The 244615-nt window shown below is 49.0% G+C and overlaps 9 protein-coding genes across 27 annotated transcripts; 6 read left to right on the top strand and 3 right to left on the bottom strand.

Moving 5' to 3' along the window:
* Positions 1-23783: 23783 nt before the first annotated feature.
* Positions 23784-27922, top strand: GSC2 (goosecoid homeobox 2). Its single transcript, XM_058532137.1, has 3 exons — positions 23784-24124; positions 24222-24475; positions 25050-27922. The coding sequence occupies exons 1-3, from the start codon at positions 23869-23871 to the stop codon at positions 25152-25154; spliced, it is 615 nt and encodes a 204-aa protein (XP_058388120.1). The 5' UTR covers positions 23784-23868; the 3' UTR covers positions 25155-27922.
* Positions 27923-28529: 607 nt separating this feature from the next.
* On the top strand, positions 28530-38521 carry ESS2 (ess-2 splicing factor homolog). Its single transcript, XM_058532136.1, has 10 exons — positions 28530-28698; positions 29699-29867; positions 29954-30055; positions 32009-32178; positions 32292-32409; positions 32712-32845; positions 34011-34113; positions 35307-35416; positions 37382-37497; positions 37978-38521. Exons 1-10 carry the CDS (start codon positions 28558-28560, stop codon positions 38255-38257), a joined length of 1443 nt encoding a protein of 480 aa, XP_058388119.1. The 5' UTR covers positions 28530-28557; the 3' UTR covers positions 38258-38521.
* Positions 38522-40393: 1872 nt separating this feature from the next.
* Positions 40394-41570, bottom strand: TSSK2 (testis specific serine kinase 2). The gene has a single exon (XM_058532305.1). It carries the CDS (start codon positions 41491-41493, stop codon positions 40405-40407), a length of 1089 nt encoding a protein of 362 aa, XP_058388288.1. The 5' UTR covers positions 41494-41570; the 3' UTR covers positions 40394-40404.
* Positions 41571-45912: 4342 nt separating this feature from the next.
* On the bottom strand, positions 45913-49518 carry TSSK1B (testis specific serine kinase 1B). The gene has a single exon (XM_058532135.1). It carries the CDS (start codon positions 47430-47432, stop codon positions 46338-46340), a length of 1095 nt encoding a protein of 364 aa, XP_058388118.1. The 5' UTR covers positions 47433-49518; the 3' UTR covers positions 45913-46337.
* A 460-nt stretch (positions 49519-49978) lies between these two features.
* DGCR2 (DiGeorge syndrome critical region gene 2) lies at positions 49979-145401 on the top strand. Of its 5 annotated transcripts, XM_058532130.1 has the most exons (10): positions 49981-50253; positions 86260-86382; positions 116036-116161; positions 118725-118935; positions 120681-120757; positions 126974-127150; positions 133848-134051; positions 139379-139531; positions 140624-140860; positions 142444-145401. In XM_058532130.1, the coding sequence occupies exons 1-10, from the start codon at positions 50175-50177 to the stop codon at positions 142698-142700; spliced, it is 1644 nt and encodes a 547-aa protein (XP_058388113.1). In that variant the 5' UTR covers positions 49981-50174; the 3' UTR covers positions 142701-145401. The 5 variants fall into 5 exon arrangements, with proteins under 5 accessions (XP_058388116.1, XP_058388113.1, XP_058388114.1 ...); XM_058532133.1 differs by lacking the exon at positions 133848-134051 and having other exon boundaries at positions 49979-50253; XM_058532131.1 differs by lacking the exon at positions 86260-86382.
* A 1023-nt stretch (positions 145402-146424) lies between these two features.
* LOC131398676 (carbonic anhydrase 15-like) lies at positions 146425-149837 on the top strand. Its single transcript, XM_058532303.1, has 8 exons — positions 146425-146913; positions 147144-147179; positions 147767-147937; positions 148468-148628; positions 148730-148822; positions 149185-149251; positions 149365-149531; positions 149611-149837. The coding sequence occupies exons 1-8, from the start codon at positions 146826-146828 to the stop codon at positions 149833-149835; spliced, it is 1008 nt and encodes a 335-aa protein (XP_058388286.1). The 5' UTR covers positions 146425-146825; the 3' UTR covers positions 149836-149837.
* A 1352-nt stretch (positions 149838-151189) lies between these two features.
* Positions 151190-155043, bottom strand: LOC131398628 (protein FAM246A-like). Its single transcript, XM_058532260.1, has 2 exons — positions 154923-155043; positions 151190-151905 (listed from the first exon to the last, which is right to left on the bottom strand). Exons 1-2 carry the CDS (start codon positions 155041-155043, stop codon positions 151190-151192), a joined length of 837 nt encoding a protein of 278 aa, XP_058388243.1.
* A 17985-nt stretch (positions 155044-173028) lies between these two features.
* Positions 173029-213718, top strand: LOC131398511 (zinc finger protein 184-like). Of its 15 annotated transcripts, none has more exons than XR_009216906.1 (7): positions 173029-173087; positions 190271-190474; positions 191079-191177; positions 192821-192907; positions 200795-200958; positions 201812-201963; positions 203270-203386. XR_009216906.1 is itself a non-coding variant. In XM_058532129.1 (5 exons), the coding sequence occupies exons 1-5, from the start codon at positions 173054-173056 to the stop codon at positions 213412-213414; spliced, it is 435 nt and encodes a 144-aa protein (XP_058388112.1). In that variant the 5' UTR covers positions 173029-173053; the 3' UTR covers positions 213415-213718. The 15 variants fall into 15 exon arrangements, 10 of the variants coding, with proteins under 10 accessions (XP_058388112.1, XP_058388108.1, XP_058388102.1 ...); XR_009216905.1 differs by having other exon boundaries at positions 203193-203386; XR_009216904.1 differs by having other exon boundaries at positions 203178-203386.
* Positions 213719-217291: 3573 nt separating this feature from the next.
* ZNF74 (zinc finger protein 74) lies at positions 217292-234022 on the top strand. The gene is made up of 5 exons (XM_058532118.1): positions 217292-217708; positions 218109-218194; positions 227721-227841; positions 228304-228399; positions 229422-234022. Exons 1-5 carry the CDS (start codon positions 217675-217677, stop codon positions 231080-231082), a joined length of 1998 nt encoding a protein of 665 aa, XP_058388101.1. The 5' UTR covers positions 217292-217674; the 3' UTR covers positions 231083-234022.
* The last annotated feature ends 10593 nt before the right edge of the window (positions 234023-244615 follow it).

Below are 244615 nucleotides of genomic sequence, written 5' to 3'. Positions count from 1 at the left end.
CCGCCCCGCCTACCATAGCTGCCTCCGGGCCTCAGCCTGGCCTCACCGCATTCCAGGGGCTGTGTGCCCCCTGCTTCTCCCGCCACTGGCCTTAACTGGTCCTCGGGCCCTCCCTCTGCCTGGGACAGGGTGGCACCTACCACTCAGGACCACCCTCCCGTGGCAGAATAAACTGGATCCTGTCACAGCCTCCTGTCCCTGTGCGCACCCATCTATGGATGGGCAATGATGGCCATGCCTCTGCAAGGGGCAGGCCCACCCTTCACCTGAAAACACTGGCCGGGGGACAGGGAAGCTGGGCAGCAGGCAGGCTGGTGGGTGAGCCAGCTGTGGCCACAGTCTCAGCCCCCTGAGACACCTGGTACCAGGCCAAGGAACATCTGGGCTCCCTGCAGGCCTTGCCTGTTGCCTGTGGGCAAGATCCTGTATGGTCAGCTGGCAGGCAGCACTGAGTAGGGTGGACAGCTGGTGGTTGGGCCTGGGAGACAGTGCTCCCAGGCTCTTTTCTGTCCGTCAGCCTGAGGCCCAGCCCATTTCCTCACACCCTCATGGTTTCTCTGTGAAATGGTCTGCTTGTGAGGAAATGCTTTGGGGCATCCAGTTTCTGGTCCCCCGAGGCTCTGGGCATGGGGCCCTTCCTCACTCCCCCCAGGCTGGGAGGCAGCTGCCCTGGGGCAGGAGGGGTGGAGCTGCCTGACCAGGACCCTAGAGGTGTCTCACCCCACAGCCCTGAACCTCAGAGGAAGGTGTCTCTCGCTGGAGTACCTTCCCCTCAGGACCCAGGCACAGGTGAGCCAATCAGGGCATGGAGGCCACAGAACTGGAGGGTCCTTGTGCCTTGAGGCCCCTCCTACCCTCCAGATCAGGAACTGGGGACTGCACCCATGAGCCAAGTGGAGGAGACCCAAGCGCAGCACGGGATGAGCCAGTCCCCTGGCTGTGCAGGGGCGGAAGGCGCCTTCCTGTCCAAGTGACTCCATGGGTAAAAGTCATGCAAGGGTTTGGCTTGGAATGGGAAATAACTTGCCAACAGAAGCCTCCCAGTAGGCAGGTCCTGTTCCTGGAGCTGCTCCTTTTGGGGGAGAGTGCCCCACCCCAGCAATCTCACATAGCCCCCAGATCCCTGGAGTTGGGGTACAGGAGGTCTGGGGCAGATCTGAGGGCCTAGTGTGGGCTTGGAGGTGCCAGGGGAATGCAGGGTTTTGAAGGACTGGGCCATGAGTTCTCAGGGCTTGCAGGAGACACCAATCTTTGCCGCAACAGAAGAGAAAGGGCCCAGCAGCTAAGCGCACACGCACACACACACGCCCAGCAGCTAAGTGCACACACGGCAGGAATCCACCAGGGTTAGAGCCCCAGCCCCATGTGGGTTGAAAGCAGGTGGTAGGCGGCGCTGGCTCACTGCACAGGCCACTGAGGCTGGAGGCACACGTGCCTCCCCCGGGGCCTGCCATCCAGAACCCCAGCTCCCCATTTGTTCACTGTGTGACTTGGGCAAGTCACCTCACCTCAATTTCCTAATCTGTGAAATGGGGTGACACAAGGCCCCACCCCAATGGGTGATAAGGGTGAAATGATGTAATCAGGTGCTTAGAACAATGCTTAACAGAGTAAGCCCTCACAAATGTAGCTTTTTGGGGGGGGTTGCAGGAGGTTGTTTGCATTGGCCCAGGGTTCCAGGTAGTTCCTAAAGCAGGCAAAGCATAGCAGCTGGGCCCTGAGGGAACCTGATGCCCCCAAATATTGATCTCCAGGAATGGCATCCACTCACTGCACACCAGCACCCCCAAGTCCTGTCCCTGACCCTCTTCACAAAGAGGAAGAGGCCAAGGCTGCACTGGGCTGAGAGCAGGGCATGGGGACCTACACCCAGGAGCAATCTAGCCCCCATCCCTCTCTTCCCAGGAGGGGAAGGCACTCTGCCGAAGCTCCAGTCTCCTCTCCTGTGCCCCACAGGACAACATGGACAGTAAGTAGCCCAGCCAGAACAGTTGACTGAGCTGGGTGTGAGTCCCCTGGGGCCGTGAGCATGGAGGAGCCCCCCACCCTGGTGGAACCGCATTTGTTCACACATCACCTGAAGAAGTAGGCAGCCTCAGTTCTTGGAGCTGAGACCTGAGAGAAGAGGGGCAGGAGGGGAGGGGTGTCCTGTGTGCAGGAAAGAGCTTGTATCCCTGGGCTGACGGAAGGCCAGCAAGGCTGGAGGGAAGTAAGCAGGTGGAGAGCAGCTGTAGAGGCAGGCAGGGGCCTGGAGGGAGCCTGCATTTAACCAAGACTTTGAAGGCTGCAGAGAGGAAGCCGGTGGCAGGCGGCCTCTGCCCTTGCGGTGATGGGGGTAAAGAGGCAGAGAGATGTAGGCAGATCTTTGAGTAATCAGGAGGCCAAACGGACTTCCAGCCTGGTCTCCCCTTATCCCGCACCAACCTGGATACACAGGCCAGTGTCGGGGGGTGGGGGGAACCCCAGGAGGTGCTGGGTCTGCATATTAGAGATGTGAGCTGAGTGTGGAAACTCCAGGTCACCATATCCCGCCCAAAGCCAGCCTCCACTCAGTCTCAGGCAGCCTTCACCATCTGGCACAGCCTCGAGCCTGGGATCATCACAGAATGTGCCCATGAGGGGCAATGGCCTGCGAGACAAAGCAAGGGAGCAGAGGGTGAGATGGTGGCTGCTCCTGGGGCAGGGCTTGGCCAATCTCCAGCCCTGTCCTCACAGCTGTGGGGCTGTGGATGGGTGATCTACTCTGGAGGCAGAGGCCCTCAGGCAGCTGCCCTCCAAGGGCCCCCCACTTCCTTGAACCCTCCCCTCACCCGGGGGATACAACCCTACCACACTGGGATCCCATGGGTTTTTCCATGTCCTTGTGTAGGTGATGAATGGCAATCAGAGCATAGCACACAAAAAACCCAGTCACTTCTGACAAATCTCCTATTAGCCAACAAAGAGAATTCTGTCTTTGGGGTTGTGCCCTCAGCCCTCACAGCCAACACAATTTCAGTTGAGGATGCCAGAGCATTTCCCTCACTGACTTCCTACATGTTTGCAGTTTCCCTGGACAGGGGTCTTTGGTAAGGGGCACAGAATCAACGGGTCTGAAAAACTCCTGCGTCCTCAAGATCAGGGAACAGGGACTGGGCACACCAGGGAAAGGACAGAGATGTAGGCACAGTGGAGAACTGGCCACAAAGGACCGTGGGAGGACCACAGAGAACACTCAGGATCGTGGATAAACGTGGCCTAGGCCAACAATATGTGTGAGCCATGGAAAACATGGCGGCCCCTACTGTGGCCTTGTAGCTCCCCTCCTCCCACGCCTCCCTGAGAGCAGCCTCTCCTCTGCCCAGATCAGCCCAGGCCCTGACCCCTGACCCTCCCCAACTGTTGTCATTTTTGTCTCCTCTGCCTGGTAGTCCACACCTATCTCCTACTTAACCCTCCATTGGCCAGGCCTGCATGGGAGGCCCCATTTGGCCACAGGGGTCTCATCTCCTGAGGTGACCTCAAGAGATAAACCATCCTAGCCCCTCTGCTTCTAAGCACTGCTCCGATGCCTACCGTGGCCGCCCAACCCCTGGCTGAACAGCACAGCCTCATGAGGCTACTGGGGCCTTGGGCAGTTTTCACAGGATGGCTGGCTTGGGGCCCCTGAAGCTCTCTGGCTAGCCTGCTTGCCCGCCCCTAGCGGCCCTACACAGGCAGACCGCACCCCTGGAGCCTGCTCCTCCACCCGATGCCCAGGACCGGGCGAGGCACCCCTCCTCTCAGCGCCCCATCCCCAGGGCTGTGACGGGGAAGGTAAATAAACTGCCCGCGATCGGGACTCGAGGCTTATCTCTCGGGTCGGGCCAGGTCACGGGAGAGGGGGTGGGCCTGCCAGGGCCGAGGGGAAGGTCGCCCCTGGCGGTCACCCGTTTGCTCCCCCGGACGGGTTGCTAAAGCCGCAGACCATCGGGGCCTCTCTCAGCATCCGGCCTTGGAGGTCCGGAGACGGTCGCGGAGGCACCCAGGAGGCTTCCCGGGCCCATTTCTGAAGGAGGAACCGGGTTTTCCTGGCCCTGGGCACGGGTAGGCACGGCGGGCGCGGGGCCGGGACGCGCTCACGGAGGACACTAGGACGGTGGCCGGGACGCAGGCGCCCGGAAATCGGGGCGGCGCGCGCTGATGGCGTCACGGGCGCGCGCTGGGCCGGCGCAGGGCGGCGGCGCTTGCCCGCGGCCTCGGCCCTCAGTGGGAATGGCCCGGGTCTTGGACCGTTAGCGAGCCCCTGGCCATCACTGTCACCAGGCTCTGGTCTTCGGATTTTCCCGCCAGTGCCCCGACCTCGCCCGCAGCCCCCGACACTCGGCACCCGGCCGGCTCAGTCACCCTCGACCACCCTTCCCGAGTCACTGACGGCGCCTGCCCCGACGACCGACTTCCCACGCGGGGCGCTGCCAAGGGCGCCTCCTGACGCGCCAGCCTGAGGGGACACCCCCCGCCTGCCCCCCACCTGGAGATCCTCAGTTTGCCAGGGCTGGACTTCTCCCGCGGCAGCCTGCTCTTTGCATTAGCCCCAGACGCTGCGCACCGCTGTTTCTTCTCCCTCACCCTCGACCTTTACTCGGTGATTCGCACTGTCCTTCGGGCCCCGCCTGATCTATGTGCAGGTAGGGGGGCCTGTTCCCCTTTCCCTGCACAGCCCCCTCACCTGGTTACCTTCCTGTGTCCTCAGACCCAAGCTCCCAGAGGGCTGAGCCTGGGCCTGTGGCTCACCCTTGTGTCCCCTCCACAGGGCCTGTGCTGGAGAGACGCTGGTCACTGCTAAGTGAAGGAAGGACTTTCGACTGTGTCTTTTCCTTCCCCTGCATCTTTTTGCTTCAGTGTCCACAGTCTCAGCCATGGGAAAGGAGAGAGGGTCAGGGGATGGGACCAAGAGAGCTCCACCAGCCTCTCCACTGCTACCCTCCTCCCTGTCCTGCCTGCCTGGCCAGCTCCAGTCCAGCCACCTATTGCCACCCATAGGCTCTTGTAAGTCACAGTGGCCTTGCCACAGCCCCATAGAGGAGGAAGCCAGGGAAACCCTATGGTGCAGGGACACCCCTCTGAGTCCCCCACTCTGGGAGCCTGTCATTAGCAACCCAGGAAAAGGAGTGGGGGCAGGGGGCATGTCCCTACAGAAGGCAGCAGTAAGCACAGGCTGCACAACTGGACAGTGGTGCTTCCTGGCTGGACATTTCCTCCTCTCAGCCAGCCCCATTTCTCAGATGGGACAACCCAGGCAGAGACAAAGGACCCATCTGGGACCTCTGGAGGCCCAGGCCTCCACAGCCCCACCCTGCCCCATCTAGTGAGAGGGGGCTAGAGATAAGCTGTGGGAGAGGCAGCAGGTGCCATCACATCAGCTCTCACATCAGTGAGTCGATCAACAAAGATGCCCCTTAGGGGTCCATACCCTGGGAAGGGACCCCAAGGGAATGATGGAGGATCTGCAAGCGATGGCTCCTTGCTCGTCTCTGTCAGCATCTCCCAGTCTGTGACCTGTTTCCTGGCCACACATGACGGGGAGAGGTGTATGCCTTGCTGAGGAACACAAGCTCAGTGGGAAGGCTGTCACCCAGGGCCACAAGGGGTGATCAGGGCCAGATGTGGAGTAGGGAGGGGGACAGGATGAGGAAGGGCTGGCCAGGAGAAGGGAAGGGTGTCCCCGAGAATGGGCAGGGGCTCTGCTCCCTGACCTCCCTGGAAGCCTGGCAGGGGCCGAGAGCTGTGCTCCACTGGCACCTGGCGGACCAGGTCCACACGTCAGCTCGTTAGCCTGACCCACCGAGGTGTTCATCCCTCCCTCTGGTACTCAGGACCAAGCTGCGCCCAGTACAGCTGGGGACACTGAGACCAGCCCCCAGGCCTGGGCTGCAGAGGTCCCATGGTCCTCTGCCTGGCGGTGTCCTACACTGCATGCTCTCTGCTGACAATTGAGCAGCCAAAGCAGATTAACCCTGGTGCTTATCCCCCCTAATGGTTTCCGAATCCCCGGCGCCCAGCAGCTAAGCCGGCCTTTCTCCGCGGCAGCAGCCAGCCCTCCCCAGCGGCTCCAGCCTCCCGGCTGCGCCGATGCTATCTCAGCCCGGCGGCCGCGGGTCCTGCGCTAATCCCCGGCGCTTGCTTTCTTCCCCATCCCGCTCGAGATCAGGCCGATTGGCGTTTGATTACGGCCGCTATCAAGGGCCTCTTTGTGCGATCGGCCCTAAATCTCCTAATTCCGTGATAAAGGAGGCATTAACGCGGGTTTGCTGCAGAGAAAGGCACCAGGACGAAAGAAAGCAATCAGGGGAATCCTGATGGCCTCGTCTGCCCGGCTGGGGAGGGAGGCGGGAAAGGGGGCTGGGGAAGAGGAAGGGTCGAGGGGCTGCCCTGCTGAGCGGAACGCCGGGTCCCCATCTCCTGCCCGAGTCCTCCTTCCCTAGCCCTGAGCTGCGCCCAGGACCCGCTACCCACCTCCACCCTGCCTGCAGTTTCTGCTGCATACTGAGGAACCACACCTCTCTCCTCTAGCCTCACCCCTGCACTTGCTGGGACCTAAGCCCCACACCTCCCTGGACCTTGTTGGGCCTGCCTTTTCCTCCCAGCCTCTGGCTGTCTTAAGCCAGTGGTCTCTCAGGACTCATCTCTACATCTGCTCCTCCATGGCCTCTGATGCTCCCCCAACTTCTCCGGATCCCCCCATGCCCTGCCCCCCATCTGCCCCTCCTTTTGGCCACTGACCAGCTTTGACCAGTCCGGGATGCAGCTGGGTCTGCTCTTCAGCCTGGGAAACAGAAGTGAGGGCAGCCAGGAGCAACTGGGATTGTCCAGCCAGTATGTGCAGAGGGAGAGGGCCTGAGACCTCTGGTGGAGGCCAGGTGGGGTGAGCTGACAAGACCCCTCTGCGGAGGCCACACTGAGCCCCACGGTGGGGCTGAGAGGGGCTGGGCTGTGAGCTGGGGCCAGGAGAGAGGAGGCAGAGACCCAGTGGGGCAGATGGACGGAGGTGTCAGAGTCCAGGGGCTGGAGGACCACGGGGACGAGGCAGCTGATCCTCTTATCCTGCGAGTTTGCAGCAGCGGGAGCACCATGATTGGATTTGCGTTGGCAGAGATCCCCGCAGCCTCTGTGCGGAGGCTCATTTTGGAGGTGAAAGTGGCTGGGAGTGGGTTGGAGGGCTCAGGTGGCAGGCATATTTGGCTAGCACTGAGAGAGGGGCAGTGCAGAGGGGCCAGACAGGGGCGGTAGAACTGATGAGATTTGGAGGTGGGGACCTAGGGGAATGTTTGAGGCTTGGGGAGCTCTGGGGGCACGTGAGCGTTTACCAATCGTGGGTGGGTGGGCCACTTACCTGGGTGGACAGGTGTGCATTTACCAAGATGAACAGTAGTCTGGGTGTGCGTTTACCCAGGTAGCTAGGTGGAAAGGCAGGCCATATGCCGAGACGGACAAGAGGGCATCGTGGAGGCCGCTGGGATTCTCTCCAGACCCCTCCAGTGGTCAGTGCACCCACCTGCTGCTCTGAGTGTTGGTAGCTAACAGCACACAGCTGCCTCCACCTTGGAGCATTAAGCTGGGTGATGGAGCCACCTATACAGCAGCCCTCCAAAGCTGGGGGCAGAGCTCCGACAAGGACTGACTGGCATGGAGTACAAAAGGCCCGTCCCTGCTTTGCCTCAAGGGGGTTCGAATCTGTGAAGCGGCCTGTGTCTGCCCCAGTGCTTCCACGTGGGATTACATGGACACTGGCCTCTAACCACAGAGCACCTTCTTGATCAGCCCTCTCCACTCCAGGGTGACCAACCATCTCAGTTTCCCAGGAGGAAGGACTTTCAGTGTGCAAATGAAGATGGTTAGTCACCCTGTGCTCCTGCTGTAGCCGCAAAAAGAGATGTTGAAAGGGCCGGCCTGGTGGCGTAGTGGTTAAGTTTGCGCACTCAGCTTCAGCAGCGCCGGGTTCACGGGTTCGGATCCCAGCTTCAGACCTACGCAACACTCACCAAGCCATGCTGTGGCAGTGTCCCATGTACAAAATAGAGGAAGATTGGCACGGATGTTAGCTCAGGGACCATCTTACTCAAGCAAAAAGAGAAAGATTGGCAACAGATGTTAGCTGAGGACCAATCTTCCTCACCAAAAAAAAAAAAAAGAGAGAGAGAGGTGTTGAAGACTTCAATTTTTTTCTTTCTTTTTTTTTTATTTTGTGAGGAAGATCAGCCCTGAGCTAACATCCATGCTGATCCTCCTCTTTTTGCTGAGGAAGACCGGCTCTGAGCTAACATCTATTGCCAATCCTCCTCCTTTTTTTTTTTTCCCCAAAGCCCCAGTAGATAGTTGTATTTCATAGTTGCACATCCTTCTAGTTGCTGTATGTGGGACGTAGCCTCAGCATGGCCGGAGAAGCGGTGCATCAGTGCACGCCTGGGATCCAAACCCGGGCCGCCAGTAGCGGAGCACACGCACTTAACCGCTAAGCCGCGGGGCTGGCCCTTCAGTTTTTTTCTTATAAAACCCTGAAAAGACCATCAGTCAGTAACAGGTTTTGATCATTACAAGTCTAGGGTGTATTTGAGCTAGATTTGTAACCTACCACATAAAACTCTCTATATCCTATTATTCATCCCAATGAGCCAGGCAGAAAAGAATTTACTTTATTCTTTGGAATAAAAAGAAATCATTGAAAAATCATCATAAATTAAAAATATATTTAATTTCAAGGAAAAAAAGAAACAAAAATAAGAAATACAATTTTAATAAAGAAATATTGTGAAAACTCAAGTACATTTTTCAAAACATAAAATGTTGAAAACATAAACCTAATTCAGAAAAATGTTCTGTACTAAATGTAGTAAGCCTCCAGATTTTACACTTTAAAAAGGATCTTGAATTACAACAGCAGTAGCCCCAAGGAAATTAATATACCACTCTCTTTCATCTTTCTGGAGTCAAGAAATTTTTTCCCAACTTGCACAATCCAACTTTTAACTGGGGTACAGTCAGAAGGGCCTGCCAACTTCTGTGAAAATTTATCTGAGCATGTGATGCTGTCATAAAGTTTCCATTTTGTTCAAGACAGAGTGACTGCCATGGGATTATGAACTGTGCCCTCACCAGTACCAGAGATCTCACTTTGTAGATTACTGGGCCCAGAGCTATGGCTCAAAGAGCATGATGGGGGTGAGGAAAACTGACTCAAGGATATTCTGGTTGACATGGGACACTTCAGCATGGGAAAAGCCATCACCTCTATCACTTGTGAAAGCAAAGCACAGGAAAAAACACACTAAAGTTCGAGTTTACTTTAGAAATATTTAACCATTGACGCTGCTACATAATCTTTGTTTTTTAATGCTACATGGAAAGTTGGCCAATCACAGAGAAATAGTCCATGCTTCTCGATATTGGTGTGTAGACATTTCAGCTATGTATATACTGGCCAATGCTCTACATATATGTATGTGCATTATATATCAAGAGTTAAACAAATAGTTGAAAAATAAAACAAAAAAAGAGATGTTGAAGTCCTAAGCCCTTGTACCCAAATGTGAACTTATTTGGAAATAGGGTCTTTGCAGATGTAATTAAGATAAGGTCATACTGGTGTACGGTGGGCGCTTAATCCAATATGACTGATGCCCTTATAAGAAGAGGAGAAGAGACACAGAGGCAGACACATCAGAGAGGAGAACGCCACATGAGGACACAGACATACAGAGAGAATGCGGTGTGATGACAGAGGGAGAGATTGGAGCGATGCATCTACGGGCCAAGGGACACCAAGTATTGCCAGAAACACCAGAAAAGCAGGGAACAGATTCTCCCCTAGAGCATGGCCCTGCTCACACCTTGATCTTGGACTTCTGGCCTCCAGAACTGTGACAGAATAAATTTCTGTTGTTTTAAGCCACATAGTTTGTGCTACTTGGTTAAGGCAGCCCTAGCAGACTAATACAGATTTCTTTGCTCTTCTCCTAGGAGCACACCCTCAAAAATAAGTCATTGAACAAGAATCCCCATGTCAGGCTTTGCTTCTAGGGAACTTGACCTAAAACAGTTGGTACCAGGAGTGGGTGGTCCTAGGGAACTAACTCTAAGGATGACTCTCTGAAATTGGATCCAGCTGGTGGCAGTGAGGGACTATCACTGGTGGCAGGTGGAGAACTGATAGTCTCTGGGATGGGTAGGAGTGTGACAGTGAAAACTGTCAGCTGGGAGACCTGGGAGAGGAGACAAGTGGAAGGGGAGGCTGCAGCTGGTCAAGGGTCATGGGCACCTGAGTGGGAGGGGGAAATAGAAACTCTGAGAGCTGTGGGACTGAGTGGCTATTGCAAAGCACTGCTGATTCCTTGAGGAGAGAACATGATGCTGAGAAATGTTAATCAGCAGCATAAAGCAAAGTGTGAGTGTCATAGGCCACCAGGCACATATCAAGAGATCTGCAGCCAGATGGCAGACAGAAATGAAGACTAGGGCCCACACTTAGTGGAACACAGCAGAACTGCAGGCAAGGCAAGGATCTCAACTTAGACCAGTCTCTTGCATGCAAGTCAGGGCCCTGATGGTGAAGGCATGGGACCTGACACATGATGTGTGGAGATCTGGGGGTGCACTGGAGGACTTTGAACCCCAGACTCCCCTGAACCCTCTGGGCCTGCAGAAGCTATCTGGGAGGCTATTACAAAGAAAGCTGCTGTTAACATTCAAGTACAAGTCTTTGCATTTTCACTTCCTTTGGGTAAATCCCTAGGAGTGGAATGGCTGGATCATATAGGTTGTTTAACTTAGGAAACTGCCCTACTGTCTTCCAAAGTGGTTATTCCTTTTTACCTTCTCACCATGAGTGTTATGTCATCTGTAAATAATGTTACTTTTTCCTTTTGGATCTTTATACCTGTTATGTATTTTTCTTCCTTTATTGCACTGGGCTAGGACTTCCAAGACAACATTGATTAGAAGTGGTGACTGTGCAGAGGGAGAAAGTCAAATACCATATGATCTCACTCATAAATAGAAGATAAAAACAACAGCAAACAAACACATAGAGACCGAGACTGGATTGGTGGTTACCAGAGGGGAAGTGGGGAGAGAGGAGGTGAAAGGGGTAATTAGGCACCTGTGTGTGGTGATGGATTGTAATTAGTCTTTGGGTGGTGAACATGATGTGATCTACACAGAAATCGAAATATAATGATATACACCTGCAATTTATATAATGTTATAAAACAATGTTATCTCAATCAAAAAAAAAAAAGTGGTGACTCTGGACATCCTTGCCTTATTCCTGATCTTAGGGAGAAAACGTCCAGTATTTTACCATAAAATGATAGTAACAGTAGGTTAACTGTAGGTTGTTAATAAAGTTCTTCATAATATTTCTTTATCATCCTTTTACTGTCTGCAGAATCAGTGGTGGTATCCCCTCTTTTATTCCTGACATTGGTAATTTGTGTTTATTTTTTCTGATTGAGTCTAGTTTGTCAATTTTGTTAATCTTTTCAAAGAACCATGTATTGGCTTTGTTAATTTTCTGTATTGTTTGCCTGTTTTATATATTATTGGCTACTGCTCTTATCTTCATTATATCTTTCTTTCTATTTTATTTTTTTAATCTTCTTTTACTTGCATCTTAACATGGAACCTTATGTCGTTGATTTTATATCTTCTTTTCTAACTTAAATATTTAAAGCTATAAATTCCTACCTAATATTACTTAAGTTGCACATTGCAAATTTTGATATATTGTACTTTTATCATTAAATTTGAAATATTTTCTTATTTCTCTTTTGACTTCTTTTTTGACACATGAATTATTTAGAAGTATGTTGTTTAGTGTCCAAATATCTGGAAATTTTCTAGATATTGTGGTTTTTATCTACTTCTAACTTATTCCCATGGTTGAGCAGAGACTGAACTCTGTAAGATTTCAATCTTTTGAAATTTATTGAGATTCACTTTATGGCCCAGCATATAATCTCTCTTGATGAGTGTACCATATGTACTTGGAAAGAATGTGTTGTTCTCCATTTGTTGGATGGAAGGTTCTCTCAGTGTCAATTACGTCAAGGTGGTTAGAGGTATAGTTCAAGCCTGTAATGTCTTTATTGATTTATTCCAGTTATTCTATTAATTAACATAAGAAGGATGCTAAAACTCCAACTATGATTGTCATTTTTTCTATTTATTCCATTAATTCCATTACTTCTGGTTTCATATATTGTGAAACTCAGTTATTAGGCACATACACATTTAGGATTGTATATCTTCCTGATTAGTAGCCCTGTTATCATTATGAAATACCCCTTTTTATGTCTCATAACAGTCTTTGTCTTGAAGTGTAGTTTTTCTGTTAGGAATATTGTCGCTCCAGCTTTCTTAAGCTTGCCATTGGTAAGGCATGTCTTTCTCATCATTTTACTCTCAGCCCCTCAGTGTCTTATGTAAAGTACGTCTCTTGTAGGCAGCATGTAGTAAGGACTTAGCTGTTTTTTAATTCAGTCTGAGTCTGACAATGTCTGCCTTTTACTTGGAATGTCTGTTCCACTTGAATTTAATGTAATGATTGATGTAGCTGAATTTGGGTCTCCTGTTTTACTCTTTGTTTTCTGTTGGTCCATCTGTTTTATTCGTCTATTCCTCCTTTCCTGCCTTCTCTTGACTCACTTTGACATATTTTAGAAGTGCATTTTAATTTTCCTATTGGCTTTTTAGCTATACCACTTTGCCCTTTTTTTTTTTTAAGGGTCTTGCTCTTTTTTTTTTTTTTGTGAGGAAGATCAGCCCTGAGCTAACATCCGTGCTGGCCCTCCTCTTTTTGCTGAGGAAGACCGGCTCTGAGCTAACATCTATTGCCAATCCTCCTCCTTTTTTCTCCCCAAAGCCCCAGTAGATAGTTGTATGTCATGGTTGCACATCCTTCTAGTTGCTGTATGTGGGACGTGGCCTCAGCATGGCCGGAGAAGCGGTGCGTCGGTGCACGCCCGGGATCTGAACCCGGGCTGCCAGTAGCGGAGCGCGCGCACTCAACCGCTAAGCCACAGGGCCGGCCCCGACTTTGCCCTTTTTGCTGGTGGCTGTAGGAATTACAGTATGTCACCTTAACCTTTTGCAGTCTACTTAACAGTTAATAGGGTACCACGTCATGTGACATGTAAGAACACTGAGACTCTATGGTTCTATTTACTGCCACACTGTCTTTTTGCAATCGTGGTTATATGTTATAAATACCAAGATGAAATGTTGTAATATTTGTTGTATTCAGTTACCTGTATTTTTTAAAGCTGAGAGGGAAAAAGCTATCTTTTATATTCACCAGAGAGTTAACATTTCTGATGCTCTCCTTTCTTCATGGAGATCTGTTTCCACCTCACATCATTTCCCTTCAGTCAGCAAACTTCCTCCAATATTTCTTGAATTGCAGATCTGCTAGTAACAAATTACCTGAGTTTTTGTTTGTTTAAAAATGTCTTTATTTCCCTCATTCTCGAAGGATTTTTTGCTGGATGTAAAATTCTGGGTGTATGGGTTTTCCCCCCCAGCACATTAAAGATGCTATTCCACTGTCTACTGTTTTCAGTCGTTTCTATGAAAAGTCAGCTAACATTTTTATCCTTCCCCTGTATGTAATGTGCCATTTTTCTCTGACTACTTATAATATTTATTCTTTATCTTTTGTTTTCAGATGTTTGACTATGATATGCCTAGTGGTGGTTTTCTTTGTTTTTACCCTGTTTTGGGGTATGCTAACCTTAGTGAATCTACAAATGTATGTATTTCATTAAATTTGAAAAAGTTTATACCATTATTTCTTCAAATATTTTTTCCTCTCTGTGGTAGGCAGAATAATGGCCCCCTCAAAGATGTCTACACCCTAATCCCCATAACCTGTGAGTATCTTACTTACATGGCAAAAAAGGCTTTGTAAATGTGATGAAGTTTAGGACCTTGAGATAGAGAGGTTATCCTGGAGTACTCCAGTGGGTCCAATGAAGCCACAATGGCCCTTAAAAGCAGAAGAGATGGCAGAGGGGTCAGAGTGAGGCAGCTGTGAGGAGGACTTCACCATCATTGCTGTCTTTGAAGATGGAGGAATGGGCTATGAGCCAAGGCAGCCTCTAAAAGCTGAAAAAGGCAAGGGGGCAGATTTTCCTTCAGAAAAGGACATAGCTCTGCTGACACCTTGGTTTTAGCCCAGTGAGACCTCTGTGGGACTTTTAACCTAGAGAAATGTAATATAATAAATTTGTGTTATTTTAAGCCACCAGGTTTGTAGCAATTTGTTATAGCAGTGACAGAAAACTAATACATGCCCCCATTCTCCTTCTGCTCCTTCTGGGATTCCAGTGACACATATGATAGGTCTTATGATCTATCTCAGGGTCCCTCAGGTCCATGAGACTCTGTTCATTTATTCAATCAATCATTTTTCTCTCTATTGTCCAGATTGCATAATTTCTATTGATCTATCTTGAGTTCACTGACCTCTCTATCACCTCCCTTCTGCTGTTAAGCCCATCCAGTAAATTTTTTATTTCTGATATTCTATTTTTCAGTTCTAGAATTTCCATTTGTTTTTTTTTTAAGTTTCTTTTCCTGTGCTGAGATTTCCTATCTTCTCACTTATTATGAGGATCTTTTCCTTTAAATCCTTGAACATAGTTATAATAGTTGCTTTAAAATCTTTGCTGCATCTAGGAAAGCCCTACATCTATCATCATATTTAATGTTTAAAGACTGAGTTGTTTCCCTTTAAGATTGGGAACAAGGTAAAAATGTTTGATTTCACCATTTTTATTCAACATTGTACTGGAGGTCTAGACATTTCAATAAGGCAATAAAAATAAAGATCATAAAGAAAGAAGTAAAACTAGACAGATGATATTTTTGGATGATATCACTGTTTACATAGAAAACCTCAATGTATCTACAAAAACAAATTATAGAGGTCTATAAATTAATACATAAAATCAGCAAAGTTGAATTGTGTTTCCTACCCCGACCCCCCCCCCCAAAAAAAAAGATATGTTGAAGTCCTAATTCCCAGTACCTCAAAATGTGACTTTATTTGGAAATAGGATGATTGCAGATGTGATTTGTTAAATTAAGATGAAGTCTTTCTGGAGTAGGGTGAGCCCCTAATGCAATGTAACTGGTGTCCTTATAAGAATATGGCCATGTGAAGACAGACACACAGGGAGAATGCCATGTGACAACAAAAACAGAGATTGGAGTTCTGCAGCTGCAAGCCAAGGACTGCCAAATACTGTTGGCAAAGCCCCAGAAGCTAGGAAGAGGTAAGAAAAGATTCCCCTTCAGTCTTCAGAGACAGCATGGCCCTGTCGATACCATGATTTCAGACTTCTAGCACCCAGAACTGAGAGATAATAAATTTCTATTGTTTTACACCACCCAGTTTGTGGTAGTTGGTTACAGCAGCCCTAGCAAACTAATACAGTCACGATGTGAAGTTAATATACAAACATTCATTGTATTTCTTAGTAGCAGCAAACAATTAGAAAATTAAATTTTTTAAAAGACCATTTATAATAGCAACAAAAAACATAAAATAGTTAGGAATAAATCTAACAAAAGGCATCTAAGACCTCTAAATTGAAAGTAAAAATATTGCTGAGCAAAATTAAAGAAGATATGAATAAATGGAGAGTGAGAGACCAAGTTCATGGATTTGGAAACTCAGTATTTTTAAGATGTAATTTCTCCCAAAATTGATCTATAGGTTCAATCCAATCCTAAACCCAATCTCAGTAGGCTTTTCTTGAAGAAATTAACAAGATGAGTCTAATATTTTATAGGAATACAAAGGACCTGGAATATTCAAAGCAATCTTGAAAACTAATAACAAAATTGGAGACCTTATGCTTTTTTACTTCAAAAACTTTCTAGAAACAACAACAACAAAAAAACAAACATAAAAAAATGGGCAGAGGATATGAACAGACATTTTTCCAAGGAAGATATACAGATGGCCAATAGGCACATGAAAAGATGTTCAACATCACTAATCATAAACTACACTAAGATATCACCTTACCTGTTAGAATGGCTATAATCACAAAGACAAAAAATACAAATGTTGGAGAGGTTGTGGAGAAAAGAGAACCTTCATTCACTGCTGATGGGAATGCAAACTGGTGCAGCCTCTATGGAAAATAGTATGGAGATTCCTCAAAAAATTAAAATAGAAATACCTTATGATCCAGCTATCCCACTACTGGGTATTTAGCCAAAGAAGCTGAAATCAACAATCTGAAGAGGCTTATGCACCCCTATGTTCAGTGAAGCATTATTCATTATAGCCAAGAAGTGGAAGCAACCCAAGTGCCCATTGACTGATGATTGGATAAGGAAGATGTGGTATATATATACAGTGGAATACGACTCAGCGACAAAAAAAGACAAAATCGTCCCATTTCCAACAACATGGATGGACCTGGAGGGTATTATGTTAAGCGAAATAAGCCAGAGAGAGAAAGACAAACACCACATTATTTCACTCGTATGTGGAAGATAAAGCAACACATGGACAGAGAGAACAGTTTGGTGGTTACCAGAGACAAGGGGGTTGGTAGGTGGGCACAAGGGGTGAAGGGATACATTTATATGGTGACTGAAAAACAATAATGTACAACTAAAATTTCACAATGTTATAAACTATTATGACATCAATAAAAAAAACTTTCTATGAAGCTACAGTAATCAACAATGTACTACTGGCGTAAGAATTGATAAGTAGATCAATGGAGCAGAATAGAGAGTCTAGAAATAGACCCAAACTTACATGGCCATTTACTCCTAAACAAGGTGCCAATGAAACGTAACAGAGAAGGGAAAACCATTTCCATAAATTGTGCTGTAACAACTTGATATCTAAATGGAAAGGGCCGGCCCAGTGGCTTGGCGGTTGAGTGCGCACGCTCCGCTGCTGGTGGCCCGGGTTTGGATCCTGGGCGTGCACCGACGCACCGCTTCTCCGGCCATGCTGAGGCCGCGTCCCACATACAGCAACTAGAAGGATGTGCAACTATGACATACAACTATCTACTGGGGTTTTGGGGGAAAATAAATAAATAAAATTAAAAAAATAATAAATGGAAAAAATTTAACTTCAACTCCTACCTCAGACTATACACAAAAATTAATTTGAGAGCTACCATAGATATAAACGTAAAATCTAAAACTAAAACATTTTTAGAATAGAATAGGAAAATGTCTTCACAACAAAGAAATACTAGCCAATAATAAGAAAGAAAATTCTCTGATACACACCACCATGTGGATGAATCTTAAAAATGTTATGCTGAACAAAAGAAGCCTTTTATACAAAAGAGTATATTGTACTGTAGGAGTCCATTTCTATGAACTTTCAGAGACGGCAAAATTACTCTATGTTGAAAAACTGAGAAGTGGTTTCCTCTTGAGGGTGGGGTGGGGTGGTGATTATCCGAGAAGGAGCATGAGGAGGCTTTCTGCAGTGAGGGAAATATTCTGTATCTTGATAGCGGTGTGGATTGCAGAGGCGTATACATCTGTCAAAACTCACGAAATGATACACTTAAGGTTTGTATAAATCTTTTCATGTCAATTGTACCTTAAAAACTACAAATAAATATTGAACTTTAGCTAATGACAGACATGCTGAAGACTTTGGACGAGAGGCGCACCAGTGTCTGCAGCTACTGGGCATGCACACAAAATAAGACGGACTGAAGGGTGCACACCCATGTGATGAAATGAAATGCTGATAACCAGAGAACCTAGGGAGGGAGCATATGGATGATCACTGTACAATCCTTTCAAATTTTCTGAATGCTTGAAAAGTTTCATAATGAAATATTGAGAAAAAATAATATAAGTAAACTCAACAGCAACAAAAAACCAAACAACCCAACTTAAAAATGAACAAAGGACTTGAATAGACATTTCTTCAAAGAAGATATACAAATGGCCAACAAGCACCTGAAAAGATGCTCAACTTTGCTAATAATCAGGGAAATGCAAATCAAAACCACAAGATACCACTTCACATCCATTAGGATGACTATAAATATAAACAACAGAAAATAACAAATGTTGGTGAGGATGTAGAGAAACTGAAGCCCTTGTGCTTTGCTGGTTGGAATGTAAGATGGTGCTGCCATTATGGAAAACAGTTTGGTGGTTTCTCAATAAGTAAAAGATAGAATTACCATATAATCCAGCCATTCCACTTCTAGGTCTACTCCAAAAGAATTAAAAGCAGGGACTCAAGCAGATACTTGTACATCCACAATGTTCACAGCAGCATTATTCACAATGGTCAGAAGGTGGAAACAACCCAAAAGTCCACTGATGGACGAAAGGATTAAACAATGTGGTCCATGCATACAATGGAATTTGGACATAACCTCTGGTAGTCAGGGGCTGAGGGTGGGAGGAAATGGGGAGTTATCGTCTAACAGGTATAGAGTTTCTGTTTGAGATCATGGAAAAGTTCTGGAAGTTACAGTGATTAAAGTTATACAACATTGTGAATGTACTTAATGCCACTGAATTGTACACTTAAAAATGGTTAAAGGGGAAATTCTCTGCTATGTATATTTTACCACATTAAAAACATAAAAATAGGGGCTGGGCCAGTAGCATAGCGGGTAAGTGCGCGCGCTCCGCTGCTGGCAGCCAGGGGTTCGGATCCCGGGCGTGCACCAATGCACCGCTTGTCAAGCCATGCTGTGGCAGCTTCCCATATAAAGTGGAGGATGATGGGCACGGATGTTCGCCCAGGGCCAGTCTTCCTCAGCAAAAAGAGGAGGATTGGCATGGATGTTAGCTCAGGGCTGATCTTCCTCACAAAATAAATAAATAAATAAATAAAATAAAGTGGTGATACCATTTTTTAAAAAAACATAAAATAATAGAAGAGCAAAAGGCCAAGACCACTGGACCCAATGGGCTGTCACAATCTCTTGCTCAATTTCCAGCCAGTTCTCAGGCCCAGACCTCATCTCCAAAAGTTTCCTTCCCATGACAAAGGATCCAGCAACACCGGAAAACATTTACAGTGGGGATTCTCCTAATCCTGCAAAGGGACCTATGTCCATTTACTCAGGTAACTGTATGTTGGAGAAAGGGAAAACCTGGATCATTTTAGAGCTGTTGGATTCAGGCTCCATGTTAACACTGACACCTGGGACTCAAAGTGTGATCGTGGTCTCCCTGTTAGAGCTGGGTGTAGAGAGGCCGGGCATTGGGGGGGACTGGCCCAGCTCCACGCACGGTGGGCCTGTGGCGTTCCTGACCTATCCACTGGTTATTTCTCCAGCTGTGGAATGTATAATTGGAATAGACATGTTTAGCATTTGGCAGAACATCCACAATGGTTTCTGACCTTTAGAGTAAGGCCTATTTTGTGAGAGTTCCTGAACTGCCCCACCCCCCACAAACATTAAAAAAACAACGTTGCCTCCCAGGAAGAACCGCAGAGGTGACTGTCATAGTTAAAGACTGAAAGGATGCAGGGTGGTGGTCTCTAGCAAATCTCGATTTGATTCATTAGTCTGGCTCCTTCAAAATCTAGATGGGTCATACAGCACCTCTTCATGATAAAACACTCAAGAAACTTGAAATAGAAGGGAACTTCCTCAACCTGATAAAGGACATCTATGAAAAACCCACAGCTAAAGTCGTACTCCATGGTGAAGACTGAATCCCTTCCCTCTAAGATCAGGAACAATATGAGAATGACCACTCCCATCACTTCTGTTCGACATTGTATTGGAGGTTCTAGCCAGGGCAAGTAGGCAAGGAAAAGGAGCAGAAGGCATGCAGATTATAAAGAAGTAAAGACCTCTGTTCACAAATGACATAATGGCACATATAGAAAATCCTATAGAATTCACAAAAAACTATTAGAATTAATAAACAAATTCAGCAGATTGCCAGATACAAGATCAGTGTACAAAAATCAATTGTATTTCTCTACACTTGCAGTGAACAATCTGAAAATGAAATTAAGAAAACCATTCCATTTACAATAGCATCAAAAAGAACAAAGTACCTCAGGATAAATTTAACTAAAGAAGTGAAAAATTTATACTCTGAGGGCCGGCCTCGTGGCTTAGCGGTTAAGTGCGAGCGCTCCACTGCTGGCGGACCGGGTTCGGATCCTGGGCATGCACCGACGCACCGCTTCTCCGGCCATGCTGAGGCCGCGTCCCACATACAGCAACTAGAAGGATGTGCAGCTATGACATATAACTATCTACTGGGGCTTTGGGGAGAAAAAATAAATAAGTAAAATCTTTAAAAAAAAAAACTTATACCCTGAAAACTACAAAACACTACTGAAGGAAATTAAAGAAGATCTAAATAAATGGAAGACATCCCATGTTCATGGATTGGCAGAATGAATTTAAGATGGCAATACTCCTCAAATTGATCTACTACAGACTCAACACAATTCCTATCAAAAGTCTAGCTAGCCTCTTTGCAGAAACTTGTAAGCTGTTCGTAAAATTCATATGAACCCTATTCAAGGGAACCAGAATAGCCAAACCAATGTTGAAAAAGAACAGAGTTGGAGGGCTCACACCTCTCTATCTCAAAACTGACAGGAAAGCTACAGTAATCAAGACAGTGTGGTACTGGTATAAGGATAGATCAATGGAGCAGAATTCAGAATCCAGGAATAAGTCCTCACGTTTATGGTCAATTGATTTCCCTCAGGGGTGGAAAAACAATTCAGTGGTGGAAAGAATAATCTTTTCAACAAATGGTGCTGAGACAACTAGATATCCACATGCAAAAGAATGAAGTTGGATCCCTAGCTCACACCATATACAAAATGATCAATCAAAGGGCTAAAACTATAAAACTTATAGTTTATAAAACATCAGGGTAAATCTTCATGACCTTGGATTTGGCAGTTGTTTCTTAGATACAACCTCAAAAGGACAAGCAACCAAAGAAAAAAATAGATACGTAGGACTTATTCAAAATTTAAAAATTTTATGCTTCAAAAGACACCATCAAGAAAGTGAAAAACAACCCATAGAATGGGAAAAAATATTTGCAAATTATATATCTGGTAAAGACTTGTATTCTGAATGTGTAAAGAACTCTCACAAACCAAAATAAAAAGAGAAATAAACCAAATTTCTAGGACTCCAGTGGTCCTATGATGGGTGTCCCTTGCTGGAACACCCCCTCAGAGTAAAGGACAAGTAGTTGCGCCCTGCACCTCCCCCCCGGGAGAGAGCGCGGGGCAGGGACGCTTCTTCAGGTTTTGGAGGCAGCATGTCCTGCACTTGGGAACACTGCCATGAGCCGTTTTTTGTGTGATACAGAGCCTGCCAGTTTTGAGTCGAGCCCAGAGCAGGAAAGAGGTCTGCAGCAGGTCCAGGCTTTGGCACAAGCAGCCCTGTACCTGGCCCTGTGACCTGGGAGAGACTGTGGCCAATGCTACAGCAGAGAAAGATTTCACCTGGGGCCTCTGGTAGATTCCAGCAGGAGAGCTGTCCTCTCCTCATGGCTGTTGGTACCTCCATGCAATGTGGGAGCTGGATTTAAAGAGCAAGCATCCCAAGATGAGAGAGAGAGAGAAGCTGTATCACCCAGCTGTGTGACCCGGCCTCAAAAATCACATAGTGTTACTTCTGCCTCATTCTATGGATTAGAAGCAAGTCACTAAGCCAGCGCATGTTTAAGGAGAAGGCAATTAGATTTCACCTCTTGAAGGGAAGAGTGTCAAAAAATTTGCTGACATATTTGAAAAGCACCACAGTGGGCCACTTACGAAGGTGGGCTGGTGAAGAGATGGGGTATGTGCAGAGGTGGACGGGTGGAGAGATGGTGCATTTACTGAGATGGAGAGGTGTGTAGGTGACCCATTTATCAAGGTGTGGAATACCAGGCAATGGACGGATTTTGAGATCTTGAGTCCTTTCCGGGCATGGTGACTGGGAAATGTTTATTGGTGATGGAAGTGGAGACACGGAGCATGTACTCGGAAGATGCTAGCCTGGAGCAGAGCGAGAGGCCAGGCCGGAGGTATCAACTGGGGAGTCATTGTCACAGAGATGGTATCTGAAGCTTCAAGGCTGGAGAGGGTCACCAAGGGTGAGAATGAGGAGGGATGAAGGAATGGCCAGGGCCGTGAGGAGGAGGGTACAGCCTTCCTGACCGCTGACCCTGTTCCCCCCATTCTAGCGGAATCAGCCTTTGATGGGTAGTCGACCCCCATGCGCTCTCTGATCTAATGGTGAGCATGCAGTTCTGTGAGGGAGGCTGGCTGGGAGAGGTTTCCACGGTCATCCAAAGGGACATGTGGGAACAGATGGGAGGTCTGGGAACATGGCAGCCATCTTGCAACTAAGAGGCGGGGCCACTCATAGAGGTGGTGGCTCCTTCACTGAGCAAATAAACAAGTCCTGGGCACCCTATATTGGGACTTTTGTAACCAGAGTTGAGTCAGCAGGTTCTGTCACTTGAAGGCCAAAACGTCCTCACTAATACTGGAGTGGAGTCAGCAAAGGAGCCTGAGGACGGGCTGGTGAGGCAGGAAGAGGGAGGGAATGTGAGTGTGTTGCCCTGCATCTGCACCTACCATTCATGGACCCGGGGCTGACTGGATTCTAACATCTCACACGTCCTAACCAGGTGAGCCCTGAGAGCACCTCCAGTTAGGTCACTGTTGTTCCACAGGTTTATAGATTGGGAAACCCAGGCACAGGGAAGTGAAGGAACCTATGGAAGGTCCCACAGCCAGGAAGTGACAGTGGGGGTATAGGCCACGCAGTGTACTGATCTGTCCTTGGAGCCAACAATATCTTTTCAGAGGTCCAGAGAAGAGGGCCGCAAGCAGAAGTCCCCGACGGCAGTCCCGTGCTGCCTAATTGAAGATGAAACCGTCTTCACTGAATTTGTCAAAGAGCAGGTCACGAGCAATGTCGGGCGGAATGAGGCAGGGGATGGTGTGGACAGGGTGGGACCGGCCTGGGTTGAAAAGTGAGGAGGTGGAGAGCTCCACAGCTGTGGAGCCTGGCTGTGAGGAGGGTGGGGCAGGGGTGTTGAATGTTTTGGGGGGATTCTGGGACATATAGGAAAGCGGGAGGAGGGGCGGCTCCAGAGCGCTGAGGTGGAGCCTCGGATGGGGTCTGCAAGGTTCCCCTGACCCAGGAGAGGGCGGAGAATTGGGGGCACCGGGCAGCGGGGTTGCGAGTTCCGTGATGAGCGGAGATAGCTTTGTGACTGCGCCCCCATTTCCTCCAGGAGGCTGAGACCCCGGCTCCGAAGTGGGTGGGAGCTTGGGGGCCAAACAGTGGTGGGATCGCAATGTCGCCGATGGCGTTGGGCTCCATTTGAGGTCGAAGCCCAGGAGTTTTGGGGCCAGGAGACTGCGAAATTTGGGTGGGTTTCTCCAGACTTGTTCATCTGCCTCAGCAGGCCCCAAAGGGGACAAGAAGCCAGCCCTGGCCGCGGTGGCTACTGGAGGAGGGCACCCAGGGGGCTGCCAGGGTCGGGGCGTCCTCGGAGCGGCTCCCCAGCGACAGGGCGAGGATCGCCGGCCAGGCGGGCAGTGGGCTGCGGCCCTCCGCGGCTTCCCAGTGGCGTCCCCTGGCCGCGCGTCCTGCTAGCCCTGCCGTACAGAAGGATGGACGCGGGGCACAGGGCTCCCTGCGCGCCCCCTCCCCGCGGCCGGCCGGCCCCCACGCGCCGATGCGGAGCAGGATCTCCCGCCGCCGCAGCGGGGATTAGCGCGCTCGTGGCGAGCGCGGCGGGATTAGCCCGCGTGGACTCGGCGCCCGGCCCGGGGATTACGGCGCTCGCCCCCCGACATATATATTCTCGCGGCGTCGGCGGCGGGGCCAGGTCGGCATGGCGGCGGCGGGGGGCGCGGCGAGCCGAAGGGGCCCCGGGCGGCCCTGCCCCTTCTCCATCGAGCACATTCTCTCCAGCCTGCCCGAGCGCCGCCTCCCGGCCCGGGGCGCCCGCCCGCCGCAGCCCTCCGGCCGCCAGAGCCCCGCGGAGCCAGGCGAGCCCGGGGCGCCCGAGGCCGCGCCCTGCGCCTGCTGCTGCTGCTGCGGCCCTCGCGCGGCGCCCCGAGGGCCCTCGGAGCCAGCCGCCGGGCTGGGTGAGTGAGCGCGGGGCGTGGGCGTGGGGGTCCCCCGGGCGCGGCGCGGTCGGTGCGGAGCGCGTTCCCCGCCCCTCACCGCGCCCTCGCCCCGCAGGCGCGCGGCGGCCGTGGCCGCTGAGGCTGGGGCCCGCGGCGCCCTTGCCCTTGGCCGCGCCGATCAGAAGCACGGGGGCGCTGCCCGGCGCGGGCGGCCCGGGCCCGCAGCGGCGCACGCGGCGCCACCGCACCATCTTCAGCGAGGAGCAGCTGCAGGCACTGGAGGCGCTCTTCATGCAGAACCAGTACCCCGACGTGGGCACGCGCGAGCGCCTGGCCGGCCGCATCCGCCTGCGCGAGGAGCGCGTGGAGGTGAGCGCCCGCCGGCTGGACGGCGAGTGGGTTCGGGCGCCCTCGCTGCGTTCCTCCTCTTGAAAAGACGGCCCTGGCGCGGGGGTCCCGGCGCGGCGGAGAGAGGGCGCGCAGGGCAAGTTCTGGGCCGAGGGGCAGGCAGGGACAGGCACGTGAGGGAAAGTGTCGCTGGAACTGGAGGGGAGGTAAGGCTAGTTTTCTTTTCCTTTGTTTTAGACTTTTTCCCGCCTTGATGGTAAATGAGGCGCGCGTTCATGTTCCAGACTTTGGGAAGCTCGGAAGAGCACAACGCTGCAGAAGGGGCGCCCTGGGAGCCACCTGGCGGAGGTTGGGGGGTGGGGACGGATGCAAACGGTGGCTGGTCCGTTTGGGAAAGGGGTTCCTGTTCCGCGGCCCAAGCCACCGTCTCTATTTGCTGCGGATAAGAGACGGTGGCGCTCGGCCGCTGCCTGGTGCCAGCTCCACAGCCCTCATCCGCCCACGCCCCGTCGGGAAGCCCTCTGACCCGTCCACCTATGGGAGCCTGGTGGGACGCGGGTCATGGGGCTGGGCCTGAGCAGTACCTCCTCCTCAGGTCTGGTTCAAGAACCGCCGGGCCAAGTGGCGACACCAGAAGCGCGTGTCAGCGTCTGCAAGGTTCCCGCCGGGAGCCAAGAAGCCCCCCAAGGAGAGGTGCTGATGGCTCTGGAAGCTACTCCTCAGCGTGGCCGCGTCCTTTGGCGCTGGGTCAGAGAGTGGACAGACCAACTTGAAAAGGAGCTGAGAGAGGACACCAGCCTCTTCCCGTCTGCACAGCTTCCTGTATCTTGGAGCTACTGCTCAACGCAGGAGCCCCTCTGCAGGAGAACAGATGTGTGTGTGGCCGTGAGCCACCTGCTCCATTAAAGGAGGGAGCTTCAAGCATCTTCAGGCACTCTCCTCCCAAATGGCAAGCGGGCAGGAGGACCCAGGAGATTCCTTGGGGCTTAGAGGTGGGGCAGGGCACAGAGCAGGTCAGCTTTCTCAACCCCCCCACCACATCCCAGGAGGCACTAACCCCTCCCCAGGGCAGGAACCACCCCTTATCAACACTGGGGACCCAGAATCCCCCTCCTCCTCCTGGGGCATGCTGGCTTCTGTCCTTTACTCAGCATGGATGTAGCCCACTTGGCCTGGCCTACAACCCTCCCGAGGCAGGGTGGGTGGTGTCTGCATCCTCCGATTGCTGCCACCTTGCAGGTCCTGAACTGAGCCCAGGTGTCCAGACCTGTAGAATAAGAAGGTTGGCTGAGGTCATCTCCAGAAGCCCCCTCCGGCTCCTTAACCCTGTGAGCCTTGTGCCAATGTGGAGAAATAAACAAGCAGTACAAACATCAGGAAAGCAGTGCAGAGTTGGAAGCGCGCCATGGCTGCACTGCCACATCTGCCAGGACCCGCCCCTCCTCTCCTTTTCAGGGAGTGTGGGGCTGCCTTGTCTTGGGGAGGACAGCCCAGTGAGTCCTCAGTCCCTGTGCCAGGGTCCCCCTAGCAAAGCAGACTGCCTCACGGGGCGTAGCCGGCACCCCGGGGCCTGCACTAGCCTCCCTGTGCTGCTGGCCTGCTTCAGGGCTGGGCCCTGGCGTCCCCCTCCAGGGGATTTCCGTGCTGTGGCGTCTGCCTATCTCACAGTAGTCAATCTCCGCCATCCTGTGGGTCAAGAGGAGGTTTGACTGGGGAGACACCCCCACACACTGCCTTGGCTTGGAAAATGTCTGCTCTCCCCTCCATCATCCTGGCCCCAGGGTGAAGGACAGTGTGAAAACAAGGCTTCAATTCCCCAAGTAGGTGTACAGTGGGCCCAAGGCACCTAACACTCACCTCATCTGGCTTGGGCACCTCGTTCTGCCTCCTCCCGGGTCCTGGAGGGAATGGGGGGTATCTGGCAGGAGACACGGTCCGTCCAGAAAAGGTGCAGAGGCCAGGGCTGCAATGCCCAGGACTCTCCAAGGCTGGCCAGCTCAGATAGCACTGAGCAGGCCTGGTGTCCCAGCCAGGGCTGCCCTAACACTGCTCGGTGCCCCTAGGACAGCAGCCCTCCCCTCATCCCCAGGATGCACGCTTCTGGCTGTCACAAGGGTCTTCTCCCTGCATCCTGGCCTTATCCTTGGAGACTGCAGAGTCGGCTTGCAGAGCTCCCCTGCAGACTGGGATGCCCTCATCTCGCTGGGTTCCAGGACCTCACCTTCCTTGGCTGAGTGGCTATTTGTTATTGTGTGGAAGAGCCATGAGCAGAGCTCCACCTTTGAGGGACCCGTGGCTATGCTGCGCTCCTGATTCTCTCCTTCCTTTCTAGCTGCTCCTTGGCAGGCTCAACCCAACAGGTGGCCATTAACATAGGTGTCTTTGAGGCTGAGTCCCTCTCATCTCAAATCTCTCCCTGGTTTCTCTCTTCCTCAGGTTCCGATTCCCATGTCTCTGCCACATTTACATCTCCAGCCCAGGCCTCTCCCCTGAGCTAGATATTAACGTCCAGCTGTCCCTTTGACTCCTCCACCTGGAAGCCCACAGCAAGCTCTTCTCCTGTGCATACTAGGTGCATCAGCCAGAGGGCTGGCAATCACCCAGAGCCCTCCTCTCCCTCACGCACCATGCCCAAGCCAACAGCAAGTTGATTTTACCTCCAAAAGCAATCCCAGAATCTACTTTCTCCCCAGCTTCAACTGCACAACCTGATGAGAACTGCCATCATCTCTCACCTTGACTGCTGCACCCACTCTGGTTCCTCTTTAATTCATTCTCCATGAAAGCCAGGACCTGAACCTGCCTCTCCCCTGCCTATGGCACTCCAAGGGTTTCCCATTGCTCCTAGAATAAAGACAAAACTCACCATGACCCCTGAGGCCCCGTGCAGCCTGGGCCTGCCCCTCTGGCATCATCTTACACCTTACTGCTCCTTGCACTCTGTGTGTATCCAAAGGCCTCCTTCCCGCTGCTAGGCCATTGCACATGCTCTTCACTCTCCACCTGATCAATGCCTGCTCGTCTTTTGGGTCTGCAACCACTTTCTGCCTGGGTAAACTTACCCCTGCTGCCGTGTCAGTAAGATTCCCCAGGTGCAAACTCTTTTCTTGCACTGGTCAGCTGCAGTTTTAGTTGTTTATAGGGTGACCTAACTAGTGTCTGTCTGAGCCATCTGACTGTCAGTTCCACAAGGGCAGGAACCATCACCATGGAAGCCCCAGTGAATGAAAGAACAACTGCCTGTTAACTAAATCATTCTGGGGCAGCACTTTCTTCTTTGATGTAATTCACAACCTCCTTTTGGGAAGAAATGATCACTCCTGAAAAATGCTTAGGCAATTTTCTGGTCGACTTCAGTGAGAATTAGCCCTCTTCTGTGAAGCCCACTCTGGCATTCAGGGACTTAATAATTTTTAACCAGATATTTCTTTATTGAACCATTATATTTTTCTTTTCTTTTTTTGTTAGCTAACTATCAAGAAAGAATTGTTAGGGTTCTTTTCTTGCATAAAGTTCTAATAAAACCTTCGAAACTCGTATATAACCAAATTTCCTAAAGAGTATGTTTTTGTTAATAATATAGAAGCATATGCAGTGATTATTTGCCAGAAATTGGAATCCCAAGGCCTTTCAATTCCTCACTGCTGGAATTTTTCAGATTAGCTTGAATGACACGCTCCTTAGCCCCCACCACAGCGCCCCCTGGTGCTCACAGTCCAGATACTCACAGTCCTCTCGGGTCGGGTACTCCAGTCCCCTCCTGGAGGTGGTGCAGCCCGAGTCTCTGCCCTTGGGGTGTGGACAGTCCCCAGAGCCAAATAAGGATAGTGAGGAGGAGGTGCCCGTGATTGGGAAGGCACAGCAGTGTTGTCAGGAGAGAGAGGGGGCGGCTCCGTTTGTATGTGGCAAGACCGGAGCGAGGCGGGAGGGAGACTACAACTCCCATAAAGATCAGGGCTCGTAGTGACGTTGTACGGAGCGCAGGCCGGCCTTCGAAACGCGCTCTCCCATTGGCCGACTGTTGGAAGTGCCTGCGCAGCTGGCGCGGTCCCGCCCCCCGCCCCGCCCCTGTGACGCGCCTGCGCCGCCTGAGCCATCCTGGGATGGCGATGCAAACGCCCGGTCCTTCAGCTATGGCACTGTTGCTCCCGGTTGCGTCTGGGTCCCGGAGGAAGCGCGCGGCCGGGGAGGCCAGGGCTGTGACGAGTAAGCAACGGGTCCTGGACGAGGAAGAGTACATCGAGGTAAGACCTCGGTGCCGACGCCGGCGACTTCTGGTCCCTCCCCCGCTTCGCAGTCTTCTCGGGTCGGGGTACTCCAGTCCCCTCCTGGAGGTGGAGCCGCCCGAGTCCCTGCCCTTGGGGTGTAGATAGTCCCCAGAGCCAAATAAGCATAGTGCGGAGGAGGTGCCCTTGATGGGGGAGGCACAGGAGTGTTGTCAGGGGAAAGAGGGGGCGGCTCTGTTTGTATGTGGTGGGGGTGAGGGAAACAAGGCTTTCTGTTGGAGCGTGAGTTGGACAGACTGGGAACATGGTGGCAAAGATTTTCTAGAGAGCGGTAATAGCAAGTGCAAAGCCTGGGGTTCCTGGAAACAGGCTGCGATTGCGGCGGCATCATTGAGTAGGTGGGCCTCCGACGACCTTTCCAGTAGGTGTTAGTCCTACCGCACACATGCTGAAGGCGAGGAGCTGGCAGGGGGATTGGAGAAAATCAGTTTGGTTTGGGACTGGTTAAGTTTGGGAAGCCTCTGGGATATACAAGCAGGGGCAATGGTGGACAGCTGGGTCACAGATGTGCAGCTCAGGAGCAAGGTCTGGCTGAAGGTGCAGACTTGGGAATCTCAGTCGGTTGGGGGGATGGGGGATTGTGACTGGCTGAAGTCGCCCAGGAAAGAGGTTCAGGTTGGAAATAGGAGGTCATGGGTGGAATAAAGGTGGCAACACCTACATTGGTCCAGCTAGTTTGGAGGTGGAGCCAGCAAAGGAAAATGAGAATGACCACTTAGTGAGGGGAGAGAGAGGGTTTCATGGAAATCAGAGGAGCGTTTAGTAATGTTAGACGTTTCAGCAAGGCCACATGAGATGTTCATCTTCTTTAGAAAGTGCCCCTAAGCTCTGGGGATCATCTGGCCAGGCAGAGGTCACGGTGGTGGTCAGCAAGGGCCTTAGCATGTACCTCAGTGGAGTGAGAGGCGGCGGGCACCCAGATGGCAGCTCTAACTTTTGTTCTGATTTTTCGTGATAGGGCCTCCAGATGGTCATCCAGAGGGACTTCTTCCCTGATGTGGAGAAGCTGCAGGCACAGAAGGAGTACCTGGAGGCTGAGGAGAGTGGAGACCTGGAACGGATGCGCCAGATCGCCATCAAGTTTGGCTCTGACCTGGGCAAGATGTCCCGAGAGCCCCCACCACCCTGTAAGAGGACTCTTACAGGGTGGCAGAGAGGGGAATTCCCACTGTACTCAGGCTTATTCTAATCCCCACCCCCTCTCTTCCGCCAGATGTGACTCCAGCCACATTTGAAACTCCTGAGGTGCACCCAGGCACTGGAGTGGTGGGCAACAAGCCCCGGGGCCGGGGCCGAGGCCTGGAGGATGGTGATGGTGAGTGAGCACTGTCTTTCAAACAAATGGTTGGGATTGCCTGGGCGTCTCATCCTGTGAGGCCCTGAGGGAGTAGTCCAGGGGCAGGTCACATGTTGTCCCTGAGGGGTCTCCTTGCCTAAAGAGCAGCCCTTGGGGTCAAAGAGCACTGGTCTAGGAAGCAGAAGACCTGGGTCCAGCTCCCAAACGTGGGGCAGTCCTCCGAGCCTCTGGCCCTCCTCTGTGTAAGGGGAATCTCACCATCTTTCTCACCAGCCTGCTCACTGTGTGCGACCCCCTGCCCAGTGGGCTCCATGGGCCTGGTAGGGCTCCTTTCCTCACTGTCTCCTTAGGATGCCTCAGGACCTCTGCACTTGCTTCTTCCAAGTGGGTCCCTTCCCCTGGATAACTGCATGGCTCACTCCTTCAGGCCTCCGCTCAGGTGCGGCCCATTCAGAGAACCCTTTCCTGACCTCCCACTGTAAAGTCACGTCACCGTGGTGCTTTCTGCCTTCCCACCTGGCTTTGTTTTCTCACGACAGGACGTGGCACTTAAAAAGGCATTTCGTTTTTTTATTGTCTCTCTCCTCCATGAGAGCAGGTTCTTTGTCGTGCGTCCATCTGTGTGTTCTGCATCTAGAAGAGTGCATGGTGTGTTATGGGCTTTCCACAAATATGTGTGTGTAGAACAAATTAAAGAGTTGTGTGCTTCAACACGTTTGTTAGGGTGTGTGTGCGACATCCCAACTTGACGAGGGAGTCTCTCTAGGAAAGAGCATTCCGAGCCCTGTTGAGCACGAGTGTTCCGCGTGCTCCAGGACCTCCTCGAGGACAGTCATTGTTGTCATCAGTAGTGGCTCGTCAGTGCCTGTACAGACAGACGAGATGCATTCTGTACTAAGTCCTAGTCTGCGGTGTGCTGTACTAAACACAGATGTGGTGTGTGCTCACATAGACATGATGTTTTCTGCTTCAAAACCCAGCTCTTTCTGCTGTTAACACAGTCCGTCAGTTGGGTCCTTGGAGCCTGATTCTCCATTGCAATATGTCACAGAAATCACAGGCAATTTGCAGATTCTTTTTCTTTAAATATCTCTTACTTGTCAGTAAGCACAGCATCCTTTCAGTAACCTAAGTGGTAGGTACTGTCATCGTTCACGGTCATAGGTGAGGAAACCGAGGCTCAGGAAGGCAGTAACTTCTGCAGGTCTCAGAGCTGGTCAGTGGCGGCATGGGGCTTGAGTCCTCATCTTTCTGCCCCCGGGTCTTGAACTTTTAGCCGATGTGCTTTGTGCACAGTCTAGCGGGTGGTAGGTGGCCAAGACTGTCACTAAAGTGGAAGAAAAGGCTCTCCTCCTAACGGCCCCACTGAAGTCTACACCACTGCTCGCAGCCCGACAGCACCACCTCGGTGGGGGTGGGGGGTGCAGGGGACGGCCAGGATTGTGGCCCAGTGCCTGTGAGGCCCCATCTGGAGCACCAGGTCATAGGGGGTCCCTGCCATCAGGGCCCACTAGTAGGTCGGAAGGCATAGGTGACGGCCCCCGCCTGTAGCACAGGTTCCAGGAAGGGAGCAGGCAGGGTAAGGAGATCCCAAGGTGGAGGGGAGCCCGGGGCTTCGGAGGCAGGGCCTACACGACTGGCACGGTTTGAGCTGGGAAGACCCTCTGTGATCACTTGCTCTTTCTCTAACACCGGGATGGCCCCCCTTCCAGTCTGACAGATTGCATGCTTGGCATCCAGCAGATGGGGAGAGCCCCTGAGGGCTCCCTGGGCAGTTTGGGTGGGATGATTCCAGAAGCTCCCAGGCCGGGGGTTGTCTGGCAGTATGGGTTCTCATGGACAGATGCGGGTCCAGGGGGGAAGATTCCAACCCTGCTTGTAGGGTGCTGCGGTTCCCAGCACCGACTGACTGCAAAGTGGTGTTTATGCTGTTTGTGGTTCTGTATCACCCTCCCCTGCATCCCTGAGCAGGAGAGGCTGGAGAGGAGGAGGAGAAGGAGCCCCTGCCCAGCCTGGATGTTTTCCTGAGCCGGTACACAAGCGAGGACAACGCCTCCTTCCAGGAGATCATGGAGGTGGCCAAGGAGAAGAGCCGGGCACGCCATGCCTGGCTCTACCAGGCCGAGGAGGAGTTTGAGAAGGTGTCCCTGGGTGCCTGGGCATAGGTGCCCTATGTTGGGATGAGGAGAGTCCCAGGGCCAGGGCACAGTGCCTGGGGGCCTCTCTGACCCTCAGTTTCACCCCTGTGATGCAGAGGCAGAAAGATAATCTTGCGCTCCCGTCGGCGGAGCACCAAGCCATCGAGAGCAGCCGGGCTGGCGTGGAGACTTGGAAGTACAAGGCTAGGAACTCCCTCATGTACTACCCAGAGGGTGAGCGGGCAGCGGGTGGCTGTGCGTTTGTACCTGGCCTTCAAGTTGTGTGTGTCTCTGCCCCCTTGCCTTCCGGGCCTTGGAGGGGTCCTGTCTGTCTCAGGGCATATGGGTCCGTGTGTGAAGTCAGTGAGGGAGTGAGGCCCTCCCCAGCTTCGTTCAGGTTCTGCAATATGGAGGCTGGACTAGGCTCTGTGCTTCTGGTCATTGGGGAGTGACTTGGCCTCTCCCTCAGGCCCTGAGCTGAGGTGGTGCCTGCCCACCCCTCTTACACCTGCTGCCGTCTCTGCTCCATCTGCCAGGCGTCCCTGATGAAGAGCAGCTGTTTAAGAAGCCCCGGCAGGTGGTGCATAAGAATACTCGCTTCCTCAGGGACCCCTTCAGCCAGGCCCTGAGCAGGTCCCAGCTGCAGCAGGCCGCTGCCCTCAATGCTCAGGTGAGTGGTGGGGCCAGCAGGGGGCCAGCTGTGGGTAGGCACAGCCTCCCTGATCATGGCTGCCCCTTCTTTTTCCTTTTTTTTTTTTTGTGAGGAAGATCAGCCCTGAACTAACATCCATGCCAATTCTCTTTTTGCTGAGGAAAACTGGCCCTGAGCTAACATCCATGCCCATCTTCCTCCACTTTATGTGGGACGCCGCCACAGCACGGCCTGACAAGCGGTGCGTCGGTGTGCACCCGGGATCCAAACCTGGTCCGCCAGCAGTGGAGCGCACGCACTTAACCGCTACACCACGAGGCTGGCCCCAAGCTGCTCCTTCTTAGATTAGGGCCATTCTTGGGCTTGGTGGAGCTCAGCAGTGTGGGAATGTTTGGGGCACCTCTGTGGCAAGGTCTTGAATCTTTTCTCAACCCATGTGGGCATTCATTGGTGCTGTCTTGGTCAGACACATTCTGTGGGTCCAGATCTGTGCCAACTCCTTTGGTGGGCAAGGGTGAGAGAAGAGAGGCTTCTGAGAGTCAGTCTGGCCAGACCCACACCCACGCACCAGGCAGGGTTGGGAGTGGACAGTGGTGGGGGGTGCAGGCTGCAGCGGGGAGGCTGGGTGGCCAGCAAGTGCCAGAAGGGAACCTGGCCCAGAGGGCAGGCTGGGGGTGGGGAGGGGGTGCTAGGCGTGACAGAGAGCAGAGATTTCTGAGCCTGGGAGCAAGATAATGGGTACTATGCACCCATGACTCCAACGATGATGGAATCAAAGGGTAGGAGGCAGGAGGTGGGGAGACTGTTTTGGAGGCTCTTACAAGTGCCTTGTGGGAAGGAGATCAGAGCACAGGCACCATAGTTAGTGTGGCCCCTACAGTGGCCTGAATCAGTAGTCCATGAAAGTAGCCCATGTCGGGTCTGGCCCAAGGCCAAGGGCCCTGGCGCTGCCCTGCATGGAAGGCGGGGGAGCTTCCCTTGTTTGAGTGTCACTCTGCCAGGTCCTCCAGGTCTCTGCAGGGGCCAGGGGTCTCCTCTCTTTCCCCAGGGGCCTGCCAGCCCCAGGGCCCCCCTCTGCCCTAGTTGGAGAGTGTTCCCAGCATGTTCCTGTGCACCTGCCCATCAGCCAGCTGGGGGCGGCAGGCTTGGGCGCCCCTGACACCAGCCTCTCTGCTTGTTCCAGCACAAACAGGGCAAGGTGGGCCCCGACGGCAAGGAGCTGATCCCCCAGGAGTCCCCCCGAGTGGGCGGATTTGGATTTGTTGCCACCCCTTCTCCTGCCCCTGGTGAGACATGTGCCCGCTGGCAAGCTTGCCCGCCAACAGGACTGCCTGGGGGAGGTTGGCCCCAGGTCAGCCCCACGCCTGGTGTGACTCAGGGCCCAGTGTCCCATCTGTGCAAGGACAGGGCTGGACCCTCAGGCAGACCTGACCTGAGACATGTGGGGCCTGGCCCATTTAGCTGGGCAGTCTCCATGCCTCATCCCAGGCTCGGCCGGACAGACTGGGTGTGCTGGGAACCAGGGGTGTTGGGGCTCTGCTGGACAGACTGGCCGTGGTGAGCATGCGGAGTGGTGCAGGGGCGGGCGGGCCTGGGGCCTGATGTGCAGTGAGGGCAGTGTAATCCAGTGGGCTGCCAGGCGGGTGTCTTCTTATGTTAGAACTGTGCGTGGAAGCCAAGCCACAGTCTGCAGGAAATTGCGTGCACCTGGGGCCTCGTAGGGGGGCCTGGCCCATGTGTGGTGGGCAAGACAGGCCTGAGGGGCACTCTAGGGCTGTGTGCCCCTCCCTTAGGCCACTTGCCTCTTGCCACTGGCCTGGGCTCGGGGTCCCCATTAGTCCTGGGGTAATGTGTTCTGGGTCTCACGTCAGCAGGTGTGTGGTGCTTATAAACCTAGATCCAGAGAGCACTGTAGGGTGGGGGGCTCAGGAGGTGTGTGAGCCTTGGGGACAGTCTTACAGTACACATGGTGTCCCTATGCCCTCATGCCCTGTGCCCCATGCACTGGTCTCTGCACTCTGCGGTGCTGGTTGCTGAGATGCAGGCCAGAGCATGTGGAGGTGCCACAGGTTTGCCCAGGGTCCTTGGAGGTTTGGGAACTCTGGAAGCCCCAGAGCATCTCCTCCCTTGGGGTGCGGTGCCAGCAGTGACCTCCAGGAGGCTCCCCTGGCCCTGTGCTAAGATGGCCCAGCTGACCTAGTCCGGCTCCTCTGGGGAGCCTCCCTCCCCCAGGATAAGCCCAATGGCTGTGGGGGCCTGGGCCTGCTCTGGGCCCACAGCGGCCTTGGCGTTTCCCTCTCAGAGGGCAGAGGTGCCAGGGTTCTAGAGTCCCGGGGAAGGAGAGGGGCCCAGCTGCCGGCCTTGGTGTTTGCTAGCTGGAACGTGCATAGGAGAAGTGGCTGTGGTGGGAGGGAGGGCCCAGGTGGTGCCCCCACCTGGGTCCCCTGGCCTGAGGTGGCTGTGGGCTCTCCATCCGCAGGTGTGAACGAGTCCCCACTGATGACCTGGGGGGAGGTCGAGAACACACCCTTGAGAGTGGAAGGATCAGAAACCCCCTACGTAGACAGGACGCCGGGGCCAGCCTTCAAGGTGGGTCGTGGTGAGGAGAGCACGGGTAGGACCCCTGGTGGACACTTGGCCTTCTGAGCACCCATAGCTCAATGCACAGAGATGTGTTCCAGCTGCCACCAGTCAAATCCCTGACAACTGGTGGGCCGAGCCACATGCTAGGCTGCACTCCTGCACGGGCACTGTGTTCTGAGAATGGGACAAGGGCAGTGAGGGCAGGTGTGGGTGGACGAGTGGGTCTGTCAAGGGTGGGACCAAGGCAGGGAGCGGCTGTGGCCCCTCTGAGCCTGTAGGCCTGGAGGATGGGGCTGCTCAGAGATGAGGGCAGTCTCAGAGGTGGACCAGGAGCTCAACTGCACTACAGGCCTGAGGGCCAGGAAGGGTTCCAGAACCCCAGCGTTCCATGGGACGTGGTTTCTGTCTTCAGAAGGGCTAAGTGTTTGCAGAGAGAGGCCTCTTGCAGAGATCTGGGTGGCCCAGGATGGCGTGGGTAAGTGGGCAGGCAGGTGGGGCCCTGGAGAGGTGTTGGGAAGGCAAAGTGCTCAGGTCGGCACCAGTTTGTGGGGGAAACTGAGTGACTGGCATAATTTGGAAGGAAGAGAAATCCCCGAAAGTGGGGAGCGTGCAGTCCTGTTGTCGAGGTGCTGGGCCTCTGCCTATGCTGACTGTGGAGTGCGGGGAGATGGAGGGAGGCAGAGGTTGGTGTTGCCGCAGAGACAGAGGGTGTGGGATTACGTCCTCTGCTTTGAAACCCAAAAGAATCAGGCATGAAGTCTGGAATTAATGTAGAAGGTCTGCATGGGGGCTAGGTCAGAGGTTGTCTTGAACCAGTCCCTCAAACACTGGCAGCGATCAGTTTGAAATGCAACGGAAAAAGAGACATCCCTCACGGTAGCATCAGAAATGTAGAACTAGGAACAACTTAGCTTTTGTAAAGAAACTGCAGACTTAGAGAAGGAGAACACTGCCGCTGGGCGCGCCTGAAGGTGCAGGCCCCAGCGAAGCGCAGCTCACCCTGCCCTGAGTAGTTCAGAGGGGTAACGCATGTCCGGACAGAACATACATGGAGGTTTTTGGTACTTTGGTTCTAAAACTTGTCTGGGACATGAGGATAACCAGGAAAAACTTGAGACAGGAATAACGGAGCGGCACCTGAGCTGTCGTAACAGAGCACCCCAGAAGGCTGTAGGTGTGTCAGCGTGTGCCACGGCCCGGGAACCTACAGTCAATAGGAAAGGAGAGATTCTAAAAGAAACCTTAGTCTAAGACAGAATTTAGGGTGTGTTAGAGACAACAGTTCCGGCTGTGTTGAGTAGTAGAGAATTTGGAAATACAGTAAACCAGGTCCTTAATACGTGTAGCAAAGTGAATTCCAGAAAGTTGGAAAGGTTAAATATGGTCACTGTTTAAACTGATCTCAAGGTTGGAAGGACTTGTAAACACAAAAGCAAGGGGAGACGTTACAGAGGAGGTGACGGCTAGGTTACACCACCTGAAAGCAGCAGGAAACGCACACACAGATAAAAATAAGAGCAAAGAGCTGAAATTCAGATGGCATACCTTAATATAATCCACACAGATAAAGCTTCTGTAAGTTAGAAAAGCAAAACAAAACACCAAGATAAGCGCTTCAATAGAAAAAATGTTGGGAAGTTCTCAAAAGAACTACAGAAGGTCAGTGAAGGCTGTTCACTGTTGTCATCAGAGGGAAGCAGATTAAAATGAGACCCTCTTTGTTTGTAGAAGATTGTCAGAGATTCGTCACTTGGCCCTGCTGGCTTTGAGAGTGTGAGGACAGGCGAGGAGAGCTGGGCCTTTGGTGGGTGGGCAGCTCAGGTGGGCTGGTTGGGGGCTTTCGGGGGGCTTTTAGGGGAGGCGGCAGTGGGTTGTTGGGATCGTAGGGGCCACAGGAAGAGACAGGCACCCCCAGCAGTGAGGGACTGCCTGGCTCCATGGCAGGCCACCCACGTGCCTGCTGCCTTGTAGATCTTGGAGCCAGGCCGCAGGGAGCGGCTGGGGCTGAAGATGGCCAACGAGGCTGCCGCCAAGAACCGGGCCAAGAAGCAGGAGGCCTTGCGGAGAGTGACGGAGAACCTGGCTAGGTGAGGGGTACCTGACCTGCAGGGGGGTCTCTCCCTGCTCCTGCTCGGCCCCACCCCCCCGCAGTGTGGATGCATGGTCTGCAGGGCAGGCCCGCAGGTTCTGTGGTGGGTCCTGTGGCAGCTCCTCTGATCCAGAGCATGACCCTGTGTGAACCAGGATGCAGGGCTCTTCTCTGTCTTTTCTTCAACCTCCTTGGCACATCCCTCAGAGGCCCCTCTAGGCCCGTTGTCCCACTCTGAGCTCCTGTCAGCCCTGTGGAAGTGGGTGTTATCATTCCCCTGGAGAGAGTTGGGTCCACCCCAGTGCCACAGCCAAGGGCAGCACCACCACCACTTAGCCTCAAGTTTGGCCTCACTACTGTGTGCCAGGCCACCCGATTTCCTTAGCCTAGAATGACCACAGGTCTGTCCCTCTTCCAGCCACCAGCGGTGCTCGGTCCAGCCTAATCCTGCCTCTCTTGCCCACCCCTTCCACCCCAGCCTCACCCCCAAAGGCCTGAGCCCAGCCATGTCCCCAGCTCTGCAGCGCCTCGTGAGCAGGACGGCCAGCAAGTACACAGACCGGGCCCTGCGGGCCAGTTACACACCATCCCCAGCACGCTCAACCCACCTCAAGACCCCCACCGGCGGGCCCCAAACCCCCACGAGCACACCAGCTCCTGGCTCTGCCACACGCACCCCCCTCAGCCAGGACCCGGCCTCCATCACGGACAACCTGCTGCAGCTCCCTGCCCGGCGCAAAGCCTCAGACTTCTTCTAGGTTCAAGCCCGGCCTGGGCCCATGGAAGCTTTGTGGAGCCTGCAGGGTAGCTGTCCACCCCGCGGTGGACTCCGGCCTTCTGGGGACCCAGGCCCGGGCCAAAACAGCGACTATCCCAGGAGCCACAGAAGAAGGGTGCCGTGCCACGGCCAGGCTGGCACAGGACTTGCCCCCACCTTGGGGTGCATCCCAGGGCCTTGCCCAGGTTTTCTGTGGAGCCTCTGCCTGTGTCTATTTGACTGTCATTAAAGAACGCCTAGCGCAGCCTGGTAGGGCCACCTTTCTGTCCTGCTGCCTGCGCTGACCTGTAGCGTGGTCTCAGGGCTGCAGGCCACCGGGGCCTGCTGAGTGGAGTGACCTTTGGAGGGCCAGTGTGTCTGGCCTTTCCCGTCACCTCCTGCATTGCTTTCTGTGGCACCCCTGGAGCTCGGAACCTGCCTTCTGAGCTGAGTCCACGGCCTGGTGCCCCCTGCCTGCCCAAGCTCTTTCTGCTCCTCTGAGGGAAGGACGGAACCTTGGTAGTTGTTCCCCCTGGGCTCAGCTGGGGCTCTGGGCCCAGGTCTGCAGCCTCCCCAGCCAGGCTTGGCCTGCGTGGTATGCTGGTGACAGGGCTGTATGGGTCCTACATGTGAGGTCACACCCCCACATGAGGCACCTTCTTGGTGGCCTTAGCATCACCTTCTCCAGCTGCTTCCAGCTCAGGTGGGGCAGGGCTATCTCTACCTGCCCTTCTCTCCCCGCTCCAGGCCCTGCCCGCCATATGCTGCTGAGTCACCAGCCTCACCTCGCTGTCACTCCCACCAGCAGGAGCCCCAGATGACAGTAACTGGGCTGAGAGTGGCCTCTGCACCATGGCTCAGCACTTGCCCATGGGCCTGAGGGTATTGGTGCCTGACCCTCAAGAGGCTGAGAGCCAGTTGCTTGACATGGAGGTGAGGTCCCTGCACCGTGGGCTTATGGGCCCAAGACCATGGGCTGGCTCCCATACGTGTCTCTTCAGGCCTCAGGTGGGGTCAGGTTGTGTCCAGGGTGCTCAGGGAGACACAGCTGGAATCTGCTTAGACCAGAGTCCTTCCTGCTCTGAGCACGCCCAGCCCTGTGCTAGGCGGCCTTCTTGGGTCTTCCTGTGTTGGTCTTCTCGCCCCCTCCGTGAGTACCGATGTTCTCTGGAGGCTGGTGTGGGGCCTGCCGCCTTCCTGGGCTTCCACTAACCTGTGCTCCTCAACAGTGGGGCTGAGCCCCGGCTGTGCCCTGGGACCCACCAAGGCGGCTGGAGGTGGGCTCCGCAGGTGAGCATGGGCCCAGGGCTGGGCCTGCCCGGGGATCAGGAAGGTGCAGCTTTTGGTGCTTTTCCCCCATTGGGAAGGGTGGGCTTGAGCCCAAGGGAGCCCCCAGGAAGTGGGGAGGCAGAGGACTGAGTGGACGTGAGTGAGATGCAGGCAGGGCCACGTAGGCCCAGGTGCTGACAACCTCGAGCACTTGGCTGGTATGGAGAGTGGGCCCTGGGGAGTGAAAGGCAACAAAACTGAGGGCTGCTGTGTGGGCGAATGGGAAGGGGTGAGGAGGGGGAGCTGAAAGGTCTCAGCTGGGGCTGCCCTGGGGGCTGGAGGGGACACTTGAGGGGCTGAGGTCACCGAGCTCAACCCCGAGAACGGAGGGAGGGGAGGACACTGAGATAAAGGGGCTGTCTGAGCGAATAGGGGTGGGAAGACGTGCACCTGGCACCTGGGGGTGCTGGGCACGGGGCACGTCCAAGGGAGGCCTGTGGGGGGCCCAGCGGTGGGCAGCAGCCACAGTCGTCTCCTTGCCCACAAGGTCTCACCCTGTCTCCCTGAGCCTGAGTACCGGTCCCTGGACTCCTACGCTGGAGACCCCCACGCCGCAGGGAGGGTGGTTGGCTGAGTCCCAGAGAAAAAGACTCCTCACGGGGCACTCTTGATGCGTATATACACTTTGTGGTTTATTTGGTGGTCAGCAATTAACGTCTCTGCTACTAAGTGGAGGAAAGCTAATAGAACGTAATCAAAATAGTGGTTTAATTGACGGATTTTACTTGTTCTTGCACCTGTGGCTTCTTCAGCTCCTAGCTGCCTACCTCATTTATGTGGGCACTCACCATGCACCGTGCCCCCGGGCCCTCAGCACCGCTAGGTGCTTGCTTTCCCCACCTCGGCTCCGGAGACATGATGGTCTTTTGCCCTGGAGGTCTCGGCCAGCCTGTCCTCCATCCTGTCCTCGTTCTCCGGCAGCACCAGCAGCCGATGCTGGGTTTTGACCCCCAGCTTGTGGTCAGGCCGGTGCTCGGGCCGGTGCTCAGGCCTCGAGCCTGGCCGGGTGTCCAGTTTGCAGTCGGCTCGGTACTTGCCCTCCCCCTCCCTCTTGAAGGAGGCAGAAGACATGGCTTTGGGCTTGGGGGGCTGCAGCCATGAGTGGCTGAGGATCTCATCGATGTGCAGCCGCCGGTTGACGTCTGGCTGTAGCATACGGTAGATGAGGTCCTTGCACTCGCTCGTCAGGTGCTTGGAGCGCGGGAAGTCCACGCGGTGTTCCTTCTGGATGCGCAGCATCTTCTTGATGTCGGAGTCGTCGTAGGGCATGGAGCCGCACACCATGATGTAGAGGATCACGCCCAGGCTCCAGATGTCATATACCTTGGGCTGGTAGGGGATGCCCTGCAGCACCTCGGGGGCTGCGTACGCCGCTGACCCACAGAAGGTCTTGCTGAGGGTGACGCGGCCGCTACCGTCCCGCAGGCAGCGCTTGGAGAAGCCGAAGTCAGACAGCTTGATGTTGAAGTCCTTGTCAAGGAGAAGGTTCTCGCACTTGAGGTCTCGGTGGACGATGTCTAGGTCGTGGCAGTACTTGACGGCCAAGGAGAGCTGGCGGAACATCTTGCGCGCCACATCCTCGTGCAGGGCTCCCCGACACTTGATGAACTCTAGGAGGTCGCCCTGGACGCCGAGCTCCATGACAATGTAGATGCGCCCATCTGATGTCTCGAAGATCTCGTAGGTCTTGATGATGGAGCGGTGGTTGACGGTTGCCAGGATGTCCATCTCCCGAGGAAGGAATCTCTCCACGAAGTCAGGGGGTGTTTTCTTGCGGTCGAGGATCTTGACTGCCACGTTGAACTTGAGGCGCTCAGAGTAGGCAGATTTGACTTTTGCGTAGGAGCCCTTGCCAAGGTTGATGCCCATGATGTAACCCTTCTTTCTTAGGACTGCGGCATCATCCATGGTGCCAGGAGCGGCTGGCGCCACTGCCTTCTACATCCCTTCTCGACGTGGGCCAGCAGGCATTGTCATTTACTCTGGGGAGGGCTGTCTGGCTGGGCTGGGCCTGGACCTGGAGGGGTGGAACGCTCAGCATTGTCTTCACGTGACTTCAGCATGTGAAGTCATAAAGCCGGGCTGCTGGGAGTGGGGACTGGGCCAGGGGGAGCGGGGCCCGGGCACCTGGGAAGCCAAGCTGGCCTGGCAGGAGCACCCACTCCCCGCCCACTGGAAGGAAGCCAGCACCCAGGACTGTGGTAACCCTCTCTGCTCCTCCTCCTCGCTGTGGCTCCCCTGTCCCGTGTCAGGCCTAGGGAGATGCTGCCCAGGTCCAGCCAGAGTGCCAACCCCATGCCCATTTCTGGCCATGGGGACTGACCCTGCATTGGCCCTTGTCCCACTAGGGCCAACTTCCTACAGCTTCTTTAGGGTCTTACGAAAACTCCGTCGAGGGCTTGTGTCCTCAGAACTGGCGATGCCTGGGAGGGACTGCTCTGGTCTGGCCAGGCTGGCACTGGTTCCAAGCCTGGTGAACAAGAGCAGCTCCTGTTTGGGGTAGAGAGCTGGGTGAATGATGCTGCTGCTGCTGCTGTGGAGCAGGGCGTGTGTGGGGCGAGACGGCAGGCAGGGCTCAGGTGCTGCGAGTGCCCAGCCGCGTGGCCCAGGGCGGTGGACCGGCAGATGTGTGTGGACGGTTTTGGGGACTGGGGCTGGCCTGGGAGGATGGGCCAGGCTTTAGTCAGGTAGAGGAGGTGGTGAGGCACCCAGGCGGGGAAGAGCTTGGGAGAGGAGAGGGCTTGTCCTGGGAATGGCTGAGTCCCGCAGTCAGGAGGGAGGTGGAAGAGAAGCTAAGTGGGGGCTTTTCCCTGAGTGATGGGCAGCCATGGCAGGGCCCAGGGCAGGAGGAGCCATGCCCCAAGTCTTGTTTGAAGATGGTCCCTGGCAGAGCCCAGAGAGAATGGGCTTTGGGGTGAGTGGAGGCCAGTGCCTTTGACCAGGCAAGAGGAGACTGGACCAGGGTCGGCCTGCAGGGATCAGGTGGCAGGGAGAGAGAGAAGGGTCTGAAGTGCTGGTCAGCGAGTGGGTGGGGCCTCAGGCGGAGCCAGGGGCTGGGGGCGGAGGGGGCCAGCAGCACCCAGAGCATCGACTGTTAAGAGCAGGCACCTGGGTGAGGAGAGGTCCTTAATTATGTCACTTTGGACCTTTGGGAGGAGTGGGTGTGTTGCAGCTGTTGCAACCGTGGGATAGTACATTGTTTGTCTCTCAGTGTTTTGTGCCCAGAAACAAAGTGAAAACCCTTTTTCAGGGCACATATATGGGTTTTTGTTTTGGAAAACATGGTCTCCTGTATGTCTCCTTAGGTACTTTGGAAACTCTGCTGTTCATTCGTCCTCCATCACAGGCACGTGTCACGAGTTGCCAGGACAGGCCTGCTGTGTGCTTGGTGTTCAGGGGAGAGTGAGGAAGGCCTGACTATTTCTAGTGGGGGATTGGGGAGGTGATGGAGCCAGCACACAAAGAATCAAACGGGCTCCACCAGGTTGATGAGGGGCAGAACGCGCCAGGCAGATGACATCTTGGCCAGAGCACGACACTGTGGACGCACCTGGAACGCGAGGGGAGGTCCCTGTGGAAGAATGCAAGGGCAGGGCAGCCAGAGTCCACATGCCAGGTGAAAGTGACTGAGGAGGGCGGCCCACAGCGGTGACGGCCCCCTAGCAGCCACGCCCCCCTGAGGCTTGCTCCCAGCTCTGTAGAGATTCCATTGTTAGTAGCGCTAGCTTGATGCCTTCCTTTCTTCTAGGGGATCTTGGGTAGAAATGACCAGAACTTCACTCCTTTGCGTCCCAGAAGGGGCTGGCTATGAGGATTTGCAGGCCAGGACCCAGGTGCATGACCACCTGCCCCCCCGCCTTTCTCCTGTGCCCCAGATGTTCCATCTGGGGCGTCCCCTGCATGTCTGCCTTCTTGGATGACTCCACCCACCCACTTTTCCCTTTTTTGTGGATTCTGCTTCCTCACACCCCACCTTTGCCCAGGGCAGTGTGCTCTCTTTGGTTCTTGGGGGACGTGGTGTGAGGCAGCTCTCGGCACTGTGCGAGGGGAGCTGCCGGGGTGTGGAGCAGGTGGCTTCCTCCAGGCTGTGCACACTGGGGCAGGGAGTCCTGGTGTCTTAGGGGTGGGGAGTGTTAGATTGGACCAGGGGCCTCCAGGGTGCTGCAACCTGCAGCTCTGTGGGTCGGAGACTGCAGACCCTGGGAAGGCTGCTTCCCTCTGAGCTTCGGTTTCCTCGTAAAGTGGCACCCATTTATCCATTCACTCCACAGGCATTTGAGGGTCGCTTCCAGGTGCTGGGGTACACTGATGAACAAGACAGGGCCCAGGCCTGCCTGGAGCCCAGAGGCCAGGGAGAGTCAATGTCACATCAACAGTGTGAATGCCCAGCGGTGGCTGTGCCGTGACACAGGAACACAGAGCTATGAGGACAGAACCGGGGGCTGGACTTGGGGAGGTTGGGAAGGCTGAGGTCTGAGGAGTCAGCCACTCGGAGGAGGACGAGGACTGCCAGTGCATGTGATGTCCTGAAAGGACACAGCTTGGCAAGAGTGTGTGAGGGCAGGAGGGAGCATGGCAGGCTGAGGAGGCCACGTTGAGGGTCTTGATCCTAGAGCCTTAGGGGATCACCAAAGGGGTCTGAGCCAGGGCCAAGCCCAGTGGATTGAGCAGCTCACAGGAGTGGCCCGGCAAGTGAGGCCACCAGGGGAGGAGTAGGCTTCAGTCATCTGGGCCGCAGCTTCCCACTGTGTGACTTAAGGCAGTCGCCCACTCTCTCTGAGCTATCTCCCCATCTGTAAAGCACACAGTAGGTGCTCCTTCCTGTGGTCCCTCCTGCCCAGGCTCGCCTCCTGGCTGGGCTGCAGTGAGTCACTCCTGGGGCCTCTCATCATGCATGACCCGCTGCCCTGATGACCACAGCAGGCCACAGAGATGACTGAGGAGAGGAGGTTCGTGAGCCTCTCCTTAGAATGTCCTCACAGCAGGCCCCGTGTGCTCTGGAATTCCACTCCACCACCACACAGGCCGTGTGACTCTGAGCTCCTGAGGCCTACGGGAGAAACTGGGTGGCTCTTCCAGTATTACTCAGGGCCTGTTCTGTGCCCGGACCCTGAGCACCCACAGGCCCGCCCTGGTGGGGCACAGAGTGGCGGGCTGCTGAGCACTATTAGGGGCCCCCAGAAGGATTTGCAGAGGCCATGGCCCCTTGGCTGAGCCTGGAGAGATGGGCAAGGTCTGCAGGGATGTGTCCACAAACACGATTATGGCACATATGTGTGGGGGTGAGGGAAGCGGCTGGGAGGCCAGACATGGGAGACCAGGCACTGGGATCCTTCCCAGGAGCAGCAGAAGCTGGACTGGGTGCAAGAAGGGGCCTCTGGCTGCTGTGGGAGGTGATGGGAGGGCAGGGACAGAGGCCTTGGTGGTGGCTGAACCGTGACATACCGGAACATGGTGATAGGAGGACATAGAATGTGTGAAGGTGGCTGTGGGGAGAGGGAGGAGCCAGGCAGAGCAGTGGACTGGATGACGGGCGGGGTACTCACTGGACCTTACTTCTCCCAGGGACTGGGGTTGGGATCTTCCCAAGACACCACATGGGCGGGGGGAGAGGTGAGTCTGAAGGCTCTTGTCCTCTTTGTGTGTTAAACCCACAGGTCCACATGAGGTTGTCTGGAGAGAATGCAGAGCAGGAAGAGAAAGGGGCTGCCCCGGGCAAGATGAGGACTGCCTGAGAAAAGACACGGGCAGCCAGTGATGCCAAATGCAGGCCTGCGCCCTCTGCGGGACACCAATGGCCACAGGGGCCAGGCATGCCTTGCGAGGATGCCTGTCCTCCTACTCACTGCTGTCAGCTTATCCACTCTGGCAGGGAGCGTCACCCCTGGGGACAGACTGGGATTAGAGGGAAACGGGATGTGGTCAAGGCCACACTGACTGTGGGACACGCAGGCTGGAGTGTGGCTGGTCCATCAGCAGAGTCCCCCGCTTCTCCTGGGCTGGGGGAAGGATGACTCAGGGCACCTTTGAGAACCAGGTGCTGGCAGGACACCAGGAAACCCCTGATGGACAGAACGAGTTTCCCACCAGGTTGGAGAGCTCAAGAGGGGCCAAGAGGCTGGTCCCCCTGCCCTCTGCAGGCCCCTGCCCCCTGGCAGCCTTGTGGGGCTGGCTGCACTGGGGTGTTGAGGGCTCCGACCCTCGGCCCCAACTGCAGACAGAGTCAGCTCTCCCAGCGGGAGGCGCCCCCGCCTCCCGCCCTTCCTCTGCAGGTAGCCACCTTGCCCTTCTTGGTCCTGTCCTCTCTGTGCCCCCTCCCCACCCCAGCACCACACTCATGGCCTCCCTCTTGAAGCAGCATCTTCCTCACTCAGCGCTCTGCTCTGGTCCAGGGCCTGAGGTCACTGGCAGGACGGGGCACACTGGGATGTATTTTCCCAAGCAGGAAGTGAAGCATAGTGCGATCCGAAGAGTGGGGAGCCGGGGGGAGTGCAGGATCCTCTCCTTGGAGGACCGCAGTCAGCTGGGGCAAAGACATTCACCATGGGGTCGGCACTAATATAGTGATTTATTGCTTCTTTAGTCATGTGGGTTACCAAGTTCAAAGGGAGGGAAAAGAAACTGACGAAAATAGCAGCTCATCCGGTACTGTCTTCCTTCTCTGGCTTGTCCCTCGGCTTCTTCGGAGCTCATGCTTCAAGCCATGAGCTCTGCTTCATTCCCTGTCGGCCCCCTGGGCCACAAGAGGCTCACTAGGTGTGCGTCTCTGAAGGCTGTGGAGGGGCCCCTTCCTCTGTCTCCCTGCTCGGCTGCTCGCTGGTGAGGCCCTTGGTCTCCGACTGCCTCGACTCCTGCACTTGCAATGTCTCCTCCTCGGGTTTTGTCTCGGACAGTGCCTCTTCCTGGGGGTCCAGCTGGGTGGCGGACTTCTTGTCAGAGCCAGGCTCAGGGGTCCACAAGGGCTCAGTGCCACGGGAACTCTCCCCCTCCTTGTTGATGGCTGCAGAAGACAGGCCCCGGGCCTTGGGCTGCACCCAGCAGTGGCTGAGGATCTCATCGATGTGCAGCCGCCGGTTGACGTCTGGCTGTAGCATACGGTAGATGAGGTCCTTGCACTCGCTCGTCAGGTGCTTGGAGCGCGGGAAGTTGACGCGGTGTTCCTTCTGGATGCGCAGCATCTTCTTGATGTTGGAGTCGTCGTAGGGCATGGAGCCACACACCATGATGTAGAGGATCACGCCCAGGCTCCAGATGTCATATACCTTGGGCTGGTAGGGGATGCCCTGCAGCACCTCGGGGGCTGCGTATGCCGCTGACCCGCAGAAGGTCTTGCTCAGTGTCAGTCGGCCACTGTCATCCCGCAGGCAGCGCTTGGAGAAGCCAAAGTCGGACAGCTTGATGTTGAAGTCCTTGTCAAGGAGAAGGTTCTCGCACTTGAGGTCTCGGTGGACGACATCCAGGTCGTGGCAGTACTTGATGGCCGAGGAGAGCTGGTGGAACTTCTTGCGAGCATCGTCTTCATGCAGGGCTCCCCGGGTTTTAATGAACTCGAGGAGGTCGCCCTGGACCCCGAGCTCCATGACAATGTAGACCTTGCCGTCTGATGTCTCGAAGATTTCGTAGGTCTTGACAATGGAGCGGTGGTTTAGCATGGCCAGAATCTCAATTTCCCGGGGAAGGAATTTCTCCAAGAAGTCTGTGGGGGCTTTATTGCGGTCGATGATCTTGACCGCCACGTTGAACTTCAGGCGCTCAGAGTAAGCGGATTTGACTTTTGCGTATGAGCCCTCTCCCAAATTTATTCCCATGATGTAGCCTCGTCGCTTGAGGACGGCAGCATCATCCATGGTGCCGGGAGTGCCCAGTGCCTCTGAGCCTGCCCTCTACATCCCTGCGGGACATGGGCCAGCAGCGTCCTCATTTACACTGTGGACAGAGAGTCCTCTGGGCTGGCCGGGGCTGCTGTCCCTGCCTCCTAGAGGCCAAGACTCTGGGGTGGAATGTTCAGCATTGTCTCCCAGGTGACTTCAGTGGGTGAAGTCATAAAGGAGGAGTGCCCTGGGGGAATGAGGCTCTGGCCTGAGCCACTTGGACTCAGAACTCTGGAAGGCCAGCTAGTAAGCAGACTGAAGGCCAGTGGAGAGTGGCCTTACGCTTGGCTGGGACCTGAGGTAGCAGGGGGCTGTGGGAAACATATCAGTCTGCCCATGCCTCCACACCTGGAGCCAGTACTGCTTGTGGAGTGGTGGGGCTGATTATTGCAACCCAGGGCATGCCAGGAAATGCAGGGTGGATGGTCATATCCGTGTGGGGCCCAGCGGAAAACAGAAGACACACTCAAGTTAGGGCAGTCTGAGGGGGTTAATAAAGGGCTGATTTACAAAAGTGGGGACAGAATATAGGGAACCCCAAGGGTAGTAATAGAGCCCAGGAAGAAGGGAGGGATGGTCACTGGAATCTGGGAAGAGAGAGGCAGTGACCCCACAGGGAGGGAGCTGGGGAAAAATGCCCCTGACCTCTTTTCCCTCCCATCAGCCCTGGAAGCCCTTGACAGGTGTCCACATAGGCAGCCTGCTGGCCACAGGCAGGGCTGAGAAGGGTGGAGGTGGATCGGGAGGGGCAAAGACTCCTGGCCCAGTGGTCACTGCAGTTTAGGAAGCCAGGGCTCTGCACTCTCCCTGCATGGTCTGGCCGGACTTTTCACCTTCCTGTATTTTTCTTTCCTCATCCTAACCTTTGCCAGCGTGCTTCTCCAACAGTGGCTCTGCTGGGGGACAACTGGCAGGGATTTCTGCTCTTGGCCGTGCATTCTCTTCCTGGGATCTTCCCAGCCTGTAGCCCTGGCTGGGCTCCCAGGGCAGATCTGGGGCTGGGGGGCAGAAGGCTAGGCTTTGATCCTGCTCTGAGTGCCAGCAGCTGCTCCTGGGAATGCTCCCTGAGGATGGTGCAAGTGGCTAGGGCAGCACTGGACAGGGACCACTGTTTCTGCCAGCAGTGGGGCCCCTCTGCTGTGACAGCCCCTTTGTCTAGCACCTGCTCCAGGCCATGCCCTGAAGGGGCAGAAGCAGGCAGGTCTGGCCTAGCTTTGGGTTTGAGCTTGGTCATATCCACCCAGAGGGAGTGGATGCCTCTCTCTCAGATGACCCCGAGGGATACAGACTGGAATCCTGGGACACTCGGGTACCATGCCTTGAAGGGGCTTGGGAGGACTGCTCATGGGGAGTGAGTCAGTGGGGCTGGAGGTGGGCCAGGCTGGGATGGGTCCCCACCAGCCTTGGCCCTTCCCCCTTTGCTCTGCTCCCATCTTCACCCTCTTCCGCAGCGCTGACACGGTGCCAGGCTTGTCTTTGTGGCTGCGGCTCCTTCCTTTGGACGGCTTGCTCCTCTCCTGCTAAGGACACCCCATCTGCTATGTCCTTCAACACAGTCACCTTGTTTCTGATGACAAGTGTGGGGCCAGCACTTGAAGCATTGTCCTCTAGGCAGGCTTTCCTCCATGCAGACCTGGCCTGCTGTGGCAGCAGCTGTGCCCAGCCTTCCTTGCCCCTCCCTGCCATGTATAGGCAGGGCCCTTCCTCCAGAGGCCAGCCTTCCTCCACACTCACTCTGGGACCGGAGCTTCACTGTCAGTTTTCCTGGTATGACACTCCTTTAGGCTATTTCCTCACCTGTGTGTAACACTCTCAGTTGTGTGCGCTGAAGCCACACCTGCCTGTTCCCTACAAGGTTGATCCTCCTTCCCCACCCCCGGAAAATCCTCAAAGATAGTCCTGGTTCCTCCAGTCTTCCTCATCCTTTCTCCGCAGCGGTTCGGCTTTAAAAAGACTACTTTAGGGCGTACCCTTGGGCCGCTGACCGGAGATGGGCTTGCAGGTGTGCAGGGTGTGAAAACCCTTCGTGTCCCAGGGTCCTGCTTCACCCCCGTCCCCGCCTCCGTGTCCCTCCCGCTCCCTTCACGCTCTGCCCCTGGGCCGGCCTCGGCCCCTTGGACCGCACGCCGCAGCCACGCCGCGCCGGTGTCTGTGTCCGTCCTCTTGGTCCCGTGCCCCTCCCCCACCGCCCTGCCCCGCGCCCTCGGATCGCGGGCCCTCTGGAGGCCCTGCGACCCAGGCTCCGCCCCCGAGCCCCACCTCTCTGCTTAGCCAGTGGCGCACTTCACCCCTTGTAGTCCCGGCCCCCCGCCAGGCCCTCCCCTCAGTCCCCGCCCTCCGCCGCCCAGATCTTAGGCCCCGCCCCCTTCGGGCACTGCGCCCGGGCTCCGCCCCCGCCCGGCCGATGGTCCGCACGCATTGGGAGCGTGCAGGCCCCGCCCCCGCCTCGGCGGTGATTGGCTGGCGCCCTGTCGCGGGAAGGAGGCGGGGCGGCGCGGGGCCAAGCAGGACGGCCGCCATCTTGCGCGGAGCCGGAGTAGGAGCCCGAGGCTGCGGCCCAGAGTGCGCCCAGCCCCGCCGCGGCCCAGCCGGAGCCCTCTCCCGCCGCCTCTCCGCGCCCGGGCCCGGCCCCGCTCCGGCCCCCGACCCTCAGCCCGGCCCGGTCCGGCCTCCCCGCGGGGTCACGCGGCTGCCCCGGGGACGATGAACGGAGGATAAATGGTGCCCAAGGCAGACAGCGGTGCCTTCCTGCTGCTCTTCCTACTCGTGCTCACCGTCACCGAGCCGCTGCGGCCAGGTGCGCGGCGCGGCGGGCGCGGCGGGGCGGGGCGGCCGGGCGGCCGGGGGCGGGGCGGGCGCGGGGCCGCGATGGCCGGGACCTCCCTCCACCTGGCTGCCGCGTCCCCGGAGGGCGCCGCCCCCCCGCCGTTACCGAGCCGTGAGTTTACCTGGGCTCAGGGCGCCGCGTGTGTCACGGAACTTTGTTCTCGAGGGATGTTGCCTTTGGATCCACATCCGTGGAGCTCTGCATGCTTTGAGACTGACGGGAGCGAGAGTGTGTGTGGGGCTCGATCTCACTTCGGGGGCCGGGGAGTTCTCTGGCCGAGGCCCTGCGCCCCTGGGGCGCGCCCTCCTTGCTGGCCCAGGGCTAGGCTCAGGCTGAGTGCTGGGGGTCGAGAGAAGCTCGCGGAGGCACCTGGTTTGCCAGGCTTCCGCCCAGCAGTGGTTGATGCCAGCGTCTCAGCCTTGGAAGCTCCTCGGCTGGAAAGGGTAGCCGTGTCGCTTATTGTCACTCAGTGAGGTGTTGCACTTGAGAAGTACTCAGCTTGGAGACGGCCCTGAGGAGGTACTAGGAGTCCGCCGAGCATCGCGCGCGGAGACGACGCGCTGCATCGCGGCTATGTTGCCGCCGTGGGAGCCTGGACAGTGCCAGCCACTTAGGAGGGCGCCTTGTGTGTGATGATTAAATGCTTTTGGAACTCTCTTTGGACCTTGTGTTTTTATAAGCAAGTCTGTGGTGGGGAATCAGAATCATGGTAGCTAGAAGGTCCCAGATAATTTTTCTCTTTAACTGTTTCTGGTGTATGCCTCTTCCCTTGAACTGCAGCCAGAAAATCAAATCCCCAAATGCAGGGCCGGTTTATCCATCAGGCGCAGGAGGCCTGGTGCTAGGGGCCCACAATGCTTTTAGTCGCCTGGGAAAATGTTTGCTTTCTTTTAAAATTAGCAGGAAAAAGACCCTGAACTTTTAGGTCAAAGCAAATGTTGTAATATGCACACATAAATACATTCATCTTTATACCAACTCAGTTGAAAAGTATGATTCTTAATTTTCTTGTGTGCAGGAAGGGGCCCATGAAGGTAGAAGTGCCCAAGGCTGTCTGTGAGCAGTATTAGGCCTTGGTGTGTGAAGGCAAGCTGGGGAGCCCAGCAGTTTGCAGCCCTCCGCGGTGGCCTAGCCAGGCTCCCGCCTCAGACGCACTGTGCATCTCTGCTCCCCAGTGTCTCCGTGGTGGCCGAGGCCCAGGCTCATGCTCAGCCTGGAGTCTCTCCCATGCTGCATCTCTGGCCTTCCTGAGTGGGGCTGCTTGTTCACTGCTTTTGATGTTTTCTGGGCAGCGGAGTGACTAGTTGTGGGTGGCCTTGGTAGGAATAAAGAAGCCAGGAAAAGGGTCACCTGTTGAGGGGGGTATTGTGTGGGCTCTTGGGAACCAGAGCCAATGGGTTTATGGGTTCTTGTGATTAAGTTCTTTAGGAGACATGTGTGCACCTGTGGAGAGGTGAGACATCATCCTGTTCTGGCTCCTGGGTCCCAGTTTTACACATCAGGTCCTGGACTCTGAGGGAAGAGGCCATACATCATGCCTGTCTTCCTTCGAGTGCCTCTGGTTCCAGATCCAACATCTCCTTCCTGGACAATGGAGGGTGACCAATGTCCCCAATTCCTTTTCTTTTGCTATCTGTCCACGTATCCTGACAACTAGCTGGCAGCAGTTCAGCAAGTTCTTTGAGTGTTCGCTGCTTGCCCATCACTAAAGATGCTCAAATGAAGAAAATCAGTTCCTCCTTCTAGGAGTGCCGTTTAGGTGTAGAAGCAGAGTCTAGGTGTAGGTCAGTCCACTGAGTGTGGGAGCCCAGAGGCAGGTGGCAGAGGTGGTCAACCATTTGTACCTGTGAAGCAGGAGAGGGCTTCACAGGAGACCTCACACTTAGGTCTGAGTTGGGATGGGGAGGCGGCTCTGGTAGAGGGAGCAGGGTTAACTTTTCATTCCATGACTCTGCAGATCAGAACTTTGCAGCAGCCCCCGGTGGTGTCTTGACTTGCCCTGCAAAACCTGGGGGACTCAAACTGGCTCCCCAACTTTGGTTGGGCGGCAAAGGCGGGGCTCACTCTGGGTCAGATCTTCTCCTTGTGTGCTTGTGTGTGCTCTGTGTCCTTCCAGGCAGGGGTCTGCTGGCTGGCGCTTGTGAGGGAGTGCTTCACTGGTCCTAGCTTGCCTTCTTTCTGTTGGAGTCCTAGCTTAGACCCATACTTGGGAGTGAGGAGGGTACCAGCCGGAACCTGCTTCCTGGGAAGGAGGCAGTTGGGGAGAGTGTCCTCTGATTTCTGCCAGGTGGAGCCTTTGACCACTCAGGCCAAGCCACTTTTGGCTCCTCTCTGATGCAGGCCAGGGTGTTAGGCTTTTCGCGGGGGGAGGGCAACAGGAGAGTGCTGAACTTGACGTTTTGCCGAAGTGTCTTTTAAATGCATGTTTGCATTTTATATTTGCATAAGTGCATTTCTTGGTTGATTGAGGATGTGTTACATGCTAGGTGCTGTTCTAGCACTAACATGTATTGATTAATTTAACTCTCAGGTGGTTCCTTTGAGGTATTGTTGTTAGGCCCATTTTACAGATGGGGAAACTGAACTACAGAGAGCTCATCAAGCCAAGTGGCTGAGATGAAATTTCAGTCCTAGAAGTCTGGTCTGTCCCCTCATCATGCACCCTTTTTTGTTGTTGTTGCCGTATAGAATTTAATTGTGTAACTATAACACGATTTATATATCCATTACACTGTTGATGAGCATTTGGGAAGTTTAAAGTATTTGGCAATCACATTATGCACCCTTTGTTGGGGCTCTGTCCACTCCAGCTGTGTATGTCCTGCCCTGGCCATCCTTAACCCTAACTGTGGAGCCCCAGGCCGCCTCTCCTCCTGATCCACCCATGGTTCTCCAGGTAGGGGCGCAGAACTTTTTTCCATCTGAATACTCCAGTCTGAGGGGTAGAACCAGCCCTCCTTCTACCTCCATTCTGTGGACCAGCGATGGTGTGTATGTCCCCTGGGGGTGTGGTGAGAAAGAAAGGTTGGGGACCTCTGCCGAGGGGCGACAAACATACAGGGGCATTTAGGGGCCACTGACTGTGATGTCGTCCCATTGACCCTTTCTCTGTACAGGGAATGCACCATCAATTACCGATTCTAAAACTGTATTTTTCTAATGTCAGTTATAAAAGAGAATCATGCCATGGTTTTGGCCACAGCTCCATCCAGGGTTCTTTCCCTTTCACTGTCAGGGACCCGGAAGGGGCTGCTTGCTGTGCTGAACTGATAAAGCCTCAGTGAGCTGACAAGTGGCCACAGTCTTGCCTCTGGAGCAGCACATGGGTTAGCGAATAGGAAGAGTGTGGATGTTTTATAAGCAGAAGTGGCCACAGCTCACAGATGTAGCTGGAAAGTTGAGCCTGCACCTGGGCTTGCCAGCCACCTCCTGAGTTTGGAGCTCTTCCCTCCACAGCCCCCACCCTACAGCCCTGGAGGACTTACCCTGCTGGCATGCCCGGCCCGGGGTTAGTGATTTCATTCTCTTTAGTTGGAAGTAGTGTAACACACTTACCAACCTTGCTAGCTAACAAATTGTCTTTTTTTTTTTTTATAAAGAAACTTTTTTTTTGGGAAATAATTTCAAACTTGCAGGAAAGTTGCAAGAATAAAATCAGTGCACAGAACACCTGCATATCCGCTACCAGACTTACCTGTTGTTAGCATTTTCCCTTGTCTGCCTTATCCTCCCTGTGTCCCTGTGCTCAAGCATAGATGTGTACACACACGCGTGTCATTTTTTTCTGAGCTGTTTGAGAGTAAGTGGCATACCCCATGGCCCTTTCCCCTGAATACTTTGGCCACTGCAGAAAGTAGGAGGAGGCTCCTGGTGCCCCCGGGAGATGAATGGTGATGCTCCCCACCCCATTGCTTGCAGTCACCCCGTAACAAGCCCTCACTACCACCTGTTGTGTGCCAGGCACTGTGTCACCATGCAGTGGTCTTGAGGGCACAGGAAGCACTGTGGTTAAAGCTCTGGTTGGCCCAGGAGGCAGCGAGTCAGGGTTAGTATGTCAGTTGGTGGTTCTAGTCTGAGGAGTGAAGGCTGTGCTGCTGTTGCACACTTGGGCAAATGTGCTGGTACCTTTTCGCCGCTGTTAGGCTGTTCCTCTGGCCCAGATGGCTCTCGCCTGCAGCCTTCCAGGTCCTGCTTCCCAGGCCCAGCTTACTGACACTTTCCTCACCCTTTCCGTCCCTGGCAGTTCTGCAGCACTTAATGCGCACATCGTGGGAGATGACCTAGTTGTCGGCCTTCCCTGCGCGGATGATATCTGACCTCTGTTCCTCTCCCTCTCCTTGGCAGAGGGAGACACCTCATACTTTCTTGACTCTAAGCGGAATGCATCAGTGACAATATTTAGGACCTAGTAGATAAGCAAGGGCTCGATTAATGTCTTTTCCTTGGTGTGCTGCTAGATTGTTCCCTCATCACATGTGCTTTTGTACTTGGGATGCAGAGGAGTTGGTGACTGACCCCTTCTCCTTCCTGTCTGAAGAGCAGGTCACTAATCCGAAGAGCCCAATTTTGGGGCAACAGTTTGCCACCAGAGTGATGGCTGGGCCCACAATATGGTTCTTATGTGATAGCTGTATTTTTGTTTCTGGCGTGACTTACCAGTTGGCTTGGGATGTTGAGTGAAAGCCACTCACATCCTGTCTTGCCGTTCCAAGCTGGGCTCTGTGTCCCGTCAGTGTGGACGTGGTTGGCCTTGACAGGGCAAGTCCAGGGGAGGGGAATGCCCTGTGGGCCATGGTTGGAGTGCAGTAGGCCGGGGACCCAGAGTGTCCTAGGGTTTCTGGGCATCGACCTGGGAGGGAGGGAAAGCCGAGGTCTGGCGGGCTGTCTGTAGAATGAGCAGCTGTGGTTAGATCAAGTCATGTCCGGTGTGGTGGTTTAAAAGTGCAGACCCTGGAGCCGCACTGCCTGGGGTCAAGTCCTGCTCTGCTGCCTACGCTGTGACTTCTCTGTGCCTCAGTTTCCTCATCTGTCACGTGGACATAATAGCAGAGCTTACTTCACGGAGATGTTGTGAGAATTAAAGTGGGGAGGTATAAAGTCCTAAGAAGTGTCTGATATAAAGCAAATGCTTCATAAAGCCAACTGTCGGTATGGTCCACGAATGGAGTTTGGGGAATGTAGGGACCCCCCCGAGACTGTGTGTATGCACACGTGTGTGTGTGTGTACGTGTGTAGGGGCATATTTCTCTGGAGAGGGCCCCCACTGGGGAGGCAGCAGAGCGCAGTGGCTTTGAGCAGTGTCTGATATATGATGAATGCTACACGAGTCTAGCCATTCCAGTGTCTGAGAGGAGGTATGTGTGGCTTGCCGAGAGCCCCCAAAACAGCCGCAGCACTTTGGACAGGGCTAGGATTGTTCGTACTGACGTGTTTTGTTCTTTGTCACGTTCATGCTGTGTCCCCTGGGCCTGCTCTGGCACAGAGTGGGCACTCAAAAATCAGTTATTGAACAAATGCACAAATGGCTGTTTATATTTTGCCATAAAGAGCAACAGCTCTCTTATCTGGTGGGCCTCGCAGCTGCCCCTCGTGGGGGTGGCGAGGACAAGGGCCTTGTGGCCGCCTGCATGAACGCCTTTGGAGGAGCGGTGGTGGGGTGCCGCAGAGCCAGCTGGGCCTGGGCCTCACACTGGGGTGCACTTGCTCCTGCGGATGTGAGCTGGGCTGAGAGGCGAGAGCAGATGAGGGCTCCTTGCAAACGTGGCTCCTCACTGAAGTTCACTAGCCGCCCAGCCTGGGGTTGGGAGGGGCTGGGGGCTCCTGGACTTGCCTGGCATTGAGGCTTGAGAACCTGACTGCCCCCTGCATGAGGACATGGCCTGCCCTTCCCCAGCTATCACACAGTACAAGCCTTGCTTGAGAGCTGGGGGGTGCAGGGCCTGCACACATTCCTCTCTGCCTGGTGTGGCTGTCGCTGTACTCATCCTGGGCTGGTCGTGGTCCTTAATCAGTGTCCCTGCCACCTTCCAATCTCTCTCTGTAGGCTGGCTTCCGGATCCCTGGCAGCCAGCCATCAGTTTGATCAGCTTGTCTCCTGTCTGCCTTTAGCTGTTGATGGCTCCGTGTTGGACAGGACGGAGCTGAAAGCAAAGCCCCGGTGGATATGCTGGACCAAGAGGGCCTCCAGGTCCACCCTGCACTCCCGCTCTGTTTCAGAAGCCGTGTTACCTGGGGGGCCTTCTTTAGGAGTGCATTGCTGTGGAGAGGATTGCTTGGGGCTGCCTGGGGCACTGGTCAAGGGGCAGGAGCCACCGCAGAGGGCGTCCTGGAGGGTGAGCTGGGAGATGTGAGCTTCCAGGACCCCCTGTGCAGTTAGACTGAGATCAAGTATCCTGATGCACAGGCCTTTTGAGTGCCACTGACTACCTCCTAGGGTTCCTGGGGCAGTTCCTTTACCTCCAAAGCTTTGTGGTCTTATAAGACAGAACGACTGGAAGTACCTGAAAGGGATGAGGCTCATTTGGGGCCAAGACAGGCTTTTGCTTTAGCCCTCTGTGGTTTGTTGGCCACTCCTGGGAGGGGGAGATGGTCTTCAGATTCCCTCTCCACTCCATCAGTGTGAAGGATGCAGACGGAGCCACAGTGAAAGCCCAGGACAGTCTGGTAAAAGAATGTTGATTTTTTTTTTTTTGCTTTTAAAAACATTCATACATAGATTATTTTGCATAAATGGAATTATGCTTTTTATACAGTTTTTTCAGTTTTTCCTTTGACAATGTTTGGAGATCTTTGTAGGTCAGTACGTAAAGCCACCTCATTCTTCTGTTTTTTGTATAAGACTTTATGAGAACTGTCCTCAGTCTTGTTTTGTCTCTGGGGTATGGTTCCGGGAGAAACCTCTTATCAAAACTTTTCATCAACCAGAAGCTGCAAATTAGTGAGATTTACAGTGAGAGATGGCAAGGCTGTAGGTTGGGGCACCTAACTCGTAAAATACACAAGTAATACTTTGAGCTGGCCGTTCCCAGACCCTTGTGGATTTGTCTCAGTCTAAAACTATATCTGCAGCAGCTCCAGGTCGGACTCCTAATTTTTACATGTATTTATGCTGTAACTCAAATTTGTATGCTTATTTGTCTAAATGGCGTAATTTCACCAAGGATAATTTAGAATTAGAGCGGTTGTAGGATTCCAAAAAGGAAATCCAACTCCAGTCTCGGGAAGGCGCGGACCCACAGACACAGGAGACCGAGCTTGATGCAAATGCACGAGGTTTTATTAAGCGGAGCTCCGGGTCGACACGTATCTCTCGCAGGAGACAGAGGGGTCGACCCCGAACCTTAAGGGGCAAGCTCTTTTATAGGATTCGGAAGCATAAAGAGGGAAAAGGTTGGCGCGGTCTTACATGATTGGCTAATTTAAAACATTTAAACAGTTACATTTTATGGCGCGAATTGCTATGGCGCGAAGCAATTATCAGGTTACACACACGCGTCCCCATCTGGACCCCCTCCACCCCGACCCTCCCAAACTTATCCCTCTGGAGCACTCTCTTGTTCTCAATTTTCCCCGAACAGTTTAGGGCGAGTCTTCTATGAATAGAGTCAGTCAGGATCGATAAACGTTCCCCCTTATACCAGGAATCCTTAGGGTGTGGAGGTGCCTGTCTCTAAGGTATTAACTTTTAAATTTTTAATATAATTTACTTCCTTCATTCCCCACTTCTTCTTTTGTCCCTAGTTCTAATCTTAGAACTTAGTTTTCGGTGTCTACTATCAGTGGCTCATTGCGTGGGAGAGCTTGGTAATGGCGTTGGAGCATCATAGCATGCACTGCATTGACTCTTTTTCTTATGAAAGCAGTAATTCTATTGAAAACACACGGTCCGAAAACCAAAAGTAGACAAAGAATCAGCAAGGGTCCTGCTAGGGAGGATAGTAAGGTCGTCATCCAGGGGGACTTAGTGAACCAGGATTCAAACCAGCTTTGTTGCGCCTCCCTGCTTTGCTGCCTCATGTCTAATCTTTTCTTTAATCTTTGCATTGAATCTCGGACTACCCCTGTGTGATCTGCATAGAAACAGCAGTCTTCTTTAAGGGCCGCACAAAGTCCTCCCTCTCTTAAAAACAGCAGATCTAATCCTCTTCTATTCTGGAGCACTACTTCAGACAGGGAGGTGAGGGACTCTTCTAATTTAGAGATGGACTGTTCTAAAGTCCTGAGGTCTTCATCTATAGCATTGCTCAAGGCAGTTAATCCCCTTTCTCCTGTGACTAAGGCCGTAGTGCCAGTCCCTACGCCCGCGGCAACTCCCAGTCCCAGGAGTACAGCCAGGGTGAGGGATACTGGTTCTCTTTTCCATAATCTGGATCTCTGGTCAAATTCATCCTCGAAACTATTGGCAGTATGATAATAAATTCTAGGCACCAACTGCACAAGCACGCAAAAATCTTGTGACGAATTGAATACGCTAGTTGAGATGCAGGGGGTTAGGCCCGTGGTGCAGGCCCACCACCTATTGGGTCCTGGTACCAAAAAATGACCAGGAGTAGTCGGAAGGCTGACTTCAATATTGCATTCTGAGCCCCGACTCATCTGGTGGCTATAATTTGCTCTAACCCTGATTAAATCCCAAGAAGAGGAGGGTTCCCAATAAGTAGTCCCACTGGTTTCACATCCCCAGTTTTTACAGTAGAAGTCTTCTTTGCCCTCGCACCAGGAGTCAATTGAACGAGGTCTGTGGTGACCGGGGCACACGTAAAAGGGGTATGCCTTTAGTTTACCCTTGCGATGGGGGGAGTGGCATCCTCCGGCTTGTTTTGCCCCCCTTCGTCGACCCATGAAATCCCAGTCGGGGGTTCCTATAGCCAGTTTACAAAGGTCAGGGTGTAAGTCTGGCCACCATGTCCAAGGGGAAGCAGTTTTTTGGATTGACCAGGTTCTATCTCCTACCTGGGAGACGACTTGCCACGTGAGCAGTTGAGGAGCGTGGGGATTAGGATTGGACGACCTGCTCGCCGTTCCCATGACGCAAGCGCAGCTTAAGAGGGTTATCAGTCTTTTCCACCTTCCAGAGATCTGCTGCATTCTGGGGTGCCTTCTTTACGTGTGTGGCGTGAACCCAAGAGGTTATACCGTCCACCTTGACTGCTGTGGGCGTAGTGAGGAGCACCACATAGGGCCCCTTCCAACGTGGCTCTAATGACCCCGTCCGATGTCGTCTCACAAGGACGGAGTCCCCAACCTGGAATTGGTGCAGGATGAGCAGATCACCAGGCTGGTAGGCCTCTTTTAGCTGGTTCCAGATGTCGCGCCTGACGGCCTCGAGTGCTTTCAAGCGGGCTGACAAAGGTATAGAAGGTATAATGTCAGGGTCATGTATCCAAAGGGGGAGGGGTTCCATAGAGGATTTCAAAGGGTGTAAGTTTTAAGGGTCCCTGTGGGGTGTTCCGGACGCGGAACAGGGCAAAGGGCAGGAGGGCTGTCCAGTCACTATCGCCGGTCTCTATGGACAATTTAGTTAGGGTCTCTTTAATTGTTCTATTCATCCTTTCTACCTGGCCTGAGCTCTGGGGTCTATAAGCACAATGTAATTTCCAATTGATCCCCAGTTGACTGGCCAGTCCCTGACTTACCTGGGCAACGAATGCAGGACCGTTGTCAGATCCAATTACCTTTGGGATCCCGAATCTCGGGAGGATTTCTTCCAATATCTTCTTGGCTACTACAGAGGCAGTCTCTTTTCGGGTGGGGAAAGCCTCTACCCATCCCGAGAAGGTATCTACAAATACTAGAAGATATTTATTTCCATACCGGGCCGGTTTGATTTCAGTAAAGTCTATCTCCCAAAAGGTTCCGGGCCTATCTCCCCGGAGTCTATGTCCAGTGCGGTATTTGGTAACTGCAGCATTTGTGAGAGCGCAAGCTCTACAATCCTTATAAATTTCCTCAGCAGCTTTTCTCAAATCTGGTACCTGGTACGGGGAGGCCTCAATAATTTTAATTAGTTTCTGAGGGCTCAAGTGGGTTAGCCGGTGTAGATGTGATAGATATTCTCGCCCTTCTGCAACGGAAAGGACTTTCTCTTCTTTAGTTAGTTCCCCACCGGAGACAGTTTTGTTGACCTTAGCTCCCTGGAGAGTCAGGACCATAGGTCCTAGTGCCGCCCGCTTGGCTTCCAAATCTGCTAAGCGGTTCCCTTGAGCTATGGGGTCGGTGCCTTTCTGATGACCTGGGCAATGGATGATTGCCACCTTTTTAGGCAAATGTATAGCCTCTAGGAGGCCCAGAATCTCTTTTTTATTTTTGATATCTTTTCCGGCCGAGGTAAGCAGCCCTCTTTGTTTATAAATAGCCCCATGAACATGGGCAGTAGCAAAGGCATACCTGCTGTCCGTGTATATATTCACAGTCTTATTTTCAGCTAACCTTAACGCCTGTGTCAGGGCGATAAGCTCAGCCTCTTGTGCAGAAGTCCCTTCCGGCAAGCTGCTTGCCCACAGAGTCTTTTTCCCGTCTACCACAGCAGCCCCAGCCATCCTCTTACCTTCTGCCATAAAGCTGCTGCCGTCGGTGTACCAATTAGGGGCCCCAGCCCATGGCTCATCCGGCAGATCGGGTCGGGTCCCCGTTTCTGATGCCAAGATGTCGCCGCATTGGTGAACAGGTATTTCATCATCTGCTTCGGGCAGTAGTGTGGCCGGGTTTAAGATGGCCGGTGGGGCGAAGGTAATTCTCTCAGTTAGGAGCAGACTTTGGTAGTGAGTCATCCGTGCATTAGTCATCCACCGATCTGGAGGCTGTCTGATAATGCTTTCTAAGGCATGGGGGGCTACTACGGTTATCTGTTGGCCCAGAGTTAACTTATCTGCATCTTTTACCAGCTGGGCAGTGGCGGCGATTGCCCTTAAGCAGGAGGGCCATCCACTGGCTACCGGATCCAGTTTTTTTGATAGATATGCGACTGGGCGCTTCCAGGGCCCAAGGGCTTGAGTTAGGACTCCCCGGGCGATTCCCTTTCTTTCATCTACATACAAGGTGAAGGGCTTGGTCAAATCTGGTAGGGCCAACGCGGGTGCCTCTAATAATGCCCGTTTTAGAGTCTCAAAAGCCTTCTGGTGCTCTAGAGTCCAGACAAAGTTCCCACTTTCCTTAGTCAATGGGTACAGTGGAGCAGCCAGGGTAGCAAACCCAGGGATCCACAATCGGCAGAAGCCGGCTGTCCCCAGGAATTCCCTTACCTGGCGAGCGGAGGTTGGGGCCGGAATCTGGGTCACAGTCTTTTTCCGTGCGTCGGTTAACCACCTTTGGCCGTCCTTTAATGTGTAGCCTAAGTAGACTACTTTTTCCTGGCACAACTGTGCCTTTTTTTTCGACGCCCGGTATCCCAACTCACCCAACTCGGCCAGGAGGCGCTTGGTCCCTTCTTCACAGTCTCCCGGGGTTTCCGCCGCCAACAGTAGATCATCTACATACTGTAAAAGAGTCACTTGAGGGTTTTTAACCCTATAATCAGTCAAGTCCCTGTGGAGGGCTTCATCAAACAGGGTAGGGGAGTTTTTAAAACCTTGAGGTAGTCTCGTCCAAGTCAGTTGTCCAACGATCCCCATATCAGGGTCGCGCCACTCGAAAGCAAAAAGTAATTGGCTTTTTGGGTGAAGCCGTAGACAGAAGAATGCATCTTTCAGGTCCAAGACAGTGTACCATTTTCGTGATGGGGGGAGGGAGCTGAGTAGGTTATATGGGTTTGGCACGGTAGGGTGTAAATCCTGCACTCTCTTATTTACTTCTCTCAAATCCTGGACCGGCCTATAATCATTAGTTCCAGGCTTTTTTACAGGCAGGAGGGGGGTGTTCCAAGGAGACTGGCAAGGAACCAGGATTCCTCGTTGGAGCAGCCTCTGGATATGGGGGCGGATTCCTTCTCTGGCCTCTTTGCTTATTGGGTATTGACGCACCCTTATCGGGAGGGCTCCGGCCTTAAGATCTATCACGACTGGGGGAATTCTCGTAGCCGTCCCTAGTCCCCCGGTTTCAGCCCATGCCGTTGGAAATTCGATCAGCCACTTATCGGTATTGAGCCGAGCTCTAGGCTTAGGCTGCTGATGGAGCCGATATTCTTCCTCTAGCTCCAGGGCCAATATCATGGTGGTAGGTGCGGACCAGGATACTGTAGGCCGAGGTTGAGCAAAATCTATTTGAGCTTTCAGTTTGGTTAAAAGGTCTCGACCTAGCAACGGGGTCGGGCATTCAGGAATCACTAGGAAGGAATGGGACACCCTTCCTTTCCCCAAGTCCACTGTCCGGGAAGTAGTCCATGAGTATTGTTTCTGCCCAGTGGCTCCAACAACCAGAGTCTTTTTAGTTTTTAATTTCCCCAAAGGTTGCTTCAGTACTGAATATTCAGCCCCAGTATCAATCAGAAAACTCATAGGGGTCCCCTCAACAGTTAGGGTTACCCTAGGCTCGGGGAGGGGGCCCGAGCCCCGTCCCCGCTATTCTTCGTCCTCTCCTAAAGACAACACCTTGGGTGTGGCCCTTTTCTTGGGGCATTCCCTTGCCCAGTGTCCTCTCTCCTTACAATAGGCACATTGGTCCTTGTCCAAGGGTTGCCGTCTGCGTGAGCCTGGTCGTGGGACGTTGCCCAGGTTCCCTGACTGTCTGTGATCTGGCCCTGTCGCTTTTATCACTGCGGCCAGTATTTTAGTTAGTTTTTTTTCTCGTCTCCTGTCTCTCCTGTCTTCCCTCTCCTCAGCCTCCCTTCTCTCTCTCTCTCTCGCTTTTCCTCTTCACTCTCCCTTTTATGATACACCTTTTCAGCCTCCTTTATTACGTCCCGCAGGTCGTAGTCTTGCAGCCCCTCTAGCCTTTGTAATCTCCTCTTTATATCTGGGGCTGACTGTCCAATAAAGGCCATAATGACAGAGGCCTTCTGCCCTTCCGAGGACGGATCAAAGGGCGTGTACCTGCGGTAAGCCTCCATCAATCGTTCTAGAAAAACGGAGGGGGGTTCAGTGGGTCCTTGCTGAATCTCTCTTACCTTAGCCAAATTGGTGGGCCGCCTTGCGGCTCCCCGGAGACCCGCCACTAGAGCCCGGCGGTAAGCGGACAGCGACCCCCTACCTTCAGCCGTGTTATAGTCCCAGTTGGGTCGGTTGTGCGGAAACCCTTCTTCCGCCTCAGCTATCGTTGCCGGCTGCCCGTTGGTGCCTCGGATATTCTTTCTTGCTTCCTGTGTGATTCTTTCTCTCTCCTCCGTGGTGAAGAGTGCCTGTAAGAGCTGTTGACAGTCATCCCAAGTGAGCTGATGGGAAAACATTAGGGACTCTATCAGGGCGGTTAATCCGGCGGGGTTTTCTGAAAAGGGGGGATGGTTATTTTTCCAGTTATACAGGTCTGAGGAAGAGAAAGGCCAGTACTGGAGGGGTGACAGCTGGTTGGGCCCCGCAGGAGCTCCATACTCTCTTAGCGGGAGCGCCACCGTGGTATCAGGCCCGTCCGGAGTGGCTCCGCGGCGGCTTCGGGTTCCAGCGGAGGGACCCGAGCCAGTCGCCCTCCGTCCTGATTGCGATCCTGGAGCGGGGGAGGGGTAAGAGGGAGGCGAGAAAGGGGGCCATTCGGGAGGAGGCTCAATCTCAGGGTAGACCCCGGGGGGGGGGGGCCGAAGGGGTCTCCGACTCCGCTGTTCGAGTTGATTTCGATTTTTGCCGTGTCTCCGCATCCTGCAGCGCCGGGACTCGGGGGCTTAGTTTTTCTGCTTTTACCCATGGCTTAACCCACGGGAGTGGGTTCTGCACCAGATCCTGCCACACTGTAATATATGGTCGTTGGTCAGGATGGGACCCCGGTCTCTCCTGGAAAACAATAGCCCTCACCGCGAGGATAACAGTTAGATTAAACGTCCCCTCAGGGGGCCAACCCACATTGAGGGAGGGCCACTCAGAGGTGCAAAAAGTCTGCCAACGCCCTTTTTTTATTTCTACCGACAATTCGTGTGCTCTCGCTCTCACTTCAGTCCAGTGGTCTAAGGTCAAAGAGAGGGGGGTCGTCATAGTCTGTCCCATCCCGTCAAATGAGGTCCACGTAACGAACAAAAACAGAACAATGAACATCAAAAACACAGCAAGACAAAAACAACTTTGCCTGGTTGGTGTCTGTACAAGCCAACCGAAGGCGGTTTCAGACGGGAGGGGTTTTCGTGTCCTCCCTGGGAAAAAGAGTGCCGTTTCTTTTTCTACCTGAAAGGGGGTAGTCAGGCTTTCCTGACTCCCCTTGTCCCTTGGGGCGTCCCCCAGGGTTGCAGCCTGCAGTTCCCAGCACGTCTGCCACTGCAGCCGCTGGGCCCTCTCGGCCCGAAGCGGCGGCTGCCCAGATACCGAGACCAAAGCAATGCTTCGCGGCGCCGCACACACTCGCACACCCAGTCACTCAGGCTTACCTCCAAGGGGTCTTCGGAGTCTGGGGTGACCGCGCAGATCCCGGACGAGCCCCCAAAATGTAGGATTCCAAAAAGGAAATCCAACTCCAGTCTTGGGAAGGCGCGGACCCACAGACACAGGAGACCGAGCTTGATGCAAATGCACGAGGTTTTATTAAGCGGAGCTCCGGGTCGACACGTATCTCTCGCAGGAGACAGAGGGGTCGACCCCGAACCTTAAGGGGCAAGCTCTTTTATAGGATTCGGAAGCATAAAGAGGGAAAAGGTTGGCGCGGTCTTACATGATTGGCTAATTTAAAACATTTAAACAGTTACATTTTATGGCGCGAATTGCTATGGCGCGAAGCAATTATCAGGTTACACACACGCGTCCCCATCTGGACCCCCTCCACCCCGACCCTCCCAAACTTATCCCTCTGGAGCACTCTCTTGTTCTCAATTTTCCCGGAACAGTTTAGGGCGAGTCTTCTATGAATAGAGTCAGTCAGGATCGATAAACGTTCCCCCTTATACCAGGAATCCTTAGGGTGTGGAGGTGCCTGTCTCTAAGGTATTAACTTTTAAATTTTTAATATAATTTACTTCCTTCACGGTCATTTTGGGACACTTTGACATGAACAAAATTACACAGTTGAGAGGTGCCTTAAGGGCAAAAATGAAACCAAATCCCAGAGATCCAGTGGTCTGCATTTTTTTACCGATAAAAGGAAGCCTTAATTCCAAAAAGAATTAAGATTTCAAAATATCTTCCTTCAGAGGGAGGCAAAGGGATACCTCATTCTTTTTTTAAAAAACTTTTTACCTTGGAAACATTTCATGCCTACAAAAAAGTTTCAAGAATAGTCCTATGCTCACCTGTATACACTTCACCTGAATGTCACCAGTTGTTAACATTGACTCACCACACATTGGCTCACTCACTGTCTCTTGCTCTGTGTATACAGATATAAAATATATCTTATACATGCACACTATTTTCAGCAGAACTACTTGAAACTATGTTGCAGGCAACATGACCCTTCATTTCTAAATCCCTCAATTTATATTTCCTAAGAATGAGGCCATTGTCGTGTAAGCACAGTATAGTTATCAAGTTTAGCAAGTGTAACATTAATGGAGTGCTATTATCCATATCCCAATTTTGCCAGTTGTCCTATTTACAACATATTTTTTTCCCAATCCAGGATCCAACCTGGGATCATATGTTGCATTGTCACATGCAGTTATTCTTTTTAAATCCGGAACAGCTTTGTCTTTCATGGCATGGACTTTTTAAAGAGTATAGGCCAATCATTTTATAGACTATTCCTCAGTTTGGGTTTATCAGATTGTTTCCTTGTAATCAGATTCAGTTGATGCATTTTTGGAAGAGTCATCCCAAGGTCCTTGAGCCCTCCTCAGTGCATCTGGAGGCACCGTCCATTGGTTTGTTCCAGGAATGGCGATGTTAACCTTGGCCACGTGGTAAGGTGGCCTTGGTTGCATTTCTGCTAGAAAGGTGCCTTTTCCCCTTTGTGATTGGCAAGTACTTTGTGATTGTTGGGAGGGAGATAGCCTCTCCCAGTGGTTTTAAGCGTCCATTGTTTCTTGCTTGAATCATTTACCACTGTGATGGTTGCTAAATGGTGATTTTCTCTTATTCTTTCTCTTAGTGGTAGTCTACTATAAAAAAGAGCTTTCTCTTCCCTTTTATTTTTTAGTATCAGTATGGACTCATGGATTCTTTTTATTCAATGTATTGTAATCTGTCATTGTCTTTATTCATTTTAATGCTTATATTGTAATTGATTTTGGCAGTGGAAACCCCTTCAGGCTGGCGTCTGCATCCTACTGATGTGACCCTATCCGTTTTGAACATTCCTTATTACCAGAGTCATCTTGTATCTTTCCTGCCCAGGCATTTTCCCATGGAGCACTGGTTCCTTTAAGTGGGAGATGGTATTTAGAAACTAAGATTTTGGTGCTGGGTGTGTTCATTGCTACTAGGATGGTGCTGCCGCTGGACCTTTCAGTCTACCTGAGGTGTGTGCATGTCCGTGTGTCCGTCTCTGTCTGTGTGTGTCTTTTTTTGTGTAAGTTTATACTGTTCCTTTTAGTTCCAACCTAGCATCACAGGATCTTGCTTGCTTACCCTGTTTCATATTTGTATTTCCCTTTTTGTACGGTGACAACTCTGGCTTCCAACAATACCATAGATTTACTCATTTGCTCAATCCTACAGTGCCATGGAACAGTTTCAAAAGGACTGAAGATATATACCCAAAGTACTCTATAAATAATTTTATTTATTTATTTTTCCCCCAAAGCCCCAGTAGATAGTTGTATGTCATAGCTGCACATCCTTCTAGTTGCTGTATGTGGGACGCGGCCTCAGCATGGCCGGAGAAGCGGTGCGTTGGTGCGCGCCCGGGATCCGAACCCGGGTCACCAGTAGCGGAGCGCGCGCACTTAACCGCTAAGCCATGGGCCGGCCCATACCCAAAGTACTCTAGAGCTACTTGGATTAATTCTCTTCTCTCTTCTGTGTGTGTTATACAGTTAGGTTCAAAACTGCGTTGACTTGAAACCACTTTTATTAAATTAAACTGAGGGAGATGTTTACTGTAATCTCATTATTATAACAAGCTTCTGTTTCATTACGCTAGTTGGTAAGGAAACATTTTATTTTTGAATGGGTTGTATTATTTTCCTGGGTAAATTAAAAAGTCATTTTGAGGAGTAGATATTTATAGTTTTAACATGTCAACTCTCATTAGTATATACAGTCATGCACTGCATAGCGACATTTCAGTCGACGATGAACTGCGTATGTGACGGTGGTCCCATAAGATTAGTACCAGATAGCCTAGGTGTGTAGTAGGCTGTACCATGTAGGTTTATGTAAGTACACTCTATGACGTTCGCACAATGACAGAATCGCCTGATGATGCATTTCTCAGAATGTATCCCTGTCATTAAGCAACTGTATTTAAAAATAAATTATTTTTCATTTCTGAGTCTTTTTTTTTTTTTTTTTTTTGTGAGGAAGATCAGCCCTGAGCTAACATCCGATGCCAGTCCTCCTCTTTTTGCTTGAGGAAGATTGGCCCTGGGCTAACATCCATGCCCATCTTCTTCTACTTTATATGGGACACCGCCACAGCATGGCTTGACAAGCGGTTCATAGGTGTGGGCCTGGGATCCGAACCTGCGAACCCTCAGGCCGCCGCATGGAGCCCGCGCACTTAACCACTACACTACCTGGCCAGCCCCTCTAGGAGTCTTGAGACCTGGTGGTCTTAGTTTTGTTATTGATTGCAATTTTGGCAAATCATTTTTTCTGACTTCAGTTTCTTCCTCAAGAAAATAAATGGAGGGGTGGGCCGGGTGGCTTAGCAATTAAGTGTGTGCACTTGGATTCGGCAGCCCAGGGCTCGCAGGTTCAGATTCTGGGCGCGCACTGACGCACTGCTTGTCAGGCCCTGCTGTGGCAGCGTCCCATATAAAGTAGAGGAAGATGGGCATGGATGTTAGCCCAGGGCCAGTCTTCCTCACCAAAAAAAAAAGAAAAGAAATGAAGGGCTTAGATGTCCAGGGGTTATTTGGGCTCAAATTTGTTTAATAAGCTCCCAATCCCACCATCCATCACCATTTGCATTTCCTGTCCTCCCAGTGCTCTGATAGTCTCGAGGGGTGTCGTGGTGTGGGGCAGCTGTCTGGAGGAGGGGCTGAGCTTGGCCCGGGAGCTTGGGCATAGGTGTGCGTATCCTTTATCCGACAGCCCTGTTTGGTGAGGAGGCAGTGAGGCAGGTAGTGGGTCCGTTTTAAAGTTTGGGATGCCGATGCCCAGAGAGGATAATTAGCTTGCCTGATGTCATCACTTGGCTTTTAAGTAGAAGAAGCAGAAGCCAGAAAGTCAGGACTGCTGTCTTGAGCCATGTGCTCTGTCTCCTGCACCACGATTCCAAAATAAGATGAAAGAGCTGAGTGGAGATGCACCATCTGGTGCCCACCTGCCGAAAGGAGGCACCTTCTCATTGGGTGGAGGCTCTCAGTGCTCAATGGCTTCTGGCTCCGCCACCATCTTGTGTGGACACTGACGCTGTCACAGCTCTTGAGACCTGCCTGACCTCTTTAGACCAGTTTAGGGAGTTTAGTGGCCTCCCCAGTGACCTCACCAGCCTGTGATTACAATCAAACGGATATGTATGCACATTTCAAGAAGCTTGGGAGGCTTGTTAATAATGTTACCTGTTGCCTCCTGGATTTTGAGCCATGTGGATGTATTACCTCTTAGGACACGTTAAAAGTAAATGATCAGAAAAAGGTATTTTAAAAGGAAAAATTTCACATAACTAAATGTAAAACTGATAATACTTGCAAAAAATGGAAGGTAACACTAAAAATGATTAGGACACAATAAAGCAGTGTTTTAAAATTCTATCTAGATGCTGTTGTGTGTTTCTCCTTTATGATTGCAGTGTGAGGTGTGATGCCCTTTTTATAGAAAGTGGGTACTCGTATCAACCTTACTATCCAGATGAAGAAACAGCTTGGAAGAATGAGTGACTTGCCTAAAGTCACACCGCTTGTGAGTGGTGGAGTGGTATCGGAAACCTGGGCAGCCCTGAGCTCCCGCTTTGATACGGCACAGCGTCAGTAGGGCCTTCATTAACCTCTTTTGCCCTCTGCTCCTTCTTGTGTTCCTCCTCCTGCCTTTTCAACTTGAACCTCCTCGCCCACTTGTCTTTCTTGTCCTCCTCCCATAACCTTGGCCACCTGTGTCATAATACTAACGCCCCCTTCCCCACTGTGCATGCTCGGCCTGTCAGGAGCTGAATGCATCCCCTGCTGGCCTGGTCCTGTCGTCTCAGCCTTAATTCTTAGCTGCTGCTGCTGTCATTGTTGTCATTATCATCCTCACTATCATCACCACCCTCCATTTCTGAGCATCATGCTCTTTCCTAAGCACTTGGCGTGCAATACTTGGTTAACCCTAACTATAACCCCACTGTTTAGATTGAGGTTTTGGTGTGTTGAATCTTACTCTTGATTTTGGTTCTGAAATAAGTGCATGAAATGAAACGTTCAGGCTGTAAATGTTATCTTTGCACATTCTTTTCTTTCCTTTTTTTTTTTTTTTTTTGGTGAGGAAGATCAGCCCTGAGCTAACATCTGATGCCGATCCTCCTCTTTTTTTTTGCCGAGGAAGTCTGGCCCTGAGCTAACATCCGTGCCCATCTTCCTCTACTTTATATGGGACGCCACCACAGCACGGTGTGACACGCGGTGCATTGGTGAGCGCCTGGGATCCCAACCCGCTAACCCGGGCCCCAGAAACGAGCACACGCACTTAACCACTTTGCGCCACTGGGCAGGCCCTCTTTGTGCATTCTTTAAAGAGGCCCATTAATGATAAGCTGTGTGCTTTTGTGAGTATAATCCTGTGGGAGTTCACCAGGCACCAGAGCTCGCCCTGCTGAGCTAGCCTGAGGGAGGAGCTGGGGCAGATTTCCCTGCCGATGGCTGGGCCTTAGCAGCAGTCTCCTTTTAGGATGCCTCAGATTGACAGTCCTGCTTTCTTGCAGGAGTTACTTTATTTGGTTTTAATGTTACCCATATGACTTTAAAACCCCTCGATATCTTCTTTGTGCTCGTGAGGGTTAGGTGCAGGTCACTGTCACCTCATTTTACACATGGGGAAACTGGCCTGGAGAGGAACATGGAGAGACCTCATCTTGTTTCTCTAAATGGGGGTAGTAATAGCACTGACCTAAGAGGATTGTTGACGGGATCGAGGAAACAAGGCTTAGTGCTTTTTGGTTTTGTTTTTGTTTTAAATTGTAAAAAACACATAATATAAAATATACCATCTTAACTATTTTTTTTGTTGTTGTTGTTTTTGGTGAGGAAGACCAGCCCTGAGCTAACATCCGATGCCAGTCCTCCTCTTTTTTGCTGAGGAAGGTTGGCCCTGGGCTAACACCCGTGCCCATCTTCCTCTACTTTATATGGGATGCCGCCACAGCATGGCTTGACAAGCGTCGCGTCGGTGCGAGCCCGGGATCAGAACCGGCGAACCCTGGGCTGCCGCAGCGGAGTGCGCGCACTTAACCACTTGCGCCACCGGGCTGGCCCCCATCTTAACCATTTTCAAATGTACAGTACAGTAGTGTTAACTATGTGCACCTTGTGCAACAGATCTCGAGGACTTTTTGTCTTGCAAAACTGAAACTCAGTACCCACTGAACAACTTCGCTTTTCCCCCTCCTCCCAGCCCCTGGCAACTACCATTCTATTTTCTGTTCCTAAGAGTTTGACTACTTTAGGGTACCTCATTTAAGTGGAATCATGCAGTATTTGTCTTTTTGTGATTGGCTTATTTCATTTAGCCATGTCCTTAAGGTTCATCCATGTTGTAGCATGTGACGGAATTTTCTTCTTTTTTAGGCTGAATAATATTCCATTGTATGAATATACCACATTTGCTTTATCCGTTCGCCTGTGGTATTCACTTAGGTTGCTTCCACCTAATTGGCTATTGTGAGTAATGCTGTGATGAACATGGGTGTGGAAATATCTCTTTGAGATCCTGTTTTCAATTCTTTTGGACAGATACCCAGAATTAGGATTGTTGGGTCATATGGTAATTCCATTTTAATTTTTTGAGGAACTGCCATACTGTTTTCCGTGGTAACTGCACCATTTTACAGTCCCACCAATAGTGCACTTAGGGTTCCAGTTTCTCTGTATTCTCACCAGTGCTTGTTGTTCTCTGTTTTTTTGATAGTGGCCGTCCTAAAGGGTATGGGCTAATATCTCATTGTGATTTTGATTTGCGTTTCCCTGATGATTAGTGATGTTGAGCTTCTTTTCATATTCTTCTTGGCCATTTGTATATCATCTTCGGAGAAATGTCTAATTTAAGTCCTTCACCCATTTTTTAAGCAGATTATTTGTTTTTTTATTGTTAAGTTGTAGGAGTTCTTTATATATTCTGGGTATTGTTGCCTTTCATTTTGTTGTTTCTTTAAGTTTGATATAGTCCCCTTTGTCTATTCTTGCTTTTGTTGCCTGTGCTTTTGGTGTCATATCCAAGAAATCATTGCTAAATCCAGTGTCATGAAGCTTTTCTCCTATGTTTTCTTCTAGGAGTTTTATTGTTTCAGATTAGGTCTATAATCATTTTGAGTTAAGTTTTGTCTGTGGTGTAAGGCGCATTCTTTTGCAAGTGCATGTCCAGTTTTCGCAGTACTGTTTGTTGAAGAAACTACCCTTTCCCCATTGTATAGCCTTGGCACCCTTGCCAAAGATCATTTGACAGTATACGTGAGAGTTTATTTCAGGGCTCTCTATTCTGTTCCATGGCCTGTATGTCAGTACCACACTGTTTTGATTACTGTAGCTTTGTAATATGTTTTGAAATCAGGAAGTGTGAGGCCTCCAGCTTTGTTTTTCTTTCTCAAGATTGTTTTGGCTATTCGGGGTCCTTTGAGTTTCCATATTAATTTTAGATGTATTTTTCTATTTTAGCAAAAAACATCATTGGCATTTTGATAAACATTGCATTGAATTGTAGATTGCTTGGATAGTATTGGTGTCTTCTTAAGTCTTCCAGTCCGTGAACGTGGGGTGTCTTTTCATGTATTTGTGTCTTTAATTTCAGAATTATTTTGTAGTTTTCAGTGTACGAGTCTTTCACCTCCTTGGTTAAGTTTATTCCTAAGTATTTTATTCTTTTTGATGCTGTTGTAAATGGAATTGTTTTCTTAATTTCCTTTTTGGGTTGTTTATGGTTAGTGTGTAGAAACACAACTGATTTTTGTGTCCTGCAACTTTGTTGAATTTGTTTATTTGCTCTAACAGGTTTTTTTTGTGTGGAATCTTTAGACCTGTTGTATAAGATCATGTCACTGGTGAACAGAGATAGTTTTACTTCTTTCTTTCTAATTTGGTTGCCTTTTATTTCTTCATTTCTAGCTGAGACTTCTAGTACTAGGTTAAATAGAACAAAATTTAACTTTATAAGAAGCTGCCAGATGTTTTTTCAGAATGATTGTGCTATTTTACATTCCCATCAATATTGTATACGAGTTCCAGTTGCTCCACAGTCTTGGCAACATTTGATGTTGTCAGATTCTTTAAGTTGAGCCATCATGTTGTTTAGTGGCACTTCACGTGATTTTTATTACATTTCCCTGTGATGTGATGTGAGCCGTTTTTCATGTCCTTGTTAGCCATTCATATATATTCTTCTGAGAAATATCTGTTCAAATCTTTTGCCCATTTTTATGAAGTTGTTTGCCTTTTTATTATTTATATTTATTATTGAGTTGTAGGAGTTCTTTGTATAGTCCAGATAAAAGTTTACGATGGATATGTTGCCAATATTTCCCTCCATTGATGACTTACCCATTCGTTTGCTTAACTGTAGTTTTAAAAGTATCTTTTCTTTTTTAATTTGGTACAGTAAAATGCACTCTTTTTTGGTGTATCATTCTTTGAGCTTTGACAAATGTACGGAGTCATGTAACCAACACCACACTCAAGATGTGGAACACAGTTCTGTCACCCCCGCAGTCCCTCCTGCTGCCACTTTGTAGTCAGCACCCCTACCTCAAGGTTCCCACCTGGCAACTGGTGGTCTTTTGGTAAAGTCTACTTTAGAACATTTTTTCTCTTATAGATAGTGCTTTTGGTGACGTACATAAACATTCTTTGCCTAATCTGGGTTCACGAAAATTTTCTTAAGTGTTTTCTGCTAGAAGTTTTATAGTGTTAGGTTTTACATTTAAGTCTTTGATTTGTTTGAGTTAATTTTTATATCCGATATGAGTTATGTATTGACGTTCATTTTTGGTATGTGAGCATCCAGTTCCACAACTGCTTGTTGAGAGATTATCCTTTCTCCATTGAATTGTCTTTGCACCTTTGTCAAAAATCAATTGGCTCTGTATTCTGTTCCATTGATCTATGTATTTTAACTGAGCTTTTGATCAAAGAAGTTGTTAATTTTGAAGAAGTCCCGTTTATTCAGTTTTTTTCTTTTATGCTTACACTTTCTGCATTTCTCTAAGAAGTCTTCCCCTACCCCAGGGGTGTAAACGTCTTCTGCCTCCTTGCTAGACTTTGAGCTCTGTCGGGGCAGAGACCTTGTGTATCTCGTTCTGCTCTTCTTGCCTTTGTCCAGCGCAGCCTGGCCCCCAGGAAGCACGAGGCTGTGTTCATTGGAAGGAGCTAATGGGCTTGTCTTGAGGATTTAAATATAATAATGTATTCGAGGCACTTGATACAGTGCCTGGCACATGCAAAACGAGCATTTAAGAATCTGATTTTGGGGGCCGGCCCGGTGGCGCAAGTGGTTAAGTGTGTGCGCTCCGCTGTGGCGGCCTGGGGTTCGCTGGTTCGGATCCTGGGCGCGCACCAACGCACCGCTTGTCAAGCCATGCTGTGGCGGCGTCCCATATAAAGTGGAGGAAGATGGGCATGAATGTTAGCCCAGGGCCAGTCTTCCTCAACAAAAAGAGGAGGATTGGCAGATGTTAGCTCAGGGCCGATCTTCCTCACCAAAAAAAAAAAAAAATCTGATTTTGCTACAGCTGTTGTTTCTCTTGAGATGAACTGGCTATACTATACAGTGGCTGCCATCAAAATGTGGTGGGAGTGTTGGATGAAACTGCTGGTAGATGTTACGTCAGATGCAAGGTAGCGATTACTCCAGTTCTCCCCCACCCTCTTGCCCTGGTCTTATTCCCCAGTGTAACCCTCCCCCATCTCAACCCCCATAAAATATGGACTGCTTGCAGGTTGCCGTTCTTTTCTTGAAGCGTCATTCATTTAATAGAAATGCTTAGTGAACCTGTCTCTCCTCTCCTCTTTCATCTTCTCCGGTCCCATCCTCTTCCTTAGGGTTCCCTCGCCTCTTCTAGGATAACTTCCTTTAAGCAGGGCCTTCTTCCCCAAACATTTGCCTAAAGGGGAAGCCAGAGGGCAGAGCAGGACAGATGAGCTAGTGCCCTGGTTGGGCAACATCTGAGGATAGATAGAATGTAGCGCGGGTAATAGTTACGTCATCTCCTGGATGTAAAAGATGCTTGTTATTTATGAGAAGTAAATACTGGAGTTCAGCCTTGTCACTTTATTCTGGTGTGTTGTTCTCCAGCGTCAGCCTTGTGACTCCTTGGCTGACAGGATAAAGTGGCTGACACTGCCCCTGTGCTTGGCACCGTTAGCCCCGTCCGCTGTCACAGCAGAGCTGGTCACCTGCCTGTCCCTGTCGGCCAGGTGGGTGACGAAGCAGGGAGCCTTCTCGCACTGATGCAGAGGTCAGATGAGTCTCCCATTCCACGTGGAGGGCTGACTGAGGGTGGAGCAGTAGGTCAGCGAGTCTCCTCCCGCCCCAGGGGCTATTTGGAAATGAGTTTGGTGGTCACAGTGATGGGGAAGCTACTGGCATTTAGGGAGGCATATCAAAGAATTTGCGGACATATTTCAGAACCACAGCAGGATGTTTTCTTGTTTTCAATATTTTGGTACATCCCTGGCTCTGCAGGTCCCCATCTGGCAGTCAGGTACTCCTGGTCCCTGGAGCTTTGTTTGGCCTGCCCCCATGGAGGTGCTGCGTTTCCTAAGTCCTCTGTCTTCTGTTTTAACGAAGAGAAGATGGGTCAGAATAGGCAAGTTTGGACCCAGCCCTCTGAGGGAGGATGGGTTAGCCATGCCCCAAATCAGAGGGCATCCTGGTGAGGGAGGCTGCGATTTCCCGTCCATCCCAATTCCTGCTTAGCCGAGCTGGCTTCAGAGATGGGGATCTGGGTGAAAGAGCCCAGAGCCTGGCTTCTGGGTTCCATTCTGATGCTGCCAGCTTGACATAGGACATGGAGCAGGCGGGTGGCCCTTCTGTGAAGTGAGCTGGCTGGACTCATTGGATGTTTCAATAAACATAAGTGTCTGGCCTTCCTTTAAATTTTACTAATAGAACTTCAGTCCTTTAGTTTTCTGTGAGCTGCACACGTCTCACTCCCTCTTGAACTCTGTGCCCAATGTGTGAGAATCATGGAGTCGGCTGGTCTCTGAGCTCCTCGCAGCTTGAAGTTCAGATGCTGGCGTCCCTCCTGCTGCCTCTCCGGCGCCTGCCGGAGCCAAGGGACACCCAGGACTCCTGTTAACAGCACCTTAATGGGGCTTCAGTGCTGAGACCCAGCAGCAGGCTGTGCTGTGTAAAGTCTCTGGTCCTAGCTCCCTGTCCCATCCTCCCTTTCCCCATGTGAGTCCCTCTGAGAGCATTTGGCTTTTGACCTCAGGAATGGTTCCAAGGGACAGCATATGTGAAACTGTTCAGCACTCAAGCACCGTTTTATAAGATTTCTCCTTTGGGCCTCATGGCCGCCCTGCAAGTTAGGAGGGCAGGGCAAGGGTGATCACCCCGTATTTCACAGATGAAGGAATGAAGTCCACCGAGGCTGAGTAGGTCTCACGGCTGATGAGGGGCTTCACTGTAGATCAGGAGCTGATGCCTGTAGTTCATCTTGGGACGAGTCTCTGGGGCTTCTTTCAAAGCTGATCTCCCCATCCATCATGCTGGCAAGCCACAGGGGCAGGGAGGTTACAGGCAGGCCTGCTGGAGCTGTGAAGTGGCAGCACTGGGAAGGGGCCACAGGGGCTGCAGGGGGAGCTGCTGGGACTGCTGAGCCTGGGGTCCTAAGAACCTGAGTGGAGGGGGACGTTGGGGGAAGGCTGGAGGTGGCCCTTTGCCTCATGAAAGGGCAAGTGCTACTTAGAACACTGTAAGAGAAGGCCGGGTGTTTTTAATATAATCACAGTTTATTCCAGAATGATCTCCTATGGACCGTTGTGAATGCCTGGTAATGCTTTCCCTCACTCACCTCCTAGTTCTGCCCTCCCAGGTCCATTCTCTGTCCTGCTGCCAATTGGTGTTCTGATGAAGCTCTCCCTCACTGCCAGCGGCATCCCCTCCCAGAGCCAGAGCGTGTCCCGTGAAGCCGTCTGGTCCCGCAGTACCTTTTGGTCTTATCTCCCTCTGGGCCCCAGCCAAGCAGAGAGCTCCTTTCCAGAGCGTGCACCCCACCCTGTCCTGCTCGGTGGCCCTTGTCCAGGCTGGGCCCTTGGCACTAGGCTTTTCCCATGGTGTCTGGTGGTTCAGGTGCTGCCCATCCTGAGGCCTAGTTCAAGCCCCTTGTTCTCCCTTCCTACCTCAGGACACAGGTGACCCTTCTTCAGAAGGCCTGCTTAGTAGGGCTGCCCTCTGTTTTGTATTTTACTTACCTATGTTGTCTACATTGGTCTCTATCACCTCTTGAAAGTGTCCAGACAGCTGGCCCAAGTTCCATGGTGCTAGACAGGACCCAGTGCCCCATGGGAGCTGTTCTCCTAGAGCTGTCGTGGTCACTTGTACAGCAGGGCCCAGGCAGCCCTCTTTTCCGATCTCTCCCATCTGCTGCTGGTTCCGAGTGTGGTGCTGGATACATACCCTATGTTAGGCTGCCATGTGCAGGGCGGAGTGAGAACCCCTGGGAACGCCCCTCTGGGAAGCAGCTGTTGGCTCTTTCCAGGGAGGAATGTCTGAACCATCTGATGGAGGCTGCACTGCCCACCTGGGAGCAGGCCTGCTGGGGAAGCTGGGACCTCCTGGTCCCCTGGTGGGCGCTCCAGCAGGGCGTGGGGGCTGCTTCTGAGGCTCTCAGTCCACTCTGGTGGATACTGTCCATGTGGGCTGTGGGCCAGTGGGAGGAGATGGACTAGAATTCTCTGCTGTATTTCTTGGCTGGAAATTTTTGATTTCCTGAGCAATGTGGCTGTGGACACGTGTGCTTCTGCTGTATGCTATCTTCCATCCATTTCTTTGTAGGCTGTTGTTCAGAAGTCAATTCTAAACAATTTAGGCAGCATACTAAATTTCACACGGTAATTTGAGACAGCTCGGTTTACATAATTTAAAATGAGGCCAAGGCTTGCTGACAAAGAAGAAATCACATCTAGAGAAAGAATCTGTATTGCAGAGACTTCTGCATTTCTACAGGGGCACAAGTCCTCCAATTCCTAAACACTGCATGCTTTAAAGTAGTAGGTCTCCCAAGTGTGGCTGGGGGGGGGGGTCTCTGGTGCTCCGCGAGGTCAACACTATTGTCATAAGAACACCAAGGTGTCCTTTGCCTCTCTCTCATTGTCTCACAAGTGCACAGTGGCATCTCCCAAGACTACTTGACATGTGATTGATGGCTAATGGGGTGAGTGCTTGAGATTCTCTCTCTCTCTCTTTTTAAAGGATTTTTAAAAATTGTGGTAAAATACAAATAACGTAAAATTTACCACTTTAATCATTTTTAAGTGTCCACTTCAGTGGCATTAAATACATTGACAGTGTTGTGCAACCATCACCACTATCCATTTCCAGAACTTTTTCATCTTCCCAAACTGAAACTCTGAAACCATTAAACACTAACTTCCCATTCCCCCTCTTCCCAGCCCCTGGTGACCTCTGTTCTGTTTTCTGTCTCTGTGAATTTGATGACTCTAGGTACCTCATATAAGTGGAATCCTACAGCATTTGTTTTCTTGTGATTGGCTTATTTCACTTAGCGTAATGTCCCCAAGGTTCGTCCACATTGTAGCATGTGGCAGAATTTCTTTTCTTTTTACGCCCCGGTAATATTCCATTGTATGCGTATACCTCATTTTGTTTATCCATTCACCTGTTGATGGACGGTTGGGTTGTTTCTGCCTCTTGGCTGTGGTGAGTAATGTTGCTGTGAACGTCAGTGTACTGGTGTGTGTTTGAGTCCCTGCTTTCAATTCTTTTGGACGTATACCTAGACGTGGAATTGCTAGGTCATGTGGTAACTCGGTATTTAACCTTTTGAGCGTGTGCCTGAAAAGTCTGTGTGTAAAAATTTCTCAGTTTTCATTTCTAACACAGTAAATGTTGACAAATATAACCCACATAAACAAAAGATCTTTGAGGTCCTCAGAAATTTTAAAAGTATAAAGGGGTCTTGGGATGAAAAAATTTGAGAACTGCTAGTGTGATAGAGTTTCTTATTTTGGTTTGTGGCCTTACACTTACATGATGAGGGTGTGGATTATTTCAGAAAGCACCAACAGTCCGTTGGCTAGGAAGAGTCTGCGTGTCCCTCCCATTTTACAGCTAGGAGACAGTCGTCACAAGAGAAGGCCTGGGGCAGGGCCTGGGCAAAAGCTAGTAGTGGGAAGAGAGGCGACTGTTTTTGAGCAATTTTGTTTGTGGCAGAAATTGTGCTGGATGCTTTACAAAGGGACGTGAGAGGATCTGGAGGAAGAGAGGAGAGAGCATGTTAATTTATAGCTAGAGTAGTGCCCATTAGACTCATCCGAATCTTGGGCCAATGTACTAAGCAGCTGATTGTGTGTCAGTCCCCGTTACACGAGGCAAGCTCTGCCGAGTCCTGGGTCTCCCTGCTTTGTTGAACACTCTGGCCCAGTCACCTGGAGAGTTGCCTGGCACAAAGTGGTGCTCAGTAAATATTTTGCGAACGGGTAATTCACATGTGTTAACCAGTGACTCACATGTTGGGTTGCTTTCAGAACAACCCGTGCACTACAGGTGAATCAGGAAGGGAGAGAGCCTTTCAGGGCATATCAGAGACTGTTGACACTTTATCATCGACTTCGAGAATAGAGGAAGATCTTTGAGTAGGTCAGTTCCTCAGACGTTCAGTGAGTGCCTCCCTGTGCTGGGTGTTGGGTGTGGGGTGGAGGGTAAAGGTTTATCCCTACACTTAGACTTTGGAACAGGGTTTGGCAAACTACAGCCTGCAGCTGGCCGCTTCTTTTGTTTTGTTTCTTTTCTTTACATGTTGCTGCATGTATTAATGGTTCATTTCTTTTTATTGCTGAGTAGTATTCCATGGTATGGGTATACTGCAGTTTGTTTATATGTTTATTTGTTTTGGACATTGGTTTTTTTCCAGCTTTTGGCTATTACAAATAAAATGACTATGAACAAGTTTTTGTATAGATGTGTACTTTCATTTCTCTTAGGTAGATACCTAGGAATGGAATCACTGGGTCATATGGTAGGTATATAATCAGCTTTTTAGAAACCATCAAATTGTTTTCCAGAGTAGTTGTACCATTTTACATTCCCACTAGCAAGGTAGGAGAGTTCTAATTACTTGATATACTTGCCAACACTTGGTATGGTCATTCTTTTTAATTTTAGTTATTCTAGTAAGTATGTAATGTTATTTCATTATGGTTTTATTTTGCATTTCCTTAACGACTAATGATGATGAACATCTTTTTATGTGCTTATTTGCTATCTGTATATTTTCTTTGGTTAACTGTCCATTAAAATCTTTTGCCCATTTTTAAAATTGGGTTGTTTTATTATTATTGAAATTTGAGAGTTCTTTATTTATTCTGGATCCAGGTCCTTTATCATAAATGTGATTTGCAAATGTTTTCTCCTAGTAAGTATGTGACTTCTCTTTTCATTCTCTTAACAGTGTCTTTTGAAGAAGAGAAGTTCTCAATTTTGATGAAGTCCAATTTATCAACTTTTTCTTTTATGGATCATGCTTCTGGTATATGTACCTACGAAATCTTTGCCTAATTCAAGATCACAAAGATTTTCTCCTATGTTTTCTTCTAGAAGTTTTATAGTTTTAGGTTTTACATTTAGGTCTATGATCTATTTTCAGTTAATTTTTGGTACAAGGAATGGATCAGAGTTCTTCTTTTTTAAAAAATGGATATCTTGTTGTCCCAGTACCATTTGTTGAAAAGGCTGTTGTTTCTCCAGGGAGCTGCCTTTCCGTCTTTGTTGTAAATCAGCTGCCCACATATGTGTGGGCCTATTTCTGGATTGTCTGTTCTGGTTCCATTGATCTTGATGCTTATACCGCACTGTCTCGATTACCATACCTTTATATAGTGAGGCTTGAAGTCAGGCAGTGTAAGTCCTCAACTTAGTTCTTCCTTTTCAGAGTTGTCTGGGTAGTCTACCTCCTTTGCATTTCCGTATGAATTTTAGAGTCAGTTTGTCAATTTCTACAAAAATGCCTGCCGGAATATTGATTGGGATTGCATTGAATCTATAGGTCAATTTGGGTAGAATTGGTCTCTTAACAATATTGAGTCTACTGATCCATGAACACTTCATATCTCCCCATAGGTGTAGGTCTTTAAAGACTTTCTCTTAGCAGTACTCTGTAATTTGCAGTGTATAGGACTTGGACATCTGCCATTTGATTTATTCCTGAGTATTTCCTATGCTTTTGATGCTATTGTTATGGTAATTTTTTTAATATTTGAATTTCTGGAAGAATTGGTATTATTTCTTGCTTAAATATTTGGTAGAATTTTCCAGTGAAGCCATCTGGGCCTGGAGTTTTCTTTGTGTGAAGGTTTTAAATAAAATTTCATTTCTTTTATAGCTATAGGGCTCTTCTGGTTATTGATTTCTTTCTGAGTGAGTTTTGGTAGTTTGTGCCTTTCTAGGAATTTGCCCATTTCATCTAAGTTGTTAAACTTATTGATATTAAGTGATTCACTATTCCCTTATTCTTACCACCCCCTTATTATCCTTTTTAATATCTCTGGAATCTATAATGATGACACCCCTCTTCTGATAGTGATAGTTTGTGTTCTTTATTTTTGTCCTGATTAGTCTGGCTACGGTTTATTAATGTCTTTGATCTTCTCAAAAAAAAAAAAAACCCAGCCTTTTTTTAAAAGTTATTTTCTCCATTTGTCTGTTTCATCAGTTTCCAGTCTGTTCTTTATTATTTTCTGCTGCTTACTTTGGGTTTTGTTTGGTCTTCTTTTCTCATTTCTTAAGGTGGAAGCTGAGGTCGTTGGTTTGAGACCTTACTTCTTTGCTGGTATTGAAGTTAAATGCAATAAATTTGCCTCTAAGAACTGCTTTAGTTGCATTCCACAAATTTTCATTAATTTAAAATGCTTTCAAATTTCCCTTTTCATTTCTTCTTTGACCTATAGGTAATTAAGTGTATCGGTTGTTTCCATATAGTTGGGGGATTTTCCAGATATCTTTCTGCTGTTGTTTTAATTTAATTCAGTTGTGGTCAAACAACATACTCTGTATGATCTGAATCGTTATAAATCTATTGAGGTTTGTTTTATGGCCCATGGTATTATCTATTATGGTAAATACTCTGTATGCATATGAAAAGAATCTGTATTCTGCTGGTTTTGGGTAGAGAGTTCCGTAAATGTCAGTTAGGTCCAGATAGTTGATTGTATTGTTCAGGTTGTCTGTATCCTTGCTGATTTTCTGTCTGCTTGTTCTGTCAGTAATTGAGAGGGGATTGAAATCTCTCCTGTAATTGTGAATTTGTCTATTAGCAGTTATAGCAGTTTTTCCCTCATATTTTGAAGCTCTGCTGTAGATGCATAAACATTTAGGATTGTTATGTCCTTTATCATTATTAAATGACATTCTACGTTCCTGGTGATAGTATTTGTTCTGAAGTCTGCTTTGTGTGATATTAGTATAGCCACTCAAGCTTTCTTTTGATCAGTGTGAGCGTGGTATATCTTCTTTCATTCTTTTATTTTCACCTGTTTGTGTCCTAATATAAAGTGAGGTTTTTTAAGGCAGTATATAGTTGGGTCTTGCTTTTTTACCTATGTGACAAATTCTGCCTTTTAATTGGGTGTTTAGGTCACCCCATATGTTCATTGATTAGGCAGATTTAATTACAATCTACCATTTTGTCATTTGTTTTCTTTTTGTACCATCTGTTGTTTGTTTCCTTTTCCCTTTCTTTCTGCCTTCTTTTGGATTGAGTATATTTTATTCCGTTTTGTCGTCTTTGTTGGCTTTTTTGCTGTAGCGCTTGTCTTTGTTTAGTGGTATTCATGCTTAACCTATCACAGTTTACCTTCATGTGACAGACGCCTTTACGTATAAGAACCTTAAAATGGTGTACTTCTGCGTCTCTCTTCCCAGCTTGTCTGCTATTGTTGTCAAAATTTTACTTCTGCATATGTTATAAACCCCACAATGTGGTATACATGTTTTTGCTTTAAATAATTCTAGATTGACAGCTTTTATTTCTCCTTTTAGGACTTAACAGTGTTGCTCCACTGTCTCCCAGCTTGTATCATTTCTAATGAGAAATCTGCTGTCATCTTTGTTTTTTCTGTGCACAATATGTCTTTTTTCTCTGGCTGCTTTTAAGATTTTCTCTTGATCATTGGTTTTTAGCAGTTTAATTATGATGTGCCTTGGAGTAGTTTTCTTTATATTTCTTATGTTTGGGGTTCATTGAGCTACTTGGATCTGTGGGTTTATATATAGTTTTCATCAAATTGAGAAGTTTTTCTGCCATTGTTTCTTCAAATGTTTTGTCAGTTTGCCTCTCGAAGTCCATGTATGTTAGGGTACTTGAATTTTTCCCACAGCTCACAGTTCATTTTTTCTGCTTTTGCTTCTTTCTGTGTTTTAGTTTAGAGACTTTCTATTGTTGTCTTCAAGTCACTAATCTTTTCTTCTATAAAACTGGATCTGTTAATCCTGTGCAGTGTATTTTTCATGTCAAGCGTTGTAGTTTTCATCTCTAGGTGGTAGGTATGTTTCTTTTTTATATCTTCTATTTCTCTACTTAACATGTTGAATTTTTCCTCTAGCTTCTTGAACATTTGCAGTACAGTTCGAACGACTTTTAATGCCTTTGTCTGTTTTATCATTTGTGCCATTTCTGGGTCAATTTTGATTGACTTATTTTTTTATCCTTATTTTGGTTGTAATTTCCTGCTTCTCTGCATGTCTGGTAATTTTTTTATTGAACGCCGGACTGTGATTTTTGAGTTTTTGGGTGCTGCATGGTTTTGCATTCCCCTAAATATTCCTGAGCTTTGTTCTAACAATTTGATCCTTCTGGCTCTTGCTTTTAATCTCTGTCAGGCAGGACTGGAGCAGCGTTTAACTTTGGTTAATTTTTCCCCACTAATGAAGCAAGACTCTTCTGAGTACTTGATGCAGCACCCCATGAATGATGAGTTTTTCCAGTCTGACCCCTGAGAACAGGTGCTGCTTGTGACCCTGCTGGACTTTGTTGTTGTTCCCTCCCAACCTTTAGGGCAGTTCTTTCCCTGGCCCGAGGTGGTTTCCTCACACCACATGCTGGTCAACACTCTGCCCGGAGCCCAAAGGGGTCCCTCTGTAGGTCTCCGGGGTCTTGTCTTTGTGCAGCTCTCTCTCCTCCCGGACTCTTCAGAGCTCCGTCCTGTGAGCTCTATCTGCCTTGGTTTCCCCCACTTTCAGCTGCATGCACTTGACTCCAAGAGTCTTCCGCCCTGCTGGCGTCCCTCTCCCTGCTCTGCAGCCTGGAAATGTCCTTCAGGCAGTAAGGCTCACTTTGCATGTTTCTTGACTCTCTGGGGTCTCTGTTCTTCCTTGCCTCATGTCCAGTGTCTGGAGAACTGGTGTTTTTCTATATTTCGTTTTTTTTTTCCAGTTGTTTCGGGTGGGCAGTTAAATCCATCCCTATAACTCCATCTTGGCTGTAAGCCTTTATAAAATAGACAGCACTGTGAATATTTCATCAATGTTATCAATTTTGTAAAGGCTTTTCTGTGGTTAGATTGAATTGATTTACTGCAGTGTGGCAGGTGGTGGAGGGGCAGGAACAGTGAATTAACAATCCCTCCCTCCACTTCTCCCCTTCCTCCCTTTCCCACCTGGGACTGGAGGACTTGCAGACGGATGTCTGACCCTGCTCAGAGCATTCTGAAGAAGCCCTCTCCTGCATGCACTGACGCTGATGGCACACTGCCCACACGTGGGCTCATGATGCCCCAGGTGTCTGTCCCAGGTGGTGGTTGGGGAGGGCTCAGGCGTAGCGTCTACTTCCTACCTGATTTGGTGGGTTCATCTTCCTTGATAAATTAGAATGATGCTTGCTCTGATTACTCAGGGCAGTGATGGAACAGGACTCAGGTGCAGGCAAGTTCCTTTTCTTCCTGGATGTCAGTGGAATGATTCTGGGAGATCCGGGAGGTGGCTGAGGGAGCACGTGCAGCAGCACGTTGTCGTCTGAGTAAGCTCTTTTGTCTCTTCTTCCTGCGTCAGTGGGTAGGTGTGCAGGACTCCCTCCATCACACTTCAGCATTTTCCTTTGTTTCCAAGGTTTGCCCGTTTATCAGTGGCCACCTCAGTTCTGGAGTCTGCAGTCCTTTCCTAAAGGGCCAGAGACTAAATATTTTCAGCCCTGTAGGTCATATGGTATCTTTTGCAACTATTCAACTCTGCTGTTGTGGTTCTAAAGCAGCCATAAACCATACGTAATTTTGGCTGTGTTTCAATAAAACTTTATTTAAAACTTTGCTGGGATGGTCAGGATTTGGCCCATGGGCTGTAATTTGCCACCTCCTGCCTCAGTTCAAGCCCTTACTTTGCTGAGTTATTTAATATTTTTGCCTGGTCCCGCTGTTATAATTACTTTCAGAAACCATTGCCGGTTATACACACAGACTTTCTTAAAACACAGATCTTATCATGTTACTTACTGGCTAAATAACCTCTGGCTCCCTACAACATACCAAATAAAGATCAGAATTATCTTACCCTCAAAGCCTCCACAATCTGACCCTTGTTATATTTCTGAACTTATCTCCAGTGATTCCCCATCTGTCAGCTCATACAATCTACTTGGCATGCTCTCCAGCCCGTGATATTTCCTTAAGCCCTGCTTTTTTCTGGAAAGCTCTTCCCTTCCTATTATATTATATGTATCTTCTGAAAGCATCGACCCACCGTGGGAACCGTGTTCACATCCCACCTTCTTTAAGAAGCATTCCAGGGCCGGCCCTGTGGCTTAGCGGTTAAGTGCACGCACTCCGCTGCTGGCAGCCCAGGTTTGGAACCCTGGGTGCGCACCGATGCACCGCTTCTCCAGCCATGCTGAGGCCGAGTCCCACATACAGCAACTAGAAGGATGTGCAGCTATGACATACAACTATCTACTGGGGATTTGGGGGGGAAAATAAATAAATAAAGTTTAAAAAAAATTAAAAAAAAAAAAAAAGTGTTCCAGAACCCTTCAGGTGGAGACAGTCTCTCCTTCCTTCCTGTTGTGTTTGGCGTGCTGTTTGAGTGCTCCTGTGGGGGTAACCTGCATTTGCTCTGTCAGAAACCTGAATGTGTGTGGATCCATGTGTATGTCCTCCCTATTGACCCAGAATCCCTCACGAGGTGAGAGATGTGCCCTCTTGTTTCTGTCTCCTCTGCAGTCCAGCGCAGAGCCCGACTCAGAGCAGAAACGCAGCGTGTGTGTTTGAGGTGGCGCGTAAAGATCAGTGTCTTGGAGGGTGCACTGCTCTGGGGGCTTATGGCGTTGTGGGCATAGCTCTTGGCTCTTCCTTGGGACGCGGGTGCAGGTCCCCAAGAAGGCAGGCGATGGGCAGACTGCCTGGTGTCTGGCCCACGCTCACAGGGACCGGGTGGTGGCAGGGCCAGGCAGTGGCAGGCCTGGCTGCTCCAGGTCCCTGCTGCTACTGCCACTTCCTCAATGGCCTCTTGCCCTTTGGTTCCACAGAGCTGCGGTGCAACCCTGGGCAGTTTGCCTGTCGCAGTGGCGCCATCCAGTGCATCCCCCTCCCCTGGCAGTGTGACGGCTGGGTGACTTGTGAGGATGAGAGCGACGAAGCCGACTGTCCAGGTGAGTGTGTTGGGCAGGTGGACGCACGTGGCCCCCGCCTCTCCATCGTAGCTGCGTGATTGTGCTTCCTGTGAGGGAGGAGATGGTGTCAACTGGTAACCTGGGTTGCATCCACGCGCTGGAAGGTTATTCTGAGCTGACCCCCTCTCCTCTCTCTCTCTTTCTCTCTCTCTCTTTTTCAAAACTAGATGCCCAACACAGGCAGATCCCAGAACCTGCAAGATGGCAGGGTCAGTGCTGTGAGGAGGCAAGGGAGGTGCCCAGGACGCCACATTTTGGGAGGCACTGCATGCCCCAAGAGCAGCGCCCCTGAAGCGTGGTGCCCTGGCACCTCTTACCTCACCCTTGCCTGGCTCTAGAGGTAGGTGCCTGTTGAGACTTGGCTGGAATCCTGGCGAGGGTCATTTAGACTGGCCTTGGCTGTGCTGACCGGTCCTGCTCACTCAGTCACTAGTAATCTTTCACTCAGAGGTTTTCAGCTGGCGATGTGTAGGTTCCTCAAGACGTACACAGATGTCGGAGAAAGTCTTAAGTTGTTGATTCTCCACCTGGTTTCTCCCCCAGCACCCTCAAGGAGTGTTAACACACCCCGTGAGTAATGGTGTTAATTACATCCTTGGTTCTCCACGGGTTAGGGTGGAAGGTGTAACATCTTGCGTGTGTGCGTGTGTGTATATGTGTGAGACAAACACACATATACACACACTAATTTGTTTAAGACCCGGCTGGTTCTGATAAAGTCCCTAAGAGGAAGGTGTATCTTATTCCAGCTTGATAATCGCAGACCTAAGCTCTCGGTCTGGCATTCAAATTTCTTCATAATCTGGCTTAGTTCTACTTTGCCAATCTGATTTGTCGCTATTTCCCCTTCAGTGGCTCAGCTGGCCTGTTTCCTGTGCCCACCCTGTTAACAATTTCCTGGCCACATGCTTTGTTGATGCCTTTCTCTTTTCCTGGAATCCCCTTGTTTTCTCTCTGCGTGGACAGATCCTGCCTGTCCTTCAAGGCTTGGCACAGCTCACAGTCTTCTGACAAGAGGGCATCTCCGGGCCCCCTGGCTATAGGTTGGCTTCTGCCAGCACCTGCTCTTTCCCTCTCTGATGGTATCTAGAACCGCTGGTAATTCTCACCATTACCTGTGCCCATGCTTGATCTCTCCTTCTAGACTGTGAGCTCCCTGAGGGCGGGAGACCTGTCCTCCTCCTCAGTCGGGCCTGGCCTAGGGTCCTTTTCAACATCCAATAAATGAAAGCAGTGTTGTAATTCCTGTAGGCCAGGTGCTGAAGAAAAACCAATTAATTCCAACCAGGGGGATCAGGTAGTGCATCAAATAGAAGGTGACATTTGAGCTTGGGACAGTTCTTTGAGGGGGGTACCAAGTTAAGAAGCAGAGGTGGTCTGGTCAGACTGTGTTTGCCTGCAAAGATGGCCATGTAGAAGGAAACCCTCCTCATCATCTGTTGAGCCTGTTCTTCCTTCATCAGATGGTACATGTCTCTGGTTGAGGTGTTTGCCTTTCCAAATGAGAGCTTGAAAGGTGGCAGCTGGGTCAGGAGCCTCTAGGACAGCCCTGTGTCTCGGAGCCCACCTGGTCGTTCCTCGGATCACCGTCCAGAGAGTGTGAACTTCCCAGTGCTTGGGATGCAGATGCTCCGTGTTCAGTCAGCCTGGAGAGGACCAGTGATTGTGACTGGGTGGGTGCGTCCCTGGTCTGCCTGATGGGGTGAGACTTCATATCCAGCCTCCTAGAGGATTTTCTGAACAAAGGACCAAATGGTATTTGGCTTGCTTTGAAATGGGAGCATGGCTTATTTGCTATTCTCAAAGTGCATTTTGGCTTAGCTTTTAAGGTTGTGTGTAATACTGCCCTGTTATAGATACTGAAAACAATGATAGACACTCCTGTGGTTCATCTCTCCGTGCACTGTGGACTTGTTGAAGGCAGGGACTAGGTCTGATTTCTCTTTTGGGTCATGTGGTCCAGCACAGAGGGCCACAAGTCCACTCAGCGCAAGTGTTGACTTGAAGTTACACAGGTTCCTGTATTTTCTCCCCAGACAGGAAAATAAAGTCTATTCTACAGGAGCCCAGACTTCTGAGTGGATGGCATGCCAGGCCCCGACCATTGAGGGCATGATGACGACGACAGTGTGTGCAAACTCACCGAGGCCTGGTGAGGCCTGAGTGTGTCCCAGGAGGAGTGAGAAGGCCAAGGCTCTGTCGGACCTCTTGGCTCGCTCCTGGCTTCCCCTTGACTCCTGGTACTGTCTCTCTCCTGTGGCTTAGTGGCGTGCCATGATCCAGATGGGATAAGCAGATTGATTCCTGATTGTTCTTAAAGTTGGGATTCTGAGAAATTTACATTATCAAAATATACAAAGAATAATATAATACTTGTTTCTCATTTCCCTGAATTAATAACTGCTGAAATTTTGTCGTATTTCTAGTTTATTTTAAAAGAAATTAATTTAAAAAAAAACATAATGATCTAGGTCAAGTCCTCATTAACATTGCTCCCTACCAAAAAAAAAAGAAGAAAAATCTTTGTGATTGGGGAGGGGAGTATGGACAGGCGTTAGCCGATAACCACCTCTGCTGCGGGGAGAATTGAAGTAAACTTGTAGGAAGCCCTAGCCATGCTCAGTCAGGTTGCTTTTGAACATGGACTTCAGGACTTTCCATACTTATTTGTCTGGAAATAATCTTCCACACAAGATTATTTCATTGCCCTGTTAAAATTACAGCAAAAGAATGTAAAAGATATAAAACCACAGGGACAAAGGCAATGGGAAAAGATGCAGCAGTAGATCAGTCATTTCAGCATGTTTTTTGGAAGATAGAAAACGAGTGGTGTGCTGGATGTAGTCTGGGCATCAGTACGTTCCCTGCCCTTCAGGAGTGGGGAGACGGGAGCTGTAATCTCAGACCCCCTGCCGGCAGGCTTCTGGGTATCATTCACCCCATGAGATCCTCCCATGAAATTTGGAAGGTGGAAAGGAGCTAGAATCCTTCTTCCTCTAGCAGTGGTGGGGGTGAATGGGCTTGGACCGAGGTGAGTTTGCAGTGGCTTCCACATCCCCCACTGGCCAGCCCTTGCAGGGCTGCAGAGCAGCTGTGATCCTGGCAGTGGTTTCCTGCAGTTTCCTCCCGTGCAGATGGCAGGAGTGGCTTCCTGACTCTCTGGACTGCAGCTGCAGAGGTGAAATCGATGGGTAGAAGTGGCCCACTTTACTTCTGTGCACACTCGAGCCTTTTCAGTTGTTTTTGAAAGCACCTAATTCCCTGTATTTAACCGCTTTTTGTTTGAAATTCCTAGCATAGTTTCTGTTTTCCTGACTGAATGATCTTTGATATAAATGGGAATTAACAAAAGATGTGTTAAATTTTTAATAGAGAAAAATTTACAACTTTATTAAGAGACATTAAAGAAGACTTGAATAAATAGAGATGAGATGTTCTTGGCTAGGGAGACTCAATATAGTAAGTAAAGCTGCCTGTTCTTATTATGTTGGTCTGTGGATTCAGTGCATCTCCAATGAGTTTTTTAGGAAATGTGACAAGTCTGTTGTAAAGTGGTTGGAAGAATGAAGTCTTAATATTGTTAGGGCACTTTGAAGAAGAGTAAGGACTGAGCAGCTGCCTCACTACCAGTGTCCAGGCTTACTTTATAATTGGCTCAGGGAAACACAAATTGGCCACTGTGACAGAAGAGCTGCCAGAAACAGACCTGAGAAACTTGCTATGTGGCAGAGGTGGAATTACACATTACTGGGCGAAGGACAGACTCTTCAATACATGGTGCTGTGACAGTCGCAAAAGAGTGAAATTGCATTCCTAACGCACAACATACAGAAAAATCAGTTTCAGGTTAAAGAAAAACTTCTAGAAGACAATATAAGAGAATACCTTTATGTCCTTGATAGGGAAGGGTTTTTTTTTTTTAAGTCATAAAAAATGTTAACTCTGAAATAAAAATGACCAGTTTTACCAGATTAAAGTTAAGATGTTCCCTTTATCAAAAGGCACCAATAAAGAATGTGAACAGACAAGCCCCAGAGTGGGGAGATATTTGCAACACTTATAGCCTGTAAAGGATTATAATCCAGCACATATAAAGAACTCCTACAAATGGACAAAAGACAAGCAGACATGTCATAGAAAAATTAACAAGAATGGTGGTTAAACATATAAAAAGATAGTCAGCCTCATTAGTATTCTAAGACTACAGAGAGCTACCACTTGACAGATACTTAGATTGGCAAAAGTGAAGAGGTCTGACAAAACCAAGTGTTGAGGAGGATGTGGATGGCTTGGAAATCTCTGCTGCTAGAGAGAAGGATAAGTTGATACACCCATTTTGGAAAACAGGCATTAACTGGCAAAGCTGAACATTCGCGTATTCTGTGATCCAGGATTTCCATTTGGGGAAACTAGAGAAATTTGTGCAGCACTGTTCTTACTAATATACATTTTGGAAACAACCCAGATGTCTCTGTTCACATGATGGAGTATTGTGGACCAACAATAGCAAATGCATGTTAAGTGCTTGCAGCAACATGGATGAATCTTCAAAACAGAATGTAGGTGACAAAGGCAAGTTGCCAAAAAGTACATACGGCACAATAAAGATGAGCCAGACTGACCATCATCTCATTTATAGTTATGTCTGTTTGTGGGCAACTAAAAGAAGAAAGGCAAAACAATGATACGCAAACTTCGGGCTCCTAGTTCTTCCCTGATGGGGAGACAGAGGAGTGAGACTGGGAGAAGCAAATGTGTAGGTTCAACCCTACAGCTGATGTTTGGGTTTGTAAGTAGGGTGGGGGCGGGGCTCACAACTATTTTTGAGCATAGTCTTTATTTCTTACATAGGTGTTACGTATATTCATTGAAATATTTCAGATATTAGACAGCTTTTCTTTTTAAAGAAAAGCCAGTAGAAGGAGAGTGAGAACTGACTTAGCAGAGCAGAGAAACTGCAACCCTGAGCCTGCTTGAGGGAGAGAACACCAGGAAATGTGCCAGTTTGCCAAGCAGCACCCCGAAAGGCATGGAGGCTCTACATACCGAGGCTGGGGGGCATCTGGCGTGGGAATGGAATGGGGATTGGTGGGGTGCTCTTTCAGCACCCCTCTCCTTTCTTCACTCTGTGTGTAGCTAGATGACTCTCCCACCAGCAGACATGAGGTTTATTTTCTAGACCTACACTGTCCAGTATGGCAGCCGTGAGTCACATGGCTGTTGAGCACTTGAAATGTGTCTGTTTCAAACTAAGATGTACTACAACTGTGAAGTGCACACTGAATATCAAAGACTTAGTACCAAAAAAAAATGTAAAACACCTCACTGATAGTTTTTTATTTTGATTGTTGAAATGACAGTATTTTGAATATATTGGGTTACATTATTAAAATTAATATCAGGGCTGGCCCGGTGGTGCAGCAGTTAAGTGCGCACACTCTGCTTTGGCGGCCTGGGGTTCGCAGGTTCGGATCCTGGGCGCACACCAATGCACTACTTGTCAAGCCATGCTGTGCTGGTGTCCCATATAAAGTAGAGGAAGATGGGCATGGATGTTAGCCCAGGGCCAATCTTCCTCAGCAAAAAACAGGAGGATTAGCATCGGATGTTAGCTCAGGGCTGATGTTCCTCACCAAAAAAAATAAAAAACTATATTATATATATATAATATCATCTCTTGTTGAAATGCAGCTTGTGTTATATTTCTATTAGACAGCTGTTGACTTAAAATTGGCAAAATAGGAGACACCAGGCCCAGCAGAGGGGAGCCATGGAAGTTGAAAACAGAGGAATTGAGAAAAATTCTCTATGGGGAGAGGTGAGACCCTCAGGCATACCTCCTGCCGTGCTCCGGAAATGCCAGCGGCTGGGTCTGTTTCCCCAGGCAGGGGATTAGAGGAGTATTCCTGGAGAAACAGGTGCTTTGCGGAAGAGGTGAAAAAGATAACAAAATGGAGGGTTCCTGACTAAAAGGCTAGATTGCCCACCGTGGTCCCCCACCTTGAGGCTCACCTGAACCCTACCAGCACGTGGCCCACTAGTGCTCACAGAGTGTCTGGTAGCTGGACGACCTTCCTCTTAAACATAAAAGACAGCCAGTGCTATCTGGGAGAAAACATCTGCGGGTGCTCACTGTGCTCTGGGCAAAGCATCCTAGACCCAAAGGGCCAGAACAAAGGGACCTGAGGCGGCCGACTCTGCCCTGTGTAAAATGATCGTTAAATGTGGGGGCTCAGAAGCAAGCTGCTGGGCTGGTACCCTGCCTCCAGCACTTACTAGCTGTGGTCCTGTGGGCAGGATGCTTTTTGAACTTAATTGTTTTCATCTGTAAGGTGGGGGAATAGTAGAGCCTCCCTCTCAAAGGATTATTGTGAGGCTTAAATATCATGATGCATAAAGTGCTTGGAACAGAACATGGCACACAATAATCTCTTGATATATATTGGCAGTTATTATTTTATTAATTCGGAGAGTAAAAGAAAACTTTAAAAATATATTCTGACGTCAGCAAAATGGCAGTCTGGGAAACTCCAAACTCTCATTCCCCCACAGATACATTAAAAAAGCAACTCGAGACTGGCTAAAATAACTTTATAGGAGCTCTGGAAAATAGTCAAATGTCTACAGCAACCACAGGAACACCCAGTCAAGAAAAAGCCACATCCAAATGGTAGGAAGTTTTGTGGCATTTTTACTTGCCTTTGCCCCACCTCCTCCCCGCCTGGCTCACAGGGTCTGAATGAAGCAACAGCCTGTTATGAGAGGTTTGGGGATTTGATCGGAGACGTAAAAGACACTTTTTATTCCAAACAAATGGACTGAAGGTATATTTTATTATATAGAGGATAGTAAAGGCGACAGTCTGCAAACAGATCTAGATAGGTCAAATATCAAGAGGGAAAAAAAACATCAGCCCGACTGGAAAGGGAAAACACCCACATCGGCTGAAGAGAAATGACACAAATCAACCAAAAAGAGAAACACCAGGTTAACCGAAAAGAGAACATATTAAATCAATTACTTTATATCAAATTAATTACTTTATATTAAATTAATTACTTTATATTAAATTAGTTACTCATAACATCTATGTCCCACTGCCGGGAGAGCTCTGTCAATCGACGCGGCTGGGCAAGGATCACACGTCCTGGGCAAGGTGTCCCTTCCACAGGTGGAACTCTCTCCGGGTCTCAGTTTCCAGCAGTTTTTATACCATCAGTAATTTTTAGAGTAAGCAATTATAGAGTTTGCAGAGTAAGCATTTAGTGTTTTTATGTACAAATGGTTATCAGTGGCGTACGTGCATTGAGCCCCCTGGCTAATGTCCCAGCCCAGTAGTTGTGTACGTGTATTGTTTTCTTTGGTTATCGTCTTAGCCCGGCACAGATGGCCAGTCCATCCCTTGCTATGACGCTCCAAGAGCCTTGAAATGTTGCAACTTGTAACTCTTTCCGTGGGGGAAAGGCCAGTTCCCAGGAAAAGGCCAGTTCCCACCACACAGAAAGCAGCTTTGTATTTCTTTTTGTGTTGGTGGCTGTAGGTCAATGGAGCGGCCAAACATGGCTGTACTCATGTCAAGACATATTTGGCTGTGGCCGTCTCCATTAACCATAAGACACTATATGTACAGACAATGAACTTTGTACACAAGTACATAAGGCACATCTAAGAATCCAAAATTTAATGACTATAATAATTATAAAATTATTTTACAATAAAGGACCTAAACCCCAAGGTAACCAATCAAATAACCCCTTAGAATATGAAATGTTATTAACTTGATTTTGCAAATCATGTACAGCATTAAAGATAACATTAGATAAGGTAACACTTAGGCATAACAAATTAGCTTGCAGAAGTCCAGATCAGCCCCCATCACAGAGGGTAGCAGAAGGCAGGGTAATAGAGAAATTATCTTATATTGTGAAGTTGCTTGTTGTTTTTGAGACCAAATTTCTCGGTCATTCATAGTCCAGGTTATAGGTCCCACTGGTGTAGAGCAGTTGGTCTAACTGTAGAGGGTCAAAGGTTGTCCTACAGAGGCATTAGTTGGTGTGTAGGTCTGCAGCAGACATGGAGGTGTAGCACAGCATAGCGAACACAGCAGGAATATCTATTCACACAAAGAAACAGAGTTTTTAGGAACATGATATAACTGTTTATTTTCTGGATACATAACTATGAGTGTTGCAGTGGGCCCTTGGGCCATTACTTCTGTGGCACGGGGAGCCATATTGGGTGGATGTGTCACCCACATCTTTGTTTTAGGTTTTTATCCATCTGTAGACCTAAATCCTTGTGTTCCTCTTTTAGTTAATTCATTTGGAGGTTGTCCTTGTGACACATTTGGAGTCAAGAGGGGAAGCACCAATAATTGTCCCACTCGTTTCCCAGCCTCTACAGTTAGTACTGTGTCACTACCATTATATAATATAAATTTTATTTTTTTCTGGTAATCTGGATCAATGACTCCTCCCAGTACATCAATATCTTTTGTTGTCAGTCCAGAGCGTCCTTTTAACAAACCAAAGGTATTTTTGGGAAATTGTACCTTTATCCCGGTAGGGACTATAGACTGCTTCTTAGGGGGCAGTTGAATAGAATGAACAGTAGATAAATCCAATCCAGCCGCTTCGGCCGTGGCACGAAAAGGCGGTTTAGCAGACTGAGTCAGGGGCCAATAGGTTAAGGTTATAAGCTCATGGGTGGCGGCTGTCACTTTTGTAATCTTTGTTGGTAACAACCTTGACAGAGGAGTCTCATTAGGGCCTAGTGGCCTGTTATTTAACATATTTAGAGTAGTACTTAGATGGTTGTGCCACCCCTTTAATGAGCCATGACCAAGTTTTCTCAATTGTTGCTTAAGCAATCCATTTATTTGTTTTATGAGGCCTGCAGCTTGGGGGTAATAAGGTATATGATAAATCCATTTTATATAATTTTTTTTGGTATAGGTTTGAATCAACTTACCTGTAAAGTGGGAACCGTTGTCACTCTGAATTTGTCTTGGTGTTTTATAATATAATTTAATTGTATTTAATAATTTTATGGCACTCTGTTGGGTGGCCACTTTAGCTGGTATAGCCAATAAATAACCAGAATATGTATCAACAGCAGTGTAGGCATAAGTATATCCATAAGAATTTGGCAATGGTCTAATAAAATCTATTTGCCAGGTATGAGTGGGAAATAATCTCTTTTGGATATGATCTTGGTAGGGGTGTGGAACTCCCCATTTATTTAACTGTTGGCATAACTGACATTGTTTTACTGCAGTGGCAATATCATCATGGGTGATAAGGATTCCCCTTTGTTGTGCCCACCTGTATGAAGTTTGTTTTCCCAAGTGTCCATTTTTTTTGTGGACCTATTGTGCTAAGCCTGGGTTGTGCGTTGTATGACTTTGCACCAGCTGATCAGCATAAGAGTTATACTTCTGTTTTGTAGAAATTAAAGAACTGTGAGCATCAACATGAAATATAGTAACAATTGTATTTTGGCATCATAATCATATGTCTTTTTGTAATTTTTTTTTTAAGTTAAAAAAACTTTAATTTTGGCAGAAGTTTATCAAAAATATCAAAAGATTTTAAAACATTTGGTCAAATAGGAAACAATGTCTAGTTATTTATTTAATCAAGTTGACAACAGAAACAGTTAAAGGCAAACAGAGAGTTAAAACAGTCAAAAAACAAAAACAAAAACCTTAAGGGAGAGACTTTAGTCCTTTTGAACATAGGAAATTATTTTAACAAAACATAGGTGTTTTGTCTTTTACATAGACTTACTCAAAAGAACACCTTTTAATCTCTATATAAAGAGCAGACTAAAAGTTTAAGAAAATTACCTTTAAAGAGAGAAAGCCAAATTTTAATTTTTTATCAGCTTACTTTAGCCAACTTGATCATGTGCAAAACTCCTCAGGGCTTTACTTTTACAAACCTTTTGTCACTTATTTTTTATATTTAGAATTTGTCCTACGTCTTTTTTTTTTTTAGTACTTTAGGACAAATTTATTTTTTTTAACAAAATAAATATAAATATTTCTATTTTTTATATCTTTTTTATGGATAACATACCTTTTGTTTTTTTTTGTATATAGACTTTTTAGAAATGTGTACTTTTTTATAGAAAATTTTTTAACATGTACATAACATGTTTATCATTAAATGTAAGCATCTTTTAGGTTTTTTTTTTGAGATAAGAGACCATAGGCAGACAAATTTATGCTTAGTAACCAATTTTTAATGTTTTATCTTATGTGGAAACGACCCAGAGACTCAATAAATTTTTATTAACTTAATTTAGCAAAACTCTAAAGCTTTAAGTTACCAAAAAGATTTTGGAAGCTGTTTTTGAAATAACTTTGTCTTTTAGAAGTCTCTGTGTATTAATTAAAGATTGCATTTTATCGTGAGAGGTTTTGAATCCTCTTTTTTAAGGGTGACCCTTAAGGTGAACTTATCTGAAACAGATTCTCCAGAATAGCCATTTTAATTTTAAATTATTTTAAAAGTTTATTTATTTTCACTTGTTTAATTTTAGATCAGGAATTTCGGGGGAGTTGAAGTGGGGAAGCTCAGCAAGAGAGGGGAGGGGAGCAGCAGATTTAGCTTAGGCTGTTGGCATGTTTAATTATTTAATTATTTTTTCTTAAAGAGGTAGTACAGTATTTTTAATTTTGTTTAAAAATCTCAAAAGATTAAAATAGGCTTCCCACTAGTAGTTTAACTTTTTAGCTGGCTTTTTTTAATTGTATAAGCAAATATATTAGTTTTGGTAAATTGAAATTGCCCCATTTTGGTCACTTTTTCTCTCTGGAGTCTATGGAATATTGTGGCCATGTGGTGTTACAATAAAAAACTTATCTTCTTGGATATGGGCTCCTAGTTGAATATAGCCCATTTAGCCAAGAGGTGGCCCAGAGGGCTCTCTTTGGGGACAGATGGAACTTCCCCCCTTCAAAATTACAAACATATAGAACAGACAGTTAAATGGGATCCCAAACAGAACAGATAGATGTATCTAACAGATTCCGGGTAAAAGTCCTACAATTATTCCCACTCCAGTAGGGATAGCCCTGCCTCTTAAAGAGACAGGACTCCAGATGGAGGGGAAGGGAGTTTTTGGTGTAAGCAAAAACAAACAAATAGGCAAACAAACAAATAATTTTAGAGGCTGTTTCCCTGTCATAAGAAAAATGTGCCCAGGGTCAGTGGTGCCAGGTCAGATGGAAAGCACTGGGAGCAGTCCCCAGGGCAAATCATCTAGGCAGCTGCTGGACTGTTTCCCAGGACATCCCACCCGGCCCAGACCCACTGAGCCATGGACAAAGAGCCTCCCGGCTGGCTCGCCAAATTATTATTGGATACATATTTAGGCTCACTATTTGTCACTTAAGAGGGGCCAAATAAAACTAGAATGCCAGGCTCATGGCAAGGAAAGAGTTTATTTTGGGTGACATCAGCCGGGACTGTAAATTTGAAACTTCTTTTTTCAAGAGTACATTCTCCCTTGTATTTTATTCCTATCTTTCATAGCCCGACGATAAGCAGTCAATAAACATTAACCTCGCCGTGCCAGAAAAGAAACATTATCTTTTTTTTCCTGCTGTCTGCAAAGTTTTGGTCACATCCAATGATTTATATCTTGTAGATGAACATCCCAAGTTTCATATAATCCTGACCTGTGAGCCCACTCCCCAGCCAGAGTGCAAGAGGGAGGGTCCTCCCATCCTGGAATTTCTTCTACCTTGGCTTCAGTTACCTTTTGTTTGAATAGGAAAGGCATCTCCTTAATCGAATCCTGCTCACAGCGCCAATTATGTTATGAGAGGTTTGGGGATTCAATCGGAGACGTAAAAGACACTTTCCACTCCAAACAAATGGACTGAAGGTGTATTTTATTATATAGAGGATAGTAAAGGCGACAGTCTGCAAACAGATCTAGATAGGTCAAATATCAAGAGGGAAAAAAAACATCAGCCCGACTGGAAAGGGAAAACACCCACATCGGCTGAAGAGAAATGACACAAATCAACCAAAAAGAGAAACACCAGGTTAACCGAAAAGAGAACACATCAAATCAATTACTTCATATCAAATCAATTACTTCATATCAAATCAATTACTTCACATCAAATCAGTTACTCATAACATCCACGCCCCACTGCCGGGAGAGCTCTGTCAATCGACGCGGCTGGGCAAGGATCACACGTCCTGGGCAAGGTGTCCCTTCCACAGGTGGAACTCTCTCCGGGTCTCAGTTTCCAGCAGTTTTTATACCATCAGTAATTTTCAGAGTAAGCAATTACAGAGTTTGCAGAGCAAGCATTTAGTGTTTCCATGCACAAATGGTTATCAGTGGCGTACGTGCATTGAGCCCCCTGGCTAATGTCCCAGCCCAGTAGTTGTGTACGTGCATTGTTCTCTTTGGTTATCGTCCTAGCCCGGCACAGATGGCCAGTCTATCCCTTGCTACGACGCTCCAAGAGCCTTGAAATGTTACAACTTGCAACTCTCTCCGTGGGGGAAAGGCCAGTTCCCGGGGAAAGGCCAGTTCCCACCACACAGAAAGCAGCTTTGTATTTCTTTTTGTGCTGGTGGCTGTAGGTCAATGGAGCGGCCAAACATGGCTGTACTCATGTCAAGACACAGCCCAATTCCAAACTCCCTACCTCTAACAGGAGGGAGCAGGGCTGACCTTATTTGCACCATTCTGGGGGCTGCCTGAGGGACTAATATCTGTATAGTCTGACTTGGAGTTCAGACAGGGAAAAAAAATGGCCTAGCTTGGATCTCAGGCTGTGAAAAGCTGTGGAAAGTGGCAAACAATGCTCCTGAAAGCTGCAAGGAGACTACAGAGCTATAGATGCCTGGGGCAAGGGACTGTGGGTAGAGGAATACAATAGAATATCTAAGACCTGAGAAGCTGAGTGATACCCTCTGGGGAATTAAGACATTTAAAAGCAGCCATGTATACTTAGGAATCAAAAAAAGTTCACACAGACCCAGGCAAGATGCATGTGCAGAAAAGACTTGAGAAGACTTGAAGCCTTCACCCAGAGGCTGGTCCCAAGGCTCAGAGCAAACCCTGATAATTAGTGAAGGTCTCTTTCCCAAGGCAGCGCCAGTCTGCACAGACTGGGAGATGTGGCTGTTTCTTCAGATGCCTAATTTTCCTTTTTTTTTTTTTTTTTTTTGGTGAGGAAGATCAGCCCTGAGCTAACATCCATGCTAATCCTCCTCTTTTTGCTGAGGAAGACCGGCTCTGAGCTAACATCTATTGCCAATCCTCCTCTTTTTTTTTTGCCCCAAAGCCCCAGTAGATAGTTGTACGTCATAGTTGCACATCCTTCTAGTTGCTGTATGTGGGACACGGCCTCAGCATGGCCAGAGAAGGGTGTGTCGGTGCGCGCCCGGGATCCGAACCCGGGCCGCCAGTAGTGGAGCACGCGCACCTAACCGCTAAGCTGCAGGGCCGGCCCAGATGCCTGATTTTCAACAACAGCAACAAAAGCACAAGGCATATAAAGAAACAGGAAAACATGGACCATTTAAAGGAATAAAACTAAGTGACAAAAACTATCTGTGAAGAAACACAGGCATCAAACATACTAGATAAAGGCTTTAAAACTACTATCTTAAATGTGCTCAAAGAGCTACAGAAAAACACAACTAAAGGAAATCAGGGAAATAATATATGAACAAAATGAGAATACCAACAAAGAGAAAGAAATTATAAAAGGGAACCATTATAAACCAATCTTATAAACTGCAATAAACAAAAAATTTAAAAAAAAAATAAAAGGGAACCAAACAGAAATACTATAACTGAATTGAAGAATTCAGTAGAGGGGTTGAACAGTAGGCTCCAACAGGCAAAAAAACAACTAAGTGAACTTGAAAACAGGACATTTGAAATTATTGAATCCTTTGGAACAAAATGAACAAAGATGACTAGAGTCTTGGAGACTTATAGGATCACCTGACAACAGCAGAATACACATTTTTTCTCATGTGGAAGTGCGTGTGGAACATTCTCCAGGATAGACCATATGTTAGGACAAAAAGCAAGTCTTAATAAATTTAAAAGCTTGAAATCACTTTACAAAGTATATTTTCTCATCACAATGGAATGAAACTAGAAATTAACAGTAGAAGGAAAACTGGAAAATTCACAAATACATAGAAATTCAACAACACATTCTTAAACAGTGTCAAGAAGAAATCACAAAGGAAATTAGAAAATATCTTGAAACAAATGAAAATAACACAACATACCAAAACTAATGGGATGCAGTGAAAACAGTACTAAGAGGGAAATGTATAGCTGTAAATGCTTACGTTAAAAAGAGAAAGAGGGGCTGGCCCTGTGGCTTAGCGGTTAAGTGTGCGCGCTCTGCTGCTGGCGGCCCAGGTTCGGATCCCAGGCATGCACTGACGCACCACTTCTCCAGCCATGCTGAGGCCGTGTCCCACATACAGCAACTAGAAGGACGTGCAACTATGATGTACAACTATCTACTGGGGGGCTTTGGGGGGAAGAAAAAAAGGAGGATTGGCAATGGATGTTAGCTCAGAGCTGGTCTTCCTCAGCAAAAAGAGGAGGATTAGCATGGGTGTCAGCTCAGGGCTGATCTTCCTCACAAAAAAAAAGAGAGAGAAAGAGAAAATATCGTAAATCAACAACCTAACTTTACACCTTAAGAAACTAGAAAAAGAACAAACTAAACCCAAAGCTAGCAGAAGGAATAATAAAGATTAGAACAGAAGTAAATTAAATAGAGAATAGAAAAGCAGTAAAAAAAAAAAATCAATAAAACTAAGGATCAACAAAATTGACAAACCTTTAGCTACATTGACTAAAGAGAGAACTACTCAAATAACTAAAATAAGAAACGAAAGTTGGGATGTTACTACCAGTTTTACATAAATAAAAAGGATTATAAGAGAGTACTCTGAAGAATTGTATGCTAACAAATTGGATAACCTAGATGAAATGGACAAATTCCTAGAAACACACAACCTGCCAAAAGAAAATTACAGGCTAATATCCCATGAACATTGATACAAGAATCATGAACAGGGCCGGCCCCGTGGCTTAGCGGTTAAGTGCATGCGCTCTGCAACTGGCGGCCCGGGTTTAGATCCCGGATGTGCACCGACGCACCGCTTCTCCAGCCATGCTGAGGCCGTGTCCCACATACAGCAACTAGAAGGACGTGCAGCTATGACATCCAACTATCTACTGGGGCTTTGGGGCCGGGGGGAAAGGAGGAGGATTGGCAGTAGATGTTAGCTCAGGGCTGGTCTTCCTCAGCAAAAAAAAAGAGGAGGATTAGCACGGATGTTAGCTCAGGGCTGATCTTCCTCACAAAAAAAGAAAAAAGAATCATGAACAAAGTACTAGCAAACAGAATTTAATAGCACATTAAAAGGATTATAATTCCATGACCAAATGGATTTATTCTTGGAATGCAAGAATGGTTCAACAAACTAAAATCAATCAGTGTAATACCCCACATTAACAGAATGTAGGGGGAAAAAACCACATGATCATCTTGATGCAGAAAGAACACCTGGCAAAATTAAACATTCTTTCAGGATAAAAGTACTCAACAAGCTAGGAATAGAAGGAAACTACCTAAACATGATAAAGGCCATCAGTGAAAAACCCACAGCTGAGATCATACTTACTGATGAAAGACTAAGAGTTTTCCCTCTAAGGTCAGGAACAAGAGTAGAATTTCACCACTTCTGGTTCAGCATAGTGTTGGAAGTTCTAGCCAGAGCAATTAGACAGGAAAATAAAGGCACCAGAATTGGAAAGGAAGAAGTAAAATCTCTATTCACAGGAGACATGGTTTTATATGTAGAAAACCCTAAAGATTCCACAAGAGAACTGTTAGAACTAATAAAAGAACTCAGCAAAGTTGCAGGACACAAAATCAACACACAAAAATCAATTGTGTTTCTATACACTAACAATGAACAAACCAAAAAGGAAATTAAGGAAACAATTCTAGGGGCCGGCCCCGTGGCTTAGCAGTCAAGTGCATGCGCTCCGCTACTGGTGGCCTGGGTTCGGATCCTGGGCGCACACCAACGCACCGCTTGTCTGGCTGTGCTGAGGCGGCATCCCACATACAGCAACTAGAAGGATGTGCAGCTATGACGTACAACTATATACTGGGGCTTTGGGGAGAAAAAGGAAAAAAAAAAAAAAAGAGGAGGATTGGCATGGATGTTAGCTCCGGGCTGATCTTCCTTACAAAAAAAAAAAAAAAGGAAACAATTCTATTTACAGTAGTAGTAAAAAGAATAAAATACTTAGGAATAAACTTAACCAAGGAAGTGAAAGACTAGTACACTGAAAACTACAAAACATTGCTGAAAGAAATTAAAGAAGGTACAAATAAATAGAAAGAAATCCATGTTCATGGACTGGAAGGTTTAGGAAGCTGTCAGTACTATCCCAGCAATGTATAGATTTGGTGCAATCCCTGTGAAAATGCCCACAACATTTTTTGCCAAAATAGAAAACTCCATCCTGAAATTCATATGAAATCTCAAAGGACCCCAAATAGCCAAACCATTCTTGAAAAAGAACAGAGTTGAAATCTCACACTTCCTGATTTCAAAACTTAGTACAAAGCTACAGTAATCAAAACAGTGTGGTACTGGTGTGAAGACAGACATATTGGCCAATAGATTAGATTAGAGATTAGAGAGCCCAGAAATAAACCTTCACATACATGGTCAAATTATTTTCTAAAAGGGTATCAAGACAGTTCATTCGGGGGGGAGGGCAGTCTGTTCAACAAATAGTGTTAGGAAAACTGGATATCCACATGCAGAAGAATAAAGTTGAACTTTTACTTAACAATATACAAAAGTTGATTCAAAATGGATCAAAGACCTAAATGTAAGAGCTAAAACTATAAAACTTTTTTTTTTTTTAAAGATTTATTTATTTATTTTCCCCCCAAAGCCCCAGTAGATAGTTGTATGTCATAGCTGCACATCCTTCTAGTTGCTGTATGTGGGACGTGGCCTCAGCATGGCGGGAGAAGCGGTGCATCGGTGCGCGCCTGGAATCCGGACCTGGGCCGCCAGCAGCGGAGTGCGCGCACTTAACCGCTAAGCCACGGGGTCGGCCCCCATGATCTTTAATGTAGGTAAGAAAATACTAGAAATAGCATAGAATTTAAGAAGATTAAATTGTAAAATCTTATAAAATCTAAATAAAAAGAATAATTTTTAAAAATAAAAATTAATAAATTATAACACTGTAAAATAACCAAATAAATCCAAACACTGGTTCTATGAAAAAACCATTTGAAAAAAAATGGGCAAAGGACTTAAATTTCTCCAAAGAAGGTATACAAATGGCGAACAAGCACATGAAAAGATGCTCAACATTGCTAATTGTTAGTGAAATGCAAATCAAAACCCCAGTGAGATACTCTCATTAGGATGGCTACTCTAAAAACAAAACAAAACAAAATAAGTATCGGCAAGGATGTGGAGAAATTGGCACCCTTGTGCACAGTTGGTGGAAATAGAAAATGGTGCAGCCACTGTGGAAAACAGTATGGTAGTTGCTCAAAAAATTAAGAATAGAATTAGTATATGATCCAGCAACTCAACTTGTGGATATATACTCAAAAGCATTGAAAGTGGTGTCTCTGAACTGTGCGCTTAAAAATAGTTAAAATTTTATGTTATATTTTACCACAATGAAAAAATATATGTATATATACACACAGTGTGTTTTCTCACCATGAACAGAATGCTATGAAAAGGAACAATTGAGCTCTTATAAAGAAAGAGCTCTTATAAATTAAAAAAGGAGTCCAGAGGGGCCTGCCTGGTGGCGTAGTGGTTAAGTTTGCATGCTCTGCTTTGGCAGCCCAGGGTTCGCAGTTTCGGATCCCAGGTGTGGACCTGCGTACTGCTTATCAAGCCATGCTGTGGCGGCATCCCAATATAAACTAGAGGAAGATGGGCATGGATGTTAGCCCACGGCCAATCTTCCTCAGCAAAAAGAGGAGGATTGGCATCAGATGTTAGCTCAGGGCTAATCTTCCTCACACACACACACACACACACACACACACACAAAAAGAGTCCAGAAAATCCAATATCTGATCAATAAGGGTTTTTTAAAGAAAACAGAAAATAACCGGGAGGGGAGGGAATTAGCAAAGAAGTCATACAGCTTTGTATTAGAAGGGCACAATAATTTTTAAAAGACCTAGACAAGATACCTCCTTGTGTAATTACAGCACGTTAACACCACAGCCTCCAAAGAGGAAGAACACAGGTCCCAGAAAGGATCAGGAATCAGATGACATTAGATGTCTCAGCAGCAGCACTGATGTGAGAGGGCGGGGGGAGGGGGCACCTGGATCTGAAGAAGAACTAATTTTAATTACCTAAATCAAAATTTTAGTTTTAGATTTATTCCAGTTATTTACACACACAATTTGAATATTTACATAGTTCTGTAAGACTTTTTATTAAAAAAAATAGCAACCCTAAGGGGCACCCCTCCAGCTTCCCACTTCTCAGAAGCAAGTACTTGAGATTACTTGAGCTATTTCGTTTGGTGTTTATCTGTGTGTCTCTAAATTCCCTGGTTTTAGGCATTCTCTACTGATTTTCCCTAGACAAGGTGGCTGACTTCCTCCTTCCTCTCTTCACTCCCAGCGTTCTCTCTCACGGTCAGTCCAATCCTAGCTGGGCCATGGAGGATGATTCCATTTCCTTTTTGCGGCCAAAACAGTTTGTTTTTACCCCAGAGTTGAACATTGTTATTATCATCTTCTTTTTGTTTGTTTTGATAACAACTTTATTGAGATACAATTCACATACCGTACAATTCACCCATTTAAAATGGTTTTCAATGGATTTTAGTATATTCACAGAGTTGTGCGACCATCACCACAATCAATTGTGGAACGTTTTTGTCACCCCAAAGTGAAACCCGTGCATTAGCAGGCACTCTCTGTTTCCTCTCAAGCCTCAGCCTCGGCAAGCATTGATCTCCTTTCTGTCTAGGATCTCCTTTCTATGGATTTGCCTCCTCTGCGCATTTCATAGAAATGGAATCCTATGATATGCAGTCTTTGTGTCTGGCTTCTTGCACTTGCCGTAATGTGTTTGAGATTCATCCATGTAGCGTGTATCGGTAGTTTTTTCCTTTTCCTCACCAAATATTCCATTGCATGGATAATACCACATTTTGTTTATCCATTCATTATTTGATGAGCGTTTGAGTTGCTTCCACTTTGTGGATAAAGCTGCTATGAACATTAGTGTACAAGTTTTTGAGCAGACATACGGTTTCATTTCTCTTGGGCAAATACATAGGAATCAGATTTCTGGGGCATATTGTAAGTTTATGTTTACCTTTTTAAGAAATTGCCAAATTTTTTTCCAAAGTGGCTGTAGATCTAAAAAAAAAAAAGTCCTTAGCAGGACCTCCCTGCCTGATTTCCCCTCAGTTTTAGATGGATCATGTATTCTGCCCCAGTCACTTTGGAATCATCGCTCCTGGAGCCCCTGACTGCTCCCGTCCGTCTGGCTCAGTGCTGGCAGGGCCTGCTGCTCACCTTCCCGGCTGTCCTCTCGGGGCTCCCTTCGCCATTGGTGGGGATGAATCAGTAGATTTCTCCTTCGTCTCTCTCGTGTTAGAGCCTCTGACTCCTGGTGTCCTCATTTGGTTTACTGCGTCGTTTAAGCGGAGTGCTGCTGCCTTCAGTAACTTCTGCAGAAAAGGAACACGGAAGACGAAAGTTTTGATTCCTCTTTTGCATATCTGAAAATGCCTCTTTTTTACCCTTAACATGATAGATTAGGCTGAATTTAGAATTATAAGCCATTATTTTTGCCTATAATTTTAAAGATCTTACTCCATTTTTACAAGGTTTCACTGCTGTTGAGGCATAATTTCTGGTTCTTTGAATGTAACCTGTTTCTTTCTTCCTGGAAATGGTACTGGCCACTCAGCAGATCTTTTTATTTTAGAAACTCATGCCTTTCAGTTTAGGGAAAGAAACCACTAGATTTTTTTTTCTTCCATTTATCTAGTCTCTGTTTCTAGAACCCTTGTTATTGGAAATTGGAGCTCTTGGACTGATCTTCAGTTTTTTTTCAGTCTTTCCAGTTTTCCATCTCTTTGTCTTTTTATTTTACTTTTAGGAAGTTTCTCCTTGTACCACATCTTTTAAGAAGTTTTCAGTTTTGCTGTCATGTTTGCATTTCCTCTAGAGCTTTTCCTTGGGTCACAGGGTGGAGGAGGTTTAGTGTTGTCTGCATGTTACTTCTTTTTTCTTTTAAAGATTTTATTTATTTATTCCCCCCAAAGCCCCAGTAGATAGTTGTATGTCATAGCTGCACGTCCTTTTAGTTGCTGTATGTGGGACGCGGCCTCAGCATGGCCGGAGAAGCGGTGCGCGCCTGGGATCCGAACCCAGGCCGCCAGCAGTGGAGTGCGCGCACTTAACCGCTAAGCCACGGCGCCGGCATGTTCCTTCTTAATAGCAATCCCATTCTTGTTTCGTGGGTCCCGTATAGCCTCTCACTTTGAGGATGGTAATGGCCTGTTTTGTTTTTCACCTGGTTATCTCTCCATACTCATTTTCCTCTGTGGTTTTGGTCTCTCATACATTTGAAGGCTCTCCTCAGAGGTTGGTGGTCCTTGCCTGTCTGCTGTGTGTCGCAGGAGGATGCGAAGCTCTGTGCAGCTGGGCCTCCCTGGAGGGTGAACGAGCTGGACTGTTTTCATTGGGGATCTCCTCCCCTTTTGGACCTTTTTCTTGGGCTGGCCAGATTTTTCCATAGAGGAGTGTTCCGATCTGCCAGGGGGCTGGGGCTCTGGGAGCTTAGTGGACGGGGAGGGGCTGGGAGTCTTCCCTCCCCTCCCTGAGTACTAAACCATGACTTGCAGCTGAACCAGTGACCACCTGTTTTACTTTCTGTTCAGTAAATCACCCATATTCTGCTAGAGTGAGGGAGGGGCAGAGGTGCCTGAGCACACCAAGTGCAGGGAACAGCATCTTGGTGTGTCAACTCCCTTCTCCCCGACTTTTAATATGAGACAGTTAGATCTGCAGAAAGGGCTCAAGAACAGTACAGTGAACGCTCATAGAGCCTTTACCTGCATTCACCAACCGATGGCATTTTGCCACGATTGCTTTCTCTACAATTTTTTTTCCGAACCCTTTGAGAGTGTGTTACAGTTACAACATTTACCCCTAAATATTTCAGCATCTGTCTTCTAAGAACAAGAACAATCCACTACATAACCACAATACAGTTTTCACATGCAAGAAACTTACTACAGTACTATTATCTTATATATATAGTTTGTATTGAAATATTTTTCAATTGTCCCAAAAATTGTTACAGGTTTTTTTTTCTTTAAATCCAGGGTTTATTTAAAGGTCACGTGTTGTATTTTCTTGCCATCTTGCATTGTTCTTTAATCAAGAAGTGTTCTCAGCTTTTTAAAACATTATTGCTCTTAGTCCAGGCTAGTTTTGTAGAATGTCCTCCAGTTTGGACTTGTCTTTTTCTGCATGATTAGATTTAGGCAAGTTTTTTTTTTTTCAGCAGGTCATAAAGTGTCAAGTCAGGGGGCACATGAGGTCAGTTTGTCCTGTTATTGGTGATGTTAAGTTTGATCTCTTGGTTAAGGTAGTGTCTGCCAGATTTCACTATTGTAAACTTTTTTCCCATTTTGTCATGAAAAGTAATCTGTGAATAAGTAATGAATAAATAATCTGTGGAGAAGTATTCTAGGTGTTCCCCAGCAACCATACACCCAGTTGTTTTAGCTTATATTGATGCTTATCTGAATCAGTTATAATGGTGGTTAAAAAAAGGTGATTTTGTAATTCTGCCATATGTACTACACTTATAAATGATGCTGTTTTGTAAGGAGCTTTCCTATTTCCTCTTGCTTATTTTCTAATGCTACAAGATGTTGCAGGCTCATCTTGTACTTTTCCTGCCCCAGACCTGGAATTAGCCATTTCTCTAAGAAGCCTTGCTCCTTTTAGTGAGGAATGGTATTTAGAAATCAAGATCTGAGTGTTAGTTGTGCTTGAATTTATTTGGGTATCATTGCTTCTAGGCACTTTCAGTGGATAGAGCTAGAAAAGCTTTTCTTAAACTCATAAGTTTATATTTATTGCTACCTCCAATTCAAATCTGCACTAGAGTTCTCTCCTCCTCCCGTCTCATATTTGTATCTCCCTCTCCCATGGTAAGAACTCTGGTTCCCAGCGTCCTCTGTTTGTACTCATTTGGCCAATCCTAAAATTCACAATAAAGGAGTTTTGAGATTGCCACTCCTATACAGCTACCAAGAACAGATCTACTTCGAGTGGTCAATTCCAGGCCTTCTGTGCAGCTCTTTATGTTGTTAGACTGCTTCCCACTGAGAGTGCAGTCAGCCCCCTGATCAGAAGTCACTAGGATTTATTCCTTTTTTCATGTGTGTGGTTAACATTGGATTCTGTTTGTATTCAGTTGTAGGACTTTGCCTCCTCATCTTGATTTAATTTATTTTTAATTTTTTTTCTTGAGATATAAATCATGTTCCATAAAATTTACTACTTTAAATTATACAATTTCATGGTTTTTAGTATGTTCCCAAGGTTGTGTAACTGATTTATTTTTTAAATATGTAAAACGTAAACAAGATTCAAAAGTTGTAACTATATAAAAAAACATACTTAGAAGTTCTATTTCCTTGCCTATCCCTTTGCCCTGTTCCCACTCACATCCTTTAGGTAACTAATTTGATTAGTTACTGGCTTATCTTTCCTGACTTTTTGCTTTTTTAATTACAAAAATAAGCAAATATATGTATATTTTACTTCCTCGTCTTTTTCTTCACCCCTTTCTTACATAAAAAAGTATCTTTCTGTATATACCCTTTGCACTGTGGTTTTTTTCTTTTTTAATTCAACAAAATATCCTTGAAATCACTCTGTTAATTCATAAAGATTATTTTCTGTTCTTTGTTACAGCTATATTGTACTCTATCTTGGGGATGCACCATAACCAGCCTCCTATGTATGCACCTTTAGGTTATTCTTACTAGTTTGCTGTTAAAAATAGTGAAACAGTAAATAACCTTGTGCATACGTGGTTTGTTTGTTTTGAGATGTATCTTCAGTGTAAATTCTTAAATGTCAAATTGCTGGCTCAAAGGGTCAGTACATATGTAGTTTTGCTAAATATTGCCAAAGTTCTTTTTCAAAGTTCAACTTTTCCAGCTGTTGGCCTAGGATTTAGCTTTCTGGGCTCAAATAAGTTTAGAGTGATTTAATTCTAAAATAAGACAACTTTGAGACTGACAAATGCTTAACTGGATAGGATACTGGGACAAACAGGCATAAACCAGCATTATCCCCAGGCAAGTTACAATGCAAGGTTACCTTCTCTAAGTTAATTATCACTTGTCCTTCTGTTCTCCAGCTTTTAGAACTTGGTCATTCTCTTTCCTCTTCTGTTTGTCCTTGTGACTATGCCTTATTAAAAATCCCATTACTGGTTGGGGGGAGGAGGGCAAAAGGGATAATTAGGCACATGTGTGTGGTGATGGATTGTAATTAGTATTTGGGCGGTGAACATGAGAACATGATGTAATCCATGCAGAAATAGAAGTATAATGATGTACACCTGAAATTTATACAATGTTATAAACCAATGTTACCACAATAAAAAAAAAAAGCAAAAAAACATCCCATTACTGTTGTTTTAATGGCTTTCAGGAGAGGCTAGAGGTGAATGAATATGTTTGTTCAACCTGGTATCTTTAATTAATCTTGGATTTTTATACCCAGAGAAACCAATCATACATGAGGATAGAATAAAGAAATTTCCAGATGGACAGACTCATAAAAGTTGCCCTCCTCTTTCTTAGAAGATGTGATCTTATAAAAGGAGAGGGTAAAGTAGGAGAGAAGATGGCCTGGGGTCCAGGAAACAGGGTCCTGGTGTGGGAAGGCAGCAAATGGACCCAGGATCTCAGCCATGCCCCAGCCCAGAGAGCAGCCCATTCAGACTGGCGCTAGAAGGTAAGGGCCAGAGGAGGGGTTTCCAGGAAGCAAAGCGGAGCTAGGAGACTCTGACCCGGTGTTTTGAATGTTTAAAATGTTTATTGCTAGCCTTTGTTATCAGCTGTAGCAGCTGAAAAAATTAGCTGTAGATATAAAGAAAGCTAAGTAGATTTTTTTTTTTTAAAGATTTTATTTATTTACTTTTCCCCCAATGCCCCAGTAGATAGTTGTCTGTCATAGCTGCACATCCTTCTAGTTGCTGTATGTGGGACGCGGCCTCAGCATGGCTGGAGAATTGGTGCGTCGGTGCACGCCCGGGATCCGAACCCGGGCCGCCAGCAGCGGAGCGCGCGCACTTAACCGCTAAGCCACGGGGCCGGCCCGCTAAGTAGATTTTTTAAATTGATACTAATATTAACTCCAGGAAAAAAAGTTGTTGGAGAATTGAAATAATCTTAGTATTCTATTTGGCTCACAAGTGAAGAATACTTATATTATTACATTATTCTATTGACTTTAATTATGAAATTGATTATACTCTGTTGGGAAGGTGGGTAAGAGTGTATGTGAGCTAAACCTGTACCTGCCCTAAGATTAAGTCAGTGGGTAACATTTAAAATTGATAAAATTAGAAATAGCCAGGTAAACCTATTATTTGGAAATATGGACATAAATATCAGAAGAAATAAGTTAAAAAGGTGTCTCTGGGAAAGAGATTAGGGACAGAGGGCTGGGAGGAGAGAAAGCAGGGTTTTCTATTTCATCTTGCAATGTGCATATATAAGAATTAAGAAGACCTTGGATGAGGAATCCTCCTCAGGTCAGTCTGCTTCTGCCATATCTCTGCTGGCAGTTGAGACCCAAGGCCACCGGTTGAGTGTGTCATAGGACTAGCTGATGGCTTCAGCTTGTGTTATAGGCGTTAGTGGAAGGTAAGACATTCCCTCTGTGAACTTGTGGCTGAGAACATTCGTGGACCCAGGAGCAACAGAAGGGAGGCAGATTTTGAACTTGGAACTTACAGGGCTGTCTTTTTGCAGTTATTCTCTGTGTTGAGTTGTGCATTGTCTACATCGGTATAAAATGGGAAAACAAAAGTGCTCGTGTTGGTGTTTAAGAAGCATAGTCTCAAAACCTCGATAGAATGGAGACCAAGATGGCAGTCACTGGGGCTTGCCCAAACTAGCAAACCTTTAGCCTCAGTGAGATTCTCAATAAGTGAGGTGACCCTAGCGCTAGCTAGGAGGGAGAGGAATCAATTTAAAGAACATGTACAACATAATGGAAATACCATTAGAAATTTTATGTTTTTAGGCTCTCTGATGTTAGAAATCCTGTTTTGGTAAGCAAGTATTATTTGACTTACCGACGTCTGATTTCTGGCCGTGATTCTAACCTGCTTTGGTGTATAAAGTAGGAAGGTGAAGTGTGTTCTAACACCTGGAGTGCTAAAGAGGCTCCGTCTGTCTTGCCCTCTCCTTTATTCAGAGAGGTTAGAAGCTCATCTGGACCTTAATACCATATTTAGACAAGTTTTAAATTTCTAGAAACACAAATTAGTCACTCACATTTTGTCCTTTGTTTCAAATAATCCTCATTTCTGGCCAAACGCTGTTGGGAAGCAAGCATGCTACTGCCTGCCTTTGACTCAGTTTCCCTCTTGGACTCGAGGCTCCCCAGTGGCCCCGTAACTCTCTCTGTGAAGCCTGTGCTGGGGAAGCAGAAAGCCCGGCATGCCTGGTGCCCCCAATAGAGCTGGGCCAGGAGAGGCGGCGGCTTCCCTGAGCTCTGCGTGCACATGAGGCTGAGCTGCCTGGGGAGCCAGGTGGAGACAGGCTTCTGGTGGTGGGCTGTGAGGTGGGGGAGGTCCAGGTCCTGTGGACTTGGAAGAGGAGGAGGGCCCACCTCCCCTGTGTTCCACTTCTGCTTTGAAGCAAGACTCGTAACACTTCTGAGCCTACTTTTTTGTCTGTAAAACTTTTCCCTTTTCCTTGTTTTTTTGGTAGCAAAACAACCATGTTGGCTCCTCCTTGCTTCATGTCTACTTCTATGGGTTCCCATTATGTCTTTGGTGGCCAGAGCTGCTCTGAATTCTTAGGACATCTAGAGAGAGAAGAGCCCAACTGGCAACCTGTGATGCGGGGAGCACTCTTTCCACAACATCAGGCTGGGCTTGGGGTTGGGTTATGCACTTGGACTCCTCTGTCCCAATCATGGCCAGAGGCTGAATGGAAGAGGAGGAGGGCAGGAAGCAGACTGACCTGAGGAGGATTCCTCATCCAAGGTCTTCTTAATTCTTATATATGCACATTGCAAGATGAAATAGAAAACCCTGCTTTCTCTCCTCCCAGCCCTCTGTCCCTAATCTCTTTCCCAGAGACACCTTTTTAACTTATTTCTTCTGATATTTATGTCCATATTTCCATCAGCTCCATTTCATCTGCTCCTTTGTTCACTGCCTATTCCCCATGTCTAGGACAGTGCCTGGCACACTGAGATAGAGGGAGAGGGGAAGGAACTTTGACCTGAAACCAGTGCACTTGGGGCTGGCTGCACGTGAATCAGCTCAGCCATGAATGCTGCACACCCGCCAACTGGCCCTTAGAGGGAAATGCTGTCTGAAGGTCTCAGAGGAAATTCTTTATTGTCAGAGGTGGTCCTAAGAGGTCTATAAGGGAAGGGTGCTGATCCTGAGCTCTGCCTCCTCCTCAGCGGCACCCATCTCATGCTTCTCTCAGCCCCCAGGCTCTCCCCCACAACACTAGGGAGTTCGTTGTCTGTCATCAGCACCATCCCCTCTGCCAAGGCCTTCACCTTCTTGCTGGCCAAGGCCTGTGTCTGTGCTGGTGAGTTTCCATGGCAGCATGTAATGGGCACTGAATAAATGCATGATGAAGGGGTGGTTGTGGGCGAATGGGTATGAAGAGAAGTGACGGAAAAGAGAAGGGTTTAAAATTGCCACCTGAACCACAGAGAAGCCTGCTCAGCACAAACTAGCTTCCTCCATCACCCCCTGGCTTTCTGGCTACTTTCCTTAACTATTGCACCTGTTGCTCCCACCCCCTCCCCAGGCTGCAGATGGCTTCAGTCCAACAGACAGCATCCAGGCCACCTGGTGTTCAGTGCCCATGTGACCTCGCAGAACTCTCTTACCTTTTCATCCCCTCCCCGCACCCACCCTAGATTCATCTGTCTTCCTGTGAGCAGTTCGGCCTGTCACATACCAGGTGCTGTGCTTGATCTGGAGAGGAGGCCAAGACACAGAGTGGAATCACAGGTCTTGCTCATTTGAGGGGACAGAGGGAGATGTGAAATGTAGGTATAGTGAAACATGCTATAGCCACACCCCAGCTTGTCCTGAGGCCTGTGCCAGACGTGTCCACCTTTGGCCTTTGCCCGAACTGTGCCCTCTGCCAGGAAGCCTGTCTGTTCCCTCCTTGTCTCCCAGTCTGCCATCCCTCAGAAGCCCAGTGTGGATCTTCCCACTCCTCTGCCTGCCTCCCTGTGGGGGTGCCCGGGGGGTGCTTTATAGCACTGCCCCAATGTCAGAGTGCCAGTCTCCTTCTGGGAGTGCTGGGTGCTAGGGCTATGTGGATGGGGCACCCCAGTCCTAGAGAGCTGATGTCACTCCAACCCCCGGGGCTGGGTGTTTGAAGAGAGCAGCTGCAACCGCAGACCACCCGTCCTGCACGGGCAGCAATGAGGTCATTATGGTGGCACTGAGGTCTCACCAAAGGCCTTGAAGATGCTCCTCCTTTGAGATCTTTGCCTTGTGTTAAGACACTGGTGGCACATTTTATAATTGACAGTGATTTGCAATCTAACGGCACGTGATCCTCGTCACACACCTGAGAAGGAGCTATGGACATACTCATACTGAGTACTTAGTGGGAGAAGGAACAAAGCGGCTAGGGCTCATGACTTGCCCAGGGTCTTAGAAGGAAATAATGACGGACACACACACAGATTTCTGCACAGGTTGTTCAGTCCAGCCCTTCATAGAGTAATGAAGAAATGCATCCTAATCTTTGAACCATAGGTGATCATGGTAATGAAAGAAATCCATTCATAGAACACCGTGCAGCCATTAAAAGTGATCTTCTTAAGCCCATTTAAGAATATGGAATGCTGCTTATAGCTTACAAAACAAATAGAGTGTTTGATGTGATCCCAGTATTTTTAAGGATTTGTGTAGAAAAGAAGAGACTGGAAGGGTGGACCCTAACACAGTCATGGTTTATGTTTTGTCTTTTTGAACTCCTTTATTTTGCAAATATTTCACATTGAATATTTTATAATGAAAATATAATGAAATATATAATGAAATATATAATGAAAAAAGTAGATTATTTATTAAATAAAAACAGTGTCAGAGTCTATGACACTAGTAGAACACTAGTAGAACCAGATGGCTAGAGAAGCTTGTCAGGTGGGTCTGATTGCCAGCCATGAAGTGGGTTTTTGGGAGGCCGCCCCTGTCCCGTCCCACCTCTGCCATGCCACGAAGGCCTGGGATTGCCAAGACTTGTCATCATCCAGCCGTCTGGAGGCAGAGCAGGCCTGCTCGGGGATGTCTTTCCCTCTGTGTGTGTGCAGCCGTGCAGACCAAGCTTGTCACCATCTGTCCTGACCTTGCACCAGGTGTCCTTCACCATGCACACCCTGTGCAGGCGGAATGGGGACGTGGGTGGCCCAGCAGGGGTGTTGCTCTGGCTCTCTCCTGCTGTGTGCCTTGGATAAATCGCCTCACTTCTCTGAGTCGCCCCTCAGCTGTGAGAGGGAGGAGAGTGGATCTCCTCTCACATGGGGGTTGGAGAACTCCAAAGAGAGACTGTTTGTGGAAGGACCAACCTGCGAATTACTTTTGGGCCGTGATACATAAAACTAGACTTTCCTCAGCTTCAGCTTCCTGTTCATACTCCCAGCCGTGTGTCGAGGCCTGCAGCACACCAGGGCCTGTGCCGGCCAAGGAGCCCGGCAGGAATATCCTGAGGCCCCGGCCTTGAGGCTGTGAGAGGGGCCAGCAGGCAGGTGGACAGGCGGGGACTCAGGCCCAGGGCCAAGCAGTGCAGAGGAGGGTCGCACGCAGTGGGTCCCCCTTCTGCTGACAGGGAAGGCTCCCCCGCAGTGGGAAGGGGCGGAGGAGGAGGGCAGGCAGCCTGGGCTCTGGGAAGAACTCTATGGTGGATAGAGTTGCTGCAGGATTTTCAGCAGGAGTGGCTGATTCTTTGCCGTGCCAGCAGTAGCCTGTTAGAAAATGAAATGAAGGAGAGACCTCATTTCATAATAGTAAGAAAAAAATGAAGATTGCCAAGGTATAATTTCAGTAGAAGCGCATGTGACCCGTTTGATGGGAACAGCACCATTTTATAGGGTTTCAAAGAAAACCTGAATGAATGGAATATATGCTGCCCCCTCACCTGGTCCTCCCGGCCCTGCGTGGTCTGACCGTGCTGTGGTTTGACTTGGCACTGGCCCTGGAGAGCCACCTGTGCCCTGCACCTCGCTGCGGCATCAGCCATGCTCATTGCCCACTTCTCTCTTTGCTTTCAGAAGTGACCGGGGAGTCACGTCCTTACCATGGGAAGGAGGCTGTGGATCCGCGGCAGGGGCGGGCCCGAGGTGGCGACCCCACGCACTTTCACGCAGTGAATGTGGCGCAGCCCGTCCGCTTCAGCAGTAAGTTGCAGACCTGCCCTGTCAGGCCCTAAGCCTCAGGGGCCCATGCGGCCCCGACTCTCCCAGTGCCACTTGGCTGTGCAAGGGGTGTGTCTTCTAAAACAGCCCTTTAGGGCAGTCGGGGTGTTATCCTCTTTCGGTGAGTGAGGCTGCATGGTGACCCGCCCCAGGTCACCCAGCCCGAGTGGTGAAGCCGTGACATGAAGCCACACTCTGGAACCAGGCTGCTTGTTTTTGCAAGATGACTGCCTTTCAGACTGGACTGCACCGGCTCTTCTGTAGATGGAAACAGGCTTTGAGAGATTAAGGACAGTTGATGGGGTGGGAAGGCTCTACCTCTGTTTTAAAAATGTTTTTTAAGTGACTAGTTAGTTAATGATTTCCCTATGACATTAAGATTTTAAAGGAGCATAACAAGATTAAGGAAGGTTGAGAGGCAGAAAGCCACAGCTGAACCCCTCCTGAACAGACCTGCCTAGGAGTGATGACGTCAAGGTATACCGAGCAGCCACATGCTGAGACAGGAGGAGCTGACACGTGATGGTCTGCTGCTGGGCCCAGGAGACGCTGGCTGTGTTAATACCCACAGATGGTCAGCACAGGGACCCCAGTGCTCCTCGAAACGGCCGCCCTACATGGAGCCTCGGTTCTCTGTCTGATGGAGACTGAGCTTACTGGGGTGGTGGGGTCAGCTCTCCTCTGAGCCCTGATGCTCTGTGCTTGACTTTGACACCTAATAGCTGTGAACTCCACGGATTCTCGCAGTCGAAGGGGTGCTGTGCAAGCTTGGCAAGTGAGGAAACTGAGGCTCTGGGAAGTCAGCCCACCCAAGGTCACACAGCCAACAGGGGTGGCTCCAGGGCTCAGCCCCATGGAGGCCTCTCAGTCCCATGCTCTTTCTTTTCATTGCTTATCTCTTTTCTTTTGAACAGATAATACTTCTACCTAGGTAATAGTTCCATAAAGTTCAAAAGATAAAAAAAGATGAGCGAAAGGGCCAGCCCAGTCACATAGTGGTTAAGTTCGCGTGCTCTGCTTAGGCGGCCTGGGGTTCGAGAGTTTGGATCCTGGGTGTGGACCTACACACCACTCATCAAGCCATGCTGTGCGTTCCATGTACAAAATAGAGGAAGATGAGCATGGATGTTAGCTCAGGGCCTATCTTCCTCAGCAAAAAAAAAAAAAAAAAAAGCCAATAGAAAGTAATGTTCCCTCCTTCCATTGCCCCCAGCCACCAGCTTCCATCCCCGGAGGGTTTCTTCTGGACCCATCCTGAGATGGTGGGTGAGGAGCCCAGGATGGAAGCCCACCCTGTCACTCGCCAGCCGAGATGCTTGGCCTCTGTACGCCTCAGCGTCCCCACCTCTAACCTGGAGACGGGACAGAACTCACCTGTGGGGGAGTGCGGCAGGTTGAGTGCATTGTGTGTGGGGCTTAGGAAACATGCAGTAAAGGCTACCTGGTAATCTTCCTGCCCCTCACACCCACGTCACACACTCAGCAGGTGTGTGCTGTGCTCACCGTGCCCCTTCCCTTCCCCGGCTGGCTCCTGGTCTCCAGGGAAGAGCCTTCCTGCGTGCTCCGCGGTTTGTCAGCAGGCCCTTCCCGGTGGGCAGACGGCACTGTCACGCTGTCTGCACTGCAGCTGTGCTGTGGCATGCCTTGTTGGCATGGGGGCTAGAGCTGCCGTTTCCTCTCCTGTGACCTCTGTCCTTTGTTAATAAGTTACACACATGTGCTCTAAGTAATTAGAAACACGAGCATCGGTCTTGGCAAGGTTTACATCATTACTCTTCATCAGTAGGATCTTAGAGGCAGGTAGACCAGCATTTGACAGATCCTGTAGGACAGGTCACTGCTCTTGACCCAAGGCCAGCCGTACAGTACAGGGGCCTTCCCCATCCCAAGGTGGGCCCACCTGGAGAAGACGTCTGGCCTGGCCCGTCTTGGGGAGACTCCAACTCCAGTTGGCTAGCTTCTGCCCACTGTGGAGCCACCTGGGCTTCACTTTCTCATCTGTGGGAGGCAAGGGTTGGTCCCATAATCTCAGTGGCCCTTCCAGCTCTGATCTCCTGAGCTTCTGTTTGAGGGGAGCACTGGCCAGCACCCACGTGAACAGAAGAAGAGGGCCGAGGAGTAGGCTTGGGGCAATGAGGGCAGTTCGGGCAAGGAGCCTCCCTGCTTACTCCCGCCAGACCTCGCCACTAGCTGATGTGGGGAGTTCTGCCGTCTTGTCAACCAGACTTAATCAGAGAACAAAATCCACTTTACCCAAACGAATTTCAGTATCCAGTCTTTACTGCCAGGTAACTTAAAGACCTTATAGAAATAGGAGGAATCACTGAATATACTTGCACCTTTGGTCACATCTGTGTCTGAGAGAAACTTGAGCATTTCACAAAGTACGTGGTCTTAGAGGCAGAGCTTTCCTCTTGAGCCTCAGTTTCCCTGTTTGTCTAGGGTGATTTCTGAGCTGTGCTCAGATGCAGCATATATAATTGCCTTTTGGAGTGAGGATCCTAATTTGGGGGACAACTCCCCTTCCGTCCTTCATGTTTCCTAGGGAAGTGCCCAACAGGGTGGCACCACTATGAAGGCACGGCCAGCTGCTACAGGGTCTACCTGAGCGGGGAGAACTACTGGGATGCTGCGCAGACCTGCCAGCGCGTGAATGGCTCCCTCGCCACCTTCTCCACCGACCAGGAGCTGCGTTTCGTCCTGGCCCAGGAATGGGACCAGCCGGAGCGGAGCTTTGCTTGGCAGGACCAACACAAGTGAGTCCTGGGATGGGCACCGAGGGCCTGGGGGTGAACCGATGCCCGCTGAGCATAATGCCTGCTGAGGACATGGCCTCTGGCTGCCTGTAGCACTCCTAGAGCATAGCCGCAGCCAGTAGTTTAGAGAAGGGCAGCCCTGTCCGCTGGAAACAAATAGAATTCCGGGGTTTAGAGCCAGCCTCGACATGGGGGCTGGGGGCTCTTAAAAAGGAGGGGACAGGCTGCCACCTTGTGTCACCTTGGGTCAGCACCTTTCGTTGTCCCCTTCTGTATGTTCAGCTGCAGTTGCTGAACTGCAAGGGGGCCTGGCCTGTATAAGGATGGTCTGCTCGGTGTAGGGCTTTGTGGGCCTGTTATGAGGGGTGCACAAGTAGGTGGAGGTTCCTTCCAACAAAGTGGGCTCTGTCAGTCCCTGTGCTCAGTGCTTTCCATAGGCCCGCTCATTTAGTCCTCCCAGAAACCACAGGAGGCCAGTGGGTGAGAATACTGAGGCCCAGGGTGAGTGAGTACGTGACATGGGCACACACTAGCTGGGGTGTGCCTGGGTTTCAACCCTGGCAGTCTGGCTTCAGAGCCTGGCCCTTAACCCCCAGGCTCTGTAACATCCAGGAGAAAGTGTGGAAATTGCAGCCAACTGCTGGCATCTCCCAGGCACAGTGTTTTGGGGGTGTTGTTTTGGGGGCAGGTGTATGCTGAGGACTCAGAGCTTCGTCCTCTGGCAGTTGCATCATACAGCCCCTTCCACACTGCTGGGGTCAGGGGAGTGGATCACAGGGGTCACCAGATGGCCCGTCCTCCCTCCCAGCGATGGCACAGGCTGCTGCATCACCATAGGAGTGCAGTGACCACAGCAGGTGGAGAGAGAGCCTTCCTTTCAAGACCCAAGCTGTGTTTTGGCTGTACCATTAAGCCCTGTGACACTGGCAAATCAAGAGACCTTGTTGTTTCTGCAGCTACAAAGTGAAAAAAATAACTCCTAGGTCACAGGGCAGTTGTGAGTCCATGGAGAAGTGTAGTCCAGCAGGTGGGGAAGTGCCCTGTCTCCCCAGGGTGTGCGTGTGCCTAGCGGTAGGCTGAAGGGGCAGAGTGGCAGTGCCAGGGCTCCCACGGTGGCAGTGGACCTGCTGACGGACATCTTCAGGACTGGGTCTGGAAGGCTGGGGTGAGGGGGGGTACACGCTCAGCAGGTGGCTGTGGCAGTCGGCCAGGTCCGTGTGCACGGCTCCCTCACTGCTGTGACGTGTGCACACTCAGGAGCCCACGAGAGGCCGGGGTGGGCTCTGAGCAGGAGACCCAGCCGGAAGCCATGAGCGTGGTTTCACCTAGCACTGCAGTGTGTGCCCACAAAGGTTTGTTTTTTATTGAGATGTAATTCATACACCCCTTTAGAGTGTGCTGTTCTGTGGTCTTAGTGTATTCATGGAGTTATGTTCATGGGGCTGCATATCTACTAAGAATAAGGGGGGTCTTGCTTAGAATGTGACAGCTTTGTTGGAGCAGCTAATAAGAACAGTCTTGGCAGGAGTTACCCAAGATAAAACTTTTTCTGACTTGTGAATTTATTGTTTAGAATTTTAATGCTATTTATTAAAATTAAGTATCAAAACTTAAAATCATTAATGCTTTAGAAGCTCAGTATTTTAAAGGTCAGTATAACTATTAAAATATACACACACATGCACAATCGATGGCTGCTTCCCTGCTGCTGCACTGAGGTCTCCTGCATTTCTGCCCTCCTGCAGGTTGTGGGTTGGCTACCAGTATGTCATCACTGGCCGGAACCACTCCTTAGAAGGTCGCTGGGAGGTAGCATTCAAAGGTAAGCCTTTCTGGTCTTTCTGAAGTGTTGTTGAGTTGGGATTGCACGGGCATCATCCTGACTAGGAGGATGTTGCTAGGGTCTCCCCTTCTCGCACCTAGCCTCTCAGTGGTAGTGCCTGGCCCATAGGGGTGCCTGGTACAGGGGTCATGGAGAGAAATGGGCCCCGGATCTCTGGGAGGGCTGTGATGATGGGCAGGTGCCCCAGGGCCAGCGCCCTGGTCAGGCCCCTCTTTCCAGCCTGAGTGACCTTATGGCAAGTGACTGGCTGTGTCTCCGCACAGAGGGGCTGAAGGCACAGACAGGATTGGTGTTGAGAAGAGTCAGGGCCCTGGGCATCAGGCTTCTCTGGAGAGGCAGAGGGTGCTGAGCCTGGCATCTGGGAAGAGGCAGGGGACAGAGATGGGCACTGCAGAGGGGACTTCACCCACCGGCCCCCACTCCTGCTTAGGGTGTCACCCCATTCTCGTGTCCTACTAATGTCCTACTAAAAGCACCACCCACATTTGCATTCCCAGAGTTTCTGGATGTATTATTTAGATTTCCCACTGGAGTAGTGACAAATAAATGGCTTGTGGGTTTCCAGGACCCAAAGTCACAGTGTGCCTTGCAGAGCATAGTTTTCTTACTAGTTTCTTATCTGCCCCAATCACAGCTATTGGAGGTAAATCCTAGGCCAGGGCCCATCGCCCTTAGCCCCAGCAGAGGGTGCCAGCCTTCAGGACAGTGTAGACACTCCTGGACACAGTTATCTTCTTGACACAGTTCAAAGGAGAAGACATGAGTCTGCATGATGTGACAGCTTGTTCTGAGTTGGGGGACATGGGACCTTCCTGTCTGGCATTAGAATGGCAGGGCCCAACTGGGCTCCACTGGCCACACTGATCTCTGTGGCTCCACTGGGGCATGAGGAGTGCAAGTCTGAAATTTAGGAAAAGATGAATGTGTGTGTTAACACTGGCAGTGGTGGCTCATGCAAGGGGCTCCAAAGCCAGAGTGGGGTGCCACGTGGGCAGAGCTTTGGGGCCTGGCGTCCAGCAGCTGTGTGTGGGTGCAGCGTTTCATGGGCTGCTTGTGCCTGCTTAACTGGACTTGGGAATTCTGTTAGGGATTTTAGCAGTGATTCCTCTACTGCAAGATACCTGGACCAGACATGTCACACAGCTCAATGTCATGGGTTGTTCTAGATTGGAAGAAGCTAAAGAAACCTAAACCCAAATGTAGCATGTGAACCTCAATGACATCCTGGATTGGGAGGGGAGTTATAAAAAACTTTGGGAGGACAGTTAGGAAAAGCGCATATGGATTTGTGGTAGAGGTTGACTCATTGGTTTTCTTAGGTGTGACAATAATGGTATTGTGGTTGTACTATTTTAGGAGACACGCACCTGTGTGTAGGGTGAGCTTCATGGTGTCTGCATCCCAGAGGAGGGGGATGAGACGAAACAAACTGCAGGGTGGAGGTTGGTGTTGAAGCCTCACGGGGGAGTACTCTTCTCTCTGCTTTTGTGTGTATTTGAAAATTTCCATACTAAAAGCATTTTAAAAGATTTCTGCTAAGAAACCGCAGAGTGAAGAGAATGCTGAAAACACAACCCCAAGCAAATGAGAGAAAGGCAGGGCCCACCCTTCTGTGTCCAAAAGGAGCTATCTGTCAGGTGCAACCTGCTGCAAAACAGGGTCCAGCTCGGTCCAAGGAGTACGCTCACCCCAGGTGCCGTATCACAAAGACAGCGGGAGGTGTGGATTTCGATCTGTTGTCGTTAATGACGAGCCCTTCCCTAAGAAAAGACTGTTCCTAAGAATATTAGCAATGGCAGTAGGGAGTCATCACAGGAAGATGTTTAAAAATGTTTACTTCATTTACAGTTTGTCTAACTGTTTCCTATTTATTGTGCATTTTATAATGCGTGTTATGTACTGGCACAACAGTACATGCGTGGTGTTATATATGTATACATACTTCTGGTACATACAAGCGGGCACTCCCCATGTGCATTTCAATTTTGGAGCTCTGCTCAGGAGAGTGCTCCTGAGGCCCTGCGGGCACACACTCTCCCAGCCTCTCCCCGAGGAGGGCTCTGCCTCTGGGCCCTGTGTGCATGGCCTGTCAGCCCTGCCCCAGGTGCCAAGGCCCTGAGGGTTTGACAGCATCCGGGTCCTGGCACGCCCTGGAGACCAAGAGCTGCTGCCGCCAGAGAACGAGACCACCGTTTGTATAACATTTGTGCCCAAAGTTTGAAAAAAACAGATCAGTGCTGTCTAAAGGGAAACATCCACATTTTCCCACAAAGTGCCCCGTGGGGCACTGTAACAGTAACACATTACTGTTAACAGTGTAACTGCAGTTTCTGGTTATTACACGTGATATTTACTTTAAAATATAAAAATGGAAGCATACTGTGTGTGTGATGTGTCCACATGTTGTGTAACTTGCTTATTTAAGGTATACTCGGCTCGGGGCCTTTGCCCCCATTGTCCACCCATGTCTCAGCATGTGCACCTCTGGGGCTCACTCCCGTCACGGGTGGGCTGAGACCAGGTGTGCCGTCACCAGGTGTGCCATCCATCTTCTCCGCCCAGGGGGCCCGCACCCGGGGAGGATCTGACCGTGTTGTGTGCCCTGACCTGTCCTGCACCTGCCAGTAGGACCTTGGCTCTAGCAGCCTCTGTCAGCAGTGAAGGAGAGGCGATAGGGGGAGCGCCAGGGCTCAGGCTGGCCTAGAAGGCGCAGTGCAGAAACCCTGCCCTCTGGAGTGGTGTCAGCCAGGGTCAGGCTGCAGTTCTGCTGAAGGAAGACAGCCCTGAGAGTGGGACAGCTGCCTCCAGTAGCGGGCCTTTGGGAGGATCTACACAGCTCCTGGTGGGCCCCAGTGCAGGCTCGTTCTGTGGCTGCTGCTGTACCAAGACTAGAAGGTGAGGCCCTGCCCTGAGAGGCTGGCAGCCTGCTGGTGGGAAGACAGACAGCCCTTCCTGGGATGCTCCTTCCCCAGGCTCAGGGCCCAGTCAGGTGCAGGAGAAGGTAGCATAGCTGGCCTGGCCCTGGCTGCCGTCAGTGACCAGCTCAGGGATGAGGTGGAGCCAGCTATGCCAGCCTGCCTGGACTTCTCAAACAGTGGGATTTGTAGTGACACCTGCGAGTCGGGAATTACGGTGGGCAGGGGGTCGGCATCCAGGCTTCCCTGGGCAGAAACACCGCACACTGCTGTTGCTGCAGCTCACTGGTGGCCCCGCTCCATGGCACCCTCCTGCCTGGCAGGAGAGTGCTCGGGAAGCCTGGCCTGGATTCCTCCAGACTCTGCCTGAGGTGTCCCTTCCCCTTGCTGCTGGTGTGTGTCCTGCTGCATTGCCGTAATAAATGTCAGCTGTGACTGTGGCTACATGTGGAGTCCCTTGAGTCCTTCTAACAAAGCAGCGAGCCTGTAGGTGGTGTGGAACTCGCAACAAAAGCGGCGTCAGGAATGTTGGCGCCCCCCTCCCGGTCCATCCTCTGCCCCGATGTTCTCTCTCCGAGGCCGCCTTCTCCTCCATGCTCCAGCTTTCTCTCTTCCTGTAGCCGCCGCAGCCTTCCAACATCCTGTGTACTTGACTCACTTGTTAGGTGAGTTGTCATCTGTCTCTGCCATTTACAGCCCTACTCAGATGTCAGCTCCACAAGGCAGGTGGAGCCCTGGGGCCTGCTGTTGTTGCCTAGTGTACTCCGCCTGCCTGTTTACAGGATTGGGGCCTGCCAATATGTGTTAAATCGCAAGGGAGAGTGATTAGGAGGCTGCGTTTAATTCCTGGGGCTGTCCTAACAGAGTACCACGAACTTGGTGGCTTAAAACAACACAAATTTACTTTGTCTCAGTTCTGGAGACAGAAGTCCAAAATCAAGGTGTTGGCAAGGCCACACCCCTTCACAGGCTCCAGGAGAGAATCTTCCTTGCACTCTCTCCAGCTTTTAGTGGCCCCTGGCATTCCTTGGCTTGTGGCAGCATCACGCCAATCTCTGCTGTCTTCACATGGCCCTTTTCCATGTGTTTCTCTTTGTCCTCTCCCCTTCTTATAAGGACGTCGGTCAGTGGATTTAGGACCCACCCCAAATCCAGGCTGATTTTATCTGAAGACCCAAATAAGGTCACATTCTGAGGTTCCAGGTGAACATGAATTTTGGGGGTATGCTACTCAACTCACTGCAGATGCTAATGGAAGACCATGTCAAGTGTGTTGGGGATTAGCTACATTTAGATGCTGGCAGAGAAAGGATGGAGACATCTTTAAGAAAATGGAGTATGAAATGCCAAAGAGAGGGCAAATAAAATGAGGACTAAAAAGGGTCTTCTAGTTTGACAAAGAGGAAGCGGTCTTCATAGTCATTGGTTTCAAAAAACTGCAGCTCACACGACCTTGGGGTAAACAGGGCTTCCAACCAGCACAGAGTGAGGAGACCCAGGCAGTCCTCTGGGCACCGGCGGGTGGCAGGAGCCCTCTCCCCTCTGCCCCTCTCTGCCCTCCATCTGCACGTGGCTCGGTGGGTCCAGGAACCTCGTCTTGCTGTCTGCCTGAGCCACCCCCCGACTTGGTCTGGCCAGCTGAGGGAGGGGTGGGGGTGGGACCAGGTCCCAGGACTCTACCCTGAGAGGTCATTTGTGGCGTTGGCAAGTTTGGCAGTCATGCAGTCAAATTGTGCTTTGGGCTGGCAACTAGACTCAGGGCTGACAACTTGTTTTTTTATAAAGGATGAGAGGAATCTGTTCATTTTTCAGCCTGTGAGACAAGAAGCCAAATAGTGAAGAAAACAGTTCTTGAAAAGAGAAGGGGCTTCCCAGCTGCAGGGGCATCTGAGGGAGAGGAGGAGGGTGCATAGCAGGTACAGGAGGCCTCGCTGGGGAGCAGGGAGCCTGCAGGAAAGGCAGTGGTGGGCTGGGTGACAGGGTGCTTGCAGTAGCACCCACTCTTAGCGATGGAGATAAGCCCCCCAAGAGATGTGGGAAGACGTCTCCAGAGAGCCTGGGCCCCCTCCCCTGCCCTCCTGCCTTGGCCCTCCTGTGATTCTGACCACAGCAGACCAGGCCGGCAGGACCCTGGGGCCCTGATGTCACCAGGCAGGGATACACTGACGCTGGCTGTGCCTGTCAGCCAGAGACGGGCCCCCCAACATTCCATGTTTCCCAAAAGCCCATCTCCCTGTCCTGTCAGGGAGCTGGGAGACCATGTTCCCAGTGCCCTCAGAATGAGGTCCTGCCTCCAGACTCGCCGGCTCTTCAAAATCGAGCTTTGTGCTTAGTGTTGGGAACAAATATAGTTTAAAAGGCGTGCGTGGGAATGCCTTGTTCCTGGTTAAGGGCAAACTGCATCGCCCTCTTAGTAAATTGAGGGTATTTCAAGTGATTCATGTCCAGGTTAGCCTCAAGCAGTCTTTTGGCAGCCCCGCATTGGAGGGCTCTCCGAGGTAGAGTGAGCGCTGGGGGCTGGCTATGCTGCGCCCCGGGTATGACCAGAACTGTACCTCCTGGAACATTGCAGAAGAGAGGATCCCTCCCCTAGCACCCCTTCCCCGCTCCCTGGGCTCCAAAGATAGTGTGGTTTCTGATCTCCTGATCCCCAGCTTGGAAGGCAGAGTGGATGACAGGGTCTCCCAGGAGCTGGGAGGGAGCTCCCAGGGAGCCTGCGCTTTCCAGCACTTCACCTGGCCAGCTGATGCTCCCGGTAGGCATTGGAGCCACCGCTCCACCTGAATCGTGTGTTCCTGGCAGGTGCAGTGGGCACCTTTTCAAGTCCTTCTCCATTTATTAATTGATACTCTGTTGTAAGGGAGAACTTCCCTCTACTCTATTTATTTGTTCCCTTTATCTGAATGAACTCATGCACTTTAATCCACTATGTTATAACCCATCACTTCACTCTTCATGTTGTTGACCTACCTTTAAACCTCTCCAGCCAAGCACAGTCCTCGTCGGGCTCTCTGCCCAGTATTGCTTGTTCATGTGCTTCCTCCCTGGCTCCATAGGAGCCGGGCGCCTGTTGGCCCAGTGCGCAGAGCTGCGCTCAGAGGAGCTCAGGGAGGTCGTGAGTGAATGAATGCCGTAACCACAGTACAGCTAGCGCTTGGCAGTCCACGCCTCCTTGACTGATGGTCCAGTTTAGGGGAGCCTTGGTCCCCATGAGGACTGCATGTGATTGGTATGTTGACGTCACGTTGTAATGGCCGGCCGCCGTTTGTCTCCCGCACAGGTTCCTCAGAGGTGTTCCTGCCCCCAGACCCCATCTTCGCCTCGGCCATGTCTGACAGCGACAGCGTGCTCTGTGCCCAGCTCCAGTGCTTCCACTTCCCCACCCTCCGCCACCATGACCTGCACAGCTGGCACGCTGAGAACTGCTACGAGAAGTCCTCGTTTCTGTGTAAAAGAAGTAAGCCACCTTGAACGTGACTTGTCTAGTGAGCTGTAGAAGGGTGCTTCTCATGGGAATGTGGCTTTCTAATTTCTGGACCTCGATGTCGACTTGAGTGGACTTTGACCTCGTGATGCTCTGAGGCAGAATCCCTGTTTTGTAGCGGTGCAGCAGGCGCTCCTTGCCTGGCTCACACCTTACTCGGAAGGTGCATGGGTGCCTTGGGGTTGAGGGCAAGAGCCTGGGCCGGGACCCAAGGCCGGTGTGGGCCTGGCTGGGCTGCTGTTCAGCTCTGTGACCTAGGCAGCAATTGACATCTCTGAGCCCTCATTTCTCTTTCCCAGGATAGAGGTGATAATTCCTGCCCTCCCCACCTCAGTGGTGTTGGGAGACTAAATGAGAATGGGGACCGAAGGACGTGCCAAATCTCATGGCATCCTGGAGCCCTGACTCCCCTGGTCACCTCCCCGACTCTCCACAGGTCCTTCCAAGACCCCTCACTCTGCTTCTCTCTCTGCGCCTCTGAACTGCTCTCCCTCCTCTCTGTGGTGTCACGGGTCTTTCCCAGTCCCTCTGCCAGCTCACTCGTCCACATTCCACATCGGAGTCTCTGCCATCTCGGGCTTGCACTGTGCTTGTGCTGACGGAGGGCAGGGCTCCCTCACCTCACCCAGTCGCCTCTGCTGTGGGTAGAGGGCAGAATTGAGCCCAGATGTGGAGTGTGAGGCAGGGGCGGGTTGCAGCGGATCTCAGCATGGTTTATTTGGACCACCACTCCCTTGCTTGCTGATTTGTCATGGGTCGAGGTTTCACTGATGTCTGAGCCTATTCCTGGGCTCCATCCTGGCCCTTGGCTGTTGGTCAACGCTTGTTGATACCACGCCATCTTCACAGGAGCTTCGTGACGAGTGCCCCTAGCTGGTGTTGGGCTGCCCTGCCTGGCTCTTGACCACTGTGTTGCCTGTTGTTGGCCTTGTCTTCTGTATGCAGTTGAGGATATTTTCTGAACTCCCTTATTAGTTCTCTTACTTGGTGGATTCTCCTAGATTTTCTGTTTAGGCATTTTTAGGCATATATGTCTTCTTTCAAATCTTTGGCTTTTTCCTTCTTTAAATTTTTTTTCCCTGGTATTACTTTTCTTGCTAAGGTCTCCAGGACAGTGTTGATTAGAAGTGGTAGTAGTGAGCATTTTTATCTTCCCAACCTAAAAGGGAAGGCTTTTAGTGTTTCAGTATTCAATATATCACTTTCTGTAGGATTTAGCCAATACCTTTTTGAGGTTAAGGAAGTACCCTTCTTCCTAGTTTGCTGGGAATTTTTACATAACAGAAATGTATTGATTTTTATTAAATGCTTTTTCTACATTTATTGGGATTATATTTTTCTTCTTTACTATTTTACATTACTATTTTATTTTATATTATATGATTTTATTTATTTACTATTTTACATTAAAGATTTTCTGATGTTAACCCATCCTCATGGCTTTTGTATATATATTGCCAGCTTTGGTTTGCTGATATTTTGATGCTTAATTTGACCCATTTATGCTGTCTTTTTTTTAATTGAAATTTTTATTTAGATCCTTATAGACTCACATGCATTTAAAGAAATAAGACAGAGATCTCTTGTACATTTTGCCTGGTTTCCCCAAATGGGAACATTTTGCAAAACTGTAGTATAACATCACAGCCAGGATATTGACTTGGGCACAGCCCACTGATCTTACTCAGATATCTCCATTTTTACTTGTACTCTTGTGTGCGTGAGTGCGTGTGTGTGAATGCTGTAGAATTCTATCACCTGTGTAGCTTCCTGTGTTCACCAGCACAGTCGTGATATGAGCAGTTCCAACCCCACAAAGATCCTTCCTATTGTCCTTTAATAACCACACGCCCCCACCTCCAGGCCCTCCCCCCCCCCAACCCCTTGCAACTGCTAACATTCCTAAAGTTTTTCATTTCAGTAATGTTATATCAATTGAACTAAACACTATGAGGCCTTGGGGATTGGCTGCTTCTAATTCCCTAGAGAGTCATCCAAATTGTTACGTATATCCATAGTTTGTTCCTTTTTATTGCTGAGTAGCATTTCATGGTTTGGTTTCAGTTTGTTTAACCGTTTACCTGTTGAAGGATATCTGGACCAATTCTAGTGTTTGGCTATTACAATTTAATATGAACTTTTGTGTACAAGTTTTTGTGCAAACATACATTTTTATTTTCTGGGATAAATGCCTGAGATTGCAGTTGCTGGGTTGTATGGTAGTTGCATGTTTAGTTTTTTTAAGGAACAGCAAAGTTTTCAGAGTAGCTGCACCATCTTACACACCCACCAGCAGCGTATGAGTGATCCGGTTTTTCCACATCCTTGTCAGCACTTGTTGTTTTCATTATTTCTATTTTTTAACCATTCTGATAGATATGGAGTATACTACCTCATTGTGCTTTTAATTTGCATTTCCCTGATGCTAATGATGTTCACCACCTTTCCATGTGCTTGTTTGCCATCTCTGTGTCCTCTTTGGTGAAATGTCTGTTCATGTCATTTGTCCATTTTCTAATCGGATTGTTTGGGTTTTTTTTACTGTTGACTTTTGAGAGTTCTCTATGTATTCTAGATACTAGTCCTTCGTCAGATATGTTGTTTGCAAATATCTTTCCCAGTCTGTAGGTTGTCTTCATCTTCTTCACATGGGCTTTAACAGAACAAAAGTTTTAAATTTGATGAAGTCTAATTTATCAATTTTTCCTTTTATAGATCGTTTTTTTGGTGTCAAATCTAAGAAGTCTTTGCCTAGCCTTACTTTCTGAAGAGTTTCTACTGTTTTTTTCCTAAAAGTTTTATAGTTTTATGTTCTAAATTTAAGTCTGTGATCCATTTTGAGTTAATTTTTATAAGGTGTAAGATTTAAGTCAAGGTTCATTTTTTTGCCTGTGAATGTCCAGTTGCTTCAGCACCATTTGTTGAAAAGCTGTCCTTCTTCCATTGAATTACTTTTGTGCCTTTGTCAAAAATTAGTTGGGCATATTCATGTGGGTGTATTTCTGGGTTCTCTGTTTTGTTCCATTGATCTGTGTGTCTCACCCTCTGCCACTACCACACTATCTTGATTACTGTAGCTATATAATTAGCGTTGAAATCAGAAAGTGATTTCTCTCAGTTGATTCTTCTGAGTCAAGATTGTTATAACTATTCTAAGGCCTGTGCATTTTCTATATAAATTTTAGAATAAGCTTGTCTGTCTCTAAAAACCTTGCTGGAATTTAGATAAAAATTGCATTAAACCTATAGATCAATTTGGGGAGAATATATATCTTTACTATGTTGAATCTTCCAATCCATGAACATAGTATGTCTCTCCATTTATTTACTCTTTTCTTTCTTCCATCAGCATTTTGTAATTTTCAGCAAACAGATCCTGCACATGTTTAAGTGTATATCTAAGTTTTTCGTTTTCTTTGGAAAAATTGTAAATGGTATGTGTTTTAAATTTTGGTTTCTACGTGTTTATTGTTAGTATAAGGAAATGTGATTGGTTTTTGTATGTTGATCTTGTATCCTGTGACCTAGCTGAACTCACTTATTAGTTCTAGGAGATGTTTTGGTAGATTCCTTGGAATTTTCTACATACATAGACCGTCATGTCATCTGCAAATAGAGATAGTTTTATTTCTTTCTTTCAAACCTACATGTCTCTTGTTTCTTTATCTTACCTTGTTTCAGTGGCTAGAAATCTCAGCACTATGTTGAACAAGAGTTGGAGTATTGGATTTTGTCAAATGCTTTTTCTGCATCATTTGATATGAACATATGATATTTCTCCCTTAGCTTCAATTTAAGATGATAGATTACATTGATTTTCACATATTAAAGTCCGCATACCTAGAATAAATCCCACTTGGTCATGGAATATAATTCATTTTATATATTGTTGAATTTGTTTGCTATTATTTTATTGAAGATTTTTGCGTCTAAGTCCATGAGAAATATTAGTCTGTAGAGTTTTTTTTTTTAATACTATCTTTGGTTTTGGTATCAGGCTAACACAGACCTTATAAAATGAGTTAAGAAATGTTCCTTCCTCTTCTGTTTTCTGGGAAGAGATTATATAGAATTGGTGTTAATTCTTCAAACATTTGGTCAAATTCTCCAGTGAAACCACTTGGATCTAGAGATTTCATTTTGGAGGAGCTTTTAAATTATAAATCCAATTTGTTTAATGGTTATAGGACTATTCAGATTGTCAATTTCGTCTGACGTGAGTTACCCATGAGTAAAATAAATTGTTTTCCTGAGCCTCTCCTGTTCCGCCTCTTGCGACCACATCTGACTGACTGTCACCTAAAAGAACACAGAACAGTTGGCAGTCTTCATCTCTCTTGCTTTTATTTTTATTTTTGTGTGTGTGTGTGAGGGAGATCAGCCCTGAGCTAACATCCATGCCAATCCTCCTCTTTTTGCTGAGGAAGACTGGCTCTGAGCTAACATCTATTGCCAGTCCTCCTCCTTTTTTTCCCCAAAGCCCAAGTAGATAGTTGTGTGTCATAGTTGCACATCCTTCTAGTTGCTGTGTGTGGGATGTGGCCTCAGCATGGCCGGAAAAGAGGTGCGTCGGTGCGTGCCCGGGATCCGAACCTGGGCTGCCAGTATCGGAGCGCGAGCACTAAACCACTAAGCCACGGGGCCTGCCCTCTCTTGCTTTTGAGAGCTTCCTTTTGTTGATAACACTGAAGTTTCATCACTCTGTGTCTAGATATTGATTTATTTTTATTTGTCCTTTTAGGACACCTGAGGATTTGTGTGCTTGATTAATTATGGGCACATCTCTGCCATTATCTCTTTAATAGCTTTATTGATATATAATTTACATACCTTACAATTCACCCATCTACAGTGTACCATTCAATGGATTTTAGTATATTCACAGACATGTGCAACCACTACCACTATCTATTCCATATATATGTCTTATCTGAATTATTACACATTAGATCTCTTAGTGTTATAAACTCGATACATTGTTGTAGTTATTACTTTACCTCTGCAGTCATTTCCTTAGCTCAATACAGCTTTGCTCCCACATAACCTCCTTTTCATGCTGTAATTGGGAAATACGTCATACGTATAGTATATTTCTATATGTTATATTTCTGTATGCCCAACATTACCTTATATACATATTATTTTATACAATTGCTTTTTAAATCAGTTAAGAGACTAAAGGAGAAAAAATACACATTTATACTGTCTTTTATAATTACATAATTACCTATTCTGGTGCTTTTTGTGTGTGTGTGTGGATTCAAATTACTATCTGTGGGTCACTTGTTTTTAGCCTTAAGAACTTCCTTTGGTATTCCTTGTAAGGCGAGTCTGAAAGCAACAAATTCTCTCAGTTTTTGTTTATCTGGGAAAGTCTTTATTTGCCTTCATTTTTTGAAAGGTAGCTTTGCTGGATGTAGGATTCTTGGTTGACAGTTTTTTCTTTGAGCATTTTGAATATGTTATTCCACTGCCTTCTGGCTTCTGTTGTTCTGCTGAGAAGTCAGCTGTTAATCTTATTGGGGTTCCCTTGTAAGTAACAAGTCATTTTTTTCTTGCTATTTTTAAGATTTCCACTTTGTCTTTGACTTTCAGCATTTTTACTGTAATCTGTCTGTTTGTGGGTCTCTTTGATTTTTTCCTACTTGGAGTCTGTTGAGCTTCCTAGATGTGTAGGTTTTTGTTTTTCAGTGAATTTGGAAAGTTTTCACCCATGAATTCAGATATTTTTTCTGCTTCTTCCTTTGTCTCACACTTTTTTTGGTACTCACACTTCATGTATGTTGGTGTGCTTAATGGTGCCCTGCATTTCTCTGAGGACTCTGTTCATTTTTCTTCATTTTTTTTCCTCTCTGTTCTAGCAGAGGATAATTTTATGTGACTTTCTTGCCCTGCAAGTTCCTGACCACATGAGTTGCATAGATTTTACTCCAGTCTTAAGTGAGGCACAGACCCATGGCTGTGGAATTTCTGAAGAGATTTTCTAGACATCCCTACTGCATTTAGAGACTGGGAAAACTTCCTTCTCGTGTCCTTTTGCCTTTCACTGAGCACATATCCCTTCAAAGACCTGCCCCTGCCTCGTTCCTCGTCCCTTCCCCGCGGCATCTGTCATGTCTGCCTACCAACTTAAGGCTCTGAGTTTTCAGCTCCCTCCTGTCCCTGGCCATGGTCACTCCTCTTCCTCTAGTCCCAGGTCAGCTCTGCACAGAGTTTGTGGTATGTGTCTCAGATCCAGTGGATCATCTTCCCAAGCAGAACCAGTAGCTTCTGGAGAGACTTATTCAAGACACATTCTGATTTTTAAATGGTTAATATGCATGGCAGCTGCATCTTACAATTGAGGAAATCTCATAAGTAAACGTCTTAGGCAACTTAAAAGCAAACACTTTCCTATGGACTTTCCCTGGAATCTGGCACTCACCTCTGGCCTAGCGGTCCAGGTTCGTGGCTAGGTTTGCCCTAGCCGGGTGTGCTTTTTCCTAACAGTATGTTGTAGTGACTTCTCTTGGACAGCCGCTCCTTGTGGGCATGGTGCAGACCCACAGCATTCCATTACTGGGAGGGCTCTCAGGCACAGTCTTACCAACTCCTGTGCCAGGCCCAGGTGGGGAGAGTCAGGGCTTCTGCTGGTAACACATAGGTATGTGCATGTGTGTGCCTGTTGCAGGTCAGACATGTGTTGACATCAAGGACAACGTGGTGGATGAGGGGTTCTACTTCACCCCCAAAGGGGATGACCCATGCCTGAGCTGCACCTGCCATGGAGGGGAGCCTGAGATGTGTGTGGCTGCCCTCTGCGAGCGGCCCCAGGGCTGCCAGCAATACCGCAAGGACCCCAAAGAGTGCTGCAAGTTCATGTGCCTGGACCCAGGTGAGACTGATGGTGGGTCACAAGTCAGCTTCCCTGTTTGGTGCAATCCATTGTATTTATATATACAACCTATAAACAGGTGGAAATTGAAAATTTTAAGAAACGTATCATTTACTATAGCACCAAAAAGCATGAAATACTTAGGTATAAGCCTTATAAAAATGTGTTCAACCTGTATGTTACAAACCGTAAAACTCTGATGAAAGAAATCAAAGGCATAAATAAAAGGAGAGATATACCATGTTCATGGATCAGAAGACTCAATATCATTAGGAGGTTAATTCTCTGCAAATTGTCTGTAGGTTCAATGCAGTCTCAACCAAAATTCCAGCGGACTTTTTTGTAGACGTTGACAAGCTGATTCTAAAATTTCTATGGAAAGGCAAAGGAATTAGAATAGCCAAAATACTTTTTAAAAAGAACAGAGTTGGAGGATTCATACTACCTGATTTAAAACTTACTATACAGTCAGAGTAATCAAAATAGTGTGGTATTAGCAAAAAAATAGACACATAGATCAGTGGAAGAGAATAGAGTCTAGAAATAGTCCCACACTTACATGGTCACCTGATATTTGGCAAAGGTACAAAGGCAGATCAGTGGAGAAAGGATACTCTTTCAACAAATGGTGCTGGAACAATTGGACATCCACATGCAAAAAAATATGAACCGTACACTACACGTCCTACTTTATATAAAAATTAACTCAGTGTGGTCATAGACCTAACTGTAAAACCTTAAATTACAGAACTTCTAGAAGAAAACCTATGCTCTAAATAAATAAAGTCTTTTCAAAGAAAAAAGAAAACAGGAGAAAAATCTTTGTGACCTTGGGATAGGCAACATTTTTAGATATGACGTCAAAAGCGTGATCCACAAAAGAAAAATTAAATTAGGGCCAGCCCCATGGCTTAGCGGTTAAGTGCATGCGCTCCGCTACTGGCGGCCCAGGTTCGGATCCCGGGCGCGCACTGACGCACCGCTTCTCCGGCCATGCTGAGGCCGCATCCCACATACAGCAACTAGAGGGATGTGCAGCTATGACATACAACTATCTACTGGGGCTTTGGGGGGAAAAGTAAATAAATAAATAAAAAATCTTTAAAAAAAAAAAAAAGAACTCTAAAAACTCAATAATAAGAAAGAAACCACCCTATAAAAAAACGGGCAGAAGATTTAAAATGACATTTTACCAAAGGAGATACATGATGGCAGCCAAGCACCTGAAGAGATATGCAACAGTGGTCATTAAGAAAACAGATTGAATCCACTTGAGGTGCCACACCTAATATAAAGGCTAAAATAACATGGCTGAAAACTCTAAGCGCCAGGCGAGATGTGGAGCCACCGCAGCTCTCTGCTCCCATCCTGCACTGGTGCTCTGGGGCAGCCTGGGGTCAAGAGGCTCCAAGAGGTGAGGTGAAGTGCCAGCTGTGCAGCAGCCAGTAGCAGAGCCCACGTTGGGGTCTAGGGCATCGGCCTCCAGTTCCTGCTGAGCTTCTGCTCCACTTGCTGTCTCCAATGGAGATTTTTAGACCGTTTCCATGTAACCAAGCTCAGTGAAATGGGGAGCTCCTTGTCACTGGAGCTCTTCATGCACAGGCTGGGTAGCCACCTGGGGAGGCTCGGGCATCAGACCAAGGGTCAGGCCAGGTAGACTTCAGGGTACCTTCGGTTCCAACAGCATCTACCCCAGCAGGATGTGTTCTCTGTCTATAACTAGGAACCCGCAGCCTGAAAGACAAAACCCAGCCCTGTCTGGTATAGTCCAGAGCCCCATGGAGGGACCAGCCGTGACGTGGGTCCCCTGGGACTCCTGGGCTGGCCTCTGGCTCCTGGGACACTGCTCACTTCTTTGTGTCTGACTACAGGTGTCTTGGTTCTAGGAGATGCTTCCTCCCGGTAACTGCCATGGAGGGACAGTCAGGGACCTTGACCATGTCCTTGGGTTTATTTTAGAACTGATTAAGAGTTAGTCATTGCAAAGGGGCTGCTGCTTTAGGTGCCCTCCGCCCGGGATCTCTGAGCTGGCCACCAATTAACAGACACATCGGCGGCCCCCTGAGCTGATGGGCTTCCTCTCACAGACAGGGACAAAATGTTCTCTTGAGACTGGAAGAGAATCAGAGGCATCAAAACAGTGGCTGATTGGTGAGAGGATGTATCCTTTCCGCATGTTTTCTTCCCAAGTGTTGTCAGCAGTAAATACCAGTTTTGCGGAAGCTTTCTGGCCCTGTGGGAGGAGGACAAGAGTGAGCTCCAGCCATCTGCATGGCCGGTGTGGAGCAGGCTGGGCCAGTAGGAGCGGCAGGAGGGCCTGGGAGCCCAGCCTCTCTCACGTGGAACCCATGTTGGCTGTGAAGTGTCTCCTCGGGGCTGGCAAGTAAGGACCTGCCCCTGTGGCTGTCACAGAGGTAGGAGTTGACAGTCCTTCACCCTTCTGCCCACAGAGAGTCCTCCTGCTTCCAAGGGCTACAGGTCACTCCTCCCCACTGAAGCCTCCCCGCCTCCCCCCTGGGTCTGTAGAGACAGGTATTCCCAGGACCACCTCCTGGTTCCATTATTCTGTGACTTGGTGCGAGTGGCCCATCTCATCTGGGTTAACGCATGTGGAAATGTCAGCACATCGTGGGCCAATGCAAGTTCTCTTCTTTCACACCTCATCCCACGGCCATCATCTCTGTCCCACCCTCAGCAAGCACCTAAGAGGCCCCAATGTGTTCCAGGGCAGGGCAGGGGTCTCCACCTTGGCACTGTTGACTGTTTGGGCCAGGTACTGTGTCGTGGGGCTATCTTGTGCGAGGCAGGATGTTCAGCAGCATCCTTGTCCTCTACCCACTAGATGCCAGTAGCACCTCTACCTCCTGAGTGGTTGATGATGACCAAAAGTGTCTCCAGACATTGTCGAATGTCCCCCGGGGTGGGGTGCAGAGTTTCCCCGGGTGAGACCCCTTAGTGTAGATCACAGTGCCTGTTCTGTAGTGTGTGGTGGGCGGGCACAGGGGTCCATAACAGAGCTGTGCCCCCCAGCGAGCTTAGGCAGAAGGGACGTGTTGCCCGTGACTTAGGAGGGTTGGAGAGTGAGGCCACCACCCAGCTCAGAGCTGCTGCCTGAGCCCTGGGACCCCACTGCCTCTACCTCGACATGTCCAGGTGCAGGCCAGACTCCAGCCCCCTGCTGGAGCTGCTGCAGAACACTAGGGGCTCCACCACAGAGCTGGCCAACAGCAGGGACGTGGCCTCAACCTGTCCATCCTTGCTCGGGCAAGACTGTGGCCCGGGGTAGAGAGGAGTGGGGCAGGCGGGTCAGCGGCACCTCAGGCCTTGTGTGAGGACTTGCTCCACGTGTGTCCTTGCTCTCCGTCCTGCGAGATCATGAGTGCCACAGTCGAGCATTTGGCAGCACTGGGCACGTGCTCCGATACCCCCGGGCTCCCCACCAACCGAGAGGGTTGGTGGGAAGTATGGGTGGGGAGGTCGAGAATTAGAACAGCCACTGACGGGGACCCGAGGGGAGGGTGGAGGCTGTAAACAGGGACTCGGGGGGTCCAGTGGAGACTGTCCTCACCCTCTTCCCCTGATCAGGCGACCTGGCCTCCACATGCGAGCACTGCTGGGTGCGGGGGAGAAGCAGAGCACTCTGGGAGCACCCCTGGAAGGCTGGAACCTAGGTCTAAACCCAGACCAGTCACACAGCCTGCTGAGCCTCAGTTCCTCCCTTGTCAGGTGGTGGTAAGAAATCAGGGAGGTACTAGATGCCGTGCCCAGATGCACTGTCCTGTTCAGCACCTCCCGTTGAGCCCCTGTTGTGGCTTCCAGGGCTCACACCCCAGCGATAGGGATGGTGGGAGGACAGGGCGGGGCATGGGACCCCTGAGGAAGATGGAGGGAGGCACGTGCCCCCCTGGATGGGAGGAGTGGGCGACTCCGTGGCCCCTTCCCCCACACACGCCAGCAGAGCTGTGGCCGGGCTGTGGTGTCTGTGGGGCCTGGCGCTGCATGCCGTGGCTGGAGGTCAGCACGCATGTTTCTGAGTGCTCGTCTTCCCATGTGTGCCCAGGACTGGTGTCAGGGCGAGGCTGTGTGCAGTCTGTCCTTAACTGTGGTTAAGGACTGAGGCCACCAGACTCCCTCACAGCTGTGGTGGGGCCTCATTTGTGAATGAGACCTGGGCTGGCCATCCTTCCCCAGTGGTTGCTGGAGACTGCAGCCACTCCACGCAGCAGCCCAGCGGGTCCTGACCACCCCCAGGCCATCAGTGAAGCATGTAAATCTGAGTCCAAAATGGACCCCATGCTGTCACTTCTCCCTCTGTCACCACCCCGTCCAGGTCATTCCCTCCCCTAGAGGCTGCAGGTGCCTCCTCACTGGCTCTCCGACACTCCCACACTCCTTCCCCTGCAGCCCATTCTCCACGTGGTGCAGCCCGAGCCAGAGCCCCTCGGGAGGCGGTACTCCTGCCCCAGATCTCCAGTGGCTTCCCAACACATCACCTGAGACTAGAGCTCAGAGACCCAGCCCCAGCCACCATCCACTGTTTCCCTTGCCCTCGGCCCTGCCCACGGCTGCCTGATGGGACACGCATCCCTTTTGCCTTTGATCCCTTTGTCCAGCCCCGTTGTGTTCTGGTGCTTCTCATCATTTAGACACATGTACGGTGCTATCGTCAGTCTCTCTTATGTGTGTAAGCTCAGTGAGGACAGGGCCGTTGACATTTTGTCCTCAGCTTGTCTCGCCAACACTCAGAAACGGCCTGTTGAGCAGGAAGGAGTGTGCTCAGCACCTGGGGAAGGGCGTGTGGCCTCTGCAGAGCGTAGCTGTGCCCTCCCTGGGCACGTAGAGCACTGCTCTTGCTTACTTTCTTAGAAATGCTGATCCTGGACAGAAGATGTCTTCCTTGCTCACCGACAGTCGTGGGCGTTTGCACACAGCAGCAGTTCAAGGCCTGCAGCTCCTGAAGGAAGGCTCCTGGTCACCCAACACAGATGAGCCAGGGGGAGGCCAGGCATTCTCTGTATCCGAGGAGACGAGGCCCCCGTGACACCAGGAGGGCACCTGACAGGGCTGTCTTACTGAAACATTTTTCCTGGCCCATGATTTGCTTCTCTCCTTTGATGTCACAGTATTCTTGCTTTTGAGCTGTTTCTTTCTGCCATCTATCCCAAGATAGATGCACTGTCCAGTGCAGGGAATTGGGAAGCGAGTGTGCCTTGTCCACATGGTTGGCCTAGCGGTGGAGGGCCATGGCCGCCTCGTAGTTCTGAGCCCCTGGGGGTCACGACCTCCCTTGCTAAGAGTGGCAAGTTTCCTTCCTCTCCTTGTAACAGATGGCAACAGCCTGTTCGACTCCATGGCCAGTGGGATGCGTCTGATTGTTAGCTGCATCTCCTCCTTCCTCATCCTGTCGCTGCTGCTTTTCATGGTCCACCGGCTGCGCCAGAGGCGCCGGGAACGCATCGAGTCCCTCATTGGAGCAAATCGTGAGTGCTTCAGCCCCTGCCTGTGATGCTGCAGTGGAGGCCCTGCCCCGGGCTGTGTCCCTTTGCAGGGGGCACAGGAAGCAGGAGGTGGGCAGGGAGGAAGGAGAGGACTTGGATGGAAGGTGCCCCGGGGTGTCCCTTCTCACATGCTCCTGGTGTGGGGCACTGGAGGAGCTGGCCTCGAGACCTGAAATCAGAGACCATAGACACGTGGAGGGAGGGGTGCACCCACACTGCCAGCTGCCCCTCTGAGCGAAGGGCAGCTGCTGTGTGTTCAGACAGTGATATTACCTTTCCCACAGCCTGGGCCGTGAGTGTGGGCCGCCTGCCGGGAGGCGACCTGCCAAAGAAGGAGCAGATGCCCGTGGCCATTAGGCGGTGTAGAGAGTGTGGCTCACCTCCTCAGCCCAAGTTCTCTGCAGTAGCCTGTGCCCTGAGAGAGCTTCTGAAATCCCCCCTGGTCTCAATGAGCAAGCTGGGGCTCCCTGGTCCTGTGTGGGGAGGGGCAGGATAGGTGCAGACAGGCAGGGGAGGGTTCAGAATCGAGGTGGCAAGAATGACGAAGGACCACGCCAGCTGCGTCTAGGGGCCCCGATCCCTCCCAGGGCTCCCAGGTCAGGTGTGAAGGCCCCACGTCACTGTGGGCCAGCAAGGTTCTTCCCAAGACCCTCTTCCGTTCTTACCGAGCTGCAGGGTGAGCAGAACTCCGAGGCCATCGTGGGTTAGACACCCAGAAACACATTAGAGCTGGCGGGGTGTGGTGAGGGCTGGGGCTCAGTGGGCAGACCTGAGACCGGGCAGCAGGAGAGGCAGGCCTTAGTGATGGGCTGCATGTGCGTGAAGGGCAGAGAGGCACTGTATCCGAGGAGGGGGACTGGGCCAGAGATTCAGAGAAAGTCAGGGCGCTCGGGTGGGTGTGCTGAATGTGGGCTACAGGTGGGCGCTGGGCACAGGAGCATGACAGTCAGAATGTCTGGCACCCTGGGCCTGGGGGTGGCAGATCCAGCCTCAGGAGGGTGGGTAGCTCAGGAGCCAAGCAGCGTGTCTCCAAGTGACACGGCTCTGTTGCTCGTTTCTGCTTTGATTGCCCAGTGCACCATTTCAACCTTGGCCGGAGGATCCCTGGCTTTGATTACGGCCCGGATGGGTTTGGCACAGGCCTCACGCCGCTGCATCTTTCTGATGATGGAGAAGGCGGGACTTTCCACTTCCACGACCCTCCACCTCCCTACACTGCATACAAGTACCCGGACATTGACCAGCCTGATGACCCGCCACCACCCTATGAGGCCTCCATCAACCCCGACAGCGTGTTCTACGACCCTGCAGGTGCTTCCCCCAACCCCGGCCCGCCGGGAGAAGGAGCAGCACATCACCAGCCATCCAGCATGTGGAGCCAGAGGCCTAGTGGTCCTCCCCAGTCCACAGGACTGTGAACCCCCAGTTCTTTCTGGCCATCTGCTCTCTCTGTGGTTTTCCCTTTATGGTGGAAACACTTGGTGAGCAGGCTCTTCCCAGGATTGCAGGTGCAGGCGACCGCTGACAGTGGTCACCCTGCCCTTTGCCTTTCTCCCAAGAGCACGTGTGAGGGAGAAGCCCTTGGGGTACCCTCAGCTGGGCTCTGTGGAGAGCTAGAAACCAGGAGCTGGGAGTTGTGGGGACGAGGCTGGCCCAGAGCCTCCCAGCTGGAGCTGCAGGGGCCAGGCGCTCCCAGAGCCAACTACAGGGCTGTAAAGACACATGTGCCCATGTCACCATCATGACATTCTCTCGTGTGGGGAGGCGGCTCTGTGAAGTGGGAGGAAAGCGCTGGTTCTGTGATGTTCATCTGATACTGCGGGCTGTGTGGCACAGGAGTGCCAGGTGCCTCACCCATTGTCTGGCTGTCCCTGTCCCTGGCGTGCAGTGCGGGTGTCACATCCTGTCTCCCTGTGCGTTATGCCCTCTAACACACACGCACACGCGTGCGCACACACACACCCCTGCTGTGTGATCGTGGGCAGTGCCCGCCCCAGGGTGGCTGGCCCCTTCCATGCCCACACTCCTCAGCAGAACGGGCGTTGTGAGGGCAGCACTGCTGTCCTCTTGGTCGTGCTTGTTCGTTTGGTCAGCTCGTACGGCTCCTGTGTGGTCTTCAGGGGTGGAAAAGACTTGGATTTGACCCTGTACTCAGGACACAGGTTGTCACAATGTGTAGTCAGGACACTGGGGTAGAACGAGCTTCCTGATAGGGATGCCACTGGGGGCAACGGGTCCCAGATGCCTCCATGGACCAGGCTGCAGGGGAGCAAATGCTCCCCAGGGCAGGGCAGGGCAGCTGGGGCCTTGGGGGTGGCCAGGGGAGGGGCACTCCTGGGTCCGCACGCTTTCAGAGAGAGCTTTCAGAGAGAGCTTTCAGAGAGAGCCGGTGGTGATAGGGAGCAAGCAGGCAGCCCGAAGGGAATGGGCTGCCACAGGCCTCCCTCAGACCAGAGCTTTCTGCAGATCCCTCTTGTTTGCAGGGCTGCCGGCTCTGGCCCTGTCTCCCACATTCTCATGCCCGTATTCCAGCCACAGCTCCTGGTCTGGGGGCTGCGCACACTGCTGACCTGTCCTCCCTGAGCCCAGTAACTCCCCGACATCACCTGAGCCCTGCTTCGACCCCCACCGAGTCTGAGAGGCTGTGTCCCCTTCCCTCTCTTTGTTCTGGCGACTCTGTCAAAGCGTGTCTTCCCGCAGCAGACACTGTGGTTTGCTTATGGCTGCCTCCCTGCACCTTGTGCTGTGGCAGCCCACCACAGTGGGATGGTGAGGGGTGAGCCCATCCCCCCGGCCCCCACAGCAGGAGGACTTTCCCCCGGTGTTGTCCAGCCCACCCTTTTCCGCCGTGCCAGGCTCACTGCCGTGCTGACACCCTCTGTCTCCTCCTGCAGATGACGATGCCTTTGAGGCAGTGGAGGCCGGCCCGCCGAGCCCAGGGGATGGTGGTGGTGAAGGTGCCTCGCCCCGGCGCCTGGAACAGCCTCTGCCCGCCGCGGGGGCCTCTCTGGCAGACCTGGAAGACTCAGGCGACAGCAGCAGTGCCCTGCTCGTGCCCCCCGACCCCACCCAGAGTGGGAGCACCCCAGCCACAGAGTCCCTGCCAGGGGGTGGCCGCCACAGCCGCAGTTCCCTCAATACCATGGTGTAGAGGACAGCCTGGCCCTTGGCCCTGATGGGCAGGGAGCACCTGTTTGCTGTCGAGACTCGAGGGGCCCCTGAGTGAGCCTGGACCCAGCTGCACTGTGCACGCTCACTGACGGCGTGCATGTGGAGAACATGCTGCCTCCCAAAGGAGCGAGCACCTGCACCCGGTCTCCTTGAGGGCTTCAAAAACACGTATAGCTTTGGGTCACTGTCTTTTTCTTTTTAAGTGGCAGAAGAATGACAAAGTTTGTTCAAACTACATGTTTCACAAGTAGGGAACAAAAAAGGCTCTGTGGGCCTGGGTGGGGGCCCAGCCACACTCAGCTTTCCCAGCTTTGGTGGGCTTGCTGGCTGCAGCATGCCATCCAGAGGAGCCTGCCACCTGGCCACCAAGTCCAGGGCTGCTTCAGTCACCTCACGGGCCGCTGCTCTGAAGGGGCGCTTCTGGGCGCGGGGTGTGGACTTTCAGTACCATCAGGGCAGGCGGCCTTGGAGGTTGCTCCGGGGGCTGCTCTCGGGATGACCTTCCACAGGTCCAGCTGTGAACATTGGGGATGACCCTGCCACAGGCCGGGGGCTGGCCTGGGGCTCTAGTGCCGGAGGCCCTGGGAAGGGGAGCTTGAAGGAGGTTGAACTCTCCACTCCAACTTTCCAACTGGGCTCTGCAAAGCCCAGTTCTGTGCCAGGAGGCCCTGGCCCCACCCTGTGAGTTTTCTCCCCAGCATTACTGTGCATGGCTCCCCCAGGAGGTGGCTCTGGACCTGGGCCAAGGCCCTTGTCCATGCATGAGTGTCCTGGCCCTGGATCCTCCACTGGGGCTTGGGGGCAAAGCCAGCTCCTGTCTGCTACCCTCTGGGGCAGCCACTGTTGAATCTGCCCCTGGGCCTGGCCTGCCCCATCCCACCTTATTTGTGCCATAAAGGGTTGTTTCTCTGGGGGGAGGGGTGGCTGAAATTAGTGTCCTGGGCTGTGTCTATCTCTTGAAAGTCCACTTTTTGCACACCACCACCACCACTGGAGCCAAGTGCCCGGTGGCTGCATGCCACCTTCCCGTCCTCAGCAGCACAGGGTGCTGGGTGCCCTGCCCGGGGGCGTTTTGACCAAGGGACCCTGACGCCTGCTCCTCGGCAGTGGTCTTGTCTCCTGACACAGGGCTTTTAGCATTTCTGACGTTTGGAGATTAAGCGGGTTCTGTGCGATTTTTAGCACATCCATATCTTTTCTACATTGACTGTCTGGATCTTTTCTTTTTTGTGTGTGCGTGTGTTTGTATGTGTATGTATATGTCCAAGTGTTTGCAGGTGGTGGCGGTACACAGGAACTTGGACGTGGGGCCCCACCTTCACAGGCCAGCCGTGGCATCTTGGGCAGCTCCAAGGCATGACCGGGTCCACGCCTCTGCCCCTCAGCTGAGAGCGCGGAGCCCTGCCCACCCTCGCAGACCAGCATGCAGCGAGGGGAGCATTGGCGTGAAGTGGGTGCTTCTGTGGTGCTTCATGGTGACAGACCTCAGCGGCACAGTCCAGTTCTGGTCATGTTCTCACACTCTCCAGTTGAAACTCTGTTTTGTTCTTCCATTATGGAATGAGATTCCTGAGTTGCCCCACAGACCTGACTTTCGTCCCCAGAGCTGACCGGAGGTGTGAGTTTTGTCATTGAACTGCCTGTCCCTGGGCTTGGCCTGCAGGAGCCAGAGTGCTAGAGGCAGGCCTCACGCAGGCGGGCTGTGTGCCGAGCAGGCCTGCGTGCCCCTTGCCGAAGGGCTGATACTTCTTTGAGAACGGTGTCCTGGGCACATGTGCTCACACTGGCTGAGGAAGACAAAGCAGGAAGCATGTCGTGCCTCCAGCATGCGCTAGGCGCAGGCCTTGTTGCTGGGCAAGAGTCCTGAGTTGCCTGCTTGGGAGTGATCACCCCAATGGAGCCCCACAGGGGCCTGGCCCCCAACAGCTCAGGGTCCCTCCCAGCCCCGGTGTTTCTGGCCCAGGCCTCAACACTGTGTGGACAGGACAGGACAGCTGGCATGTGCTGTGTGGGACTGGGGAACTTCCTTTTGGGACTGAAGGACTGCCAAGGGGGTTAGTCAGGCATGCAGGAGGGGTGACCTGAAGCAGACCATGGGGATTGCAGAAGGTGGGCCTGCTTCTGGACTGGCCAGGGTTCTGTCCAACAGTGCTCAGCTTAGGCGCCAGGGTGCTCAGTCTTCTGACATCCTTGGGCTGTGCAGAAGGCCTGTGTGCTGCCCGCTGCGTCTCTAGGAGTTGGTGCCCCAGGAGCTGAGCTCCCCTGGAGGACGGTTGTGAGGGGAGCAGGGGGAGGGCTGGGGTCTGCCCGGCTGTCTGCAGCCTCTGTCCAGTCGCCGCCCTTTGTAAGATCTGGTTGTGCTTCATGGTCCAATTAAGAATCCCGAGGCCAGCCCTAGCTGAGACTCCTGTGCTCCTGTGGGAGATGGCCCCCCAGCCCCATGCACACTGGGCCCCTGGAGGGACAGGCCAGGCTCTTGGGGGGCCCCTTCCCTTGGGGCCTGAGCTGTCTGGCGGAGGTGGAAGTCAATATATACATTGTCTCAACGCCTGTTCTTTATGTTTTCCTTTCACTAAGGGTTTTTAGTTTGGGTTTATTTTTGGTTGGGTTGGCACTAATCCTTTCTTAAGATGCTGTGAGAACCATTTCATCCAAATGCCAAATAAATTTGTGTTCTGGAAGAGGCGTGGTCAGTCCTTGGTGTGACCTAAACTGGGGTGGGAGGCTCTGGCCAAGTTGGGGCTGATGCACAGGTGCAGAGATGGGTGGACGGAGGAGTTGGGTCATCTGTGGAAGCCAAGGGCAGGCACGGGGCTCCGAGACCCCACTGTCCCTTCAGTTCCCCAGCAATGATCCTTTCAGTAATTGTCCAGCTTGTGACTTTGGGGACTCAACCTCGGGTAGGTCCTTGTGCTCACCTTCCTAACCCCCCATCCTGGTTGTCGGCCCGGCTGTTGGAGCCCGGCAGCCGGATGGCTGAGGGGTCAGGGTTAGGAAAGGAACCAGTGAGTCCCTCAGCCAGGATAGAAGTTTTGAGGAAGTGGCCCCTCGTTCCTGAACACATTGCAGGGCAGAGGGTGATCTTGAGCTCTCTGGGTGCCGTCAGCACCGTGGACAGCGCCCGATCCCCCTGCTGCGGGGAAGGGGCCACCTCCCTTCCCCAAAATGGGAAGACCCCGGGCCTCTGGGGATTGGAGAGAGGCTCCAGGTGCAGAGCTCTTCTCCCTACCTCTGGTGCCCTCAACCCGCCGGCCCAGTTGTGTTTACACTTGGGAGCACACTGGCGCCCAGGTGCGGAGCTCTTTCCAGACAGTGTCGCTTTCTCTCCTGGCCACACCAAGAGGCAGAGAAATCAGAGCCCCACTTTGCAGGAGAGCGAACTGAGACTCGGGCCAGAGTCTGGAGTCTATTGGACACTAGAGCCTCTGGAGCTGCTGCGGAAGCCGAGTCCCCACCTGGGCCTGGTGGGGCGGTGGAGACGGGCTCCAGCTTCCTGGAGACCCATTGGTGAGATGGTCCCCCAAAGAAGGGTGGGCCCAGAGCAGGGATCCATCTTGTCCCAGGTCCGTGGGGGCATGCCAGTAGAAGGGAGTCTGTGGTCTTTGGGGGGGGGGGTCCCAGGCCCACAGCGAAGGGGAGAAATGCCCTCCCATGCCCTCGCACCTCAGACCCGCAAGTCAAGGGCTCTGGGATCCAAGATATGCTCCCCCTTGAACTTCCATCCTTGCTGGTGGCCTTGGCATGTCATTCCTGGCCCCCAGCCTCCATTTCCTCATCTTTAAATGGGTATAATAATAGTCCCCCTGCAAGGATTAATTGAGGGATCTGTGTAAAGCATTTAGCTGCCATAAATGCTGGCGATTGTTGCTGGCACGCAGCCACGGCCCTGGGGTCAGAGAGTGCCTGGTGAGCTCAGAACTCCATCTTCCCTGCTGGTGGCCCTGCCTGGGCGCCCCACCACCACTCCACCCTCCCAAGCGGCCGGCTCCTGATCCCACAGGACTTAGCCACGCCCCAGCCCACCCCACTAATAAATACACAGCCACCTTGCCCTGCCGCCCTCTAGCACTTTCCAGTCCTCTGGAGTCGCAGCCACTGCCGCACCATGTGGTCTCAGTGCTTCGCACTCATGGTCTTTGCCCTCGAGCTCACCTTCCTCGTAATGCCGCTGGTGCTGCGCGCAGACTCCGAGGGTGAGCACCAGGACTCTGCCCCACTCCCCTCTGCCCCTTAGGCCCTGCTACTGGGTGGGGGGTTCTTTGGGGAGGGAGTTACTGGGGTTGGGGTGACAGGAGAGCAGGGTCTGCGCTGGCTTCCACTGGCCTAAGCCTTGCCCTCCCATTCTTGGACCCTGGTTGGGATGGTGCAGGGCGAGGGCCCAGATGGGCCGTCCTTCAGCTCGGTCTTTTCCCACTGTCCACAGGCGCCTGGTGCTATGACTCCCAGGACCCAAAGTGTGGTGAGGACAGAGTGTCGTGTGAGGCTGTGTGGACTGGTCTGTGTCCTGTCACTAGACAGCCTGCTGCTAATGTGGCCAAAAGGCTGTCTGCACGTGGCTCTCCTGTGGTCTCTGTGGGTTTCTGTTGGTAGTCCTGGGCCACAGTGCCTGGGCACAAGGCAGCATGCGTGTGTGTGCGGGTCCATGGCTGCTGTGATCTTGCTGTGTGTGCCAAGCTGCTCGTATCAGGAGAGGCCTGTAAGCCTGTCAGTGTGGCCACCCACATGTGAGCACGTGGTGGAAATCCCCAGTGTGGCTGCGTGACCGTGTGCCAGGAGACCCTTCCACCCTCATTCCCGGTAGGGCAGATGCCTGCAGGTGACTGTGTGTCAGAGTGTGGCCTAGGTGAGGAGCCTGTGTGAGAGTGTTGCAAACATGTGGCCGGGCCAAGTTGGAGGGAGGTGGCAGTTGTGACCTGTCCGTACGGATGGAGAGGGAAGCTCGGCTGTTCTCTGGGTATGTGTGGGAGGGAGAGGCCACCTTCCTCTGTGCACCCCCACGTTGCCTCCCTGACCACCGTCTACAGACCCCAGGCCTTGTTCCCTCAGGCCCCTCCCACTGGAAGGAGATAGCCCCTGCCTGTGGGGGCCCAGCCCAGTCCCCCATCAACATTGACCTTCACCTGGTCCAGCGGGACCCCACCCTCGGACCCTTCGTCTTCCATGGCTATGACTCAGCACCTCCAGGCCCATGGACCCTGAAGAATGATGGCCATACAGGTCAGCACCCTGGGGTCGGGAGCCCCCACAGATAGCTGCAGGAACCTCCTGCGTGGGGTGGGAATTCCCATACACACACAGGGATCAGGATCCCCCTAGGAGATGAGACACCATACAGGGATCAAAGACTCCCCACAGGGGTCAGGAGCCCCCTATCAATAGCGATCAGCCATTGACCCCGAGGATCAGGAATCAGGACATACCTACGAGTCAGAACTCCCCACAGCACCAGGATGCCCCGGGAGTAGGCACAACTGCCACAATCACACATAGCTGCGGTGGGTCAGGACTCCAGGCCCAGGAGGGCCGCGCGCTCCCCTGCTGTGCAGGGTGGGGGTTTCCTCTGCAGTCTGCAGAGCCCTGCCCCACTGACCAGCAGAAGGGCCTAGAGTGTATCCTGGTTCCACAGAGGGCCAGCTGGGGAGCAGACCGGCCTGAGGGGGACCTTTGCTCGCACCCTGTGCCCTAATGGCACAAGGACGAGTAGATGGGGAGAAAGAAAAGGGTGTCATGTGCTTCTTCACCCTCAGTGCTACTCCACGTGGACACTGGCCCGCAGAGCCGCCTGGAGTTGCAGGGTGCTGGGCTGCCACTGCCTGCCTACCGCGCACTACAGCTGCACTTCCACTGGGGGGGCCCTGGGCGAGCAGGCTCAGAGCACAGCCTGGATGGGCAGCGCCACCCCATGGAGGTGGGCTCCAGCATGGGGTTGGGTGGCGGGAGTGCCCCAGGGAGGGCAGGGGGAGCATGTTGGGGGCAGCTGGGTACCTCCCATGGTCTGTGCCTCCCCAGATGCATGTGGTCCACATGAACACACGGTACCGGAGCATGACGGAGGCTCGAGGTCACCCTGATGGGCTGGCAGTGCTGGCTGTGTTGTTGGCGGTGAGGGAGGGGCCCTGTGACTCCTCACAGCGAGGGAGGCGAGGGCTGTGTGACTCTGTGTGCTTCCCAGAAAGAGAGTCCATTGGGGTCTGCAGAGGGGGCAGAGTAGGACTGCAGAGTTTGTGGTGGAGTGGGAGGTCTATAAGGTTTATGAGATTTAAAGGGTTCTGTGGGAGGCTGGAGCCAGTGGGAGGTAGTTGATCTGCAGGGTCAGTGGGAGGGACGCTCCCCCAGCAGATCTACCAGATCCCCCCACGGGGAGCCTACCCTCCTCCCACTTAGAGGCTCCTCCAGACGCCCTCCGAGTTCTCCCTTTGGAGACCCCCACTCAGAGCTCCTCTCACTTGGAGCCCCCTCCCCAGGAGAAGGACTCGGACAACGCCAACTTCTCCGCCCTCGTGTCGGGCCTGAAGAACGTGTCTGCGCACGGTGAGGAGCGCCAGGTCGCGCCTGGGCTGGGAGTGCTGGGGCCCGGGCGTCTGGGCACGCGGAGGCCGGTTCCAATCCCGCCTCCCCACCCCTCACCACCTACCCCCGCCCAGGGGTCTCGGTGGATCTGGCGTCCACCTTCCCGCTGGCCTCGCTGCTGCCGGGCGCCTCCGGCCTCTCGCGCTACTACCGCTACTCGGGATCGCTGACCACGCCCGGCTGCGACCCCGCCGTGCTCTGGACCGTCTTCGAGGACGCGGTGCCCATCGGGCGCGCGCAGGTGGGGCTGCGCCTTCCCTGGGAGGGGCTGCCCGCCGCCCGCCCGCCGCGTCTTGACCGTCTCTGCCCCGCACCCTCAGGTGGCCCAGTTCCAGACGGTGCCCCGGGCCGGGCCCCCGGGCTCGCATCCCGCGCCGCTCACGGAGAACTTCCGCCCGCAGCAGCCTCTCGGGGGGCGCAGGGTCTCTGCCTCCCCTGGCGCCTCCGTCCGCGCGGCAGCCCCACCCCTCGCACCCACCCTGGCCCGCGTGCGCGGGGCTCTGCTGGGCCTGTGGTTCAGCCTCTGGCTCCGGCAGGGCCCCTAGGATCCCGACACGACCCTGCTCCCGCAATAAACGATACACGGAGTGAGCTTGGCCTCATGTAGCTGGGGGTCGGGTTGGGGGTGGGGGGTGGCTGGGGCCCACTGCCTCTCCCACGGAAGCGGGATTCCTGCCCTAACCCCACCGAGGCCTCAGTGTGCCTGTCCATACAACCAGGACTCCCCTGACTGACCCTCATCCATAACCCCAGACCTCCCTGGATCCTTCTCAGGCGGAGAAGGCACCCCCACTACCAACCTTCACGGTATGTCTGAATCCCCCGGCAAGACGGAAGGAGAAAAGCTAGCAGGCCTTAGAAGCGCCACCTGCTAAAGCCTAAGATTACACATTTTATTCTAAAAACGACAGACCCTGGGACACTGTGTGTGTGGTTAAATGACGCCCCCAGCTGACTTCCTCCGAGGCCAGGAGGTGAGAAGCCGCTGGTTCCAGGCTCCGCTGCAGGCTGTGCTGTGCCGGGCCAGTGGGTCCTGGTGACAGGAACAGCCAGTGAAGGGCTGTCTGTCCAAGGTGAAACTGCGCCCAAGTGACACCCTGGGAAGTCAGGCTGTGTAGGGTGACACTTTCTGGAGAGACATTGGTGTCCAGGTGACTGCCTGTGGTGAGGCCAAGTGAAGGGATAAGTGTCCTTGGTATCACTGTCCAAAGCAAAGCTAAGAGTCCAAGGATACACTGACTAGATGCAGCTGTGTCCAGGCAACGCTGTCCGGTCGGAGGATGAGTCCCACGGAGTAGAGTGAAGCTGCCGCCAGTCGGGCTGCTGTCCAGCTGATGCCCTGTCTAATGCGGTTGCATATCCATCCGGTTAACACTGTCCCAGCAGCCACGTGTCCCAGGCATCTGTTGCTTGGCGTGCCGGTCACACTCTATCCCAGTGCATGAAGTCCCTGCCTCCTCCCCAGACCCTTAAGGGGAAAAAAAAAACCTGGACCACCCCCGCCACTCCCCTTCCACTCCTCCCCCGCAACCCCCCGCAGAGGAGTCGTGCCGGCCCGGACCCTTGGGCTCTCCCTCTGCCCTCCCGGAGGCTGACATAACCCTAGCCCAGGCCCTCCCCCAGCTTTAATGCCAAAACAGCCTCCACCAGCCCGCGCTCAGTCTCCAGCGGGGATCGCCGGCTGCGCGGAGCCATCCGCACTTCGCAGACGCGATCCCGGCGGTCCCAGCCCGCGCTGTCCTGCCGCCTGCACCCCAACACCGGAGCACCAACTGGCGCGTCCGAGGACTCTTTTCTCTCCGAGCCACGCTCCACGCGGGAGCGGATCTGTCCATTTGCCCCTCCAGCCGGCGGCGGCCCCTCCAGCACCCCGCCCCAGGCCCGCTCGGCGCGGCCGGCTCAGTCCCCGCCGCCCTGCTGGGCCCCAGGCGGCACCGGCGTCTTCTTCAGGTTCTTCTGGGCCGCGGCCCGGTTGGTGCCGCCGTCGGCGGGACCGTCCGGGACGTCAGCGGCGGGCCTCGCGACCGCGGCCAGGGCGTTCACGGTGCCGAGCGCCCGCAGCAGAGCAGGGCCGCGGGGGGCCCGGGGGGCGGCGCGGGGCTCGCGGCGGGGGGGCGGCGGGGGCGGCAGCAGCGCGCGCAGGGCGTCCAGCTCGGCCCGCAGCTCCGCGCGCAGCGCCTCGAGCCCCGCGCCCAGCTCGGCGCGCACGGCCGCCAGGCCCTCCTGCAGCCGCCGCTCGCTCACCTCCAGGACGCCCGCCGGGTAGGTGGCCCCTCCGCGCGGCTCCCCGCACACCGAGCACACTGAATCGCGGCCGCGCGCGTCCGCCCGCTCCCCGGCCGCCGCCCCCGCGCGCTCCACCGGCCGCAGCAGCCGGGGCGCGTCGGCCCGCGCCGCCGCCTCGGCCCGGAGCTGGCCCCGCAGGCGAGCCAGGCGGCCCAGGGCGCGGGCTTCTTCAGGGCCCGGCCCGTTGGGCTGTGGCGCGGGGTCCCGCCGACTGCCCACAGCACGCCTCAGGGCCTCGCTGGCGCCATATGCGCTGCGCGCCTGCGCCCACTGGCGTCCGCGCTCCGCCGCCATCCGCGCCGCCACCGCCGCTGCCACCAGCGCCAGGCCTGGCCGGCAGACCCAGCCTGCAGCCTAGCGACCGCTGGGCCCGAGCGACGCGCTGTGGAGAGGGCCCCCGGGACCGCTGTGGGAACGACCGAGGCCTTGGGGGATCCGGCCTGGGGCCCGGGGAACCCCTGCAGGGCCGAAACCAGGGCGAGTGGGGCCCCGGGGGACCCCGGGAAGGCGATGCCAGCAGGTTTGAGTGTGTTGGACTCTCCCGCGGGGACCGCGCTGTCGTGGCCACCAAGGAGGGGCTTGGACCGGCTTCTGGGCAGAGGTGACAGGACGTGGAGCTACTGCTGCAGAAGCCCAGGCGCCCAGACCAGCGTCAGGAACCTAGCTTACCTTCTCTACTGGAAGCTCCTGCCCCATCACAGTCAGGGTAAGACAGGCAGCCCTCCTCACTGGCTAGTGCCCCCTTCGTCCATACCATAGTTCAGGCCGCTATTATCTCCCCACTCTGACCCCTACAGTCCACACACAGCTTCATGAGTCCATCCTTGTTATGGGCGCCTCCCCCACGCATTTCTGTTCCTCCATTCAAGCTCTTCAGGGGGCTCGGTTGCTCTCCCAGATGTCCCTGCCCTCAGGAGGCCGCCGCAGGTCCCAGCCCATCTCACGCTGTCTGTGTCCTGGCCATGTTTTCTTTTACCTCCTCTAAACCTGTTTTCACCCCTCTGGGCCTTTGCTTAGGCTGTGTGTGCCCCTAGAATGACCCCCCAATTGCCTGGCGGCTCCCACTCATCCCACTTTTGCAGCGCAGCCTTCCTTGGCCACCCCCCCACCAGGTAGCTCAGGCCCCTCCCCACAGCACCCCTCGTAGTCATGTTTAAATGGCTCTGTGTTCTATGTCCCCCTCCATCCGCAGTAGTGTGGCCAGCACAGGGCCAGGTCACCTGGTACTCAGTGGTGCTAAATATGCTGGGTATTGGATGAAGAAGCAGATGGGTGAATGAGTCTGGGGCTGAGGGTCCTGAGGGGGGACCACCAACCCTGGCCAGCCCATGCAACTTCTCGGCCTAGCATTCCAGGCCTCATGGCCATCCGTGCTGGCTTTCCTGTCCCTGCCACCTTTTCACCTTCTGTGGGAGCCCCTCACTACTGCGCCCCGTTCTTTCTCACCCCGGTGCCTTGCATGTGCAATACTGCCCATGCCTATCACAGGGCCGTGGGCAGTGTGCCGTGGGTCCCTACGCAGCATGTTGTTCTCACTGCAGCCTAGGGGCTACTTAGGACTCTGGGTGCCCTGGGGCCTCCCCAGCAGATTGTGTGGAGGGAGGGCCTGTCATGCATCTGGGCTGAGCTGGGAGGGGAGATGGAAAGACAGCCACTGGGACCTGTGTCTCCAGGGCCCACAGGGGCCTAGCCTCTGTGCAGTTCTGTGTGTGTGTGTGTGCGATTGGGGGTGCTGTCGACCCTGTTCTTGGGCAGCCCTGGTCCCAGGCCACCGTAAAGAGGCTGGAGTCCCCTCTGTTTGTTCCTTCGTTCATTCACTCATTTGTTCCTTGCAGCCTGTCTTTCTGGAAGGTGCAGGGGAGGTGAGAATTTAGCTCACTGTCAACCCCTCAGACCTGCGCCCCCCCCAATCCCTGCTGAGTCGCCTGGCCTGCTGGGACCTCCAGCATCTGGCTCTGCTGATCCCTAGAGCCTCGTTAATCATGCCCCTGTCCCTCCCCCGGTAATTAAAATACTGCTGAGAAAAGAGCCCTGGCTTCCTTGCTCAGGCGTGCTGGAGTCAAGCTGTGTGACGTGGCCCTCTGAGCCTCACCTGTGAAATGAAGGAGCTCCTCGGGTCCCCAGGAGGGGACAGCAGCGAGGCCAGAAGGGTGGGAGAGGCCACGGGCAAAACTCCAGACTTGCCGACCAGCAGGTGTGGGTGAGAGCCGGGAGGGGTGAGGGTGGGCGGCCAGGGCAGCGGCAGTCTGGGCAGACGGAGGCTGTGAGTTTTGTCATCTCTGACTGTTGAGGCTGATGGAGGGGATGTGAGATGAACAGAGCCTTTGCAGTGGAGTTCAGGTTCCTGCAGGGGCTGCAGATGTGAGGTCACGGCTTGTGGTAGAGGGTCCCAAAGCTGTGGGCATGGAGAAGACGGATTGCACAGGAACAAGCGCCAAGCGGGAGAGGAGGCCCTGGGAACCCCAGTGGGTCCTGAGGAGGGCTGCAGAGGTATTGGTGAGGGGGGAACAGGCAGGTGTGGTCAACACGACCCTGGGCCCCTGAGATCAAGTGCAGTCAGGGTCGAGAAGTAGGTTGCGGTGACCCTGGCCCAAGCTTCATCGGTGGGGGGCCTGGGCAGAAGCTGAGGACTGGAAGTGGAGAGATGGCTTGGGGAGCCCTGGCCGAGGCTGGCTGGTCAGAGCAGAGGTGGGTGTAGTCCCCTCAGAAGGGATGGGCCAAGAAGCAGGGACAGAGCTGGGGTGGCTGGGGGGCCTACACAAAGGCCTGCTTTCTGGTTCTTCCTGGAAGCTCCTCACAGCCCAGCCTGCCCCGCGGCTCCCTGCACAGAGTTGCTGGATGGGGCCCAGTGCAGGGCCCAGCTCCTTCCCTGTCCCATGCCCCTTCTATGTGCCCAGGGCCAGCGGCTGGCATGCTGGGGGTGGGGAGGCCACTAGCTCCTGGGGCTGTCCCCAACCCACCTCTGTGCATTCAGGGGGGCCTTTCCATGCAGGCAGAGTGGGCAGTTTGCGACCTTGCCACTCATTAACAGTGCGGGGCCTCAGCAGGGCCGGGAGGAGACAAAACCCTGGGTCTCTGGGTGCAGGGGGGCAGTTACTCCATGTGACTTAACTGTTGTCACTCTTACATTCTGTTGCTGTTAAACTGTGGCAGCCACCTGGAGAGGAGGTTTCATTTTCCAGATCCTGAGGGCAGGTGGGAGCCAGTAGAGAGTTCAGGGGCAGGGCCAGGCCGGCTTTGCACACTGGAGGGGCTCTGATGGCCTCTGAGGGGAGAGGGGAGCAGCCTTGTGACTGTAGCCTCAAGGTCATCAGGGGAGCATCTGGAAACGTAGATCCCCAGGTACCCCCTGACCCCACGAGGTAGACTGGGGTGTGGGTGCTTGAGGGCGCGGTGGTGTTCATCTTCTTCTGCAGCTGTCTGCCCACGGAGTTTGGGCCCCTCTGGTTCTCAGTGAAGTAGGGCATGTGGAGATGCAGGTGGAGGTCCCTGAAGCTGGGTGGGCAATACATTCTTGGCGGGCTCAGAGGGTCTGTGTGGGGAAGGGGCACACCAGGCAGGGCCTGAGGGGTGAGCTGGACAGGACCTCTGAGCAGGCCACAGATTCTCAGAGCTGCCTCCAGAGGGGGGTGGGGACCCCTGGGGGGAGCGGGGAATATGGTCTGCCCTGAGCAATCCAGCTGCCCTGGTAGTGTAGGGTTAGTCTTGGAGCTGGTCCTGGAAGGGTGGTGTGGGCCAAGGGTCGGTGGAGGGGTGGGGGTGCTGCTCTCTGTTCTGGTCACGGACCCTGGCCCTCGGCTCAGACTCCAGAACATATGGCGCCTGCCCATCCTCCTCTCCAGCTGTGCTGCTCACTCTGGGAGCCGGACCGGCTGGGCCTTTGGAGGGTGAGCAAGATAGGCCGGCTTGCTGGTGCCTAGACCCTGCGCCCTGGGCTCTTAGGAAGGGAAGGTTTTGGTGTGTTTTGGCCCCCAAAGTGTAGGCCACATAGTGGGGCCTCCATAGACTAAGCTGGCAGGTCTGGCTTGGGCAATTGCTCAGGACACAGCTGGGCTAGTCCGTCCTGCCTCATGGACCTCTGGTGGTCCTTGTTGCCTTGCCTCAGTTTCCTCGCCTGTCAAAGCTCAGGATGAGTCTGTGCTGGCCAGGAGATGGTGAGGGCAGCAGAGGTGACAGAGGCTGGGGGGGCGTGCAGCAGCCAGGTTTGTCTATTCTGGGAGGCCCTGCCACCCAGACCCCTGAGCTGCAGGTGGCCCTCATTTAAAGAAGGGGCCACAGAGGGAAGGTGACTTGCTTGAGATCTCATTGCAGGGTCCAGGGCTTCCTGTGGGGGCTGGACACCTTGGCCCTGGAACTGTGGCTTGGCCTCTTGGCAGATCTGGCTACCCAGGTGTTCCCTGGGAACTGGCCTGGGGCAGATGGCTCTGGTTGGGGGGGCAACTCATTACCCGGTAATGACTTTGTCTGACCTCTGTAATGAGCTCATTACCTGATAATGATCTTGTTTGCCTGGTCCTAGCATCAGCAGCCCTAGAATGTCTGGCCTGGGGTGGCTCTGACCAGTCTAGGCCGTGGCAGTCAGCCCCTCAACAGGCCCTAGATGGGGCGTCAGGCCCGCCAGCATCTGTGTGTGCCCTGAGGGCCCAGCCTCGGCTCCCAGTGGAACAATTCTGGGTTCCTGACTGAAGCCCCACAGCTGCAGAACCCTGGGCAGGTAAGCCCTTTAACCACTCTGTGCCTCACTGTCTCCCCAACAAAGGGGGCAAAAGAGGGTCTGCATGGAGCAGAGTGGAGAGCGCCGCCTCGGAGGGACACTTCCTGTCCACGCAGGGGTCCTTGGGGCTCCCCTTCTCCTGCCACCTGGGCGGGGGTCTCTATGTCAAGGCCATCCTCACCAGCATCGGCCCTTGGGGATGGACCTCATGCCCTCATTCCTGGTGAAGGGCGCTTAGAGGAGAGCGCACGGGTTGGGTTGGGCTAACCTGCCCCATCAAGATCCCCTCCACCTCCCTGTGAACAAAGGTCACTTCTCTGTCCTCATCTTCCATCTCTTAGCAGTACCAACACAGCTGGCATGCCCTTCTGGTGACCCCAGACTCTGGCACTTCTCACTCCCTTGCCGCCGCCTGGACTGAGCCACCATACCCCCGCCAGGCCTTGGGTTTCGCCCCTGCCCTCTCAGGGCGAGCCTGTTAGACCTAGGTCTGATTAGGACCCCCTCTGCCCGACGTTCTCCAAGGGTTCCCACCTCACTCCTGCAGAGCCTGGGGTCCTTCAAGCCCACACCACCCCGGGGTTTGGACCTGCTCCTCAGTGGCCTGCTTCCTCTTGCCCACCATGCCAGCAACTGCCCCCCCCCCGGGGCCTCTCCATGTCCTGCTCCCTCACCTCAAGTCACAGTTTACACACCCTCCTGGGAAGGTGTAAAGGGCAAAACTCAGTGTTTTCCTTTCTATGTAGGAAAAAACCCAGTTCTTCCCTACTATGTCTTTCTTCCCTGTGTTTTTCTTTCCCTTCACAGAGAAGATTTCACTTCTGACACTTCTGGTCACCAAATATGTGGAGATTTTTCCCCACACCAACAACGACACCAACAGAGTGTCGGAGAATTCGACTTGGTTCTGGCATTATCTGCCCGGAGATGGCAACAGACCCCACAGGTTAAGGGCTCAGTCCCACAAGACTGCCCGCCCTGGCTGTAGATCGGAGGTTCCCATGATCCCCTCCTTGGGTTCGGTTAATTTGCTTGAGTGGCTCACAGAACTCAAGGAAACTGTTATGTTGACCAATTTATTAAAGGATGCGATGAAGGATACAGATGAACGGCCAGATGAGCAGATACAAGGGGCGAGGTCTGGGAGGGTCCTGAGTGCAGGAGCTTCTGTCCCGTGGAATTGGAGTGTGTCACCCTCCCGATGTGTGGATGTGTTCGCCAGCCTGGAAGCTCCCCAAACCTTGTACTTTTGGGATTTTATGGAGGCTTCATCAGTAGGCATGATAGACCATTAACTCCATTTTCAGCCCTTTTTCCTTCTCCAGAGAGTGGGGAATGGGGCTGAAAATTCCAAGCTTCGAATCATGGCTTGGTCTTTCCAGTGACCAGCCCTCATTCAGGAGCCATCCTGGGGCCCACCTAGAGTTGCCTCATTAGAAGAAAAGATGCACCTATCACCCAGGAAATTACAAGAGTTTCAGGAGCCCTGTGTCAGGAACCGGGGGCAGAGACCAATATATAGATTTTCTGTTGTCTCACAGAGGCCTTCCCTGACCCGGGAGCCCTTCTCCATGCTGTCCCTGCGTCTTCCTACCTGGCTCTCACCATGCTGTGTAATTCCTCCTGGAGTGTGGGGTCCCTGGTCTCTCTCCCACTTTGGATTTGACGTCCACCAGGGCGGGGACCACCGTGTGTCCTCCAGGTCCAGAAAAGTGACTGGCACGCGTAGCCACATCATACTTACCCACTATCCACAAGTGAAAGTGTCTGCACTGGGCGTGGCATCCCGGAGGCACTCAGTATATGTTGCTTTATGATTTCTGGAGGGGCTCAAGGCAGGCCCAGCGGGCGGTGCTGGCTGTGTCTCTGTGTACCCTGCCCGGATGGCCTGAGGAGGGGCAGAGTCCTCACCCAGCCCCGTGCCAGGGGTTTCCCACTCCACCCAGAAGTGGCTCTGGCAGGGCTCTCTGCCCTCACCTTGGATGTGTGGCTGGGGGTGGGGGGTGGGGGCCTTGGCTCTGCACACTTGACCAGGCAGTGGAGGGAGGGGGTGGGGGGAGCGGCTGGGGGCGCTCATGTTGGGCCGGGGGCACGAAAGCGGGGAGCGGAGGGGTGAGGAGTAGAGTCTAGGAGGGCCGGGGGGGGGGGCAGGACGGGAGAGCACACGTGAGACACTGGCAATGACCAAACCTGTCACTCCCTGCCCACCCCACGGAGCCCCCTCTGAGCCCTCCTGCCTCGGCATTGGAGAGGGAGATGCAGGAGTGCGAGTGTAGACCTCTTCCCAGGATTTGAACCAGGGCATGTCAGACATTTGTGTACCCTGTTGTAGCTAACACCCACATCAGGGTCTTTCCTCTACATCTTCCTGTCTCAAACGAGAAGGTTTGAAGGAGACTGACTAGTCTCTTCATGTGTTTAATGTCATATGTGATAACACATGCAATAGCACGGAGCGTGTATGTAAGCTAAAAGCATCATAACGTAACGACTACCTGTGAACCAGCTACCCAAGCCAAGAATTACTCCAGTACCAGTGACTCATCCCCTTCTCTCCAGAGGCACCTACTATCCTGAATTCTGTATTGCCCTTGCTTTTTATATATGTATATTTTTTCATGTATGTAGTTATCTCTAAACAGTGTATTGTTTGGTTTTGCTTGTCTTTGAGTGTTATAAAAATAGTTTTATAGTGTGTGCAGTCTTCTGGGACTTGCCTCTTACACCCAACATTACTTCTAAGGTTCATCCACGTTGTCATTGTGTAGCTGTGGTTCATTCATTTTCACCACTGTATAAGATTCCAGTTGACTTATTCATTCTCCTGTCAATGGACATTTGAATCATTCGCTTTTTTGCTATAATTAAATGCTTCTCTGGACACTTTTGTGTCTGTCTCCTGGGGCCCATATGCAACAGTTTCTCAAAAGAATATATTGAGGAATGGAGCTGGGGAGTGTAGGCCATGTAAACATTTGGGAAAATGCCAAATTGTTCATGAATACCCCTCCTCACCAGCAGTATGCGAGGATCTGTTGATCCATGTCCTAACACTTGGCACTGACAGAATTCTTGTATTTTGCTAAATACAAATTTTGTCTTCTGACTTTGTGTTTCCTTCATTACTGGTGAAGTTGTGCATCTTTTCATATGCTTATTCACCATTTATGGTTCCTGCTCTGTGAAATACTTGTTCATGACTTTTGCCCATTTTCCTGTTTTGTTTGTCTGTCTTCTTATTGAACATTAGGTGTCTTATTTGAGTCATTTACTTTTACTAGAATATGACTTGCATGTAGTGTAGTGCACACGTCTTAGATGTACAAATGTACTTTTACATTCGTGTCCAGCCATTGTATTAGTCCCTTCGGTTTGCTATAACAAAACACCACAGACTGGGTGGCTTATAAACAACAGAAATTATTGTTCACAGTTCTGGAGGCGGGGAAGTACAAGATCAAGGTGCCAGCATGGTCGCCTTACGGTTAGGGCCCCCTTCTTGGTTCATAGTGGTGCCTCCTGGCTGTGTCCTCAGATGGTGGACGGGGCTAGGGAGCTCTCTGAGCCTCCTGGATAAGGCACTAATCCCATTCACGAGGGCCCCACCCTCGTGACTTAAGCACCTCCCGCAAACTCCACCTACTAATACCATCACACTGGGCGTTACGATTTCAACATATGAATTTGAGGGGGACACATTCAGACCATAGCACCCATGTAACTAACACCCAGATCAAGATGTACAACGTTTATATCACTCAGAAGGCTCCCTCCCAGTCAGTACCCCCAAAAGGTAACTGCTATTTAAGTCAGTAAACTTGAAGTATTTGGTATGCTCATCTTTTGTCTATGATGTGTATAATTCTGCAAATGTCTTCTCTCAGTTTTCTATAGTAAATGATTTTGGAACTTTCTTTATGGTGTTGTTTGAGGAACAGAAGTTTAAACTTTAATGTAATGAAGTTATCAATCTTTTCTTTCTTTCTTTTTTTTTTTTGGTGAGGAAGATCGGCCCTGAGCTAACATCTGCCAATCCTCCTCTTTTTGCTGAGGATGACTGGCCCTGGGCTAACATCCATGCCCATCTTCCTCCACTTTATATGGGACGCCGCCACAGCATGGCTTGCCAAGTAGTGCGTTGGTGTGTGTCCGGGATCTGACCCGGTGAACCCCAGGCCGCCACAGGGGAGCGCGCACACTTAACCACTTGTGCCATCGGGCCAGCCCCTCAATCATTTTTTATTGTTAGTACATTTTATGTCTTGCTTAATAAAATTTTTCCTACCCAAGAGCAAAAAGATAGTATCCTACATTTTCATTTAAAAACTGAAAGTTTTGCTTTTAACATTTAGTCTCATGTTTGTATAGAACTGATTTTTGTGTTTGGTGTGAGGTTGGATTCAATCTTGTATTTTCCATTTGAATGATGGATCATCCCAGCAGTGTTTGTTTATTGCTGTGCTATTGTCATATATGCGTGGATCTGTTTCCAGAGTCTCTATTTTGTTCTCCTGGTCATTTTCTCTATTCCTGTATCACTATCATAGTGTCTTAATTATTATAGTTCTATAAAATGTTTTGATATCTGGTAGGACAAATCCTCCCATCCTATTTTTCTTCATGAGTGTCTTGGTTATTCTTGTCCCTTTGCTTTTCCCTATACATTTTTGAATCAGCTTGTCAAGTTACACACACACACACACCCCTTGTTGACATTTTAATTGGATTATATTAAATCTGTAGATCAATTTGGGGAAAATCAACAACTTTATAATACTGAATCTTCCATTCCACAAACATGGTATATTATCTCTCTTATTTAGGTCTTTTAAAATGTCTTTAAGTCAAATTTTTTTATTTTTCCTTACAAGTTTTGCATAATTTTTCTTCAGTGTTTTAGTTACCTTAGTCTCTGTTGTTATTGTAAATTGTATATTTTTTAATTGTATTTTTGATCTCTTTTATAACTATTATATAAAAATTTACCTTTTTTTTGCATGTGTGTGAGGAAGATTAGCCCTGAGCTAACATCCAATGCCAATCCTCCTCTTTTTGCTGAGCGAGATTGGCCCTGGGCTAACATCTGTGCCCATCTTCCTCTACTTTATATGGGATGCTGCCACAGCATGGCTTGACAAGCAGTGCATTGGTCTGTGCCCAAGATCTGAACCTGCAAACCCCAGGCCGCCAAAGCAGAGCACGTGAACTTAACCACTATGCCACTGGGCTGGCGCTAGCATATTTTTATATCATGATCTTCTAGCCAACTGCTTTGTTAAACTCTCCTATTATTTCTGGGAATATGTAGATTATTTGGGATTTTATGATAAGAGTATAAAGGAGAAAAAATGGAACTATATAGGATCAAAGTTTTTGTATACAATTGAAATTAAACTGGTGCTATCCAAACTACATTGCTACAAATTAAGATGTGAATTGTAATCCCCAAGGCAATCACTAAGAAAATAACTAAAAAATATATAGTAAAAGAAACAACAAGACATTAAAATGGCACATTAGAAAATATCTAACACAAAAGAAGGCAGTAACTAAGGAACAAAAAAAGACATAAGACATATAGAAAACAAATGGCAAAATGACAGATGTAAGTCCTTCCTTATCAGTAGTTTCACTAAATGTAAACGAATTAAACACTCTAATTAGAAGGCAGAGATTGGCAGAATGGATTAAAAAAACATGATCCAACTATGTGTTGTCTACAAAAGACTCAATTTAGATTCAAAGACACAAATAGGTTGCAAGTAAAAGTAGGGATAAAGATATTCCCTGAAAACATATAACTAAAAGAGAGCTGAGTGGCTATACAAATATCAGGCAAAATAGACTTTAAGACAAAAATTGTTACCAGAGACAGGACATTACATGATGATAAAAGAGTCAATCCATTGAAAAATATAACAATTATAAACATATATTCACCTAATAACAGAGCCCCAAAATACATGAAGCAAAAACCGACACAATTGAAGGGAGAACTAGATAATTCAACAGTAAGAGTTGGAGATTTCAATACCCCACTTTCAATAATGGACAGAAAAAGTAGACAGAAGATCAGCAATGAAATAGGAGACTTGCAGAACACTATAAACCAACTAAACCTAACAAATTTATAGAAATGCCTCACCCAACAGCAGCAAAATACACATCTTCTCTTGTAGAAATATGTCATTCTCCAGGATAGACCATAAAGCAAGGTTAAATACATTTAAAAGGAATTGAAATAATGCAAAATATGTTCTCTGAGCACAAAGAAATGAAAAACAGGAAATTTGGGAAATTCACAAAGAGGTGGAAATTAACTAACAAACTCCTAAATACCAAGTTGGTCAGAGAAGAAATCACAAGGGAAATTAGAAAATATGTTGAGATGAGTGAAAGTGAAACCACAACATATCAAAACTTATGGGATGCAGCAAAAGTACTGGTTAGAGAGAAATTTATAGCTGTAAGCACCTACATTAAAAAAAGAAGAAAGCTGTCAAATCAATAACATAACCTTCCACCTTACGAAACTAGAAAAATAAAAGCAAACTAAACCCAAGGCAAGCAGAAGCAAGAAAATAATACATATTAGAATGAAAATAAATGAAAAGGAAAATAGAAAAACAATAGAGAAAATAATGAAACCAAAAATCGGTTCTTTGGAAAGAGCAACAAAACTGACAAATCTTTAGTTGGATTGACTAAGAAAAAGAGAGAAAACTCAAATGACTAAAATCCAAAATGAAAGAGGGTACATTAATAGTGACAAATATTTAGATAACTTACATGAAACAGACAAAGACACAAACTACTGAAACTGACTCAAGAAGAAATAGACAATCTGATTCTGCAAGTGGAGTGCTGCCATAGAACATAAGACATAAGACAAGTGGCATTGAGTTGGGGACTGACCAGGGGGCAGAGGCAGGATGGACCTTGAAAAGGCTGACAGGGGGCCAGCCCCGTGGCTTGGTGGTTAAGTGAGCGCGCTCCGATGCTGGCGGCCCGGGTTCGGATCCCGGGCGTGCACCGAGGCACCACTTCTCTGTCCATCCTGAGGCCGAGTCCCACATACAGCAACTAGAAGGATGTGCAGCTATGGCATACAACTATCTACTGGGGCTTTGGGGGAAAAAAAATAAATAAATAAAATCTTTAAAAAAAAAAAAAAAAGAAAAGGCTGACAGGGCTTGAAAGAAGGCAAAGGAACGTGTTATTGGAAGATGGAGGAAAAGGACCCTTTATTATATAGAGGTAGAAAGTGTAGCAAAACTGTCACTTCAGCGAAGTGGAAAGTAGTAAATATACCTAATGAGCTGATGGATCTGGCTAAGGAGATTTCTAGGTAGTGTTGAAGGTGCCACCTGGCTTCTTCTGGCTGCCTACAAAAACAGGAGAAAGGAGAGAGATGAAGTGATAAAGGAGCTACTTGGTTTTCAAGTGGCATTGGGAAGAGATGCAAAGGGCTTAGGCCAGCTTTTCCAGCCAGCAAAGGGGTCTCAGAGTAAGACAGGACCTCACATCAAATCCAGGGTGCTGTCAGGAAAACAGTCTCATGGTAAAGATGAAGCCAAGGTATAAAACCTTTTGTTAAGACTTCAGAAAGATTTAAGTTGGTGTGCTTTGCAGACCCTCGCTTTTAAACAACAGGGATTCTAACATTTAAAGGGTGTATCCACAGCAGCTTCATATGGTGCTCAGGTAGAAAATGGGTTATGTTGAAGAGATTTTGGGGTGTTTGGTTTTTGTCTAAAGAAGTGGATTTTATAATTAATACATAAGAGACCCACAAAGTTTTTAAAAGAATTATATCAGTTATACTTAAAGGGACAGAGACAGAACAAAATGAAAAGATGCCTCTGGACCCCCAAACTTCTGTAAGCAGGAAGCAGGCTGAGAGAACTACTCAGTTGTGAACAGAGGCTATTTCCTATGGAAAAGGAAGGATGACTCAGAGACAGACCAGAGCTGCAGAGAATTAGTCCCAGGGAGCAGGATTGGGTCCTAATCAAGGAAAAATGACATGTGTTAGCTGAACATTAGAATCCCTATGGTCCAGTGAGCGCTGTGTTCCACCCTTAACCCTTTCAGGATGGTTGTGTCGACTGCAGTTACCCTACACCTGTCCCTCCGTGTCTGTGGGGTGACGGGGTGCAGCTCACTCATCTTCTTCATTTGCAAGTCTTCAGATCTAGAGGAGTCACACCCAAAGTCAAACCAAGAACTGCACCTGAGGAGCCTTACCTGCACCTGTACCTGATTTAGATAAAGATTCTGGACCTTGAACCTGAGCCCCATGCCGTAATGGGATGAGACTTTCAGGGGCACTTGTGAGGAGGTGAGTGTATTTTGCACGTGGGAAGAATGAATGTAAATAATTTTTGGTCAGAGGGCAAACTGGTGGTTTTAAAAAATGGCTACAAACTTTCTGACACGCCTCCCACTGAGAGGTGGACTCTGTGTTTCCTCCTCTTGAATCTAGGGTGGCTCCCGACTGCTTTAAGCAGAGTGTGGTGGAAGTGATGCTGTGTGACTCCCAAGGCTGGATCATAAAAGGCTGTGTGGCTTCTTGGGACACTCACTTTCTTGCAGGATGCTGCCCAGAACAAGGCCACCATGCTGTGAGAGGCCCACGCCACGTGGAAAGACCGTGATCAGGTTCTCAGGTTGAGCCCTCGCTGAGCCCAGCCTTTAAGACTTCCTGCCCAGGTGCCAGACATGCCAGTGATAAAGCCTCCAGATGATTCCAGGTTTCAACCATTGAGTCATCCCCAATTATGACAGTCTTCCCGGCTGTCAGAGACCCCAGTCACTGTGGAACAGAGATGAGCCCCTGTGCCCCATCCTAATTCCTGACTCACAGAATCCATGAACGTAATAAAATGGCAGTTGTCTTACATCCCTGACTTTGGGTTGGCTGGTTAGGCAGCGGTACATAACCAAGATGCGCTCCTGCAGGGAGGTGTGGCCTGCACAAACAGGGATGGAGGAATTGTTGGTGGCTGTCTTCCAGATGATCTCCCACAGAGGTCTACAGGTCTCAAGCTAGTTCAAGACAGACACAGTTTACTGTGGGGGTTCAAGAGGAGCTCACTGAATTTGGAGGCAGGAAGTGGAGCCATGTGCCTAGGGGCTGGAGCTGAGAATGGGGCCTGCAGGAATGGGGCTGTGCTGCCTGGCTTTCTCTGAGGCTGTATGGGCCCTCCTCCTACATGTGTCCTCCTTGCAGGAGCCCCATAATGACTCCTGGTCCCACTGCCCTCTAGGACCCTCAGGCCAGCTCAGCACACTGGTTTCTCCCGTCAGAATTCTCAACCCCTGGGATTTGGCTTGGGAATTGGGCTTGGCTGCCTTTGGTCAGGGGTCCACTCTGGCCCCCAGAGCCACGGTCAGGCAAGGGGGGTTTTCTCCAGGTGTAGGTAGGGCAGGCCTCTGACACATGTCAGTCATCAGGATGGGTGGGCAGATTTGTGATCAGGGAGAAATAAAAATAGGCATTGTTGGCTGGCTTATACCCAAGAAAATAGCAATCACCTTTTTGGCTCTCTTTTGTGCGTCTGAGGTAACTGAACCTTACTGAGCGTTCTGTTCTTTTTTGTTGTTGTTGCTCTTGGTGGAAGGGGAGTAAAGGCGGATCCCTGAGCCCAGGGAAGAGCTTTCTCACTGGGCGCTTACCCTAGAGTAGTCAGACATCTTCCTGCTCACAGCAGGTCCAGAGGACTCATGGAAAAGCAGGAGACGAAACTCTGCCTGGAGACCCAGCTGCCCCTAGCATCATGCCTGGCCCTGATGCTTGAGGGACTTGGGGAAGAAGAGCAAAAGTGTGCTTCTGACACTCACTGAACTTCACTTATTCTCGGTCAGCATAACGAGGGTCTTAGCCTAAGGTCTCTTGATGACACAGCCCCTCCTGCTTCCGAATGGCACAGGCCATCAGCTCCCTCCTTCCAGCTGGACATCTCCTCAGTGCCTGCCACACTGGCTTTGAGTTCCTGCCAAGCACAGCCTGGGAGGGAGCAGCCACCCAGTCTGGGCCCACTATGCCCCCACCCTTGCCCTGATTTCTGTGACCAGAGCATCCATGCCTCACCCTGGTGGTTCCCAGCAAAAGCCAAGCAGATGTCTCACCCTCCCAGGACTCCTAAACACACGTGCTACAGACCCTCATGGTGGCCACATCTCTACCCTGGATGAGAAGGACCGGGGAGTCATGCACCTCTGCGGACCCCTCCCCTCGTAGCTTGCCCCCACCCCCTGCTGTCAGAAGAAAGACCCAGGGGCAAAGTGCAGGAGCTGGGGCTTCCTGAGGGCCCCTTCCCTCCAGCTCTGGGTGGTCCCAGGCAAAGAGAAATGGGCCTACTCTCATCCATGAGGATGGAAGCAAAGGGTAGGTCAACAGTCAGGACTTGGCAGGTGCCCCTGGAGCCTTGTCCATCTCACTCAGAGGTTACACCACCTGAACTCTCCACACTCACCACCAGGTGCACACACACACCACACACACACATACACACACACGGAGACACAAACCAGAGCTGTGAGACAAGAGCCACTCAGATAACAAACACTCAGGTGCATGTGTGTACAGACCATGACAGAGCAGTCATGGGTAGAGGCACAGGCAATGTCACATATGGACCAGACCTACAGGCACAGTGTCACTTGTACACAGATGCATACACACACAGCCACATCCCCCCAAATAGAATGGACTGTGAGATAGCAGCCAGCATACTACCCACACTCTGTCCTGTAAATAGGGACATGGTTACACTGTCACACAGAAGCACACGCACCCAGACAGTCAGAGCACAGATGAGAACTGTGAGGCCAGAGCAAGCACACACAATCAGTCGTGTAGGTCTGTGAGAGCCACAGTGGCACACAAACACACACAGAGCACAAATATACGAAGACACACAGACTAGACGCGCAACCCAGCAGCCACACACAGAGTCCTCCTGGAAAACCCAGTCATGCACATATTCGCAAGTGCATACACAGAGGCACACTTTAATTTTCTTTTTGAGGAAAACTGGCCCTGAGCTAACATCTGTTGCCAATCTTCCTCTTTTTTCTTTTGCTCCCCAAAGCCCCAGTATATAGTTGTGTATCATAGTTGTAGAGTTGTAGCTCTTCTATATGGGATGCCACCTCAGCATGGCTTGATGAGTGGTGAGTAGGTCTGTGCCCAGGATCCAAACCGGCGAACCCTGGGCTGCCAAAGCAGAACCTGCGAACTTAACTACTGCACCATCGGGCCAGCCCCTCCATTTTCAAACAGACATACAGCCAGACATATACCTACCATCTAGTCAGTTGCTTCTGATTAACATTGGTCCTGCATATAGCAGGAGAATTAATTATCTATTGCTGTGTAACAAATAACTCCAAAGTTAGTGACTTAAAACAATAACAAACAGTTATTATTTCACACAATTTCTGTGAATCAGGAATTTGGGAATGTCCTACGTGGATGGTTCTAGCTTGGGGTCTCAGTCAAGATGTCTGCCAGGGCTGCAGTCATCTGAAGGCTTGACTGGGGCTGGAAGACACTTCCAAGATGGCTCACTTATATGGTTGGCAAGTCCATGCAGGCTGTCAGCAGATGGCCTCAGTTCTTCACTGTGTGGACCTCTCCATAGGTCTGCTTGAGTGTTCTCATGACGTGGCAGCTGGCTTTTCTGAGTGAATAATATAAGAGAGCAATGCAGAGCTGTAATGCCTTTTATGACCTAGCTTCAAAATTCACACAGTGTAGGGGCCAGCCCAGTGGCACAGTGGTTAAGTTCGTGTGCTCTGCTTCTGCAGCCCAGGGTTTGCAGGTTTGGATCCCGGGTGTGGACCTACACACTGCTCATCAAACTATGCTGTGGGGGCCGGCCTGGTGGCGCAAGCGGTTAAGTGCGCGCGCTCCGCTGCGGCGGCCCGGGGTTCGCTGGTTCGGATCCCGGGCGCGCACCGACGCACTGCTTGGTGAGCCATGCTGTGGTGGCGTCCCATATAAAGTGGAGGAAGATAGGCACAGATGTTAGCCCAGGGCCGTCTTCCTCAGCGAAAAAAGAGGAAGATTGGCGGATGTTAGCTCAGGGCTGATCTCCTCACAAAAAAAAAAAACAAAAAACAAAAAACAAAACAAAACAAAAAAAAAACTATGCTGTGGTAGCATCCCATATACAAAATAGAGGAAGACTGGCACAGATGTCAGCTCAGGGACAATCTTCCTCAAGCAAAAAGAAGGTGGTTGGCAACTGATGTTAGCCCAGGGCCAATCTCCCTCACCAAAAAAAAAAAAAGATTCACACAGTGTAATCTCTGCTATATCCTATTGGTTACACAAGTCAGCTCTATTCAGTGTGGGAGGGGACTATACAAGGGCATGAGCACCAGGAAGCAAGAGTCATTGGGGGCTACTTGGAGGTTGACTCCCACAGTCCACCTCCAGCTTCCAATGATTCACATCTCTCCCACATGCAAAATACACTCATCCTTTCCTAAGGCCCTCAAAGTCTCTTGCTATTACAGCATCTGCTCAAACTCCATAATCTTGTCATCTACGTCAGGTCCAGGTGTGGAAGAGGCTGGGGTGTAGTTTCTTAAGTACATTTCCTTGAAGGCAGTTCCTCTTGCTCTGAAGACATTTGAACTCACAACTGCCCTCCCCCCCACTATACACCCAACATACATGGTGAGACAGGCATAGGATAACTGTCTAGACACTCTTGTTCACAATGGGGGAAGGCACACAGGAATCACTGGTCCTTAGTAATTATGAAATCCAGCAGTGTATAGGTTGGAAATTCTTCGATTAGGCCTCAAAGTCTGGGAATAATTCATCATGGCTTTTGGCTCAGCCCTCTGAGTTATCTTTCCTTTCCCATGAAAAGTTCTTGTGTTTACAACTGCATAGTTTTTGTTTTCTCAGCTTGCTTCACGTTCCATAGAAGTCTGATGGTCCAAAGGCCTCTTCTCCTTTTGTACTGTCTCTGTCCCAATACAACTGCCAATACAATTCTCTTAAAAAAGTGTGGGTCTCGGGGCCAGCCCGGTGGCGCAAGCGGTTAAGTGCGCGCGCTCTGCTGCGGCGGCCTGGGGTTCGCTGGTTCGGATCCCGGGCGCGCACCGACGCACTGCTTGGTAAGCCATGCTGTGGCGGCGTCCCATATAAAGTGGAGGAAGATAGGCACAGATGTTAGCCCAGGGCCGTCTTCCTCAGCAAAAAAGGAGGAGGATTGGCGGGTGTTAGCTCAGGGCTGATCTCCTCACAAAAAAAAAAAAAAAAAAAAAGTGTGGGTCTCCTGTGACTATTACTGGGGTTCACTTCATTAGACAAAATCCACAGCGACAAATATCTTTGAAATAAGCCCTTCTTTACTTTGGGCTTATGCTGAGCTGTCCAAGGAACAACATACTTAAGCTTCTAGGAAGCTCTTTGGTTTGAATAGCTCTCTGTGGCATCACCCTTAGATCTTTCTGAGATCTTAACAAATAATTTTACAATTTCATCTTTTTAAAAATTTAAAAGCTTTGAGATATAACTTACATACCATACAATTTACCCATTTAAAGTGTACAATTTAGTGGGTTTTAGTACATTCACAGAGTTGTGTAACCATCACCACAGGCAATTTTAGAATATTTTCATCACCCCTCAAAAAAACCCCACAACCAGTAGCAGTCACTCTCTATTTTCCCCAGGCCCCTAGCCCTAGGTAACCACTAATCTACTTCCTGTCTCTATAGATTTGTTTACTCTGTATATTTTATATACATGGAATCATACAGTATGTTGTCTTTTGTGACTGGCTTCTTTCACTTAGCATAATGTTATCAAGATCCATCCATGATGTAGCATGTATCAATAATTATTTCTTTTTATCAGTGAATAATATTCCACTGTATGGACATCCCACCTTATATTTACCCATTCATCATTTGATGGACATTTGAGTTGTTTCCACTTTTTGGCTATTATGAATAATACTGCTATGAACATTCATGTACAAGTTTTTGTGTGGACATATGTTTTAATTAATTTATTTTTTTTGTGAGGAAGATCAGCCCTGAGCTAACATCTATTGCCAATCCTCCTCCTTTTTTTCCCCAATGCCCCGGTAAATAGTGGTATGTCATAGTTGCACATCCTTCTAGTTGCTGTATGTGGGACGTGGCCTCAGCATGGCCGGAGAAGCTGTGCGTTGGTGCACGCCCGGGATCCGAACCCGGGCCTCCAGTAGTGGAGCGTGCACACTTAACCTCTAAGCCACGGGGCCAGCCCAGACATATGTTTTCATTTATCTTGGGTATATTCCTAGGAGTGGAATTGTTGGGTCATATGGTAACTCTATTTTTAACCTTTTGAGGAACTGCCAGACTGTTCTCCAAAGCAGCTGCACCATTTTACATTCCCACCAGCAGTGTATGAGAGTTCCAATTTTTCCACTTCCTTCATAACATTTGCTATTATCTCTCTCTCTTATTATAGCCATTCTAGGGGGTGTGACGTGGTATCTCATTGTGTTTTTTGTACATTTCCCTGATGGCTAATGATCTTGAGCATCTTTTCATGAAACTTCATCTTTTTGCCATGTTTTCTTAACTGTGATCTAGATTTAATCTTTGCCTGTAGACCATTTTTTAATTTCAGCATTATTTGCCATCTGGAGAGGCTGGGAATTTTCAAAATCAGCAATTCATGGCTCCTTTTTGTTTAATAGTGGATTTCTTTCCTCTCCTATTTTACTATAAGCAGTAAGAAACCAGGAAGCACCTTCAACACTCTGGCTGGAAATCTCCTCAGCTAGATCACCCAGTTCATTAGGTACATTTTCTGCTTTCCATGTTATTGCAGGTGACAGTGTTGCTAAACTTACTGCCACTGTAATAAGGATTTACTTCTCTCCAATTTCCAAAAACATTTTCCTCCTTTTCCTTCAAGCTCTCATCCAAAGCCTCCTCAAAGACAATCAGACTTCTTCTAATAGATCCTTCAAAGGCATTTATGCTTTCATTACCACGCTTCTCAAAGTCCTTCTGGCTTCTGCTCTTTGCTGGTTCCCAAGCTTCTCCCACATTTCAGTTTTTGTTTTCACAGCATCCTATTACAAATACTGGAATTAGTTAGCTGCATTAATTATATATACTACTTTTATCTGTATTTGTTATCTTTTCCTGTACAACAGGTTACTCTTAAATCAGTGACTTAAAACAACAATAAATTTTTATTATTGTACACCACGTCTAGCTGTCCTGGGTTGTTCTGGCTCAAGGTCTCTCATAAGGTTGCAAGATGTCACCAAGGGCTGGAGGATGCACTTCCAAGATCAATCCCTCTTGTGGGTGGCAAATTAGTGCAGGCTGGAGGCAGGAGGCCTTGGTTTCTTTCCATGTGTACCTCTCCACAGATTGCTCAAGTGTCATTAGGATGTGGTGTTGGCTGCCCCAGAGTGAGTGATCCAAGAGAGCAAGGCTGAAGCTGCAATCGATGTATTTTATGACCTAGCTTTATGATTCACACACCAGCATTTCCACAATGTTCCTTTTCATTACACAAGTCAGCCTTATTCAGTGTGGGAGGCACTACACAAGGGTGTGAACACCAGGAGATAAGATTTATAGGGGACATACTGGAGGCCGGCTGGGTAAGCTTGTGGCCAAAGCTGAGTCTGGGGTCCAAGTCAGGGAGGGTGGCAGTGTTAGAGCCTGTCAACTATGTCAAGGCGGGGCCACCACCCATAACCTCCTTCCGCAGCTCCTGAGGGTGGACCCGGGTCAGGGGCCCCCGGTCTGAGAGCAGGGCTGGGGTTCTACCTCCTCCTCCCAGGTGCCTCGTTCCAGAAAGGGCAGCAAGGGCAGGGCCCCTGGGAAACCCCTTGAAGGCTTGCCCACCACCTCTACTGTTCTTAGGCCGAGGTGCCTGAGTCATTCCTGCAAAGACGGATGTGAGCTGGAGCCTACTCCACTTCTCCTGGAGACGTGAACGAACTGACAGGACAGTTCCACGTTCCTGGGCACCGTCCTCCCGATACCCCCGCAATGAGACACATATGCAGCGCCCCAGCACCCCGCCATGGGCGCACACACACACACACAACACACACACTTACACTTCCAGATGTTTCCTCAACAAACAGCGGGGACTGGGCCGACCGCGGCCACAGCGCAGGGTTGCTGGCCCCGGACCCACACTTCCCAGAACACTGTGCTACACGCTCCTCCGGGTCGGGTCGTGGCCGGGGCCCCACACGCCCTCTGGGAAATGGAGTCCGCCACCAGTGCGGCGCAAAGGCTCCCGGGAGTTATAGTTGGCGTTCGGTCCGCGCAGGCGCACTTTCCCGCGGCTGCCGCCGAGCTGCTCCTTTGTGGTGGTCGCTGTGTTTTTGTGAGAGGCTCGTCGGCTGGCTCGGTTGTTCTGTCGGTCCGCCCCGGGGCCTGTCTGCCGGCCACGCTCCGCGCCCGCCTGCTCCGGGCGGCTAAGCCCGAGGCCTGCCCTGGCCCCGCGCGCGGTGCCCCGGGCGGAGTGTGGGACGGCTGCGCGGGGCGCGGGTGATGGGGCGTGAGCGCAGCCTGGGGCGCGGGGCGCTGGCCGAGCCGGCCTGACCCCGACCGTAGGGGGCTCCGCGAGCGTGACCCCACCGGGCTCACCTGCAGGCCGCTGTCCCCTGAGCCCCAGGGGCAGGACCCGCTCCTCTGGGCCTGGCCTGGGACCTGGGAGTCTGCAGAACTGCCCACGCCTCGGGGGGACGCTGCCGAGAGGCGCCATGGAGACCCCTGCCCCGAAGCCCCGGGAGACAGGTACAGCGTCGCTCTGTGTCTGTGGATTTGTATTTCAAGAGGCTGAGGGTGAATTTTCCTGCTGTGAAATTCTATACAGAAAACCCAGAAATGAGAGCTGCACGAACAGTTTTGGTGAATTTTACCTACACAGTGTTAAACAGAAGAGTAACACACACGAATACATGCAGAATTATTTTATTAATAAAGAGTTCAAAAACTGGCAAAATAAAATAAGCTCTGTTGTTTAGGGGTGCAAAGATGTGATAGAACTGTAAAGGTAAGCAAGGAAATTATTACTGTAAAAGCCAGAAGAGTGATTAGCTGGGGAGTGTGGCGAGGTGAAGGAGAGAGATTGTAAGAGAAAAGGTTTACCAGGACAGGGCAGGGGGTGCTTCTGGGACACCAGTAATGTTTATTTCTTGACCTGTATCAAGAATTCCATGAATGTTCTATTTCCAATTCTCTGTTCCTTGTAAGGTTCTTGCACTGTCCTGTATGTATATTTCACAATCAAAATCATTTAAAGATCACCTCACACCCATTAGTATGGCTACTCTCAAAAAACAGAATATAACAGATGTTGGCGAGGATGCAGAGAAATAGAACCTTTGTGCACTATTCGCGGGATTGTAAAATGGTGCAGTCATCACAGAAAACAGTATGGACTGTTTAATTTTCTCAAAAAATTAGAAATAGAGTTACCACATGATCTCTAGGTGTATATCCAAAAGAATTGAAAGCAGAGTCCCAAGAGATATTTGCACACCCATGTTTATAGCAGCACTATTCACAATAGCCAAGAGGTGGAAGTGTCCATCGATAAATGAATGGATAAATAAAATATGGTATATTCATACAATGGAATGTTGTATTCCGCCTTAAAAAGGAAGGAAATTCTGACACAAGCTACAACATGGATGAACCTTGAGGACATTGTGCTCAGTGAAATAAGGCAGTCTCAAAATGACAAATACCATATGATTCCACTTATATGTGGGCTCTAGAGTCAAATTCATAGAAACAGAAAGTAGAATGGTCGTTGCCAGGGGCTGGGAGGAGGAGGGACTGGGCAGTTGTTATGTAATGGGGACAGAGTTTCAGTTTTGCAAGGTGAAAAAGTTCTGGTGCAACAATGTCAATATGCTTAACACTACTAAACTGTACAATTAGAAATGGTTAAGAAGGCAAATTTTGTTATGAATTTTTACCGCAATTTAAAAAATTATTTAAAGAACATCAGTAAAATAATAATTAAGGTGTTAACGAGAACATAAGTTGAAGCTCCGGTGGCCTAGTGGTTAAGTTCGGTGTGCTCTGCTTCAGCGGCCCAGGTTTGGTTCCTGGGCGTAGACGTACACCACCTGTCTGTCAATGACCATGCTGTGTCAGCGGCTCACATAGAAAATAGAGGAAAATTGGTAACAGATGTTAGCTCAGGGCAACTCTTCATAAGCAAAAAAAAAAAAAAAAAGGTTGCAAAGACCGTGGGAGCCCACAGAACACTGAGTCACAGGGCCCCTTTCATGCCCTGATGGGTCTCCTTTCCTGAGCTGAGGTGCTGGGGTTTTGACAGGCTTCCCTGGTCACTGTGTCAGTCTCCATCACTGGTCCATCATCTCCTAAGATGAAGAACCTCTCCCCCTCTCCTCAAGACTGGAGGGCCCTAGGGCTTGTTCTTCAGACACCTCCCCCCACCTTCTCTAGCTGCGCTCACTCCTTGGGAAATGTCATCCAGTCTTGTGGCTTTAACTGCCATCCATGAGCTGATGACTCCTAAATTTTTATCTCCTGCCCAGATCTCTGCTCTGAACTTCAGATTCACATACCCAGCTGCACACCTGGCATTTCCACTTGGATATCTAAGACTCTTTGAACTTAAATGTCTAAAGTGACTTCTGCTCTCTCTGCAGACCTCCTTCCTCTGCACTCTTTCCCATCTCAGCAAATGATAATTCCTTTGTTCCAGCTGCTCAGTCCAAAAATCTGGGAGTACTTCTTGGCTCTGCTTTTTTCTCACATCCCACGTTTGATTCTCTCAAACCCTACTAGCTCTCCCTTTGCAGTATATCCAGGTTCTGACTCTTCTCAGGTTCTCCAGTGCTCAACATTATCCCTCCCTGGATTGTTGGAATAGCCCCTACCTGGTCTCCCTGCTTCTACTTGTGCCACCTCCAACCTGTTCTCCACACAGCACCTGGATGATCCTGGTACAGAGTGGGCCAGACCATGTCCCCTGCCTGCTGTTAATCCTTCACGGACTCCCATTCCCAGAGTGGAAGCCAAGGTCTCACCATGCATGGCCTATGAGGTCCAGTGTCATTTAGTCCCCGATTGTGAGTTCCAACTTCGTCTCCTCTCCCTCCCTCACTCTGCACTGGCTTCACTGGCCCCTGCTGTATCTGGAACTAGGCATGTTCCAGGTGCTAGTCCCTCTGCTGGGAATGCGTTTCTCCCAGATATCCATGTGGCTGGCTTCCTCGCTCTTTTCCTCATAAGGAAGCTTTTTCTGGACATCGTCTCTAAAATTGTAGCCCCTGCCCCATACTCCTTATCTCCCCTCCCTGCTTTATTTTTCTCCTTGTCTCTTCACCATCTGTATTAATTATCTATTCCTGCATAATAAATTATCCCAAAGCTTAGGGACTTAAAGCAACAACAGGCATGTATTCTCTCACACTGCTTTTGTGGGTCAGGGATTCATGAGCAGCTTGGTTGTGTGCTTCTAGCTTGAGTCTCTCGTGAGGGTGCAGTCAGACTGTGGGCCAGGGCTGCAGACGTCCAAAGACTTGACTTGGGCTGTGGAATCTGCTTCCAAGATGAAGCCGTCCTGTGGGTGTCGAGTCAGGGCTGGCTGTTGGCAGGAGGCCTCAGTTGCTCACTCATGGACTCTCCACAGGACTTCTTGAGCACCCTCACAGCGTGGTGGCTGGCTTCCCCCAGAGTGAGTGAGCTGAGAGAAAGCAGGGCAAATGCCACAATGTCTTTCGTGATGTAGCCCCAGAAGCACGCCATTATTTCTGCAGCTGGTTACACAGGTCAGCCTTTTCTCTGTGGGAAGGGGCAACACAAGGGCACATACCACAGAAGGCCCAGAGCCTTGGGATTGGCTCCCACACTGTCTAACCTGTGCTTTTACTTGTTTGTCTTGTGTGTTGCCGCCTCCCTGACTAGAATGTAAGCCCCACGAGGGCAGAGATTGTTGTTGGCTTATTCACTGCTGTATTCCCAGTGCCTAAAACAGTGGCTGGCGCAGAGTAGGTTCTCCATTTACATTTGTTGAATGAAAGAAATGAATGAGTCTCAGAAAGATCAGTCTGGCATCGTTGTAGAAATAGGTTGGTTACAGGAGGTCTGGGTTAGTGGCAGGAGAGCCAGGAAGGAGGTCACTGTGGTAGTTCGGGCAAAGGGATACTCAGACTTGAACTCTGGCAGTGGGGCAGGAGATGAGTAAGAGGGATTTGGGGTGATGAGTCTGTAGGATTTGGTATCAGAGTGTGGCGGTGAGGCTGAAGGCCCGACCTTGGAACCTCCCATTTCTGGCCTGAGCAGCTTGACAGATAGAGGTGCTGTGTCCCAAGATGGGACAAGTGGATGATACGGGTGAAGTGTAATGAATCAGACGTTGGCCTGGGTGACATCCAGAGGGAGAAGACCAGGGCAGTTGAGGGTCAGAGCACCAGGGCGGGGTGGAGGATGGAGGAAGGATTTGGGAGTTACCAGCGTCTCAGGGAGTGGTAAGGCGCAGGCTCTGGTGAGGTTCTTTTAGGGCAAAGTGTGAGGGCGGCGGTGGGGCAGGGCAAGAGGAGGAGGCACAGGGGACAGAGGCAGTGAGGCCTGGAGACTGGAGGAGAACCAAAGACACTGGGTCATGGGAGACAGGGAGGACCTAGTTTCTTTTTAATCAGCTTTATTGATGTGTAATTTAGAGACAATAAAGTTCTTATTTTGAGTGTACAGTTTGGTGGGTTTTGACAAATGTATAAATCTGTGTAACTACCACCCCCATCAAGACAGAGAAAATTTTTTTTATTGATGTTTTAATAGTTTATAACATTGTGAAATTTTTGGTTGTATATTTTTGTTTGTCCATCACCATATACGTGTCTCCCTTCACCCCTTGTGCCCACCCCCACCCCCCTTGTCCCTGGTAACCACAATACCGTTTTCTCTGTCCATGTGTTGGTTTATATTCCACATATGAGTGAAATCATGCCCTGTTTGTCTTTCTCTTTCTGGCATATCTCACGTAACATAATACCCTCCAGGTCCATCCATATTGTGCAGATGGGACAATTTTGTCTTTTTTTATGGCTGAGTAGTATTCCATTGTATATATATACCACATCTTCTTGATCCAGTCATGGAGTTGAGGGACACTTGGGTTGCTTCCACTTCTTGGCTATAGTGAATAATGCTGTGATGAACATAGGGGTGCATAAGCCTCTTTGGATTGTTGATTTCAGGTTCGTTGGGTAGATACCCAGTAGTGGGATAGCTGGATCATAAGGTATTTCTATTTTTAATTTTTTGAGGAATCTCCATACCATTTTCCATAGAGGCTGCACCAGTTTGCATTCCCACCAGCTGTGTGTGAGGGTTCCTGTTTCTCCACAGCCTCTCCAACATTTGTTGTTTTTTGTCTTGGTGATTATAGCCATTCTAATGGGTGTGAGGTGATATCTTAGTGTTGTTTTGATTTGCATTTCCCTGATGATTAGTGATGTTGAATACCTTTTCATATGCTTATTGGCCATCTGTATATCTTCTTTGGAGAAGTGTCTGTTCATTTCCTCTGCTCATCTTTTGATGTTTGTTTTTTTGTTGTTCAGTTGTGTGAGTTCTTTATATATTATGGAGATTAACCCCTTGTCAGATATATGTTTTGCAAATATTTTCTCCCAGCTGGTGGGTTGTCTGTTCATTTTGATTCTGGTTTCATTTGTCTTGTAGAAACTCTTTAGTCTGATAAAGTCCCACTTGCTTATTTTTTCTTTAGTTTCCTTAGTCTGAGTAGGCATGACATCCGAAAAGATTCCTTTATGACCAATGTTGTACAGTGTGTTGCCTGTATTTTCTTCTATGAGTTTTATAGTTTCAGGTCTCACCTTCAGGTCTTTGATCCATTTTGAGTTAATTTTTATGAATGGTGATAGCAGGTGGTACACTTTCATTCTTTTGTGTGTGGCTGTCCAGTTTTCCCAACTCCATTTATTGAAGAGAATTTCCTTTCTCCATGGTATGTTCTTATCTTCTTTGTTGAAAATTAGCTGTCCGTATATGTGTGGTTTTATTTCTGGGCTTTCAATTCTGTTCCATTGATCTGTGTGTCTGTTTTTGTACCAGTACCATGCTGTTTTGATTACTGTTGCTTTGTAGTATGTTTTGAAGTCAGGGATTGTGATGCCTCCAGCTTTGTTCTTTTTTCTTAGGGTTGCTTTAGTTATTCGGGGTCTTTTGTTGCCCTATATGAGTTTTAGTATTCTTTTTTCTATTTCTGTGAAGAATGTCATTGAGATTCTGATTGGGATTGCATTGAATCTGTAGATTGCTTTAGGTAATGTAGACATTTTAACTATGTTTATTCTTCCAATCCATCCAAGGCATGAGATGTCTTTCCTTTTCTTTATGTCATCATCAATTTCTTTCAATAATGTCTTGTAGTTTTCATTGTATAGATCTTTCACGTCCTTGCTAAGATTTATTCCTAGATATTTTGTTCTTTTTGATGCAATTGTGAATGGTATTATCTTTTTGAGCTCTCTTTATGTTAGTTCATTATTAGCATACAGAAATGCAACTGATTTTTGTAGATTGATTTTTTTTTTAAAGATTTTATTTATTTATTTTCCCCCCAAAGCCCCAGTAGGTAGTTGTATGTCATAGTTGCACATCCTTCCAGCTGCTGTATGTGGGGCGCGGCCTCAGCATGGCCGGAGAAGCGGTGCGTCGGTGCGCACCCGGGATCCGAACCCAGGCCGCCAACAGCGGAGCGCGCGCACTTAACCACTAAGCCACGGGGCCGGCCCCTGTAGATTGATTTTGTACCCTGTGACTTTGCTGTAGTTGTTGATTATTTCTAATAGTTTTCCAATGGATTCTTTAGGGTTTTCTATATATAAAATCATGTCATCTGCAAATAATGAGAGTTTCACTTCTTCATTGCCTATTTGGATTCCTTTTATTCCTTTTTCTTGCCTAATTGCTCTGGCCAAAACCTCCAGTACTATGTTGAATAAGAGCGGTGAGAGTGGGCAGCCTTGTCTCATTCCTGTTCTCAGAGGAATGGCTTTCAGCCTTTCCCTGTTGAGTACAATGTTGGCTGTGGGTTTGTCATAGATAGCCTTTATTATGTTGAGGTACTTTCCTTCTATACCCATTTTGTTAAGAGTTTTTGTCATAAATGGATGTTGTATCTTGAAGACAGAGAACATTTTTAACGCTCCAGAAAGTTCCTCATGTCTCCCAATAGCCAATTCCTAGTGTTCCTCACACCAAGCAATATGATTCTGATCTTATTTCTTTCATCATAGAACTTGCTTTAGAACTTCGTGAAAATTGAACCATAATATATGTACTCTTTTGTGTCTGGCTGTTTTTTTTTTTTTGATTCAACTTAATTATCTCTGAGATTCATCCATATTGTGTGTGTATGAGCAACTCATTCATTTTGTTTGCTGTGTGGTATTCCTTGTATAAACATAGCACAATTTGTTTATTCATTCACCTGTTGATTGGCATTTGAGTTGCTTCTGGTTTTTAGCTTTTATGAGTACAGCTGCTATAGTCATTTATGTACAAGCCTTTCTGTGGACGTATATTTTCACTTCTCTTGGATAAACACCTAGTAATGGAATAGCTGCTGGGTGGTAGAGTAGACGTATGTTTAACTTTATAAGAAGCTCTGAAACTTCCAAAGTGGCTGATGCATTTTACTTTCCTACCAACAATGTGCAAGAGTTACATTTGCTCCAGATCTTTGCCAGCACTTGTCGGTATCTCCTTGTGTTTTTCATTTGGATTTTTCTGATGACTAATGATGGTGAACATCTTTTCATATGCTTATTGTCATTTTTATAGCTTCTTTTATGAAGGTTTATTTAACTCTCTTGCCCATTTGTTATTGGGTTGTTTGTTTTCTTATTTTTGAGCTTTGAGAATTCTTTCTATATTCTGGATACAAGACCTTTATCACATATCTGTTCTATGTGTGTTATATTCGTATGTCTACATGTATTATGTCTGCATTATCACGTATATAGAGTGACTGTTTCCTTGCAGTCTGTGGCATGCTGTTCCAGGCTCAGTGTTTCACTAGAAGGATCTCACAGGACTCAGAAGTTGTTATACTCATGGTTAGTGCTTCTTACACCAAAGGGACTCAGAGTAAAATCAGCACAGGGAAGGTGCGTGGGACAAAGTCTGGAGGACACCAGGCATAAGCTCCCACGTGGCCCCTCAGGGGATTGCAAAGGATGTACCTAATACCCCCAATGATTTATGACAACATGTGTGGAGTGTTGCCAACCAGGGAAACTTGCCCGCGCTTCGGCATCCCGCGTTTTCATTGGCGGTCAATCGGTGCCGCGTGCCTGACCCCCAGGTGGGAAGCAGGTGTTCACTATGAGTCACATTGTCAGTGCAAACTATCCGGACAGTCTGGCACAGCATGGCTCAAGGCCTCAGGCTTGCAAAAACACTCTTATCCGACAGAACATTCTAGAAGCTCAGTTCCCAGAAGCTATTCAAGGCCCAGTCCTGAAAAAAGGCCTGTCTTGGGAATGTGCAGGGTGTGTGGGCCCAGGCCTGCAGAACCCCCTTTCCTACACGCTTGCCTTTTCCTCTTCTTGATATCTTTTATAGAGCAGAAATTTTAAATTTTGGTAAAGTCCAACTTGTCAACTTTTTTATAGTTAGTGATTTTTGTGTCCTACTTAAGAAATCTTTTGGGGCCGGCCCTGTGGCTTAGCAGTTAAGCGCGCGCGCTCCCCTACTGGCAGCCCGGGTTCAGATCCCGGGCACACACAGACGCACCGGTTCTCCGGCCATGCTGAGTCCAAGTCCCACATACAGCAACTAGAGGGATGTGCAACTATGACGTACAACTATCTACTGGGGCTTTGGGGGGGGAAAAAAAAGAAATCTTTCCCTACCACGAGGTCACAATGATTTCCTCCTATCTCTTCTTCTAGAAATGTTGTAGTTTTAGTTCTTCTGTTTAGGTCTACAATATAATCCAAGTCAGTTTTTTGTTATGTAGTGAAGTAGAGATCTAGAGTAATTTTTTTCTCTGAGCTGTATCAGTAAGGATCCAACCCGGAGACAGAAACTGCACAGTAATATGAACAGAGAAAGTGTAGTATGAAGAATTGCTAACTGTGGCATGGAGTTGGAGTATTAAGGTTAGTAGGAAATAAGGAGACTCTCACATCCTATGACTTTGCTTAATTCACTTCTTCACTTTCATCTATTAAGATATTATAACTTTTCTCCTTTATTCTATTAATATGATTATAATGTAATTAATTACATAAATCTTCTAATGTTGACCCAACATTTTATTTCTGGGAGATATAAATACACACACACGTACATATTTACAAACATACGTTTGGTTTGCTAATGTGTGATGAGGATTTTTGTGTCTGTGTTCATGATATTGGTCTTTAATTATCTTTTCTTGTAACGATTTGTCAAGTTTTGGTAGCAAGGTTATGTTGACCTCATAAAATGAATTAGGAAGCATTCACTTCTTTTTGATTTTCTGATACAGTTTGTGTAAGTATTTTGCCTTTAAATGTTTGATAGCATTCATTTATCATTGAAACCATCTGGGCCTGGAATTTTCTTTGTTGGGGGAGTAGGTTCTAAGAGAGAAGTGGTCTACACTGTAAATGCCTCACAGAGATCAGAAAAGACAAGAAACCCAAGGAAAAAGCGCCTTTCTTCCTTCACAGTACACAGCCCCGGGTGCGCAAGTGGCCATGTCCTGGGGGCCCCTGTTGGGGTGCTGTGGGAGGGGTGGGTGGTCCTCTCTGGACAGTTCTGAGCCCCACAGAGCAGGTGCTCATGTGCCCTCTCTCTTCCTGCAGCTCTTCCTGGAGAAGAGGACATGGCTGAGGACAGGTGACGCCGAGAATCGTGCTTTCCGTACAGGTGTGAGTTGGGTAGGGCATTTGTAGTGTCTCATGAATTGACTGCTCACATTTACTTATTGGGCTCGTAATGTTTATTTAAAACGTACTTCTGTGAATTCTTTTTTTAAGTAATTAAATTTGTGACTAAGTAACACATGTACAAAATTCAGAATTCAGATGTACAAAAGAGTCAACAGCAAGTTCTGCCCCGGTCACCCGGTTTTCCCCTCCACCTCATCTCTGGCGCATCCTTTGGAGACCATCTGTACATAGACAACCACTGGATTATAGCCTTTGTTCCCTTCTTTTACACCCAAGTGACAGAATGCTATGTACACAGGGTATCACTTTGCTTTTTTTTATTGTGGTAAAATATGCGTAACATAAAATTTGCCATTTTAACCATTTTTTAGTATACAATCCAGTGACATTAATCGTATTCACAATATTACACAACCATTACCACTAACTATACCCAGTTATCACCCCAAACATAAACTCTGTACCAATTAAAAAAATAACTCCCTGTTATTAACATATGGTATATGTTGTAGTATATATCAGAACTAAATTCTTTGTTAATGCTGAATAATATTCCATTATATGCATACATCACATTAATGGACACTTGGGTTGTTTCTACTTTTTAGCTAATGTGAACAATGCTGTTATGAACATTGGTGTACAAGTGTCTGTTTGAGTCCCTGTTTTCCATTCTTTCAGGTATATATCTAGGAGTGGAAGTGCTGGGTTGTGTGATAATTCTATGTTTAACTTTTTGAGGAACTGCCAGCTGTTTTCTACAGCGACTGTACTGTTTTACCTTCCCACCAGCAATGCACAAGGGTTCTGATTTTTCCACATCCTTGTCAACACTTGTTATTTTCCGTTACTTTTATTATAACCATCTTGGTAGGGGTGAAGTGATACCTCGTTATGCTTTTGATTTGCATTTCCCTAATAACAAATCATGTTGACCATCTTTTCATGTTTTGTTGGACGTTTCTATATATTCATTGGAGAAGTGTGTATGCAAGTCCATTGCTCGTTTTTAAACTTTTTTTTTGGTGGTTGTTGAGTTCTAGGAGTTCTTTATATATTCTGGATATTAAACACTTATTATATATGATTTTCAAATATTCTCTCCCATTCTATGGATTTTCTTTTCACTCTACTGATAGTGTCCTTTGATGCACAAAACTTTAAAATTTTGATGAAGTAGAATTTATTTATTTTTTAATTTTGTTGCCTGTGCTTCTGGTCTTATGTTTAAGAAACCATTGCCAAATCCAAAGTCGTGAATATTTGCCCTTATGTTTTCTTCTGAGTTTTATCATTTTAGCTCTTAAATTTATGTCTTTCACCCATTTTGTGTTCATTTTTGTATGTGGTATAAGGTAAGGGTCCAACTTCATTCTTTTGCATGTAGATATCCAGTTTTTCCTGCTATCTGTTGAGACTGTTCTTTCCCCATTGAACAGTCTTGGCACCCTTTTCAAAAATCAATTGGCCAGAGGGGAGGGCTTATTTCTGGGCTCTCAATTCTATTTCATTGGTCATCATGTCTATCCCTATGCCTGTATCACACTGTTTTCATTGCCGTAACTCTGCAGTAAGTTTTGAAATCAGGAAGTGTGAGTCCTCCAACTTGGTTCTTCTTTTTCAAGATTGTTTTAGCTGTTCTGGTTCCCTTGAAATTCCATATGAATTTTAGGATAGGTTTTTCCATTTTTGCAAAACACATCATTGGGATTTTGATAGGGATTGCATTCAATCTGTGTATCGCTTTTGGTAGTATTGACATCTTAACAATGTTAATAAGTCTTCCAATCCATGAACACTGAATGCTTTTCCATTTTTTTGGCCTTCTTTAATTTCTTTCTTTTTTTTTTTTTTTATTTTATTTTTTTCCTCCAAAGCCCCAGGAGATTGTTGTATGTCATAGCTGCACATCCTTCTAGTTGCTGTATGTGGGACACGGCCTCAGCATGGCAGGAGAAGCGGTGCGTCGGTGCGCTCCCGGGATCCGAACCCAGGCCGCCAGCAGCAGAGCACGCGCACTTAACCGCTAAGCCACGGGGCCAGCCTGGCCTTCTTTAATTTCTTTCGGCAATGTTTTGTAGTTTTCAGCAAACGTCTTGCATCTCTTTGGTTAAATTTATTCATAAGTATTTTATTCTTTTCGATGCAGTTGTAAATGGAATTGTTTTCTCAATTTCTTTTTCTTATTGTTCATTGGTATGAGCATTGAATATGATGTTAGCTGTGGGTTTTTCATGTATGGCCTTTATCATGTTGAGGAAGTTTCCTTCTATTCCTAGTTTATTGAATGTTTATATCATGAAAAGGTATTAGATTTTGTCAAATCCTTTTTCTGCATCAGTTGAAATAGTCATGTAGTTTTCTTCCTTCATTCCATTAATATGATATATTACATTGAATGATTTCTGTATGTTGAGCCACCCTTGTATTCCTGGGATGAATCTCACTTGGTCATGGTGTATAATCCTTGTAATATTCTGCTGAATTCAATTTGCTAGTATTTTCTTGAAGGTTTTTGCATTTTTATTCGTAAGAGATCTTGGTCTGTACTTTTCTTGTAGTTTCTTTGTCTAGTTTCAGTTTCAGGGTACTGCTGGCCACATAGAATGAGTTAGGAAGTGTTTCTCCTCTTCAGTTTTTTGGAAGAGTTTAAGAAGGGTTGGTGTTAAGTCTTAAGTGTTTGGTAGAATTCACCAGTGAAGCCATCTGGTCCTGCACTTTTCTTTCTTAGGAGATTTTTTATTACTGATTCAATCTTCTTACTTGTTCAGATTTTCTATTTCTTCTTGAGTCAGTTTTGGTAGATTGCGTGTTTCTAGAAGTTTGTCCATTTCACCTAGGTTATCCAATGTGTGGCTAATCACATAATGATTTCAGCACTGTTAATTGAATAATTTGTCCTTCAGATATTTGTAATATCACCTTTATGACAATTGTTAAATATATAAGAACCTGGTTTTGGGGTTATCTATTCTGTTCCATTATTTGTTTTCAAACTGAAACAAAGTTTTGAACTGAGGCAAAGGTAATTTAATAATGGTAGATTTGTAAAGTTCCTTTTGCCTGATTTTTCTCCCAGGTGAACTTTAGTATCATTTTTATAGCAAGGTAAAAAATTTTATTTTGCCTTTTGATTAATTTTATAATAAATTTATGATGAATATATACCTTTTTACTAATCAGTCTTCTCATGTGTCAGTAAAGTTTTGTAGTTTTTTTCCTAAAAGACTTGCATTTTCGGGCTGGGCTGGTGGCATAGTGGTTAAGTTCATGTGCTCCACTTTGGCGGCCTGAGGTTTGCTGGTTCGGATCCCAGATGCGGACCTACACACTGCTCATCAAGCCATGCTGTGGCAGCATCCCACATACAAAACAGAGAAAGATTGGCAACAGATATTAGCTCATGGCCAATCTTTCTCACCAAATGTATATATATCTCCATATAACACATAAGAATGAATAGATACACTTTGAATGAATTGTTGCTCATTGAAAGAGGAAGGGCAATGAGAATGGGGAAAGAGCATACAAGGGAAGAAAGGAAGGGAGGGAGGGTGGGAGGGAGGAAGGAAGGAAGGAAGGAAGGAAGATGATATTCATTCAGTCAATTACTGGAAACTGAAGTCTAGCAAACTTTTTAACCTTTGCCAATTCAACAGGTAAAAAAATGTTACTCCTTTAATTTACATTTCAAGTTTTCATTAGTGTGGTTGAACATTTTTTCATATATTTATTAGCCATTTGAATTTCTTCTGTGAATTACTTACTCATATCTTATGTCCATTTTCTCTTTCTTGTTTTATTCTTGTTGATGTATAAGAATTTTTTTTTTCTGAGGAATGTTTGCCATGAGCTAACATCTGTTGCCAATCTTCTTCTTTTTGGTTGAGGAGGATTCACCCTGTGCTAACATCTGTGCCCATCTTCCTCTGTTTTGTATGTGCGTTGCCACCACAGCATGGCCGCTGATGAGTGGCGTAGGTCTGCGCCCAGGAACCAAACTAGGGCCACCGAAGTGGAGCATGCCAAACTTAACCACTAGGCCACGGAGCTGGCCTTGATTTGTAAGAATTTTTTACTTGGAAGATTATCAATCCTTTGAAAATGATGTACCTTACAAATTCCTTTTTCCAGTTGGTTGTCTTTCAGATTTGTTTAGGTCATACAGAAAATCTAGATTTCTTTGTTTTCAAGTATGCTTATTGTTTTCAGAATGGACTCTCCCTTGATGTCAGCCTTCCCCAAGGTTATTCTTTTCAAAAGCCTATAGTTCCTTCTCTGACTATTATGGCTTTAAAAATGAACACATTTAGTCCTTAAGAGTGATCGAGGTGAGTATCTTCTTTTTATTTTTCCAAGTGATTAGCCTGTTGTCCGATACCATTTTTGAGTGGTCCATCTCCCCTTGCTGGCCTAAAAAGCCCATGTGTTTGTCTGTTTACGTGTCATGTGAGCTGCCTGGTTTCATGAATATGGTGTTGTTTTAATGACCTTGGTTTTGAACCAGTGTCTAATTGGGAAAGTTCCCCTCATTTGGCTTCTTTATGAAAAATGTCTTGGGTTTCCATTTAAATCCTTTTTTTTTTTTTTTGGTGAAGAAGATTGGCCCTCAGCTAACATCCGTTGCCAATCTTCCTCTTTTTTGCTGAGGAAGATTAGCCCTGAGCTAACATCTGTGCCCATCTCCCTCTTTTATATGTGGGATGCCGCCATAGCGTGGCTTGATGAGTGGTGCTTAGGTCCACACCCAGGGTCTGAACCTGTGAACCCCAGGCCACCAAAGCGGAGCACGCAAACTTAACCACTATGCCACTGGGCTGGCCCCTAAATCTTTTTTTTTTTTTTTTTGCATTTAATATCTTATTCTTGGTAGCCATGGTTAATATTCTCCAGATAAGCTCATAATCAAGTATTTGGAAAAATATGTATTCAACAAAATAGTTTTCATTCCATTATCCAGTTACTAAAAGCTTCTGTTTTCATTCCATTTCTTCTGAAGGAAAAATCAGTGCACAAATATGTAATATCAGTCAGCCTCCCTTTGTCTTTTTTATAAAGACTTTACTTTTGGGGCCGGCCCCGTGGCTTAGCAGTTAAGTGCGCTCGCTCCGCTACGGGCCGCCCAGGTTCGGATCCCGGGCGCGCACTGACGCACCGCTTTTCCGACCATGCTGAGGCCGTGTCCCACGTACAGCAACTAGCAGGATGTGCAACTATGACATACAACTATCTACTGGGGCTTTGGGGAAAAACAAAAAGGAGGAGAATTGGCAATAGATGTTAGCTCAGAGCTGGTCTTCCTCAGCAAAGAGAGGAGGATTGGCATGGATGTTAGCTCAGGGCTGATCTTCCTCACAAAAAAATTTAAAAAAAAGACTTTACTTTTTTCTTCAAGTACCTGATTAAGAGCGTACCCTCTGTCCTTAGTATATATAATACACTAAAAGCCTTGAATTCAGTCCTTTAATCATCAATGCTTAAATGAAACAGCCCATTCTGAGTTCTCTACATAGATTATCAACTGTACCTTTAAAAATGACTTTCTATTTTGGGGGCCAGGCCGGTGGCGTAGTGGTTGAGTTCGCGCGTTCCGCATGGTGGCCTGGGGTTCACAGGTTCGGATCCTGGGCGCGGACCTACTCGCCACTCATCAACGATTGTGTCCTACATAGAAGAGCTACAACTCTACAACTGTGATACATAACTATGTACTGGGGCTTTGGAGAGAAAAAAGAAAAAAAAGAGGAAGATTGGCAACAGATGTTAGCACATGGCCAGTCTTCCTCAAAAAACAAACAAACAAAAAATGACTTTCTATTTTAGAAACTAAATTTCCAAAAGGAATTACCATGAACATAACCTCTAGCTGAGAGAAGCTCTTCCCAGTAGGGTCTGGATAAATTAATTCTCCAGTCATAAAGATCCTCAATTTCTCATCACGTTTAACTTATATTTAGCCAGAAGCAAAGAATCAATTTACAGCTAAACCAAGCGTCTCTATAAGTCTCCATTTAAATCTTTAATCAATTTGTTAACATCTGAAGCCTGCTGCCCACATAGGTAGGAATTTTGTTTGAAGAACAGTTGATTTTTTGTAATATTTACATTGCATACTTATCCTTTCCTGACTGTATTCTTACTAATTAAAACTATTGTAAATCTTTATTAATAGGTGCCTAGAGCATTTTACTTTTGAAAATTCAAATTGTAAAATTTTATTACAAATTAAAAATGATATCCTTAAAAAATCTCAAGTTGGTTACCTGTGAAACAATTTTGAAACCTTAGGTATTTAGGTGAGTTCATTTCTCCTTGCTGGAACTACCTTTCGGTTTATACTTGTGGGTGAACTAAAACAGACGAGGGAGAGCATGGTGTTTACTCAGCCCTTGTCTGACTGGCCTGGGGGTACATATTCTCAGCTGTTGGATCAGCCACTTTTGTCCGTTTGCCCCCTTGTGGTTTTGGACTATGTGAGCATCTGCTTCGGTGACTGTGGCACTGAGTCAACTGCTCGCCTGGCTGGATCTCTGAGGCCTTCTCTGTCCTCTCAGGGCTTTGGTGAGGATGCCCTGCAATGTTGCGACTCAGCCATCACCACTTGTCTGTCCCCCTGGCCTCTGCTGCCCTTGGCTCTGGGCGATATCAGTGGATCTTTGGTGAAGAGGCTCCATTCCTGGTGAGGTGGGCACTGCCACTTGTAGGGTCTCTGTCTCAGGGTGTCTCCACCTTTGTGGAGGAGAGCATGTCCCCGAGTGACGGAGATGGTGCTATTGCCCTGGCTTCTCCAGTGACTTCTTCTTCTTCGCCTCTCACTCTGTCCTGACAACTCAAGGATTCATACCTAGAAGCCAACATTGGGAGTTGGGGGCAGGAAGATGGTCCTGAGGTCCTGGGAGTGGATGAGCCCAGGGAGACACCGAGGAAGGGAAGAAAAGGGGATCCAGGAGAGCCCAGGACAGAGGTCTGTGGACCCTAGTCATTTGAGGAGGAGAAAGATGGGGAGGCCCCGGGTCTGAGCAGGAGGGGCCAGGAGAGGGTGGTGCCATATTTGTGGAAAGAATAAGAAGGAAGACTGAGCCACAAGTAAGCTGTACCTTGACATCATTCACTGCACAACCCCAGCACCTAGTTCCCTCTTGTTTGCTGAGCCCTCACCAACCTTCCTTCCAGCAACTCTTTTTCTCCTGTTCCAAATAATTTAATATTCATATTTCTTCCTTATCCATCTGTTCATTTTTAAAAAACATCCCTGTCCCTTCTCCTTGGAATATAACCTTTATCCTGAAATTTGTAGGAATGTTTTTCTTTATGGTTTTACCACACATATCCCTAAACCATATATTGTTCTAATTTACATGTTTGAACTCTGAATGTATTAACTTGCCAAGGCTGCCATAACAAAACACCATAGACTGAGTGGCTTAAACAATAGAAATTTATTTTCGCACAGTTTTGGAGGCTAGAAGTCCAAGATCAAGGTGCTGTCAGGGTTGGTTTCTGGAGAGGCCTCTCGCCTGGCTTGTCAACGACCCCCTTCTTGCTGTGTCCTCACCTGGGCTTTCCCCTGTGTGCATGCACTCCAGGTGTCTCTTTCTCTCCTAATATGGACACCAGTCCTATTGGATTAGGGCTCCATCCTTATGACCTCATTTAACCTTAATTACCGCCTTAAAGACCCTGTTGCCAAATACTGTCACAGTGGGGTTTAGGGCTTCAACATACGACTTTCGAGGGGACACAGTTCAGTCTGTAAGACTGAATAAATGCGTACTCCATGTTTCACTCTACAATTCGCTTTTCCGCCTTGACATCATGTCCCTGAGATCCTCACAGTTGGGCCTGTAGCTGTCATTACTCTGCTGGAATGCCTTACTGCATTTACTAGAACTTGCGAGAGAATATCAGAATAGCAGACTCAGCATTGGTGTCTTGTTCTTGCTTGAACGAGACTGCCACTACTGTTTTGTGTTCAGCAAGATATAGGTTACTGGTTTCTCTGCATATACCTTCCTCTGCCTGCAGGGACAGCCTTGGCCGCACTCGGTGATGTGCCATGCGTGGCATTCCCGCTGCCAAGCACTGTCGTGTGTAATGCCTCAGGACCCAGTGACGTTCCAGGACGTAGCCGTGGAGTTCACCCAGGAGGAGGGGAGCATCTGGGCCCCACGCAGAAGGCGTTGTACTGGGAAGTGATGCTGGAGAACTACAGGAGCCTGGCGTCCCTGGGTAAGGGCAGTCCCAGGACCACCGTCCACACTGGCCTGGAGGGCAGCACCAGGCAGCACCCTGGGAGGGACGAGGGACGAAGGTGCCATCTTCCCAGATTGTCTGCTTAGCTGATGGGAAGAGAGGAGACATTAATTAATTTAATTGGCAAGTGATTATTTTTACATTAATTAAACACAGAATCTTATAGATTACAATGAAAACATGCATGATTTTGAAAGATGCAACAGACACTTGGAAAGAGGTTTTGGACTTGCAAAGGCATGTTTGCCTACCAATCTTTGAGGCCCGGTGTGAACCTTCTCTGCCTGTAGGGGTTGGAGAATGAGGAGTCACTTTCTCTTCTCTATCCAAACCGTGAATCCCGAAGCCTGAGGCCTCTGACCTTCGGATTCACACTTTGATGTTCAGAGGACATGGACTCGGGGTATTTCTGTTTCTGCTGCTTGTCCTTTGTGTGATCAGGAGTGGGAGCCTGAGGCTGCCCCCCACCCCTGCCCCGTCATTCATGCTGCAAAGGTCCTGAAGGCAGGGAAATGGAGGCAGGGCTCTGGGCTCACCCCTGTCACCGGCCCCAACACCTACACCTCTTGTCTTTCCCAAGCAAGGCGCCAGGATTCAAAGCCTGATGTGATCTCCCAATTGGAGCAAGGTGGATTGCCCTGGATGGTATGGAGGGCCATCCCTAGGGACCCCTCTCCAGGTGAACAGGCGGGAAGGAGTTCTGGGAGCTCACGCACAAGGCTGGCCAGCAAGCTGATGGTTTCTAGAAGCGCTGCCACAGAGCCTTCACCAGGGGAAATCAGGGCTGCATCGGAACAGTCCCTGCGCAGGAGCCGCCTCCTGCCACTCTGCTCCTCTCCTGCGTGTGCCTGGGCCCCTCCCCAGCTGCACTTTCTTCTTCCTCCTCTCAGGGGCACTCCCTTCCCCGCACTGCCAGGCATTCTGCCCTCTTGAGAAAATCCCCTCAGTGGACAGTCATGCCGCTTTCGCCTCCCTTTCTTTCCTCATTCCCTCAGTTACCACAGTTCCCGCAGCCACCAGCCTCTCTCCCCAGGCTCCCCACGGTGCGCACCTTTTGTCTAGTCGGGTCCAGAGAGGCTTTCTATCCCCGTTTCCAGAAGTTCTTGCACCTCTTCCCTCCTCCTGCCCTCTCCTCCTTGGTTTCCTGACACCACACCTCATGCATTTGCCTTCCTCCATCTCCTGTCCCTGTCACCCTTTGCTCTTCTCTGTTCATTCTCACACGCTTGCAGAAGGACCAGACCCGATGGCCGCCCATACTGAAAGCTCGCTGTCTGCACCTGGCACCTCTGTCCTCCCTGCACTGCAGCCCTGCCCTCCCCTCGGCTATCTCCACGTGGACCCGCAGCTGTCCCTTCAAATTCAGCACAGAAACCCTTTAGTCACCTGACCCTTCCTGTCCCTCATCCTCTGCAGCCCCTGTCTCCTGGTTCTGATTGAATCACCCATACACTGCCACCCCCTTTGTCAACCTGTGCCATCATGGGCAGTGGCTGGAATTTCTCCATTCCTTCTCTCTTCTCTTAATCCACTTTCAGTGTTGCTGTTAGGCAGGTCTACTAGGAACATCTTCGTAACCATGGCCACCACCTGCCAGAACCCACACTGTGATTCCCTGCTGCATTCAGCCTCAGCAAGACTTCACATAATCACTTTCCAGTTCACTCAGCTCCTCTGTTCCTTGTCCTCTCATGCCCCCTCTCCTAGGGTGGATTCTGCATGTGCGGTTTCTGCTTATCTCCTCATAAGTCAGTGGCCCCCTCATCGACTCAACAGTGGCTATAGGTTGCCTCTGATAGCAGCAGGAGAATGGGTGGAATGGGACCATCCTTACAGACCTGGTGAATTGGTGTTTCAGAGATGTTAACTGTGGCAGCTTACAAAATGGGCAAACAGGGAAAAGAGGTTGGAGGCTGAGAGATTAGTGGTGACATTTCCCAATGACCTAGGCACATGGTGACTCCAGGTAATACCTTGATCTGCTTTTCCTCCACTAGTTCTTATCCTAGTGATTCCCCTCATCACCACTCCTTGTGCATTCTCAAGGTCCTAGTTTTCACCCTTCAGTCATTCCAGAAAGGCAGTCCTCATTTGCCTCACTTATCAGCACTCCTATAACCACTTATGTGTCCATGGTCACTTCTTTCTTGCTGCTGTGCATAGTGGCTTACATCACATATTTCAAATCAGCCAAAGCCCAATATCTCTGTTTGGGAAATCAAAGAATAAAAGTAATAGAAACATATTATATGTGGCTTTGACTAGCTCATGCTTTCTGTCTCTCTAAATGGTCAAATATCCTCCACTTTTTATTTCTTTCAGACCAAGAGATCAGATCTGGAACTGAAGAATCAAATCTGAAGCAAGTAATTTCTAAAGAATTTTCCCAGGATGTGATAATCAACAAAGGTAAAGATAATGGAATCTGTTACTCCACCAGAGAAGGCCCAGAATCTCTGGGCTGTTTAAAGAGCCCTCTAGGGCAAATGGCATTTACCCATAAGAAGAGCCTGACTCAGGAGAACATTCATGAAGATAATGGATTTGAGGGAGAGTTTAGACAGCAATCAAACTTTGTTACTCAAAACAAAATAACTTCAGGGAAAATAATGGATAAAGATGACAGTGATGACAGTAGCTTTTCACATAACCTAGATCTAAGTAATCATCAGAGGATCTACATGAGTGAAAAACCATACAAATGTGATAAATGTGGGAAATGCTTTAGCTGTGGTTCGGATCTCACTCAACACCAGAGTACTCATACTGGAGTTAATTCATACGTTATTAGGTATCAGAAGTTTGGTGCTAGGGAAAAACCCTTCAAATGTAGAATTGTGGGAAATCTTTCAGCAGGGGAACACACCTTGTACAACATGAAAGGTGTCATGCAGGAGAGAGACCATATGAGTGTAATATATGTGGGAAGTCATTCACACACTGGGACTCGTCTCTTGTTCTACGGCAGAGAACTCATACTGGAGAAAAACGCTGTGAGTATCGTGAGTGTGAGAAAGCCTTCAGCCAAAGTACGTGCCTCACACAACATCAGAGGATCCACACAGGAGAGAGACCTTATGAATGTAGTCAGTGTGGGAGGGCCTTTAGCCAAAGGTCACATGTAACTCTGCACCAGAAAACTCATACTGGGGAGAAACCCTATGAATGTAATCAGTGTGGCAAGGCCTTTATTCAGAGCATTCAACTTACTCTACATCTAAGAACTCATTTGGGAGAGAAACCTTATGAATGTACCGAATGTGGTAAAACCTATAGTCATAGCTCACCCCTAATGCAACACAAGAGGATTCATACTGGAGAAAAACCATTTGAATGCAAAGAATGTGGGAAAGCCTTTACCCAGAGCATCCAGCCTACTTTACATCTGAGAACACATACTGGAGAGAAATCCTACAAATATATTCAGTGTGGCAAAGCCTATAGTTATAGGTCATCCCTAATTCAACATAAGAGGATCCATACTGGAGAAAAACCCTTTGAATGTAATGAGTGTGGGAAAGCTTTTCGATGGAATACACACCTTACTCAACACCAGAGAATTCATACTGGAGAGAAACCTTATAAATGCAAAAAATGTCACAAGTCTTTCAGCAGAAGTACACACCTTAATCAACATCAGAGAACTCATTCTGAAGAGAAACCCTACAAGTGTAATGAGTGTGGGAAAACCTTTGGTCAGAGTGCATATCTGACTCAACACTAGAGGATGCATACTGGAGAAAAACCTTATCAATGTAAGGAATCTGGAAAGGCCTTCACTGTAAATGCATACCTTGCTCAACATCAAGGGATTCATAAGAGAAAGAAACCTTTATAATGTGCCAATTACAAAGAAATTCAGACTGGAGAGAAATTCAATAAATGTATTTAAGGTGGGAAATATTTCAGCATAAACACAGGCATTCCTCAACATCAATAAATTAATAAAAGAGAAAAACCCTATAATGTAATTGTGGAAAATATTTTACATGTCATGTATTCAGTAATAGTTAATATACTCATCATAAAGAAAACTAAGAAAGTGAAAGGTATGTGAAATGTTTTACTGTAATATTATCTCATTAAAAATTTTAAAACACTGGGGGGAATCTTATAAATAACATTTTTAAAACCATGGAGTCATACATGAAAGTTAAATCTTCTTATACATCATGTTGAGTTTCTGGAAAACATGTAGAAATAATGTCTGTTGAATCTATAAATGATTCTAGATCATTTATATGATCTATATATATCAAGTTATGTATGAGAAGGTGAGGCTCACACTTCAAATCTGATGCCCTACTTTATATAGACGTAGCTTTAAATACTGTAGATCAGGGGTCAGTAAACTATGGCCCATGCACCAAATCCAGCCTATACCTGTTTTTGTAAATAAAGTTTTATTGGAACATGGTCACATCCCTTTGTTTATATATTGTCTATGACTGCTTTCACTCTACAAAGGCAGAGTTGAATAGTTGTGACAGAAACTGTACAGCCTTGTGTTAGATTACTAGGCTGCTATAACAAAATACTGCAGACTAGGTGGCTTCAACAACAGAAATATACTTTCTCACAGTTCTAGAAGCTGCAATTCCAAGATCAGTGTGCTGGTAGGTTTGGTTTCTCCTGAGGCCTCTCTCCTTGGTGTGTAGATGGCCACCTTCTTGCTGTGCCCTCACATGGCATTTCCTCTGTGTGTGCCTTCTGGTATCTCTTCCTCTTCTTATATGGACACCAGTTCTGTTGGATTTGGGCCCCATCCTTATGGCCTCAAGTATTATCTTAATTATCTCTTTAAAGGCCCTATCTTCAAACACAGTCACATTGGGGTTTAGGGCTTTGTTTTAACCTGTTCAGGCTGCCATAACAGGTATACCATTCACTGGGTGGCTTATAAACAGCAGAAATTTATTTCTCCCAGTTCTGGAGGCTGGAAAGTTCAAGAACAAGGTGCTGGCAGATTCAGTGTCTGGTGAGAGCCCTCTTCCAGGTTCATAGACATTGTCTTCCCACTGTGTCCTCGTGTGGTGGAAGGGACAAGGACTCTCTGGGGCATCTTTTATGAAGGCAGTAACCCTATTCGTGAGGGCTCTGTCTTCATGACCTAACCGCCTCCCAAAGGCCCCACTTCCTGGTACCATCACGTCGGAGGACAGGATTTCAACATACGGACTTTGGGTGGGACACAAACATTCAGCCCGTAGCAGGCTTCAACATATGGATTTGGAGGAACACGATTCAGTCCGTAATAAGCCTGCAAAGCCTAAAATACCTTCTGTAAAGGTACAGAATAAGTTTCTTGAACGCTGTGGGTTTAGATAATCAACTATAAGTAATATATCAACATTTTACATTGTATAAAAATTCTAAAGCATTTAAAATTGGTAACTTAGGGCAACATAGTAGTCATAAGTTGTACCATACAGAGAAATAACGTTTTGTGCATTCTTGAGTTATTTTCTAAAAATTAGAGAAGGGATCTTTTTTCTGGAAAATGATGACAGGTATTTCTTTGAAGGTAATTCTCTGGCTTCTCTAATGAATCATTTTTTTAGTAAACTCAGTGTTCTGATCACCTCCTATTTACCACATCGATGAGGGAGGGATCCTCTGTCCTAAATAATATAAGATAGCCAAAGGCAGTTGCTATTTATTAGGCTCCTACTATGTGCTGGGCTCTGGACGAGGCTGGGAGATACAGAGGTGATGAGAGAGACCATTCTGTGGTGGTTTCTTGTGTGTCCTCTCCCCTGGGAACCTTGAGAGCAGTGCCCCCAGGTCCCAGCACCTCGCACCGAGCTTGGCATGCAGCAGGGCCCCAGTTAATGCTGAAGAAACGAATGAGCTGCTGCAGGTTGTACAACAAGCACTTGCGATGACTGCAGCTAAAATACCCGACTCCTGAAAATTAACCCAAAAACAGGTTTGACCATCCTTTCCAAGAAATGATGCTGGGTCAACTTTTTGTATGGAAATCTTTAACCCAACTGCAAAATCATATCCAAAAATCAATCCCAGATTTATTGTGGATCCAATTGTGTGAGGTAGAATAATAAACGTTGAGAAGAAAACAAAGGAGAGGGTTTCCTGACTTTGGGGTGGGCAGAGGTGACGCGACCAGGGGACAATGTGCTGACCCTGGAGGAAAAGATTGACTCCTTTGAAGTGAAGAACATCTGTTCATCAGTAGACACCAGAAAGAGCATAAAAGATAAGCCACAAAGTGGAGGAGGCTTTGTGCAGTCCACATGTCCAACAGAGGACTCGTATCTACAAAGAAAACAGGAGAAAATGGACAACAGACCTGAACGGACACTTCCCAGAAGGGGATTCCGTTGCTAAAACTCAAATGGGAATGTGTTCACCCTCATGAGTCTTCAGTGAAATGCAATTTGAGAACCCAGTGTGTTCCTGCCACGTGTTCACAGAATGTCTGCAGTGGGAGTTGTCCACAGCGGGTGCCGTGAGGACGTGGAGGATCCAGAACTCTCTTTAGTGCTGCTTTCCTCTGGGCCCTTTGTACTTTGCAGGGTTTTTTGTTGTTTGTTTTGTCCTCCCTGTTCCCTTCACGTTTCCCTTGATACTGCTTCTTCAGTCAGATCTGAGACTTGAAGCTCTTTCCGTTGAAATCCCGTTTTGATCCAGGAGCCCTGTTAATGCAGTGGGAAGGAGGAGGGGAAGGGGGAGTGCTCTGTAGTCCTCTGATTAATCTCAGGCTTCTCTGGAGCCTGTGTCTCTGGGATTTGACCTTTACAAGTCCTTCTCGGATTTTTTTTCCTGTTAAGTGAGAGAATGCTGGAGGGAGCTGGAGTTGGGTATTTCCCTTCCTCCCCATGGAAAGCTAGAGGGACTAGGTTAGGGTATTCCTTTTCCCCCAGGCCAGTGAAGCTCTGGTAGAAGCCAAGATGGTGGCTCTGGTAAAACCGTTTCCCTGGAGGGAAGGCTTTCTTGTGGACAACAGGCTGCGCTGGGTGTGTTTCAGAATGGTTGCTTTTCTTCTCTCCCTGCTGGAAGCGTGAAGGAGTTTTCTTTGATCTTCACCCCGAGACTGTGGTGGGGCTGCTGGAGGGAAAGCTCATGCAAGTGTGGAGGCCCCCATAAGTCTGGTCCCCTGGGGATATTAACTCTCCGCTGGTCCACACTGAGCCTCCAGAAGTTCACTCCTTACGTTTCAGTTTTGCTCCCCAGATCCCGGCTCCCGCAGAGGCCCCTGCTCCCTCATGCTGTGACTCTGTGTGTACCTGGCTCTCCACTGCTGGTGGTGAGAGTTTGTCCTGTGACCTCATTCTCTGATGGGTTTAAGAAGAGTTGTTGAATTTCAGTTTGTTCAGCTTTTCTCTTGTTGTGACAACAGGAGTGATGATCTCTAAGCTCCATACATATTGGACCACAAACTGGAACTCTTTTAATCTTTATAATTAAAATGAAGTAATTTTAGCTTATTTCCTTTGTAAAACCTTCCCTTTCATTCCTCCTTTTGGAAAAGGGAAGAGATGTCTTCAGGGAGTCTTGCTTTGTTAAAGCAAGGTGTCACAAATTGCTCAGGGCTGTGTCCCATCCGAGAATTAAAGCTCCCATTTGTTCAGGCCCAGAAGCTTGGATGCCAGGCCCAGACTCTCCAGGTGAGACGTGTGTGTAGGTGATTCACCTAGGACTTTAAAAGCAAATAGTCCAAAAATAAACTGCTCCATTAGAAAAGACTAAATCTGTAGAGTGTGGACTCCTGGTGTCCACTAGGGATGACCAGCCGGCTCCAGGTCGGGGGTGGGGAGGAAGCAGCAATTCCATCGGCAAGGATGAGTCTCCCTGTCTGTCCCTCCCCTGGGCCCCTTTTATCCTGGGCTGCATTGTTTCAACTCAGAGCATGCCTTTCATATTTAGGTGTCAGTCCTTGTAGCCGTCAGGTTGTGTTCTCTCCACAGCCATTAGCTGGGCCGCAGGAACCTGTGAACAGTTAGGTCTGGCCTCCTATGTCACCACCACTCACATGGTCAGGGCTCTTCCACACTGATCTCCAGAGACAGACACAGGAGACGTATGCGAAGGAACCGGAACAAGGCTTTATTCTAAGTTGTGGGGAAGACACGAGGGTTCTGGGAGACAGACGGGGAGAAGGGAACAGTCTAGGTGGCAGGGGGTGTCCCCGCTGCTCCAGGACTGGAAGGAAAGTGGCCAAGTGCCGTCTGCTGTCTTCAGGACTGACCACTGGAACGGGATAAAGGGGCCCAAACGGGAAGGCTGCTCCTCCTGTGCCTGGCAGAGGTGGGGCTGCTCGGAGTGGAGGTGGGGACAGACACGCCCCTAAAGGCACCTTGCTGGCGGTGGTGCTGGGGCCTCAGGTGGAAGTAAGGCGTCTCTTCCTGGGCGGGCCCCTGGGGATGAGACTTAAGGAAGGGGCAGAAGTGCCTCCAAACCCAGGGTTCTTCCTAATGCTGGGTCCTGTAGTCACCATGGGGGCGCTCTGGGGAGGGGGGCCCAGGTGTTCAGGCCCGAGCTCCCCCATAACTGTGTGTGGCGCTCAGGGCCCCACCTGTCTGTGTTGTGATGCTGAGTGCTGCAAAGGCAGAAATCAGATCTGAGACAGCTTTCCTGCTCCCAAAGCCTGTATGTGCTACCGAGACCCACAGCCTGAAGGGCGCTCGGCTTGTGCTGCCAGATGTTGATTGTTGCTGCCTGGTGCTGGGCCCAGCATTGGTCACAGCATTGGTCAGGGCGCTGGGCATGTAGGTGGCAGCTCCAAAGCCAGAGACATGGGCTGTGCCAGAGGGGACCACAGCTGGGGTGGCAGCAAAGGCTGACCAGGTGCTGGTATGGGTGCCCCAGGTAGAAGGTGTGGGTAGTCAACTGCCAACAGCTCCCCGTGTGGTCCTGCCCAAGGCTGGCCAGCCTGGAGCAGAGGTTGGGGCCCAGGCTGGGGCTGGAGCTGCCAGTGTTCCATCCTGGAGACAGCTGTGTGAGGTGGTGGCTCCATGCTGCTGCCCAGAAGGGGCCCCAGATGTGGGCTGGGCAGTGGCTCCAAGGTTCACGGGAAGGTTGAGAGTTGGGGTGGGGCCGCAGAGCCTCAGTGCAGACAGGCTGGCGGTGACTGAGGCCATGCTGTCACTGGGGGAATCGGAAGGGCCTGGGCAGTTGGGAGGATGTTCCCATCGGAGCCAGGGGGAGACCCCAAGAGGAGAGGCTGCAGAGGTGGAGTGGTGTCCATGGGGGTGACCTCAGTGTCAGAAGCTGGCTGGGGAGCCAGGCCTGCAGATGTGCTGGTTGAGGGGCTTGAACTGACAGCAGAAGTGATTGGCAGGCCGGTGGAGGGAGGCGCACTAGGATCGTGGTGGGAAGGGGGCACTGTGAGGGGGAGACAGGAGGGTCTGTTCCCATGGGGGAGGGGGACTCCACTCTGGAGGTGCTGGGAGCTGCAGGGAGGGAGGGGTTTGGGGGCCTAGGTGACAGGTCAGCCCTGCCTGATACTGGGGAGGAGGCCAGGGGATCTTGGGTCTTCCTCCGTTTCTCCTGCTGTGGAGCCATGCTGGGGGCTGGAGGGACAGCTGTGGAAGGGCGGTCCCTGCAGCAGGCACGGGGACAGGACAGGAAGGCTCTGTGGTCCCACAGTCCCAGATGGCCTCAGTGTCACCCTGCCGTGCACTGTTGATGGCCCAGAATGCTGCCTCCTCCTCCGAGTCTAGGTCTTCCACGGTGACTCGGAAACCCACGTCGGCGGGTGGTGGCAGCCTCAGAGGGTCCCCTCGCCTGTGTGGCAGGAGAGGAATCTTTGGTTTTCAGGGCCTGGAACTGTCAGATGTGGGTGAGCAGTTCCTCTGGGTTTGTGTCTGCCCTCTTGTTGCCTCTGCATCCTTTCCAGGCTGGGTCTTCCTCTGGGAAAGCATGGAGGCTGCAGAGGGAGCCCCAGGGCCCTCCTCGCTCACCGTCTTCGCTGACCTCTGGGGCAGCCAGCTGTGGGATGTGGCCGCACCCCTCCTCCTCTGCCCTGGCGGGACCCCTCACTGGGGCTCTGTGAGCTGGTGATGGCGTTTCGTTTCAGACAGGAGCGCATACACGAGGTCTGAGATTCCTGGACGCCTCTATCTTCTGACCTTGTGATGTGGAGGTTTCTCTGCAGAGGCCCAGGCCTGGGCACGAAGGAACAGAGGCCTCCCTGGACCCCCAGGGGCCTGAATGCAGACGATGCCCCCAAGGTTGTCAGAGCCCCTTTCCTGACCGTCCTGCCTCTCTATGACTGGAGGGTCTTCCTCCTGCTTGGCCGTCTCTCCCCTGCTGTCTCCCATCTTCTCCCTGCAGGAGTCCTGGGCACACCTGCGTGTTGTGGGAGGCATCGGGGTGACTCCCTGCTCCTGGACCACCCGAGGGTGACTTTGCCCACAGCAGATGCCGAGCTGCAGGACATCTCGGAGGTGTGACCGGATAGTAGAGCCTTCCTCTGATGGCCAGGCCTGCAGATGGAGGTGAGGACCCCCAGAAAGGAGCACAGGGTCTTCCGGATCACGGCCCATCGTCTGGGAGTTGTGATGAGAAATCGCGAGTGTGGAGTCACTGGATTCCTGTAGGGCGGCCTGCGAGTGGATGGCGGGGTGTGGACAGCTGGTGACCCCGGCCAGCCAAGGGAAGTCGGTGGACGCGGTGAGGGGGCTGGAGGCGGCCGAGCCCTCTTGGCAGGTGCTGGCCCCCAGGTGCCCGGGGTGGGGGTGGGGGGCACAGCCTGCCCTGGGAACCGCCCATAGTGCGCGTGGGTGAGGTCTGTCCCCCAACAGAGAGCGGGGCTCTGAGCTTTCTCCGTCAGGTCCCAACTCAACCAGAGGCCAAGTGGGCACTGTGTGGCCTATTGCTAGGATGCAGCTTTGGAATGTGGGGGAAGAATGGATGTGCGCGAAGATTCTGGAGGGAAGGTCGCGTGTGCAGAGGACGCACGAGGACCTGGGGCGGGACATACTTAACATATGACCCAACAGACCCCCTCCTAGGCGGTGAACCCAGAGGAATCACAACTTACGTCCTCACAGGAGCCTGTGTGTGAATGTTCTCGCTGCCTTATTCAAAGTCCCTCCTATGGGACTACTGAGGTTTTCCAGTTTTTCTTGAGTGAGTTTGTATGATGTTAGTTGTCCTGGGAATAACACCGCGTGTATGAATTATTTCACAGTCTAACTAGACAGAACATTTTACAGTGAAATAAAACGTAGAGGCCCTACGGCCATGTGGATTCTTCACCTCCCACGCTGTCACAGTTGTCATATGGGCCACCTTTATATGACTAGAATGTCACCCTCTCACACTGCGGTGTCCTTCTCTCATTCAAAGTCATACGTGTATCAAGAATTGCAGAGGAGAAAAAGAGGCCTCCGCCTTACCCGGAGACCACCACGTCTGTCGCTCCTCCCCGTCCCTGGCGCCCCGGCTTCGCCTCGGCCTGCGGGAGCTCCTCTCACAGAGAGTCTGTGGCCCGTCGTCTGGTGAGGAGTCGCTTCGTTTTCTCTCAGCTCCGTCAGCCTGAGTTTTGGGTTTGGTTTTGTTGGGCTTTTGACCCTGAAGGCCGTCTTTGCTCCCCGTCGTGTCCTGGGTTGACCTTCTCCTTCAGCGCTTCAGAGACGCGACTCCGTCTCTCCTGCCTCTGTGTTTTCTGAGGAGTAATCACGGCCCCTCAAACTGGTTCTCTCACATGTGACACGTCGTTTTCCCTGACTGCTTGCAAGACTTTTCTTCCTCTTGGCTTTTTTATGAGGCTGATTCTGTGTCAGGGTGAGGCGTTCTGTGCTTAGGTCTGTGTGTTATAAATCTGTGACGTTTTCCACCATTCTTTTCCTCATATATTTCCTTCTGCACCGACCTCTTCCACTTTTCCCTCAGACACTCACCTGGCTCACAAGTTAGAACTTTCCATATTGTTCCACACATCTCCGAGGGTCTTGTAATTTTCGTTCAATCATTTATTCTCTTTCTTCTTTAGATTTGCCGTTTCTATTGATCTATAAGTTTTCTCTTTCCTGTTTCCTCCATTCTCCTCCATTTCCTCCATTATTGAGCCCATCCAGTGAATTTTTGATTTTGAATATTGTATGTTACCTTCTAAAATTTCCATTTGCTTCTTTTTCATAGTTTTTATCTCTGCTGAGAAGGTGTTTCTGTCCATTAGTTCCCAGAGTTTCTCCCTTTCCCTCACTGAGCGTGGTTATACTGGAGGCTCTGTCTGCTCGTTCCTGCATGTGGGGTATTTCAGGGCTGGGTCTGTTGGGTGTCTTTTCCCTTGAGAATTGGTCAGATTTTCCTACTTCTTTGCGTGTTTTGTTGTGTGATTTTGGATGGTGTCCTGGACGGTTTGCTTCTTATGTGGTGAGACTGGTTCCTGTTAGAATCCTCTGCAGATGCTTCCATGTCCTTTCTCTGTCGGCTGATGAAGCATCGATGCAGTGGAGGTCGAGCTGCGTGTTGTACTTGCCTCCTGTCGGCCGCTGTCCCATCTCAGGGCAGTTGTGGTGACGTCACTGTGCCGTCTGTGTCCACACGCTGAGGTCCCGCTCAGGGGTTAATCTGGGGGAGAGTGGGGTTATATGGTATTTCAGTTTCCAGGCCTCTGCTCTGCCTCTTTGGGTCTGTTCTGTGCCTGTGGCTCAGGGGGAGCCCAGGACTATGTTGGTTCATCCACAGACTGAAATAGCCCCTTCTCTAGCTCTCTCCTCTTCAGGGTTCTCCCACGTTCTCAGGCTTCACGGCTCCTCTGACGTGTTCCTCAGAGTGTTTTCGCCCTGTGACGTCATGCAGATCCACAGGACTCGGTCGACCTTTCCGGTGAAACAGCAGAGAAAAGAAAGAAGAAAAGAACGGGGGTTCCCCCACACTCTTCAGACCCCCGGGGTCTCTTGACCTGCTCCCTTGTCCAGAGACGCAGGGAACTTCTCAGGGCTTGGGTGCCTCTGCCAGCGCTGAGGCTGCAGGGGAGACTGTAACTGGGGAGAGAAAAACAGAACAAATGGGGGTGGCCCCTCACTCCTGGACACACAAGGCCCCCCTTTCCCAGTAGCCGGGTTAGGAATAAGGGGTTGACCCCAGAGTTTTCAGTGTCAGCGCTGCTGGGCTTCTCCTGCCCTGGGTGCGCTGGGAGACGGAGGAGGGAACAGCCCCCCACGATCACCCCGCCACAGGTGGTTCTTCAGTGTGGGATTCCCGTCCCTGTCTGGCTGGAGTTGTTTAATGCTTAGAGTTGTCAAGGACATGCTTCTTGTCCTGTGTGCAGAGTTTCATTTGTCACCTGAGAGAGAGAGAGGTTGTGTGGGCTCCCTCCATCTTGGCCCAACCAGAAGTCTCCCGTCACTTTAAAATAAATGTATTCATGTTGTCGCGTATGGCAAGATATCCTTCTCTTTTCAGGCCGAATAATATTCCATGGTATGGATAGCCCACATTTTCTTTCTTTCTTTTTTTTTTTTTGCTGAGGAAGATTTGCCCTGAGCTAACATCTGTGTCAGTCTTCTTCCACTTTGTATGTGGGTTGCCACCACAGAATGACTGACGAGTGGTGTAGGTCCAGGCCTGGGATCTGAACATGTGAACCTAGGCTGCCAAACTGGAGCGCCCTGAACTCAACCACTACGCCACAGGGCCGGCCTCTCCCACATTTTCTTTATCCGTTCACCTGTCGATGGACACTGAGTGGTTTCCATGTCTTGGCTGTTGTGAGTAACGCTGCAGTCAGCACGGGAGCTCAGAGATCTCTGTGAGATCCTGGTTTCGATTCTTTTGGATGTGCACCCACAAGTGGGATTGCTAGATGGTGCTAAGTGAAATACGCCAGTCACAGAGGGACGAGTACTGCGTGATTCCACTTAGCTGAGGGCTCTAACATGGTTAAACCTACTCTAGGTGATAACACTGCCTTGTGTAACTGAAATTTGCTAAGAGAGGAGAACTTCAGTGTTCTCACCAAAAAGAGAAATCATAATATGTGAGGTGCTGGATGTGTTAATTAACTTGATGGGGGGAGTCCGCACACAGTGTATCAGATCATCAGGTTGTAAGTTATATTGTCACTTCCACCCCAGTAAAGCTGAAAAAGGAAGAAGACAAATGTCGACCTCACAGAAACAGAGAGTAGAATGGTGGGTGCCAGGGGCCGGGGAGGGGCCGGGGAGTCGCTGGTCAGCAGCAGAAGGGTGCGGTTGTGTGAGATGAACGATCTAGAGAGCTGCCCACAGCGCTGCGCTGTAGTTCACAGGACATGGCACGCGCTTCAGTGTTTGCTACGAGGGGCAAGCTGTGTTAAGTGTTCTCACCACAGTGAAAAATCGCACGATTTCTGGTGACCACAAAATACTTCACGTATATAGCTGAAGGAGGAGTACAGCAAATATCGAACTCTAGAATTAGGTAACTTCCAAGAAGTAAGAAGTAGGATTGTTTGACAGTGAAAGAATTACTATCTCACTAAATGTGTGGTCTGAAAGCCTTAGGGATGAGATTCTTTGACCCAAGGAGATAGAATAGTAGAAAAAGGAGTGTGAGTGTCAGATGGTGGTAGTGATGACAGACAGCAGGAGACGTCCTTGCCAGACTTATTGCTGGTCCTAGGAGACTCGCACTGGCTGTGTGACCCTGGGCAGTCACTGTGCCTCTCTGAGCCTCTGTCTCCACATGAGACTAGTAATCCTGCAGAGCCAGAAACCCGAGGCCCTGGTGTCAGAGGGACGTGGGCCCTGCTGCTGACCTGACGTGTGGCCCAGGGCTGTGGAGGATGCCTGGCTGTGCTCTGGCACAGAGCCGTCCACTGCCCTGGCATCCTGCACACTGGGGACTTGGGAACAGTGGAGGCCGTGCCCTTAGCTGACACAGAGGAGACGGAGCAGAACATGGAAGATGTGCCTCTGAGCCCACAGGGCCTGGAGACCCAGGACCCGGGGAGGCCTGGGGGAGGAGGGGCCTCCTCCTCTGTTAGCACTCGGGCCTGGGCACTCGGGAGCCCTGGTCCTGGTGAGGGGACCTCGTCTGCCCTCCCCTGCTGGGACACCACACATGCGGGTCACCTTCTCTGCCAGCCTTTGTCCCCCCTTTACAACCCTCTCTTCCAAACGTCGTGGTGACACTTTGTCAGTTTCCTTCTCCTCTGCTGGGGGCTGCTCTGCACCCACCAACACGGCCCCCACCTCTGATTCCAAGAGTCTTGGTGTGGACAAGACAGAGAGGCTATCTGGCCAGTCCTTCTCACTTTCCAGAAGGTGAGTGGAGACAGGAGTGTTTACTGGGCTCGTTGACATTGTGGTGACAATATTAACTCCAACAGCTGTGACTCGTCCAGCACTCAGCTTGTGCCAGGCTCTTTTCACAGATTAGCTCCTGAAACCCCACAGTCCCCTGTGGTGTCAGTTCCCGTCCTGCACACAAGGAAACTGAGTCTCAGAGAGGTGATGTGACCTGCCCAGAGTCACACAGTACAGCAGTGGACAGGCTGTTATTTCACAAAGTTTTTGTCTAAGTCTAGATGCCAGAGACATCGTGTTGTCCTGTTGCCCAAGGACATGACACCCAACACTGGCCAGATGATTGAAAGAAGTTTATTTGTCACATATGCTCCAACCCCAGGGAAGGACACCATGCAAAATCACTCGTGGGTTGCACCAGGGAGCAGAGTAAACCACTAGGGGTTGTGGGAGGCAGGCTTTGTAGTAGCAAGAGGGTGAGGTGCCCCCTGGTTCCCATGGGAAGATGTGATTGTCTTGTTTGAATAATTCATGGGCTAGCAGGGTTAGGTGAGAACCATTAGATTAAGGACTAGATGGAATGCTGGTCCAGCTGATAGGGAAACTACCTGGATTACAGCCTTTCCTGTTGGGTAGGGGGCATATCTGTCAAGAGCAGGGGAATTCACAGTTAGGCCTTGAGGGTCCTGTGAGGCTCAAAGATGTCCAGGCAGCACGTGAAATTTTAGTTCTTACAATACACAGGGCATTAGAAACCAGGTTTGTCAGAGAAAGATTTTCTGTCTTCTAATGTTAATCAGATTCGCATTAAAAAGTGCAGGTTACAGCTAGGTAGTATTCTAAGCACACTTGCATTACTAGTAGCAGATCCTCATTACACCAACTTTTTCACATAATCACTTATGAATTAACAATAAAAAAACCCTAAACACCTTTGGTTGAAGTGTAACTATTTTTACTGAGTTTTGTATATGGACAACAATGGAAAAGGATTTGAGGTGAAGAAAATACTTTAGGTAAATGGTTATGTAAAACAGAAAGTGCAAATTGGTTTTGATTGGGAGTAAAGTAATGGAGAGCTGTGCATTGACTGGCTGCCTTGTTACCCAGAAAGTGGCCATCACGTTCCTCTCACCCAGGTGTCTGTGGTTTTTGAACTCTGTTGAGAGTTCCTCTTGCCTTTTTCTGTGGGGCTCCCAGTTAGCCACTGGGCTGATAACTGAGCCAGCGTGGAAACTACTGTGCCTCACCTCTGCATTTTCTGTGCCCTGCACGCAGGTCAGGAGGCTGAGGAGGTGGGTTTTCCCGAGGCCCAGCCCAATGCAGCATGCATCTGTGGGCGTCAGCAAGGCGCGTACATCTTGTGACACCAGCTCCAGCTCTCAGAGTGCACCTGGCCTGACAGAACCCAGCGTCCATAGGAGTTGGGCAGAGCACTGGGCTGCTCAGCTCAGAGGGCCCAAGTGCACACCTGTGGGGTTAATAGCATGGGTTTGGCCTTCTGGGCAGTGAGTGCTTTCTGTTCTATAAACCCAGCCAGCCTGTCCCACCTTCTGGCCTCCGTCACCCTCTATCTGTGATGAGACCAGGTTGAGTGTTGTGGGCCTCAAGCTGGGTGCCAAGTGAGGTACAAGGAGCTCATGGACACATATCAGTAGCATGCACACTGCAGATATAACATGTTTAGTAGAGGAATACCTTACTACAAGAAAATAAATGGGACCTTATATGCGCACAGTCCCCCACATTCTCATTATTCAAGAGCATAACCCAGGGATAGATGTCTATACCCACCATGGCCAAAGTTCTAGCTGAGAGGGGTCTGCCTTGGTGTCTTGACATGAGTACAGCCATGTTTGGCCGCTCCATTGACCTACAGCCACCAGCACAAAAAGAAATATAAAAGCTGCTTTCTGCGTGATGGGAACTGGCCTTTCTCCCACGGAGAGAGTTGCAAGTTGTAACATTTCAAGGCTCTTGGAGCATCGTAGCCCGGAATGGACTGGCCATCTGTGCCGGGCTGAGACGATAACCAGAGAGAACAATGCATGTACACAACTACTGGGCTGGGACGTTAGCCAAGGGGCTCAGTGCGCGTACGCCACTGATAACCATTTTGTGCATGGAAACACTAAATGCTTGCTCTGCAAACTCTGTAATTGCTTACTCTGAAAATTACTGATGGTATAAAAACTGCTGGAAACTGAGACCTGATGAGAGTTCCACCTGTGGAAGGGACGCCTTGCCCAGGACGAGTGATCCCTGCCCAGCCACGTCGATTGACAGGGCTCTCCCGGCAGTGGAGCGTGGATGTTGTGAGTAACTGATTTGATGTGAAGTAATTGATTTGATGTGTAGTAAGTGATTTGATGTGTTCTCTTTTCGGTCAACCTGGTGTTTCTCTTTCCAGTTGATTTGTGTCATTTCTCTTCAGCCGATGTGGGTGTTTTCCCTTTCCAGTCGGGCTGATGTTTTTTCCCTCTTAATATTTTTCCCTCTTAATATTTGACCTATTTGGATCTGCTTGCAGACTGTCGCCTTTACTATCCTCTATATAATAAAATATACCTTCAGTCCATTTGTTTGGAGTGGAAAGTGTCTTTTACGTCTCCGATCGAATCCCCGAACCTCTCATAACACTTGGCCATGCCACAAACATCCAGGAAAGAGAGAATGAGCTCGGATCCTTGCCAACACTCAGTGTTTTAGTTTTTTTAATACGATATTTTAATGAGCATAAGTTTTGTGTCTGATGAAGTCCTCATTAGTTTTTCCTTTTATGGTTGGTGCCCTTTGTGTACTGCCTAAGAAATCTTTGTCTAGTCCAAGATTGTAAAGATATTCTGTTTTATTCAGGACAAAATGGTGCTTTATGGTTCTATCTTTATAAAAGATAGAACCTTAATATAATTAAGGTCTCTGATCCATCTCAAATTAATTTTTGTGTGGTTGTGAGGTAGGGGAGTCAAAATTCTTTTTTATTTTTCTCATACGATTATGTGGTTTTTCCAACATGATTTGTTGACTAGACTTTCCTGTCACCATCACAGTCCATCAGCACCTTTGTGGTATATTAACTAACTCTATATGTGTGGGTCTTGTCTAGGCTTTCTATTTTGTTCTTTTATCTATTTGTCTATCTTATGCAAATACCACACTGTCCTAATTGCTGCAGCTTTATATTAAGTCTTCCAATCAGATAGTGTAACTCCTTCAACTTTATTCTTCTTCCAAATTATCCCAACTATTCTTGGTCCTTTGCTTTTCTATTAAAATTTTAGAATGAGCTTGTCGATTTCTGTTCATTAGAAAAATGTGTTATTTTATCAAATGTTTTTCTAGGATCTGCTGAGGACGTTTTAAATCATTCTGTTAATTAGGCTAATTAAATTGATTGATTTTCAAATATTAAACCAACTTTGCATTCCTTGGATAAACTTCACTTGGTCGTGATATATTATGCTTTTTTAAGTATTGCTGGATTGGATTTGCTAATATTTTGTTTAAGACTTTTGCATCTGTGTTCTTCTATCTGTGTTCTCTAATTTTCTTTCATTGTAATATCCTTGACAGGTTTTGGCATTAGGATTATTTAAGCCTCTGAAAAATAGCTAGAAAGTGTTCCCTCCCCTTTTATTTTATCGAATATTTTGTGTAAAATTGGCATTATTTCTTCCTTAAATGTTTAGTGGAATTCACTACCTGAGCCTGAAATTTTATTTTATTTATTTATTTATTTTTTGAGGAAGATTGTCCCTGAGCTAACGTCTGTTGCCAAACTTCCAACTTTTTTCTCCCCAAAGCCCCAGTGGATACCTTTGTGTCATAGTTGTACATGCTTCTAGTTGCTCTATGTGGGACGCTGCCTCAGCATGGCTTGATGAGCAACGCATAGGTCCGCACCCAGGATCTGAACTGGCGAACCCCAGGCCACAGAAGCGGAGCGTGCAAACTTAACTGCTACGGCACCTGTCTGAAATTTTAATTTTAAGAAAGTTTTAAATTCTTGGGCTTCTTTCTTTCTTTCTTTCTGTCTTTCTTTCCCTCCCCTTCCCTCCCCTCCCCTCCCCTCCCTTTCCCTTCTCTTTCTTTTTCAGTTATAGGGCTATTCAGATTTTTTTTTCTTCTTGTGTCAATCCTGGTAAATTACATTTTTCAAGGAATTATGCATTTTATCTAAGTTGTCAAATAGTTGGCACTTTGTTGACTTTGCTAATAATACTCTCTTATTATCCTTTTAATGACAGAAGTATTTAAAGGTATCTCTCCTTTTACTCTTTATATTGGTAATTTGTATTTTCTCTCTTTCTTTTCTTTTTTATAATTTTATTTATTTATTTATTTATTTATTTTCCCCAAAGCCCCAGTAGATAGTTGTATGTCATAGCTGCACGTCCTTCTAGTTGCTGTATGTGGGACGCGGCCTCAGCATGGCCGGAGAAGTGGTGCCTCGGTGCGCGCCCGGGATCCGAACCTGGGCCGCCAGTAGCGGAGCGCGCGCACTTAACCGCTAAGCCATGGGGCCGGCCCTCTCTCTTTCTTGATCAGTTTTACGGGGACTTATCAATTATATTCATCTTTTCAGATATTCAACTTTTGGCTTTGTTGATTTTCATTATTCATCTGTTTTCTATTTCATTGATTTCAGTTCTTAAATTTTTTCTTTTCTTTTACTTTCTTTGGGTTTAATTTTTGTTATTTTTAGTTAGCAGCTTAAATTATGGTTTTTTACCTTTTTTCTTTTCAAATATATGAATTTAAGCTATAAATTTTCCTCTAAGCACTGTTTTAGCAGCATCTAAATTTTGAAATTTGATTTTGAAATGTATTTTTATCATTCACTTAAAAATATTTTCTGATTTCCCTTATGATTTCTTCTTTGACATATGGTTATTTATAAGGGTATTTAATTTCCAAATATTTGGGGATACTTCAGTTATATTTTTTGCTTTGATTTCTAATTTTTTTTTTTTTTGTGAGGAGATCAGCCCTGTGCTAACATCCGCCAATCCTCCTCTTTTTTTGCTGAGGAAGACGGCCCTGGGCTAACATCTGTGCCCATCTTCCTCCACTTTATATGGGACGCCGCCACAGCATGGCTTGCCAAGCAGTGCGTTGGTGTGCGCCCGGGATCCGAACCAGCGAACCCCGGGCCGCCGCAGCGGAGCGCGCGCACTTAACCGCTTGCGCCACCGGGCCGGCCCCCTTTGATTTCTAATTTAATTCCATTGTGGTCTGAGAACATATTCTGTATGATCTAAATCCTTTTGAGATTATTAAACTTGTTTAACAGGCCAGCATGAGTATAATGTATTAGATTATCCATCTTGATGTCTTACATATAATATATAATATAATATAATGTGATATTATATAATATAAAACTTGAAAAGAATGTGTATTCTGCAGTTGTTTGGTATGGTGCTCTATACATGTCAGTTAGGTCAAGTTGATCAACAGTATTATTTAATTCTTCTGTATTCTTATGTTTTTGGTCTGCTAGTTCTGTCAATTATTGAGAGAGAATTGTTCAAGTCTCCTCCAAACATTCACAGACTTGTCTATTTCTTCTTTTACTTATGTCAATTTTTATTTAATGTATTTTGGAGCTGTATTATTAAGTATACTGTATAAACATTTAGGATTACTGTGTCCTCAGGAGGCAGTGGGTCTTTTATCATTAAATGTCCTTCTTAATATCTGGTAGTACTCTTTGTCTTTAGGTCTACTTTGTCTGATATTAATAGCCGCTCCAGCTTTCTTGTGACAAGTGTTTCTCACAAGATATCTTTTTTTCATCCTTTTCCTTTCCATGTCTCTGTGCCTTTATATTTAGAGGGCATCTGTTGTAAAGAGTATATAGTTGTATCTTGTTTTCCTTTTTTAATGCAGTCAAATAGTCTCTGCCTTTTAGATAGCGTGTTTAGTCCACTAATTTTAATGTAATTATCGGAATGGTTGGCTTTATGTCTACTATCTTGCTATTTGTTACCTCTTTGTCCCTTATCTTCTTTATTCCCTTTGCTTCACCTTTTATACCTTCTTTTGGATTAATCAAGTAATTTTTAGTATTCTATTTTATCTCATCTGTTGGCTTTTTAACTATGCCTCTTGTATATTTTTCAGCAGTTGCATTATAATATGCATTTTTAGTTTATCACAATATACCTTAAATTAATATTATATTACTTTAAAGAAAATTAAGTTATAGGCTGGCCCCGTGGCTTAGTGGTTAAGTGTGTGCGCTCCGCTACTGGTGGCCCAGGTTCGGATCCCGGGCGCGCACCGACGCACCGCTTCTCCGGCCATGCTGAGGCCGTGTCCCACATACAGCAACTAGAAGGATGTGCAACTGTGACATACAACTATCTACTGGCGCTTTGGGGGAAAAAAGGAGGAGGATTGGCGATGGATGTTAGCTCAGAGCCAGTCTTCCTCAGCAAAAAGAGGAGGATTAGCATGGGTGTTAGCTCAGGGCTGATCTTCCTCACCAAAAAAAAAAAAAAAAAAGTTGTATTACAGTAAAATTTGGTTTACTTCCTTTTATGCTATTGTTGTCATTGATTTTATTTCTGCATATGTTAGAAGCCCTACAATATTTTATTATATTTTTGCCTTAAACAATTTATAGATTTTTTTAAAAGAAAAATAGTATTTTGCACGTGCTCACAAATTTACCCTTTTTGTAATCTCCATTCCTTCCTGAAGATCCGGACTTTTATCTGAGATCTTTTTCCTCCAGCCAAAAGAACTTCCTTTGGCATTTCTGTTATTGCTTTTAATGAATTCTCGCAGGTTTTGATTTTCTGAAATATCCCTATATATTTTGCCTTTTATTTTTAAATAATAATTTTTGCTGAACGTGATTCTTAGTTGACAGGGTTTTTTTCTTACAGCACTTTGAAGACTTCATTTAGTTGTCTTCTGGCTGCCGTTGTTTCTGATGAGAAATTAGTCATAATTCTTTTTATTGTTACCCTGAATGGAATGTGTCTTTTTGTCATTGTTATTGTTCCTTTTCATCTTTTGTTTTCATTAGTTTGATGAGGTATGATCTTCTTTGTGTTTACTCTTTCTGGGGTTCACTGAGTTTCTTGGATTTTGGGGTTGATATCTTTCCTCAATTTTGGGGAAAAAATATGGCTGCTATCTCTTCAGATAATTATTCTTCTCCATTCTTTCCTCTCTTTCCAGGACTCCAGTTACATGTACATTAGAGCAGTGATTTTCAAAGTAAAGTGTGGTGTACGGACCTTTGGGATTCTTCAAGACCCTTTTAGGAGGTCCACAGGATAAAAAATATATATTTTCATAAGAATACTCTCATGAGTGTCCAACGTAGTTTTCCAGAATCTATATGATGTGTGATATCACAACAGATTGAAAGTTGAAGCAGATATGAGAATCCAGCTGTCTTCTATTACATTAAAGAGATTTGCAAATATTGTAAAATAGTGCCATTCTTTTCATTACTTTTCTTTTCTTTTGAAAATGTAGGGTTTCTATTCTGTTAAAAACAATGTTATTTATGTTAACATGTGTTATGGGTTGTGTGCCCCCCCCCCAATTCTTATGTTGAAGTCTTAATGCCTAGTATGTGAAAATGTGACCTTACTTGGAGATAGGATCTTTACAGAGGTAATCAAATTAAAATGAAGTCATTAGGATGATCCGTAATCCAATATTACTGTGTCCTTATAAAAAGGGGAAATTTAGAGAGACACACACGCAGGAAGAATGCCACATGAAGATGAAGCAGGGATTGGCGAAGAACTGACCAAGATTGGTAGTAAACCATCAGAAGCTGTGGGAGAGTCACGGAACAGACTCTTCCTCATAATCCTCAGAAGGAACCAGCCCTGCTGACACCTTAATCTGACTTCCAGCCTCTAGAACTATCAGACAATAAGTTTCTATTGTTTAAACCATTCAGTTTGTGTTACTTTATTACATCAGCCCTAGGAAACTAATACAACATGTATTGGGCATATTGTTATCTTAATGAATTAATAAATATTTCTAAAACTCCTCAGTGTTAATTTTTTTGTTTGTTTTTTTCTTTTTTGTGAGGAAGATCAGCCCTGAGCTAACATCCATGCCAATCCTCCTCTTTTTGCTGAGGAAGACTGGCCCTGGGCTAACATCTGTGCCCATCTTCCTTCACTTTATATGGGACGCTGCCACAACATGGCCTGACACGTGGTGAGTCGGTGTGTGCCCGGGATCCGAACCCAGGCCGCCAGCAGCAGAGAGTGCACACTTAACTGCTATGCCATGGAGCCGGCCCCCTCAGTTTTAATTTTAAATGCAGTAAATATAGATATAACTCACGTAAGCAAAAGCCTTTTGGGGTACTCAATTTTAAGCATGTAAAGGGCTCCTAAGACCAAAAAGTTGGAGAGCCACTGTGTTAGACCACATAATAGTATCCCACAAATCTCAGGTGACTTCTTTCTTTCTATTCCCACTTCATTCTTTTTTCTCTATGTTTTGGTTTGGATAATTTCTACTGACCTGTTTTTATCAATGAATTTTTCAATCTGGTTTAAGGATCTGTTTCTCTGCTGTGATTCCCCATCCATTCATTTGTTTTGCCTATCTTTTCTTGTAAATTCTTTAACATATTTATAATAGTTAACTATAGTTATTATAATTATTAACTCAGTTAACTAATAGTTAAACACTTCACTAATTCCATCATCTGAGTCATCTATGGGTTTCCTTATGTAGACTTTTTTGTCTTGATTATGGGTCATACTTTTCTGCTTTTTTGCATGTCTAGTAATTTTTTATTTTGAATTGGCCATTGTGGATGATGATTTGAAGTGGTTCTGTATTCTGTTATCTTCTTCTAAAGAGTATTCAGTATTTCATTAATGTAGGCAGTTAAATTACTCACCTTGATCCTGTGGAAGCTTGGTTTTAGGCTTTTTAAGGTAGTCTATTTTAGTTTTGCCCTTAGGCCTTGGGGATAGCCTTTAATTTGGGGCTGTAGTCCTTACCCTCTGGGGTTCCAGTGGAAAGCTCCAGGTATGTCATAAGTCCCCGGGTGAGAGTTGAACACAAGCCTCTGCTGAAATCTGCACTGCGCTGTCAGCCTTCCAGTTGACCTTTCCCCTGGGTCCTTGGAGTCTTGTGCCATTTAGGAATCACTCAGGGATTTCAAGGAAATGTTTATGCAGATTTTGAGGCTTACCCCTATTTGGCAGTCTCTCTTCCTGGATTTTCTCTCTCAATTTAGAACCGTCTGGAAGCCCCAAACTCTGACCTCTGAATTGTCAGCCCGTTAAGACTATTGCTTTCTGCTTGAGATCTGTTCCTCTGTGCAAGCTTATAATTGTCACTGGCAAGAGGGATAGTCTGACACAAGCTACTTTGCCGTTACTGAAACAGGTATTTAGGTTGTAACACCAAACATTTAATGTAATAAGCAACATAATAAGACATTACTATGTGTTTTGGTCTTTAAAATCTCCCATTTTTAAATCTACCATTTTAAAATGGCATATATACTCATATTTTTTTGGAACTTCACATAGCCCTGCTAATCAGCCCTCAGGATTTAATATGGATGGGGAACTCAAGGGTCAGAAAGTGATCTGGGACCTCTCTTTATCTAAGTGAGAATCTTACGCTAAGTATTCTTGAATAAATGCCTGTCACAGGTCCAGAATTCTAGTCAGTGTAAGGGAGTAACAGCACCTGCCCATCCACTTCCTCATTTTAGGCTGGACACATCCCTGTAGCAACTGTCTTGCTACTTTCCAGGGCTGGTGGGCAGAGACGTGGGTGGACAGAGCACTCAATAAAACCCCTGGGATCGTATTGATTTACATAGTCACACACCTAGATCCGTGAGACCACAGTGACATACATATATACAGAGGCACAGATACACAAAGATGCACACACAGATGAGCCCTGTGGGTACACGCACACTCAGAGTGTGACATACAGACTGAAATACAGAGGCATATATACAGCACACACACAGTCACTACTGGACCTGTGAGCCCCACAGTCCCACAAACTTATAGAGGTGCATACCCACCTGGACACAAGTCAGAATTGTGAGAGAACATCCACACACATACAGGTCTACAGATTCACCTGCACACGACATACACACACTGTCACACAGAACACAGCCAGGCAATCAGATATAGATGATCCTTTGAACCATCAACAACAGTCACAAAAAAGAACATACAGAGGGGTACAAGAACAAATACACACAGTCATTCATTCAGATCTGTGTGACTATGGTGAGACACACACACATACACGCAAACACATATCTATACAGACTCAGACCAGACCTATAAGTCAACAGATATATGTCAACACACAGAATCACACCAGACTCGCAAGGAAGCACGCGGGTGCATACAAGTTACACTCCCATGTTACAAAGCCTGCACACATGCCCATATCCAGTCACATCCAGAACTGTAAGGCAGCAGCCACATACAGGCCCACAGACTCACCTGTGCATAGGTGCCTGCGTACACTCTTTCTCAGAGGCACACCCACACAAACACAGATGAGACATGTAAGGCAAGAGCCACACAAAGTCAGAAATGAACGTAAGGTGGTTGTGTGTACTCATACAAACTGACCTAGACCTGTTAGACCTGTTGAGACACAAATATATACAGATTCACATATACACAGAGACTCACACACTCACCAGCCCTGTAAGGCAACAGCCACATGTCACGACACTCACAAATTCACAACTGGACTTGGGAAGCTCAGGTGCACCAAGTCCCACACCCTCTCAGGCTCCTGCCCTGGGGCTACTATTGAACACTGGTCCTGCACTCAGCAAGGGAGTCTGGCCACCAAGGAGTCAAATGAGAGTCAAGCAGAAATCTGGTAATAAACTTCGGTTCTGGAGTTACTCCGCCGAGGTTCAAAGCCTGGCTCCACCTCCTTCTGGCTGTGTGACCTGGAACAAGTCACTCTACCTCTTTGTGCCCCAGATTCCTCTTTAAAATGAGGGTAATAGTTACCAAACCTCACCGAGCTATTGTGACCATTCTGCCAGAATATACATGTCAAGCTCTTGGAAACATGCCTGGTATGTGGTCCGTGCTCAATAAATATTGGCTGCTGTTGGCATTGTCACTGTGTTAATGTTAGAGCGCTGTGTCAAGGCTGGGCCACCATCCAGACCTTCCTTCCCAAGCTCCTGGGTCCTTCCTGAGAGCTGGGCTGGTGCTCTCCCTCTGCGGGGGTCCCAGGTGCCGGCCCACCACTCCTAGTGTCCCTAGGGCCAGAGGCCTGAGCCTTTCCTGCAAAGTTGGATATGGGCCAGAGCCCACCTGACTCCACCTGGAGACACACACTCTTACACTTCGAGATACTGCCGCAGCACGGAGCAGAGAGCAGTCCTCCTGTCCCCAGAACCACATTTCCCAGGAGGCTGTGCTACATGCTCATCCGGGTCGGGTCAACAGAGCAGCCCCAGGGCCCCAGATGCCTTCTGGGAAATGGAGTCCGCCACCAGCACAGCGCGAAGTCTCCCGGGAGTTGTGGTTCGCATCCGGTCCGCGCAGGCGCACTTTCCCGCGGCAGCTGCCGAGCTGCTCCTTTGTGGTGGTCGCTGTTCTTTTGTGAGAGTCTGGTCCGCTGGCTCGGTCGGTCTGTCGGTCGGCAACGCTCCGCGCCCGCCTGCTCCGGGCACCTAAGCCCGAGGCCTGCCCTGGCCCCGCGCGCGGTGCCCCGGGCGGAGTGTGGGACGGCTGCGCGGGGCGCGGGTGATGGGGCGTGAGCGCAGCCTGGGGCGCGGGGCGCTGGCCGAGCCGGCCTGACCCCGACCGTAGGGGGCTCCGCGAGCGTGACTCCACCGGGCTCACCTGCAGGCCGCTGTCCCTGAGCCCCAGGAGCAGGACCCGCTCCTCTGGGCCTGGCCTGGGGCCCGGGAGTCTGCAGAGCTGCCCACGCCTCGGGGGGACGCTGCCGAGGGGCGCCATGGAGACCCCTGCCCCGAAGCCCCGGGAGACAGGTACAGTTGGCTCTTTTAGTCAGTGGGGCTGTGGATTTGCACTGGAAACTGACACTCAGAGAGATCAGGCTAGTTTCCCCGAAGCACCCAGCAGAATCAGGCCTCCTGCCTCTTCCCCGTGCCCAACCATTTGTTCCCACTGTCTCAGGCATGCTGATAAGAGGAAGGGAATGGCAGTGTTTTTCCTCCTTAATTGGAGTGTCTGAGACACGGAGTAGCAGAATTAACCCCTAACGCTGTATCAGAATGTGCCAGAATACTGGGGCTCGCTGCAGACCCCACCTGCGGGGCTGTTCCTGGCTCCTCGCTGATTCTTCCCCACGCCGGGTGTGGGGTGGGCTTTGGCTCAGCTGGTGGCTATGGGCAGACGAGCCCTCCTTGACTCATTTCTCCTTCCCAGCTTTGTCCTCTCAGGACCCTGCTCTTACCCTCAGAGAGAATCCAGAGGATAAATTGGGGCAGGGTTTCCCGGAAGCCAAGTCTGAGGTGAGTGGCTGTCTTTTCTTCCTTCTGAACATGTCCTTTTTTATGAAGAGGGTTGGCACCTTCCTTCCCCTGCCCAGGATCTTCAGTCATCCAGACAATCCACCCCCCCCCCCGGGGGCCTGCTCTCCTGTCCTCTGGGTGTGGGAAGAGCTCAAGTTGAAGAGTCCAGGTGGCGCCCCACGTGTGCTGTCAAGATGAATGTCCCTTCCGGCCTGAATCAGTCCAATGGGGTGGGTCAGTTGCCCAGGAGCTGTATGCCCAGCACTGTACCAGGAGCTCTGAGGACTGGTTTTAGTGGAACACACTCAAGTAGGTGACGGCTCACAAGAGATCACTTTGTTCATCTCCACGTGCAGACCCAGGGGATGTTTGTGGCCGTTGGTCCTTGTTTGGGAGGTTTTACTGGGATGGAATCAGGTAGCGGATGTGGAACGGCTGAAGGAAGGGCTGGGTTGCAGTTTGGCGTCACAGTGTTGGTAGGGGGTTCGTCCCTGTGTGCTTTTCCTTTGTACCAGGCCCTTAACGTGGGGTCTTCATGGAAAAACCTGGAGATTTAGAGGATCTGAGGGCTCATCAAGGAATTGGCCCTGAGACCACTTCTGCAGCTGAGCCGGGCCCAAATCGCTCCTTTTACAGACTTTGAGTTTTGCTCCTCATTTTATTCTACTACCTAAAACACTCCCACCCATCATAGTATTTAGAAGGGTACAGTTGATAAGGAGAGTGTGGGGTAGTGAGAAGGTCTGGAGGGTTGAGGGTCCTTTGACTTTTTTAGCATTTTGTGATTCTGTGTAACCTTTACTTGGAAGAGGTCTGATTACAGAAAAGTAGAAATAGCTGTAAAACACGTATCATGAGATGTGCCTAGCTTCCGTAATGTTTTAGAATGCTCTGTAGTTCTATAAAACTCTCAAGAGACATGGCAATCAAATGCAATGCATGATCCTTGATGGGTCATAGATCCAAAAAATTCCATCCAAGCAATTTGGGACAATTGAGGAAATTTGAAAGTTGATTGTATCTTAGATAATATTGTATCAGTATTGAATTTCTTGGGTATGATGATGGCAGTGCGATTATGTAGGAGAATGTCCTTGGGAGATACAAGCTGAAGAACGTAGGATGAGATATCGTGATGTCTGCAACTTATCTCCAAATGGTTCAGCAAAAAGTGTGCACATACACGTGTGTGTGCACGCATGTGTGAGTGCCTACCTCAAAGAGGTGGTACCTTTCCTGTGCAGAGCTGTTATTCCTAAGACATCAGCTTCTTAGATCTTTGAGTAACTGGTCCCACTCTCCTGAGCACTCTTCTCTCCAGCGGTTTCACTCACACTCATGGTCAAAGGCTCTGCTCTCCTGGGACATCCCCCAGGTCTGTTCTGACTTCTCTGCTAGTTTCATTACCACATCTGCCTTTGATTCCCACACATGCCCCCTGAGCGTTTTGTTTCCTGTTCTGCAGAATGAAGACACCAGATGTGGGCTTTAACCAGTGGCTTGGGAATACCCCCCAAAGGGCCTGTGCAAGGCTCGGATCCAACCTGCTCTTGCCCATTAACATGCCCACACTGAAGCCACGTAGCCTCTGACAGCCCCTCTCACCAGCGCCACATTCTGATGTCTCTGGAGCTTTATTTCTGCTGTTTTTCTCCTTCCCTCTACCAGTGCTGCCACCATTATGCTTCGTCACCATGTGCCTCAGTTATGGGCGTGTTCTCAACACATGTCCTTAGACCCATCTTCTCGTCTCCCTGAAGTTCAGTGGTTTTTTTTGGATCAGGTTTATTGAGGTATAATTTATATTCGATAAGGTTCTCCAATTTTAAGTATAGGATTTGATGAGTTCTGGCAAGTGGACACAGTTGTGTGACCAGCACCACAATAATGATATAGAACATTTCCATCACCCAAAAAGTTCCCTCATGCCCCTTTGCAGTCAGTCCTCTCCCCCTACCCTTTAGCAACCACTGTAATTTTGCCTTTTTTAAGAATTTCCTTCAGAATTATATAGCATGTAGTCTTTTGTTTCTGACTTATTTCTCTTAGCATAATGCTTTTGAGTTCATCCGTGTCATTAGGTGAATCAGTTTTTTCCTTTTTCTTGCTGAGTAATATTCTGTTTGTCTTAGTTTACAAAGGCTGCCATGGCCAAGTGCCACAGACTAGGTGCTTTAAACACAGAAGTATATTGTCTCACAGTTCTAGAGACTAGAAGTCCAAGATCAAGGTGTCAGCAGGGTTGGTTTCTTCTGAGGCCTCTCTCCGTGGCTTGTTGATGGCCTCTTCTCCCTCTGTCCTCACATGGTCTCTGCTCTGTCTGGTTCCAAATTTCCTCTTCTTATAAGGACACCAGTCCTATTTGATTGGGGCTCACCCTAATGACCTCGTTTTACCTTAATCACCTCTTTAAAGACCCTCTCACCAAATACAGTCACATTCTGAGGTACCAGTGGTTAGGGCTTCAGCATATGAATTTAGAGGGGACACAATTCAACCCATAACACCATTGTAGAGATATTCCACAATTTGTTTATCTGTTTACCAGCTGATGGACATTTAGGTTGTTTCCACGTTTTGACTATTACAGATAAACCTACTGTAAATGTTTGACTACAAGTATAGACATGTTTTTTATTTCTCTTGAATAAATCTAAATGTAATTGCTGAGTCAGACAATAAATATATGTTTAATTATCGATTTTATTGATCTTTTCAAAGAGCCATCTTTCGGTTTCATTGATTTTTCTCTATTGCTTTTCTATTTTCTGTTTTGTTGATTTCTGACACTTATTATTTCCTTCCTTTACTTTGGTTTCTTTGGTTTACTTAGATATTTATTTAGCTCTTTTCTTCTTTCACCTTATAGCATTCAATGCTATAAATTTTTCTCTAAGCACTGCCTTAGCTACATCCCATAAATTTTGTGTCGTATTTTCATTTTTATTCAATTCAAAATAGTTTCTAATTTCCTTTGTGATTTCTTCTTCAACCATGTGTTATTTAGGAGTGTGTTGTTTAATTTCCAAATATTTGGGGGATTTTTCAGATATCTTTCTATTATGGATTTCTAATTTAATTCTATTGTAGTCAGAGAAGGAACTTTGTATGATTTGAGTTCTTTCAAATTTATTAAGACTTATTTTATTGCCCAGAATGTGGTTTATCTTGGTAAATGTTCTGTGTGCCCTTGGAAGGAATGTGTATTCTGCTTTTGTTGGATAGAGTGTTCTGTAAATGTCAATTAAGCCAAGTTGAATGATATATCCTTACAGATCTTCTGCTTACATGTTTTATCAGTTATTGAGAGAGATTATTGTTGAAATCACCAAATGTAATTGTGAATTTGTTTATTTCTCTTTTCAGTTTTATCAGGTTTTTGCTTTATGTATTTTGAAGCTCTGTTAGTAGGTGCATCTATATTTAAGATTATTGTAAGCTCTTACATTATATAATGTCTCTCTTTATCTCTGATGATAGTCCTTGCTTTGAAATCTTTGTCTGGTGTTAATATATCCATGTCAGCTTTCTTTTGATTAGTGTTTGCAGGGTATATCTTTTCCGATTCTTTCACTTTTAATCTGTCTTTGTCTTTGTTTTTAAGGTGGGTTTCTGTAGCTGGCATATAGTTGTCTTACTTTTTTTTTGTTCAATTTGACAATCTCTAATTTTTAATTGGAGTTTGACCATTCACATTTAATATAATTATTGATATGGCTGGATTTACATCTGGCATTTTGCTATTTGGTTTCTATATGTCTTGTGTCTTTTTGTTTCTGTTTCTCTCTTAATGCCTTCTTTTTTTATTATAATTTTATTTATTTATTTATTTTTTTCCCCCAAAGCCCCAGTAGATAGTTGTATGTCATAGTTACACATCCTTCTAGTTGCTGTATGTGGGACGCGGCCTCAGCATGGCCGGAGAAGCGGTGCGTCGGTGCGCGCCCGGGATCTGAACCCGGGCCGCCAGCAGCAGAGTGCGCACCCTTAACCACTAAGCCACGGGGCCGGCCCCTCTTAATGCCTTCTTTTGAAGTAAACAAATATTATTTTAGTATACTCTTATTTCCTCTGATTTTATTAACTTATTTTCCCGTTTAGTTACTTGGTTGGATGCTGAAGTGAATTTTACTTTGTTGAGTGTTGGATTTTTTGGAATTTCTTAAATATTTCTGGGATTTGTTCTGGGATGCAGTGAAATTACTTAGTGTCAGTTGGATCCTTTCCAGGCTTGCTTTTATGTTTTGTTAAGGTTGGTCCAGATTAGCCTTTAGTCTCAGGCTAATTTTGCCTCATCAATGAGGCAATACCCTTCTGGGGACTTTTCTTAGTGCCTCACACAGCAGAAGGACGTTCCACTCTGGCCAGTCAGAACACAAACTATTCTCAGCCCCATGTGAGTTTTAATGATTGTTTTGCCTACTTCCATTTGGTGTTTCTTTCCCTGGTTTGAGATCGTTTCCTCCCAGGCACACGCCCCTCAGTCAGTGTCAAGTGGATCCAGAGTTCTAAGTCTGTGCAGCTCCCTCTGCTCTGGCATGTTGCCCTGCAAATTTTAGTCTCCTTGGTCTCCCCAAACTCTGTTCTCTGTCTCTTCAACTCCTCAGACCACAGGCTGTCTGGGTGCCTGCTCCCTGCGCTGCGGTCTGGAAATTGCGTCCAGGTAGAAAGGTGAGGTGGTTGTAAGGCTCACTTTGTTTCCCTTCTCTCAGGGGTCTCTGTTCTCAGCTGTCCCTTGTCCAGTATCTGGAAATTGACCATTGTTTCATACATTTTGCCCAGTTTACTAGTTGTTTGAGGTAAGAGGGCAAATCTGGTCCCTGTTATCTCTTTGTGGCTGGAAGCAGAACAGGAAGCTGAGTTTTTACCATGCTGCGTCCTCACTCCTCCAGCCCATGCTCAGAACCTCTTCACCTCCCTCCCTCCTGCCTGCCGTCTGTCTTACCTGCTGCAAGATACAAACACCATGACCTTGGGGTAGACGTCTTCATACTCTGACCACAGCAGCGCCTCCCGCTGCTCTGGTGCCCCTCGTCCACTGAGGCCTGCCGCAAGGCCAGAGCTCCGCATGCATGATGTATCAGAATGGCCTCCACCCCTCCCTCCTCTCCAACCTCAGTTCCTCCTAGTGCCAAGGCCGGACACCCCCCCGTTCCGTGCCCCCGCCCACCCTGCTGTGGTCTGCCTCTCCTCTAATGCCTCAGATGGTAGTCATCCCTGTTATGACTCTGTATGCAGCTGAACTGCTGTTTTCTTCTCATAGGGCCAGGGGCTGGGTCTCTGACCTCTTGGTGTGCCCAGCCAGAGGGGTGGGAGATGGCCACGCGGGGGCTGACAGACACTGGGCCCTTTCCTTGGTATCCAAGACTGGCATACGCTTACCCCATTTCATTCTCTCCTCAACCATGGGGGATCCCATCGTTCCCATTCCATTCTGTAGCTGGAGAAACTGAGGCTCACGGAAGCTGGGTGGCTTTACCAAAATGGTAAAGCTAATCTTTGTTCTGCTTTGATTTTCCTTCTTCATTGTAAAATAATTTGTTTTTTAAATTTACAAAACCAGTTTTGCTTTTAACAAGTTATACAATGCAGTCTGTTAATAATCTCCTCCTTTACCCGTACGATCTCAAATGAGTACTCATTTCCCTGAGACAACCAGTATTCTCAGTTCTGATATTTATTCTTCCACATCGCTCTCCTTGTTCACATAAGCAAACTCGAACATACATAGACATAGACTTAAACAAAGTGGAATCATACTGTACACATTCTAGTGCTTCCCTTGTTTTATTGAGATGTAATTCATATACCATAAAATCCACCCTTTTCAAGTATACAGTTCAGTGCTTTTAGTATATTCACAAAGTGGTGCAACCATCACCACGATTAATTTTAGAACATTTTCATCACCCCAAAAAGAAACCCCATACACATTAGCAGTCCCTCCCCATCCCCCTCCCTTCCAGCCCTCAGCAACCACCCATCTACTTTGTGTCTCCATATTTGCATTTCATACAAATGGGATCATACAGTACGTGGCCTTCTCTGTCTGGCTTCCTTCACTTAGCATAATATGCAATGCATTCCTTGGAAAGCCGCCTTGTTCTGCGTGGTCTGCCTGTACGCCTGTCCTCTAACTGAGTCAACCGTGCTCAGCCGTGGTGGTTGGTGGGTTTGGGTAAGTGTGGTGCTATAACACCCAACCTTGCATTTGCTTCCTTGTGTGCAGGAACTCCTGTTTCTTTGGTGTAAATACCCAAAAGGGTAGAGCCTTCCTACTCCTGCCACAAGTGCTTCCTCATGGTCGGGTACCAGGTTTTAATTCGTGCTACTCTGACAGGTGAAAAGTATTATCTTATTTTTGTTTTGATTTGCATTTTCCTGGCAAAAATCATTAATTTTTTTATAACTCCATTGGAAATTTGCATTTCTTCCTCCTTGAATGGCTTTCTCTTGTTTTTAAAATTTTGAAACATTTAAAACAGAGAGTAATAACAACCTTCTATCTACCTACTTTAAAAACTTAACAAATGTTCAAATTTTGTCATATTTACTTCAGATCATTTAAAAAAGACAAAGCATTGAGGGTAAAGGCAAAGTGCTTTTTTCATCCTCCCCCGTCTCATTCTCTCCCGCCCTCCCCAGTCCATGGCAATATCATAGAATGGGGCACAGCAGACACTGCTGGTGCCTCATGTGTGACCGTGACTCACTGGATCGTCACCGCCACGCAGTGACAATGAGCGTCTCATTTTACAGACAAGGGAACTGAGTTACCCCCACTCACAGAGCGGTAAGAGCAAGAGTGGGGAGCCCACCCAGGCCGTTGGGCTCAGAGCCTGTGCCCATCTGCTGGATAGTGGAGCTAGATGTGCATCTGAGTATTCATAAACTCCACACGGTACTGTGTGTGTTTCTAGATGGTTCTGTGAAGGATATCACACTGGGCATGAGTCCCTCAATCTGCTTTTGTTCCCGCTGCTGTGTTCTTGAGAGCTCCCCGCAGGGACAGGTTAGTCCGGCCTGTTTGTTTTCACTGCTGCACAATGTTCGGTTGTATATTCATCCCTACTAATGGGCGTTAAGTTTGTTTCTAGTGTGTTCTCAGTCACTCTGGGCTGGGTGGGAATCTCGAAATGGACGAGGCACAGGAAACACATGCTCTCTACTAGAGATGGTAGAATTGCTTTCCAAAGCAGATATTCCTGACACCTGCTGAATGGGATGAGACCATCCCATTTCCCCACGGACCAGCCCATGCTTGGTATTTTCAGACTGTAAACGTTTTGCCTCTGCAGTGTGTGAAATGGTCTCTTGCTGTTGTATTTTTCATTTCTGGATGTCTAGTGAGATTGAGCATCTGCTCATGTGCTTATCAGCCATTTGCAAGTCTTCCGTGAATTGTCTGCTTATATTCTATGCCCGTTTTTCTCTTTCTTAGTGATTTTTCAGTGTTCCACTGCAAGAAAACTTTCATGGAGCAAATATCAGTCTTCTCCTCATGGTTTCTGGGTTTCCTGTCGCACTGACAGTCTCTGCCACCCAGGAATTTACAGAATTGTCTCCCATAAGTCTTCACATTTAGACCCTTGCTCCAACTGGAGTTTTATGTACGGTATGAAAAGTGGTTTCATCTTTTTTACTGTTTTATGTTGACATTTGTCTTAGTCAGCTCAGGGCTGCCATAACAAATACCACAGACTGGGGTATTAAACAACAGAAAATTATTTTCTCACAGTTCTGGAAGCTGGAAGTCCAAGATCAGGGTGCCAGCAGGGTCGATTTCTGCTGAGGGATCTCTTCCTGGCTTGCAGACGGCCACCTTTCCCCATGTCCTCACATGGCCTTTCCTCAGTGGGTGCAGTGGGGAGAGAGATCTCTGTTGTCCTCGTCTCAGAAGAACACCAGTCCTGTCAGATTAGGGCTTATGACCACCCTTATGACCCCAGGTAACCTCTCGTTACCTCCAAAGGAACCTATGTCCAAATGCTGTCATGTTGCAGCTGAGGGTTTCAACATATGAATTTCTGGGGGACACAGTTCAGTCTGCAGCAGTATTGATAACTGTCTAAAAATATAAACCACTTTTAAAACTAAAAGTCAAAGCTCCGGTGACCCCAGAGCGGGTCCCCACTTTTCCTGACCGCCTGGTAGGCTCCTGGTAGGCAGGAGGCCTAACCTCAAAGCTTGACGGTCCGCACCCCCTGCCTAACTCTGGGCGTTGATGTGGATCCAGGGCTTCCGGAGAAACCTGGTGGCCTCTGGGAGCTTGGCCCCACACTAGTCACTCCCCGGCGAATGCTTACGAGGTGGAAACCAGGCCTCTCTCCCTTGGTTTATTCTTCATTCTTTTTTTTTTTTTTTTAAAGATTTTATTTATTTATTTATTTTCCTCCCCAAAGCCCCAGTAGATAGTTGTATGTCATAGCTGTACATCCTTCTAGCTGCTGTATGTGGGACGCGGCCCCAGCATGGTCGGAGAAGCGGTGCGTTGGTGCGCGCTCGGGATCCGAACCCGGGCCGCCGGCAGCGGAGCGCGCGCACTTAACCGCTAAGCAACGGGACCGGCCCTATTCTTCATTCTTATGTCTAACTTAACGCCCTCTCTAGAGTTCAAGCCAGACTCCCATGGCACCGGCGTCTTTGAAGAGAGAACAGTTAATCAGCAGCTGCTTAGAAAACAGCCTCCTCACCTTGCCACCTGCGGGCTGAGCCCTGACAGGCCCTGAGAGCTTATTTGCTGGCAAGTGGGGATCCAGAGTAGGGCTGGAGCATGCTGAGTATGGAGACCGTCGGGGGCGGCGGCCTGGAGGCTCCAGAGCGGGTGAGGTGCCCTGGCCGGCCAGCAGAAGAGCCTGAGGCTCGAGAGTCATTTGGGGCTTTCATGCTACTTGGAACTGGAGTGACTGAGTGGGTGGCAGGGGTTACGCCACAATCAGTGACTGGCATTGGGGGAGGGCGGGAGCAGGTCACAGGTGGGATGGACTGGGACGTGGGCCCAGGGAAGGTAGGGGAGCAGGGGGGCCAGCAGGAAGGAGTTGGGGGCAGGTAGGAAGGACATGGAGCGGCTCCCTTGGTGACAGAACTTGCTGATAAGTACAGGGTTTCCTTCTTTAGGGTGTAATAATGGCTTCCTGCCTGGGGTTGGGTCCTTTTGCAGTGGTGAGATTTGAGTAGGGTTTCTGAGTTCTTTCAAGTTCTGTAAGTTTGACATACTTGACCCCGGGCAGCATAGCATGTTACCCAGAACTTATTACAGCAGCCTCCATGCCTGCCACAGTGCTCATATGTGGGCTGCCCAGTTAGCTGGGCCCTCCTGGTCCAGAAGGCTGGGGTCTGCATGGTGATTCCCAGCTCAGTTGTGGTGCGTAGGTCGGGGCTGTATGGCAGACGGCGTCTACGGCGCAACCTTCCACGCTCGAGAGATCCCGTGAGGTCCTCAGTCAACTCGTGGCTCCCTGGGAACCATGAACACAATTAGGATCACTCCTGTCCTGGGTGAGTGAGAATGTGCATGTTGTTCCAGGTGACTTTCAAGGATGTGGCCGTGGACTTCACCCAGGAGGAGTGGGGCCAGCTGGACTTCCCTCAGAGGGCCCTCTACCGGGATGTGATGCTGGAGAACTACCAGAACCTTCTCGCCCTGGGTAAGCTGGCTCCCCAAGGCTCAGAGTCTGCAGTCTGGTCATTCTGCCATGCCGTAGATATTACCAAGCCCCCCTTCAGCACCAGCCCTAGTGCTGGGCTCAGCAGGATGCTGGGGTTGTGGTTTCTGCCCCCACGCCCTTGTGGCAGGCCTCTGCCGTGTCACCGTCATCCTTGTCTGGAGGTGTGGCTGGTCCCAGGTTGGGGCCCAGAGGAGAGGGAGGGGGTCCTGGAAGCCCAGCCTGCCCTGGAGCTTTCCAGGGGAGACGGAGGGGGGTGTCAGTACCTGTGGGGTCCTCAGAGTACATGCCTCAGTTTGAGTTCTGAGTCTGAGATCCCCGTCCCCAGGGATGGCACACACCTTTCAGTGCTGGCCAGTGCTGTTCCTGGGGCTGTTCTGTCTTGTTGGCCAGTTCTGGAGAGCTGCAGCACACACAGCCACACCATTTTCTCCCCACGAGCAGGGCCTCCGGTCTGCAAGCCAGACGTGATCTCCCACCTGGAACGAGGCGAGGAGCCATGGCGGGTACCCAAAGAAGTCCCTGGAGGGGCTTGTCCAGGTGAGCAGGGGACACAGTGGAAGGATGTAGAGCCCCGCCATCTGACGCCCCTCCCCACCACCCTCTGTGACCCTCCCATCACAGCCCTGCTTTCCTTCCACAGTCGACTGCCCCAGCTCCATATGCGCCTGCTTAGTGCCCTTTCTAGAACCTTCCCTTCCTTCCTTCACCACATACATTAAGCACCAACTTTGCGCTGGGAATACAGCAGGGAACAAAACAGGCAAAGACGTCTGCCTTCTGTTGGTGGGAGACAGAAGTTATATCTACGTGTATGGAAACATTCAACAAATGGCGATTGTTAGATGGCGCCAAGAGAAATGAAGGAGGGTCGGGGTGGGGAGTGTTTGTGGAACTGGGGTCAGGGCTTCGCTCCCTGAGAAGAGGGCAGAGTCAGCCTGGGGACCGAGAAAGACAGGGACACGGGACACTGTCTTCCCCATTTCGCAGAGGTGGCCCCAAGGAAGACGTGGAACGAAGCTTGCGAGAGCCTTATTTAGCTTTTAAAGAGACGTATATACATCTCAGGGACCAAGAACGCATTTACAATTTCAAGTGTTCTAAAAGAAATGCTGAAGAGAGGTGGGGGAGTTCTTTTCCCCTTCCAGCACCAGGGAAAATTTAAGTTTAATTATTGTTTTTGGACTTGTATTTACCCCGTGTTCACACCCAGCACTTACCCAATTCTGACACACACAGTTGCTCAGTTGATGTCTCCGTGAGGGAATCGTCTCTGCCCACCAGGCCCAATTTGCTCTACTCCTTTCCCAGCTCCTGGCTCTTTTCAGAATTCCCTTGGCTTCTCTGGTGGCTCCTGTCCCCCTTCCTGCCCTTCCTTCCTTCTCGCTGGCTTGCTTGCCCTGTCTCACCCTGGGTGCGCTCCCCTTGGCTCTCTGCCTTGGAGCTCTCTAGCTCTGTTGTTCTCTGCTCTCTCTTCTGTGCTTATCTACGTCTCCAGGTCAGATCTCAAATCTGAGTTCCAGTGCCTGCTTACAGAAAATTGCCTTTTCCATTCCTTACAGAATGGGAGCCCAGGCCTGAGACGGAAGAGTCGTCTCAACAGCAGGGCATTTACAAAGAAGAGCCTTCTCAGGAGCCCATCAGGGAGCAGCTGGCGGGGTCCAGTCTCCACAGCCCCGGTCTGGGTGATGGGTGGGCCTGGGAGGGCCCAGCAGCTGCTTTGTCGAGAGGTGAGGCTGTGCTCTGGAGGCGAGCGCCTGCCAGCTGTGGGGACATTTTCATGGAGGAGTGCTGGCAGGGACGTGAGGCGTCTGAGAAGGCTTTTCGCCTCAGGTGCACCCTCTTTGCCCAGCAGAGCATTCCTGTAGAAGCAGACTCTCCTGACAGACACATTGACAATTTCCAGTGCAGCAAGGCCGTAACCCAGCACCAGAGAATGTGCACAGGGAGAAACTCTTGCAAGTCCAGTGAACACAGAAAACATCCACCTGTGAACAGGCGGCGGGGCGCTGGTACCGGGGAGGGTCTTTTTGTGTGTAGCGAATGTGGGAAAGCCTTCCATCAGAGCTCATCCCTCACCCTGCACCAGCGCTGGCACACACGGGAAAAAGCCTACAAGTGTAACGAGTGTGGCAAGGCCTTCACATGGAGCACCAACCTCATCGAGCACCAGAGGATCCACACTGGGGAGAAACCATTCTTCTGTGGGGAGTGTGGGAAAGCCTTCAGCTGTCACTCCTCACTGAATGTGCATCACAGGATTCACACAGGTGAGAGGCCCTACAAGTGCAATGCCTGCGAGAAGGCCTTCAGCTGCAGCTCGCTGCTTAACATGCACCTGAGGGTCCACACTGGGGAGAAGCCCTACAAGTGCGGCGAATGCGGGAAGGCCTTCAACCAGAGGACACACCTGACACGGCATCACAGAATCCACACGGGAGAGAAGCCTTATAAGTGTGATGAGTGCGGGAAGGCCTTCACTTGCCATTCGTCCCTGACTGTGCACGAGAAAATCCACAAAGGAGACAAGCCGTTTAAATGCAGCGACTGTGAGAAGGCCTTCAATAACCGCTCACGCCTCACCCTCCATCAGAGGATCCACACGGGAGAGAAGCCCTTCAAGTGCAGCGACTGTGGGAAGGGCTTCAGCTGCCACTCCTACCTCGTCGTGCACCAGAGGATCCACAGCGGGGAGAAGCCCTTCAAGTGCAACGAATGTGGGAAGGCCTTCAGCTCCCACTCCTACCTCATCGTGCACCAGAGGATCCACACCGGGGAGAAGCCCTTTGACTGCAGCAGATGCTGGAAGGCCTTCAGCTGCCACTCGTCCCTCATCGTGCATCAGCGGATCCACACTGGAGAGAAGCCCTACAAATGCAGTGAGTGCGGCAAAGCCTTCAGCCAAAACCACTGTCTCATTAAGCATCAGAAAATCCATTCTGGGGAGAAGTCGTTTAAGTGTAATGAGCGTGGTGAAGTGTTCACGTGGAGTGCCCACCTCACCGAGCACCAGAGAGCGCACAGCGAGGAGAAGCCCTTCGCCCTCCAGTTCAACAAGCACTTGCTGAGCACGTACTTCATGCCCAGCAGCTTGCTGTGCACGGGGGGCACAGGCGTGAGTGGCAGGGAGCCCATAGATGCGCTGGACGTGGCAGAGCTCCTGTGTGTGGTTCAGCCCTCAGCCAGCAGTAATTGCCCCCTGGGCAGCAAGCCTGGAAATTGACCTGGCACACTCGCCATCACAGTAGCCACCGTTGCCTCTCCCCAGGGTGAGTGGGGGAAGTGCAGTGGCTCATATGTGCAGACTGCTCCTCCCTCCAGATACCTGCAACTTGCCCTCTGGCCTGTGTGCAGATACCTTCTGAGACACCTCTCAGAGGTTGTCACCTCCTTAGGCAAGGAGACGCTGTAAGCCAAGAGAGCTGAGGGTCATTTGAGGGTGCCCCTCGTCCTGTTTTCCTTGATGGGTTTGGGAGTCAGTGACAAGGGACTAGATCTTTCCTGCAGATAAGAAGAAGCTCTGTTGATTGTTGTGTCTTTAGACAGCCTCCTGGCTTGATTTTCAGGAGGCATTTCCTCTGTAACGCGTGGTGTTTAGAATAATAATAAGTTTAAAAACCCAGAAGAATTATGAACAGTATTACTTCCAAGTGAACATTATTCTGTTCCAGGAGGGGAGAATAATTTTGGATGGTGGGGGTTTGGGGAGAAGCCGCGTTTCCTGGGCTTGCCTCACTGAAGTAGCCCTACTGCAGAGTCCTTTGTTAGTGGCAGCGCAGCCGCCACCAAAGCAGAGGCCAGCATCAGAGTAGCCAGTCCTGATGTGCCAGCATCGTGCCTGGCCGTCCAGTGTGTGGGGGGATACTGGGAGCACTCGGGTGCCCAGTGTGTCCTGGGAAGATGGGTCCACGTCGGGATGGATGTATCTAGAAATGTGCCTTCCCCCTAGGCCAGTGAGGCTGCCTCGTGGGCCTCTCCATGAACCATCGAGCTCAGCTCACCAGCTCAGCTCCACAGGAGGAGCCGCTCCACAGAGACCCACCCCACCCTCTCTGCAGAGATAGGAAGACCTGTTCCTCTGGGATTAATGTTACTTCTACACAGTTCTGAGCAAGTATAAGCTGCCTTCTCAGTGATAACACTTTACATTTGTATACAGTGCTATAGTTTATGAAATGCTTTTAGTATACTTTTTTAAATTATGGAGGCAAAATACCACATTTCAGAAAATGTGGAATTAAGAAAAGAATATGCCCATAATTCTTAATAAAACTGCATTTTTCACTTCAATACATTACCTTCTGCATTTTTCAGATTGCATTTTTACATTACTTTAAACATAGCATATATATCATTTTTATCTTTTTTTTTCCACTTAGCTTTGTAGCAGAATTTTTTCCCAAGTAACTCCAAATTCTTTATAATTCTACATGGAGGCATAGTATTCCATTAGATATTCTTTTGTTAGAATATGCTGAAGTTATGTTTTCACTATTATAAATCATTCTTCATAGAACATCTTTTTGCATTATATTTCTTTCTTTTTTTTTTTTTTTGCTAAGGAAGATTCGCCCTGAGCTAACAATTGTTGCCAGTCTTTCTATTTTGTATGTGGGTCACCACCACAGCATGGCCGCCGACAAGTGGTGTAGGTCTGTGCCTGGGAACCGAACACGGATTGCTGAAGTGGAGCATGCCAAACTTGACCACTAGGCCACGGGGCTGGCCCCTGCATTATACTTCTTTAGTGTTTTGTTAGATTTCTAGAAGTGAAAGTTTTAAGATGAAGGAAATGAGCAGTTTAGGAATCATTTGAGTGTATTGTGGGTCATGTGATAACAGAGTAACACTGTTTCATTATGAAGAAACCAAGTGGCAACTCTGGTCAGGTGGGAGCATTCTGCACACGTCCATCTCCCAGAGACAGGCGCTGGTCAGAGCCAGGTGCCCACACATTCTTTGTTCAGGGCACAGTGACGACAGTAATGATCCTGGGACCTACAGCTCCACTGCTTTCCTTCAGAGTGTCCACGAGCCGGCCTGGCTTGATGTGGTCCCCAGGGCCACATTGTGACAGTCGTGGGCTCTTCCTCTGTGACAAATAGGAAAAGTTCTATTTTACAACTGTGTTGGTAAAAGACAAATATAATCTAGGCTTTAGTCTTTGTTATCATATTTATTTTTCTTCTGATTTGGAAAGAAATTCAAATGGAAACCTCTCCGTGGGCCCGGCTTGCCTGCTATCCGCCCTGCAGTGCTGCCCCTGGCTAAGGGTGCTTCCCCACGCGCCTCTGAGAACTGATGAGGTTGACCGTTGGATGGGTTTTTATTACTGGTCTTTCTTCTTGAAAATTATTTGAATATACCCTTTGCCCCTCTTTCTATTGGAGTCTTGATGTTTTTCTTTTATTTACATATAAACTTTTTCTGATTATACGAATAATATGCATATATTGAACAAATTCGAAAAAAAAATCAGAAAATTGTAAGAATAAGATGACCGTCTGGGGGCCGGCCTGGTGGTGCAAGCAGTTAAGTGCGCGCGCTCCGCTGCGGCGGCCTGGGGTTTGCTGGTTCGGATCCTGGGTGCGCACCAACGTACTGCTTGTTAGGCCATGCTGTGGCAGCGTCCCATATAAAGTGGAGGAAGATGGGCACGGATGTTAGCCCAGGGCCAGTCTTCCTCAGCAAAAAGAGGAGGATTGGCAGATGTTAGCTCGGGGCCGATCTTCCTCACAAAAAAAAAAAGATGACCCTCGGTATCAGTTCATGGGTCGTGACCTGGAGATAGATTTCCTTCTGGTTTTTTCTGTGCATATACACATATGCTTTTTCTCTTAAAACAAAACTGGATTCATACTCTGCATGTCATTTTTATCCTTTTCCATTTAACATTTTATGATGAGCATTTTCCATGTTATAAAATATTTTTCAGAGATATTATTATGGCTACATCATATCTTATAATTGTATCATGATTTACCTGTTCCTTTATTGTTGAACATCAGGATTATCTGTACCTATAAATGACTCTGGAACATAAACCTGTGTGCCCGTCTGTGATTATTTCCTCAGAGTAAATTCTGAGAAGCGGAGTGAGCGGGCCGAGGCCATGAGCTTGTCGAAGCTGTTGGTGTTTCCAGATTGACCCCAGCACTGCGCTCCTCGTTCCCGCTCTCCCCACGGCCCTGCAAGTGGCCCTTACTGCACCCCTGCCAGCACTCAGCAGCGGCTCCTCGCTTTCTGTACTTGCCATTTTCACAGATTAAGAATGTCATTTGTTGGTATTTTTTTACCTTTTTTCCCTTCGTATGAATTGTCCCTGTCTTTTGTCCACTATTCCATTGAGTCTTGTTACATACACACACACACACACACGTATATACATATACACGTACACTACATATACACACAAACACACATATACACACGCATATGTATCACCTTGGCATACATTTTCTATGTGTTACCGTATTTTTAATGAACAAAGGTTTTCAAATTCTGTGTAATTAGGTCTATTCAATTTTTTTCTTTGTATTTTTCCTTGGCCCTTAGAAAGCCCCTACCTTGGCCCGCCCCATGGCTTAGCAGTTAAGTGCGCGCGCTCTGCTGCTGGCGGCCTGGGTTTGGATCCCGGGCGCGCACCGACGCGCCACTTCTCCAGCCATGCTGAGGCCGCGTCCCACATACAGCAACTAGAAGGATGTGCAACTATGACATACAACTATCTACTGGGGCTTTGGGGAAAAAAATAAATAAAATTATTAAAAAAAAAAAAGCCCCTGTCTTGCGTTGTATTTTGGTTCCATATGTTACATTTAACTCTTAGATCCCTCTAGTTGGGATATAAAATTCAGGATCTCTGCATCATTTTTGAATTGTATTCCTCACTGTTACGTAGACCTGTCTTTTCCCTTTGTAGCTTCATAATTTAATATATGGTAGGACCAAGACTACATTTTTAGTAGGTTTTTAAACATTTATTTTTTTCATCTATTCTTCCAGGTAACCCAGGATTATTTTCTCAGAACTCAGCCTCTTCATGTCCCTGCATATCTCGGGGATTTTGATTAGAATTGACTAGTTTGTGAAGAATTTAATAGAGTTCTATGCAATATTAAGTCTTCACATCAAAGAATGTAGTAGATAACTGTTTATTCAGATCTACCTCTAACCATCAGAAAAGTTGTATAGTTTTCCTCATATATGTTCTTAAATTTATTCTTAAATTCATTCTAATTTTGTGGGGTTTGTAAATCAGGTCTTTCTGTTATAAGATATATAGAACAACTGTTGATTGTATGTATCTTTTTGTATATTTATTTTATACCTAGCAACTTTACTGAGTTATTCTAAGACAGCCTCTAACAGTTTATCAGTTTATTGTGTTTTCTAGGTAAATAGCTATATCACTTGGAAATAAAAAGCTTGCCTCTCCTTTTCATATGGATAGCCTTTTATTTCATTTCTCTTTAAAACCCACGTTGGCTAGCCCTTCCAGAGCAGCACTCTGTGTTGGTAGCTTTGGTCATCTGTGGTAGACACTGTGAGGTCAGGGACCAATGTGTGTCCCCCTCAAAATACGCTGCCCTCTAAGGCTCCGTTGCAGCGGGGTGGCCACACGGCCCAGCTGTGACTGCTGAGGCTCAAGGAGAAGTCTGCTAGAGATTTTAGGAAAGTCTTTGCTTTTCTGATAGAACTGTTCCTTCCTCCGCCCCTTCTCCTTCCTGCCTGGAACTTGGATGCACTGCCTGGAGGTGTAGCCGTCTCGCAACCATGAGACAATTGAGGACAAAAGCCACACCGAGTGGGTTGGAAAAATAGAAGGATCCTAGGCCTTGGATGAAATTTTTCAGCGGCTGTTTCAGCCACCAACATTCAACTCCCTGAGTTCTCGTTATATAAGAAAAATAAACAGCAGCGTTCCACTCATCGTTCTCACGGTTGTTTCACTCCTCACTGGCACAGCGTCTGGGTCTGTATTCGGACTTGAAGGGAGCAGATCTCCTGTTTCGCTATTAGGTGAAATGCTGACCCCTGACCATGACTGATCGTTTATCACGTTAATGAACTATCTTTACAGGCCTAGTTTGCTAAGACTTAGAAAAATCAAGACTGGATGCTGAATTTTACCAAACATCTTCTTGGCATACCTCAAAAATAATTATATAGGTTTCCTTCCTTATTATGGAGATATAATTGGATTTATAAAAAGATTTTCTAACATTAATTTATCTTCATGTTATTGGAATAAACCCCATTTAGCAAGGCTGCGTTAACGTTTACTACTTGTGGACTCACTTTTCTGGAGCTTTGGGTGTAACAAGCAGAACTGTCCAACAGTGAGCCCAAGATTTCACTCTGGTTTTGCCTAGAAATGGACCACCTGCTACCGGGGCTTCCTCCTGCACCCAGCATGAACAGTCGCCCCAAACTCAACCTCACGGTGGCTGGGCTCCACTGAGGTGGTTGTGCTCACTCAAAAAACATAAATGAGATGGGAGAGGGGAGCCTCCCCCAAAAGATGATATGGTGGCTGGGACGGAACCCATGGAAGATCCCCCAGTATGTGGGGTGTCTGCCAGGAAATGCACCAGATGCTATCGATTTCTAGATGATGGGTTAGGACTGACTTTTATTTATTTATTTATTTTAATTAATTATTTTTTTGTGTGTGAGGAAGATCAGCCCTGAGCTAACATCCATGCCAACCCTCCTCTTTTTGCTGAGACTGGCCCTGAGCTAACATCCATTGCCAATCCTCCTCCTTTTTTTTCCCCAAAGCCCCAGCAGATTGTTGTATGTCATAGCTGCACATCCTTCTAGTTGCTGTATGTGGGACGCGGCCTCAGCATGGCCCGAGAAGTGGTGCATTGGTGCGCACCCAAGATCTGAACCCCGGGCCGCCAGTAGCGGAGCGCACACTTAACCTCTAAGCCACGGGGCCGGCCCAGGACTGACTTTTAATCTTCTGAATTACTAAGATGACAAGACACTTGTAATTTGATTACTTTTGTAATCAGTACAATAAGCAATTTCTATTTTGAACGATAAAATATAGGGTCCATAACTCTTCCTATGGCCCTACTCCAGAATGATGCTTCCTCCCGTCCTGACCAAAGCCGTGACTGACAAGCAGGGGGGAGAGGCCTGGAGAGCACCCAGTGTCCCAGCCAGGCCCACCTCACGGTCCTGGGGCTTGGCTGCAAACCGCCTTCCTTGCTGGTTGGCTTCCAGGTAGGTTGTGCCAGAGGGAACCACAGACAGGCTGCAGGGTGAGGGGAGAACAGCAGGGCCTGCTTCTCCCACCGGCTTCCCCCAAGCGGCAGAGGGCAGAGTCGGCCTTCCTGGCACCAGTGGCACCTTGCCTAGTCCAGAGGACAAAGTGTCTGTGTGCTAGTCAGGGTCAGGGTCAGGGCAAGGTTACGAGAGACCCCAATTAGGGTTGGGGTTCGAGTTGGGTTGAGGGATCAGGAATTAGGGTGAGGGTTAGGGTGTTTAGAGCTTAGGGTTAGGTTTAGGGTAGGAGTTAGGGTTAGAATTAGGGTGGCTATTTTTCATGCCATGAGCACCTGCTGGCGCAGGAAAAGGATGGCGTCATGCCTGTGAGTGCTGGAAATTGCACATCTATTTCCGTAAATCCAGCAGGCCCTGTAATTATTAATTCGAGGACCACAAACATGCGGGTCAGCCTGCACACCTCAGCAGAAGTTAGCTAATTCAGAGCCAGCATCGTTCAGGCACAAAAGCCAACCAGCACCCTTTCCGTTTTCTAATTGTGGAAATTCTTTTGGTAAAATTTTAAATTTCCAATTGAGTCAAATCAAAGATGTCTGTTTCCGTTTCCATTTCTTCCCCTTGTAGAGTCGTTTTTGGGGGTGGTTATGGGGTGTGCTCAGGGTGTCCTCTCCAGCTGCTCGTGGTAGGATGCATCCTCCTGCAGCAAGTCCAGTCAGCTTCATATGCAGCATATCCCATGATGATCATCAAAACCTCACTGGCTTTAGTGGTGCCAGGCGGAAGCGGGGAGCACAGACACCCTTTATCACGTTATCGGCAGCAGCACTGAGAGCACCCATAGGCACTGCCGTTCCATTTTACAATTGTCCTCATTGGGTTACGTGTTGTGTCAGGGTTCTCGAGACCACCCTCAGGCCTGCTGGTCCACTAGAAGGTCTCACAGACCTCAGAAACAGTTATGGTTTATTACAGTGAAAGGATCAGATCCAAAGGAAAAAGGCGCCCAGGGCAATGTCCAGGAGAGACCAGGTGCATGCTCCCAGGTGTCTCCTCCCAGTGTAGTCGCATGGGGACACGCTTAATTCTCCCAGCAACGTGTGACAACATGACCAGGGAAGCTCACTAAGCTTTAGTGTCCAGGGTTTTTACTGGGGGTCAGTCAAGGGCTGTAGCACCCACGTGACTGACCCCACCTCTTGGACTCCAGCCCCCACTTTCCCCTTCCATCCCAGAGCAAACACATGTGTTCACAAAAACTCACATTCTTAGGATTAACTTCTCTGGGCAGACTGGCACACATAGCCCGAAGGCTCAGGCACACACCGCGCTGGTACTGCAGAGCAGTCCAAGGGCTCAGAGGTGATCTGCAGATAGGCCTCTCTGAAAGGTGCTGGGTTTGAGCAACCCAGTGCTGCTGAGCTGCTCCTTTCCTGCCCAGGTGTCCTCTGGCCCTTTAGGTGGGCCCAGCATACTATATTTGGGGCCATTTGTCCTAAGTGTTTGTGCCACATGACACTGCACATTTTCACCTATTATGCTGAGAATCAGGATCTCAACAGAGCAGAGGCATGGCGACGGCAGCCGAAAGGCATTTAGGTCTCGGAGGGTCCCAGTGAACCATCTGCTCTTAGGAGTGTGGTCCTCAGCACGTCACCTGGTGATGGCTGCTCCTCACACTGGCTACCCAAACGGTCCCCTACTGCATGGGGTATTAGTTTTCCCCTGAGCGCCCTATAGAATGGGGGTCACTGCCTGGTTCAAACACACAACCAACACTCCCAGAGTAAGAGACCCTGACCCCTTATGCTGAAATTGAGACCCCCCCCAGTACATCTGATCAGGGGGACCCCAATCTTGTACTCTTCCCTCAAATGCGACTCAGGTCATAAATCTATAACAGGCTCCGTGGGAACCGGCAAGCGACGCACAGCTCACGCAACACACAGGGCAAACTCATCCAGGCAGCGGGGGAACAACACGCCACAAGCAGGGGTTGGTACTCCATGACCAAGAGCTCGAGAAGAAAGATCTTGGAAGGTGTTGGTCCCAACCTGGACCATCCCAACTGCGAAGCAATTATTTTGTGGTCACAAAATGTAATGGACTCACCTCCAGTTAATAGGTTGGAGGTCGAGGCCGATGCCATTCCACACAACAGGAATATTTAAAAGAAAGCTTGTTAGTCACACAAGGAGCTCGTGGGGAGAGTGGGTGGACACAAGCAGCTCCTGCTGAGTGTCCGTCAGGCCTTCGTGCTGGCCTGGGGGTGGGACTAGGGCAAGCTCCCAAGTGAGAGCTGGGGGTCTTGGGGGTCGCTGGATTTGCAGTGCCACAGGATCCACGGGAGGGAGCGGGAGGGCTTTTTTATCAGCTGGCCCTGATGGGGGCCAGAAAGGAAGGTGGGCCTTGACCACTTTCAGGGGTCAAACATCAGAAATGGAATAATTTCAAGTCATCCCTGATTGTGATGTTGTGATTTATAATTAATAAGGAATATATATTTGGTCTTCATCCTGTTCCTGGCACAGATCTCCTAAAACCCTCAGAATTTCCTAAGTGATGAGAACTATAAAGGTGTCTTTTGTTACGTTAATGAGGTGACTTTTGGAAAGACCCTAGGTCACCTAAGGATGGGGGCTGGTTGCCAGGGAAACCAACCAGGAGTAGAGGGTTGGAACTTTCAGTTCCACCCCAATTCCAGGGAAGGGAGAGGGGCTATAGATTGAGTTCAATCGCCAATGGCCAATGATTTAATCAATCATGCTTCTGTAATGAAACCTCCATAACAACCCAAAAGAATGCATTTGGAGGGCTTTCGGGTTGGTGAACACGTGGAGATGGAGATGCTGGGAGAGTGGTGCACTCAGAGAATATGGAAGTTCCATGTCCCTCCCCACATACCTTGTCCTATGCATCTCTTCCATCTGGCTGAGCCTGAGTTACATCCTTTTATAATATAGTGGAAATCTAACAAGTAAACTGTTTTCCTGAGTTCTGTGAGCTGCTCTAGCAAATTAATCAAACCCAAGGAGGGGATTGTTGGAATCCCCAATTTGTAGCCAGTTGGTCAGAAGCACAGGTGACAACCTGGACTTGGGATTGGCATCTGAAGTGGGGGTGGGGGACACTTGTAGGACTGAGCCCTTACCCAGTGAGATCTGACACTCTTTCCAGATAGATAGTATCAGAATTGAGAGCGTTGCCTGGTAGTGCTGGAAAAAACAAACAGTAGACTGACGTCTCATCGACGACTGAAACGTGCCGTTTCTCATTTATTGAGGCTGAATTTGTTTAGATATAAATATTAAGAGCCATAAGCTTATGCTGAAAACTGCAGTGAGAATGAGAAGGCCTTGGAAGAGTTTACAAATGCATTCAGCCAGGCCCCAGCGACAGCCAGGAGAAATGTCAGCGGGTGCTCTGGGCATTTGCTCAAATACTTGAGTGGCGTCATTAATAACCTTCAATGCTGTCTCATCTGCCAGCACAGTGAGCAACTTTGCCCACGTCGCTTTTCCACATGAAGCAAGAGGTGCCCCTAAGGGAGCAAACGCCCCTGGGATGGTCAGTAGATAGTCCGAAGCTGGACGAGCGTAAGCCACCGTGGCCGCCAGAAAGCACTGACTCTCTTTTAGAGCTTCAATGGCCGCAGCAATTTTAATCTTACTTGGATGTTATTTTTGACACTTCCTGGTTGGCATCAATGATTTTATTCTGTTGTCTGGCCTTTTGGCCCCTAAGGTAGCACCAGTGACCCCTGACCTGGTGAGCAGAATAAGGACAATTGGCAAGAATGGACACGCTGGGTATATGGGAGCAATATTGGTGCAAACTGTTTAGGGACCCGAAGGTTTTATTTAGGCCCCAAATGCAGAGGGTGCAAGTCAAAATAAAAGGAGAGGTCTGGGGCAGAGGACTAAATGAGCATAAGAGAGAGGACGTTCAGGGGCATGAAACCAATAACCTCTTGGGGGCTGTCATCTTAGATTTAGACTTAGAATTCTGCAGGGGAAGCAAGAAGTAATGTTTCCAGTAAGCATGTCGATCAGGACGTAACAGGGGACCAGCCTGAAGAACCTCTGAGACTAGTGCCAAAAAAAATGAAATAGTTGCTATCAATCTAACAAAATACATAAAAGATCTGTATGAGGAAAACTATAAAACTCTTGACGAAAGAGATTAAAGAAGAACTAAATACATGGAGAGATATTCCGTGTTCAAGGATAGGAAGATTCAATATTGTCAAGATGTCAGTTCTGCCCAACTTGATCTATAGATTCAACACAATCCTAACCAAAATCTTAGCAAGTTATTTAGTGGATATTGACAAATTGATTCTAAAGCTTCTGTGGAGAGGCAAAGACCCCAGAACAGCCAACACAACACTGAAGAACAACAAAGTCAGAGGACTGACACTGTTGTGCTTCATGACTTCCTGTAAAGCGACAATAATCAAGACGGTGTGGTATTGGCAAGAGAAGAGACAAATAGATCAATGGAACAGAACAGAGAGCCCAGAAATAGACCCACATAAATATGGTCAAATGATCTTTGACAAAGGAACAGAAGGAATACAATGGAGCAAAGATGGTCTTTTTGACAAATGGTGCTGGAACAACTGGATCTCCACATGCAAAAAAACAAAAAGAATCTAGACACAGAACTTACACCCTTCACAAAAATTAACTCAAAGTGGATCTTAGAGCTAAATGTAAGACTCAAAACTATAAAACTCCAAGAAGATAACATAGGAGAAAATCTAGGTGACCTTGGGTCTGGCAATGCCTTTTTAAATACACCAAAGTCCCCCAGTCCATGAAAGAAAGTGTTGATCAGCTGGACTTCATTAAAATTAAAAATTTCTGCTCTGCGAAAGACATTGTCAAGAGAATGAGAAGACAAGCCACTGGGCCGGCACCGTGGCTTAGCGGTTAAGTGCGTGCGCTCCGCTGCTGGCAGCCCGGGTTCGGATCCCGGGCGCGCACCGACGCACTGCTTCTCTGGCCACGCTGAGGCCGCATCCCACATACAGCAACTAGAAGGATGTGCAACTATGACATACAACTATCTACTGGGGCTTTGGGGGGAAAATAAATAAATAAATAAAATTAAAAAAAAAAAAAGAAAAAAGAAGACAAGCCACTGACTGGGAGGAAATATTTACAAAAGACACATCTGATAGAGGGCTGTTGTTCCAAATATATAATAAACTCTTAAAACTCAACAATAAGAAAACAAACAATCCAATTTAAAAATGGGCCAAAGACATTAACAGACCAAAGAAAATATATGAATGGCGAATAAGCATATGAAAAGATGTTCCAGTCATGTCATCAGGGAAATACAAATTAAAACAACAATGAGACACCACTGCACACACATCTGCTAGAATGGCCACAATCCGGAACACTGGCAACATCAAATGCTGGTGAGGATGTGGAGCAACAGGAACGCTCATTCCAAATGGTTCAACCACTTTGGAAGACAATTTGGCAGTTTCTTACAAAACTGAATATAATCAATCCATTCATGTACAATCCAACAATTCCGCTCCTTGGTATTTACCCAAAGGAGCTGAAAACTTAGGTCCACACAAACAACTCTGCCTGGGTGTTTACAGCAGCTTTATTCATAATTGCCAAAACTTGGGAGCAACCAAGATTGCCCTTCAGTAGGTGAATGGATAAATAAACTGTGATCCATCCAGCCAACGGAATTATTCGGCATTAAAAAGAAATGAGCTATCGAGCCATGAAAAGACATGGAGGAACCATAAATGCATATTACTAAGTGAAAAAAGCCAATCTGAAAAGGCTACATACTGTGTGATTCCAACTACATGACATCCTAAGAAAGGCAAAACTACGGAAACAGAATAAAGATCAGTGGTTCCCAGGGGTTAACAGGGAGGGAGGGATGAATAGACAGAGGACAGAGGATTTTTCGAACAGTGAGACTACTCTGTATGATATTATAGTGGTGGACACACGTCATCACCCACGGAACGTACAACAGCAGGAGTGAACCTAAGGTAAACTCTGGACTGTGGATGATAGTGACGTGTCAGTGTAGGTTCATTGATTGTACAAATGTCCCGCTCTGGTGGGGATGTTGATAGTGGGGGAGGCTGTGCATGTTGGGGCAGGGAAGAATAGGGGAATCTCTACTTTCTGCTCAATTTTGCTGCGAACCTAAAACTGCTCTAAAAAATAAATTCTGTTTAAAAAAGTTGGCCTGAATGTTTTACCCTGAGTCTTCTTGAAGGGCCTGAAAACACCGTAACTCGATGGGGATCATGGCAAAATGTACCGGCACTGAGCTATTATGCTGCAGTGTGTCTCCACTGCCACTTAGGCCTGGACTCTCCCGGGGTGGGGGTGGGGTGGGGTAGGGTGCTAAGACTGACGATGTAGACTCCTTGGAGGAGGCAGCCCACAACCATGAGTACATCCCACAGGATGTAGGATATACTAAAGGATACACTAAAGGACCTATAGAGAATATCTCTGAGGTGTATCCTAAAACCACACACACACACACACAATTCTATAAGGGGGGAAAGAGACACTGAAACAGAGGTCTGTGATTTGGCTCCATCAGAATTTCAAAATTTAATAAACAATTATGAATTTAGACCATGAAAGAGGCACTGCCTGGTTTTTGCGCCTGCATGATACTGGCTCTGAATTAACTTTAAACACTGCTGAGATGCCCTTATTGACCAGCATATCTCATGACCCCCAAACTAATAATTCATTATACAGGATCCACTAGACTCACAGGAACGGACACACCTCGTTCACCCAGCATTTATGACATGACCCCGGCCTTCCCTTGCTCCCTTGGGCCATCGTGGTTTGGAAAATGGCCCACCCTACGCCTGCAGACATTCATGCGTGTGCCCTCATCCAATGGGTACTTTAGGGGAGGGGTGCCAATTATTAAAGCAACCTGGCGTGGTTCAATGGGTGTATTACTTTGCTGAGCATGCCAAGGACTGGAAGCCCTAACAGGCCCTGAGCAGACATCTCTGTGTGTGCGTGTGCGTGCGCTCCAGTCAACCTTTCTTTATGAAAACATGCAGGCAGATAGATTTGGCCCCTGGCCTGCAGCATGCTGCTCCTCCTTTGGGTCCATGGCTTAGAGTTGGGAGTGGTGACGGAAAAGTATGGCAGATGAAATGGAATGGGGACCAACCCCAAAGATGCTCAAGAAGAAAGGGTCTCAACACTGACGCCTGGCAGTTATTTCTCAGAGGAGAGCCTACCGATTCTAAGGCTGCACAGCTCCCTTTGCTGAGTCAGCGACCACTCTTAACAAGGCCCTAGGTGGCCTGGAATTATTGAGGAGTGCCCCAAAACCCGGTCTTCTCATCCTAAAGTGCCCAACCCTCCTACAGAGGAAAGCCCCCACTTCAGAATTTCCAGGGCTACCCCCCACCTGCTATTGGTACATTGGCAACCTGAGTTTCCCCAATAATCAGACTTCAGGCAAGATCCCGGGAGCTCCAGCCTCT

This window comes from Diceros bicornis, chromosome 35, assembly GCF_020826845.1.
Source record: "Diceros bicornis minor isolate mBicDic1 chromosome 35, mDicBic1.mat.cur, whole genome shotgun sequence".
Lineage (NCBI taxonomy): Eukaryota > Metazoa > Chordata > Mammalia > Perissodactyla > Rhinocerotidae > Diceros > Diceros bicornis.
Note: the sequence above shows the minus strand (reverse complement) of the source record. Positions and strands in the feature narration are given on the sequence as shown.

What these genes read in the sequence shown, in the direction of transcription:
- GSC2 (XM_058532137.1), top strand. Translation starts at nt 23,869, where the DNA reads ATGGCGGCGGCGGGGGGCGCGGCGAGCCGAAGGGGCCCCGGGCGGCCC. An exon ending in GGAGCCAGCCGCCGGGCTGG is followed by an intron (nt 24,125 to 24,221) that starts GTGAGTGAGCGC and finishes CTCGCCCCGCAG; the next exon opens with GCGCGCGGCGGCCGTGGCCG. An exon ending in TGCGCGAGGAGCGCGTGGAG is followed by an intron (nt 24,476 to 25,049) that starts GTGAGCGCCCGC and finishes CCTCCTCCTCAG; the next exon opens with GTCTGGTTCAAGAACCGCCG.
- LOC131398511 (XM_058532119.1), top strand. Translation starts at nt 173,054, where the DNA reads ATGGAGACCCCTGCCCCGAAGCCCCGGGAGACAG. An exon ending in CCCGAAGCCCCGGGAGACAG is followed by an intron (nt 173,088 to 190,270) that starts GTACAGCGTCGC and finishes CTCTGCCTGCAG; the next exon opens with GGACAGCCTTGGCCGCACTC. An exon ending in CCCTAGGGACCCCTCTCCAG is followed by an intron (nt 191,178 to 192,820) that starts GTGAACAGGCGG and finishes TATTTCTTTCAG; the next exon opens with ACCAAGAGATCAGATCTGGA.
- LOC131398628 (XM_058532260.1), bottom strand. Translation starts at nt 155,043, where the DNA reads ATGCCCTACTTCACTGAGAACCAGAGGGGCCCAAACTCCGTGGGCAGA. An exon ending in CTACCTCGTGGGGTCAGGGG is followed by an intron (nt 151,906 to 154,922) that starts GTACCTGGGGAT and finishes TCTGCCGGCCAG; the next exon opens with GCCTGGCGCTGGTGGCAGCG.
- ZNF74 (XM_058532118.1), top strand. Translation starts at nt 217,675, where the DNA reads ATGGAGACCCCTGCCCCGAAGCCCCGGGAGACAG. An exon ending in CCCGAAGCCCCGGGAGACAG is followed by an intron (nt 217,709 to 218,108) that starts GTACAGTTGGCT and finishes TCTCCTTCCCAG; the next exon opens with CTTTGTCCTCTCAGGACCCT. An exon ending in TCCCGGAAGCCAAGTCTGAG is followed by an intron (nt 218,195 to 227,720) that starts GTGAGTGGCTGT and finishes ATGTTGTTCCAG; the next exon opens with GTGACTTTCAAGGATGTGGC.
- DGCR2 (XM_058532130.1), top strand. Translation starts at nt 50,175, where the DNA reads ATGGTGCCCAAGGCAGACAGCGGTGCCTTCCTGCTGCTCTTCCTACTC. An exon ending in CACCGAGCCGCTGCGGCCAG is followed by an intron (nt 50,254 to 86,259) that starts GTGCGCGGCGCG and finishes TTGGTTCCACAG; the next exon opens with AGCTGCGGTGCAACCCTGGG. An exon ending in CGACGAAGCCGACTGTCCAG is followed by an intron (nt 86,383 to 116,035) that starts GTGAGTGTGTTG and finishes CTTTGCTTTCAG; the next exon opens with AAGTGACCGGGGAGTCACGT.
- TSSK2 (XM_058532305.1), bottom strand. Translation starts at nt 41,493, where the DNA reads ATGGATGATGCCGCAGTCCTAAGAAAGAAGGGTTACATCATGGGCATC.
- TSSK1B (XM_058532135.1), bottom strand. Translation starts at nt 47,432, where the DNA reads ATGGATGATGCTGCCGTCCTCAAGCGACGAGGCTACATCATGGGAATA.
- LOC131398676 (XM_058532303.1), top strand. Translation starts at nt 146,826, where the DNA reads ATGTGGTCTCAGTGCTTCGCACTCATGGTCTTTGCCCTCGAGCTCACC. An exon ending in GCTGCGCGCAGACTCCGAGG is followed by an intron (nt 146,914 to 147,143) that starts GTGAGCACCAGG and finishes CACTGTCCACAG; the next exon opens with GCGCCTGGTGCTATGACTCC. An exon ending in CTCCCAGGACCCAAAGTGTG is followed by an intron (nt 147,180 to 147,766) that starts GTGAGGACAGAG and finishes TTGTTCCCTCAG; the next exon opens with GCCCCTCCCACTGGAAGGAG.
- ESS2 (XM_058532136.1), top strand. Translation starts at nt 28,558, where the DNA reads ATGGCGATGCAAACGCCCGGTCCTTCAGCTATGGCACTGTTGCTCCCG. An exon ending in CCGAGAGCCCCCACCACCCT is followed by an intron (nt 29,868 to 29,953) that starts GTAAGAGGACTC and finishes CTCTTCCGCCAG; the next exon opens with ATGTGACTCCAGCCACATTT. An exon ending in CACCCCTTCTCCTGCCCCTG is followed by an intron (nt 34,114 to 35,306) that starts GTGAGACATGTG and finishes CTCCATCCGCAG; the next exon opens with GTGTGAACGAGTCCCCACTG.